This window comes from Dendrobates tinctorius, unplaced genomic scaffold (assembly GCF_039654945.1).
Source record: "Dendrobates tinctorius isolate UK_male_01 unplaced genomic scaffold, ASM3965494v1 ptg000209l, whole genome shotgun sequence".
Classification (NCBI taxonomy): domain Eukaryota; kingdom Metazoa; phylum Chordata; class Amphibia; order Anura; family Dendrobatidae; genus Dendrobates; species Dendrobates tinctorius.
The window spans coordinates 2626146-2906238 of record NW_027361876.1 but is presented as its reverse complement, the minus strand read 5'-3'; the positions used below and the strand labels follow the sequence as shown (position 1 = coordinate 2906238).

Genomic DNA, 280093 nt, shown 5'->3' with positions numbered 1-280093 from the left:
TCCAGAGGCCCCTCATTAAGGAGGGGTACTGTCATGATCCAGCGTGGACCTGACAGATTAAATGGATAAGTGAACTTTTTTCCCTTTGGCTAGGTGCCAAAGTGATGTGATTGCCCCCGGTGGCCATTAGAATTTTTACATGTGGTATCGTTCATTCTAAGTTGCCCTGGTGGTGGTGAGCGGTAGTGCACTTTAGTTTCTTTGGTTTAGTGCACGTAATTATAAATCAGTTGTGAGGCTCTATAAAAGAGTGCCAGGTGTGTTCAATCACTGGTGATATTGTGTGTTAGTCATTCACAAGGAAACCTGGGTGAAAGAAGTAGCTGAACATGAGTCCTGCGCAGCCCAGCCAGAGGGGACAAGTGGCAGCTATGTGGTCTGCAGGAAGGGCTGGCATGGCGTGGTGGAGTCGCAGTTTACTGTGTCAGCAGGAGGTGCTTGCATGGCTTGGTGGAGTGGCGACGATGGTGAGAGTTGCACTCAGCATGCTGGACTTGGTTGCTGAAAACTGGACTCAAGCATGCTGGACTTTTTGTCAGAAGCTGGACTCATCTTTGGGACTCTGTTTACTGGGCAGCTGCAACTGGTGGTGGACTCTGCTCCAAGGCTGCACTATGGTGAAGGATCCAGTTATGGTGATGGATCCGGGTGGAGGAGAAGATGAACAAAGGTGGTGGGCTCTGTTGCTAGGAGCATACGCAACAGAGCAAAGCTAAGTGGTGTTTCCCCTGTATTGTCATTTTCCCTCATGTGTGTTTAGTGCAGTGGTGGGATTTATTATTTAAATTCGCCCCACTGGAGGCACTGTATCCAGGGTCACGGGTGTCTTTTGGGTTCGCCTTGCGGTACTTGCTGCGTCCAGACACACGTGACCGTGACAATATAAATACAAAACCAGTGAGTATATATAAGGTGGAAGACTAAGCAGCAAAACCTCCCGACACAACGTACAACACAACACCGCACAAAAATTGTGACCAGAGAGCAGGGTCTAGCACAGGAGATAAAAGTACAGGGCTATATGCTAGTGCCTTATAATAAAGTTTAAATGCCAAAATCTCACAAAGGTGGTGTATAAACATCATATGTTGTCAAAGCAACTGGGAAAAAAATTCCCTATACTCATTACTAACACCTACCAGAAAAGGCAAAAACGCTCTGTCCATCCTATGATTTACAGTTATGCCCAACAGATCACGCTGCGGTGTGAATGCACAAAGATATCGTGTCTTACCCATGTGGGGAGGTCGAGTGGTGCTGGCTCCGCCCCGACGCATTTCGCTCAAAGGGCTTCCTCGGGGAGCTGTGTGGCCTATGTTATGGACCAAGGGCCTTTTATACTGGCATAAATCAAGTAATGCCCAGTGTGTGCGGCCATCATGGCAGCGCATGCGCGGTGGACGCGATGTCCCCGCCGCGTCATTTCCGGCCATCCCGGAAGTCGGCGTGCATGATCTGTTGGGCATAGCTGTAAATGATAGGACGGACAGGGCGTTTTTGCCTTTTCTGTTTTCTGGTAGGTGTTAGTAATGAGTATAGGGAATTTTTTTCCCAGTTGCTTTCACAACATATGATGTTTATACACCACCTTTGTGAGATTTTGGCATTTAAACGCACAGGCACTTTATTATAAGGCACTAGCATATAGCCCTGTACTTTTATGTCCTGCGCTAGACCCTGCTCTCTGGTCACAATTTTTGTGCGGTGTTGTATTTTTGCACAAAAAAACTGTTTTGTGTAATGATTTGAAAGAGCATCTTTAAAAATCGGGCGTTTTTTAACTCATAAAAGCTTTTTGTAGGTGTTATCTTAATCCACATTTGTTCAGTCAAGCTGATCTGAGTGACTTGATCAGAGATTTTAAATTGTCAGAGGCAGGCAGAATTATTGGGATCAAGGCTGCAAGAATGGAATCTCTTATTACCAGGAACAAGAGTTTCTGTTTTTCACAGTCAAGAAGACCTTAATCAATTTTTCAACCATGTCGACAATTTAACTTTTTGCAATGACATCTTGGGGTTGTTTGGTGCTCTTGGATGCGAACATGACCCGAAGGAATGGTGACTGTTCATTGACTTGTCAGTTTTAAGTCTGAAGGCTGTTTTACTACACAACGAAAATATCTATCCTTCTATACCTATTGGACATGCCGTACACCTGAAAGAAACGAATGATTGTTACTGTTGACCCACATTAATTATAGAATTTATAACTGGAACATATGTGGTGATCTAAAAGTTGTTGCACTATTTCAGAAAGGACTGGCCACTCCGCGAAAACCTGGTTGCTGGACATAAGAATGTTAAACGTAATCCTCTCGTTGATCCAGCAAAGATATTTCTCCCTCCAACACAACCAGAAAAAAGATATAGGCCATAAAGAGGGGATCACCACCCCCTCTTTATGGCCTATATCTTTTTTCTGGTTGTGTTGGAGTTACTGTTAATATAGGCTGGGGTTGGATACCATTTAGACCTTCCTGTGGTGCCCCCTCAATTTTTGTTGTCTTGAATGATATTTCTCCCTCCTTTGCATATTAAACTTGGGCTTATGAAGAATTTTGTCAAAGCAATGAACAAAGAATCGGAAGCCTTTTCTTATTTGCGACAGAAATTTCCAAGAATAAGTGATGCAAAGATTAAAGAAGGTATTTTTATTGGCCCACAGATCAGAGATAAAGCAAATGACAGTAGCTTTGATGGTCTTTTGGAAGCTGCTGAACAAGTGGCATGGAGAGCCTTTAAAGATGTGACCTTCAACTTCCTTGGCAACAGCAGGGCACTGAACTTTGAACAACTCGTGGACAACATGCTCACAGCATATCATTTGTGAAATGCAATATGTCACTAAAAATGCATTTTCTACATTCTCACTTGGACTTTTTTCCAGCCAATCTTGGTGCCATTAGCGATGAACATGGTGAAAGATTTCACCAAGACATTGTGGTGATGGAGAAAAGGTACCAGAGAAAGTGGAGTGTGTCATTGCTGGCTGACTATTGCTGGAATCATATTCGAGAAGCATCTGACACGGATTATAAATGAAAGTCGTCTGCAAAACACTTTTGAACAATTGCTTTTGCTACTGTCATCGATGCACATGTATGTAGTGTCTTGGACGTCATAATGACTATAAACTGTTGTTTCTTGAAAACCTTACGTGATACAGACTTTTGGAGCACATATTCGTGTTCAGCATATTAAAATCTAGAAAATACAATAAAATTTTCTCAGGGGACAAGAACTTCCCTGAAATTTGTTGCACAGTGTAATTTACATAATTACACAACTTTTCATTCATAATGTTGCAATTTCAGTGTAGAGCTGTGTATGTCACGTAACTATGACTGAGTTTTAAAATACTCTTATTCACGTTAAAAGTTTGTTTTAGGGCTCATACAGATTATCGATCCGAGTGCGATCCAACAAAACTTCAGATCTCATTTGGATCAATGTTGTTCTATGGGGCCATGCACATGTCGGTTTGGGAAAAATATGGCAGCCTGCCCGAGTTTGATCAGATATTTGGATCTTACTCGGCCATGCAATTTAACAAGTTGGTGGAAAACATTGGACTGCACTTGGATAACTTCTGAATGCAATCCAATTTCCACGGACTGACAGTACAGAGAAGATTAATTTTTTTTCATTTTTTCTCCTCATCTGAGAGAATAGGATCACACTATGATCAACCTCTAAGCAGAATTTTACCAGAGTGTGATTCGCATATTGATCTGATTCTCTCTGGTGAGAAAATATATGCTCATGTCACCCTAGCCTTATAGTTGATATAAGTGGAGATGAGCAAATTAAACAGCTGCAAATGAACTTCAAGTTGAATTTCAAGAAATTTACATGTCCAAAACAATCTGAACAATCTGCGTTTCATTTTTTGTGAATTTCCCCAAAAAATGCCCAGTGCCATTTCACTTTCACATAATGCAGACGATTATCAGAGCCATTATAAAAGATAAACCAAGGCTAGTCACACTAAGCGAGATCGCTAGCGAGATCGCTGCTGAGTCACAAGTTTTGTGACGCAACAGCGACCTCAGCAGCGATCTCGCTACGTTTGACAGGTAGCAGTGACCAGGCCCCTGCTGTGAGATCACTGGTCATGTCGGCAGGGCTGCCATCAGGGCATTACTGCACTTACTGGTGTATGGGGACAATGAGCAGAGGGGGCCCCAGGGACAAGAGGATTCTGCCAGTGCAGTTAAAATCTATTGCCGTGCGGGCCCGCATGGATATAATTAAAAGCCGCTTGCCAATCACAGGCTGGCAGCTGACGTCAGGGAGCACATCGACAGCGTATGACATCATTTTCATTCGCTGGTTAGTACATGCTTCAAATAGATGGAAGGGACAATGACGCTGGACCGCGGCCAGGTAAGGAGGAAGTGTTTTTTTTAATTGAAAGTGACAAGCTGCAATATGTTTGGGCAGCAGGATGAAGACACATGGACCATGTGTCTCCATCCTACCCCATCTGTCTATCCTGCCCCATGAGACATGGTGCAGGATCATGGAGCAGGATGGAGACAGATGAGGCAGGATGGAGACACATGGTGGGTGCAGTATCATGGGGCTGGATGGAAACAGATGGGGCAGGAACATGGGACAGGATGGAGAGACATAGTGCAGAATCATGGGACAAGATGCAGACACATGGGGCAGGATGGAGACAGATGGGGCAGAATGAAGACACCTGGTGCAGGATCATGGGGCAGGAGGAAGACACATGAGACAGGAACATGAGGCAGGATGGAGACACATGGTGCAGGATCATGGGGCAGGTTGGAGACAGGCAGGATTGTTATGAATGAGTCACCGTAGGAGGCAAAAACAGAATCATAGAATCATAGAATCGTAGAGTTGGAAGGGACCTCCTGGGCCATCTGGTCCAACCCCCTGCTCAAAGCAGGATTCGCTAAATCATCCCAGTTAGATGTCTGTCCAGCCTCTGTTTGAAGACTTCCATTGAAGGAGAACTCACCACTTCTCGTGGCAGCCTGTTCCACTCATTGATCACTCTAACTGTCAAAAAGTTTTTTCTAATATCTAATCTGTGTCTCCTCCCATTCAGCTTCATCCCATTGCTTCTAGTCTTTCCTTGTGCAAATGAGAATAAAGTTGATCCTTCTACAATGTGACAGCCCTTTAGATATTTGTAGACAGCTATTAAGTCTCCTCTCAGTCTTCTCTTTTGCAAACTAAACATTCCCAAATCCTGCAACCTTTCCTCATAAGACAGGGTTTGCAGACCGGTCACCATTCTGGTCGCTCTTTTCTGAACTTGCTCCAGTTTGTTGATGTCTTTTTTAAAATGTGGTGCCCAAAATTGGACACAATATTCCAGATGAGGTCTGACCAAAGAGGAGTAGAGGGAAATAATTACTTCACGTGATCTAGACTGTATGCTTCTGTTAATACATCCTAGAATTGCATTTGCCTTTTTTGCTGCTGCATCACACTGTTGACTCATATTCAGTCTGTGATCTATTAGTATACCCAAGTCTTTTTCACATGTGCTGTCACTTAGCCCTATTCCTCCCATTCTATATATGCTTTTTTCATTTTTATTGCCCAGATGTAGTACTTTGCATTTCTCCCTGTTAAAAACCATTCTGTTAGTTGCTGCCCACTTCTCCAGTTTATTTAAATCTTTTTGAATCCTCTCTCTCTCTTCTCTAGTATTAGCTATCCCTCCTAGCTTTGTGTCATCAGCAAATTTAATCAGTTTACCCTCAATTCCTTCATCTAAATCGTTGATAAAGATGTTGAACAATACAGGGCCCAGGACAGAGCCCTGTGGTACCCCACTTGAGACATTCTTCCAACTGGATGTGCAGCCATTTACGACCACTCTTTGGGTCCGATCACTAAGCCAGTTATGAATCCACCTAACAGTTGCCTTGTCCATTCCATACTTAGTCATTTTTTCAATAAGGATTGTATGAGAGACTTTGTCAAATGCTTTGCTGAAGTCAAGATATACTATATCTACAGCATTTCCTTGATCCACCCAATCAGTAATACCATCATAGAAGGAAATTAAATTAGTCTGACATGACTTATTAGTTACAAACCCATGCTGACTCTGTTTAATCACTTCATTCTTATCCAGGTATTGACATACATGTTGTTTAATAATTTGTTCAAAGATCTTTCCTGGTATAGAAGTCAGACTCACCGGCCTATAGTTGCCTGGGTCCACCTTCTTCCCCTTTTTGAAGATAGGAACAACATTTGCTCTTCTCCAGTCTTCTGGCACTTCTCCTGTTCTCCAAGAATTTTCAAAGATTATGGAGAGGGGTTCAAAAATTTCTTCTGCTATCTCCTTCAGTACTCTGGGGTGTAATTCATCTGGACCTGGAGACTTGAATACATTTAGGTTAGCTAAGTGTTTCCTCACTATCTTTCTGTTTATAGATATCCTGGATTCTTCTATTCCCTTAATAGGACAGTGAATAACAGTTGATGTTACATTTCCTTTCTGAGAGAAAACAGATGCAAAATAGGAATTTAAAAGTTCAGCCTTCTCAACATCCTGTCTTACCATTTCATCATTTTCATCCTGTAAAAATCCTATAGCATCTTTGACTTTTCTTTTACTTTTGACATATCCCCAAAATCCTTTATTATTGCTTTTGACATCTCTTGCAAGCCTCAATTCATTTTCAGCTTTAGATAATCTGATTTGTGCCTTGCAGGTTCTGCAGACAGCATTATATTCTGAAATACTAGCTAAGTCCAGAAAACCAGAGAAGTTGGCAGCTATCGGATTACAGACCCCTGAACCTATCAACAACAACTAGCAGTAGCCGTGGGGGGTTCCTACGGTGCCCTAGACCCCTCGAACACAGCCAGAGAACTACATATCCTAAAGACAGAAAGGGAAATCTAAACTGCCCCAGAGCAGACCCCAAAGCAATAGGCAGCCCCCAACATATAATGACGGTGAAGCAAGATGAAAAAACACACAGATAGAAATCAGATAGGCTGAGCAAACGATGGGGCCCAAGCTAACTACAAAGGACAGGATAGAAAAGCTGCTGTCTGTAATCCGCCAAAACCCTATCAAAAGAGCTAACAGCTGATAGGGAAAAAAGCCCTGAAGACGCTAGGCTTCAAAAAGACTATATCAGTACTCAGGTATTTTCTGAAGACAGAGCAAAAAGGAATTCAGCACACCCCAGCAGGGAATGGCAGAAATCCAGAAAAACAAGGAAAAACAAAACCAAAACACAAATGCAAAAAACAGAGCAGAAAACTTAGCTTTTGAGGAGCAGGAATCAGACTGGTCTCCTAGAATCCCTGAGAGATCACCAGCAAGGCAGAAGGGCGTCGGCTGCCTTATATCCAGTCAGCAATTCCCGTCACCCAGTCATCATCATCCTGCCCAGATGCTTGGTAATCAGCCTCACTACCTTCCTTCACCAGAAGAGGGAGTTCATCAGACCTCAATGGTGAAGGGGAAAATGAACTCACAACACAGGATGGAAACACATGGTGCAGGATCATGAGGCAGGATGGAGACAGATGGGACAGGAACATGAGGCAGGATGGAGACACATGGTGCAGGATCATGGGGCAGGATGGATATGATGCAGGCACATGGGACAGAATCATGGGACAGATGAGGCAGGAACATTGGCCAGATGGGGCATCATCATGGGACACATGGGGCAGGATCATGGGACCAATGGCGCAGGATCATGGGACAGATGCGGCAGAATCATAGGACAGATGGGACATGATCATGGGACAGATGCGACTCTTGTGAATTCTCTCTCTGGCTTCCCTCTGGTGATTACTGAAGATAGTGGAGCTGGTCAGATTGAGAGTTCTCTTTCTGGGCTCCCTCTGGTGGTTACTGGAGGTAGTGGAGCTGATCTGATTGACAGAGGCTTGCCACCTGATAATGAGGAAGACGTTTGGAGATCTGGGGTTTCTGATTGGGATTTAAGACAGCTGACTCCCTCTATCCCTGCTGGTGATTTTTTTCCTGTCCCTCCTGAGGTCTGATGTCTCCTGCTATTTCCCTGCATGTTCAGCTAAGTGGTTCATTTGCTATTCTGTTTTCCTTTGATCTGGTTTTGTTTATCTCTGCTTTGTGTGGGTCAGTTAGCTCCTGCTGGGGCTGTGCTGAACCACCGCCCATATGTTACTGCATGTGCCAGTTTGTTTTGTCCCCTTTTGTATTGGTCTCTTTTTGCTTTGCTTTCAGAATATACCAGAGTGCTGATATAGTGAGGGGCGAAGTCGTGTGACTTCAGTGTTTTTTACATCAGACATGTTGGACTTTTGCAGGGTTTTTTGCGTGATTGCAGACAGTGTCTTTCCTTTCCTGTCCTGTCTAGTCAGTGTGGGCCCCATCGTTTGCTCAGTCTATTTTTCTGCCTGTGTTTGTATTTTCATCTTGTCTCATCGACAATATATGTTTGGGGGCTATCTATTCCTTTGGGGTCTGCTCTGGGGCAGTTTAGATTTCCCCTTTCTTGCTTTAGGCTGTTAGCTCTCCGGCTGTGCCAAGGCGTCTAGGATCATCGTAGGTATGCTCCACGGCTACTGCTAGTTGTGTGGATACGATCAGGGGTCTGCATCCGCTTAGTTACCAACCTCTCTAGTTTTCTGTGGCTTAGCTTGGGTCTGCTATCCTCCTCAGTGCCCATTCATAACATGCAACATGATCATGATGGGACACATGGGGGAGAATCATGGGGCAGGATGGGACACCACATAAAGCAGAATGAAGACACATAAGGGAAGGATGGGAGAACATATGGAGCCAGGATAGGAGAAAATATGGCTGGAGCTAGGAATGAGACACAAGGATGGGGGATATTATTACTGCAGTGATGTATTTTATTTTTGATGATACTGTTTTCAATGAGGGGGTGTTGGTACTGTACAGGCTGACACTATGTCACTTTTTTTCTTCATCTGGTGCAGTGTAGAAGTTGGAAGAAAATTAAGTAATATGCTCTGCAAGCGATGCTCTAGATAACTGTTTTTTTTCCTGCAGAGACAAGTCCTGGCTGGAGGAAGTGATGGCAGTCAGTGCTAGATGAAGATGAAAAGTGAAGATAAAGGACTTCAACTAGAGATGTCACAGGTAAGTCAGTGTATTAACTGTACACTTACACTATATAGTATATAAAGAGCTCTTGTGTATAATGTCACCAATGATCCCTGTATCCCTGTACACTGACACTATATACAGAGCTCCTGTGTATAATGTCACTGGTGTTTACTGTGTTACCTGTACACTGACACTATACTAAGTACAGAGGTCCAATGTATAATGGCACTTATGGCAATATTAGTATTGTGTTTTTTATTAATGATCAGTATTGAAGTATTCGGTCACTGTGGTGGTAATATGCGGTCCGACCATGGTGTGGTGGTATTTGTTCCTCATATGTAGTATTATTCGGTCCCTATGTGATTGTAATATGTGGTCCGGTCATGGTGTGGTGGTATTTGTTCCTTGAATGTGGTATTATTTGATCACTATATGGTGGTAATATGTGGTCTGGTCATGGTGTGGTGGTATTTATCCCTTGTATGTGATATTATTGGTCATTTTAAAAATTGAAAAATAAATATACCTAAAGAGTATTGGATATTTTAACAAATGTTTTATAAGTTACAGTAGAGTAGGGTGCTGCTATTTGAGTCTACTATGTCGCGGTGGAGGATTAAAAAAATTTTGGGGGCCAAAACAAAAGCTGATGTGATCTGGTGATGGGAACTGCTACTGTGTAATTGGTGAGGATGTGATGCAGAAGTGGAGTTTTTCCAAGAGTGGGCGGTGGGACAGTGAATGGTTCGAGGGGTGGAGGTGGGGCTGGGGTGGAGCCTGTGCAGAGTCTCAAGGGGGCCCGAAAATGTTGCCAGTATGGGGCCCTGCAATTCCTGGAAGCAGCCCTGCATGTCGGAATGACCTGGACATTTTTTTGATCGTTGATGTCCTACTGGGTAGCATGCATCGGTATGTTTGACTCCTTACCAACGACCTCGTTAGCGACTCAGAAGCGAGACACATAGGTGTAGATTTCTGTTGCCTTTTACGAGCCCCCTCAGCTCCAATTGGTGGTCGCTACTGCGTCCTGATTGACAGCGGCCTTGCCTTAAAAGAAGGCAACATATTAGCGCTTCCGTTCTTTGTTCCTGACCGCGTGCTGGTTTGCAGATCGTAGTAGCAGTCTCCGGTTGCGACTCCACATCGATTTAACTATTCTTCAACGGTTCTTCTGACACCTATTCTCTGTGTGCACGGTAGGTATCGTTTGGGGTCTCAAATGCATTTCCATTTTTACTTAATTCATAGGACACCTACCAATTATCTGCTATCATTGCTCTGGAGGGAGGTAGGGCTTGGCTTCTATCAGTGTACATATGCTTTTGCATGGGCAGCTATTTTATGGGGTCTCGTGTGCACACACCCAACAAAGTACGTTTTCTGGCACGCTCGCTAACGGAATGGAATGCAGTTTTCCATGACATTTTTCATGTACAGTTTTAATAATTGCTTTATTGTTTTGTTGAAACCTTTCTCATCTTTTCATTTTATTTTTTTTTCAGTTTGCACCATTATGAACCATGCGCAGTGTGCTGTTGTGGTTGCTGCATTGCTGGTTGAGGAAGCTCATCGTCAAGATGAGGCACGGATGCTGGAGAGGCATTCAAAACGAAAGCGTTGCATGTGGACCAGAAAGTGACTGCAGAAGAGGTCCAAATTGTCCCACATGCAACTTGTAAGAGAGCTTCAGGAGAAAAATCCTCATGATTTCCGCAACTATCTGCAGATGTCAGAGGAATCCTTCATACATTTACTGGAAATTACTCTACTTATTCAACGGAAGGATACAGCGATGCATGCTGCCATCCCGGCAGATGAAAGACTGGCAGTCACGCTGCAATTCCTGGCCACCGGACGCTCACTGCAAGACTTGCATTTTTCTGCAGCCATTTCAAAGGACCCTGCTCAGCATTCTAATTCCAGAGACATGTAATGCAATTTTCCATAGTCTATGTAGCTACATGCAGTTTCCCAACACGGACGAGGAATGAAAAAAGATTGCATCTGATTTTGAGCAGCTTTGGCAGTTCCCTAACTGTGGTGGGGCTTTGGACAGGAAACATGTCTGGATCACTCAACCACCGAACAGCGGATCCTATTTCTTTAATTATAAGGGCTATTTCAGCATCATCCTGATGGCCCTTGTTAACGCCAATTACGAATTTATAAATGTAAATGTTGGCATGAACGGAAGGGTTTCCGATGGTGGTATTTTAGAGCACACACTATTTGGAGAGCGTTTGAACAACTGTGACCTTCACTTGCCTCCCAACTCAGAGACTAGAGGCAACCTTATTTTTGATTTTGTCGGCGACGAGGCTTTCCCGCTTCATCACAATCTTATCAAACCGTTCCCCCAAAAAAGTCTTACGGGGAAAGAAGAATTTTTAATTACCGCTTGTGAAGGGCACGTCGGGTTGTAGAAAATGCCTTCGGTATCATGGCCAATTGCTTCAGCGTTTGCTATTAACATGAAGCTTCAATCAATGGACTCAGTAGTTTTGGCCTGTTGCATGCTTCACAACTTCCTTCGCCAGCGCGATGCAATTGCGTACTGTCCGCCTGGCTTTGTGGACTCTGTGGACCTAACAAATGAGGAAGTGCAGCTCGGTGAATGGTGTGCAAACGATCCCGCAATTGCAGGCCTTCAACCATTGGGACCTGGCAGAAACACCCACGATGCGAGACAACTACTGTCAATATTTTAACGGGAAAACCTCAGAACGAGGAAAAAATCCTCCAAAAAAAATCAAGATAAAACCTTACATATATTTATATGTTTTTGTGCACTGTATATTTTTTCAGGGTGCAGTTGGGCCCAAACGGTTCAGCTTACTGTGGCCTCTCTTCACACGAGATGCATTCTAGTTAGCACTGGGCAGCCCCCCTATATGGTGTTACTAAGAGGCTGTGAACCAGAAGCTCTGCATTCCCTGTGTGAACACTGCCACATGCGGATTATTTTTCTGCACTGGTGTATACCACATGGCCAATCCCTGATTGTAGGCTGGCTATTTCATTTGGTATTATTGCACCTGTGCAGTTGCCATTTTACTTGGGTCCGCTGCACTCTGGTGAGTGCAGATGTATTTAGGCCTGTCTGGTTCTATCAATATTTTAAAGGTCCTGGTGCTGTTACTTGGCAGCATCAGATCTTATAGTGGACTACTACTCACATTGATACACTACTTTCATTTTTGTACTGATTTGTCTAATAAACTGTGTTTTACTTTGCAAAAGCTTTGTTTCTCATTCTTTCTGTAGTAAGGGCCCGTATATACATATGTGTACTCAAATGTATGCAGATACATCCATATACACATACATATTCAGATACATACAAATCTACACACATATACACACACATATACAGATAAACTACCCAAAAGGAAAAAGCAGTCAAAATTCCATAAAAGCAAATTTTATTGGAAGATATTAAAATATATATACGGACATACAGTGCATGGTTTAGGGAAAGACAGAAAATATAACGTCATCATGGTCAAAAAAGGAATAACCACACTGCACGCATCACACCAGGATTAAAGTAGTATTGGATGTACATAGATTACCAGTAATTGGCAGGGAAGAAGTGGCAAGGAGTGTACAAAGACATCACCATATGGCCAATTAGGAAGATGTCCTTTTAAATAAAGACTTCCATGTCCCAAAAGAACACACTACATACAAACCCGATGCTGTGTAAGGCATCAGGAATGAAAGCTAATAGCTATATTATAATACCTGGAAGCAGTGGTGACAGTGGGGTCAATCCGGTCCCCGACGCGCGTTTCGGAGCCAAAGGACTCCTTCCTCAGGGGGCGTTAGGTGGAGTGTGACCACCAGAGTTTAAATAGCGCGCAGCCCGCCAGAGGCTGTCTGCACGCACGAGAAGCCCGCCCCGCGCCGACCGGATCCATACCGTGACGTCACCGGAAACACGCGGGCCCACGTGATCCAGCACGTCAGGCAGGGAACCCAGGCGGCCGCGCGACGGACGCCACGCATGCGCACAGACAGCGTCGGGCAGGAGCCGCCACATATGTTAAGGGCAACAGTATGGGCAAAGGAAAAATACAAGGGGAAAATGAGTATTAGTTGTGTGTATATACATATGGCATGCCGCATATGCACTGTAAAATGTCAGTGCAAAGAGAATATTAGAACGGCAAAAAGTATGACGCAGCATGCGAAAAATCAACACATGGGTGTCATGGCAACATCAATCACATGCACGATGTATGGAGATCGTGTAAATTACGGTTCACCAGCATGGCACACATTAGAATGCGCAGTGCATATCCATAACAGTGTGTGTATAAATGCCAACCGAATGGCATAAACACCACACACAATCATTGTATATTAAAATGCCATCAATGGGTACCCCATAAAAATACATATATACATATGCGTACATGTATATATATATATATATATATGTGTATATATACACACGCAACTACAGGGAAATATACAATGCAAAATTATTAAAGAAAGGACCCACAATTACAAACAATACAAAAATATAATACAAAAAATAATAATACAAAAATGGTACAATGTATGAGAGAGAGGCATTCCGCCAATTAAATAATTCAGTATGCTATAAAAAACTTACCTATAATCCTCTCTCAGCTTTTTCTGCCAAATTAGATTTGATCATTAACAGGGCCATTATTGATGGCATTGTCACCAAAGAGCTGGCTTCGGCACTTACCGTAAAAGAACCTACTATAGCCACACTGTATCTCTTGCCTAAAATACATAAGGACATCAGATCACCACCGGGCAGACCTATTATATCTGGTCGTGGGAATTTCCTTGAGAATATCAACAATTGGATTGACCATCATCTTCAGCCGCTAGTATCCAGTCTACCCTCCTTTCTTAAAGACACTGTAGATCTGTTGCGGAGGGTCGATGGACTCTGTTTAGAGAGTGATTCTCTTCTTGCTTCGGTTGATGTTGAGTCCCTATATACTAACATCAAGCATATCGACGGCTTACGTGCCGTACGATTCTATTTATCCACTTCTACCATCTCTATGGGACTTAGGGACCTCATCCTGGAGCTTTTAGAGTTCACTCTCACACACAATTTTTTTGTATTCAAGAGGTCCTTCTACCTGCAGCTCCAGGGGACTGCCATGGGCGCGGCCTTTGCGCCGTCCTATGCCAACCTCTTCCTGGGGCTGTGGGAGAGGGATCTCTTTCTGTCTGATAAACAGGGGTTGATTGAGCGTGTCCCGTTCTGGGCACGTTACATCGACGACATCTTCTTTATCTTTCAGGGCAGCTCCATCGACCTTCTGCAATTTATATCCATTTTGAATGGCAACGATCTTAATATCAAGCTGACATTGACTTGGGATCCTGAAAAAATCAATTTTCTAGATGTCTCTATTAAAAAGGATATAAAAGGAATCATTCAAACTGATATCTATCGTAAGGAGACATCTACCAATTCCTTGCTCCATGCCTCATCCTGTCATCCACATCATCTCATCAAAGCTATCCCTGTGGGACAGTTCTTACGACTCCGCCGTATCTGTTCCACTAATATGGACTTTGAGAATCGCGCTAATGAATTAAGATCTCGATTCTTAGCGCGTGGCTACAGTAAGCGAAGTATAAAAAAGGCTTATCAACGCGCCAAATTCTCAACTCGTAATGAACTGCTCTACAGGGATCGTAATACATCTAAGGGTAATGATGTTGTGAGATTCATTACCTCTTTCCATCCTCAACATGGAATGATGCGGAATGCATTGAGAAAGGCTTGGCCTATCCTTATGGTGGATCCCATTTTGAATAAACTTCTCCCGGAGTATCCGTCCATTTCATATAGAAGGGCTAGAAACCTACGTGACCAATTGGTGGCCAGTCATTATGTTGACCATCCAGTACATACCTTTTTGGATGATCATCCGGTTAGACATGGTTGCTTCCCCTGTGGCAGATGTATAGCTTGGCCTAATATTGAACGTAGCACTTCATTCTCCAATTCGGATGGCACCAGGATGTTTTCCATTAAGCAACGTATATCATGTACCACTCGGTACGTGATATATTATGCTACCTGTCCATGTGGGCTCATTTATGTGGGCATGACCACACGACAATTGAAGGTACGTACTAGGGAACATGTCCTGGGTATATTGGCAGCTGCCACCTGTACTGATGATTCAAGCCTAAAGACGTTACCTAGGCATTTCAAGGAATTGCATCAGTGCAATGCCACACTTTTAAGAATAAGGGGCATTGATGCCCTTAACATCAATATAAGGGGTGGTAAATTGTCTAACAGGCTGGCTAGGTTAGAAACTAGATGGATTTGGACGTTAGGTACTATCCATCCACGTGGATTAAATGAAAATATTTCATATGCCCCATACTTGTAATTCAGCTAACGTATCCTAATATGCGCTTTGTGGTCTTGCATTTTTACTTATATGTACTCTTTTATATATATTCTTTTTTAGTGAATTGAACATTACGTATTGCCTTTGCTATTATGAAGGGTTTGAGGTTCTTTTGGGATCATACAAGCCGTCTGATGGATGGATCCATGATGACGTCTCTGGCACCTTCTGTATGGCTACATCTTTTTTGTGGGACTATCTATCTTTGATAGATCTATTGGTTGGATATTACCTTTTGGTATATGCGTATCCTTCTATGTCGTCATTTTTTGTATTACCTTTTGTACCATTTTTGTATTATTATTTTTTGCATTTTTTGCATTATATTTTTGTATTGTTTGTAATTGTGGGTCCTTTCTTTAATAATTTTGCATTGTATATTTCCCTGTAGTTGCGTGTGTATATATACACATATATATATATACATGTACGCATATGTATATATGTATTTTTATGGGGTACCCATTGATGGCATTTTAATATACAATGATTGTGTGTGGTGTTTATGCCATTCGGTTGGCATTTATACACACACTGTTATGGATATGCACTGCGCATTCTAATGTGTGCCATGCTGGTGAACCGTAATTTACACGATCTCCATACATCGTGCATGTGATTGATGTTGCCATGACACCCATGTGTTGATTTTTCGCATGCTGCGTCATACTTTTTGCCGTTCTAACATTCTCTTTGCACTGACATTTTACAGTGCATATGCGGCATGCCATATGTATATACACACAACTAATACTCATTTTCCCCTTGTATTTTTCCTTTGCCCATACTGTTGCCCTTAACATATGTGGCGGCTCCTGCCCGACGCTGTCTGTGCGCATGCGTGGCGTCCGTCGCGCGGCCGCCTGGGTTCCCTGCCTGACGTGCTGGATCACGTGGGCCCGCGTGTTTCCGGTGACGTCACGGTATGGATCTGGTCGGCGCGGGGCGGGCTTCTCGTGCGTGCAGACAGCCTCTGGCGGGCTGCGCGCTATTTAAACTCTGGTGGTCACACTCCACCTAACGCCCCTGATGGAGTCCTTTGGCTCCGAAACGCGCGTCGGGGACCGGATTGACCCCACTGTCACCACTGCTTCCAGGTATTATAATATAGCTATTAGCTTTCATTCCTGATGCCTTACACAGCATCGGGTTTGTATGTAGTGTGTTCTTTTGGGACATGGAAGTCTTTATTTAAAAGGACATCTTCCTAATTGGCCATATGGTGATGTCTTTGTACACTCCTTGCCACTTCTTCCCTGCCAATTACTGGTAATCTATGTACATCCAATACTACTTTAATCCTGGTGTGATGCGTGCAGTGTGGTTATTCCTTTTTTGACCATGATGACGTTATATTTTCTGTCTTTCCCTAAACCATGCACTGTATGTCCGTATATATATTTTAATATCTTCCAATAAAATTTGCTTTTATGGAATTTTGACTGCTTTTTCCTTTTGGGTAGTTTATATTAAATGTGCAGTTTTCCCTACACTGGTTAGTCTTTAATATGTGGATCATGATATACAATATATATTAGTGATCATTTTCTATGGCCGTATAATCATTCATTATCCGGCCTCCACATTATTATGTCTTCTGCCTATTTATTCTAACACATATACAGATACCTACATATACACATACATACTCACAGACATACAAGTATGCATACATATATATTCCTAGTCCTATGGATATATACCTATTTAAAAATATAGATATATATCCATACATAAAACCGCCAACATACCAGTGTTCCCGTCTGACCAGAGATGCTGTTTTGATGATGCGTCACTTTTGGGACGCAGCAGCGTCTCTGGTCTGACCGAGAGATACTCTGAATTCAGGCGCTTCCTTGGAGAATGCAGTAGCGTCCTCTAAGCCGCCGCACGTCGCAAACGTTGAAGCGATAACACTGTGGGGGGAGCTGATGAGTCATGGGCGGGTTTTACGACGTTAATGCGGCCTAGCTTGTCAGAAGATGGGGGCCAGGAGACGTGCAACACCATGGGGGGACGCAGAGGTGCGCTACTTGATAAGAGAGGTGGATGCCAGGGACTCTCAGTGTGCAGAACACCCAGTCCTCCACAAGCAGGCTGTGCTGTGGAGGATCAAACGGGGCCTGGCCCAAAGACTTGGGGTGCAGCGCTCCAGTACCCAAATCCGGAAGAAGCTGGCAGAACTTCGATACAGATCCAGCGACCGCATCGCCAGCATCCGGTCACAGAGCCTGTCCCATCGTGGTGAGTGGCGCTAACATAGGTTACACACTTACATACTTAGCTTTCAGAAGATCGCCTCCATCATCACTCGCTCTTACGGCACTTCTGATATATCACTGGCACTGCGTAAGTGGCTTACGAGTCCCGCTCTTCTGGCAAAAAACCACAGGACTTCAAATAGTGTTTGCACATTCTAGTGACGCAGTGGTGTAAAACCGCTTGTGCAGCGCCTGACCTGGTGCCTCCATGTTATATACATTATTTTGTATGGAGCATTATATGGGGTCCAGTATTCTGTATGAAGCATTATATGGGGTCGGTGCATGAGGGGGCCCAGGAAAAACTCATGGCGATGGTGCATAATCGCTCACAGTGCCGGCGGCAGCATCATCGCTAACAGGAGAGGCCGGACCACTCTGCAGCACACTACACACGATTATGCTGAGGGGCCCTGTCCTCACCTGTTAGTGCTGATGAGGAGTGCCCCCTCATACAGCTTTATTAAGTTATAAGCACTGCACAGAGTGATATTTGTGCCTCATTGCCTGTCAGCCAATCCGGGTCCAGTATTCTGTATGGAGCATTATATGGGGACCAGTATTCTGTATGGAGCATTATATGGGGACCAATATTCTTTATGGAGCATTATATTTGGCCCATGATACTGTGTGGAGGACTATGTGGTGCCCATAATATTGTATGGAGGACTGTACTGTCCGGTCTGTACTGTGCGCTGTGAGGATTTGGCGGTTTCTGAGCTAGTGTAGAATTTACAATAGATATCACTCATGTAATGTAGGAAGTGAAATAGTTAGCATTGTATTATACCCATATTTCTCTGCAGTATCTGTGCATCATATATCGTGGTCTGTGTTAAAGGGGCCCACTGAAACTCTTTCGCCCGAGGCCCACAAAAAACTGGAGCCCTCCCTGATAATGTATTTACTATGGTATGTAATAAGGTATTTTTCCTCCTGCACCTGCAGACCCGGAGCCCCAGCAGGAGTCACCTGCCATGTCGCCAGCTTCCGGTAATGCCAGAGGATCCAGGTGGTCCCTCAGCCCGTCATCACCCGAACCGCCACAATTCTCGCCAGCATCACTCCATGACATGGGTGCTGGTTCGCCGTCTGCTGAAGAACAGCAGGAACCCCAAAACCGTAAGTGTTTAATAACAAACACGTACCTGTTAATTAGATGCAAGTACAGAATTATTCTTGTTAAGTTTTACCATTCCCTCCGTAGAAATCCCTACATTAAACGACCTCCTGGCTTCACTGCCGAGACTGACAGAAGCTGTTGAACAGCATGGAGTGATGCTGTTAAGGTCTGTGGCGGCCCAACAGCAGGGCGGCAGCCACTAATTTTTTTGTTTTGTGGGACCAAATCTTATTGTTTTGGAGTTGTTATAAAAAAGCCTTAAAGTTTATATCTGCTGTTGTCTATGCTTTGTTAAAAAAAATAACGTTTCATCAATCACACCCATTATATCTATGCATCTGTATAGATGCACCCAGCCCATTGCCCCACCTAGTTGGCCTGCTAATAACCATATGCTGAATTCAGTAAAGCAGGCTGCAAGTTTTAAGCAAAAAAACATTTCTATTGCAATCAAACAAATATTTTAACAATTAAAGAACTAAATTAACTATTAAATTAACAATTACTTAACAATTTAACAATTCAACTTAAAACCTAAAAGTAAAGTAAAACGTCACTACAAATCTTTGTATTGGTTGTTGTCTGCATTCGCATATCCTTGCCTGCGCGGAGAATATAGTTGTGAAAGGAAAGACTGAGAAAACACGGGATACTGGGGGGGGGGGGCAAGCGGCAGGTTTTGCGGAGGCCCAATCCTACGCACTGGTGTGCTATTTAGTGGCTCTGGCATTTGGGTCCATGAATGTTGACAACAAGGATCACGGTCGATCCCACTATTTACGGTTGACGTTTCATCAAGTTGACCGGCTGCCGCTTTACTTAATGTCTCAAAAATGACCCTTTTGGTGTGGATCCTCTGTCTGTCATCCAGCTTCCGAAGTCTATCAGCAGAGAAGTTTGCAAAGCTATCCATGCCGGTGTTGGCATGCTGAATTAAAATTTGGTGTCCCAAAGAGACGAGATCTGGTAATGGCGACAAGGTGCCCTTTCTTTTACGTGAATTTGGTAGTCGCCGAGGTACAGATGAGGGTGCAGGGTCTTGACTCGACCCCTCACAAGCATCCTCCATACTAGGTTCACTACCCGGGATGTCTTCACTTCTTAGGGTCGACAGATCTTGCTGACGGTGCTGCGGGAACAGAAAATGAATGTTAAAGCAAAACCCAAAAAATATTTTCAACACCCAGCACCACACCACATAATTGTGTTGGCATTGGATTTATCATGACCAGCATGGGTAAACATGCACTGGAAGCAAATGTGAGGGGCGGCACTAGCAGTACAGGATATGAAATGTCATTCAACGTTATGAGAACTGAGTCGGGCAAAAATAGTAAAGGAGTGTACTTATCTGAACTGGAAGGGATAACTCTTGTAAACTGCAGAATTAAACAGGTAAAACCTTAGTTACTATTTTCAATTCAACTATGGCATGTACATACAAAGTTTAAATGCTATTTCTAGAGAAGCAAAGAAGGTACTTACATCTCCAACAGGCAAGTCAGTCTGGATCTCAAGGTCTTGTTCCAGGGTCGGCTGCATCGAAGATATCGTCCGAGGTAGCTCCTGGTCAAGCCAAGCAAGTCATAGTACCACAACGAGGGCACATAAACCTCATCTGTGCCGGCACCAGACTTCCTTGACATCTCCACCTTGTTGAGCTCTGCGTAGACCCTGGATCTTTTTTCTAACAATGCTTTCATCCACCTTCTAGCAGGGATTATGCTGCTTAAAGAGGGCAGCCAGTTTCTCATATCCCTCCCTTTTTTTGTTTCGATTGCTGTACTCGGCCGATTTAATCTGCCACAGGCAGGGCAGAGACCGATACAGCTCAATCAATTCACGGACAAATTTCTCCCTATTGTAAGACATGTGAAATAAAGAATAGCATACAGTGAGCATACATGGAACATTTTAAAAAAAGTAAAAAATACGGCACTACTGTTTGTTGGGTGTGTGCACACGAGATCCCCTAAAATGGCTACCCATGCAAAAGCATATGTACACAGATAGAAGCCAAGCCCTCCTTCCCTCCAGAGCAATGATAGCAGATAATTTGTAGGTGTCCTATAAATTAAGTAAAATGGAAACGCATTTGAGACCCCAAACAATACCTACCGTGCACACAGAGTATAGGTGTCAGAAGAACCGTTGAAAAATAGATAAATCGATGTGGAGTCAAAGCAGGAGAACGCTACTACGATCTGCAAACCAGCACGTGGTCAGGAACAAAGAACGGAAGCGCTACTATGTTGCCTTTTAAGGCAAGGCTGCCAATCAGGACGCAGTAGCAACCACCAATCGGAGCTGAGGGGGCACAAAAAGGCACCGCAAATCCATGCCTGTGTGACTACAGTGTCACACAGTACATCCCTCATCGAGGTCTGAATCGTCAGAGTAGCTATGTGACAGGGTCCCAATGACCGTCGACATCGTTACAAAGGTCGCTATGGGTCGGCCATATCGTTGCTGCGTCGTTGGGAAGATCTGACTGTTTGGCATCTCACCAGCGACCACATAGCGACGAAGCAATGATCCTAACCAGGTCGTATCGTTGTCGGGATCGCTGTAGCGTCGCTGAGTGTCGCGAGAGCTTTAGAAAGTTTACTTACTGGCTTGTCAGACTGACAACCCATATGCAAGATCTTTTTGCATTTCTTTTGTAAAGGTCTTTTTTTTATTTCATACAAAAAATCCCAACATTCCAAACAGGTAAATACAACCGCCTATTGCACAGTGTGTGTGTGTGTTACAAAAATATAACTTTTTTTAACACTTTTTTAGTAGTTTTTATAATTTTAGGTCCATACATGCAACACCCATACAGTGACTGTTTACTGGGGCTGACTTTTGAGATGTACCCAACTAGCATTTTTGTCATGTTTATGACTTCAAAAATAAAAAAAGTCTTTTGGTTATCATGATTGATAAGGTGGAGGGAGAATAATCTTTTTTTTTTATAAAAAAAAAAAAGAGACTTTTTAACTCCTTTAAAAAAGGTCATAACTCTAGAAGACTTCAACAGATCCCGGTGATTCTGAGATTGTTTTCTTGTAACATATTTTACTTTATGATGATGGTAAAATTTCTTTGATATGACTTGCGCTTATTTGTAAAAAAAAAAAAAAAAAAAAATAGAAGTTTGGCGAAAATTTTGCAATTTTCAAACTTTTAATTTTTATGCCCTTAAATCAGTCATATCGCAAAAAAATAGTTAATAAATAACATTTCACATATGTCTACTTTACATCAGCACAATTTTTGAAACATTTTTTTTTTGTTAAGGAGTTATAAGGGTTAAAAGTTGACCAACGATTTCTCATTTTTCCAACCAAATTTACAAAACCATTTTTTTAGGGACCACCTCACATTTAAAGTGAGTTTGGGGGGTCAATATGACAGAAAATACCCAAAAGTGACACCATTCTAAAAATTGCACCCCTCAAAGTGCTCAAAACCACATTCAAAAAGTTAATTAACCCTTAACGTGCTTCACAGGAACTGAAACCATGTGGAAGGAAAAAATGAACATTTAACTTTTTTTCACAAAACATTTTACTTCAGAACCAATTTTTTTTTATATTATAGCAAGTGTAAAAAGAGAAAATGAGCCACAAATTTTTTGTGCAATTTCTCCTGAATACGCTGATATATGTGGGGGTAAATAACTGTTTGGGCACATGAAGGGAAGGAGCACCGTTTGACTTTTTTCAATGCAGAATTGTCTTGAATTGAGATCGGACGGCATGTCGCGTTTGGAGAGCTCCTGATGTGCCTAAACAGTGGAAACCCTCCACAAGTGAAACTAGACCCCCCAAGGAACTTATCTAGATGTGTGGTGAGCACTTTGAACCCCCAAGTGCTTCACAGAATTTTATAAAATAGAGCTGTGAAAATAAAAAAAATCATTTTTTCCACAAAAATGATCTTTTCCCCCCAAAATTTTTATTTTCCCAAGGGTACCCGGAGAAATTAGACCAACAATTTTGTGCAATTTGTCCTGAGTAGGCCTATACCCCACATGTGGGGGTAAACCACTGTTTGGGTGCACTGCAGAGCTCAGAAGGGAAGGAGTGCGATTTGTCTTTTTCAATGCAGAATTGACTGGAATTGAGATCGGATGCCATGTCGCATTTGTAGAGCCCCTGATATGCCTAAACAGTGAAAAAAACACAAGTGACACAATTTTGGAAACTAGACCCCCAAGGAACTTAGATGTGTGGTGAGCACATTGAACCCCCAAGTGCTTCACAGAAGTTGATAACCTAGAGCCGTGAAAATAAAAAATCATTTTTTTCTACAAAAATGATTTTTAGTCCCTAATTTTTTATTTTCACAAGGGTAACAGGAGAAATTGGACCCTAAAAGTTGTTGTCCAATTTGTCCTGAGTACGCTGGTACCCCATATGTGGGAGAAAACTACTGTTTGGGCACACGGGGGGCTCAGAAGGGAAGTAGTGACATTTTGGAATGTATACTTTGATGGAATGGTCTGCAGGCGTCATGTTGCATTTGCAGAGCCACTGATGTGTCTAAACAGTGGAAAACCCCCAATTTTAATTCCAGCCCTAACCCCAACACACCCCTAACCCTAATTCCAACCCTAACCAGAACCCTAACACCAGCACACCCCTAATCCAACCATAACCGTAACCAAAACCCTAACTCCAAAACACTTCTAACCCTAATCCCAACCCTAACCATAACAATAACCACAAAAATAACCGTAACACACCCCTAACCCTAGCCTCAACTCTAGCCTTAATTTTAGCCTCAATCCTTACCCAAACTTTAGCCTGAACCCTAACCCTAACTTTAGCATAACCCTAACTTTAGCATAACCCTAACTTTAGCCTAGCAATAACCCTAACTTTAGCCTAACAATAATGCTAATGTTAGCTTAACCCCAACTTTAGCCTAACCCTAAACCTATGTTTAGCCTAACAATAACCCTAACTGTAGCCTAACAATAACCCTAGCTTTAGACTAACAATAACCTTAACTTTAGACTAACCCTAACTTTAGCCTAACCCTAACCCTAACTTTAGCCTAACAATAACCCTAACTTTATCCTAACCCTAACTTTTGCCTAACCCTAACTTTAGCCTAACAATAACCCTAACTTTAGTCTAACATTAACCCTAACAATAACCCTAACTTTAGCCTAACAGTAACCCTAACTTTAGCCTAACACTAACCCAAACTTTAGCCTAACACTAACCCTAACTATAGCACTAACCCTAACCTGCCGTATCTGTTTTTTTACTTTATGACAAGATGGCTGACTGGCACAGCTGTTGTCAGCAGCACTTGTCACACTGTTTCTCCTCTAATCTCTCACTGACAGATCAGAGGAGAAACAGCATTACTATGAGGCAGATCACCCGGAAAGTTCGTTGCTACAACAAACTTTCCCAGTGATCTGTCTCATTGGCTGGTGTGACACTGACATCATCAGGACCTGAACCAATCAGGTCTCGATGAGGTCGGAGGTCACATGAAGCATTGTGTGCCAGGATCCCCTCGTTATAAGGTATGTGGGGGTCCCGATCAGCACAAATCCGCTGACCGTAGACAAACGTTGGCACTGCACAAAGCCCTGCTAGCGCCGAAGTTTATCTACCGTCGGCGGTCACGAAGCGGTTAATGACCGCCAATACTCCTTTTAACGGCGGCCATTAAGAGACCTTATTCCTGAGCACTTCCACAAGACTGTAAATTGCCCAAAGGACAATTCAGACAAAACTCCTAACAGAAGCACTCACTTATGAGGCAGATGGAGTCATTTTTTAATCCCTCTGGTCTCTGTTCTGGCTGTGTCACTTTTTTAGAAATCTTTTTAGTGCACAAGTGTGGTCAACCACAGATCTGTGAACGCCTAAAAAGATTGATACCACCGGCGCAGAGGACAAACGGGCTACGAAGTGTCTCCTGCCTCATTATAGTGAGTGGTTCCATCGGGCATCTGAATCTCATTTTTATGGGATTTACACAGCGCAGAATAGAAGAATGTGATCCCAGCCTTATACTGAAATCGATTAAAAAATGTTATGCACCCCAAAATGTTACCAATAAAAACCCTACTTTATCCTGCACAAAACCAGCTCCCACTCAGGTCCATCATCACTCACTGGCTGGAAATATAGGGGGTTCCTATGGTACTGGTTAGAACAAAGACTCTGGAAAAGCGACACGTCTCCAACACCCCTTTAAATAAAATGCAGTGAAATTTGCCATCCCAAATCCAAATGCCCCCCCCTTTCTGAGTCTCAGTTTGCCTAAACCACAGTAAGCGGCCGCATGTTTGGCATTATTGTAGTGGGGAAAAGGCACTTTACAGAGTGCATGTCTCTACAAGCGCAAGCTGGACACAATATAGGGGGGCACTACAATATATGGGGGCATTACACTGTATGTGGGAACAATGTATGGGGATCAAACTGGCAGATTTGCAATTCTACTGAAAAAAAACCCAGCGTGGATTATACAAAATGGCCACTGCAGCCATAGATTAATTGAAAGGCGCAATATCTAAAATAGGGTCACTTTTGTTTTTTACTGCTGTTCTGGCACCTTGGAGGCGCGGCAAATGTAGCTCACAAACTATTTTAGCAAAATCTGTTCTCTAAAAGCCAAATAGCTTTAGGCCGCACGTCAGGGATGAGAAGGAAGATCTATGTGCGCTCGTTGCGTATTTGATGCCTTTTCGTTTTGTTTTTTTTCCATGCTTATATGGTGCAAAAACAAAATGGATTACTTATGCAAGCTTATTTAATGACAATCCTTAAGTGTTGTGCACATGATCAGTAAATTTCCACGCGTACTTGCAGTGCGCTTTTTTCTGCAGCATGTCAATTCTTTTTGCGTTTTTCCCTGCGTTTTTGACCCATTGAATACACAGGAAAAAAATCACATGCAAAAACGCACCAAAAATGCAACGTATTTTTCTGCAAGCAAATAGGCAACGTGCGCACAAAGCCCAACAGTGGTTTCTAGCAACATATGGTGAAGCACCGTATTCAGGATAAATTGTGCAATAATTCGTGAGGTCCAGTTTCACCTATTAACCCTTGTGTAACTGACAAATTTGCAGCAAGTAAAAAATATTACATTTTTATCACTAAAATGTTATATTTCCATGTTCCAATGTTATAAAATCATGTGAGGCACCTGTCGGTTCAAAATACTCAATACACCCCCAGATGAAATCCTTAGGCAGTGAAGTTTTCAATATGTGGGTCACTATGTGGGGTTCGGCTAATGGAGCCAACAATCGATTCAAACTGAATCTGCATTCTAAAAGCCAAGTAGCGCTCCTTCCCATCCGATTCCTGCTGTGTACTCAAACAGTAGTGTACAACTACATATGGGGTATTACTTTGCTCAGTAAAAATTGCATAATAAATTATGGGGTCCATTTTCTCATATTACCCCTCGCGTAAATTATTTATTTGATGCTAAAACGGTATTTTAGTGCTTTGGCATCTAAATGTTCTAAAGTTTTGTGAATCAACTGTACATTACAAAAATTCTCAGTAAACCAATAAATGAATTCCTTGAGGGGTGTAGTTTCCAAAATGGGGTCACTTGTGAGGTTTTTTTTTGCTATTTTGGCATGTCAGGGGCTCTGCAAATGCAACATAGCAGTCACAATCTCTTCCAGACACACTTATTCTCCAAAAATCAACAAGGGTTCTTTGCGAGGCCTGACATGGGCCCAAACAGCATTTTTTTTTTACCACATATGGGGTATAATCACTTTTAGCAGAAATTGAGTAACAAATTATGGGGTCCGATTTCTCTTATTATTCATTGTGAAAATTACAAATATGGGGCTAAAAACATTTTAGTGCAAAAAAACAATTTTAGTTTTCAAATCCACATTTTAAAAAGTTCTGTGAAGCATCTAATAGGTTCGACATGCTATACATAGCCCTAGATGAATTCCTTGATGGGTCCAATTTTCAAAATGGGGTCACGTTTTGGAGTTTTTGTTGTTTTGGTACATCCGGGCCTCTGCAAATGAGACATGGTGTCTACAATCTATTCCAATCAAATTTAAATACCAAATGCAGCTTCTTTCTTTACGAGATGTGCCGTTTGTCCAAACAGAACTTTTTGACTACATGTGGTGCGTCGCCGCACTCAGAAGAAAGTTGGTATCAAACTGTGTGGTCCACATTTTCATATTACCTCTTGCAGGAGTGAAAAGTTTATTGCAAAAACAACATTTTCATGAAAAAAAAAATAAAATTTCCAATACAATGACCTAATCTGAAGGGCTAAAAAATTCCTGACAGCAGTTTTGAAGTGTTTGAGGGATGCGGTTTTAAAAATGTACCACTAACAAAGTACAATATATCATGGAAAAACAATCTCAAAATCACTGGGATACGTTAAAGCGTTCCAGAGTTAATACCACATGAAGTGACACTGGTCAGATTTTAAAAAATTGGCTTGGTCATTAAGGTCAAAACTGGCTCCGTCACTAAGTTCTTAAAAAAATACATGTTTTATTCTTCTTTACATATTTTACTAATCCAATTGTACAATGCTGTTGGATATAACTTCAGGAGATGGAAAGACATCACATCTTTAATAGTTTCTGGTACAACAAGTGTTACATTAGTAAAGGTTGATTACATTTGGTGATGGAGTATCTTTTGCTGGTTCTTAAGCTGCAACATGAAAATTCTCTGATGCAGCTACTTCATTCAGAAGTGCCATTTTTTGTCAATGAGGGAGGACTGGCAGCTTGCATCGCTTCCAAATGGAAAACCTGATAATGATGTTCATGTTGTTCCACACAAGTCTTCATACTACCCATTACAATCGAGAGTACCCAGTTTGGACCTTTTTCAGTCCTTGGTGGAGAGAGATTTATGGGACTTAGATAAGAATACCAAATCTACTGATTTTTTCATAATTTGACTATCACCCAATCTCAAGCCATTAAGGATCTGCAAAATAATCCAAATTTGTTAATTAAACAATCTGATAAAGGTGGTTGTACAGTAATTCTAGACACCGACATATATCAGTTCTGTGTTCAGTATTTTGAATGACACCTGCACATATTCCACATTGAATCGTGATCCTTCTTCCACCTTTAAGTGTGAATTAACCAACTTGGTACAGGATGGTCTTAAAATGAATATATTTAATTCAAAAATAGCTAAATGGCTGTTACCTGACAATCCGATAATTCCTATTTTTCATGGATTACCTAAAATCCACAAAAAACAATTCCCTCCTCCACTTCGTCCCATCATTTCTAGTATTGGTTCATTAAACGAAAATTTAAGTGTCTGGGTAGACAAATTTTTGCAACCTTTAACCCTTCGTATTCCAGGATATTTGAAAGATTCTTCATCTGAGATCAATGTGTTTGATAATTTTATTTGGCAGGATAATTTTAGTTTTTTCACCTGTGATGTAACCAACTTATACTTCTCGATTCCTCATTCTCTTGCTATTCGGGCTTTGTCACATCACATGGATAATCACAGTAATTATTCAAGAGAACTCAAATCATTCATCATCAGATCGTCCACATATCTACTAAGTCATAATTATTTTATGTTTAACAAATCATTTTTTCTTCAAATTTTGGGTGCCCCTGTGGGGTTAAATTTCTCACCTTCTTTAGCCATATTATATATGGCTTGGTGGGAAGAACAGTTTCTTTTCCATGATCTTAACCCATTCTTTGATGATATTTTTTGGTTCGGTAGATATGTGGACGATCTGATGTTTGTTTGGAAAGGTAATTCTACAGATTTGTCCCTTTTTCATTCTTATCTCAACTCCAATAATTTAAACTTGTCATTCACTATCAGTGGTGCAGGTAATCAAGTTTCTTTTTTGGATTTATTGCTCACAGTTGATCCCAACATTGGTAAAGTTCACACTACCATTTTTAGAAAGGAAACTGCAGGCAATTCACTTTCTTTTTCTTGTCATCCCCAACATACTATCCATCCCATCCCTTATGAGGAATTCAATAGGGCAAAACATTTATGTTCAGATAAGGCCCTGTTTTTTCAAGAAAGTAAAGTCATAAGACAACGTCTATTTGATCGCGGTTATAACAATTATAATGTTAGCAATGCGTTTCACAAAGTGATGAACAAACCAAGATTCACCAGTTTAAAAGAAAAATCTTCAGCTTGCTGTGATTCCATGGTGACTTTTTCAACGCCATTTAGTCCCCAATTTAATCAAATCAAAGAAATTGTGAAAAAATATCTGCCCGTCGCAAACCAAGACACTAAATTAAGACAAATCATACATTCTGGTTGTCGCTGTGTCGCTCGAAGAGGAACTAGTTTGGCGAACTATCTTTCTCCCAGTCTTTTAAAATCACCAGACAAAATTCGTACTTGTATGACTCCCACTGGATTTTACAAATGCGCTGGTTCACGTGCAATGTTTGCACATATGCAATAGACAAATCTAAATTTATTTTTTCATACCAATGTTTTTCTCAACAAATTACATCTTTTATCAATTGTGACAGCCAGTTTGTCGTTTATTGCATTTGTTGCACAGAGTGTAAGATTCAGCATATCGGCTGTACTATACGCAAACTAAAAAAAAAGAATAGCTGAACATATCAGAAATATAGAACAAAAAACGCTTCCTATTCAGGGGCGGTAAAACACTTCGTTCATGCTCATCATAGCAATATGGATTCATTTGCCTTCTATGGTCTAGAAAAGGATAAAACTGCACGAGGTGGTGACAGAAATAAGGTATTAAATATACGCAAAGCCTTTAGGATATTAAGACTAGACACTAAATCTCCAAACGGTATGAATTTTAGGAACGATTTGTTCTATATTTATTAATGAAACTCATGTACCTATTAGTTCTTTCTAGCAAAAATAAGTTCATAGTGATCCTCAGTTTTTTTTTTTTTTTTGAGTACCGCCGCACAGAATGATGTCTTTATATGGTTATTAACTACTTTCAGTAGAGGTAACTTTGGAATTTTTTTTATAGTATTTAATTATGGTTATATTTATATTATCCTTATTGGTTATTTTTATATTATTACCAGGAATTATGTATTTATAATATTCATTTATTGATTTTGAAGGGAATTTTGCATTGTTTTTTCATATGCTGCTTAATTTCCAACGGCATAAATTCCATGAAAAGTTCCACCATTGATTGCTATGTGTCTATAACTTACTTTTTATGTGCTAAAAACTCCATCTGATTGTCACTAATTGTATATATTGTTTGTAGGCACTCATTCACACCTCTTGCATAGAACCATTTATTCCTGTGTATTTATAAGGTGGGGTTTTTTTTTCATGTGCCAAAAATTTCTTTTGATTGTGACTAATTCTATATATTATTCGTAGGCACTCATTCACACTCTTCGTGGAATCATTTATTTCTGCGCTGAAAAGCCATTTTATGTGTAAAAAAACTCCATCTGATTGTCACTTATTCCATATATTGTTTGTAGGCACTCATACACACCTTTTGCATGGAACCACTTATTCCTGCGTATCTATAAATTATTTTTGATGTGTAAAAAATTCCTTCGAATTCTGACTAATTCTATATATTGTTCGGAGGCACTTATTCACACCCTTCGCATGGAACCATTTATTTCTGTGCTGAAAAGCCATTTTCCATTGAAGATCGTTTAGGAGTAATGTAATTAGCTTTAGACATATCCATTTATATTATTGCAGAAAAAAAAAAAAAAATCTATGTATAATTAAATTCTCCAGTTGTATAAAATTCAAGTATGATCTGTCTAATATCGACTAATTATATGTTTGTATGAATTATTTATTTAAAAAAAATTTTTTTTTTCCTTTTCTTGGGATCTTTAATCCTGGAGTGATCTGTATCGTTGCAAGGAACCGCTCACTCTTCCTTTCATGTGTTGCCACTCTTTGTAATTAATTGCAAGCTTTGTGATTGGTTTGTAACATGTATATATTTTTCTATGCATCTTGTTTTTATTTACCTATGAATAAGGGTGCCTTTGTGCACCAGAAACGCGTCAGGTGTTTTTCTGCATTTGAAATATGGCATAATAGCCTAATAAAGTTTTTTCATTTATGCTGGTGTGCCGAACGAACTTTCTTCTTTTTTTGGATTTTTTGTCAGTATCTCATTGGAGGAGTCAAACCCTGATACATAATTAGACCATGGGAAATAGAGTAAGCACAAAAAGATGACAAGACATACACAGTGTTGTTGCCATCAACAAGTCTAGGATCCTTTGATCATCGTTTATAAAATGTATGGTCAACCAGGTTTGGTGTGTACCACTGGCCTAGGCAAGTGAATTCTATGCTGGACCCAGAATGGAAATTTCTGTTCCTCTCATTGACTTACAGTCAGTGTCAAAATGGCATGCCTGATCAAAAAAATAACAAGAGGGATCAATTCTGGACCATTTTTTCAACTTTAAAAAGCAGTAAAAGGAGACTTCAGTGTGTTAAACATGTGTTTTGTGGGTAACTAGAGGCTTTGCAGTGTTGGGATTTGTCAAAAGATATGATTACCTCTAGTCATGAGTCATCTGTTTGAACTCTTAACTGCCTATGCTATAGGGGTGGGGTTACTGCAAGTGGTTATGGGGAAGCTCACTGGTTTGTAACTGAAGTCATGTGATGTTATCCTATTAAATGGAGACAGATATTTAGGTGATTAGCCAAAAGTATGCATATTCACTGAGTTTAGAGTTTAGCTCATTTCTAAAAATTGGCAGTGAAATTTGAGTGTATGTACTCAGGTATTTTTTACTTTCTTTCTTTATGACTTTTACTGGATGGGTTAATGATTTGACAGATTGGACTTTTACAATCATTGTAATACCAAATATGCTTTTTTTTTATTTTTCAGAAAGTGAAAAGGGATTCATTTGAAATTTATAGACTCAACTGGTACTAATTATATGCAAAATACAATACTGTGACGGCAATGTCTGAGCCCTAGATTTGACGACATGACCAATGGAACAGGATGGATGCCTACAGAGAATGGAAGTGGAATCTAAACTACAAAACTAGGGATTAACGGACCCATGGATGTACATCCAAACCCAATAGAAGTCAATGGGGACCTGAACTTCGATGCTTGAAAATGGCTTTAAAATGGTCATAGTAAGGGTTATGGGGCGGCAAAAGGAAGCAAAATGGGGGTAAGAGTAGGACAGTTACCCTGCAAACAAATGTGGATAGGGAAATGACTTAAAATATCAATTAAAAAATAAATAATATTGAACCAGGAGGTGGAGGACCAAGTGGAGGAGAAAGTGGGTGTGGCGAGGTAGATGGAAGAGTCAGGGGAGGAGGTACAGTAGCCAACACTGTTTTTGTGTGGGTTCTCTGAAAACAAGTTCTGTGAGGACACTCTGCCTATACAGTGGCTTGGAAACAAGAACCCCTTAAACATCATATGGCGTAATGGGGAAGGGGGACACCCAACCACCAACGCCAATGTGCATAAGCTCAAAAAGATCAAATAAAAAACAGGAGAAAACTCAGAGCATGCAGTAAAAAAATTGTCAAATTTTATTAGAGTAAAGTACTACAAATGACATATATATATATATATATATATATATATATATATATATATAACTGTGGGCTAATGAAGACAAAAACAGACAGTATCCACCCAGAGTGCCCGAAGCCTCCATGCATGGAAAACATAGCCCCAGACCATGTCCCTGAGTAAGTCCAATAACCCCAATGTAAAATGGAAGAAGCGCCCAGGTACAATGACCTGAATGTAAACATCATAGGATTAACAATAGTAAAGGGCGTCAGTATAATAAGATAAACTGCCACAATAAGCAGAAAAAATGTATGGGGAAGAGAAACCTCAGAAGCACTTACCGGGGCAGAGAGGGTAAGGGGAACCTGGCAGTACCACCCCGACGCTCGTTTCGTGGCGTCTCAGGCCGCTTTCTCAAGAGGGATATTGGGGTTATTGGACTTGCTCAGGGACATGTTTTTTACTATACAGTGGCTTGTAGAGCCCAATACCAAAACATAGATAAAGAAAGAGTACCAGACAGGAAATTTATGTCATAATGTTTATTTATTCAAATTGGTGTATAAATATAATGGCAAGATGACAAAGAATTTAAAATAATTAAAAACTAAAGTGTGCGCAATACAGGATCAACCAAGAAAATATATGGTACTGCAAAGATATATGTTATAACCCACAAAGGTAATAAAGATCAGTATAAAAATACTAGAACACCTGAAGCATTTGCTAATATATGGGTATACTCAGTTGAACCACCATAAAGAAAACCCAAGGCTTTATTTTTTTCGAAAAAAAATTTTTTTATATATATGTAGACAAATATGACCGACAGCACCTAGAACAAGGTAGGTTTTGAAATAACGATACAGATAATCTCAGAAAAAGAGGGGAATATCAAATATAAGCCCTCTTTAATATCAATAAAAACAGTATTTTTATTTGACAAAAATATATTAAAGTAGTCCTATTGCAATAGAGGGCTACAAAGAGGCTTTTGTGCGCACTCAGGACTTTAACCCCCAAAGGTATTTGCTATATTATAGTATATCCTTTGGCACATCCTGTTTTGCACCTTTTTATCTATGGGACTTTTAAGACCCCAACAATTACAAGACACCATATGATATACTTTATATTTTGCACTTTTTATATATAATAAATCTCTTTTAATTGCTATTTTGCATAGAGTGCTTACGTATTTAACAATTTCTGCACTTTATATTTTGGCACTTATTGTTATCACTGTTTTCCAGAGGTATTTTTATACTAATTTTTTTACCTTTGTGGGTTATAATATATATCTATGCAGTACCATATATTTTCTTGGTTGATCCTGTATTGCACACACTTTGGTTTTTAATTATTTTAAATTCTTTATGTCATCTTGCCATTATATTTATATACTAATTTGAATAAATAAATATTATTATTACATAAATGTCCTGTCTTGTACTCTCTTTATCTGTGTTTTGGTATTGGGCTCTATTTGGTATTTATTAAGTGGCTACCACTTTTCTTTATCTACTGTGCACCTGTTGATTATATATATAAAAAAATATATATTTTTAAATGTGTATATGATTATATTATTTTAATATATATATATATATATATATACACACAGTATATATAGATATATATATAAATTTTTTTTACATTTTTTCAATCTCTGGTGTCAGGTTGATTTCTAACTATACAGTAGCTTGTAAAAGTATTCACTCCCTTGATATTTTTCATGATTTATATCTGTTTATGTAAAGAACATGCCTACAACTGTGATCATTTGGTTTTCTATTTATTGTGAGGCAAACAACAAATAGGACATTATAACTTCAACCTTCAGTGTGCAAAACTATTCATCTCCCTAAAGTCAGTACTTTGTAGAGCCTCCTTTGGCAGCAATTACAGCTGCAAGTGGCTTTGGATATGTCTCTTTGAGCTTTTCCACATCTTGACACTGGGATTTTTGCCCATTCGTCTAAGGTAAAACTGCTCCAGCTCCTTCAAACGAGATGGTTTCCCCTGGTTAACAGCAATCTTCAAGTCTGACCACAGATTCTCAAATGGATTAAAGTCTGAGGTTTTGACTAGGCCATTCCAAAACATTTATACTTTTCCCCTTAAACCAGTCAAGTGTTGCTTTAGCAGTATGCTTTGGGTCATTGTCTTCTAGAAAGATGAACCTCCGCCCCAGTCTCAAATCACTGACATACTGAAACAGGTTTTGCAGAAGAATATCCCTGTATTTTGCACCATCCATCTTCCCCTGGACTGGGACAATTTTCCCTGACCTTGCTGCTGAAAAACATCCCCACAGCATGATGTTGCCACCACCATGGTTCATTGTGGGGATGGTGTTCTTGGGGTGATGAGCTGTGTTGGTTTGGCACCATAGCATTTAACTTGGGGGCCAAAAAGTTCAATTTTGGTCTCATCTGATCACAGCACCTTCCTCCATACATTTGGGGAGTCTCCCACATGTCTTTTGTCAAACTCAAAACAAACCTTGCAATTTTTGTAGCTAAATGCTTTTTTCTGCCCACTCAGCCATAAAGGACACTTCTACGAAGTTTACGGCTTAATGTGGTCATATGGACAAATACTCCAGCCTCTGCTTGGGAATTTTGCAGCTCCTTGAGGGTTACCTTTGATCTTTTTGCTGGCTCACTCATTAATGCCCTCCTTGCCCAAGCTGAGAGTTTTGGGAGGTTTGTTGTGGTACCATGTTCTTTTCATTTGATGATAGTGAATTTGATGGCTCTCTGGGAGAACATTAGAGATTGGTATATACACTGCTCAAAAAAAATAAAGGGAACCCTGGATACTCTTACTTAGAAGACACATGGATGTTAGTGACCTTCCTATCATTTCTTCCTGTTGTTTATTCCATTAGCACAACTGCAGGAGAAATTGAATCACAATCAGTGTTGATTTCACAGAAGTGTGACTGACTTGGAGTTACATTTTGTTGTTTAAGTGCTCCCTTTATTTTTTGAGCAGTATATTTTTGTATAACTCCACCCTGACTTGTACTTCTCAACAAGTTTGTTCCTGACCTGTTTGGAGATCATCTTGGCCTTCATGGTGTAGTGTGGTTAGTGATTCTTTCTGCTTAATGGTGTTACACACAGGTGGACTTCCTTTCACTAAGCATGAGACTTATGAGGCTGTGTGCCCACGTAGCGTTTTTTAAGCGTTTCTGCAGCGCTTTTAGACAAGCGTTTCTGCTACAAAAACGCTTAAGAAAAGCATCCAATGGTTTTGTAATGGAAAACGCACATGTTGTGCTAATGGTGCGTTTTTAACCGCTGCGGAAACGCTTAGCGATTAAAAACGCAGCATGTTCATTAATTTTGCGGAATCGCACGCGATTCCGCATACCATCAATTATATGGGCAAAAACACTTAGGAAAATGCATGCAAAAATGCTTGACAAATGCGTACAAAAGCACGTCAAAAAACGCATGCGTTTTCCCGGGAGCAGGGTGTGTGATTCTGCTCAGGTTTATTCTGCATGAGAATCGCTATGTGGGCACATAGCCTGAAAGTTAATTGCTTGCTCCAGAAATTTTTAGGTGCTTCATAGCAAAAGGGGTGAATATATATGCACATAACAATTTTTAGTTATTTGATCCCATACATTTAATTTATGCCTATATTTTTCAAATTTTACTACACCGACGACTATTTAGTGGTGATGCATTACACACAAATCGTATCACAAAAATATTTAAACACAGGATATAATGTAACAAAATATGTAAAAAGCCAAATGGAGGGGGGTTAATACTTTTGCAAGCCACTGTAGACATTGCAATAATCTGCTGGCCACTTTCTCTCTCTGTAGACAAGTCGTGTAACACTGCATTTTTTGGGGCTGCAAAGAATGTGAATAGGCAAATTACTTAAATGAGTTTTCCCAAGAATAGTTCATTTTATAGTTGAGTTTAATCAATACATCTTGTAATAATAATTTCCACAATTGGATGTGTGTCAAGGAGGGGACACCTAAACCCCACCGCTGCCACCAATTGTCAAGGCGAGGACAATGGAGGGGGTCAGGTAGAATCCCACCACTGCCACCAATTGTCAAAGATTGCAGTCAAGGGGGTCATATCTCAACCCATCCATTTTTATCTTTGGAGCAAATAGCTCTCTGCTGCCCCGTATCGTCCAGTCCAGAGAATTACGTGATTGACTGACGATCAACGGAGGAGGCCGCATGCTGTTTCCACTAATAGGCCGGGTATCGGGAAACTAACAGTCAGCATATGGTACGTACAATCCGATTCCAACGCATAGATATACAGCTCTGGCAAAAATTAAGAGACCACCACATCAAAACCCTGTCATGGGCAGTCTATTCTCCAGACCTGAACCCCATTGAAAACCTCTGGAATGTAATCAAGAGGATGATGGATAGTCACAAGCCATCAAAGAAGAACTGCTTAAATTTTTGCGCCAAAAGCAGTGTGAAAGACTGGTGGGAAGCATGCAAAGATGCATGAAAGCTGTTTTTGAAAATCACGGTTATTCCACAAAATATTGATTTCAGAACTCTTCCTGAGTTAAAACATTAGTATTGTTGTTTCTAAATTATTATGAACTTGTTATCTTTGCATTATTTGAAGTCTGAAAATACTGTTTTTTTTAATTTTGACAATTTCTCCTTTTCAGTAAAAAAAAAAAAATTGCTTGAAAATTCGGAGACATGTTGTCAGAAGTTTGTAGACTAAAAGAACAATTTACATTTTACTAAAAAATATACCCATAAAGAGTAAAATCAGACAAACTGAACCTTTGAAAGTGGTCTCTTAATTTTTGCCAGAGCTGTATGTATATACCCCTGATATAGTCACTGTAAATGTCATGATAACCCCAGACTACTTGCTGCCACCACCAGTCACGTTTATAGGCTGACTGGATGCCTGATTTCTTGAAGTGTATTGCTTTAGGGTGTGGGTTACAGAACAAAAGGAAGATAACTATTAAATTTTATATTTAATCCAAACGATAGGCAGTGTTTCTAAAACATATACAAAAGATTTTACAAAGGGACAAAATAATACAGCATATACAGTACATAAAACAAAAAGGAATAACAGAAGAAACTTACTACATCGCTCACAGAAATGAGTCAACTTAGCCGAAGGAGAGTACTTCAGTGAACGGGATTCATGCATACATGATGTGTATCTCTCTACAGGATCCAAGATCATAATTCGGCTTGACCTTTTATCAGTACCTGAGTTACACCTATACACCCCACTTTATAACTTCACATGGGCTGGGTTGCGGGTTGTTCTCAGTCCCTCAGGATTTTATGAAATTCTCAACTTATGTGATATTTTTTTCCCTGGATGATTGCCAAAGTTCAAGATCATCGCCGTATTTTTTTTATTGGGATTTAACAGTTACGCAGAGATCCAACATGACAATGCTGGTGACAGTTATCTGGACACTATTGATATGGGGCTTACAGGCTGATGTCACTGTTATGAAGAAATATGCATATTCTTCCTCTGTTCACCCTGATGCTGAAAAAATGTATGTCCCATCATTATCGAATTTATACAAACTCAAATATTCATAATTTTATTTTGGAGACCTAAGTCTGAGCTGGCTTTTGTAGCATTTCCCTTGCAGTAAACCAGTGTCACTTGAATTCAAAATACATTTCCTGGGGACAAAGACCATTCCACTTTGCTATTTATATGTAAACACAGGAACCCTAATGTTGTCCAGCCCTGTCCTGTCCTGTCTCAATTACCTGTCCAAACTATAACCCTTTTTCTACCCACAAGACATCCTCCTTGGTTCTGCCATGATCTTTTGTCCTAAAATGAGCTCCAGCATGTTAAGATTTCTTATGCCTTTATGTCCATTGTACTAAGCTGAGTCTCAGATTAAAATGGTCAGCTGTTTTTTTTGCCAGCTCTTGTCCTACTGCAAAAGATAGAGGGTAAGAGGGAGTGTGGGGTGAATGCACCTTCACTACTGGCTTCAGAGATTTTAATATTTTCTATGACACCTCCCCCTGTTTGAGAATGCATGGGGAACAGATTTACAGATTATTCCACAAGCCTACCTAACGGCCCACCCTTTCTGGATCCCAAAATACCCTCTCCTTTGGGGATTCAGAGATGGGCTTCTACAAGGGATTACTCAGCGACACGAAACAGGTGAGACTCCAGGCTAGAGGTAGCTGGAAGTGACGCTAAGGCCCCAACCTAACAGGAAACCTTTGGGATCTATTCTGGGTCAGTCACTGGCTGTTATCCTGCTGGATAATTAGGGTCCAGGAGGCAATGCACTACCTGCATTATAGGCTCCCAGGCTGCAGTACCTAGGTAGGTCGTCTCTCTGGAAAATAACATTTTCCTATTTGTCGGGCAGGCTGCGGACCCAACTCTCCCCCACCCTGACCTACTGTGAATACTAGGTTCCTGTTACTCTGAGAGGCTGTGGGACACATCTGCCCACCACCCTGACTGACTGGAAGTCCTGCTTTCCGATCACCCTGACCGGTTGTGGTACACTCATTCCCATCATTCTGACAAACTTGGGGTATAATTTTCTCACCCCCCCCCGGGACACACCGTGGGTACCTCTTTACCATCATCCTGGCAGAGTGGAACACCCTTTTCTCTCACCCTGACCAGTTGTTGGAAATACCTTCCCACCTCCTGGACCGGCTGGGGATAAGAACTTCACAGTCCGCATTATCATCTTAGGAGTTGGGCTACTGATGGGGCAGCTACCACCTGCTATGTTACCATCTGTTGGTTGTGATACTGGTCAGCTGCACGGGACCACCTGCTTTATGATCACTGTGCCTGTCTCTATTGCCCTTATGCTGTCTCCGTCTAGGGGATCCTCAGCAACATCACCCGGCAATGTGATGTGCCTGAGTTCTCCCTTACCACAGAACACATTATCATTATGTATGACATTCACATTATTGACAGTTGCATCACATGACATATCAGATCTGGGAGGGTTGTCATGGATGTATTTGGCAACCTATCCTAGATCAGATCCCAATAACACATTTGTGGGGAGATTCTTGGACACCCTCACTTCCCTTATCCCCCTCCCCGCATCCAAATCCAGGAAAACCAAGGCCATCGGTAAGGGACAGCAAACACGCCCAAACCAGGTGACAGCCAGGGTCTTCCCAGAGAGGAATTCTTCCAGTAACACAAACTCAGGGTGAATGAGGGTACGTTCTGCTCGTGTCCCTAAGCCCAACAGTAATGGTGTTGCCCACATTAACCAGTTACAAATTCTCTTGGGTCCTTCCAACTGCTCCACAAACAAAAAGAATGGCTTCACTAAACCCATTGGCCTTAGGTGTGGGGATCATCTTCTGCCTCTTCAGGCCGAAGAGGCTCATGTGACCAGTTGTTTCACATGTATAGCACTGCCGGGAGTCAGATGGAGGCTGGGAGCTGAAAGATGAGGCAGGATCCCCTGAGGGCTGGCTGGCAGTCATTTCCAGCTGAAGATGACTGACTTCTGCACCTAAGGTGCATGGTTGGCCTCATAGGTGTCTGCAATATGTGCTGCTTTAGCAGCCTCATTTGGCTTCCGATCCAGCACGAACTGTTGCACCTCCAAAAAGCAAAGCCGAAGAAACTTGTACATCTGAAAATGTAGGTCCCATCACTATTGGATTTATACAAACTCCAATATTCAAAATTTTCTTTTGGAGACATAAGTTTGGACTGGCTGTTGTATCATTTCCCTTGCAGTAAACCAATGTCACTTGAATTCAAAATTCATTTCCTGAGGACAAAGACCCTTCCACTTTGCTATTTCTGTGTAAACACAGGTACCCTATTGTTGTCCAGCCTTCTGAAAAGTTTAACACACAAAAGACATCCTGGTTAGCACTGCTGTGGTCTTTTGTCCTAAAGGGAGCTCCTTTATATTCATTGTACTAATCTGAGTCTCAGAGGTTCAAATGGTCAGCTGTTTTTTTGCCAGCTTTTGTCCTACTGCAAAAGATAGAGGGGAGGAGGGTGTGTGTGAATGCCCCTTCACTAGTGGCTTCAGAGATTTTAATATTTTATATGGCAATGTGTTTAAAAAAAAAAATGTTCCTATGCCAAGATAAAAAATGTTCCTATGTCTGATCGTGCATGGTCTGATCAAACCACATCCACTGGGAAGGGGAGGTAGCTAAAGAGTATACAGACATTACAGCAAGGGATCTCAAATTATTCTTTTTAAGAGGTAAATAATTTCCCAGACTTTTTAAAATAATGTTTTACCTAAAAAAAAATAATTATTTGCAATATTGGGCTGTAATGTCTGCATACTCTTTGCTTTCTTCCCTGCCCAGGAGATGTGGTAAGATTAGATTATGGTCTGGCACGGTCAGACACAACCATTACACACAGTACACAGCAGGGGCATATTTATAAGATTATCTCTGCACGGAAACATTTTTTCAAACACATCCAATTGTGGAAATTATTATTATTCAAAGACGTATTGGTTAAAATCAACTATGTTCATGGGACAACCCCTTTAAAGTAACAGAGTAATAAAAAAAAAATCTTGAACCAGGAGGCAGAGATCCAACTGGAAGTGGAGGAGCTAACCAGCACGGGTTTTTTTTGTGGAGTATAACAATGGATGAATGTGGCTGGTATACTTCTCCACTCAGCCAAAGGTACAGAAAAGTCCTGTGGGATCGATGCCTTGTTCATTTGAATGAACGTGAGCTTGCTTACGTTGGCTGTGGACAGGCAGATGCGTCCCTGACCTCACCTCCTTACTGACCAAAATCCCACAATATCTGCTATCTCAGCCTTGTTCTCTGCTCGCTTTCTCAAGCTGAACATGGACAAAACAGAATTCATCATCTTTCCCCCATCTCACTCTATCCCTCCACCAGACCTATCCATCAATGTCAATGGCTGCTCGCTTTCTCCAGTCCCGCACGCTCGGTGCCTTGGGGTGATCCTCGACTCTGCGCACTCTTTCAAACCACATATCCAAAAACACTAGTGCATGCTCTTATCTCACGTCTCGACTACTGCAACCTCCTACTCTCTGGCCTCCCCTCTAGCACTCTGGCACCACTCCAGTCCATCCTACACTCTGCTGCCTGACTAATCCACCTGTCTCCCCGTTATTCCCCAGCCTCCCCCCTATGCCAGGCCCTTCACTGGCTTCCTATTGCCCAGAGGCTGCAATTCAAAACCCTAACCATGACCTACAAAGCCATCCACAACCTGTCTCCTCCATACATCTGTGACATGGTCTCTAGATACCTACCGGCACGCAATCTTTGATCATCTCAAGATCTCCTTCTCTACTCTCCTCTTATCTCTTCTTCCCACAACCGCATACAAGAATTCTCCAGCGCTTCCCCCATGCTCTGGAACTCTCTGCCGCAACACATCAGACTCTCACCATCAACGGAAACCTTCAAGAAGAACCTGAAGACCCAACTGTTCAGACAAGCCTACAGCCTGCAATGATCCTAGGTCTACCGAACAACCGCCCGACCTGCTCTACCCTCTCCTACTGTATCCTCATCCATCCCTGTAGACTGTGAGCCCTCACGGGCAGGGTCCCCTCTCCTTATGTACTTGTGTGTCCCTTGTCTTACACGTTTATTATACTTGTCTATATTTCCCCTTTTCACATGTAAAGCACCATGGAATAAATGGCGCTATATAAATGCATAATAATAATAAATGCATCCATCTGTGATTATGCCCTCTGCCATGCTAAACACATGTTCCGACAGTACACTTTCAGCGTAGCAGGTTAGCACCTCCAAGGAGTAAAGGGCAAGCTCAGGCCAAACGTCCAATTTGGAGGCCCAGAAGTTAAATGAGGTAGACTCATCACTTAGTACGTGGAGCTGTGTGGACACGTTCTCTTCCGCTATGTAATTGTAACTCTGCCTCCTACTAATACGGAACATATCAGATGGTTGTGCCGGATATTGTGGTGTGCTGAGGAAGGTTTTCCTCATTTTGGCCATGTAACCTTCTCTTCAAAAGTTTTGCCGCTGCCCCAGCTGCGTTGCCTACTTCCTCCTCCACCTCTTCCTTGTGCTTCCACTGAGCTCCCGCTGTCAAGTGGGATCCCCTTGATAAAGTGCCTTGTGCATGACATGGATATGGTGTCCAGGTAAACAGAAATCTGCTCAATAGTAATTCATAAAGCTTTTACCATCATGCTGCATCATTACTATACCCATGATCTAAGTAGCATGAATTATTTATATACAATTTATTGAAGCATATTTTTCAAATGAGCTTACACAGTTTGCAATCCTGATGAGCCTATTTTCAAGGAGAAATATGTCAAGTTAATCATACTATGTACATTGCTTGTCTGTCCTTAACAGCATACTACAGATTGTCTGCTTGTGATCACATTTTTTTTGTTTTGTGAGACCAACTGCCTATTATTAACAATATATTTTTTATGTGAGGTCTTGTAACCCTATTGTCCAAATCCATTTTATTATTATGGGTCTAAGCTGATTCTAGCTCTATCATATACAGTGGGGAAAAAAGTATTTAGTCAGCCACCAATTGTGCAAGTTTTCCCACTTAAAAAGATGAGAGGCCTGTAATTGACATCATAGGTAGACCACAACTATGAGAGTCAAAATTGAGAAAGCAAATCCAGAAAATCACCTTGTCTGATTTGGCAAGATTTATTTTCCAAATTATAGTGGAAAATAAGTATTTGGTCTTTAACAAAAGTTCATCTCAATATTTTGTTATATAACCTTTGTTGGCACTGACAGAGATCAAACGTTTTCTAAGTCTTCACAAGTTTGGCACACACTGTTGGTGGTATGTTGGCCTATTCCTCCATGCAGATCTCCTCTGGAGCAGTGTTTTCGGCCTGTTGCTGGGCAACACGGATTTTCAATTTCCTCCAAAGGTTTTCTATGGGGTTGAGATCTGGAGGCTGGCTAGGCGACTCCAGGACCTTCATATGCTTCTTACGAAGCCACTCCTTTGTTGCCCTGGCAGTGTGCTTGGGATCAATATTATGCTGAAAGACCCATCCACATTTCATCTTCAATGCCCGTGTTGATGGAAGGAGGTTTGCACTCAAAATCTCATGATACATGGCCTCATTCATTCTTTCATGTACACGGATCAGTCTTCACAGTAGGTATGGTGTTCTTTGGATGCAACTCAGCATTCTGTCTCCTCTAAACTCGACGAGTCTTATTTCTACCAAACAGGTCTACTTTGGTTTCATCAGACCATATGACATTCTCCCAGTACTCTTCTGGATAATCCAAATGCTCTCTAGCAAACTTCAGATGGGCCCAGACGTGTCTTGGCTTAAGCAGGGTGCCATGTCTAGCACTGCAGGCTCTGAGTCCCTGGCAGCGTAGTGTGTTACTGATGGTAGCCTTTGTTACGGTGGTCCCAGCGCTATGCAGGTCATTCACTAGGTCCCCCTGTGTGGTTCTGGGATTTTTGCTCACCGTTCTTGTGATCATTTTAACCCCACAGGGTGAGATCTTGCATGGAGCCCCAGGCCGAGGGAGATTATCAGTGGTCTTGTATGTCTTCCAATTTCTTATTATTGCTCCCACAGTTGATTGCATCACACCAAGCTGCTTGCCTATTGCAGAATCAGTCTTCCCAGCCTGGTGCAGGGCTACAATTTCGCTTCTGGTGTCCTTTGACAGCTCTTTGGTCTTCACCATAGTGAAGTTTGGAATGTGACTGTTTGAAGTTGTGGACAGGTGTCTTTTATACTGATAAGTTCAACAGGTGCCGTTCAACAGGTGCCATTACTACAGGTAATGAGTGGAGGACAGAAGCACCTCTTAAAGAAGTTACAGGTCTGTGAGAGCCAGAAATCATGCATGTTTTTAAGTGACCAAATACTTATTTTCCTCCATAATTTGCAAATTAAATGCCAAATCAGACAAGGTGATATTCTGAATTTGCTTTCTCGATTTTGACTCTCATAGTTGTGGTCTAGCTATGATGTCAATTACAGGCCTCGCTCATCTTTTTAAGTGGGAGAACTTGCACAATTGGTGGCTGACTAAATACTTTTTTTCCCCACTGTATCACACTTTGGTGGCAAGTCAGATGTTTGTCTGTTGATGACCTGTCATAGTATTGTTGCCCTTACTCTTCTTTCTGTTGGTCCAGGAGCAGCATTTATGGCAAACTACCTTATACAGTTTAGGTTAGCGTGCATTGTTTTTGGACAAGAGACAGTAACAACTGCAGACCTCGCTGCTGGAGTGATTGCTCTATTATAATTTGTGAAACAAACTATGCACTACTGATGTACCTAGGACCATGTCATTGAGATTGTGGTTCTAGTTGAGGATAGGTCATCTATCCATACCTTCAAGCTGTAGTTTTTGCCATCTGCATAGGGCCCAATAGGGACGACCAGGGCAAGTCGACGCGGAGTGAGGGCACCAATTGCATTTCAAGAGGGTGCCAACCTCTGCAGACAGGTAGGAACAAGAGTAGTGGACAAAATAGGGTGATCCCCCTTTACTCTTGACTACTTGATAATCCTTTTTATCACTTTTTGTGTTTTCAAGATTTGGTGTGTATTTAAATTTTAGTATTTATAAGTTTTAATGAACGCCAATAAAGATCTCTTTTAGTAGTATATAATCATTGAATTTATGTGAAATAATATCCACTGTTTACATTTAATTATTTGGTGATCACATCCAAAGAAGGCAGCAGACATGCAAATTACCTACTTCCAACCAGGTGATGTAGTGAGACAAAATAACCATACATGACTTTTTAGAGGCTCTGTAATTTGAATGAGTACTTTAAATGCAGTGATGAGCAAGCATACTCAGATGTAGCATTAGCCGAGCATGGTCGAGTGATATCAGAGTAGCGCAGCGGCTCAACTAATACGTTTGAGTCCCTGGGGCTGCTTGATTTGTGGCTGTTGGGCAATCCCCGCATGCGCTGCAGCTAACGGCCGCAAATCATGCAGCCGCGGGGACTCAAAAATACTACACGAGCCTCAGTGATAGACCAGGGTCACATTTGTGAGAAACTCCCACGAGTCTCGTGTCTCAATACTCGGCACTGCCGCCGGCAATCAGGGTGTGTGCACACGCTGCAGATTCTGCTGCGGTGTACAGTACCCTTATTCCCTATGGGAAATGGAAACCGCTGTGCAGACGCTGCGGAATTTTCCGCGCGGATTATCTGCGGCTTCTAAACCGATTCTAAACAGATTCTGCAGCGGTTTCCCATCTCCACCATTGTGGAGATGGTGAAACCGCAGGGCCAAACCGCAGGATAATCCGCAGATAACCTGCGGATTTTGCAAAATCCACGAGGATGATTCCTCAGACAGGAGCACTCAGCTGCATAGAAATACATGCAGCCGCACACTCCGGTCCGAGTGCTAGCGACAGTGCCGGGTATTGTGGTGCTAGTTTCTCGCAAGTGTGACCCTGGCCATAGTCAGATAACACCTGAGCATGCCTGCTCATCACTATTTAACTCCTTTAATGAGGATCTATTGGAGGGCATGTCTGGGGCCAGCAGTCGTGCTAATTCCAGCTCCAGTAGTGAACACTAAAGTCTCCCACACCTACCACATACACATGCATGGTACAGTTAAACTGCGTATAGTCACTAAATCAATACTTTTTATGAATGTCTATCTTGAAATGATGATGGAAACCCTGAATCTGACAATGAACGCATGTAAAAAGTTCTGGACTGTGAGGCTGTGTGCACACGCTGCGGATTTTGCTGCGGTTCCGCAGCGGTTTTGGCCGCTGCGGACCCGCAGCAGTTTTTGCTGCGGTGTACAGTACCATGATTCCCTATGGGAATCAAAAACCGCAGTGCAGACGGTGCGGAATTTTCCGCGCGGATTATCTGCGGTTTTCAATCCGCAGAAAGAATTGACATGTCAATTCTTTCTGCGGATTCTCCTGCGGTTTGCCATCTCCTCCATTGAGGAGATGAAAAACCGCAGGGCAAAACCGCAGAGCAATCCGCAGGTAAAACCGCAGGTCTTTTGACCTGCGGTTTCACCTGCGGATTTTACAAAATCCGCGAGGATGAATCCGCACATAATCCGCAGCGTGTGCACACAGCCTTAAAGAGATACATGTGACCAGAATGAAGTAATTTCCAACAGATTAACCACTGTTTTTGGTATAAATTATATTACCACATGTCAAACAATTTACCAGTTGGTGCAGTAGATTTTAAGAAAACCAACAGACTCAGCATTCATGATCATCATGTTTTTGAGTCTGTGCATTAGAATATTGGCAGTGTGGAATTCAATTAGTGAGGTCAATCATTCTGTGAACAAAAAACAGTTGTGAATCAGGTGGCCCTTATTTAAGGGTGAATCCAGGACATCTTGTACATGTATTTCTTCTTGAAAGCCTGAGAAATATGGGTAGTTCACGACATTGTTTAGAACAGGGGTCCCCAACCGCCGGTCCGCGGCCCAGCACCGGGCCGCTGCAGTGCCCTTGCCGGTCCGCGGACACAAGGGGAGCCAGGGGCGGTCAGTGGCGTAGCGGGGGCTGGGGCGGCGCGCAGCAGTTCTTAGCGGCGGCCAGGGAGCGATCCAAGCAGCTCCGCTGCCTGCAAGAGGGAATAGCAGGAGCGGAGCTGCAAGGACCCGTCCACTGCGTCTTCTTCCTGCCCGCCACCCGCGCTTCCTGTCTCTGACTGACACAGAGAGGAGAGCGCGGCCACTGCTGTGTCAGAGCGAGGAAGCGCGGGCGGTGGGCAGGTGAGAGGAGAGAGGTGGTGTCTGTGTGTGTATGTATAATGTATGTGTGTATGTATGTCTGTGTGTGCGTGTGTGTTGTGTGCGTGTGCGTGTGTGTGTGCGCGTGTGTGTGTGCGTTGGTCTGTGTTTGTGTAGCCTGGCCCTGGAGGAGATGGGGACATGAGGAGAAGGCCATGAGGAGAGTGATGGAGAGACGGCAGTGATGGGGAGACAGCAGTGATGGGGTGAAGGCAATGATGGGGAGACAGCAGTGATGGGGTGAAGGCAATGATGAAGAGATGGCAGTGATGGGGTGAAGGCAGTGATGGGGAGAAGGCAGTGATGGGGTGAAGGCAATGATGGGGAGACAGCAGTGATGGGGTGAAGGCAATGATGGGGAGACAGCAGTGATGGGGTGAAGGCAATGATGGGGAGAAGGCAGTGATGGGGTGAAGGCAATGATGGGGAGAAGGCAATGATGGGGAGACAGCAGTGATGGGGTGAAGGCAATGATGGGGAGACAGCAGTGATGGGGTGAAGGCAATGATGGGGAGAAGGGAGTGATGGGGTGAAGGCAATGATGGGGAGACAGCAGTGATGGGGTGAAGGCAATGATGGGGAGAGGGGAGTGATGGGGTGAAGGCAATGATGGGGAGAGGGGAGTGATGGGGTGAAGGCAATGATGGGGAGAAGGGAGTGATGGGGTGAAGGCAATGATGGGGAGAGGGGAGTGATGGGGTGAAGGCAATGATGGGGAGACAGCAGTGATGGGGTGAAGGCAATGATGGGGAGAGGGGAGTGATGGGGTGAAGGCAATGATGGGGAGAAGGGAGTGATGGGGTGAAGGCAATGATGGGGAGAAGGGAGTGATGGGGTGAAGGCAATGATGGGGAGAAGGGAGTGATGGGGTGAAGGCAATGATGGGGAGAAGGGGGTGATGGAGCACTTATTCAAAACCTATGGTGAGTTGAGTCACATTATAAATGTTATTTAATTATAAGTATGCACTGCTACACTACAACCGTGTCCATAGCCCCACCCCCTTATGACCAAAGCCCCACCCCTGCCACACCTCCATCCCCGCCCTGCCGGGCCATGGAAGAATGGTCTTGCTTGAAACCGGTCCCTGGTGCAAAAAAGGTTGGGGACCACTGGTTTAGAAGAACAGGGTACTTTGATTTAAAAGTTGTCTGGAGAGGGTAAAACTTATAAAGAAGTGCAGACATTGATAGGCTGTTCAGCTAAAATGATCTCCAATGCTTTAAAATGGAAAGTCAAACCAGAGAGACATGGAAGAAAACAGAAGACTACCATTCGAACTGATGCAAGAATAGTCAGAATAGCAAAGGCTCAGCCAATGATCAGCTCCAAGATGGTCAAAGACAGTCTCAAGTTACTGTACCTGTGAGTACTGTGAAAGTTAGAAGACACCTGTGTGAAGCTATTCTCTTGGCCAGAAGTCCCTGCAAAGTGCCACTGTTAAAAAAAAAAAAAAAAAAAAAAAAAAAAAAGGACGTACTGAAACAGATACAATTTGCCAAAGAACACATTAGGCCTCTTTCACACTTCAGTTTTTTACAATCAGTCACAATCCGCCAGGTTTTGAAAAAAACGGATCCTCAATTTTCTTTTGAGGATCCGTTTTTTTTCCCCATTGACATGCATTATCGGCGGATTGTGACGGATTGCCGTCCGTTGCATCCGTTTTTTTTTGCGGATCCGCCAAAAGTTGCTGTCCGTCACCATCCTCAAAGATTTCAAAACGGAGCTTGCAACGTTTTTTTCTCTGGCGGATCCTCCAGACACTCATTTAACCCGAAATTCTTTCTGGGTGCCGGACAAAAAAATTCTCTCTCTCTCTCCTTTTCCAGGCTGCGATTCCTTTAAAATTCTTCATTTGTCGGATCCGTCAAAAAAAACGGACGGGTGGCATCCGTTGTCATCAGTACTAAAACGGATCCGCCATCCGTCCTTTTGGCGGATTTTGACTGATGCAAAAAACTGAAGTGTGAAAGAGGCCTTAACTGGCCTAAGGAGAAATGGAGAAGCATTTTGTGGACTGATGAAAGTAAAATTGTTCTTTTTGGGTCAAAGGGCTACAGACAGTTTGTCAGATGATCCCCAAACTCTGTACCCAAGCCACTGTATACTCTGAAGACAGTGAAGCATGGTGGTGTAAGCATCATGATATGGGCATGTTTTACTTATAGGTGCCAGACCTATTTACAGTATACCAGAGATCATGGACCAGTTTGCATGTATTAAAATGCTTGAATAGGTCATATTGCCTTATGCTGAAGAGAATAGGCCCTTGAAATAGGTGTTTCAACCCTAAAAACACACCAGTAAATGAGCAAAATATTGGTTCCAGTCCAACAAAATTGAGGTTATGGAGTGGCCATCCCAATCCCCGAACCTTAATCTGATAGAACACTTGTGAGGAGACATTAAAAATGCCATTTCTCAGCCAAAGCAAACAAATGTCAAAGAACTGTGGGATATAGTCAAAGCATCCTGGGCTGGAATAACAGATGACAGGTGCCAGAAGTTGGTTGACTCTATTGAACATAGATGTGAAGCAGTTGTAGTAAACTGTGGGTATACAAATAAATATTAGGTTAGTGATTCACAGGAATGCTAAATTCACAAAATAGTACATATTGTGAGTTTGTAAAAACAAATGCAGACACTATTTTTTTTTAGAACAGCCCAATGTTCATTTTTTGTTATTTTCTGTAAAATAATAACTCTATACATTTCTTTTCATGTTTTGAATTAGAAAACGGTGTGCAATGTTCCCAATGCATGGAAATAAAAACTGGTAGAAAAATTTTGTGACTAACTCATGTTTTTTTAACACTGCTATTATTTTGAACACTCTGCATATGAGACCAGAAAGAGAAAAAAAAAATGTTAAAAAGGAAGAACTTGACTTTGCCTCTGAAAAAAATTTGGGACAAATTTAAAAAGATTGTGAAGTGGATTAGATCCAGAAATCTTTGGAATATGAGGCCCTCTCCCACAACTACCTAATACACGTGGACGGTACAGTGAAACTGCAAATGGTCATTAAATCAATTAGTTTTACATTCTCTTGTGATTTTTTTTCTACAGGGCAGTCCAAATCTTTTAATGTATGCAAGAAAAGAAGCTATCATATTGTGGACTGTTGAAGAGATGTATTATGGACACACTGGCATTGCTGTGATTGAGCCGAAAGTGACCACAGTCGTAGAGCTTATCGATTGGCTGCGCTGCAGCCTTTTACCATGCTTTATTAGGCTTGCGAACCTACAGAGTAACACGGACTTCCGTTTGGAGGTTTATCGTTCAGGTTTGCTCATCCCTATCAATTACCTCATTGCAGCCAGTTTAGGTTGATGAATGCCGTGATTAAATATTAAATCTTTTTGACTTCCCATTATCTTAGAGTCAATGTTGACTGAGTCAGTGTTCAAATACAATAGGAAGCAGTAGTCCTAGAGAACAGAGGTTACCAAGAATAAATTGATAAAGTTGGGCTCTTCAGCCAACTTTTTCCTCTTTTTGGACCCGGCCATAAATGTCCACTGTTTAAAGATTTTTCACTATAAAAATTTACGTCTGGAATGTCAAAGCGCTTTCGTTCATGAGTCCCTATGGCGTTCCCTACAGCAGAAATCTCACTCAAAATCCTGACTGAAGTAAGATTTCTGACATGGGGGATGAAGGCACATGCTCTTGTAGTCACTTCTGATTCCTAAAGAGGAAGCATGACTCCAGCATTTTCCCTCATAGACAAACATGAACAATTCTCATTTTGATGAATTGGGACCTATATCTTCACCAGATATCCTCTAAAGCCCCCGTTACACATAGCGATATCGCTAGCAATATCGCTGTAAAGTCACCGATTTTGTGACGTAGCAGCGATATTGCTAGCGATATCGCTGCATGTGATACTTACCTTCGACCCGCTCCTCATCGTTGGTCACGCGAGAAGGTCCTGGATCATTTCTCATCGGCCACTTCCTGCTGGGCTTCCTGTGGCGCCAACCAGTGAGGCATGGATGCGGGCCGGAGGACGTCAGGATCGCCGTGTCTGACAGGTAAGTAGCGACCCCCGTCCCCAGCGATGTCGCTGGTGAGATCTGCCTGTGTGGCAGCTCACTAGCGACCACTTAGCGATGCACCAGCAATCCATATCGTTGTCGGGATCGCTGGTGCATCGCTAAGTGTAACAGTACCCTAAGTCTTACATTTACTTTCACTTGATTTTAAACCAATTTCTGTAACCTTAAAAATTCCTTCTTCCCTTTGCACTGTACCTCAAAAGTAGTTTTTGACCACATATTGGGTATCAGTGTACTCAGGAGATATTACACAACAATTTTTGTGGGTCCATTTGGACATCAGTGAGGCTGCGCAGAGTCCCCTGGCTGACCTGAGGTGAACTGATGAGCATGGGGAAAAATGCAGAAACTTTCCAACGCTCATTAGTTCATCTCCGGTCAGCTGGGGAGGCTGCACAGATATAAACTAATTCATTCTGGCAGTGGTTTAGAGCGGGCTGGTCGCATTAGCACCGGCCCCGTTCTAAAACACTTAACCCCTTCTGAAGGATTGCAGTGGGGGACCTGACGGACCAGCGGAGAGTTAAGGATATTGTTGCTTTTTTTTTTCTTTTACAGGTCGATGGTTTATTTATGGATTAGCAGAGGAATAAATCTTGTCAAAAATTTGGTGTCTTTATTTCATTAAAAGAATTTTTAATTAAGGTCTGTGTCACCTTCCAATAGCAAGGTTACATTAACCCATTAATATTACCCCATATCCCACCACTACACGGGAGTTTGGATGAGAGAGGAAAAGTGCCATAAAAGGCGCATCTTATAGATGCGCCTTTTCTGGGGGCAGATTTTTGTAGCCAGGGGGGCCAAAAACAATAGTCCCTCTCAAGGCTATTAAAATATGCCCTCACTCACTGGCTTTACCTATCTTGGTGAGAAATTGCCGCGGGAGAACAGGCAATTTTTTTTCAACGAATTAACCCCTTAATTTAACACCTACATGTCCCAAATTTTGCACATATACCCTCATCTAATTATGTCAAAGACATATAAAAAAAATGAAATGGTTAACTGCATGTAAACCATGTGTCATTTCATGTTGGGTTTTGTAGCGATTTTACAGAAGCAGCAATTTAGTGGCTATTCTACTATGTAGAACTCTATGAAATATATATATATATATATATATATATATATATATATATATAATATACACACACACGTCATTGAGACACACACACACACACATATATATATATATATATATATATATATATATATATGTGTGTGTGTGTGTCTCAATGACGTGTGTGTGTATATTATATATATATATATATATATATATATATATATATTTATATTTTCTATGTGTCTATACCTATTCTTTCATTTGTGTTTTAACCTGTCATTGGGCTCCATTATATGTCCATTTTTGCAAGTCACTGACAGAATCTCGCCAGACGGATGTCAGATGGAGGCTCAGATGAGAGAAAATCGCATCCTAATCGGATGACAGACGGATCACTGTTCATGAAACATTTGTGCGATTCTGGTCCGTCATAAACGGACAGATTTTTAGACGTTGTGTGTGACTCCAGCCAAATAGTGAAAACTGCTCACATTAGGGGCTCTCCAAACGTAACATGGCATCCCCTAATTATTCCAGCAAATTTTATATCCAAGAAGGCAAATGGCGCTTCTTCCCTTCAAAGCTCTGCCCTGTACCCAATAAGTGGTTTTCCCCTACATATGGGATATTGGCATGCTCAGGACAAATTGTACAACAAATTTTGGGGTCCACTTTTTCCTGTTACCCTTGCGAAAATAAAAAAAAATTGGGTAAAAAAAAAACAAAAAAAAAAACGTTTTGTGGAAAAAAAAAAAAAGTAGACGTCCATTATTTCCTTCCACATTCAATTAATTCCCATGAAGCATCGGAAGGGTCAATACACTTCCTTTATGTGGTTTTGAGCCCCTTGAGAGGTGCAGTCTATTTAAAATGCCATCACTTTGGGGTATTTGTCATATACGCCCCTCAAAGTCACTTTAAATGGGTGATGTGGTTCCCAACCCCCCCCCCCCCAAAAAAAAAAAAAAAAATAGAATTAGACTTACTGGTAATTCGGTTTCTAGGAACCTTCCACGACAGTCACCTTGGAGGATGTCTCCCCGCCCTAATGGGGGACAGGAAACACAAAAAGGTTAAATAACCCTCCCCTTCCTGCTACCTCCAGAGTTTTTTCTGGACATATATTAGCATGAATAGTTACCGCCAATGGTGCAGGACTCATCCAATAAAGATATTTTAGATAGGGAGGGAAATTAGTGCTGTCGTGGAAGGTTCCTAGAAACCGAATTACCGGTAAGTCTAATTCTATTTTCTCCAGTCACCTTCCACGACAGTCACCTTGGAGTTATACCAACACTAATTTCTTAGGGAGGGACCACAGCTTGCAGAACACGTCTGCCAAATGTTAGATCTCTATCAAAATTTAATCTATAGTGTCTGGTAAAGGTGTGAACAGAGGACCAGGTGGCGGCTCTGCATATCTGCTCCAATGACGCGTTCCCTCTCGCTGCCCATGACGTAGCGACTGCTGGAGTGGAGTGGGCCTTTAGACACTCCGGAGGAGAAAGATCTTTTGACGAATACGCCAAGCAGATGGCTTGTTTGATTCAGTTTGCAATTGTGGTTTTTGCCGCCGTCTTCCCCTTATTCCGCCCTGAATATTGGATAAACAGGTTCTGGTCAATTCTCCAATCCTTAGTTAGTTCAAGGTAATGGAGAACCACTCTGCGGACATCCAGTGTATGGAATCTTTCTTCCTTCGTATTAGAAGGATTTGGGCAAAATGAGGGCAACACGATATCCTGACCCCTATGAAAGTCTGAAACCACCTTGGGCATAAAGGAGGGGTCTAGGCGCAGTGTTATACTGTCTGAGTTAAGTGCCGTCAACTCTCTCAAATTTGATGATCTGGCTCTTACGTTCTGGAGACCATCGTCCCTGGAAATAGGCCTCCCCCACCTCTCAGGCTGGCATTGGTACAGATAATCTTCAGGGGAAGCTGGTCCCAGCTGACTCCCTGCCTCAAGTTTTGGAAATTTAGCCACCATAAGAGGGCCGATCTCACGTGTCCTGGAAGTGGAATCTTCCTTGACAGATTGCCCCGATATTTTCTTGAGTTCTCCAGGACGTTTGATTGGAGGATTTTCGTGTGAGCCTGCGCCCTGGACACCGCCTGGATGCATGCTGTCAGGGACCCCAGGATAGACATGGCGTCTCTCAGAGTTGGTGCCCTCTGCTCTCTGAATCGGACGATTTTGTAACGGAGTTACATCTGGCGATCCTCGGGAAGAAAGGACATTCTTTCCTCCGAGTCTAACAGAATTCCCAAGAATTTTTTCCTTGGTGATGGTTGAAGGTTCGATTTCTGCAGATTCGGGATCCACGCTAGGGCTTCGAGTATCTGCAGGGTTCTCGACACATCCTGGTTTAGACGAGATTCAGGAGCGATAACGAGCAGGTCATCCAAATATGGAACAATACATATTCCCTGCAGGCGGATAAAAATGACTGCCTCTCGCATAATTTTCATGAACACTCTTAGTGCTGGAGATAGGCCAAATGGGAGGGCATTGAACTGTAGCTGGCTGATCCCCTGGTCGTGGGAGACCGCGAATCTCAGGAACTCCCTGTGCTCCGGATGAATTGGGACGTGGTAATACGCGTCCCTCCGGTCTATTGTAGCCATCAGCCAGCCTCGCCCAATGAGAGGGATCGCCGATTTCACCGACTCCATCTTGAATCTTCGGTATTTGATAAATCAGTTTATGCGTTTCAAATTTGTAATTAGTTTGTACTTCCCGGAGGGTTTCTTTACCAGGAACAGGTGGGAGTAATGTCCTTTGCCTATTTCGTGCTGGGGCACGTATGAGACTATTCCCTCTTTTAACAGCTCCTGCATTTGGTGCAGTAGGGTTTTCTGCAGATCTGGGAACTGTGTTGGGGTAATTCTCAGACAGTGGGGGGGTTGCTCGAACTCTAATCTCAGCCCAAATTGAATGGTCTGAAGGATCCACTGGTTCGAGGTTGTGGACTGCCATAGGGTGAGGAACTGAGTGAGTCGACCCCAAACCGGAGAGTCACTGTTTGTCCGGGGGTTGCTGCTGCTGAGGGACGAGGATGTTCTTCTTTCTACCCCCCTTCGGGTAGCTCCACCGTCCCATTTTGACCTTTCATCTGAACTCCTTTTGGGAGGACTGTTACCGTGGGCCACGAAAAAACCGTCTCTTGGTCATTTTCTGTTCGGGTAGCGCTCTTTTTGTCTGAGGGTTTAACGAGGATGTCGTCTAAGACTGGCCCGAACAAGTGATGTCCCTGAAAGGGGATGGCACAGAGCTTTGTCTTAGAGGTGATGTCACCTCCCCACGATTTCAGCCAGAGGGCTCTTCTCGCCGAATTAGAGAGGACTAGGGACCTTGCTGCTACCCGTACCGTTTCCCCTAAGGCATGGCTAAAAAGCCCATTGCTTTTTGGAGTAGAGGAAGGGAATCCAGGATTTCCTCTCTGGGAGTAAGTCATATCAAAGAAATTTTACCACTATCATAAAGTACAATATGTCACAAACAAACTCTCTCAGAATCAGTGAGATCCATTGAAGTGTTCCAGAGTTATTACCTCAAAGTGACACTGGTCAGAATTGTTAAATTTGGCCTGGAAAAAACAGGTTTGGTGGGAAAAGGGGTTAAGGTGGTGGCCACTTTTTGGAACATTTCTTTTTTACTTAAATGTATGGATTTGGGCTAAAAATCAGTATTACAATTGTTTTCATTACAAATTTTTACATTTACAGGCTCAAAGAGCTGCAAAAATTATAGTTAGGACACGTGCACCCGTTCACCAGGCGTGGGTAAAAAAAATGCATGATTTGGGGTTACAAATACTGATGTAAACTACTGACCAAGTACGCAACGTGTGAACATGGTGTCAGAATGTTAGAAATGAGCTGACAAATTGATTTTCAGGTAAAAAAACTACCACTTTCTCTTGCTTGGAAATCTGCAGTAACACATTGACCTGCATTTATGTACGTATAATGGTCACTGGTGGAGGACATATGATCAAACCAGTCTGTCAGCCTCCTCCCGTAGAAAAGCAGCTTTCCTTTGTGAGGTTTTACTATTGGAGGAGGCCAACTTACTGGTATGATCACATGCTCCTCCACCTGCAGCCATTTTATGGACAAAAGTGCTGGTCAGTGTGTGTGGAAAGCTGAACATAAGCCCCCATCACACACAGCGATCTCGCTTGCGAGATCGCTGCTGAGTCACAAGTTTTGTGACGCAACAGCGATCTCACCAGCGAGATCGCTGTGTGTGACAATTATCAGCGACCAGCCCCCCTGACAGGTATCGCTGATCGTGCTCGAATGGCCTGGACATTTTTAGATTGTTGGTCTCCCACTGGCCAGCACGCATTGCGGCACTTAGAAACCCAATGTGTACATTAGATACCAGCGCACTGGTGCAGGGAGCTGGTAACCAAGGTAAACATCGGGTTTCTAAGGGCAGCGCGGCGCTTAGAAACCCGATGTTTACCTTGGTTATCAGCTCCCTGCACCAGTGTGCTGGTATCTTAACGTACACTGCGGGTAACTAAGCAACGTGCATCGCTTGCTACCCGCGTGTCGCTGTCCTGATCGCTGCTGAGATCTGCCTGTTTGGTAGCTCACCAGCGATCATGTAGCGACACACCAGCAATCCTGACAAGTTCATATCGTTGTCGGGATCGCTGGTGAGTCGCTATGAGTGACGGGGCCCTAAGAAAACAGAGTGGACAAACACTTCAATGCATAGGTTAAAAAGGGAAAAAAAAAATAATTCTTCAAAAGGTGGCCAACCTCGTTAAAGAAAATATTTTGGTGGAATGTAACGCTGGACTTCTTGGGGCTCATTAACGCTACTGTATTTTTGGTCTGAGCGCTGTGAAAAATATGGCCCTCACAAAATAATTTTTTTTTTTTTTTAACGGGGCAGTGGAGCTGAGCATTTTTTTACTGACCAAATCTTAGTGTGAAAAAAAAAATAAATGGCAGCATGGACTAGTTTCTTCCCTAATCTGGATGATACTCCATCATTCAAGTCTATGGGTGCACCAAAAAAACAAAAATATACAGTATATGCCACACAGAACCACAGTATGGCAAACATTTTTTATGGTTACATTGCAATTCTGTAGCTTAGGAGACTGTAAAGTGGTCTTGTAAAAGATGCTGCTGTAAAAAAACAGATTGAATACAGATTGCACACAGGTGACAAAAGAAAGAATCCATCCCACTTCTCTGGATGAAAATTTAAACAAAATGCTATATTCTCATGAGAACTACTCTAAGTAAGTTTGGTAGTACCCACCCAAAGTACTGTATTAATATAGTCTACACCAAAAATAAAAGCAATGTACTTGTAAAAAATATATATATTGTTTAAATCAGGTTTATGTTCATTTTTACACATTTTTGGAAATGTATTTTTCACAATCTTTATTACAAAAATTAGCAATCTTGCAATTTTCAGGCAGGCCACTTGGGATATTTCTAGACTCATACTTTTTGTCCATTCAGGAAGTTTACATACCTTTTTCTTTCCATTAGGGCACAGTCAGACGGCCGTATAAGGCTACGTTCACACCTTGCGCTTTTTTCTGCAGGCAGCACCTGCTCTCTTGGCAATAAAGAAGCTACTTATAAAAAAAAAAAAAAAAAAAAGGTTTTGTGGCATATTTGCTACATTTTTGCTGTCTTTTGTGCATGCTGATAAAGATTAGTGCCTAACCAAAAAAATAATGATGCAACTTCCTTAAGGTTTTCGCACAAAAACACACAGCAAAACCTGATACCTGCATTGTCTGCTGTGTTTTTGCACTTACTCTTTGCTTTCTATGGGTGAAAAACGCTGAAAGAAGAGAGATGATGCAGTCTGCAAAAACAGCACTTTTCTAAATCAGTCAGGAAAAAACCCAATGTGTTTGCATGAGATTTCTGAAATCTCAGCTTTTGCTGGTACTGCAAAACGCAACTTAAAATTTGCATAAAGGCTGCAGCAAAAACGCAACGTTTTAAGTCGGCCCAAGATTGGACTAGCCAATGGTTCTCCTAACCAGAGTGTGACAGCTGCATAGAAATATATGAAGCGGGAGAGCTGCCAGGCAGTCCGAGTATTGGGGTCCGATTACACTGTTCTACATATTTTCAAAAGTAGTTAGGTTCAGTTATGAAATGAGCCATTTCTTAATGATTTTGAGCTCATGTATTCAAATCTAACAATGAACATTTTTAGTTGGCTCTTGCTTTTATGATATCTTTTCCTGCTACATATGATATGACCGTCTGATAGGCAGGATTGCAATGACAAGTAACCCCTCTATACACAGCTGATAAAGCATCCACCCTGCTCCCCTTCCCTTTACACTGACCTTTTCACATGCACATTACATGCTTCAATACAAGATGGGATTAGAGTCTGTTCATTGTGGCACAGACATGTGGATTTTCTCTAATCAGAAGTTTGGATCAATTTACACCAACTGACCGGCTGCACAACATGATCAGTAAACTGTTTCCGGTTGAAGAACATTAGAGTGGCATGGTTTTCGGCACACTCAGCCCGGTTTACACAGGACAAGGCAGCTCTAAACCCCCCATTACACACAGCGAGATAGCTAGCGATATCGCTAAAACGTCACCGATTTTGTATTGCAGCAGCGATATTGCTGTGTGTGATACTTACCTCCGACTGGCTCCCCCGCTGGTTATCGCTGATCGCGCGAGAACGTCCTGGACAGTTTCTCGTTGGCCACTTCCTGCTGGCGCCGACGAGCGACACGTGGACGCGGGCGGGAGGACGTCTTCATCGCCACGTCTGACAGGTAAGTAACGACCGCCGACCGCTGCTATGTCGCTGGTGAGATCTGCCTGTCTGGCAGCTCACTAGCGACGTACCAGCGATCCTTTTTTTTTTCTCCTCAATTATTTTTATGGAGGTTGAACAAGAAAACAAGTCAAAACAATGACAACCATAGTTACAACCACCATATATATGAAACTAGGGGAACGAGAGGAGAAAATAAGGAGCAGAAAGTGGGGACTGACAAATGAAAAACAGGAAAGGAAGGGGGGGGGGGGGAGGGGTGAGGGGAGGAACAGGCATTAGTGGCATCGATAGAACTATGTGTAACAGCAAGTACACATAATAAGTCTCAGTGTTCTGCAGTACAGTAATATATTCCAAAAAGGAAAGAAAAAAACAACATCCAATATCTAATATCCGGCATCTTCATTATATACGGCTAAGCAGGCTGGAGCGGGGCAACCGTGGAGTGTCTACTATGTATCCAGGTGTGCCAAATGTTCTGTCTTTTTATTATGGCGGTCATCGAGTGAGCTAGTGCTAGTTCAAGCTGGCAGTGAGTGTTAATTCTATCAATTAGTCCTGCAACCTCTGGGGGGGGGGTGGGATCTTTCCATCTAGCCGCTGTCAACACTCTAGCAGCGATCAAAATATGTGACAGCGTACCTCTAAGAATGAGGAATTTCGTTCAGGCCAATGTGTAAAATGGCCTGGCTTGGGGTCAGAGTAATCTGGATACCCAAGACTTGTGAGATCAATAAATCAACACCCCTCCACCAAGGCTGCAGCACCGGACAGGACCACCAAGTATGCTCAAGAGTACCCCTCATCCCACACCCTCTCCAGCATTCACCAGACCCACCAGCTCCAAAATGTGCCGCTCGGACCGGGAACTGGTACCATCTCAGGTGCGTCTTTTTCAACTGCTCCAGATGGTTCACACATGAAGAGACCCGTACAACTTCACACAATCCTTCCTCCCAGTCAACAGGTTCGGAGAGAAAACAGATCTCGCTCCCACCTGATCATATAGGGCAGTTTTGTATTATCCGGCGGGTCATTCAGGGCTTTATATAGTAATGAGATACCTCTCGGGCCAGAATCAGGCAGCAGAAAATAACCGTTAACTGTGTTATTTAGTTGTGAATTGACAAAAAACGAGTCCGGTGAATTATGCAACATATGACATATTTGTAGGTATTGGTAAAAACACCTCCGGGTGGCCGGAAACTCAGCAGCCAGTTGGTCAAATGGGATTAACCCACCACTCACCACCAGGTCTCCCAGATTCACAATTCCGGCAGCAACCCATGACTGAAGATTAAGGTATGGAATATGCATCTCAAGGGCCTTTAACGATATGGAGTGGCGTGATAGTTTAATAAGAGATGGGACCACTGTCCTCCAATGATGTAGCACAGCTTTCATAGTTGGCAAAAGTGGGGAATATTTAGTAGTTTTAATAGCTTCATCCTCCAAAATATATCGGGTAGACTTGGCGGTAGCATAATAATTTTCTATTTGAAGCCATTTATGGTCTCTGTCCGCTTGCCACCAGTCTCTAAGTCCCGTCATTATAGCGGCTTTATGATACTTTAAACAAGTTTGGTACCCTCAGTCCCCCCCTTTTTTATACGGGAAATACATTAGGGCCCTGGAGATCCTAGACTTTTTATATGACCAAATATAACTATATGCCATAGTTTGTAATCTTAGAATTCTTTTTTTAGGGATTATCATTGGTATGCACCGGAGTAGGTACAATATTTTAGGTAGGACAATCATCTTAAAGGCATTAATCCTTGCAATCCAGGAGGTCTGGACAGCATGAAGCTGCTCCAATTGTTTCTTAAGCTGTATTTCCAAATTAGTAAAGTTCCTATCCACAATCTGCTCAGAACCCATCAGTGTAATGCCCAAATATGGAATACCCTCTCTCATCCACTTAAACGGAAAAATGGCCTCCAGCCTTGTCTTTGCCGCACAAGGAACCGCCACCGGAAACAACAGGGATTTTGTGGGGTTCAGTTTATAGTATGAGACCTTGCTAAATTCCCCAAGTTCACAAATAATCGCAGAAAACGAAGATTCTAAATTTACACAGGATAGAATGACATCATCGGCGCATAGATCGACTTTGTGCTCCACCTGTCCAATCCTAATCCCAGAAATGCCCGCCGACATTCTAATGCGCTCGGCAAGTGGCTCCATGCACAGCGCAAAAATAACAGGCAGAGCGGGCACCCCTGTCTCGTACCGTTCGTGATCTGGAACGGGCCGGACAAGAAGCCAAACGTCAAAACCCTGGCGCAGGGGGTCGAGTACATGGCACAGATTGCGGATAATATAGGGCCCGACAGTCCAAATTTCTTCAGGACTGCTCTTAAATATCCCCAGTGCACCCTGTCAAAAGCTTTTTCAGCATCAAGTGACAGGAATGCACTGGGTTGGCCAGACAGCTCAGATATTTTAATCAAATTCAACATACGTCGTATGCCATCCTTCGTCTCCCGTCCTGCAACAAAGCCCACCTGATCTGGTGACACTATAGTCGGTATAATTAGTTTCAGTCTAGATGCTATGATTTTAGTAAACAGTTTGACATCTGAATTTAACAAAGCAATGGGTCTGAAATCTCTGGGATGTGTGAGTGATTTCCCCGGTTTTGGTATAGTAGAAATAGTGGCCTCTAAATTAGGGGCTATCACAGTACCAGCGTCTCTCCAGTGTGTGAACAGACGCTGTAGATATGGTGTTAATTGCTGAGAAAAGGTCCTATAATAATCATTCGTTAAGCCATCCGGGCCTGGGGCTTTATGAAGTTTAGTCTGTTTAATCGCCTGCTGAATTTCTGCAGCCGCGAAGGGGACGTTTAAATAATTTAATTGGTCAATGGTAATACATGGCAAATTAACAGAATCTAAGTATGCATCAATAGATGTTTGGTCAGGTTGAGGGGTGGAGGCATTATCTTTTAAATTATAGAGGGCAGTGTAATATTGAGCAAAGGCTTGCACTATGCCCCGTGGGTTCCTAAGGGCTCTACCTTGCTCATCCAATATGTGGTCAATTCGTGACATGACCTCCCGTTTACGAACTCTGTGAGCTAGAAGCGCTCCCGCCCTGTCCCCGGTAGCATATAAGTTAGTTTTAAGTTTCCTCATATTGTATGCATATTTGTATAGGAAATTTTCCCTTAATTTAAATCTAATTTGGGAGATCTCAGAGACGGAGGGCGTATGTGCAGCCTTATTAATAGCATCTAAATAATGTAAACGGGAGAGCAGAGCCTCTCTACTGGCTTCTCTTTTCTTCTTTAAATATGAAGCTTGTTGTAGGAGAACCACCACTTTGTGAGCAGACCAAAGGGTCTCATCAGAGACCTCCCCATTAGCGTTTATTTGAAAGTAGCCCTCCAGCTCCGAGGAAACCTTATCAACCACCTCCCCCCTCAGCAGCAATGAGTCATGAAGACACCACCTGAACGCAGGGTCAGCCTGGTGGGCAAGAGCAAGGGTCAGAGAGACAGGAGCGTGGTCAGACCAGGCGATTAGGCCAATAGTGGCATTTAGACACCTGCTTAGGGTCGCACTATCTATTAAGAAATAGTCGATATGGGAGTATGTGGAGTGCCTAGGAGAATAAAAAGTCTTAGTTACTCACCGGTTAACGGTATTTTTCGGAGTCCATGACAGCACCACCTGAGAGAGGGGATCCGCCCTTCAGGAACAGGAAACCTACAGATACAAAAGGGCGGCACCTCTCCCACGCATCAGTTGGATTACAGAGCACAGAGGACCACAATGGTTAATAGCATAACTTATATACAATACTATACACGACTATTTAAATTACCCGTGTACGTATGAGAGGAAGAAGTGCACACCCAAAATAGACTAAAAGGGAGGGAATATACGGGTGCTGTCATGGACTCTGAAAAATACCGTTAACCGGTGAGTAACTAAGACTTTATCGGTCGTCCATGACAGCACCACCTGAGAGAATTACAGAGAGTAATAACTATTTAGGGAGGGACTACAGCCTGCAGTACCCTTATACCAAAAGAGAGGTCTGTGGAAGCACCCAGGTCTAGCCTATAATGACTATAAAAGGTGCTCGGAGAGGACCAAGTAGCCGCCTTACATATCTGGTCGATGGAGACTTCTGATCTCTCGGCCCACGAGGTCGCCATGGCTCTGGTGGAATGTGCCCTCAGTTTCCCAGGTGGCGACCTGCTTTTTGAAGTGTATGCTACCGAAATTGCTTCTCTAATCCACCTGGCTAGTGTATTTTTTGACACTCTACAACCTTTCCTAGGGCCTTGGTGGGAAATAAACAGGGCATCATCTTTCTTCCAAGGATCGGTAGCTGCCAGATATTCTATGAGGCATTTCCTAACATCCAGGGTATGTAGTTTTTCTTCCTTCTCATTAGCTGGATTAGGGAGGAAGGATGGAAGGACTATTTCCTGAGTCCTATGAAAGTTAGAAACCACTTTAGGTAAGTACGCCAGATCAGGTCTGAGTATTACCCTATCGTCCTTAACCTGTATATAAGGAGGACGCCTAGATAATGCCTGGATGTCGCTTACTCTGCGAGCTGAGGTTAGAGCTACCAGGAAGGCTACTTTGAGGGACAGATTTTTAATGGAAGCTGATGAAATAGGTTCGAATGGAGCTTCCGTCATGGCCGTAAGGACTAGATTCAAGTCCCATGGCATGAATCTATCCTTCACTACTGGCCTGGACCTACCCTGCTGCCTTAATGAACCTACTGATCCAGTAATTACCTGCGATGTTGCAGCTAAAGAGAGCCCCCAAAGCTGATACTTGTACTTTAAGATTACTAGTGGAAAGTCCCATATCCAGACCTTTCTGAAGAAACTCTAAGATCTGATTTATTGGAGTTGAACCCCCCAGCAACTATTTCAGAGTGCTGCAGGAACTTCTTCCAAATTCTAGCATAGATCTTGGTAATAATGGCCTTCCTACTCTTAAGTAGGGTGTTAATCAAGTCTGGGGAAAAGCCTTTTCCTTTTAAGAGTGCCCGCTCAAACTCCACGCTGTCAGATGTAGGCCAGCCACCTGAGGATGGAAGACTGGGCCCTGGGATAGGAGATCCGGGATGTCCGGAAGAACCCAAGGATCGGACACCGACATGGTCCTGAGGCATGAGAACCATGCCCTCCTGGGCCAAAATGGAGCAATGACTATGACCCTTGCTCTGTCTCTCTTGATTTTTCTCAACACCAAGGGTTTAGCGATAGGGGAGGGAAGGCGTATGCTAGCCTGGAGTCCCACTTTATCAGAAAGGAATCTACCGTCAGGGGGTTCTTTCTGGGATTTAGGGAGCAGAATAGTCTTAATTTCCTGTTTTCCTTGGTGGCGAAGAGATCTACCTCTGGCTGTCCCCATTTTTGTATAATCAGGTCGAAGATCGAATTGTTTAGGGACCATTCTCCTTGTTTTAGTAGGTTGCGGCTTAAGAAATCTGCCATCATATTTTCTTTCCCTTTTATGTGTAGTGCTGTCAAAGATAGAAAATGCTCCTCTGCTAGTTGGAACAACCGTTCTGCCACATTCATCAGGGGTTTGGAACGAGTCCCACCTTGGTGGTTGATATAAGCCACGGTGACCTGATTGTCGGAGAACACTCGCACATGATGGCCCTGCAGATACATAAGTAACTTCTTAGCTGCCTGCTCTACTGCTGTCAGTTCTTTCAAATTAGATGACATTTTTATCTGGTGATGGTCCCATAGGCCCTGGACTAGGACTTCACCCATATGAGCCCCCAACCGGAAGGGCTAGCATCCGTAGTGACTATGGGGGATATGTCACACTCCCAGGGAACCCCTCTGGACAAATTATCCTTTTCTAGCCACCACTCTAGGGACTCCCTTGTGCTTCAGGACAAGGTTAGCTGGCCCTCCAAGTAACCCCCAAGGATTTTTTGATGCAGTAAGACCTCACCCTGTAGTGTTCTTAAATGAAACTGGGCCCACTGGACCACCAGGATACAGGAGGAAAGGGAACCCAGAAGGGACATGGCTTTCCTGAGGGACATGGTGGGGTTATTGGCAGCGTTTAGGATCTGGTAGTGTAGGCGAACAAGCTTCTCCGGAGGCAGACGGCATTCCTGTTTCTCAGAATCTAGAATCAGGCCTAAAAATTGCTGAATTCTCATCGGCTGTAACCGAGATTTTTTTATATTAAGCAGCCAACCTAACCGCTCTAGGGCCGACATTGCCCTCTGTAGCTGTTCCTTACAATGTTTTGCCGTTTTCCCTATAATCAGGAAGTCATCTAATTAGGGGACTACTAGAATGTTAGATTCACGTAGATGGGCCATAACTTTCGCCACCACTTTAGTAAACACCCGGGGAGCGACTGCCACCCCAAAGGGGAGGGCCGCATATTGGAAATGTTCAACTGACCCATTTAACTGAACCGCCACTCTGAGGAAGCGCTGATGGGCTGTATGAATGGGTATATGGTAGTATGCATCTTTTAAATCTAACACCACCATAAAGCAGTTTTGAAACAACAACTTTATTGTTGAATTGATTGTTTCCATTTTGAACGGCCGTATAACCAAGAAATCGTTGAGGGACTTGAGATTAATTATAGTCTTAAAGGAGCCGTCTGGCTTGCGGACCAGGAACAGAGGGGAGTAGAAACCTTTCCCCCTTTCTCCTTCTGGAACCATAGTCAGGACTTTCTTGTGGCAAAGCTCATGAACCTCGGCCTCCAGGGCAGCTTGTTCTGATGTGGAAGACCTGAGAGGGGTGACCTTAAATCGATCTAGGGGAACCCGGGTGAACTCTAGTCGTAAACCCGCAGCTATCACCCCCAGTATCCAGTTGCTACTAGAGATCAGCGACCAGGCTGGGTAGAAGGCAGCTAGTCTCCCCCCACCGGAGCATCTAGTCATTGGGGCGGTTTCTTAGTGTCACGTGATGGACCTTCTTGGCGCCCCCCCCTCCTCCGAACATGAAACCTGTACCTCTCCTTCTTTTGTCGTCCCATCTGCCCTGATCTCTGGACGGCCTTCTACGGAAATATCCTTTCCTGGTGAAGGGGCGTCTATAAGAAGGATTCGGGAGGCTGGGGAACTTCTTTTTATCGTCCCCGGCTTTCTCTAAAAGTTCATCCAGGACGGGGCCAAACAGATATTCCCCCTCACATGGAATGGAGCAGAGTCATAACCTGGCCTGGATATCTCCTGGCCAGCATTTTAACCATAGGGCCCTTCGAGCTGCGTTTGATAACCCAGCTGATCTAGCCGCCATCCTTGCCGAGTCTGCTGAGGCATCAGCCAAGAAAGCCGCAGCACTCTGGATGATCGGTAGAGTTTTCCGAATGGATGCTCTTGGGGCTCCGTCCTTCAGATGGGAATCTAGTTGATCTAGCTAGACCATCACGGATCAGGCTATACAAGTGGCAGCTATCGCTGGTCTTAGGGTGCCTGCTGACATCTCCCATGTTCCCTTCAGAAAGGAATCCGCTTTTTTATCCAGCGGGTCTTTTAAGGAGGCCATATCATCGAACGGTATGGAGGACTTTTTGGAGGCTTTGGCTACTGCCGCGTCCAGCTTAGGGGCCTTATCCCATCTGTTTACCACTGGGTCCTCAAATGGGTACCTCCGTTTGAAGGCAGGTGGTAAGGAGCCCCTTTTTTCGGGTCTCTTCCATTCCCTTTCTATCAGGCTCTCCCTTATCATTTAATGGAAAAGCTTTGTGTTTCCTGGCATCTAGACCTCCGAACATTACCTGTGCCGAAAGCTCTGGCTTTGAGTCTGCTACTCCCATGGTGGACCTTATTGCTTTAACTAGCTTGTCCATCTGGTCTAACGGGAAGCAGAATCGGCTTGAGTCTTCATCCGAAGAGGATGAAGTGGAGGCCGGGGAATCCGAGGAGTCATTGTTCCTAGGGGCAGCTGAGGACTCCGACCCTGAGAAACTAAATTCTCTCCCTCTAGAAGAGTCCCTTTTAGATAGGGCTTTCATCTCTGTCCTGATTATTTCCTGTAAGGACGGGGGAGAGTGTAAGGGCCTGTCAGTCTATGCCTGGGCCCCCGTCCCCTTCCAACCCCTACCGTCTGTCGCACACATGGCTGACATAGTCTTTTTGGGGTGGCCGTCTGGTAAGGGGCAACTACAGAGGGCACATTCCCTGTGCTTCTGTTTTACCGTAGCTTTCCACCCCTGCGAAACAAGCATAAGGGAACACTGCATCGGGGTACATTCACGGAGATCTCTTACCCATGCAGATGAGGCAGGTACCAGATCACGGAGGGAGGCAGGGGGAATCCTTTAGACTGGAGGAACTTCTGCGGCTCTGCTCACTCGTCCGCTTTCTCTTCTGCTGGCCACTCGTATGAGGCTTCACCGAGGCCTCCTTCTGTGGGCGCTCCTGCACGTCCTGCTGCTCTATGGGGGCTTCTATCGTATCCATCGCTGGGCCTTCAGAAGCACCCCGGCAGCATCACCTCCTGCCCTTTAAGGCCTCCCAGTATCCGGTCAGCAGGGCACTGGTGTGGCACCTCCCCCAGGAACCCTCCCGCGACCTTCTCCCGCATGCTCCGTCCCCCCCACCGCCTCGGGTACCGCGCGTCCCCCCAGATCGCGGCGCACACTAGGAAGCCGGCCGGCACCCGACTTCCGGTTTCGGCGTTCCCGGCCGCATCACTTCCGCCGCGCGTCAGAGGCCGCGGGAGCGCGCGGAAAGGAGCCGGCACAGCGCCCCCGGCTCCGGTATGCCCGCCGCTCCCATGTGCGCCAGCCTGCGCTTGCCGACCGGACGCAACCGCCGACCCGGCCGGAGGGGGTTTGAGACCGGACCCCGGGGGGAGACGCATCAGGAGGGGCCTGTATACATACCTGGTGCCCGCATTCTGGAGACGGCTGTCCACCGGACCCTTTGCTCCGCCTGCTCTAACTACTGCCATGGCGACCTACCCCCACCGTGGCGCTTCCAGGTACCCTGAGCTTGACCGAGGTAGGAGATCCCCCCGCTACCTGAGTCAGTCAGCCGGCCTGGGAATCCCTCGACGACTCCATGATGGACGATCTGAAGGAAGTCCCGTCCTCTAGGAACAGGAAACCAACTGATGCGTGGGAGAGGTGCCACCCTTTTGTATCTGTAGGTTTCCTGTTCCTGAAGGGCGGATCCCCTCTCTCAGGTGGTGCTGTCATGGACGACCGATAAAGTATAATCTCTTTCCGATGCATGTGAGTATCTCCAAAAATCATGCAGGTGAAATTCATGGGATAGGAGGTGCAAACCCCTCCTAGTTCTCTTCCTTCATGAAGAGCAGTCAAGGTCTGCATTCATGGGGAGATTGAAATCACCACATATGATATTGCTACCCTTCGCTTTTAAAGAGATATCATTAAAGGTAGTTCTCAAAAATTTGTGCTGGCCTTCATTGGGAGCATATACATTTGTCAACGTGTGCACCTCTCCATTTAGCAGGCAAGTGACTGTCAAGCATCTACCTACGGAGTCAGCATATTGTGATAACAATTGAAATGCTATTGTACGTTTCACCATAATGCACACACCAGCCTTTTTGGTCTGACCATTAGCAAAAAACATGTGGGGGAAGTGAGGGTGTCGAAGCCTGAAATTATCGGCTTCCAATAGATGTGTTTCTTGAAGGCAGACAACATCCGCCCGTGACCTCCCCACCTCCCTCCACATCATAGAGCGTTTTTCAGGGGAATTTAGGCCCCTAGCATTCAAGGATAAGATTTGTATACTCATAATACTGATACGAGAAGTTCACAGTGCTGCCGGCAGAATGGAACTGCACACTTAATATAGTCACATATAGCATGTTAGAACCAACACGTCTACAAATACACTGAGAGTCCATTGTAGCACATAGATGCCTGGGTATTTGGGAGGAAAAAACCTGGAAGAAAAAATGGGAGCAGATATACTTACAGACGGGCCAGAGTATTGACCCGAAAGGATGCCAAAAAGAAAATAAAAAAAGAGAACAGACAAAAAAAGAAAGGAAAAGTAAAAAAGAAAAAGATAAGAAACCAAAACATAGTCAAATATACGAGAGCCACTCGTATAAACATCCAGAACAGTTCGGACGATCGGCAGATCAAGGATCTACGAGGGGGGTGGAAGTGAAAAGTTCACAAACCAAGGCCCACTAGGAAGCGTAGCAGGAGAGTCCAGTTATCCAGACTCATACCATGCAGTATAGTCAAGCCATAGACCACTCCGAAGCCACCTTCCGACCCGTGTCAGCTTGTCTCGGTGAAAAAAGGATCTTCCAGCTCGTGAGCTTCTCCTCCGCTTGCTAAGGAGAGGAACAGACGACTGTACTTCCGTCATGAGTAATGAAAAGCCTCACAGGATTGAAACCCCACCGATATTTCACGGAGACCTCCCTCAAGGCTCTGCAGACGTGTGCATATTCCCGCCTCTTAGACAGCGTAGCAGCCGACAGATCTGGGAAAACTTGCAGTACCTGAAACTCAGAAGGAAGCTCAGGAGGATTTCTTATTTGTCTCAGAAAGGTCTCTTTAGTAGTATACAGGTGTATCCTTGCAAGAGTCCCTGGGGAGAGACGAATCCAAGTGCTTGGGCGTCCTGTGGACCCTGTCAACTAACAGGTCCCTTGGGGAGAGCGATGGCAGGACAGCTTGCATATAGTTTTGGAGGAAGGGGGCCAGATCTTTATCTCCTATAGTCTCTGGGATGCCTCTTATACGAAGATTATTTCTTCTAGATCTGTCCTCCAGATCGTGTATTTTATCAAATGCCCCTGCCAATCTACCTTTCATGGCTTGATTCTCATCCACAAGAGCGTTGATAACTGAAACATACTCAGACATCTTGTTTTCTAAGTGGTCTGTGCGTACGCCTAAAGAGTTAACTTCTCCTCTTATCTCCTTTAATATGTCCTGCATGTCCTCCCTTAAAGAAGTGCGTATAGATTCCAGGAAATCCCTCATGTACCCCCTAGTCATAGGTGCAGAGTTACTGTGATGTGTATCTGCTGAGGTCTCACCTCTCTCTGAGCCCTGGGAGCCGTGGGAGGAACGAGATGATCCTGTGGGAGGGGAAGCTGCTGCCATTTTCCCTGCAGCATGTGCAGTCTGAGTCCTCAGAAAGAAGTCAGGCAGGCGTGGAGAAGCCTTTCTCTGTGTTCTACCACGGGTCATCATGTGCCCGGGGGTGTTAGGAAGCCGGCGGTGCACTGCACAGCGGTCGAGGAAGCCGCTGAATGCCGATATGAGCCGATGTAAGTCTGGAGTCACTGGAGCTCTGGAATCACACTCCCTCCATCTTCAGCACACAGACCCCGCCCCAGCGAACCTGTCCAGGTCGTATCGTGGTCAGAATCGCTGGTGCATCGCTAACTGTATCAGTACCCTAAGAACCAAGATCTTTTAGCCTGCATAAAGGGCCTGTCACACTAAGCGATATTGCTAGTGATATCGCTGTGTGTGATACTTACCTCCGACCGGTTCCCCCGCTGGTTATCGCTGATCGGGCGAGAACGTCCTGGACCGTTTCTCGTTGTCAGCTTCCTGGTGGGCTTCCTGCTGTGGAGACGAGCAACACGGGCGGGAGGACGTCAGGATCGCCTCGTCTGACAGGTAAGTAGCGACCCCTGCGACGTTGCTGGTGAGATCTGCCTGTGTGGCAGCTCACTAGCGATCACTTAGCGATGCACCAGCGATCATGACCGTGTCATATCACTGGTTGGGATCGCTGGTGCATCGCTAAGTGTGACAGTACCTTAAAGGGGGTTTTACACTAAGCGATATCGCTAGCAATATCGCTAAAACGTCACTGGTTTTGTGACGTTATAGCGATATTGCTAGCGATATCGCTATGTGTGATACTTACCAGCGACCGGCTCCCCCGCTGCTCATCGCTGATCGCGCGAGAATGTCCGGCTCCATTTCTCGTCGGGCGCTTCCTGCTGAGACGACGAGCGACGCGTGGAGGCGGGCGGGAGGACGCAGGATCGCTGTGTGTGAATGGTAAGTATCGTGCGCTGCGTCGCTGCTGCATCGCTGCTGCATCGCTGTGAGATCTTTCTGTATGAAAGCTCACTAGCGATCATTTAGCGATGCACCAGCGATCCTGACCGGGTCGGATCGCTGGTGCATCGCTAAATGTAAAAGGGCCTTAAAGCTCATTTCTCCAGATAATAGTGTTTTGTTCACTCATTGGGTGATAAGCGGCCTGTTTACATGGCAAGATAATCGTGACAGGAGTGTTTTTAACAATGCTAGTATACAATTATCTTGCAATGTAAATGGCTCTTTAGGCTCAGTTCCCACAATGAGCTTTTTGGTTCATTTATGACACTGCATATTTTTGCTGCATCAAAAACGCAGCATCTTTCAGTTCTAGCAAAGTGGATAGGATCGATAGAAATCTCATGCCTACTGTGGTTATATTTTATGCAGTATAAACTGACCAGCGGCGTGTTATTCAAATCCGTAGCATGTCAATTTCTCATGAGGGTAAGCAGAGTTTTCAGTGCAGATATTCCTCATAGACTTGCACTAGATGTAGAAAATCCACAGGTAAAAAAAAACCATACAATTTCAGTAGCAGAAACGCATAAAAAATGTCTGGAATCCACACCTAGTATAACAAAAGTTTTGCCAAAGCCAAATACAAGGAAGTATCAAAAACAAAGCAGCTTTATTTAAAAGCAGGGTAGGGAACCTGCTTTTCCTATCATGGACCATTTGGATATTTATACCAGCCTTTGGGGCAGTACAAAATTATCAACTTGAAAATGATCCTGCAATATTTGGTAATTAAAACCATTAGTGACCAATACAAATGTTTGAAATCTGACCAGTGTCACTTTGTGTGTTAACTCTGGAATCCTTCAACAAATCCCATTGATTTTGAGATTGTTTTTTTCATGGCGCATTATAGTTTATGATTATGATAAATGTTAATTTTTTTTATAAATAAACATATAATCAGAAATTTGACAAAAACATAAAAAAAAATGTGCAATTTTCAAAATTTGAATGCTTATCCCTTTAATCCAGATAGTCATACCACAGAAAAACATTAATAAATAACATTTCCCACATGTCTGCCTTACATCAGCACCATTTGTAAAATGTTACTTTATTTTGTTAGCCCTTTAAGAGGTTTAAAAATGTAGCAGTAATTTTTCATTTTTTAAAGGAAATTTACAAAATGTATTTTTTTTTAGGGACCTATCCAGGTTTGAAGTGACTTTGGGAGTCATATATTGGAAAACCTCCAAATTGATACAATTTTAAAAACTGCACCCCCTGACATATTGAGAACTGCTGTCAGGTAGTTTATTTACCATTAAGGTGATTTATCAGGAATTAATGCAAAGTGATATGACAGGAATGAAAACGTGTATTTTTACCACCTAAATGTCGCTAACTTCTGAACAGGCCGCTATAGCCGGCAGACGTAAAAGATGTTTTTCCCGTGAATTGCGATGGCAAACATCAGGACCACACAATCATGATCTCAGGGTGCCGATGGGGTTAAAGAGGAAGCCCCCCACACTCAACCATTTATATGATGTAGTCACTATTGACAGCAGCATCTAAGGGGTTAAACAGATATGGACGGTGCTAACACTGATCGTGGCTGATGCAGCAAGTTGTCAGCTATAGTGTACGGCCGACAGCTGCTGGATTGTTGCCTGTATGGGGATGCTATTCTCTTACATCTCAGGTCTTTAAAAAGACATATTGGCGGTCATTAAGGGGTTAATTACCTCAACCATAATGGGGTGGCTGCAACTGCTTCTCTTTGGTGCGACTGTGATATTAGGTGGTAAGATGATGTTGCTACTTGTTACTGCTTTTCCAGATTTGCATCAGTCTGGAGCGCAGGCCACTCTCTGCCATGATAAGTTTTGTAACGATCTCGCAGCAGTAAGTCAGGCTGAACACAGATGGCTATTACACTGAAGGTCTCCTCAGAGTGGGAAATTCATCACTGCTCACATTACATTTATGGAACTGAAGCAGTGGGAGATCTTCAGTATACATCACATAGGAGATGGGGGCTGCGGTATAGCCTTCGCGAGAGACGTGGGGGCTGTGGTATAGACTTCGCGAGACGCGGGGGCTGCGGTATAGCCTTCGCGAGACGCGGGGGTTGCGGTATAGCCTTCGCGAAAGACGCGGGGGCTGCAGTATAGCCTTCGCGAGAGACGCGGGGGCTGCGGTATAGCCTTCGCGAGAGACGCGGGGGGCTGCGGTATAGCCTTCGCGAGAGACGCGGGAGCTGCGGTATAGCCTTCGCGAGAGACGCGGGGGCTGCGGTATAGCCTTCACAAGAGACGCGGGGGCTGCGGTATAGCCTTCACGAGACGCGGGGGCTGCGGTATAGCCTTCTCGAGATGCGGGGGCTGCGGTATAGCCTTCACAAGAGACGCGGGGGCTGCGGTATAGCCTTCACAAGAGACGCAGGGGCTGCGGTATAGCCTTCACAAGAGACGCAGGGGCTGCGGTATAGCCTTCACTGGAGATGCTGTCTTCTTCTATGGGATGGGAGCACATTGAGCCCTAACTTCACCCACAAAGTACACCCTGAAGCTGGCCAGGATGTAATGATTTATTGCATGAGCCACAGCATTCGGTAGTTTATGACCCGTGTGCGTGTTCGCAGAGCAAGAAAACCACCATGGTTACTTACCGGTAGCCGGTTTTTCCAGAACCCATGACAGCACCACCTGAGAGAGGGATCCGCCCCGCCAGGACAGGAACCTACTGAGACATAAGGGGCGGCACCTCTCCCCCGCTTCAGTTGGGTTACAGAGCACTGAGAGGACTTCCCGGTTAGTTACATGTTTAATCCAACACCGCAACACTCAAAAAAACACCCTACTAATTGTGCACACCCATATGGTGAAAAGGGGGGGAATATACGGGTGCTGTCATGGGTTCCGGAAAAACCAGCTACCGGTAAGTAACCATGGTGGTTTTCCCTTCACCCATGACAGCACCACCTGAGAGATTTTTGGAGATTCGAAACACCTTAGGGAGGGACCACCGCTTGCAGCACCCTTCTACCAAAGGTTAAGTCAGCAGAGGAGGATAGATTCAACCTATAGTGCTTAAAGAAGGTTGAAGGTGAGGCCCAGGTAGCGGCCTTGCAAATCTGTTCGATCGATACCTCTGCTTTTTCGGCCCAGGAGGTCGCCACGGCTCTGGTGGAATGAGCCTTGATGCCGTCAGGAATCGGGATACCACTAGCTGTGTAGGCTACACTAATGGCTTCCCTAATCCATCTAGCAATAGTCCCTTTTGAAACCCCATAGCCTTTCCTGGCACCCTGAAAAGCTACGAATAGGGACTGGGACCTCCTCCACTGGCTAGTCACAGATATGTATTCTACAAGAGCTCTCTTAACATCTAGATTATGGAACTTTTCCTCCCCCCGATTTTTTGGGTTCTCGCAGAAAGATGGAAGGACAATTTCCTGGCCCCGATGGAAATCTGAAGCTACTTTGGGCAGATACGCGGGGTCTGTTCTTAACACTACCCTATCCTGAAAGATTTGCGTATAAGGTGGATTTACTGAGAGAGCCTGTAAATCGCTTATCCTGCGGGCTGACGTGAGGGCCACTAACAGGATTGCTTTTAAGGTCAGAAACTTTAGGGGTAGCTGATGTAATGGCTCATACGGATCTTTTGTAAGGGCCTCTAGCACTAGGTTTAAATCCCATGGGGCTATCCGGGGCATTGGGATAGGCCTAGCACTATGGCAGGATTTAATAAACCTGGCTACCCATCTATTTGATGCCAATTTGCAGTTGTAGAGTGCCCCTAGTGCAGACACCTGAACTTTAAGTGTGTTCACTGCTAACCCCATCTGCAACCCCGATTGTAAGAACTCCAGGATGGTATTAATCGGGGGATCTTTCCCTAACGGCCTATCTAAAAACTGTAGGAACTTATTCCATGTTCTGTCGTAGATGTTAGTCGTCACTGGTTTCCTACTCTTTAGCAGGGTGGCCACCAACCCGGGGGAGAACCCTCTATCCGTTAAAAGCGCCCTTTCAAATTCCATGCCGTCAGATGGAATCCTTTGACCTGAGCGTGGAATATTGGACCTTGAGCTAGTAGGTCCGGGATTTCTGGTAGGACCCATGGATCGGAGAGGGACATCCTTCGTAGTAGAGCAAACCAGGGCCTTTTTGGCCAAAATGGAGCTATTAGAATCACCCTGGCCTGATCATTTCTGATTTTCCTGACAACTGTTGGAATCAGAGCCACTGGGGGGAACGCATAAGCTAGCCTGAAGTTCCACTGGATGTGCAACGAGTCCACTGCCCATGGATTTTCTCTCGGGTTTAGAGAGCAAAACCTTTCTGTTTGCCTGTTGTGTTTGTTGGCAAACAGGTCTATCACCGGTTTCCCCCAAAGCTGAGTTATTTTCTGAAAAATGGACCGATTTAGCGCCCATTCCCCCTGCTTCAGGGTATTGCGACTCAAGAAGTCTGCCTCTACGTTTTCTGTCCCTTTTATATGTAAGGCTGTCAAGGAGTGTAGGTGTTCTTCCGCTCTGCTCAGAATGTCTGTCGCCACTTCCATTAAGGAGTGTGATCTTGTCCCTCCTTGGTGGTTGATGTATGCCACTACTACCTTGTTGTCTGACATGATGCGTACGTTTTGACCCTGGAGTAGTGGAATGAAGTGACCTAGGGCCTTGCTCACTACCCACAGTTCTCTCAGGTTGGAGGATGCTTTCCTTTCTTGACGCGTCCAGGAACCCTGACCTATGATGCCCCTTAGGTGTGCACCCCACCCCGAGGAGCTCGCATCTGTTAAGATTATATCTGACGTCTGTCTGTCCCACGGTATTCCCAAGGTCAGATTTTTCTTGTCCAGCCACCAATTGAGAGTCTCTGGTTTTTAAGGAAAGCTCCAGCTTCCCTTCTAAACGCCCTCTTAGCGATCTTTGTGCTGTTAGTATCTCCCACTGGAGTTGCCGGGTGTGAAACTGAGCCCACCTGACCGCCGGAATACAGGATGTTAGGGTACCTAGCATGGACATTGCTCTTCTTAAAGTCATACATGGTTGGTTTTGGCCCGTGAAGGCCAGATTCTGCACCTTTTCTATTTTGGACTCAGGGAGCAGACACTCCTGCTTTTCTGAGTCTAGTATAAATCCTAGGAAGGTCTGTTTTAGGGGTTGCAATTTTGATTTTTTGAAATTGACTATCCACCCTAATTCCTGCAAGGTGTTGACCACCCGGGTCAACTGCGCTGTACAGTGGTCCTCCGAGCTGCCTACTATGAGAAAATCATCCAGGTATGGTATTATGACCGTGTCGTGAATCCGGAGAAAGGCTGTCACTTCCGCTATGACTTTGGTGAAAACTCTCGGGGCTATAGATATGCCAAACGGAAGAGCCCTGAATTGAAAGTGCCTTAGCGTGCCTTGAATATAAAGTGCTACCCTCAAGTATTTTTGGAAATCTGGGTGTATAGGGATGTGATAATACGCATCCTTTAAATCGACCACGGCCATGAAGCAATCTTGGTGTAGCAGCTTCACCGCCGTAGTTACTGATTCCATCTTGAAGGTCGAGTTCCTTATCCATAGGTTGAGCCGTTTGAGATTTACGATTGTCCTGAAAGTTTGATCGGGTTTTTTTTTTAATCAGAAAAAGGGGTGAATAAAACCCCTTCCTTTCCTGTAGGCGTGGTACCTCGGAGAGTACCCGCTTGTCTATCAGGCTCATGATCTGTTTCCAAGGCCACCTGCTCTTCGGTCACCTTCCTGATGGATGTGATGACGACGACTACGGATTTTGGCTGACGGACGAAGGGAATTTTCAGGCCTTCTGTTAGGATGGTTAGGATCCAGGCGTTGGAGATCTTCTCCCAGGTTTGGAAAAAGAGTGCCAATCTCCCCCCCACTGGAACACTGGCGTCACTGTGGTGACTTTTTTGAGGTGGAGGTACCTCCACCAAACATAAATCCCGATTCTTTTTTCCTCCCATCTTCTATCAGCGGGAGGGCGCCCCCTATTGAATCTTCCCCTCCGAAAGGGCTGTCTCCTCTGATCCATAGGGAATCTGGGGAAGCCTTTTTTCTTATCGCCTGCTTTCTCCAGTATATCGTCCAAGTTCTTACCGAACAAGAATCGACCGTCGCAGGGAAGAGAACATAATTTGACCTTGGACTGAAGGTCACCCGGACAGCCCTTAAGCCATAACGCGCGCCTAGCAGCATTTGATAGTGACGCTGCCCTGGCTGTCATTCGCATAGAGTCCGCCGAGGTATCGGCCAAAAAAGCTGCTGCCCCATGTAAGAGATACATCTCCGATAAGATTTTCTCTCTTGGGACCTTTGAAGCCAGCTTTTCTTCTAACTGCTGCAGCCAGATCATGAGGGAGCGTGCCGTACAAGTACCCGCTATTGCCGGCTTTAGTCCTCCTGCTGTCGCTTCCCATGCGTGCCTCAAATATGAGTCCGCCTTTTTGTCTAGTGGGTCTCTAAGAACCCCTGCGTCTTCCAGGGGCAGGGCCGACCTTTTGGAGGATCTGGACACCGCTGCATCTATTTTGGGGATCTTGTCCCATATCTCTGCATCCTTATGCTCGAAGGGATATCGCCTCTTGGAAGTGGATGGAAGGGCCCCCGATTTTTCGGGCTTTTTCCACTCTTTCTCAATAAGTGCCTGGATCTTCTCGTTTACCGGAAAGGTCCGTTTTTTCCTCTCCTGAAGCCCCCCAAACATAACATCCTCTAGGGTTTTAGCCGCCTTTTCTTCCTGTAGGCCCATTGTAGCTCTGATGGCCTTTAGGAGGGCGTCTGTGTCTTCTACAGGGAAACATGGTTTACCTCCCATGTCGCTGTCTGAGGAGGATGATTTTTCCGCCTGAGATGACATTGACGCGGAATCTGAGGGGGAACTGGGGGGATCCTTCCTGGTTTTTTTCCCTTTTTTCAATAGGGACTTAATTGAGCCTTCCATTTCTGACCTTAGGGCAGATATCAGATTGGCTGCGAAACTAGGCGCTTCCTCCGCCATAGTCCGCTGAATGCATGCAGCACAGAGATCTTTTTGCCAATCTTTTGCTAGGGGAGATTTACATATAGCACAATCCCTATTGTTCTTCTTGCTTCCCGCTTTCCTAGGCCTTTCCTACAGGGTGAAGCATACAACAGAAGCCCTATTAACATAAATGCTAACATTCACGAAGATCACTCACCACCCGAAATCAAGGGTACCGGACTCGGAGGCTGCGTCGGGGCACGTGACCTGCGTTCTTTGGATCTTGCTGAATCCCCCGACTTGCGGCTGGGGCGACTGCTGCTGGAATGGCTTCCATGCTTTCTGCCAGAGGGCTACAAGGGAGGCAGGGACGCTGAACGTTCCTGCTCTGATTCCATGTTGCACCGCCGTCTGCTGTCGCCTTCCTTCTTTAAATCCCGCTCCTCCGCTCAGGTGAGCGTCCCCTCCCCCTCCCCCCTGCGACCGCCGGCCGCTCAGAAAGCCCCGGCGTCGCACCCAGCACCATTACACCGTCGCCCTTCTCTGACGTCAGCCGGCGCACCCAGCATGCAATGCGCCGCTGACGTCAGCGGCCGGAAGAAGCCAGCGTCTCTCCCCTGCTATGGGGATCGAGATGCGGCGTGCGCGAGGGGAGGGCGGCGTGGTGGGGGCTTCCGCAGACCCCGGAGATCCCACCGACGCCCGCACGAACCCGGAACCCCGGAGGGCCCGGGGACTGCGCATCCAGCGCCCGACGGGCGGCGCTGCAGGTGAGACACCTGCTCTTCCCGCGCCGGGACGGGGCTGGGTCCATTTTCTTCGCCCATGACAGGCACCGTCCGACCGTGGGGTTCCTTCCAGGACAGGAACCCAACTGAAGCGGGGGAGAGGTGCCGCCCCTTATGTCTCAGTAGGTTCCTGTCCTGGCGGGGCGGATCCATCTCTCAGGTGGTGCTGTCATGGGTGAAGGGAAAAGATTAAATGGCCGGCAGCAGTCAAAATGTAGCAGGGCTAACCTGAGCACTGTGGTCCCGGGAAGCTGCAAGAGGGCTGGAGAAAAGGTTGTCACGATCTGTAAATGTCTCGAAGGCCTGATGCTCCCCTCCCACCCTGATTTAAAGCATGACATACCAAAAAAGACAAAAAATGAAGAGTTAAAAAACGTAACTAACCCAAATTAAAAAAAATAGGTGCAGGAATGGTGCATAAACTCTGCAGCGTCAAAAACTCACCCAAGAAATCATAGTGAGAACACAGCCTTAGAGTCTAAAAACCTTGCAGTGTCCAGTGTGAAAACTGCAAGATAATTAAATTTTATTTTAAATAAGGATTGATAAGTAAATAAAAATAATTTGCCTTAAATTAACACATCATTCCAGTTTTTTTAATTTCATCCCTGGAGTGGTGCTACCAATGCAAGTTCTCTGAACCTAGCAATATACTTACCAGCAGTTGCCTTTAGCTTTTCTGGACGCCATTTTGGTCTCGATCCGCCATATTGTGACCGCAGATATTGACTGACAGGAAGTCAGAGGTAACTGTCTCAAGCTCTCAATTTAAGTCTATGAAAGCCACATTCTCCAGCAAGCACTGGAGCAATCTGGCTTGTCACAACTAGGAGAAGATGACCGGAGTGGCATATAGAACAGAAAAAGCTTACAGCCGCCGCTCACTGTGTATTGAGCAATGACTGTAGCCACCCTGGACATGTCTCTATGACCTCTAGCCAGTGGCTACTTCCAGAAAGTATGAAGTTTATTTTCTCTTGTTAACCGCACTCAGTAAGGTGGCCAGACAGCACTGTAGAACTATTACTACACAGATTAACCCTATACAGTGGGGAAAAAAAGTATTTAGTCAGTCAGCAATAGTGCAAGTTCCACCACTTAAAAAGATGAGAGGCGTCTGTAATTTACATCATAGGTAGACCTCAACTATGGGAGACAAACTGAGAAAAAAAAATCCAGAAAATCACATTGTCTGTTTTGTTTTCATTTTATTTGCATATTATGGTGGAAAATAAGTATTTGGTCAGAAACAAAATTTCATCTCAATACTTTGTGATATATCCTTTGTTGGCAATGACAGAGGTCAAACGTTTTCTGTAAGTCTTCACAAGGTTGCCACACACTTGTTGGTATGTTGGCCCATTCCTCCATGCAGATCTCCTCTAGAGCAGTGATGTTTTTGGCTTTTCGCTTGGCAACACAGACTTTCAACTCCCTCCAAAGGTTTTCTTTAGGGTTGAGATCTGGAGACTGGCTAGGCCACTCCAGGACCTTGAAATGCTTCTTACGAAGCCACTCCTTCGTTGCCCTGGCGGTGTGCTTTGGATCATTGTCATGTTGAAATACCCAGCCACGTTTCATCTTCAATGCCCTTGCTGATGGAAGGAGGTTTGCACTCAAAATCTCACGATACATGGCCCCATTCATTCTTTCATGTACCCGGATCAGTCGTCCTGGCCCCTTTGCAGAGAAACAGCCCCAAAGCATGATGTTTCCACCACCATGCTTTACAGTAGGTATGGTGTTTGATGGATGCAACTCAGTATTCTTTTTCCTCCAAACACGACAAGTTGTGTTTCTACCAAACAGTTCCAGTTTGGTTTCATCAGACCATTGGACATTCTCCCAAAACTCCCCTGGATCATCCAAATGCTCTCTAGCAAACTTCAGACGGGCCCGGACATGTACAGGCTTAAGCAGTGGGACACGTCTGGCACTGCAGGATCTGAGTCCATGGTGGCGTAGTGTGTTACTTATGGTAGGCCTTGTTACATTGGTCCCAGCTCTCTGCAGTTCATTCACTAGGTCCCCCCGTGGGGTTCTGGGATTTTTGCTCACCGTTCTTGTGATCATTCTGACCCCACGGGGTGGGATTTTGCGTGGAGCACCAGATCGAGGGAGATTATCAGTGGTCTTGTATGTCTTCCATTTTCTAATTATTGCTCCCACAGTTGATTTCTTCACTCCAAGCTGGTTGGCTATTGCAGATTCAGTCTTCCCAGCCTGGTGCAGGGCTACAATTTTGTTTCTGGTGTCCTTTGACAGCTCTTTGGTCTTCACCATAGTGGAGTTTGGAGTCAGACTGTTTGAGGGTGTGCACAGGTGTCTTTTTATACTGATAACAAGTTTAAACAGGTGCCATTACTACAGGTAATGAGTGGAGGAAAGAGGAGACTCTTAAAGAAGAAGTTACAGGTCTGTGAGAGCCAGAAATCTTGATTGCTTGTTTCTGACCAAATACTTATTTTCCACGATAATATGCAAATAAAATGAAAACAAAACAGACAATGTGATTTTCTGGATTTTTTTTTCTCAGTTTGTCTCCCATAGTTGAGGTCTACCTATGATGTAAATTACAGACGCCTCTCATCTTTTTAAGTGGTGGAACTTGCACTATTGCTGACTGACTAAATACTTTTTTCCCCCCCACTGTATCTGCAGGGTAATAGCATTTGGGAACATGACAGGTTTCCTTTAAGTGAATCCACATTAGATCAGAATAGGGTCCTTACATGTCAAGTGAACAAATTAATTTTTCCTCTATATTTTTAATTATATTGAGATTTTGTTTACTGATAGTAGTGTTAGAGAATGCAAAATGTTGCATGCCTTTATGTTTCTTCTCATAACTCAGGCCAGAGCCAAGATAGAGAAAATGAAAAAACAACAACTTTACACTGAGAACTGAACAGGCTTTCACCTGATATGTCCCAGAGAGTATTGCACAACCTTTAGCCAAAATAACTGCGACCAACCACTTCCGGTAACCATCAATGAGTTTCTTACAATGCTCTGCTGGAATTTTAGACCATTCTTCTTTGGCAAACTGCTCCAGATCCCTGATATTTGAAGGGTGCCTTCTCCAAACTGCCATTTTTAGATCTCTGCACAGGTGTTCTATGAGATTCAGGTCTGGACTCATTGCTGGCCACCTTAGAAGTCTCCAGTGCTTTCTCTCAAACCATTTTCTAGTGCTTTTTGAAGACCCATGCTGCTGGAAGACCCATGACCTCTGAGGGAGACCCAGCTTTCTCACACTGGGCCCTACATTATGCTGCAAAATTTGTTGGTAGTCTTCAGACTTCATAATGCCATGCACACAGTCAAGCAGTCCAGTGCCAGAGGCAGCAAAGCAACCCCAAAACATCACAGAACCTCCACCATGTTTGACTGTAGGGACCGTGTTCTTTTCTTTGAATGCCTCTTTTTTTCTCCTGTAAACTCTATGTTGATGCCTTTGCCCAAAAAGCTCTACTTTTGTCTCATCTGACCAGAGAACATTCTTCCAAAACATTTTAGGCTTTTTCAGGTAAGTTTTGGCAAACTCCAGCCTGGCTTTTTTGTGTCTCGGGGTAAGAAGTGGGGTCTTCCTGGGTCTCCTACCATTCAGTCCCTTTTCATTCAGACGCCGACGGATAGTACGGGTTGACACTGTTGTACCCTCGGACTGCAGGGCAGCTTGAACTTGTTTGGATGTTAGTCGAGGTTCTTTATCCAACATCCGCACAATCTTGCGTTGAAATCTCTTGTCAATTTTTCTTTTCCGGCCACATCTAGGGAGGTTAGCCACAGTGCCATGGGCTTTAAACTTCTTGATGACACCGCACGGTAGACACAGGAACATTCAGGTCTTTGAAGATGGACTTGTAGCCCTGAGAGTGCTCATGCTTCCTCACAATTTGGTTTCTCAAGTCCTCAGACAGTTCTTTGGTCTTCTTTCTTTTCTCCATGCTCAATGTGGTACACACAAGGACACAGGACAGAGGTTGAGTCCACTTTAATCCATGTCAACTGGCTGCAAGTGTGATTTAGTTATTGCCAACACCTGTTAGGTGCCACAGGTAAGTTACAGGTGCTGTTAATTACACAAATTAGAGAAGCATCACATGATTTTTCGAACAGTGCCAATACTTTTGTCCACCCTCTTTTTTATGTTTGGTGTGGAATTATATCCAATTTGGCTTTAGAACAATTCTTTGTGTTTTTTCATTTAAGACAAATTAAATGAAGATAATAATACCATAGAATTTGTGTTTGCAATCATTTTCAGGAAGAAACTGAGTATTATCTGACAAAATTGCAGGGGTGTCAATACTTTTGGCCACAACTGTATGTGATTTCTGGAAACGGAGGAGAGCAAGTCCATGAGTACAGAACAGAGTACAAATTTCACAAAAGAGAAACAACCCAAACAAGCAGCATATTTATTTATTTGGTGTTTCCATAGATCATGTCCATGTTAAAAATATATATATTTGTTGGACATATTTTGCAGTAGACATATTGTTATTCTGAAAGTTTATTTCTGAACAGATTCTATATCAAGGTACAGACACCTGCATACATTGGGTACACTTAAAGACCAGTGTGTCCAGTTAGACTATAAAGGAGCCAAGAAAAAACATCTCACTAGTATTAATAGAAGAAAACACAATCAAAAGATTCTTATGATCAGACTTCTTAACCAACAGATTACATGTACTGTACACACAATAACCAGCTGATAGCCAAGTATGGAGGTTAACGTATCTAATATTACACACGTGATTGAGAAGGTCGAAACGCTGTACATTATTATTCATATGTTCACCCTAATAAAACAAAAAATCCATTAAGTCTTTTGCAGTAAGAGGGGTAAAGAGCTCTAAATCAAAAAGGTTTCTACATTGAAAAATTATTTATCAAAACCCGGTCTAATCACAGTTGCGACCATTTTTGTGGCGACACTGAAATTGCACTTGGACAATTAATGTAGCAGTCCTTAGTTTACTTTTATTCCAGTGATGGCCTGTGGTTCACAGTTTGTCGTCAACTCCCTTTTTGCGAGAGTGTTTATATTTATCGACATACGCTTTTACAAGATTTGCCACTTTAGCTGAATCTACTTCTCCACTTTTACTGTGACAAACCTAGAAGAAAAGAGAAAATCTTTAATATGAAATGCATGTTCAGCCACATAACATCTACCATAAACTAGACATAAACTATGGAAGAATAAATACACTAGCACCCCACAAAAAATTAGTGTAGGATGAAGCAGCAACAGAGACATACAGATTTGTGAGAAAACTGTAAGGGAAGCTAGAAGAGTTAAATAAAGGAATCTGTTGCGCTAAAACTCAAAATGGATATACCGTAGCTTTAAATTTAGATCAATATATCAAATAAAACACATCAAATTGTAAATAAGTACACAGATCTGCACAGACATGGATGTAGTGCTTTCAGTTTTTCTCATCCACAGTGTGCTGATATCTATTGACATATGTTTATGAATTTCAGTTCTGCGGTCAATAATCGACAATTTTGCAGTCAGTAAGGAATATTGTCTTTGCTGACAGTTTTCAGCTGTAGTATAGATTGTCACTGTAGACTTTGCGGAAAGGCCACTTAGAAACGATAGTATTTGCTCGTGCCAAACATCTTTAGTATATACAGTATGTCTTAGTGTATAATCTATATGAAAAAGAACCTCGGCACACAGTATAATGTCAATCTATTTTATTCATCCAAAAAAATGGCACAATTAAGTGTGGTGAGACCAATGTTATACAGACATATCGCCGTTTCGGCTATATAAAGCCTTTCTCAAGATTTTATCGACTGTTGTCGACTCTCACTGGTAACTGCGTGTACGCGCCTTTGACGGTTACTCCTTTGATGGTTTTCATATATGTCTCACATGAATTGAATGCATGAGAAGTCCAAATGGCAACATGTATATGGACCAAGTTTTCATACAGATAAAATCTTGAGAAAGGCTTTATATAGCCGAAACGGCGATAATATGTCTGTATAACATTGGTCTCAACACACTTAATTGTGCCATTTTTTGGATGAATAAAATAATAGATATCCATGAAGTATCATTTCTCCTTGCAGAGAATGACATGCTAAGCATGTCGAGGTGAGGAGACTTAAAGCCGCAATGCTCCTCTGGGAAATTTGCTAATTATGCAAATTGTCTCTTCAGAGAGGAAGAGGACTAGAACTCTAGTGCCACCTATTGGAGGTAGCAATCCTAAAAGTCAATGTTGACCCTTTAACGAGCCTAGTTACATGACTTAGGATAAAAGCCAATTCTCCATTTGCAGACACTGGTGTTTCGGGGTACTGCCCCTCATCAGTGCAAAGTGGAAGACCTGGTTTGGCTGTGAGAGAGGCGTTTGACCGATATCCAAGAACTATCATTTCTCCTTGCGGAGAATGACATGCTAAGCATGTCGAGGTGAGGAGACTTAAAGCCGCAATGCTCCTCTGGGAAATATGCTAATTATGCAAATTGTCTCTTCAGAGAGGAAGAGGACTAGAACTCTAGTGCCACCTATTGGAGGTAGCATATCTGCACAGAGATTAAAGCTTCAGAGACTGGGAGTTCTGTGGAAACTGTTTGGGTAAGAATACAAGGACAGAACAATGGAAAGGACACCATTATAGGCATTTACTACAGGCCGCCTGTGCAAGCTGAAGATATGGATGAACTATTTATGCATCAAATGGCCAAGTTCCCCAAAAAATATGGCATAGTTGTCATGGGAGATTTCAACTATCCTGACATTTGTTGGGAATCTCTATCAGGCAAAACTAACAGGTCAAGGAAATTCTTATCCTCTCTTGCTGACAACTTTATCTTCCAAAAGGTAGGGGAGAAAACAAGGGGAACTGCTACCTTGGATCTAATCCTTATAAACAGGGAGGAAATGGTTGAGGAGGTAAAAGTGGCTGGGACCCTAGGAGGTAGCGACCATGCTATTTTAGAATTCTGGATAATTAGAGTAGGAAGACCTGTGAAAACTTAGACGTCAAGGTTAGATTTCAGAAAGGCAGATTTTAAGGGATCCAGAAAGAGAATTTGAGGGATCCAATGGCTGGATATCCTTAAGGACAAAAATGTCCAGGAAGGATGGGAAATCTTGAAAAATGAAATTCTCAAAGCACAATTGTTAACAATTCCGAAAAGAGGGAAGAATAGGAAGCATTTAAGGAAACCAGGATGGATGAACACAGAACTTAAGCACATGCTAAAAAGGAAGAAAGAAATGTTTATAAAATGGAAAGAGGGAGGCATATCTAAAGAAGAATATAATGCTCTCTGCAGAACATGCAGGGCACAAATCAGATTACTAAAGCTGACAATGAATTGAGGCTTGCAAGAGACGTCAAAAGCAATAATAAAGGATTTTGGGGATATGTCAAAAGTAAAAAGAAAAGTCAAAGATGCTATAGGATTTTTACAGGATGAAAATGATGAAATGGTAAAGACAGGATGTTGAGAAGGCCGAACTTTTAAATTCCTATTTTGCATCTGTTTTCTCTCAGAAAGGAAATGCAACATCAACTGTTCTTCACTGTCCTATTAAGGGAATAGAAGAATCCAGGATATCTATAAACAGAAATATAGTGAGGAAACACTTAGCTAACCTAAATGAATTCAAGTCTCCAGGTCCAGATGAATTATACCCCAGAGTACTGAAGGAGATAGCAGAAGAAATTTTTGAACCCCTCTCCATAATCTTTGAAAATTCTTGGAGAACAGGAGAAGTCGCAGAAGACTGGAGAAGAGCAAATGTTGTTTCTATCTTCAAAAAGGGAAAGAAGGTGGACCCAGGTAACTATAGGCCGGTGAGTCTGACTTCTATACCAGGAAAGATCTTTGAACAAATTATTAAACAACATGTATGTAAGTACCTGGATAAGACTGAAGTGATTAAACAGGGTCAGCATGGGTTTGTAACTAATAAGTCATGTCAGACTAACTTACTTTCCTTCTATGACAGAATCACTGATTGGGTGGATCAGGGAAATGCTGTAGATATAGTATATCTTGACTTCAGCAAAGCATTAGACAAAGTATCTCACACAATCCTTATTGAAAAAATGGCTAAGTATGGAATGGACAAGGCAACTGTTAGGTGGATTTATAACTGGCTTAGTGATCGGACCCAAAGAGTGGTCGTAAATGGCTGCACATCCAGTTGGAAGAATGTCTCAAGTGGGGTACCACAGGGCTCTGTCCTGGGCCCTGTATTGTTCAACATCTTTATCAACGATTTAGATGAAGGAAATGAGGATAAACTGATTAAATTTGCTGATGACACAAAGCTAGGAGGGATAGCTAAATACTAGAGAAGAGAGAGGATTCAAAACGATATAAATAAACTGGAGCAGTGGGCAGCAACTAACAGAATGGTTTTTAACAGGGAAAAATGCTAAGTACTACATCTGGGCAATAAAAATGAAAAAAGCTTATACAAAATGGGAGGAATAGGGCTAATCAACAGCACATGTGAAAAAGACTTGGGTATACTAATAGATCACAGACTGAATATGAGTCAACAGTGTGATGCAGCAGCAAAAAGGCAAATGCAATTCTAGGATGTATTAACAGAAGCATACAGTCTAGATCACGTGAAGTCATTATTGCACTCTACTCCTCTTTGGTCAGACCTCATCTGGAATACTGTGTCCAGTTTTGGGCACCACATTTTAAAAAAAAGACATCCAACAAACTGGAGCAAGTGCAAAAAAGAGCGACCAGAATGGTGACCGGTCTGCAAACCCTGTCTTATGAGGAAAGGTTGCAGGATTTGGGAATGTTTAGCTTGCAGAAGAGAAGACTAAGAGGAGACTTGATAGCGGTCTACAAATATCTCAAGGGCTGTCACACTGTAGAAGGATCATCTTTATTCTCATTTGCACAAGGAAAGACTAGAAGCAAATGGGATGAAACTGAATGGGAAGAGACACAGATTAGATATTAGAAAAAACTTTTAGACAGTTAGGGCCCCGTCACACACAGCGATCTAGTTAGCGAGATCGCTGATTTTGTGACACATCAGTAATCTCGCCAGCGAGATCGCTGTGTGTGCCTGGGATCAGCGACTGGCCCCCCTGCCGGTTATCGCTGATCGTGCTCGAGCGGCCTGGGCTGTTTTTCGATCGCTGGTCTCCCGCTGCCCATCACGCATCGCTGCATGTGGCAGCGAGAGACCAGCTATCAGAGACGCTGGTTTCTAATGTAAACGGCTCCTGGATACCCGCTGTTTACCTTGGAAACCAGCGTACACGCTGGTTTCCAAGGTAAACAGCGGGTATCCAGGAGTCGCACGGCTCCTAGATACCCAATGTTTACCTTGGAAACCAGTGTGTACGCCGGTTTCCAAGGTAAACAGCGGGTATACAGGAGCCGCAGCTCCTGGATACCCGACGTTTACATTAGAAACCAGCGTCGCTGGTCCTGATCGCTGGGGCTGTCTATGTGACAGCTCACCAGCAATCAGCCTAACGATGTCCCAGCGATCCCATCCATGTCGGATCGTTGGGACATCGTTGTGTGTGACGGGGGCTTTAGAGTGATCAATGACTGGAACAGGCTGCTATGAGAGGTGGTGAGCTCTCCTTCAATAGAAGTCTTCAAACAGAGGCTGGACAGACATCTGTCTAGGACGATTTAGCGAATCCTGCTTTTGAGCAGGGGGTTGGACCAGATGGCCCAGGAGGTCCCTTCCAACTCTACGATTCTATGTTTCTAAGGAAGACTTATCTTAAAGAGGACTATTGCCTATATTCAATCCCATACTGCACCCAAGGTTAATCAGACAACTAAGCTCCACTCCTGAAAAAATTGAACCATTGCCTAAAACAAGTGATAAAGCAAGTGATATCTTCAAATTTCATATATCACCACTAACTAGAAGGTAGTGGAGTTAACACTATAGGACCATATAATTTAATTCAAGCATTCCTTTAGTGCATTACAATTGTCAATGTGTTCAGGTACATGAGTTCCATTAGTGAAATGAGTGCTATTCTGTTTCTATCTTCAGTTTAATTCTGCACCTGAAGTCAATCAGTATTCTAGGCTACAGTTCTAAAACATATTGCACCATTGTCCCATATCACATAATCCTAGATCATGGCGCATACTTGTGATGCCCCAATATCCTGAGCAAATCAGCAAGTTATTTAACCTATGATCCTAGGGGTTAATTCTAGGCCTTCTAAAATAGTCACAACATTGTGTGCATTAAGGTATATGTGAAATTTGAAGATCGCATCCGTATGTATGCACTATACAGCTTTGGGAGATTTCTTTATCTATTCAGTACGGTGGTGTCTGCAACTGATTCATACTGCCCAAACTGTGGGCTGCACAATTGCAGCCAAGTATATTTTTCCCTGAAGATCTATTCTACAGTAGATGGACACACCTTAGTAAGTATCTAAATGAAAAAGTCACTAAATACAAAAATAGTAAACCAACAATGGATTCAAAAGGAAAACAAGAAGCATACATGTAAAAAAAAAAAAATGGATTACTTTATTGTTCAAAAAAAGACCATGATTAAAAGACAAATATCAAACTGGACAACTAAAATGTTAAGAAATAAAATCACGAAGTAATAAGGTCTGTAATTACTTTCTGGATGTTATTTTTTTTAATTTGTGTGGAATCATCTTTAGGTTGGCCCCAAATATAATCATTTTTTGCAGTGTATCATCCTAAATAGAATCTGTGATGCCACGAGCAATGTCAGCATATGCCCACCAAACATTGTATTACTGATTATTTCCAGGCATATCTGAAGTGCGCTCTACCTGTGCAAACAGGCCATTAAACGGCCACCATACTTGTTAGAGGTCAACGGTCATTTAATGCTGCACATCACAGTGTAAAGCACCCTTAGGCAGTTAATTATCTGATACTCCTCTTACCTTGTCCACAGCTTTCTTCACTATCTCTTTATATTCATCCTTTGTGATATCTTTATTTTGATAGTATTGTTTTATAGCACCTTTAACTTCTTGTGCTGCCCTCTCCTGAATTAGAATTTTCTAGAATTAAAAATAGAAGTCATTAAAAAAAACAAAAAAAAACAAACATTGCAACATTGAACATTGTTAAGCACAGACATGCTGTACATTTTTAGGTGGTATATATAACAGCATCTTAACAACTGCAACAAATCACAATCCTGAACATTCCATGGCTTTGCAGCACAAATTCTTATGCAGGATCTTTAATCTAAGGGATTCCATATAATCCCCAGAAGAGCAAAAGGATGAGCATGGGTCACAGTGTTGCCAACAGCTAGCCCTATAGGTTGCATATTACACAGGTAGAGGCAGGGCTGTGGAGTCGGGAGTCAATTTTGGTGGAGAATGAGTTGTTATAAAATTGACAGACTCAGACTTCCCATAATAAACTAGATGGAGGCCCGATGTGATTGCATAGGGAGGGCGGTAATGTCACGATGGGGCAGGCTTTGCAGGGTTGAGAACTCTCCCCCCATGTGCTCACCCACCTATCCACTCTCTCTTTTCCCATGTGCTGACTTCTCCCGTCTGTGCTCTCTTCTTTGACCTGTCTACCCCATGTGCTATTCCCCTTGTCTGCTGTCTCTCTTCTTCCTGTTCTGTGATCTACCCTCATGTGCTGTCCCGTTTGAGCAGTCTTCCCCCTGTGCTCTGGCTCTCTCACTCCTACAGGGCAAGTGGGAAGGGCCAGGCAAAGCGCCAGATTTAGCAAGGCAGGTTGTCAAAAATGAGGGGGGGGGGGGGGGGGGGGGACAAGCTGTTTTTTTCTTAAATTGTTTATATAAATATGGTGTGGGGACCCCTCTATTCTAGATAACCAGCATTGCTGAAGCTGACAGCTGAGGGTCGCAGCCCCCAGCTGAGAGCTTTGCCTGGCTATCAAAAATATGGGGGAACCAACGCAATTTTTTTTCTTATTTACAGCGCAGGCTGATTAATACTCCCATCAGCCACTCCTGCTCTCACTGTTATTAGCGTCAGCTGATGGTAGCAGTAGTGTGCTGCGCTAACATGTGGTAAACACACTGTTTGGCGAGCAGAACCCGAACAGTAACACGGACTTCCTGATGAAGTTAGTGTTCGGTGTCCGTGCCCGAACAGTAGGGGTTCGGTACGGACGCCGAACTTTACTGTTTGGGTTCGCCAGTCTCTATTCCTGATCTAAGAATCTTAGCTTTTAGTTGAGATGAATCTGTGCTGCACTTTATATACATGCTCAGTAGCGAGGCAGTGCTGTAGAGTCGGAGTCAGAAGTCAGGGATATTGAGTTGGAGGATCAGCTTACCAACTCCACAGCCCTGGTTAGAGGGTATCCAACTGAATATTAATGAAAAACAGTAGTTTAACCTGAACAGAAAAATGCAGAATTTTATTGGTACGGACCAGCAAGCTACGCTAGAAACTGTTAGCAAGTGGGCTAAAAATGATCCATGCGATATTAGAGCTGATTATTTTACACAAGATTCTCAAACTACTAGACCTCCACATATCTTTTGTGAACGAGAGGACCAAAGTAAATAAAACAAAAACAAATCACAAGATTGGAGAAATCACAGTTATGCTTACCTTTTCTTTTTTGGAGCTGTCTGCACTGGCTTCCACTGTCACACTTTGATTTCGCGTGATATATTTTACAGAAGAAGTGTATGAATTTTTGCTGTAACCAGATGTTGCCACACTGGCAGAATGTAGTCCTAGAGCAACCCCGATTGTTCCTTGGACTGATGATGGAGCAGGCAAGAGTGGTGCATTTACATTATTACTTACATAGCTAGCACCAGGCTTACTCTGTTAGAAAGTTAACATAATATCAAGGATTAAAATAAAAAAAAAAAACACAGTCACAAAACTAAAAACTTCACGTTATCAGCTATGTAAAGTACTATTCCTTTCCTGAAATTCCTTGAATAACTGTCTGGGCTTTAATTGTATTGTACAGCTGGCATCTGCTTATAACAGCTGCAATTAGTTACAGTTTTACCTCAAATTCTGGGGTCAAAAGCCAATGGTTAGAGAGAGGGGGCATCTGTCACCCATTAGCACCTCCACAATATGATAGCGGGAAACCAAAACTACAACTTAAAGGGAACCCGCCAAGTTTTAACCACCCCCCACCCTCCAACCATTAATATGATTGTACAGCTCATAAAAGGGATCCACTGGCTTATGTTTTTAAAGATTCAAAAGCACTGATTCATCAGCGAAAAATCACATTTTGAAGCATCTATCAGAACGATGCTACTGTGCAGGCGCCACCATCTTGAAGGAGCCTAATTGTTTTTTCGCTAACAAAATGGTGCCAAAAGATGTTCTGTGCAGGCACAGCCGGCGCCATCTTGACAGAGCCATTTTTTTTTTTTACTCTGTCACCGGTGGCGCCTGCACTGTAGTATCTATCGTGTTCCGAATGATGCTAATACAAAGGCGCGGCCGCCATTTTGACCAAGATAAATTTCTTTTAATTATACAAAAATTATAAATTATATATATCACAAAATCAAATGAAAATATGAATATTATAGATAGTACCATGCTACAGACGTACCCACTATTTACATGGGAAAAACGGAAGAGTAATACATATATATATATATATATTATATATATATACACACATATATACATACACACATACAGTGCCTACAAGTAGTATTCAACCCCCTGCAGATTTAGCAGGTTTACACATTCGGAATTAACTTGGCATTGTGACATTTGGACTGTAGATCAGCCTGGAAGTGTGAAATGCACTGCAGCAAATAAGAATGTTATTTCTTTGTTTAATTTTTTTTTAAATTGTGAAAAGTTTATTCAGAGGGTCATTTATTATTCAACCCCTCAAACCACCAGAATTCTGTTTGGTTCCCCTAAAGTATTAAGAAGTATTTCAGGCGCAAAGAACAATGAGCTTCACATGTTTGGATTAATTATCTCTTTTTCCAGCCTTTTCTGACTATTTAAGACCCTCCCCAAACTTGTGAACAGCACTCATACATGGTCAACATGGGAAAGACAAAGGAGCATTCTAAGGCCATCAGAGACAAGATCGTGGAGGGTCACAAGGCTGGCAAGGGGTACAAAACCCTTTCCAAGGAGTTGGGCCTACCTGTCTCCACTGTTGGGAGCATCATCCGGAAGTGGAAGGCTTATGGAACTACTGTTAGCCTTCCACGGCCTGGACAGCCTTTGAAAGTTTCCTCCCGTGCCGAGGCCAGGCTTGTCCAAAGAGTCAAGGCTAACCCAAGGACAACAAGGAAGGAGCTCCGGGAAGATCTCATGGCAGTGGGGACATTGGTTTCAGTCAATACCATAAGTAACGTACTCCACCGCAATGGTCTCCGTTCCAGACGAGCCCGTAAGGTACCTTTACTTTCAAAGCGTCATGTCAAGGCTCTTCTACAGTTTGCTCATGATCACTTGGAGGACTCTGAGACAGACTGGTTCAAGGTTCTCTGGTCTGATGAGACCAAGATCGAGATCTTTGGTGCCAACACGTTTGGAGACTGGATGGCACTGCATACGACCCCAAGAATACCATCCCTACAGTCAAGCATGGTGGTGGCAGCATCATGCTGTGGGGCTGTTTCTCAGCCAAGGGGCCTGGCCATCTGGTCCGCATCCATGGGAAGATGGATAGCACGGCCTACCTGGAGATTTTGGCCAAGAACCTCCGCTCCTCCATCAAGGATCTTAAGATGGGTCGTCATTTCATCTTCCAACAAGACAACGACCCAAAGCACACAGCCAACAAAACCAAGGCCTGGTTCAAGAGGCAAAAAATCAAGGTGTTGGAGTGGCCTAGTCAGTCTCCTGACCTTAACCCAATTGAAAACTTGTGGAAGGAGCACAAGATTAAAGTCCACATGAGACACCCAAAGAACCTAGATAACTTGGAGAAGATCTGCATGGAGGAGTGGGCCAAGATAACTCCAGAGACCTGTGCCGGCCTGATCAGGTCTTATAAAAGACGATTATTAGCTGTAATTGCAAACAAGGGTTATTCCACAAAATATTAAACCTAGGGGTTGAATAATAATTGACCCACACTTTTATGTTTAAAATTTATTAAAATTTAACTGAGCAACATAACTTTTTGGTTTGTAAGATTTATGCATCTGTTAATAAATCCTGCTCTTGTGTTAAGTTTGAAGGCTCTAACTTATTTGCATCTTATCAAACCTGCTAAATCTGCAGGGGGTTGAATACTACTTGTAGGCACTGTACATACATACACACATATACACACACACACAGTGATAACTCATCTGATTGCAAGTATTGCAGTTGTTAGAGAACACCACAGGATAAGCTTCATAGGAAAACTAAGATGTCAGTGATGGGGCTAGCTGCCATAGAAAGCCATTGGCTCCCCATTAACTTGTCACAAGGGTTTGGTGTATACGGAGATAGGTGCACAAACTGATAAGCCACTGGTATCGCATGACTTCAATGCTGCTGTCAGACTGATAATTGCATGTAAATTGATAAACAGCAGTCAGAGCAAACTCTGATTGCTTCTCTCATAGGCAAGCGCTGCCTTTATAATACAGTGTGCCCCAAAAATGTAATAGTAATTCATGGAATAGGAAAGGGCTAATAGCTGTCCAGTACAGACAACCTATCTTCAAGAAAGGTCACCAATATCAAATTGGAGGGGGTCCAAAAACCTGGCAGCCCCAATCAGCAGCAGCTGACCTATTAAAGTAAAGGAGAGATGAGCTGCAGCAAACAAGAAGTCTCTATCCTCTCCTGGATAAACCCCTATTAGGCTGTGTGCCCACGTTGCGTTTTTTTAAGCATTTCTGCAGCGTTTGTGCCGGATCAGACGCTGCAGAAACGCTTAAAAGAAGCTTCCAATTAAATTTAATGCATTTTTGGCTTTTTGTGCCAATGCATGCGTTTTTAAACACTCAGGAATCACTTAGCGTTTTTAGCCTTTTCCAATGTTCCCAGAAAACGGGCGTCAAAAAACACGCAAGAAACGCGTAGCAATAAAACGCGCGTTTTCTGTCAAGGGGATCAGTTTCCTGAGCGTTTAAAAACGCTAACGTGGGCACATAGCCTTAAAGTCTTACAATTTCAGTATTCTTGAAATTGCACTGCAGCTGCAATTTTCCCATAACAAAACTTTAGTCACAGCCATTAAAAAGGTAATAATGACAAGCTGGGAAGCCGTTCTAGCTTAGTATTTTCAGCATTTTTTACCAGCGTGCTGTACAAAAGAAAGTAAAATTAAAGGGAATGTATCATGCACAATATTAAGGCATTGTTCACACGTGGCATTTTTTCTGCAGCAAAACCTGATCTCTTGGCAGGAAAGAAGCTGCAGAAAAAAAGCAGGTTTTTCTTGATTTTTTGCGGCAGTTTTGACATGCTAGATTTGTCTCGTGCATAAAGATAAAGTTTGTGATTTAAATAAAAAATTAAAAAAAAGGTCCTATTCTATAGAATCAGGCTTTGGCAGAATAAACGCAGCAAAACCTGATACTTGCATTCGTGGTGCATTTTTTCAGCGGTTTTTTTTTTTTTACCACCCATTCATTTCAATGGGTGAAGAAAAAAAAAAACAAAAAAAAACAAAACACTAAACTAAGACATGCACCACTGTACAAAAAACATTCAAAGCACAAAATCCTGATGACAAAAAAACAAGCTGTGTTCATGAAATTTCTGAAGTCTCAGACTTTGCTGGTACTGTAAAGTGCAGCTGAAAATTAGCATTAAAAAACGCTGCAAAAACATCTAGTGTGAACTTAAAGGGGTTGTCCGGGCATTTCACATAATCTCAGTGCATATCTGGGCTACAGAATGCTGACAATGTGGCCAGTTTGCTAGATATGATCTCTTGCTTGTAAGAAAAACATCCAGGGGGGGGGGGTGTTCTGGCATTGAAATGAGAACTGGTCATTTCCTCCTCACTAATTTCACTTTCCATAGATCACTGTTCAGCGTGTGTCTGGGGGAGGAGCAGCTGGGTGGTCCTGCTCTCTGCACTGAGGCTGCTAGAGGGGGAGGATTTGTTACTGTGTGAGGCGGGATAGGTTTCTTCATGTGGTCGGGGAGGGCCTGTTGCTATGGAGGGTGGGGTTGTTGCTATAGAGGGCATGTTTTTAGTAGAGTAGGAGGAAACCACCAGTTCTCATTTCAATGCCAGAACACCCCCCCCCCAGGACGTTTTTCTTACAAGCAAGAGATGATATCTAGCAAACCCTGCAAACTGGTGACAGAAGGTAAATTACTTATTGTCAGCATTCTGCAGCCGAGATATGCACTGAGATTATGTGAAAAGCCCGGACAACCCCTTTAACCTTAATAGGCAAAAGACTTTTTTTTTTATAATCTTTTATTTACAGACTGTAGATACTTTTATTCTATTTGCTGTATGTCATTATTGGGTCGAGCATCTTCACTGAACTACTGTTGTAACAGAATTTACAGAAGTGCTTTATTTTAGCTTACATGAACCACAGGGAACAGAATGCAGAGTTTTCTACACATGATCTGTGAAGAGGTCACTGAGCAGAGAATGGGAGGTGAACTGTGACCATCAACTCTATGATGCATCTGTCAGTAGGATCCACCCTCCTAAGCAGTCTATATAGCTGAGTAATAGGATGCCTTCATATCCAGGAATCGATGTCTTATTTAAAGGGAACCTGTCAAGTGGTTTTTCCGCAATAAGCTGCGCCCACTGCCTTTCAGGGCTTATCTACAGCATTCTATAATGCTGTAGATAAGCCCCCGATCTAACCTGAAAGATGCAAAAAACAAGTTTTATTATACTCACCCGGGAGCGGTCCGGTCAGATGGGCATCGCAGGTCCAGGTCCGGCGCCTCCCATCTTCATATGTTGTCATGTTTCTTGCTTTGTGTCATGGCTCCTGTGCAGGCATACTGATCTGCTCTTTTTGAGGGAAGAGGAAAGTACTGAAGTGCGCAGGGCCTCTCTTACCTTTCCTCCCAGCGCCTGCCCACTGCAGTACTTTGCTTTGCCCTCAATAGGGCAGATCAGTAAGCCTGCATAGGAGCCGCGACACGAAGAGACGAGGATGACGACATCGCATGAAGATGGGAGGCACTGGACCCAGACCTGTGACGCCCATCAGACCGGACCGCCCCGGGGTGAGTATAATAAAATTTGTTTTTCTTATCTTTCAGGTTAGATCGGGGGTTTATCTACTGCATTCTAGAATGATGTAGATAAGACCCGAAAGACAATGGCTGCAGCTTATTGCAGAAAAACAATGTGACAGGTTCCCTTTAAGAGAAATCTATGCTTTTCTTATGTGTAAATGAGCTGTTCCAGGCTATGGGCTGGACCCTGATTGGCATGAGAATCTGACTCCAGAGATTATTTTAAATAAGTGGGTATTACCAGTAAAATGCTTTTCTGTGTTACTAATGTGAAATGTAATGCCTGCTCTCCTGATCTCTCTGCAGAGCAGTGTGTGAGTATTACAGAGATCTGCAGTTTCCTTTCAGTACTTTAGCTTCCATTTCACAGGCAATAAATGTAATACAGCAGAGCTGTGATAGCTGCAGCCATGTTTTTAAGACAACAAAGTTCAGTTCTACTGTACTCTGCTAGTAACTTGTTACACTGGTAACGTCTGCTTTTATTTAAAACTAGCTGAAGAGCCCGGCGCTGCCCGGGTATAGCAACTAACTGTGGTTAGTTATAACAAATTATAATTATCCTTCATCCCATAGTCCAGTGCCCATATACCCATCATAAATATCCACCATCCCATAGGCCCGAGCCCATATACCCATCATACATATCCTCCATCCCATAGTCGAGTGCCCATATACCCACACATCCTCCATCCCATAGTCCCATGCCCATATACCCATCATACATATTCTCCATCCCATAGTCCCATGCCCATAGTCCCATGCCCATATACCGATCATACATATTCGCCATCCCAGTCGAGTGCCCATATACCCATCACACATCCTCCATCCCATAATCCCGTGCCCATATACCCATTATGACATCACCATGGCAACCGTTATGACATAACAGTCACCATTGCAACCTATTAAGATATCATCGTCACCATGGCAACCATTGTGACATCATAATGAGGGTCGGGGCTTGATATGCACACACTTTTTCCACATTATGTAGATAGGGGCAAAATTGTTTGGTGAATTGGAACGCGCGGGGTTAAAATTTCACATCACAACATAGCTTATGACGCTCTCGGGGTCCAGACGTGTGACTGTGCCAAATTTTGTGGCTGTAGTTGCGACGGTGCGGATGCCAATCCCGGACATACACACATACATACATACATACACACACACACACACATACATACATTCACACACATACATTGAGCTTTATATATTAGACAAGGTCTGGAGGCAGATCAGTACCTGGCTCATAGCCTGAAACAGCTCATTTAAATAAGAAAAACATGTTTATTTCCAGAATAAGACATCGGATTGCAGATAACAAGGTATACATTTTATTGAACTTCCCATTACCTACATGGTCATACACGGTTTAGGAGGGCTGAGCTTACTGATAGATTGATCCCTGATGACACATTCCCTTATAGTATGCGTCTAATTAACAAAAAGCAATTAGAAATTGTTCAACCAAACGGAAAACAAAAAGGTGAACTAATTATTTTGGTTTTGACAGTGCTACAAAGGTCAGTCCAAGAATTCAATAACCCATTAGTTTATAATTCAGCCTGGCCCAAAACGTAACAAATGAATATAGATGTTTGTGAAAGAAACCTGTAGCACAAGAACCATAATAGAACAAGTATATACAAATAAAAGGTACCTGCAGAGGTTTTGCATCTTGTGGTGGAGCAATATAACTGATCTGCTGGGCTGGAGGAGGTGGTGGTGGTGGTGGAGGTAATCCCTGAGGCACACTAGATGGTGCAGACATCTGAACTACAGGTAGTGCTGGGTGGAGATGAATAGGAGGAAGTTGTGGATGAAGATTATAAGGATTGTGTTGGATGTTCACCAAGGGAGGGTGAACACCCACTGAATAGGGGAACATATTCAATGGCTGAGGGGGTGCAGGAATACTCATTGGTTGAGGGGGTGCAGACATATTCATTGGTTGAGATGCAGCAATATTCATTGGTTGAGGGGGTGCAGGAATATTCATTGGTTGAGGGGGTGCAGGAATATTCATTGGTTGAGGGGGTGCAGCAATATTCATTGGTTGAGGGGGTGCAGCAATATTCATTGGTTGAGGGGGTGCAGCAATATTCATTGGTTGAGGGGGAGCAGCAACTGGTTGCTGCACAATATTCATTTGAGTCTGCACCATGTTGACAGAGACTGGAGTACTTTCATTTTGTTGACTAGCTTGATCTGTAGCCGCCTGATCTGTTTTTTAAAAAACAAAATTTGATTTAAATATAGCGTATTTCAACCAGAGTTTATTCATGAAAACCAACTACCGAAAGAACTAGACAGATATTTCGAGCCACATACAAACTAGTCTCTCCATAACAAAACAAAAACAAACAAACAAAAAAAACCACATGAAAACAAATTCAAGACTTCACTAGTGGTGCGTTGTATTGAACTCTAACTTCTCTTACAATCCTTAAAGGGAAATCAAGCTCCATTCATTTCTGAGGTGAGCAAAGACGATGACATCATGGCTACAGATCTGCCTTTTTTTGTGCAAGATTATTCGTGATCGCACACACATGCTATGTGAGCCTGAAATCACCATGTGAGACATGCCATCACCAGCCTTTTTCACCTCATGATACAGAGGTGAGTAGAGACAGATTATAGCTTAAACACTTGATTCTAAAAGTTAGGAAATACAAGGTATTTTTCTGGTCTCCACACTGTAGCAAGATACCGTACCTTCAAATCAAGTATATTTTAACCAAAAATATAATCTATTAAATCAACAAACCTTGATCTTGAGTCTCTTCTTGTTTAGGCCATACTCCTCCTTGAGAACCTGTGGTGCTCTTTCCTCGCTTCGAGTAGTAATTTTGCACATCAGCAGGAAGGGTTTTTCGAACAGCCCAACTTGATGCAGAAGACCAACCAGATCGATCGACAGCGGAGTCAAACATATCTTCATATTTAGGTTTATTTTTGCTTTCCAAAATCCTTGAACATTCTGGCCCTTGAGTAGCCGAATTACCTGAGTACGGCTGTCTATTGTTCCAATTATTCTCATGTTGCTCTCCATAATTAAATCCACCTCTAAAACCCCCTCGACCACGTCCACCCCGACTTCTAGGAGAGTTCCAGTCCATGTTTACGTTTCTGTTCCATGAATCCCCTGAACCATACTGCCCATCGTCCCAATGGTAACCTCTTCCTCTGTTACCTCCTCTACCTCTGTCACCCCTACTTCTATTCTCTCCCCTTCCCCTAAAATCACCTCTTCCTCTACCTCTGTCTCCTCTTCCTCTGGGGTCCCCCCATCCTCGTTCCCATCTTCCTCTGCCTTCTCCCCTCATCCAGGTATCGCCTCTTCCTCTGCTGTCTACAGATTTTATCCTTTCTACTACCCAATCAGGGTAATCATTTTTGTTGTCCGGATATGCGTCAGCATAATCTCTTGCTTCATATTTATCAATTCTGAAATGTTCATGTTTATCAGGTTCATTTCTTCTATATTTTTCACTTCCCCAGGGACTTCTCCAATTTTCATTTGAACGCCGCTCTTTCCATGGTGGGGATCCACAATCTTTTTCGTTTCTATCAACTGTAACAATTCTATTTTTGTATCTGGTACAAGATCCAGACCTTGATCGTGATCTGCTTTTAGATCTAGAATGCTTACTTCTAGATCTTGAATGTCTGTTTCTTGACTGGGAATGTCTGCTCCTAGATCGTGAATGCCTTTTATGGTGTCTGTCTCTGCTCCTCCCTTTCCATTGAGCCCCATGACCGCGTTCCCCATCTTTGTCTCTACTGGGTGAGCTAGATTTACGTTTTAAAGGAGAGTCTTTAGTTTTAGAAGGCGACAATGATCTTTGCCTTTCTTTAACATCATTTTTACTAGGTGACCAGGTTGTTGATGGAGAATGAAATCTAGATTTTCTTGTCCGCGATTCCTTTTTGGAAGCATCCTCAGTAGGTAAAGGCTGTTTTGAAGGAGACGCTTTTTTTTCAGCCAAATTATCAGTTTCAGTTGGTTCAATAATTTTCACAGATTGCTCAACTTCTGAATCATTTAGATTACTACATAATGAATCACACTCCATTGCTACTGGTTCAGTTTTGTCATCACAGGAAGTCTTCTGCTGGTCATTTTTTAAATTTGTTTTTCGATCAGTATCATTTATTTGACCATCCCCTAAAGTAGGACTGCGTAATTCTTCCTTGCATAAAATATTCCCACAAATATCTATATTACTAGATAATTCGTCAGCAGACTTTTTTGATAATTCCAGTGATTTCTCCGATTGTTCTGTTAGTAAAGTAGAGCTTTCTGAAGTGTGTTGATTGTTTAACTCAGAAGTCATACTTGTTTTAGCATCTTGGGTCCCAGTGCACTCTTCCTGGTTTTCTGCCTGCAAACTTACTTCTAAAACTTTTTCCAACTCCTCTTGTTTGTGCACACTTTTTAAAGACTCATCAGGCCTAAAGTTTTGTATGCCTTCAGGTTTCTGGATACTTTGTTCTTTGTTAACAGGGGATGTTGTGGCATTGTCCAAATCATACCGTTTTACCAATTCGGGTGGAAGCATAGACTCTGTGGAGCTTGATTCCACACTTTGAAAATGGCTTTCATTTGACTGCAGTTGTTGGCTGGGGTGCAAGTGATTCTCTGCACTAATATCAATCTCATCAGATGTTGGCGACTCCGGAATATATTTTACAGGAGACTTAATTTCTGTAGGAGAAGAAGGCAAAGATGCAGATTCCTCAATATTGCACGGTTCTACTTTATCACAAGTCAAAGGTGGCAATTCTGTATGATCAGAAATTATGTGCTTTTCTGATTGTGGAGAGGAGTTAGACCTGTCTTCATCTGAAACTTTCAGATTCTCAGACAACAAAGAGGGTTCTGCTTCAATGTCCAACTGATCTTCTGTTGAATTTACACCGCTTATCTCCTTTGCAGATCTTTGGAAATCTACATGACTGTCCTCCAAATCAGTCTGACCATTTCTGAAAACTGGAGAAGATGGGTGTTCTTCATTAAATTCGTGCTTGTTATGAAAATCAGGACTAGTCGCCTGTTCCTTATCAATAGACTGCACAGCGTGTGCAGGTGAGGAATCTAGCATAAGTTTCTCCTCAGAATGTTTAAGAGGTGAGGACATATCTGTATGTTCGTCATCTTTTGCAATGCTATTGTTGGGAGACAAATTTAGTTTACTCAGTTCTGTCTCTGACAGATTATCATCTGACAGTTTACATTTTTTTTCCTGCTCTGCCTCACTTTCAGAATCATTATCTTTAGATTCAGCTTGATACGGTGTTGCGGAGCAGATTCTTTTTCTAGTCCGAGAGCCCTTCTTAGGAGCTTGTTTTTGTTGTTTTGAAGACTGTTTACCAGAGTGTTCCGATGGGGACGTGTTTGTAGTATTAGTAGCATTATGACCTGGTGTATCGTGATCCGAGCTACTGGATTTTGGGGAGCTCTGAAGGTTGCTAGTATCAGATTTGCTATTTCGTGTCGATCTCCGTCTAGTGCTGGTTTGTACTGATTTTTTTCTCGTTCCTCTGCTGGTTGATGTGCCAGACGCAGCTTGCTTTTTTTCATTGCCGTCACGTCCACCAGTGTGAGCACACACTCTGGTTGAAGAACCTACAGCCAAATATAAAACAGATGGCATAATTAAAGGAATTGCACACTTAATTTTGTGGTCTTGCTAATGCATGAATAACATCCATTTAGCGGACATAAAAATGTAATTTATGTACAAAACTGTAACAGTATACCATTGTGCTAGAAAATATACCGTATTTGTATTTTTTACATAGAAGAGTTGTGCAAGTCAGCATCTAAATAAAAAAAAAAGTCTTTATAGATCTAGCCAGACGCGCTTTTCTGCTCCAAACATTCTTACAATTCCTGCCCTGAGCCAAAACTATACACAATAAAGGAAGTCAGACAGCGTATTTAACGGACAATCCCCGCAACGATCTGGTAGTCAGCTCTTCCGACCAGAGCGTGGCAGCGGTCTTGATTTTTTTCTCCCTTTACAGTTTACCAATTAGGTTAAATAAGGTTATATTTTGATAGATCAGGCTAACAGATGCAGCGATACAATTTTTTTTAATGGCGAAAGAGGAAGGGTTGTGATTCAAATATATTAGATAAATAGATTGATAGGGGGTTGTGGAACAGCACCACTTAATTTCAGGCCATAAGACAAGTGTCCAATCTGTTCCAGAATATGAAGCATAAAAAAGGCAGCACTCCAATTCAAATGCAAAATTGAAAAAAAGTGTACTTTACTAAGCCCAAATGCCATACAGAGTGGGGTAAATACGTATTTGATACACTGACGATTTTGCAAGTTTTCCCATCTACAAAGAATGGGGTGGATTGTATTTTTTTATCGTAGGTACACTTCAATATTGAGAGACTTCTTTAAAAAAATATCCAGAAAAATCACATTGTAAGAGTTTTACATAATTAATTTGGTTTTATTGCATGAAATAAGTATTTGATATAATAGAAAAGTAGAACTTCGTATTTGGCACTGAAACCTTTGTTAGCGATTGCGGAGGTGAGACGATGCCTGTAGTTCTTGACCAAGTTTGCAAACACTGCAACAAGGATTTTAGCCCACTCCTCCATGCAGATCTTCTCCAGATCTTTCAGGTTTCTTTGCTGTCACAGGGCAAGATTGAAATTCAGCTCCCTCCAAAGATTTTCTATTGGTTTCAGGTCTGGAGGCTGGCCAGACCACGCAAGGACCTTGAAATGCATCTTACGGAGTCACTCCTTAGTTGCTCTGGCTGGGAGTTTCGGGTCATTGCCATGCGGGTAGACCCAGACACGATTCATCTTAATTAGAGGGAAGGAGGTTGTTGGACAAAACCTCACGATACATGACCCCATTCACCCTCCCTTCCATATGGAACAGTTGGCGTGTTCCCTTGCAGAAAAGCACCCCCAAAGTATGTTTTCCTCACCATGCTTCACGGTTAGGACTGTGTGCTTTTAGTTGTACTCATCTTTCTTTAAAACACAGCAAATGGAGTGGATACCAAAAAGTTCTATTTTGGCCTCATCTGACCACCTGACCTTCTACTATGGATCATTCAGATGGTCATTGGTGAACTTCCAAATAGGTATGGACATGTGCTAGTGTGGGCAGGGGGGACCTTGCGTGCCCTGCAGTTTTTTAATCCATGATGGCGTAGTATGTTAATAACAGTAATGTTTGAGACTGTGGTCATTGACTAGGTCTTCCTGTGTAGGTCTAGGATGATTCAGGAGCTCTCTCTGTACCATCCTTACCCCCACGAGGTGAGATATTGCATGGAGCCCCAGACCGAGGAAGATACACAGTCATCTTGTGTTTCTTGCATTTTCTAATAATTGTGCCAACAGTTGTTGCCTTCTCACCAAGCTGCTTGACTAATGTCCTAAAAAAACATATCCAAAACGGATATCAAGAATGTATGAAAGAAGGATTGTATCTTAAAAAAAAAAAAAATCAATTTACTAGCCAATATTAAAACAATACATATTATGAGTGCTCACAGATCAATCAGAAACGGTTGGGAACCAACAGTCAGCCAAATCAAAAAAAAAAAAAAAAAAAATAAAAAAAAAATAAAATAATATATATATATATATATATATATATATATATATATATATATATATATACACACAACGTTAGGTGGTATAAAAACTCATATATACCTCATATCAATGACTGCTCATGATTTTCCTTATTGAAATATTGCACACATTTGTAAACAAATTTAATATAAAGCAGCTGAATCATGTAAAGTGTACTGAAATGTCAAATAAGACCCCTGACCGCTGCAAATGACAAAGTGTCTATATGCAGCCAAAACATGGGTATTACATACCTGGTAATGTGTTTGTTCGTGAGACATGACGGCACCACAAGAGAGGGGATCCACCCAATGAGGACAGGAAACCTTCAAGATAAAAGGGGCGGCTCCTCTCTCCGCATCAGTTGTTTTACAGAGCATGAGAGGAACTCCGCAGGTTAGTGTACATATAAATAATACATCCTTTACACTACTAAACTTCCGACACCCAAGGGAGTGTATAATGCTAATAATGCACCCAACTAATGATGTGATCAATAGGGAGGGAATATAAGGGTGCCGTCATGTCTCATGAAAAAACACATTACCAGGTATGTAATACCCGTGTTTTTCCATTCTACATGACGGCACCACGAGAGAGTTACAGAGATTTATATTCTCTTAGGGAGGGATCACTGCTTGTATCACTTCTCCCAAATATGAGATCAGAGGTAGCAAATAGGTTTAACCTATAATGTCTGACAAAGGTAGACGGAGAGGACCAAGTGGCCGCTTTACTGAATTGGTAAATGGGAGCGTCTGCTCTCTCCGTCCAGGAAGTCATCACAGCCCTCGTGGAGTGGGCTTTTAGGTCTTCTGGAATAGCCCTGCCTGCACGGTTATCTGCTGGCATAATGACCTTTCTCACTCATCTAGCTATAGTTTGTCTAGAGGCTTTTAAGGTCCCTCCTTGCCGCTTGGATTGAGACAAATAATGCCCCCTGTTTTCTCCAAGGTCTCGTTACCTCCAAATACTGAAGGAGACATCTCCTCATATCTAGGCCATGAAGCCTCTCCTCCTTCTGGTTGTTAGGGTCAGGACAAAAGAGATGGTAAGGTTATCTCCTGAGCCCTATGGAATTTTGATATCACCTTGAGAAGGTATGCTGGATCTAATTTTTAACACAACTCTCATCTATGGCCTGAGTGTAGGGAGGGTCTTGATGATAATGCGAGTAACTCCTCAACCTACTGGCTGACACGAGCGCCTTTAATAAGGCTGTTTAGTGTTCGAATCCCTATCTAATGTTGTGGAACCAAAGAAGACAGGACTAAATTTAGATGCCAAGGAGGAGGAGTAGAGGACGGACAGTCAGCTCTAGTACAGGCCTGGATAAACCTGGCCACCCACCTATTGTTTGTCAGGTCGCAGCTGAATAAGGCTGAGACGTGTACTTTGAGGGTACCGACAGCTAACCCCAATCCTAAACCTTTCTGCAGAAAATTCCAGTATTGCCACTATCGGGACTTTCCCTTCCCATATTGGGTCTGAGGTAGATAAGAATTTTCACATATCTTACTACAAATATTTTTTTGTAGTCACTGGTTTTCAGCTACTGAGTAAGGTGGATATTAACGCTACTGAGAATCCCTTTTCCTCTAGTAGTGACCTTTTAAATTTCAGGCTGTCAACTGCAGCCCAGATCTCTGAGGGACGCTGTTAGAGGGTCCTAGACCTCTGTCACTGACATTACTCTCAGCCAATAGAACCATGGCCTTATCGACCAAAAAAAGGGCTATCAAAATCACTCTGGCTCTGTCCTCACTGATCTTCCTCAGAACTGCTGGTATGAGGCATATTGGAGGGAAGGCATACAGGAGACCTAATGTCCACTCTATCCTGAAGGCATCTACTACCAATAGTCTGTCCGCTGGACTTAGGGAGCAGAATTTCTGAAACTTCCTGTTGGCTTTTTTGAGACAGAGAGATCTATACTGGGATTTTCCCATATGTGTCCTATCCGTTGAAAAACGGATTCTTTTTGGTACTATTTTCCTTGCCTCAAGTGGTTCCTGCTCAGTCTGCCTTCAGGTTGTCTATACCTTGGATATGCAGGGCCGATAATGAGAGGGACTGGTGTTCTGCCAGAGTCATGATCCGGCCTCAAGCTGTTTAGCGGAGGCCCTTTGACCAGAGTAGTCACCTTCAGCCTGAAAGGCCAGTGATTATCTGCCTCAAGGACTGAGAACGGGTGTCTCCCTGGTGGTTTACCTATGCAACCACTGCTTAGTTGTCCTGATAGGACTCTCACGTGGTGTCCACTTTAAGTGTGGTAACAATTCCTCTGGCGTTTTTTCGATTGTTAGAAGTTCTCAATCGTTCAAGGATAGATTCTTTTCCTCCTGGGCCCAGGGATTCTGGAGCCATAATGTGTCTAGGTGGGCTCCCCACCGCCAAGGACTAGTGTCCGTTGTGACCACTTTGGAGGCAGTGTGTGTGCGCGCGCCTGGTAATCCCCTCAGAGAGGACTATCTGTAACCACCACCTGAGTGACTGGAGTACAGAGTCCGGAAGGGTGAGCTTTTGCTCTAACCTTCCCTGCAGTTCCCTGTTGTTCTGCAACACACACCTTTACAGTTCCTTTTTGTGGAACTGGGCCCATTTCACTGTTGGCATGCAGGAGGTGAGGGACTCCAACACCAACATGGTCCTCCACACAGCTATCTCTGGCTTTTTTTTTTTATCTCCCTTGTCTTCCTCTGGGAGGTGATGCTCCTGCTCCACTGAGTTCATTATTAACCTCAAAAATTTCTAGATCATTGCTGGTTCCAGTTTGGATTTTTTTTTTTTTTTTTTTTTCAGGTCCAGCTGCCATCCTAACATCTATAGTGTTTTCATCACTATTCTGACTTGATCTTGATAGTAAGGGAGATTTCTTCCCTATTATCAAGAAGTTGTCCCGATAGGGTATCAGAGCATCTTTCCCTATGAGGTGCGCTGTGATTTCTGCGATTAGCCTTGTGAAGACTTGAGGGCTATCACTACTGTACAGGGCAGGGCCCTGTATTGAAAGTGACACTACTGAGACCCATCCGGACTGTCACTCGGAGACGTATATGGCCTTATTGCCGGATCTGGTGATAAGTGTTCATGAGATCTCGGAACTGTTAGATAACATTCGAGGAAGGAGGAATTCTACTGCTGGCCTTATCGTCTCCACCGGGATTATCAGATACCTATTGAGGTCTTTTCAGAATTATAATTGACCTCCAGGAACTTATCTGGGGCTTCTATGGAAATCTTTTCCAGGACATGTTTGTGTAGGAGTGAGGTTGTTTCCCCTTCCAGACCGTCTTTCTTTGAGAGGATTGCATATGTCCTCTTGGAAGCCAGTGGTGGAACCTTAACTCCAGATGTGATCCCACAATTTGCCAGATCCAGGTGTTGGACGAGAACCTCTTCCAAGCTGGGAGGAAGTGCACCTGAGAATGCCTGTCACTGGAAGGGTTTTTTGGTGTCTTTGGAGGGTTTGCTAAAATAGAAGCCTCTCCCACCTATGGATCGTTTGTCAGAGCCGTTTCTGTCTCGATCCTTATATTACCATCTCCTGGATTTCCGGCCATTCCGAAAGGAGCGCCGAAAGAGGCCTGAAGATGGCTGTCTTTTGGGAAAATTTTCTTTTTTGTTGTCGGTTTTCCCTCATACGTCATCCAATGTCTGACCAAAATAGTAAATTTCCTTCACACGGTAAAGAGCAGAGTTACATCTTTGCCTGTGTGTCCCCCAGCCAGCATTTAAGCCATCCTGCACAGCGTCCTATATTAGCTAAAGTTCTTTGTGCTTGCGGGCTGGTCTCCCCTTTCGGTCCCAGCCCAGCCTCAAGCTGCATTGTGGACGCCACCTGACGTATGCAGTCACGCTCAGCCTAGAATGGCCGGTGGCCTAATTTGCTGTATAGCTTTGCTGAGTCCTGCTGAAGTTTCAGCTAGGAATACTGCCACTGCTCTTATATAGTGCCTCTAGGATAGTCTCCCTGGGGATTCTTTGCTCTAGCTGATCCTCTAGGTTATTGATCCATATCTTAAAGGATCTAACCACACCAGTGGCCGCGATGGCCGGTCTAAGTGTTTCAGCTGAGGTCTCCCAGGCTGTTTTAAGACAATTATCTGTCTTTCTACCAGAGGTTCTTTCAGGGAACCTAAATCCTTTAAGGAGCAGGGAGGACTTTCCGGCGACCTTTGATATCGCTACATCAATTTCGAAGCCCCATCCCAGGATGAGGATGCCTCTTCATCAAAAGGGTACCTCCTTTACAGGGAATTATGGGACTTCCTCTCTGGTTTTTCCCATTCCCTTTTAATGAGTTATGGCCAAAAATAGGGAAGACTTTACATTTTTCCTCATAGCAAGCTTGCCGAACATAAGTTCTATGGCTTTTGCATCTACCAGCCCCACGGTAGGTCAGACTACTTTAATAAGCTTGTCCGTACTGTATCCTCTACTAGGAACGTATCTTTCTCATCTGAGCTACCTTCTCAGTAGCGAGATTTAACAGAGGCCTCCTCTGATCCCTATGTCTTCCTGAGGGATCAATGTGGGGCTGGTCTATCCCTTGCTTTGCTATCCATGTTTGATGACTGCAAAGCCCTTCCTGATTGTAGACTTCTGACAATCTGGGATCTCCAGTTCTCAGTAGAGCGGGTGTCTCTTCCGCTACTGTTCTAAGGCTGGTTTCAAAAAACGCACGCAAAACCGCACGGTGCGCAGCGCAAAAAAAACGCAAGTGTGAAAGTAGCCTAACAGTACAGGTCTGACAACCCCTTATTCCTAAGTGACTTTTTTTTTTTTTACATAAGGAATATTCCTTATTCCTAGTTTTTAATTTACCCCTTTTTAGGGACCTCCAATGCTGTACCTCACCAATGTATGTAAGAAGAGGGGAGAGAGGACAGACATTATCGTACTGGACTTTCTCGACGTTCACTCACCACTTGGACGCTTCACAAGACGGGTACCGGATCTGGAGGCTGACTGGTCTGTACACGACTCCCATCGGGTCTGTGGACCCCTCCTTGTTAACACCATGACGATCCTCCCGTACGCTGTCCGAGCGGCTTCCACTGTAGTTATGGCGCGTCTGGCTCCTCTCATCTGAGTGAGATCGCTGACGTGGCTGTAAGTGCTCTGGCAAAAAAGGCTCTCAATCTTAAGTTAGCTGCTGCCGCTTTCAGATGAGAACAGTCACATTCTACCTAGAATGGTTGGTGACCCCTGCCAGCACTTCTGACAGCATTACTCTTTTTTTTTTAACTAACTGATCACCTGGTTGATCCTGCACCTGCTGGTCACCTGCGCTTCCTGGATGTTATCCTCATGCGCACTACATCCAACTTGTTTGCACCCCCAGTAACCACTACTGGTGTGCGCTGATCTCCTCCCCATGCATGCCCCGGAGCGCGCGCGCTACCTTTCTACGCTTGGGGAGTCTTTCTGGCCAGTTCCTGGTGCGCATCTCTGTCCTGCCACTATCGGGTGCGTCACTTCCGGTGCGCACCCGGGCTCCCGGCGTTCTTCTGACGCCCGGCCGCAATGACACCCGGCACCGCTGCCCCTTCCCTACCTGGACCTGCCCGGAGGGGGCGATAACACCACCACCCCTGGCTACCAAGACGCCCAGTCACCTCCACCTCCTCCAAACCTGTGGTGGATTTTACCTGGAGGGAGTGATCACACTGCTGACCACCACTGTTCTGCAGGTACTGCTTCTTTATGGCCCAAACGGTGACCGGCATCCTGGGCTCAACAGGGAGCGATTCTGAGAGGGTCCTCCAAGGAGTCTTACCTCTGCCCGGGCACCGATGTGCTTCACGGGCTGCATGGCCACCACACGTCAACAGGGAGGGAGCACAAAAGTTGCCTCCGTGGACTTCTATGGGGTATGTCGGCATCTGGGAGGGTACACCCAATGTGTTCTCCGAGGCATCAAACTTCACCCGGGCAATTGCCTCGTGGGCTGTGGCCATGCACTCCCTCAGGGGGGGCATAGGAATATATGGCCCCCGAGGAGACTACCAGTACCTGGCGACGGGTTTAGCAGACCGGTGCATGCCAGTAATCACCCGACGCAGGCATCCTCCTCTTTCTTCCAGAATCTTCAAGGTTTTCATCTTGAGGGTTCCCCATCGAGGACAGGAAACCAACTGATGCGGAGAGAGGAGCCACCCCTTTTATCTTGAAGGTTTCCTGTCCGCATTGGGTGGATCCCCTCTCTCGTGGTGCAGTCATCTAGAATGGAAAAAGTTACATCATGGCGCCTGACGGCTGCTAACAATAAAGTGTCTATGTGCAAACAGAGAGCCAAACTCATGTCACTATGAGGATGGGAGTAATTAATGCAACGAGAGATAATCTCCCACCATAAATATGCAAAGCGTATGTAATTACCTGTGATGCTGTGTCGGGACCCACACCGCTTCCCCCGACGCGCGTTTCGGCGTTCCTTTTTCAAAAAGGAAACACCGAAACGCACGTCAGGGGACGCGGTGTGGGTCCCGACAGCATCACAGGTAATTACATACGCTTTGCATATTTATGGTGGGAGATTCTCTTGTTGCATTAATTATATCCTCATAGTGACATGAGTTTGGCTCTCGGTTTGCACATAGACACTTTATTGTTAGCAGCCGTCAGGCGCCATAATGTAACTTTTGTCTGCATATAGACACTTTGTCATTTGCAGCGGTCAGGGGTCTTATTTGACATTTCAGTACACTTTAAATGATTCAGCTGCTTTTTATTAAATTTGTTTACAAATGTGAGCAATATTTCAATAAGGAAAACCATGAGCAGTCATTGATATGAGGTATATACACTCACTGGCCACTTTATTAGGTACACCTGTCCAACTGTGTGTTAAGACTTAATTTCTAATCAGCCAATCACATGGCGGCAACTCAGTGCATTTAGGCATGTAGACATGGTCAAGACAATCTCCTGCAGTTCAAACCGAGCATCAGTATGGGGAAGAAAGGTGATTTGAGTGCCTTTGAACGTGGCATGATTGTTGGTGCCAGAAGGGCTGGTCTGAGTATTTCAGAAACTGCTGATCTACTGGGATTTTCACACACAACCATCTCTAGGGTTTACAGAGAATGGTCCGAAAAAGAAAAAAAATCCAGTGAGCGGCAGTTCTGTGGCCGGAAATGCCTTGTTGATGCCAGAGGTCAGAGGAGAATGGGCATACTGGTTCGAGCTGATAGAAAGGCAACAGTGACTCAAATTGCCACCCGTTACAACCAAGGTAGGCAGAAGAGCATCTCTGAACGCACAGTGCGTCGAACTTTGAGGCAGATGGGCTACAGCAGCAGAAGACCACACTGGGTACCACTCCTCTCAGCTAAGAACAGGCATCTGATGGCTACTTTCAGCAGGATAATGCGCCATGTCATAAAGCTCGAATCATCTCAGATTGGTTTCTTGAACATGACAATGAGTTCACTGTACTCAAATGGCCTCCTCAGTCACCAGATCTCAATCCAATAGAGCATCTTTGGGATGTGGTGGAACGGGAGATTCGCATCAGGGATGTGCAGCCGACAAATCTGCGCCAACTGTGTGATGCCATCATGTCAATATGGTCCAAAATCTCTGAGGAATGCTTCCAGCACCTTGTTGAATCTCTGCCACGAAGAATTGAGGCAGTTCTGAAGGCAAAAGGGGGTCCAACCCGTTACTAGCATGGTTTACCTAATAAAGTGGCCAGTGAGTGTGTATATATATATATATATATATATATATATATATATGAGTTTTTAATACCACCTAACGTTACATATATATAATAATTTTTGATCTGGCTGACTGTGTTGGTTCCCAACCGTTTCTGATTGATCTGTGAGCACTCATAATATGTATTGTTTTAATATTGGCTAATAAATTGATTTTTTAAGATACAATCCTTCTTTCATACATTCTTGATATCCGTTTTGGATATGGTTGTTTTGATGTTTACGTGGAATGTGACAACTTGATGAGGTCAAGGACTATTATGTTTAAATATCTGACTAATGTCCTGTAGACCATTACTTTGTGTCTACAATTTTGTCCCAGGTGTTCTTAGCTCTTTGTTCTTGGCCATGGTGGAGAAGTTGGAGTGTGATTGATTGTGTGGACAGGTGTGTTTTATACAAGTAATGAGTTCAAACAGGTGCCATTAATACAGGTAATGAGTGCTGAGTAGGAGGGCTTCTTAAAGACAAACTAACAGGTCTGTGAAAGCCAGAATTCTTGTTGGTTGGTAGGTAATCAAATTATATCATGCAATAATTTATTTAAAAATCATAAAATGTGATTGTCTGTTTTTTATTTTTAGATTCTGTCTTACAGTTGAAGTGTACCTACGATAAAAATTTACAGACCTCCCAATGCTTTGTAGATGAGAAAACTTGCAAAATCAGGAGTGTATCAAATATATACAGGTGCGTGTCAAAAAAATTAGAATATCAAAAAATTTTTATTTCAGTTCTTTAATACAAAAAGTGAAACTCAGTAGTTATAGCGTGATCTATTTCAAATGTTTATTTCAGTTAATGTTGATTATGGCTTACAGCCAATGAAAAGCTAAAAGTCATTATCTCAGTAAATTAAAATAACCATAAAACACCTGCAAAGGCTTCCCAAGCATTTAAAAAGGTCCCTTAGTCTGTTTCAGTAGACTCCACAATCATGGGGAAGACTGCTGACTTGACAGATGTCCAGAAGGCAGTCATTGACCCACTTCACAAGGAGGGTAAGCCACAAAAGGTCATTTCTGTTTCATTCCACTCAACTTTCCATTAATATGTTTGGATACAGCACACTGAACAGCCAGCTTCTTTAGCAATGACCTTTAATGGCGTAACCTCCTTGTGGAGTGTGTCAATAACTGCCTTCTGGACATCTGTCAAGTCAGCAGTCTTCCCCATGATTGTGGAGCCTATTGAAACAGACTAAGGGACCTTAGTCCCTTAGTCTGGGACCTTGTTAACTACAGTATTCTAATTTAATAAGATAATGAATTTTGGGTTTTCATTGGCTGTAAGCCATAATTATCAACATAAACAGAAATAAACACTTGAAATGGATCACTCTGTAATGACACTACATAATATACGAGTTTCAGTTTTATAAATTAACCTTTTGTTGATATTCTAATTTTGTGTATATACAGGTGCTTCTCAAAATTAGAATATCAAAAAGTTGATTTCAGTTCTTCAATACAAAAAGTGAAACTCATTATATAGAGTAATTACAGAGTGATCTTTTTCAAGTGTCAAGTGTTTATTTCTGTTAATGTTGATGATTATGGCTTACAGCCAATGAACACCCAAAAGTCTTTATCTCAGTAAATTAGAATATTTTAGAACACCAGCTTGAAAAATGATTTTAAAATCCAAAACATTGGCCTACTGAATGTTAAGTAAATGCACTCAATACTTGGTCGGGGCTACTTTTGCATCAATTACTGCACAAATGCGGCGTGGCATGGCGTCGATCAGCCTGTGGCACTGCTGAGGTTTTATGGAAGGCTAGGTTGCTTTGATAGCAGCCTTCAGCTCGTCTGCATTGTTGGGTCTGGTGTCTCATCTTCCACTTGACAATACCCCATAATTTCTCTATGTGGTTAAGGTCAGGCGAGTTTGCTGGTCAATCATGCACAGTGATACTGTTGTTTTTAAACCAAGTATTGGTACATTTAGCAGTGTGGACAAGTGCCAAGTCCTGCTGGAGAATGAAATTTCCATCTCCAAAAAGCTTGTTGGTAGAGGGAAGCATGAAGTACTCAAATTTCTTGGTAGACGGCTGCACTGACTTTGGTCTTGGTAAAACACAGTGGACCTACACCAGCAGATGATACTGCTCAAGCAGCTTGGATTGTGTGCCTCTCCACTCTTCCACAAGACTCTGGAACCTTGATTTTGAAATTAAATACAAAATTTTCTTTAATCTGAAAGCAACATCTTGGACCACTAAGCAACAGTCCAGTTATTCTTTTTCTCCTTGGCCCAGGTAAGACGATTCTGGCGTTGTCTATTGATCATGAGTGGCGTGACACAAGGAATCCGACACTTGTAGCCCATGTCCTTGATACACCTGTGCGTGGTGGCTCTTGAAGTAATCACTCCAGCAGCAGACCACTTCTTGTGAACCCCCCCCCCCCCCCAATTTTAGAATGGCTTTTTTTTTTTTTTTAACAATCCTTTCAAGGCTGCGAATATCCCAGTTGCTTGTGCATCTTTTTCTACTACACTGTTTCCTTCCACTCAATTTTCCATTAATATGCTTGGATACAGCACTCTGAACAGCCAGCTTCTTTTGTGGCTTACCAACCTTGTGGAGTGTGTCAATGACTGCCTACTGGACATCATCAAGTCAGAAGTCTTCCCCATGATTGTGGAGCCTACTGAAACAGACTAAGGGTGGTTTCACATTTGCGTTTAAGGCCGCAGCGTCGGCCTGCGCACCAGTGCCAAACGCAACAGGTTGCAATTTGGTGCGCTCGGCGCAGTGTCAAAAGGACGCATGCGATGCCAAAACGCATACCTGCGCACGGCCTGCGTCCCCAGTGCTAAAGATAGGGGATGCAGAACGCATGCAGCGTCATGCGCCCATAGGTGGAGCTACTGGCGGAGGCACGGCAGGGGGCGGGGCTTAGCGGCAGCCGTGTCCAGGCCGACGCTGCTGCCTTAAACGCAAATGTGAAACTAGCCTAAGGGACCTTTTTAAACGCATAGGAAGCCTTTGCAGGCTTTTTAAGTTTAATACTCTAATTTACTGAAATAAATTTTGTCTTCATTGTCTGTAAGCCATAATCATCAACATTAAGAGAAATAAAACACTTGAAATAGATCACTCTGTTTGTAATGACTATAGAAAATATGAGTTTCACTTTTTGCATTGAAGAACTGAAATAAATTAACTTTTTGATGTTATTCTAATTTTGTGAGAAGCACCTGCATATTTATTTTTTTTTCAGCTTTATCTTTTTACTCTCCTACGGGGATTAGAACCTGCAATTTGAAAAAGAGGTTTTCCTGGGAGAGAGTTGAAGCGAACCTATCGCCAAACAAACAAAAGTCTTATTCAGACGTCTGTGAGTCAAGTGAGTATTTTTTAATTAAGTGGAAAATAAAAGGGCTATTCTGTGCTGTCGTAGAAGGATGAAAGATGCCAAATTCAATGTAAGACTATGTTCACTTTGCATTTTTAATGCAAATTTTAAGCTGCATTTTACAGTAACAGCAAGCGCTAGACTTCTGAAATCTCATGTAAACACTTTTTATGAACTGAATTTGAAAACTGCTGTATTTTTGAAAACTGCAATGAGTATGTGCAAAAACGCAGCAATAATCAGGTTTTTTTTGTTGCTTTTTTAGTGGAAAAGCAGGTACAGCAGTAAGTGAAACCCATTTATTTTTATGATTTTCCCCAGTTTAAACCATATTGTCTTGGTCTCCTCATCTGAGAATAGCAGTTAGCATTTGTACAGTTTAGTTATGTGTTTAATGTAAATATTGCCTGACCAAGGTGTGAAATTGAAAATTTGACCAACTGAAGGAGTAACCCAAGCGGGAAAGTTAACAATGTCCTACAAACTCAATGCTCTGCCAATGTCTTATGTAAACTATTCCCGACCAATTCAACTCCCCCCCTACAATTACATTTGTAATTGTATATTTTTTCATGAACTCATGTGAACTTTTTTGTTAAGAATTCACTATTTTTTCAAACCAAAATCTTTTTTTCATTAAGTTTGATCAAATTGTTTTATGATTTCACAAATGTCTTGCACTGGTGCTCTAACAACTTGCGTTTTTCATGCTTCTATGGTGGACATAGCCTAAGGCGGTTTATTGGATTTGGCATCTCATCCTTTCTATGGCAGCGTAAAATAACCCATTTGTTATCCATTTTATGCATTTATCTCCTTGTGGATCTACAGAAGCCTCATCAGTGGTGGTGTGCACATAACCTGACCAGATGAGCATAATCATGCATATTTCTAACACAGTTACCTAGGCAAGACCCCTAGTGGTGCTTTGTCTTCTCTCCAGTCTCTCTCCCTGGACCATTATAAGAGTGTTTTTCACAGATAGAACATGTACACAGTTTATGGGGCTGTTGACATGTCAGTTTTTTGCAGACCAAGTGGTCCAAAAACCCCCCCAAACAAAACAGATATTTTAGATCCAAGTCAAATTTATGAAAATTACTGACATCATAAATTGTCATCAGAGTGCTGCGATTAACACTGAAATGAATACGAAATTGTAGTTAGTTTTTTTTTTTTTTTACCAATAGCAAAAAAAAAAAAAAAAAAAAATCACTGATCAAACCATGATGGTAAGAACGGACACACTGACCATATCCAAAACAATGATGAACAATGATCTGCATTTTTACGTTCGAGAAAAATCACCGATGTCGGAATGATGCCCATGTTATATTTTAGTATGGAGTCAGCAAATTATAACATGGAATAGATCACATTTGGACATGTAAGCACTGAATGCACAGTTATAAGAAACCCATCCTAAATACCATCCGTAGGAGCAGACATCTTAGGATTGGCAGCTCAACCTAATGTGTTCTAATAAGACATGTCCACAGATTTCATGCTGGTTGTGGTCATCAGCTGTGTCATGTCTCAGTCTTGTTATTGCTGTATCCATGCATCTATCTAGTACCACGATAAAGCAGACCGTAATATTTATCAGTTGTAGCCAGGTCTATGATGTTTGGTAGTGCCAAGTTCCATCTTTGTTTTTTCTTTTCCTTCTATCCAGAGCCATAACTCTTCTTTCTGTCCACATTGACAAATGAGGGCTTGTTACAGCGAGTTGTACTTTAGAATGACACCATTCATTTTACAACATAGTGAACTGGAAAATGAAAAAAATAAAAAAATAAAAAAATCCAAGTGCAGAGAAATAGTGAAGAAAAAAAACCAAACAAAATTCTGGAATTTTGTGAGAATTGTTTTTACGGTGTACATTGTGGTAAAAATGACCTTATAAGATGATGATGCTCATCAGTACGATGATGGCGATACCAAACATGTCCAGTTTTTAAATTATTATTTTAGTGGTCAAAAAGAAATCTGAAGTTTGGGGAAAAAAACAAACAATTTTTGGGTTGTGCTGCCATTTTCCGGCTTAATTTTTGTGCGATAAGAGGACATTTTTATTGATGCCATTTTGGAATAGAGATGACATTTTGATTGCTTGTTACAGCATTTTCTGTGGAAATGCAGCAACCAAAAAAAAAAGGAATTTTGACGTTCTTGATTTTGTGTATCATGTTTACCGATCAGGTTGATGATTTTTATATTCTGATTTATTTACATTTTATTTATGTTTTTCCATCGTTCTAGTCCCTTACGGAACTCGAAGATGCAATTGTCTGATTGCTTGTACTATATACAGCAGCTATGTCACAGTATTGCTGCATATAGTAAAAATCAGCAATCTTTGAAGCCCAGACCAAGGCAGCGTTTCAAAGTAGCTCCGTAATGACAAGCACGGGGAAAGGTGGGTCTTCAGCAGACCCCATCTGTAATAGAAATGCATCAGCAACCTACGATCACATTATGTGCGTGTAAGGAATGATGCGCCCCCTTGTTGGCGCATGTTAAATGCAATTGTAAGAGTTTGACATGGTTAGAGGTGGATCCTGGCTGTAATGCACAGCCATGACCCGCCTCGCATGGGGCAGGCTCAACCCCATGAGCATGCTCCATACACCCGCTTCTGAATTGTGCCACACATGTACAGTCGAGGTCGTGAAGTTGTTAAAGCACCACTAGAGTTATTTTTTTTCTTTTTTTTCCCTACATTTTACTGCTTGAGTGCTTTCACTAATGTAAGTTCCTTGCCCCTAGTATTCTACTTACCAAACACCATCTTCATCTGTTATCAGTGCTGCTCATATAGTCTTCTGCAGCTTGTGACCTGCCGGATTGCTCCAATGTTTGCTGAGCGATACGCAAGTCACTTCTAAATGCAAGTCTATGAGAGTCAGAACTAGGCTCTAAGACTTACACAAAAAGCTTGTGACTGTTACCCCTGACTTCCAGTCAGTCAGAAGTTGGGGTCACAATATGGCAGATTGGGGACCAGAGCAGTTTCAAGAACAGTTGAAGGCAGTACCTGGCAAGTATGACAGGGATCTGGGAACATGGTGCTACCATTCCAGCACTGAAATAAAAAAGAAAATGCTGGAGTGGCATTAATACTGTGGTGGTAAACTGGTGTATTATGTGTGACAAGGTATAAACCATTATACGCCTATGTGTGGCTTTTCTACTTTTGCAAAACTACAACTTTCAGCATGCCCGAACAACTGTAGATTATTAGCCAAGCATTGAGTTGTAGTGCTAAATAGTTTAAGTCACAAGTTGTAAATATATAATTAGTATATAAATCTTTTACTGTAACAGTACTAATATGCATAGTATAGTTAGTATCGCCCTGTAGGAGTGATTGCTGCTGTTAACCCTAATGGCATGAAAGGTGTTTTCTCAAAGTGAATCTTCGGGAGACTAAGGCTGTGTTCACACACAGCTTTTTTTTAGCGGTTTTTACCGCGGTTTTCGCTATAAAACCGCTAAAAATAAGCTGCACAGTCATTTCTATGCATTTTGCACTTTTTGTGCACATTGATGCGTTTTTTTACCGCGAAAAAAACACATCGCGGTAAAAAACGCAGCATGCTCATTAATTTTGCGCATTTTCCCCGTTTTAGGCCTCTTCCGTGCGGTTTTAAACCGCTGCGGAAAAAAAACGCATAAAAAACGCATCAAAACCGCGCAAAAAACGCAAGCGGAAAAAACAGGATTTTTTGGGTTGCTTACCGTAAAATCTGTTTCTCGGAGCCTTCATTGGGGGACACAGAGACCATGGGTGTATGCTGCTGCCACTAGGAGGCTGACACTATGCACAAAAAAAGGTTAGCTCCTCCTCCGCAGTGTACACCCCACCGACCGGCAGGAAGTTCCTCAGTTAGTGAGAAAGCAGTAGGAGAAGTAACAGAATAGATTGAAAACAGAACAAACAACTCAACTGTAACAAACCGACAAACATAAGAACAGGAGTTGTAGAACATGGTAGGGTGCTGTGTCCCCCAATGAAGGCTCCGAGAAACAGATTTTACGGTAAGCAACCCAAAAAATCCTGTTTTCTCGTTCGCCTTATTGGGGGACACAGAGACCATGGGACGTCCCAAAGCAGTCCCTGGGGTGGGAAACAAACTTCCATCAGGCCAGTGGACTCGCCACCGCAGCCTGCAGAATCCTTCTACCTAGGCTGGCGTCCGCCGAAGCGTAGGCGTGGACCCTGTAGAATTTCACAAAGGTGTGAACCGATGACCACGTTGCAGCCTTGCAAAGCTGCAGCGCTGAAGCTCTGTGGCGCATCGCCCAGGAGGCACCCACCGCCCGGGTAGAGTGCGCTCTGATCCCTGGAGGGGCCACTCGATGCTTGACCTGGTATGCCTCCAAAATTGCCGATCTGATCCAGCGCGCAATAGTGGCATTTGAGGCTGGGTGATGAACAGAGAGTCTGACTTCGGCAAGGAAGTCGTCCGGGCTAGATAGACCCTCAATGCCCTGACTAGGTCCAGCTTGTTCAAAGACCGCTCCCGAGGGTGAGCTGGGCTCGGGCAGAAGGATGGCAGAACAATGTCCTCATTGAGGTGAAACGAAGATACCACCTTCAGAAGAAAAGAGGGCGGAGGCCGCAGAACTACCTTGTCCTGATGAAGGACCAAAAAAGGAGAGCGGCAAGAAAGTACCGCTAATTCCAACACGCGCCAGATGGAGGTAATGGCCACCAGAAAGGCCACTTTCCAAGAAAGGAGGGAAAGGGAAACGTCCCTGAGAGGTTCAAAAGGAGGACCCTGCAGAACCTGAAGAACCAAATTAAGATCCCAAGGATCCACGGGAGCTCAGTACGGAGGAACCGTGTGAGCCACACCCTGGAGGAAGGTTTTGACCTGGGGCCGGGAGGCCAGCGTTTTCTGAAATAAAATGGACAGTGCCGAAACTTGACCCTTCAAGGAACTGAGAGCAAGCCCCGCATCCAGCCCTGCCTGAAGAACCGCCAGAATAGAAGGGAGCGAAAAAACCAAGGGCGCGATGTCATTGGCCTCACACCAGGAGAAATAGGCTTTCCAAGTACGGTAATAGATCTTCGAAGAAGGCTTTCTGGCGCGGATCATGGTATGAATTACCCGATCAGAGAATCCTGCCCGTCTCAAAACCTCGGTCTCAACAGCCACGCCGTTAAATTGAGCGACCGAGAATTGGGGTGGCAAATCGGGCCTTGAGACAGCAGATCTGCCCGTCGGGAAGCTTCCAGGGGGCGTCCGCGAGAAGGTTGACAATGTCTGCGAATCAAGACCTTCTGGGCCAATTCGGGGCGATGAGGATGACTGGAATCCCCTCTGCTTTGATTTTCTTCAACAACTTGGGAAGAGGAGGCAGAGGAGGGAACAGGTAGGGGAGCACGAACTGTGACCAAGGGACGGCCAGAGCGTCGGCGCCCACTGCCAGAGGGTCCCGAGACCTGGACACGAATTGTGGGACTTTCCTATTGAGGCGAGATGCCATGAGGTCTACATCCGGGGTTCCCCACCGACGGCAGAGCAGATGAAACACCTCCGGATGTAGGGACCATTCCCCTGCCGCGAGACCCTCGCGGCTGAGGAAATCGGCGGCCCAGTTGTCCACGCCGGGAATGTGAACCGCGGAAATCGTTGGAACAAAGGTCTCTGCCCATTGAAGAATTCTGGACACTTCCGCCAGGGCTGAGACACTCCGTGTCCCCCCTTGGCGGTTGATATACGCCACCGCTGTGGCATTGTCTGTCTGAATCCTGACAGGCAGGCCCTTGAGGCGCCTTTCCCAGTGGACGAGAGCTAGATGGATCGCCCGTATCTCTAGGACATTGATTTGCAGAGCTGATTCCTGAGTCGACCATCGACCCTGAACAGTGTGATTGCGGAACACTGCACCCCAGCCGATGAGGCTGGCGTCCGTAGTGACAACCTGCCAGTGAACGGGAAGAAAAGACCGCCCCAAGAGAATGAGGGGAGACGTCAACCACCAGTTGAGAGACCGCCTGATCCGGCAGGAAAGGCGAACCGGACGATCCAGAGACAGAGCCGACCTGTTCCACCTGGACAAAATGGCCTGCTGGAGTGGCCTGGCGTGAAATTGGGCAAAGGGAACTGCCTCTATCGCTGTCACCATCTTCCCCAGGACCCTCATGGCTGTCCTGAGGGATGGAAATCGTGTGATCTGTAATGATCGCACGCCCTGCTGCAGGGAAAGAATCTTGTCTTGTGGGAGAAATACCCTTGACCGACGAGTGTCAAACAGAAGGCCCAGAAACACAAGGTGTTGAGTAGGGACCAGACAGGACTTTTCCCGGTTGACGATCCACCCAAAACTGGACAGGGTGTCTAGAACGATCGCCACACTTAGGCGGGCCTGTTGAAAGGAGGGGGCCTTGATCAGGATAACGTCGAGGTACGGAAAAAGAACGAGACCTCTGATCCTCAACAAGGCCATCAACGCCACCATAATCTTCGTGAAGACTCTGGGAGCGGTGGCGAGCCCGAAAGGAAGCGCGACGAACTGGTAATGTTCGTGAAGAATCGCAAACCGCAGGAACTTCTGATGTCCGGGAAATATGGGCACATGTAGATAGGCATCTTGGATGTCTATGGAACCCATGAATTCCTGCTCCTCCATGGAAGCAATTACCGAGCGAACTGACTCCATCCGGAAGTGGCGAAGGCGAACTCTCTTGTGGAGTAACTTGATGAGAATCCCACGCTGTCTGTCGTCTTTATGGAATCCACGCCTCGTCCAACCGTCAGGCTCTGGTAGGCGAGATGGTGGGAGGTGGGGGGGCAAGGACCGTCCGTATAGCTGGCACGCACCTGTGCGAGGCTCCTGGTCCTGCCGCGGAGACCTATGAGGATACGGGGTGGCAGTACACGCCGTACTCATAGTCTCTTTGTGGGAGTACGGATGTGACTGTTCACTCCGTATCCCTCCGAAACCTGTAAAGGAACGACGCACGACGAGGTAGATAGGGGTCTAATAAAAGACCCGTGTCCACCTCCTACTGACACTAAGCTAAACTAAGGAACTTCCTGCCGGTCGGTGGGGTGTCCACTGCGGAGGAGGAGCTAACCTTTTTTTGTGCATAGTGTCAGCCTCCTAGTGGCAGCAGCATACACCCATGGTCTCTGTGTCCCCCAATAAGGCGAACGAGAAATAGGTGCGGTTTCTGGGAAGGGATTCAGGTTTTTGAGCAGAAAATTTCTGCAACGTGTGCACTTAGCCTTACAATTCACACCAGCAGCATGGTGGCACCTCTGGTCCAAATTATGGTCTGTTTCAAGCGAATAGTCCAGGCTATGCCTTTGCAAGATTGAAGTAACGCAAGGGGACAGAAGCTGGTTGGATCCAGTGACCAATCCAGCTTCAGATTCTTTAATAGGCTGTAAAGCCTAGAGAGCTTGCATACATGTGCTCCTTACCTAGATAACAGGCCAGGCTGGGACTGAAAGGTGTCCGGTAATCTACGCAACGAGCTGCATAATACAGAATTAAATATCCCTGCTTTCTTGACAATGGAGTTTTTTTTTTTTTAATTAAAAAGGAAAATTGCAAAGTTGGTTGCTTTTACAAACACTTTGTAATATTACCCATTTCTGAACTTGAGACAACTCAAAACCATGACTTAAGTTTGGTATTGCCATAATCGTACTTACCCGAAGAATCAGGTTATGTACCTTTTACCTCACAAATGCTGCAACAAAGCACAAAAAAACAATACTGAAATTGTCTTTTTTTTACCATTTACTGCTCACTAGTACATTGTATAAGAAAATGAATGGTATTCAAAACTACAAGTTGTCCTGCAAAAAACAAGCTCTGATTCTATATTCCCACAATGAGCTTTTAGTGAGTATTAGTGAGGTTTTTGACAAAATGCAAGTAACCCATCTTACTTCATAGGCACAGAAATACTGCAGAAAATCAAAAACTCACCAAAAAGCGCATTGTCGGAACTTAGTCTAAGAAGGATTTGTCAACAGAAAATGAAGACTTAAGGCTCCTAGAAAAAAAAGGGAGGAAAAGCTAAAAGCGTAAAAACAAAAAGCCACTGGAAGAAGGGGGTTAATTTTACATAATTATGTGAGGTCAGTGTGAAGGATATAGAAGGCCTAAAAGCCCCGTTACACATAACGATGTCCCAGCGATCCCATCAACGATCCGACATGGATGGGATCGCTGGGACATCGTTAGACTGCCCCTCCAGCGATCAGGACCAGCGATCAAGCTGGTTTCCAATGTAAATATCGGGTATCCAAGAGCCGCGCGGCTCTTGGACACCCGCTGTTTACCCTAGAAACCAGCGTACACTAGCGAGATCGCTGTGTGTGACAGGGCCTTTAATGGCAGATTACAATCCTCCTTCAGAGTAGCTGTAACAGGACACCTGGCTCAGCAGGTGGTCCAGTCTCACCAGCTCCCCAGTGAAGTCTCACACCCCCACCAGCCTAGCTAGTATCCACAGGGAGTCATTCTGTGCAATGGTTTCATCCAGGATCCAGACAGATTGGATTTCATAAAGAGATTTGAGAATATGGAATTACCACACATCCTAGCCACATACCAGTTACATTTTCAAGATCTCTGTATCGGGCTGAACGTCTTCCAGGGTCTCAATCCATTCTAGCACCCCAGTGTGGGAAAGTACGCAGAACAGCTAGTAGAACCAGCTAGCGTAGTGGTGTTTGGTCTCCAAGCGCAACAGTGGCCCGGACGGATCTGCTGGCACTGAACCGCTGCCCTATGACTTTCTGTTGGAAAGTTATGATCCTTCATAGAAGGTTTAGCAACGAAAGGGAGGGAGGGTTAAAAAAAAAAAAAGAAAAAAAAAAAAAAAAAGGGTATGACAGGCCAAGGGGTTAAAGGTTTGGGTAAGGACATGTACTCTGTCATGCTTGCTGTCCTCTTCTAAAGGGAAGTGGCTGGGGGGCACATAGAGCAGCATGGTGGAAGGACCAGGATTAAGCTGGCACCCCACGCGACCCAGCACATGTCGAACATCAAACCGGTAACTGACATGTTTCTGCCGCTTATACTTTTAGTACTACCTCCTGTATTTGCAAATCTGATCATTTTATAAGTATAACCTTTATGTATATAGTGTTTTCTCTAGTGGGCCATTAAAGTGATTAAATATAGAATTTTTCCTTGAGCGGCTCTTATTTCAGTACACAGGTCTGTGTTCTCCGTTTTAACTTCACGTTACCAGGGTGGGTTTCTGGCCTGATCTAATCCCGTTAAAAGACCAGGCTTTTATCTAATGAAGAACTGGTGGCAGTCCTACTGGGCTAATAAGGCTCTGTTTCACTGGTGTTATTGAAAGGGGCCTTTCAGCCTGTCAGGGTTGTGAGCGACTGTTGTGTCACATCAGTGTGGACTATATGACCTCACTACCCATGCCTGTGTAAACCGGTGCCAAACTGACCTTACGTGTCCCTAGGGGGCATGGAACATCACTTTGAAGCAATTGGAAAAACCGTAGCATGTGATCCTTCCAACGTAATAGTGACGTCAGGCAGGGTGGGGGTTTATCAGTCAGTAATTAGCACACATCAATACTTTATATACTTATATGCATTAATAAAAATACAGTTAAAAATACAGTTAAAATGATTATAGATGCCGAAAAAATAGTATACAGAGTAACACACACACACATATATATTGATCACACACATTTTAGGCAGACATGGAAAAAAGTAATGCAAAAGTGAAATTTTATTTTTTTTTAACTGAATGAAAAAAGAAATCTAAAATCAAAATCAACATTTGTTGTGACCTCCCTTTGCCTCCTAAACAGCAAAATTCTAGGTACACTTGTATTTAGAGATTTTGTAGGATTATAGTATATTATAGTGTAGTTTAAAACAAAAATGAAGTTGTTGAAGACAAGTTTCATGTCACAGATTATGTTCCATGGCAAGAATGAGCGCAACAAAACACAAGATACTTCTAGTGCATCAGCAAAGTCTTTCCAATGCAAAGATTTTGCAGCACACAGTGCTTCAAAATGTGCTGTTCATGCTCCTTTGATGCAACATTATGAAATGGATACCATTGCGAACCCTCTAGCTAAGGAACTAAGGAAGCTTAGTGCTCGAGATGAAGGGCATCATGCTTAACTCCCTTCAGAATTTGAAGATGTCCAGCAACACCATCAACTCCGTACTGAAAGCAAATAGTGTGGTCCAGCTACACTCGCGTATGGTTTGGCAAAGCAGTGGTCTTCAAAGAAGGATTGTGTCCAAAAAGCCACAACTCTAACGTGGAAACAAGCCCAAGAGACTCAACTATGAACTAAAACATAGGGACTGGTGTGCAAAAAACAAGTGCTCTGGAACGTGGAGTCCAAAAGTGAAATATTTGGCTGTAATAGAAGGCATAAGGGGTGGAGAGCATTACAATAATGAGTTTCTGTATTAAACAGTGAAGAACTGTAGAGGTTGCTTGCAAGTTGTGGCAGTATCTCAGCAAATAGAGTTTGGAATTTGGTCAAAATTAATAATGTCCTCAATGCTGAGATACACAGTCAGATACATATCCATCATGCAATATCATCAGGTAGGCGTCTGAACGGTCTGATTGGCTTCAAATTTATTTTGCAGCAGGACAACGACCTCAAAACATACAACCAAGATCAAAATAGAACTATCTTTATAGTAAAGAAGAACAAGACGACCTGGGAGAGATGATCCTTTAACCACCTTTCTCCCAGAGTCAAGATCTCAGAGTCTGTCTGTGATTATATGAAGAGACAAAAAACATGCACAAGTCTACATCCACTGAAGATCTTTGGTTAGGTCTCAAACATGTTTGGAATAGCTATCCTGCTGAGTGCCTTCAAAAACTTTGTGAGAGTGTACCTAGAAAAGTTGCTGCAGTGTTGAAGACAAAGGGAAGTCACACCAAATACTGTTTTAAGCTCTCTCTTTTATTTAACTTTTGATGCATCAAGACAAACAGATATCGAGAGCGATCAATAGAGAAAAAGTTCTACTACACCTCCTGCTCCTCAATTGATCCAGCCCTCAGCCTTCTATCAACAACACTAAGTAGTGAGATCTTGTGATTTGTGAGATCTGGCAAGTTATAAGAAAAGATATTCAGTTCTGGGCAGGGAGATAGTGCTACTAGGCCAAGAACGTCTGGTTTTACTGCCAAATAGCAAGTTTCCACAGAATGTTGGCAATTTACATACCATGCATGCAGATATTTAGTTATATGCAAAGCACTTTTTTTTTAATTGAATACATTTAATATAGGTTTTAGAAAATCCGTTCATACAGGAATTGGTCTCATTTAATGATGCTACTGCAGGTGCTGCTACCCGTGGATGTTTCTGAGTTACAACTACACCATTTTAGAACATTTGCCTGATAAACCTGCAGCCATATGATTGGCTATGCACTTTTTCCATGCAAAAACAAGGAGCCCTATTTTCAGTATTCATGAGTGTCATCATGACATCAACAATGCAGACAGCCAGCCAAGGAAGAACCTGAATAGTGATGCTGGAACTTTTACAGCCAAGTAATGCTTTTAGATAATTTCACAAATAAATACCATGTGAACTATGAAAAAAAAAAACAAACTACAAACTTTCCAATATAGTTACCTTGGCTCTTAAAAGGAATAGGACTTAAAGGGAAGATATATTCATCCAAGGGTGATGGTGGATGGATAAGTATTTCAGCAGGTAGAGTAGAATTGCTAAAAAACAACAAGTTATAAAAGGTAAAACTAGTTTCAAGTAAATGATAGTGAGAATCTGCCCTTTGCTCATGTTTTTCTCTTTTACAATTTTATCCTATTGCAACAAAGATACCTGGCCATTGTTAAATCACATACTAGTTAGTGGGAAAGCAAGTAAACATTTGCATTTTGCTGATATAGTTTAGACAACCTTTTCAATTCATTGGCTTTACATACAATGAAAGCAGTGAAATTGCACCATATGCAAAGAAATTACAATAGGAAGGGAGAACATGGACAATGTTTCTTAGCAACCTTAGCCATTGCTTAGCATCAAAGTCACCCTACTGTCACCAGGTTTTTGTTGCCCCATCTAAGGCTACTTTCACACTTACGTTTTTTTGCTGCGCGTTTTTTGCGCACACAAACGCATAAAAAAAAGCATCATGCGTTTGTGTGCGTTTTTTGAAGAAAAAAACTGCATGCTTTTTTTGCGCATACGTGCGCTTTACAATGTGCACCCATAGACTATAATGGATGTTTTGCTGTAAAAAAAAAAAACGCATTGCGTGCGCATGCGTTTTTTGGGGGCAAGTCGGACGCACAAAAAATGCAACAGGATGCATTTTGTGCGCCCGAGCGCACACTACCAAAAAACGCATGCGCATACAAACGCATGTGTATGCGCACCTATGTAAAAGATAGGGGGGAAAAACGCATGTTTTTTTTGCGCTAAAAAACAGCGCAAAAAAACGCAAGTGTGAAACCAGCCTAAGAGCAGAGAACCTGAATCTAGCAAGATGTCACTTACTGGGTTGCTTGCCGTAGTTTTGATATATCACTGTTTAACTGTTGACAATTTACCAGTGTGTTTTTTTTTTTTTTTTTTTAAATGATGAGCTTTGTATCCTGATAGACAGCTTTCTGCTTATATACAGTGTAGAAAGAAAACAAACAGTGCTGGTCCAAGGCTATAACTTACAAATATCAATCCTCCCAAAGGCTGTGATAGCAGGAGTTATTCATCTCAACGCCACATTGTTTATTTTATGTGTATCTCCTCTTCTGTGAATTGGAGTCTGAGCCAGTAAGTATGCTTTGAGATAAGGCGTTTCAAGGAATAACACAAAGTGCAAGTAAAGGCCCCGTTACACGCATCAATGTACCAGCGATCCCACCAACGATCCAACGTGGATGGGTTCGCTGGGACATAGTTAGCTGATCGCTGGTGAGCGGTCACAGACAGACCCATCAGCGATCAGGACCAGCGAGCAAGCTGGTATCCAAGGTAAACAGCGGGTATCTAAGAGCCGCGTGGCTCTTAGATACTCGCTGTTAACCCTGGAAACCAGCGTGCACGCTGGTTTCCAAGGTAAACAGCGGGTAACTAAGCCGCGCGGCTCTTAGATACCCGCTGTTTACACTGGAAACCAGCTCCCAGCGTCGCTGATCGTTGGCCTCTTGATGTCACACGCAGCGATGCGCGCTGGCCAGCAGGAGACCAATGATCAAAAAATGGCCCAGGACATTCGAGCTGAATCAGCGATACCCGGCAGGGGGGCCGGTCGCTGGCGAGATCGCTGTGGTGTCACAAAATCAGCGATCTCGCTGTGTGTGACGGGGCCTTAATAAGAGATAGAGCCACACCTAAACTTTTAAGCTGGGTGTAGCCAGTACTAACTTTAACCAATGAGATGAAGGTATGCTAATGGAAGCACATACGTAGAGAAGCTGAGCCAATTATATTGTCACAATGTATGACCAGAAAATGCCTATATAAACACCATCCTTTGATGTAATAAAGACAGATCATGTGGCTCTTCCATGCGCATTTGGATTTTACAATTTAATTAGGAGCAGGCACCCGCTTGTTCGAAGGACAAGTTGTTGTTTTGCCACACCCAGGCAGAAGGACAACTAAGGACAGCTGCAGCAAAAGGTAAGCAGCTTTATTCTTACACTACCTGAACTTGTCTCTCCATCTTGGCTCCAGTATACATTGGGTAAATGTGTCTGCAGATGACTTGATCTGTTCATAGTAAGTGGGTCCATTATTGTTAGACAAAGTACCCTGACCAGAGCTTGTGTATGGTGTTGAATTCCTGTGTAGTGTATCATATGAGGAGTGTGAATTTAGCATTTCACTGGTCATCTGTCTGTGAGGTTGGATTGTAAGGATTAGTTGATTGGCTCCACTGGATATATTTGTGATTGCTGGGAACAGCCTTTTGTAGTGCTAAGGAAACCCATATGGTTCCTGCCAGGGCTGTGTAGTTGGTAAGCCAAACCTCCAATGCCTCAATTTTCCTGACTCTGACTCCCTCCATACAGGGCTCATGCTAGTAAAATGGTAACATCAGGCATTTAAATCACCATTATGATACAATAATCAAGCTATTTAGATGGAACATAAAATATATTTACTGGAATACAACTTTAGTACACAAAAAACTTAATTGTAAATATGCAATACACTACGCAATAAGTGGGAGAAAACAGTTTTCAACAAAACGTACTGAATAACATTTGTAAGATAAAAGGAAGGAAAACAGACCATATAAGTGCCTGTATATCAAGGTAAGTGAAAAGTGAAAATCATTTTATTTAAATGGGGTGACAAGAAGATCACAAAACAATTACATATGCATAAAACATGGATGATTTTTGTGATCACTCACCATAAAATCCTTTTCTCCGAGACGCTCATTGGAGGACACAGGATAGCTACTCCTCCGCCGTATACACCCTCGCCCCGATTGCGGGCGGAAACCAGTTTGCAGGAGATCAAACAAAAACCAGACATCAACCTTAATGCAGGCAACAACATGTCTAGAAAATAACCAGAAAATAACCACCCTAACCTCGTACAGAGAGCATATTAAACAGAAGCCAACTTGGCTAACAGGGTAGGTGCTGTGTCCCAAATGAGCGTCTTGGAGAAAAGGATTTTACGGCGAGTTATCACAAAAATCCATGCTTCTCCTTCGCCTCATTGGGAGACACAGGTACTGTGGGACGTCCTAAAGCAGTCCCTGGGTGGGAAATTGACTCACCGATCCAAGCTACATGCACCTCCTGTCTAAAGGTGCGCCACCGCTGCTTGGAGAATCCTTCTACCCAGGTTCGCATCCGCCGAAGCCTGAGTATGGATATTGTAATGTTTAGTAAACGTGTGCAGGTTGGACCAGGTTGCTGCCTTGCAAACCTATTCCGCCGAAGCCTGGTGCCGAAGCGCCCAAGAGGCCCACTGCCCGAGTAGAGTGTGCTCTGATCGCTGCTGGAATCGGCGCGCCTCTGATACGGTAGGACTCCTGAATAACCAAATGAATCCATCTGGCTATGGTCGATTTTGAGGCAGCGAGTCCCTTCCTGTGACCTTCAGGGAGCACGAACAGCGCGCCTGACAGACGAAAGGGTGCCGTCCACGACACGTACCTCCTGAGTGCTCTCACCAGGTCTAACGTATGTAGGGCCTTTTTCACACGGTGTACTGGTGCTGGACAAAAAGAGGGCAAGACAATATCCTCATTAATATGAAACGAGGAAACTACTTTTGGCAAAAAAGGAGGAGCTGGTCTAAGAGCCACCTTGTCTTTGTGAAAGGTCAGAAACGGGGCTCGGCAAGATAACGCTGCCAGCTCCGAGTCCCGCCTGATTGATGCTATAGCTACCAGAAACACCAGCTTCCAGGAAAGGTATGACAAAGATATCCTGGAGCGGCTCGAATGGAGCTTCCTGCAGAACACTTAGGACCAGGTTAAGGTCCCAGGCGTCCATAGGCGCCTTATAGGGAGGTACCAAGTGGGAGACCCCCTGGATGAAAGTCTTTACCTGCAAGTTGGCAGCAATCCTGCGCTGTAAGAGGACGGATAAAGCAGATATCTGTCTAGGCCAGACTGGAGAAAAGAAAAGATATTAGGGATGGAGAATCTCAGTGGCGAACAACCGTTGTCTCGACACCATGCAAAGAAAACCTTCCAGGTGTGGTGGTAAATTCGTGCTGAGGCAGTCTTCCGGGCGCTAACCATCGTAGCAACCACTTTGCGCCCAAACCCCGCCTGCGTCAGAATCCAAGATTCAATGGCCAAACCTGAGTTCGGGTGGCAGACTGGCCCTTGAGAAAGTAGATCTGGGCGCTCTGGCAGTCGCCATGGCATGTCGACGAGCAGCTGCACTAGATCTGCGTACCACGCCCAACGAGGCCAGCAGAATCACTGGCACCCCCTTCTGCCTTGACCTTCTTGATGACCCTCGGAAGTAGTGGCAGCAAGGGGAATAGGTATGGGAGGCGAAGCTGATTCCATGGCAGAACCAGCGCATCCACGGTGATTGCCTACGGGTCCTGGGACCGAGCGACAAATACGGACACCTTGGCGTTTACCCTGGAGGCCATCAGATCCACATCCGGTGTTCCCCACCGTTCACAAATCTGCTGAAAGACCTCTGGGTGTAGTGACCATTCCCTGGATGCAAGCCCCTGCCCGCTGAGGAAGTCTGCGGCCCAGTTCTCTAAGCCCGGGATGTGGACCGCCGATAGCGAGCGGTTCCTCTCGGCCCAGCGAAGCACGTGTCCTACCTCGCGCATGGTTGCCCTGGACCGGGTGCCCCCTTGGTGATTTATGTAAGCCACCGCCGTGGCGTTGTCCAACTGAACCCAGACATGGCGGCCTGCTAGAAGGTGATGAAACCGTTGCAGGGTCAGCCGGATCGCCCGTATTTCCAACAAGTTGTTCGGGAGACGTGCCTCCTGCGGCGACCACTGTCCCTGGGTTGTGTGGTGGCGGAAAACCGCTCCCCAGCCGAGAAGGCTGGCGTCGGTTGTGACCACCAGTCACTGCTCCGGGGGAAAGGGTTTTTCCCTGAAGAAGGGAGGAACTGATTGTCCACCACTCTAGTGACTGTGTGACCTGAGAGGACAACCGGCACAGATGATCGAGTGTGAATGGGTTCTTGTCCCAGGCTGACAAGAGGGCGTGCTGCAGGGGGCGAACGGGATCGCTTCCATCATTTTTCCTAGAATCCTCATGCAGAAACGGATGGTGTGAGGGACTGGTTGGCGCAGTACCCGCACTCCCTGCCGGAGGGCTAGGGCTTTGTCTCGAGGGAGAATTACCAACCCTCGGCAAGTGTCGAAGGTCATCCCTTAAAAGGAAATTCTCTGAGCTGGAACAAGGGATGACTTCTTTACATTGACCAACCACCCTAAGCGGGCAAGAGTATCTAGAGTAATGCTGACACTTCCCTCGCATGCCCACCTTGAAGGGCCCTTGACCAAGAGGTCATCTAAGTAGGGGAATACGACTATGCCCCGGGAATGCAGGATGGCCATGGGGACTGCCATGACCTTTTTTAACACTCTGGGGGCTGAAAAAATGGGCTGAAAATCTCAGCTTATATAGGGTAAATCAATAATATATAAAGTGCTAGTGCATAGTAATGTTAATACATATAGGGTCAAGTGCAAGTCAATTAGTTGCAGAAATATACTGATATTATTGTGATGGAAAGACCGGTTCCTCCCACGTCACCAATGTGACGTAACTACACAGGCACAGCTCTCCGGCGCCCCCTGTGTCTCAGGTCAGTAAGGGAACTGCACCTAGAGCAAATGGCCGCCGGGGAGGATGTCCTGTTACCCGCTGGGCATTCTAAGATTCATAATCAGAGTAAAAGCATCAGGCCAAGATTAATTTTATGGTTTAATTGCCTTAAGGGTGCACTAGATAATTACAGAAATATACAGTAAGTAAATACAATGGAATTACAGTGGATTTGCAGTCAGAGTAAAATATAACAATAATGGTACAAGACTTAGAGATATTAAGCTGGAGGTCAATTTACCAGGTTGTAGGTTGCATGTGGATGCCGGGAGCTCTACATTCCACAGGTATAAGAATCTTAACTGCCGGACAGACCCCAAAGCGCAGGCCGCTGCTCCCTTGGCAGATCTGTCCCCAGGTCCTTCCTAGATCATCATCATCATCTGGTTCTTCTGCGAGAGTGTGTCTCTCTGCCCTGTGCCCCCAGTTCTTAAGCATGTTGGGTTCCTCCCCCCTGTGTCAGAGGGTGGGCTAATAATCTCCACCCTTTAGCTCTCTGCAGAACTTATTCCCAATATCTAAGAAAGGGGTAACTTTCTACAGGACGATCGGATCCGGACACGAGAGGTACCAGTGAATGCGGTTTGTTTTGTCGTGTGGAGAGCAAACATGGCCCCATTGAATCGCTGTGGAGGGAAATCTCTATATCTCAGGTCCCAGAGCCCTCACCGACTCAGGAGTTGCACTGCCAGATGCGCGATTTCCTCAGGGTCACGCGGATATTTTTTATGAGTCTATAACTCAAAAGGTGAGCTCATAATCCATGATCCTAGGATGGAGTCGGAGGGGCTGGGAGAGACAATGGATGTGTATTCCTGTGTCCAGCTGACAGGTATATTCTAATTGAAGCCCCCAGGCACCTTCCTGCCCCATGCTGGCGTGGCTCCCAGGGCTGTGGAGTCGGAGTCGGAGTCGTGGAGTCGGTGCTCATTTTGGTGGAGTCGGAGTGGGAGTTGGAGTCGGTATAAAATGGACCGACTCAGACTCCTAAAATATATAATAAATTGGGTACAGTAATTCAATGCAGGATGTGCTGAATATTTTTTCATAGGAGTTTGGGAAAGTTATGAAATGTCCTATAAATGGCTGTTCTATTCCTGATCCAAGGCTACATTCACACACAGCGTTTTTCCTGTGTTTTTTGAGGATACGTTTTTCAGCTGCAAAAGCTGATCTTTTTAAAAAACCGCATCACCTGAAAGGTTTTTGAGCTCATAGATAATGTTTTCAATAGCAAAAGCAGATTAGAAATCTGCTCTATCCATTTATCCATATCTGTCTATCCTTATCGTATCTGTACCAAAAAGAATGAAAACCGGGTAGTACGCCAATATATATTCTGTTCTATCTAAATATCTTGATTATTGGATCATAGAAATGATTAAATGTCTGAGGTTCACATTGTACTACAATAAATTTTTCACTTAAATATAAGCAATATGTGTGGGAGTCGGAGTCGTGGAGTCGGAGTCGGTGTAAGGGAAATTGAGGAGTCGGAGTCGCACGTTTGGCTTACCGACTCCACAGCCCTGGTGGCTCCTACTCAAGCTTTGAAGTTCTGTTTGGCCTTATCTCATTATCATACTAAAAGACCTTGCTATTCAACATTGGAGCACTAAATCCTGCTTTCTTCCTCACAATTATCAAATACACATGTGCAAAATTGTTGGTACCCCTCATTAAATGACAGAAAAACCCACAATGGTCACAGAAAGAACTTGAATCTGACAAAAGTGGAAAATAGACTCTCTAACCCAAGTGGCATCCATCACACTTGTTTGTAGATATTTATATACTATGTAGAAAAAATATCATTAATCCTACATCAGGAACCAGTCCCTGGTTCCTTTGTTTCAACAACATTTGTGCAGTCTATGAATTTGCTTTGAAAAACAGTATCGCCTCCATCAGATCCTCCTTCATAGAAGATCTCAAATCTGATTTGAATTATTTTAAGGCTAAAGAACAACCTCTCTACACCAACATGGGTTGGTGGCAAAGCAGTAACCACATGAGCAACTTCTCTAACAAATTCAGGGTATAAAGGAATTGCCTCATGCACGGTCAGTTTTGATGAACGGTTTAACGCTTCTACTTTGAGAGGATATGAAAAATTTTGCTGAAATATGGTCAAATAGTTTTCCCTGATGGCATCCAAATACTGTACAAAATTAAACTCCTGATCTGATGAGGCTGAAGATATGGTAGGCAGTAAGGCTGAAGATATGGTAGCAGTAAGGGTATGTGCACACGCTGCGGATCCGCAGCGGATTTGGCCTTGCGGATCAGCAGCAGTTCCGCAGGCATTGTACAGTACCATGTTAGCCAATGGGATTTCAAAACCGCAGTGCCCACGGTGCGGATTTTTCCACGCATATTTGCTGCGGTTTTAAATCCGCAGCATGTTAATTCTTTCTGCAGATTCCGCTGCGGTTTGACACCTGTTCCATTTTCCAGGTGTCAAACCGCAGGGGAAAACCGCTGGCAAATCCGCAGGTCACTTTACCTGCGGTTTTACCTGCAAATCCACGCGGAAAAATCTGCAGGTGAATCCGCAATGTGTGCACTCACCCTAACACTGGCATGACAATTCCTCTTGCTCTTGGCAGTCCTGTAGCCAATCAGAATAATTGCTACCTTAGTCAGACCTCATTTTCCATTAGTAAGCAGTTGATCATATAAACGATGACTTGGGTCCACAAACAGCTGCCAGAAGATATTTTGTAATGGCAGTGTCTCTCTCCATTTCATTGAAGCAGCAAAGCCATCTGGGATTAAACTTCCTCTTTGGGACAAGCAAAACAGCAAGTTCTTCCAATCCTTTATGAAAATGCCAGGCGTTATATCCTCAGCTTGTAATTTTTTTAGTCACTGCAAATGGGTAATGAAGCAATTCCTTCAAGTCAGCCACCTGTGTCCATTGACCTTCATTTATTGTTACCTGAGGGTTCGCTATATGTATAAGAAAGGGTTTCAGTTTAAGCAATTGCTCAATCATTAAACTGTGTTGCAAATTATTATGCAAAAAGAGTTTAGGAGTGATAAGGCTAGAATTTTTTTGTCATTTAAACTCATTGACGGTGATGTGCGTCAGAGCTCTTTATATCACTGAAAGCAATTGCAGATACCTTTGCAAATTAGTTTGGCAGGTGTGTCCAAATAAAGGCAAGACTACTTAAGAAGGCTGTTCCACATTAAGCAGCCTACATTTTTTGCCAAAATGGGAAAGAAAAAGGATGTGTCGGCTGCTGAGAAGCAAAAAATTGTGGAGTATTTAGGTCAAGGCATGACTACAATCAACATTGCCAAGACACTTCACCGTGATCATCGCACAATCAAGAAGTATGTAGCTGATTCCCAGCACACACGTGTGCGTGCTGATAAGGAAAAATGGAGGACTCTTTCCAACAGGCAATTGCGTCAGGTTAAAAAAGCAGCTGCAAAAATGCCTTGTCATAGCAGCAGACAAGTTTTTGAAGCTGCTGGTGCCTCCAACGTCCGCCGGAACAACAAGATGCAGGGTCCTTCAGAGGTTAAGGCTGTGTGCACACGCTGCGGATTCATCCGCGCGGATTTTGTAAAATCCGCAGGTCAAAATACCTGCGGTTTTACCGGCGGATTGCTCTGCGGTTTTTCATCTCCTCAATGGAGGAGATGGCAAATCGCAGCAGAATCCGCAGAAATAATTGACATGTCAATTCTTTCTGCGGATTGAAAACCGCAGATAATCCGAGCGGAAAATTCCGCACCGTCTGCATTGCGGTTTTTGATTCCCATAGGGAATCATGGTACTGTACACCGCAGCAAAAACTGCTGTGGGTCCGCAGCGGCCAAAACCGCTGCGGAACCGCAGCAAAATCAGCAGCGTGTGCACACAGCCTTACAGCTGTGCGTAAGCCATCCTGTCGACCACCTCTATCCACTGCACACAAGCAGAAACGGCTCCAGTGGGCCAAACGATACATGAAGACTGACTTCCAAACTGTTTTGTTCACCGATGAGTGCCGTGCAACGCTCGATGGTCTATGGATGGAGTGGAGGATGGCTGGTTGATGGACACCCCATGAAAACACGGCTAAGGCGCCAACAAGGAGGAGATGGAGTAATGTTTTGGGCTGGAATCATGGGGAGAGAGATTGTTGGCCCCTTTAGGATCTCTGAAGGGGTAAAGATGAACTCCATAATCTATGTGGAGTTTCTAAAACAGCACTTCCTGCCATGGTTCAAGAGGAAGAACCGTGCTTTCCGCAGCAAGATCATTTTCATGCATGATAATGCTATGCACCGTCTCATGCAGCAAATAACACATCTGCATCTCTGGCTGCTATGGACATAAAATAGGACAAACTTATGGTGTTGGCCACCATCTTCCCCTGACCTCAACCCCATTGAGAACCTCTGGAGCATCATCAAAAGGAGTGTCTATGATGGCGGGAGGCAGTTCACATCTAAGCAACAGCTCTGGGAGGGTATTCTGTCCACATGCATAACAATTGAAGCACAAACCATCCAAAAACTGACAAATTCAATGGACGAGAGAGTTCAGAAGCTTCTTTCGAACAAGGGGTCCTATGTGCAAATGTAACATCACCTAGAATAAAGTTTTGACTTGAAAACTGTTTTATTTCATTTTGTAATAAGCTGATAATGCTTATTATTTCACAATTGACCATTTTTTTGTTCAAAATAAAAAAGAGGTTGAAAACTCTGCTGTGCATAATAATTTGGAACATGCATTTTGAGTGTTTCTTATTTTTAAAAATATACTGTTATCATAGGCAGTTTGTTCAAAAACATTGCAATTATACTAGAATATTAGATGACTGGAAAATAACAATGACTGCAATTCATATAGGTAATTTAGAGAAAATATGAGGAAATATTTTTTGCATAATAATTTGGAACACAGTGTAAATAGGTGCTGCTCCACCAAGGGGCTTGATCCACAATTGTCCGATTTCCAGTATGTCTATTCAAGATGGAATCAATTTTAGGGGTTCTGGTAATACTAACCAATTTCCTCACTTTGCCAATCAGACCATCTCTTCTTGCAAGCTGTAGCGTGTGAATAACACAGCACGTGTTTAATATGAGAGAGGTTTGAAGAAGCTTCAACAAGCTAGTTAATTGTAAAGTATCATTTTGCTGTTATTCTGTAGTAATAGTCTGTTTGTTCCTCAGATACAGGACTGTGGCCTTCCATATCCATCTATTCTATTATTTTCTAAACACCGTTTTTCGGTGATTACTTTGTATCTCCGTTCATACTCCACCCACACACACACGATACACCATTTGAAAGGTAAACTTGCCCCCTTCAGCAAGAAAATAGCCAAACAAACCACACATCCACAATTTGATCACAAAATACAGTTTAAACATTAATTGTCATAAACCTGCAGTAAGGAAAAATGACCTGCAGGTGGCACCACACTACCCCAGAGCACACTACCACAAAGCTGCTTACAGACATCAAAAACAAATCCAAACATTTGCCTTGGGGGCTTTCCAGATTGCTGAACTGCTTGCCCAGCGTATTTCAGGCAAATTGGAGGATTGCACACTTCACTGCAGGTGAGTCACATATGCAGACACATTTGTAAACATGCACTGCCTATTGAATTGCACACTTACTCCATTCATACACCACCCACACAAACAAATGATACACAATTTGAAAGGTCAAATGGCCTGCAGGTGGCAGCACACTACCCCAAAGCAACTTACAGACATCACAAACAAATCCAAACATTTGCCTTGGGGTCTTTCCAGCTTGCCCAAGTGCTTGCCCAGCCTATTTCAGGCACATTGGTGGATTGAACACTTCACTGCAGGTGAGTCTCACATGCAAACACATTTGTAAACATGCACTGCTTTTACAGTGATTACTTCGCCCTACACAGACACACAAATGATACACCATTTGAAAGGTAAACTTGCCCCCTGCAGCAAGAAAAGAACCAAACAAACCACACATTCACGATTTTATCACTAAATACAGTTTAAACATTCATTTTCATAAACCTGCAAAAAGAAACAATGACCTGCTGGTGGCACCTCAAACGGAAGAAATTTTTTGGCCTCTACTTATCAAACCAATTTATTGCAGGGTGGATAAAAATCAATGTTTTTTTAAAAAAAATCAAAAATCGGATTTTTTTTATTTAAATCGGATTTTTTTCAATAAACTGCTTTTTGAGGAAAATATTTTACCATCCAAAGGTTCTTCCATCATGAGATAAAGCTGAGTTGTTTAACTCAGTAGAATAAAGGCTGTATATGTGTAACATTCACAATGCCATGCTCTTCCAGAGGTTTCTGTAGGATTAGTGGGCAGTTTCTCTCCTATATTATCACAGACGCTCGCTTTACTTACGCAGTTCTCAAAACTGAATTTGACTCCGCAGAGGTCCCAGCCTCTTCTTCACGGCAAAAATGTTACAACATGAACAGAGTTGAGAAAAAGACCTTAATCCTATTGTTCTACAAACCTATGAATACAGAATCAACCCCTTCAGTGCCAAGTCCAAGAAGTTAGACAATATGTTTCTGATTGTTTGGAGTGGAACAGATCTGCACAACACAAGAAGAATGTGAATCTAAGTGTGAGGAGGAGGAAGGGCAAGCAGACAAGAAAATGAAAGTGAAACTTTGAGCACAATACTGCAGCATAGCCACAGACAGACAAGTCTGGATCTGTTTGTGTGTACGATCTGAGGTTTATTACATTCTTTCCTTATAATGGCAGCAGGCCGTAAAAGAGACCCAGTTTGGGAATATTTTAATGAAGCTCCTTCGCCTATCGGTAAGGCAGGCATGCGTGAAAAATGCAAACGATGCAACAAAGAGATGCAAGGCCTGGTGGCAGGAATGAGGCAACATCATGAGAAGTGCGGTGATGAATATGACCAAAGAAACACTTCTGAACAGGCAGGATCTTCAGGTTGGTAAACATTTTTATTGAATCCTATTTCTAAAGACTGAACTGTCATGTGAGAAAAATTATATTTCTTATTATTACTGCATGTTACTGTCATTTGGTAGTTATGAAGAAAAACAAATATTCCTTTTGGGGCAGGGGCAGTGATGTGCTGTGTACAATAAGCAGAAATTGTATAAACAATAAAATAACAGCATTGACTTTTTTTTGTTTAGGGGAATTCATGGATTCTGGAAACTATCCACCGCCAAGATCACCATCATCCTGTTCTACAGTTTCAGAGTTATCCATCCAGGATAGTGCTTCATTAGCAGCAGCAGCATCATCATCAGACACCCACAGCCACATATCACCATCACCCAAAAGGAAGAAAAAACATTTACCTCCTGGAACCACCATAGATAGGTTTGTGATAAGAACTAGATTAGAAAAAGAGTTGACTGATGAAAAAATTGCCCAGTTTATTTATGCAACGAACTCTTCTTTCCGTCTGACTGAGAACCCACATTTCATTAATATGGTTCAGTCACTGAGACCAGGATACAGTCCACCCAGCAGAGCTGATGTTGCAGGGAAACTGCTGGATCAAGTGTATGACAGAGAAATGGAGCAATGTGCAACAGCTCTGGAGGGTAAAATTGTTAACCCAAGTATTGATGGGTGGAGTAATGTCCACAATGATCCTATTGTATGCGCTTGTATAACAGAAGGTAAAGTCTTCCTTGCACAAACAACTGATACGTCAGGAAATGCACACACAGCAGAATACTTACAAGAAGTGGCAGTAAAAGCTATAACGACATGTGAACAAAAATTCAAATGTCTAGTACGCAGTTTGGTCACTGACAATGCTGCAAACGTATCCAAGATGAGAAGAGATTTAGAAGAGCAGGGAGGGAATACAAAGCTGCTAATAACATATGGTTGCAGTGCTCATTTGCTGCACCTCTTAGCCAAAGACTTAAGTGTTCCAGAAATAAAGGCTAATGTTGTTGAAATTGCTAAATACTTCCGTAATAATCATTTTGCTGCAGCAGCTCTGAAAAGGATGGGTGGAACCAAGCTAACGCTCCCACAAGATGTTAGATGGAACTCTGTGGTGGACTGTTTTGAGCAGTATATCAAAAACTGGCCTATTCTGGTGACACTTTGTGAAGAAAATCGAGATAAAATAGATGGCACTGTCACGGCCAAAATCCTCAACATTGAGCTTAAGAGAAATGTTGAACATATGCTGAGCTTCCTGAAACCCATCTCTCAAGCTTTAAACAAAACACAGAAAAATAGCTGTTTTATTGCGGATGCTGTTGAAATTTGGAAGGAACTGAGTGAACACTTAAAAACAGAACTACACATGGACAGAATTAAATTACAAGCAGTAAACAAACGAATGGGACAAGCACTGACTCCAGCTCATTTTTTGGCAAATATTGTCAATATCCAATATCAGGGTCAAAACCTAAGTGCTGAGGAAGAGGAGTTAGCTATGACATGGGTATCCAGCAATCATCCATCTTTAATGCCAACTATAATAAACTTCAGAGCTAAGGGGGAACCATTCAAGAAATATATGTTTGCTGAAGATATTTTAAGGAAGGTCACACCAGTAAACTGGTGGAAGTCACTTAAGCGCTTGGATTTAGAGACTGTTCAAGTAATGATTTCACTTTTAACAGCAGTAGCTTCTTCTGCAGGCGTTGAAAGAATATTCTCTTCCTTTGGACTCATTCATTCTAAATTGAGAAATCGGTTGGGACCCAATAAAGCAGGAAAGCTTGTTTTTCTTTTCCAGATTATGAATAGGAACAAAGAAGAAGATGATGATGAAGATGACGACAAGTGAGCTACAGAGGACAGCAGGGACAGTAGTATTTAAGTTTTTCATGTGTCGGCTGGGCTGACAGTCTAAGTTTCTTAAAATATATATATATTTTGTTTAGCCAAATTAGTTAACAAACATGGATGTTTGTTTAAGCAAATAACTTATGCTGTAATGTTGTTATTGTTTCAGTTGAATAAATCTATTTAAATTGTTATTAAGGTCAGGATTATTTTTCTCCTTCCTAAGTACAACAGAACAGTGGTGTCCAAATATGAATGATTAACCCATTAAACTGGGGAGAAAAAAGTAATATAAAAAGTGATTCTAAAAATCTTCATCTACTTGCATGTTAAAGTAGCAAGAACTAGTTTAGGTAGAAACTTTGATTTAAATCACTGATTTAAATCAAATCCACCCTGATTTATTGTATTACCAATCTACATATATAAATACCTGTCTGTGCTCATCATCTCATGAAATACATGTACATCTGACCAGCTTGCTTTTTCTGAAATTGCCTGCACCCCCAACGACCAAGATGCGAAAATTTTGCACGGGCCAACTAGTCATACTGAATCTGAAGTTTTCTTCTAGCTGCATTCCACCTTCATTATTCTCATTAATCAGTTTAATTGTACGTATAAGTTCATAATCTTGTAGAATTTTTTCCACTAAGGCATAGAGAAACTGGCTGGTGTGGTGAGCTTTAGTATCTTTTACTGCAAGTGTCTTGGGAACAATTTTTTTGTCGTCACAAACAAACCTTACCATGTAAGGTTTTTAATATTAGACAGCGTAGGACCGTCCCGATCAGAGTCACCTTGTCGACGGTGGGATGGCTTTAATGCTATTTTTTATCAAAACCAGTATTCTAAGAACTCTTATTTAGATGCACTTTTGCTTTTTACTTAATTAGTTACAGCTAGGTTTTTGCTCATTTAGTCTAAAGTAGAGACAGATTTGAGAGATTGATGGGGACCCTGAAACTGAAAATCCAGAAAGCCATGGCTGCAACAGGCAGAGCATGGACAGAATGCTTGCCCCTCGCACTTTTCTCAATCAGGTATCCTCAGAACAAAAGAAGAGGTCTCAGCCCATATGAAGTGTTTTTAGGGTCAGCCCCTAGGATAGGGTTGCATTTTCCACAGCAGCTCCAGAGCAATATGATAAGACTGTTTTCTTAGGTTATTTCCCTTCCAAAATGCTTGTCTAACATATACTAGAGTTTATTCTTCTCTTCCATAACCAGATTCTGTGGAAGGGAGCCACTCCTTGCCGCCTGGAGATTGGGTGGTGGTTAAGACACATCAGAAGAGCCTTTGAGCCCGACAACTGAGACGGTCGTAAAGTTTGAGGGAAAGCCCAACTGTATACATGCCCCACACAGCAAGAAAATAGCAGAGCCCAAGAAAGCCACCAAATTATGTGGAAGCACACCCTTTGCCTTATTCTTTTTGTCTTGATAAATGGGGGCTCATCAAGGGCTATGTCCCAAGAGAGAAAGAATGGGAAATTAGTTACCACTTTATGGTTTATTACCTCAGACCTTGTAGACAGTTATAAATTAGACCTGTGCAACATGGTTCCCTGCCCTAGGGTGGAGTTGCAGCATGGGGACACCTATAGACTCCACCCAAAAGTATGTGTGTGTCACCATCGCCAATAGTGGCTATGGGTCAGATTGCGAGTTCTGGATTATGGTGGAAGACTGGGACTACAACCCTTTCGTAGCCCGAGAAAAGAAAGACAGCAATGGTAGAAGCTGACTTACTAGAATAACTGTTACAACCTGAACACCTGTCCAAATGTTATGCAGTAGGGTCCAGTCTTACTTGTAAGTCTGGCATAAATATCCTGGGGTGCGCTGATAAATTAGAACACTTACCTTAAAGATATCAGGGACCGACCTAGCGCAACCAGATATTTCCAAAGATTCATTCCTAGTGCCCCTAATCTATGAGACTAAATGATCTGTGGAAACGGGATACTAAGACCAAATTATTGCTTAGAATGGGTAAAATACTCTGCATTCGCCATGAAAAAGACTAATTGTATAGTCTGTGCCCTAGCTAGACTTCATTTAGGCACAGTGCCCTTCCCTATAAGCAACCAGACAACAAACCCCATTGCTTTCTACTGCTTAATTCAGCTATTTTCTGCTACAGAAGGAGAAAATACTTCAGAGTGTAGTCTGATCCAGCAGTTGAATCCCCCATAAACCCTAAACATGTAAAAAGGTCAATGTAGCTGGCCCCTATCCCAGGAATACCCCAGAGTTTAAATGGTACTATTGACCTAAAGCATTTAGGTTCCTTATACTGCAGTCCCACCACCACCAACTTGGTAAGAGGCCATGCCCTCGTGGATCAGACGGTAACTAGGGCTGACTTGTGGTGGAGGCGTGGAAATAGAGATTTTTATCCTGTACTGCCACTCCAGATTGTGACTCCGAATACAGACAAGCACCATGAATATGCAATGAAAAAAAAAAGGAGACACAAGTGTGACACCAGCATTTCCACTTCTTTCGACTCATGTGTACATCAATGCTACTGGAGTTCCTAGATGAGTACCAGATGAGTTCAAAGCCAGAGATCAAGTAACAGCAGGACTTGAACCGCTAATCCCCATTGTTACAGTGAATAAAAATGTGGATATCTACTATGACCAACTGTTGGATGCTAGCTCTGACCAGCATATGAATGTGGCACCCGTATAATTTCCTTGATCGTTGTGACGCGTGTGTCCATCCGATGGGGTGACAGATAGGCCGATCCGGAAAAGCAATTTAGGAAGGCCGGTTTCTTCATTTAGGAGAAGAGAATGTATCTGGGGGTATCTGTAGGCATGCACTTTGGCTGGAACAGCCACCCACTGCCACAAGAGAAGGGAATTGTGAGAGCAGGAGTTATTTATCTTAACTCCATTGTGGTTATTCTATGTGCATCTCCTCTTTTGTGAAATGGAGTCTGAGCCAGTATACATGTTTTGAGATAAGAGCCACACCACCTCTTCAGCTGGGTGTAGCCACTTTAGCCGATGAGATGCATGTATGCTAATACCAGCACCTTTGTAAAGATACATTGTAGCAATATAAGTAGCTCAGCTTACAGGAGGAGATGAATTCAGGTCATACTCAATACTTACCATCTTATTGTTAGGCTACTTTCACACTTGCGTTTTTTCGCTGCGCGTTTTTTGTGCACACAAACGCATGGAAAAAAACGCATCATGCGCTTGTGTGCGTTTTTTGGTGCATTTTTTTTAAAAACGCATGCTTTTCTTGCGCATACGTGCGCATTACAATGTGCAAGTATGCGCACCCATAGACTTTAATGGGTGTTTTGCTGTAAAAAAAAAAAACCGCATTGCGTGCGCATGCGTTTTTTTGGGGGTAAGTCGGACGCACAAAAAATGCAACAGGATGCATTTTGCGCACCCGAGCGCACACTGCAAAAAAACGCATGCGCATACAAACGCGTATGTGCGCATATGTATGCGCACATATGCGCACCAATGTTAAAGTATAGGGGGAAAACCGCATACTTTTTTTGCGCTAAAAAGCAGCGCAAAAAAACGCAAGTGTGAAACCAGCCTTATACTACACTATTATCTCACAGACACATGAATGTATATATAATTACACTGAGCTTTGCTGCTACTCCTACGTATTTGCAAAATGTAATTCCACCTATTGGTGCAGTGCTTATCAAATGAAAACATCCATGTAGTCTTTAAATATTAAATACAAATATAATTATTAATTACCATGTATTCATTATCTGCACTATGCACTTTGTATGGATTACCTTGTGAATAAATGTCTAAGGCCTCTTTCACACATCAGGTTTTCGCCGTCAGGCACGATCCGGCGCTTTTGACAGAAACCGGATCCGGCGAAATGCAATGCCGGATCCGGTTTCCCCCCCATTGACTTGCATTTGCGCCGGATCGCGCCGGATGGCCATGCGTTTCATCCGGTTTTCGCCGGATCCGGCAATGTGTCGCGATCCGGCGTCTGGAAAAAACGGCTACTGTAACGTTTTTTGTCTCCGGCGAAAAAGCCTATGAGCGCCGCAATGCGCCTGATCCGGCGAAAGCCGGATCCGGTGGCCGGATCCGGTTTTTTTGGTCTGAGCATGCTCAGTAGCTCTGCCCACTACAACCTGTCAAAGAAGGGCTGTAGGAACATGCTATATATAGTTTTCCAGTAGCCAATCCCGTTCGGAAGGCCACAAGGGTCAACTTTAAAAACCGGATCCGGCGTAATCCGTCGAAAAACGGATAGAAAAACGGATGAACCGGATGAGACGGATCCGGTTTTGTCTGTCAAGAACAAGACGGATCCGGCAGAAAACCGGATCCGGCACATCAGGTTTTACAAAACATTTGCCGGATCCGGCATTCCGGCACGACGCCGGATCGCGCCTGACGCCGAAAACCTGATGTGTGAAAGTAGCCTTAGTGTATATGCACATGTCCTGCTGTTTGTCGCCCCTTTGTGTGTACCCATGGTATTTTTTTAATCTTAAATTCTTAAAGATTTATATTGCATTTGATTAAGAATCTCTACTTTATGTGGTTATACTTATGTCAATTGGTTCTAAGATTTCTGCTCATGTACAGTGCAGAAAAAGAAAAAAAAAACAAAAAAGAAACAGTGCTGCCGCAGGTACACTAGTCCTGTTAGTGATAATCACTAATTTATCAAAACTACAGCAAGCAGCCCAGAAAGTGACATCACTAGAATTAGGGTTTCTGCCCCTACATCATGTTGCTCACAAGGGATAGCAAAAATTTGGTGACAGATTGTCTTTAAACTGAACTTGTCACTCCGTTCATGCTGTACAAACCATGAGCATCATAAATCAGAGTTTGGCTGCAGGTATCATTTTATTTAGTATAACAACGCCGACCTGACACTGTCTGTAGGTTACTGTGCACAATCCTGCTGACCGGTTCCCTTTAAGGCTCATTTAGACTGGTCAACCAATGGCAGTAACTGACCGCTTATTGGCTACACTACATACAAGCCTGCTTAGAATGGCCGACCCCACTTGCAAAGAAAAGCTTGACACTTAAAGGGAACCTGTCAGCAGTTTTGGCCGATATAAGATAAAAGATGTGGCCACTGCCTTTCAGGGCTTATCTACATCATTCTATAACTATAATGCTGTTGTAATGTTTTAGGTAAAACTACGTCAGAGAGTGGACCCTCTGGATCGCGGATCCGGAGCCCCTGGGCCGAGCACGCCAGGTGAAGACCGACCCCTATACAGGGATCGTTTGGGGCAGGACCACAGAGGACGGAGGCGCGACAGCCGGAACCAAGAGGGACGGCTCCACGGACATAAGGGGCTCGGAAGACAGAGGGCTGAGATACGAGCAGGGACCGGAGGCACAGAGGAAAACACAATACGGGGAATGGCAAGAGGACAGGCCAGGGCTGACTGGAGACAGAGGGAAGGGGCACAGAGGATAGCAAGGAAGCAGCGCCTGGACAGACTGGGGAGGGCGAGGGAGACGAGGCCGAGGACGGCAGGGAGGCAGAGCCTGGTGGTCCTGGAGGAGGACAAGGCAGAGGACGGAAGAGCTACAGGAGAACTGTAGTGGCCAGAGGGTGCAGAAGCTACACAATCATCAGGCGTCCTCCTAACAGCGAGGACGCCTGAAATATACTAACCCCCGGAAGTGCGTCCCCCAGTCCAGCCACTCAGCGCCGCCCACCGCTGGTGACAGAGAGCGGGAGGGGGCGTGCGCGTGGCAGGGGGCGGGTGCCAGGAGCCGCAGTGAGGGCGACCGTGCGACGGGCGCGCGCCCGGACGGGGGCGCGCAGGTAAGGGGACGCTGCGGCGCGCGCTGCCGCTGGAGGGGCATCGGCGGGCATAGCCGCCGATGTCACAGTACCCCTCTCCTTACGTCCTCCCCTACTGAGATTGGCCAAAAAATTTTTCAGAATCCGGGGAGCGTTGATATTTTCTCGAGGCTCCCAGGACCTTTCCTCGGGACCAAAACCCTCCCAATCGATAAGAAAAAGGGTCTTACCCCTGACTCTTTTCATAGCCAAGATGTCCTTGACCTCGAAGACGTTGTCCGAGATAACAGGTGAAGGAGGGACAATGGAAACTGGTTGGAACCGATTCAGGACTACGGGTTTCAAGAGCGAGACATGGAAAGCGTTGGGAACCCGGAGCGAAGCAGGCAACCTCAGTTTATAAGCCACTTCATTAATGCGTCCAATCACTTCAAACGGCCCAATGTACCGAGGACTCAACTTGTAAGAGGGAACTCTCAGACGGATATGTCGAGTTGAAAGCCAGACTTTGTCACCTGGATGGTACGGAGGCACGTCCTTTCGTCTTTTGTCTGCATGTTTCTTGATTCGGTTGTTGGCACCCTTGAGCGCCTCCCTGGTCTCTCTCCAAATCTGCGAGAATTCCTTTGCGAGAGAATCAGCTGCGGGCACTCCCGTAGACGTGGAATACCTGGGTTTTGACCGGTTACGACAAAAAATGGTGACTTGGCGGTAGATTCGCTGGGATGGTTATTGTGCGAGATTTCAGCCCAAGGTAGGAGCGCGACCCAATTGTCCTGATGGGCGTTGGAGAAGTGACGTAGGAAGGTGGTTAACACCTGATTAATTCGCTCCACTTGCCCGTTGGTCTGAGGATGGTATGCGGAGGAGAAGTCGAGAGATGTACCCATAAGCCGGCAGAGAGCCCTCCAGAAGCAGGAGGTGAACTGGACCCCCCGATCCGACACAATCCGCTGAGGAAGACCATGCAGCATGAAGATCTGGTGGATGAAGATCTCGGCCAACTTCGGGGCGGACGGCAGTCCCGGTAAGGGAACGAAGTGGGCCATCTTGGAAAAACGATCTGCTACGACTAAGATGGTGGTACATCCAGCTGAGCGGGGTAAATCAGTCACAAAATCCATGGCGATCTGCTGCCAGGGGGCCTCAGGAACTGGCAATGGGTGAAGAATACCCGCGGGCAAAGTCCTAGCCACCTTGTTCTGGGCACAGATTGTGCACGAGGCTACATAGTCCATCACATCCTGGCGAAGTGTGGGCCACCAGTAATACCGGGAAAGCAGCAAGAGAGTCTTCTTAGTCCCAACGTGTCCAGCAATTTTGGAGGAATGCCCCCAGCGCAACACCTCTGTACGTCTGCCTTGAGGGACGAAAGTTTTACCAGGCGGAGGAATAGCAAAATTCACAGGGGCCACAGTGATCATCTTAGTAGGCTCGATAATATAGGATGGGACTTCATCCCTCTCCGATGACTGTAACGACCTGGAAAGGGCATCGGCCTTGATGTTCCTATTACCAGGTCGAAAGTGAAGTTGAAAGTCAAAGCGGGAGAAATACAGGGCCCACCTGGCTTGCCGGGCATTGAGTCTTTGGGCAGACTGCAGGTAAGCCAGGTTCTTGTGGTCCGTGAGGATGGTGAAGGGATGTACAGCCCCCTCGAGTAAATACCGCCATTCAGCCAAGGCCATCTTAATGGCAAGTAATTCTCGGTCTCCAATGGAGTAGTTGCACTCCGCAGGCGAAAAGGCTTTAGAAAAGAAGCCGCAAGGGGCCAGCCATCCGGATGAAGCCTGCTGGGACAGGACCGCCCCCGCTCCAGTGGAGGAGGCATCCACCTCTAGGACGAAGGGCCTGCTGGTCACAGGCCGATGCAAAATGGGTGCTGATGCAAAAGAATGTTTCAGAGCCAGGAAGGCGTTTTCAGCTTCAGGGGACCAGCTGTTGGGCTTCGTTCCCTTACGGGTCAAGGCCGTGATGGGTTTGGTAACCGTAGAAAAATGAGGCACGAATTGACGGTAATAATTTGCGAACCCAAGGAACCGCTGGATGGCCTTTATCCCCACTGGACGGGGCCACTTGAGTACCGCACTGAGTTTTTCGGGATCCATCTTCAGACCGGAATCGGTGACGACATATCCCAAGAAGGGCAGTGACGTCTGCTCAAACAGGCATTTCTCAATCTTGGCGTAGAGTTGGTTCTCTCGAAGGCGATGCAAGACCAAGCGTACGCTCTTGCGATGGGAGGACAGATCGGGCGAGAAAACGAGAATGTCGTCTAGATAGATGACCACACAGGAATAGAGTAGATCCCGGAACACCTCGTTGATAAATTCTTGAAACACAGCGGGGGCATTGCAAAGGCCGAATGGCATGACTAAGTATTCATAATGCCCGTCACGGGTATTGAAGGCCGTTTTCCACTCATCCCCAGCACGGATCCGGACCAAATTGTAGGCTCCCCGCAGATCTAACTTCGTGAAGATCCGAGCTCCTCTCAGCCGGTCAAAGAGCTCCGGAATCAACGGAAGGGGGTAACGATTTTTAACGGTGATATTGTTTAGGCCCCGGTAATCAATACAAGGCCGCAGTGATCCGTCTTTCTTCCGGACGAAGAAAAAACCTGCGCCCGCAGGAGAGGAGGACTTCCGGATAAACCCCTTGGACAGGTTTTCATGAATATATTCCGTCATGGCAGAGGTCTCGGCAGGAGAAAGAGGGTACGTTCTACCTCTGGGAGGAACCGCTCCGGGAATCAGGTCGATAGGGCAGTCATAGGACCGGTGCGGGGGCTGGGAGTCCGCTTCCCTCTTGCAGAAAACATCAGCGTAGGCGTGGTATGGAACAGGAAGGCCCGGGAGATCCGTTGGCCTAGGCTGAGAATGGGAACGAACAAGGGTACGCAAACAGCTTGCATGGCAGGTGTGCCCCCAGCGCAAGATCTCCCCGGAACGCCAGTCGACAACTGGCTCATGCCGCCTAAGCCAAGGTAGTCCCAAGAGAATGGTGTGGGATAGTTGAGGCAGGACATAAAAGGCAATCTTCTCGGAGTGAAGTGCGCCAATTTGTAGTTTTACTTCAGTGGTAACCGTGGTGAGGAGCCAAGGCAGAGGTTTGCCATCGACGGAGGTGATTGCTCGGGGATTACTTAAGACGACCACGGGAATCTGGAGTTTGTCAACCTCTTCCTGGCGGATGAAGTTGCCTGCTGCGCCCGAGTCCACATACGCCTCCACGGAGCCACGCCCCCGACCTGTAATAAGCAGAGCTGAAAGAGTAAGTGGAAGAGAGGGGGTCTGATCACCTAGGGGGCCCTCTCCTACCTGGCCTAGGCGGATGCGTTTCTCAGTCTCTCAGGACACGTGCGTACGAAGTGATTGGCCCCTCCACAATATAAACAGAGTCCCTTAGTCATCCTCTCCTTACGCCGTTGTTCGGACAGCTTGATGCGATCCACCTGCATAGGCTCGGGAGCAGTGTTACTAGGGAGAGCAACAGCGCGCGGAATGGGAGCTTGGTATAATCTAAAGGGCCTCTTCTCCCTGGCTGACTCTCTAGCGCGTTCCTGAAAACGCAGGTCAATACGAGTAGCCAGAGAGATGAGATCTTCCAGGGTGGTTGGGGGGTCTCGCCCGGCCAACTCATCCTTGATTTTACTAGAAAGACCTCTCCAAAAGGCACCGACCAGGGCTTCATTATTCCACCCCAGCTCCGAGGACAAGGTCCGGAAACGGATGGCGTATTGCCCTACCGTAAGGGACCCCTGGCAGAGGTTAAAAAGGGCCTCTGTAGAGGAAGCAAGGCGTCCGGGTTCATCAAACACCTTACGGAATGTTTCCAAAAAACTCTGGATATTAGTCACCACCGGGTCATCCCTCTCCCACAACGGATTCACCCAAGCCAACGCCTCTCCCTCTAGATGGGACACTATAAAGGCCACCTTAGCACGGTCCGTGGGGTATTGTTGGGGCAGAAGATCAAAGTGCAGTCTGCACTGGTTTAAAAATCCCCTACACAACTTTGGGTCCCCACAGTACCTAGGCGGCTTACCAAGACGGGGAGGTGGGAAAGAGACGGCGTCCCGGGCTTGGGTAGAAGCGGCCGCAGAGGACTGCAAAGAAAGCAGCCGATCATCCACGGACGCCATATACCCCAAAATGTGAGATTGCGCATCGCGCTGCTGTGCGAGCTCCTGCTGGAGGCTGACTAAGAGAGGTGCATGCGCAGGGTCAGCGGTTTGCAGGGCGGAGAGCCGGGTGTCCATGGACTTCATGAATGACATAATTCGGGTCTGATTCTCTCTTAAGAAAAGCAGTTCCTTTTGAGTGGCAGCCGCGGCACCGGCGGGGTCCATGGCCTGATGATACTGTAATGTTTTAGGTAAAACTACGTCAGAGAGTGGACCCTCTGGATCGCGGATCCGGAGCCCCTGGGCCGAGCACGCCAGGTGAAGACCGACCCCTATACAGGGTTCGTTTGGGGCAGGACCACAGAGGACGGAGGCGCGACAGCCGGAACCAAGAGGGACGGCTCCACGGACATAAGGGGCTCGGAAGACAGAGGGCTGAGATACGAGCAGGGACCGGAGGCACAGAGGAAAACACAATACGGGGAATGGCAAGAGGACAGGCCAGGGCTGGCTGGAGACAGAGGGAAGGGGCACAGAGGATAGCAAGGAAGCAGCGCCTGGACAGACTGGGGAGGGCGAGGGAGACGAGGCCGAGGACGGCAGGGAGGCAGAGCCTGGTGGTCCTGGAGGAGGACAAGGCAGAGGACGGAAGAGCTACAGGAGAACTGTAGTGGCCAGAGGGTGCAGAAGCTACACAATCATCAGGCGTCCTCCTAACAGCGAGGACGCCTGAAATATACTAACCCCCGGAAGTGCGTCCCCCAGTCCAGCCCCTCAGCGCCACCCACCGCTGGTGAGAGAGAGCGGGAGGGGGCGTGCGCGTGGCAGGGGGCGGGTGCCAGGAGCCGCAGTGAGGGCGAACGTGCGACGGGCGCGCGCCCGGACGGGGGCGCGCAGGTAAGGGGACGCTGCAGCGCGCGCTGCCGCTGGAGGGGCATCGGCGGGCATAGCCGCCGATGTCACAGCTGTAGATAAGCCTCTGATCAGACTTTCAAGATATGAAAAATAAGCTTTATTATAGTCACCTGGTGGGGGGGGGGCGGAGGGCGGTCCGGTGTTGTCCGATGGGAGTCTCAGGTCATGGTCCGGCGCCTCCCATCTTCTTGCGATGCCGCCCTCTTGCTTGTTTCATTGCTCCCCGGCATCACACTCCTGTGCAGGCATACTTATCTGCCCTGTTGAGGGCAGAGCAAAGTACTGCAGTGCGCAGGAACTGGGTCTCTTTGACCTTTCCCAGCGGGTGTGCACTGCAGTACTTGGCTCTGCCCTCAACAGGGTAGAGAAGTACGCCTGCACAGGAGCACGATGCCGGGGAGCGATGAAGCAAGCAGGAGGGCGACATCACAAGATGGCAGGCGCCGGACCCGCGACACCCATTGGACCGGACCGCCCCCCCTGGGTGAGTATAATAAAACTTAATCTTCTTATGCAGATCGGATCAGGGGCTTATCTACAGCATTATAATTATAGAATGCTGTAGATAAGCCCTGAAAGGCGGTGGCCAAAGCTTATATCGGCCAAAACTGCTGACAGGTTTACTTTAAAAGATTTTTCTGACCACAATGGTTGTCATTATAGTCAGCACTTTTGAATCATGTCACCCAATGACCTGTTTACATTGGTTGATTACTGGGAAGAGAGAATTCTTAGGAAGGCTACTTCATTATAAGTCAGACAGTGTAAATGCATGCTTAGCAGGCTTCGTTTAAACTACATTTTCCAGGCTTCTGATATTGATGACCTATGATATAGATAAGTCATCAATATTGTACCAGCTGTTTGCAACTTCTTTGGTGGATGAACATACACTGTACAATTATCCAATATAAAAATAGGTCATTCATGTTTAAATTTAAGAAAATACATCTTTTAGGAGGACCAAAGTCTCTTATTAGTAAAATTTAAAAAAAAAAAAAAAAAAAAAATCAAGAGGACACGTGTAAAACAAACACAATATGCAGTTACACAATACTATGGCTAGAATTTTGAACAGTGAAGGTTTTCTTGCCTTCAAAAACATCTCTTTAGTAGACACTCCAGCTGCTGACCCTTATATAGCCAAAGTAGAGGCTGTCAGGTCACTGGCACAGGCCATGTTATGGTTTTAACTCCATCCTCTATAGTGAAAGCACGGTGAGGAGAACTGACAGCTCATAGACCATGCCATTTTGGTGTTGGCTAAAGAGATGTGCTCCATCTATCTGCAGGAGTTGTCAGCTGTAACATATGGCAGACACCCTGCTGAAACGGCATTATAAGGTAAAGGACACCTTTGCATTGGAAAAGATTTTCACATGTTAGTGGTTTGCTTAAATCAATAAAAGTAAAAGATCAATCCAGGAGGAGAAAGAAGCACATTTTTCTGAAAAACTATATTACAAAGTGGCTTATTTTCATTTGAACTATTGAAGAAAAAATAAAAATAATACAGTTACTCTTTATATAACCTGGAGTGAAATAAAAAATATATTGTTTCTTTACACACGAAAACGTCAATACATAAAGCTTCAGAAATACAAGTTACGGAAGCAGAATTTTTTTTTTTTTTTTTTGTATTAAAGAAAACACTATTAATTGTGCAAACATAGCAACATATAAAAAGATCTATATTTACAAATGGTAGATCTCTTACCTTTGCATTCCATCAGCACCAAATGGAATCCTCAAGTGCTTCAGTGCTTCTCTCTTACGCCGTATCAAACATACTTCACTTTCCTCTTGTTCTGTCCTGAAACAAATTTATATTGAGTAATCACCATCAACTTATAAATGCAAGAGGGCCATGACATGAATTATTTCCACAAGTAAAAGGTCACAGTCATTTTACACAGTTTAAACAGAGGTCAGACGTTGTGATCTATGTGTGTCTTCTAGAAGAGACCCTCAATAATTGCTAAAACTAAGCAGCTGTTGTAAGAGAATGGTCAGTCATAATATACTGAGCGGCCATGTTGTCTCTAGCAGCCATTTTGTTGAAAGTTAGAGAAGATTCAACTTTTACAAAAGAGCTGATAAAATGTATTAAATGGAGGATGGAAAATGAGATCATGTCTCCTAGCAACCTCAGCCGATGTGCGTAGAGGAAGATTGGATCAATCAATAGGGTCACAGGTTACCAAATATATGGTCAGTATGCTTATACGTGATAGTGTGGTAGCGAAGAGTAGAGTAGTTAAAATGTCAGGATGTAAGAATTTAGGGACCTAGACTGGAGACAATGATAAGATTTTAGGACAGTAGCCATAGATACCAATGACTTATGGGTTTTAGTGTTGCTTGAAGAAATGTTAATTAATATCTTCGTATTATGTCATTATATTCTCTGTTCTAAACCACGTTTCTGTAGATTACCATGAAAACGCCTTAGAATTATAATGTTAACGCCCTCTGCGGCAAAATGCAGCTTTCTTTGTTCTGATAATGTATAAGAAGCCCCTGTTACTGTCGATCGGGGCCATTCCATCGCCATCATGCCACTGTGCCTCACCATGGCCAGGGCACAGAGCCTTACCATCGCCAGACCTCCTAGCAAATCTCTGCCTGTCTGAATTCCTGTTTTTGCCCGCATATTCCAACTCCTCTGTTATTCTGTATCTGTCTTGCTGTGTATCTCCGAATAAACCTTCAACCTCAGCTTGATAAGAGATCGTCTGTGGAACTTCTTCCCGACTCTTCCAGCTCTCAGTAGGACTTTTTCTTACAGCTGTGGGGGGGAATTTGCAGCCAGTTTTGCTTATGGTTGCAATGCCATTTTTAGTTTTAATTAAAGTGATGAATAAGGTTTGATAAATCTTGCTAATCAGGAGAGGGGTCTTCAATTTTTATGCCGACCTTTAAAAGGAGATAGAATTGCAACTTTCTATAAACTTTGCAATTCTTAAATCTGTTCTGGACCAATTTGCATAGTTAACTTTCTCAGACCTTTACTTTGCATGGTGCAGAGGCACAGATTCTTAACTCCCTTGTTCCAGCAACAGGTTGGTATCTTATGGTCCAGATTCCTCAAATCACAATTTATATGTTATTACATAAACTTATTTTGCTCTAAAGTGACAGGTTATAAAAACAGTGCTGTAACTGCAGTTTTTGCAAATTTATTAGATCTGGGAAGTCATTCCGGAGCTCAAGCACGGGGAAATGTTTTTATCAACGGGACTTCTCGAACTGCAAAACCACAGGGGTCGTGTATATGGCGACTTGCTCCTGCCCTAAAGACTACATAGGGAAGACCAAGAGGGAGTTTAGGAGGAGAGTGGGGGAGCATTTGGGTGATATTAGAAATCAAAGGGAGACCCCACTCGCGAAACATATGTGGTCATGTCATCAAGGTGACCCTGGTGAAGTTAAATTCAACATAGTAGTGAACCCAAGAGGGGGAAATATAGACAAAATGATCCTTAGGAGAGAATGTGAGTGGATATTCAGGATGGAGTCCCTGGAGCCGAGGGGGTTAAATGAGCAACTCTCGTTTGCCTGTTTCTTATGAGTCGCCACTGAAGGATGTGGCCTCTAGGGTTTATTGGCTACCTCAGATTTGGGTTCTTTATTTTAGGAAGCCCATTTATTTTATGGATTATTATGGACATCAGTTTTCCCCTACCGCTTGCCTATAGTATTATCTAATCGGATTGAGATGCTTGATACTCAATCATGTAGGGAGATCTTAGTATTGTTATACCTCATAGGATGATTAAGAAAAGCATCACCTACTTGCTTCCACTATAGTATATTGATTCATCTAGGGAGGTTTATGTAGTGTGATATTCTACAGGATGATCATCAAATAAAGTATTAATTTGCCCCCATTGCATTATTACTAAATATCTTGCTATATATCTTTATTCCTGAATGCGATTGTGCGTTGGAACTCCTAGTCAGGTATATGATTCTGATCCTTAGACGTGAGCAGACTACATATCGGGCATTGTGACGGAGCCCGGAGCATGCGCAATGTTCTCTGAACGGGTGGCTCACTTGCTAACTGTGAGCATGGATGCGCTGACATACTGGCTATGGCATCAGCGCTTGGAGCATGAGCAATGGAACACCCGATGATGTGATATATGAGCTACCAGGAAGCTAGAGGTTGGCTTTGACTGGGGATTTACTGAGCATGCGTGGTATGAAACCTGCACATGTGACGTGCGCATGACCCAGAAGTTGGGGTGGGCCTCAGGGATTGGTGAGCGCAGTGAGACGCTCCGAATGTGGGCACCTGATTTGTCACTGACTGGTGACGTCTGGACATGCGCACCCGAACCATGAGAGGACGCCACGTAAGTGTGTGTGGGTGGGCGTTTACATATATGCTGATGGCGGCGGTTTTAAAAGGGGATTCAGTAAAGCATCATTTGATTATTACACATCATCTGGGACACATCACATCGGACTATCTGGCCTCCTGATGAGCCTTGACAGGCGAAACGCGTTGAGGCGCTAATTAACCCATGACATGTGGCAGGTGACAGATGAGTATCGCTGTTGCAATTCTGTGTTTATCTTTTATCAATGTTGGCACAAACTGGATATGTATGAAGCCATGTATGACAGATATTGTGGTACCAGGAGGATGTAAACACTACGGTGCCATTAACAGTTTTGGAAACATTGGTTTTGATCTATTAAGACTTATCTGCATAGAGTGATCTTTCACTACTCTTGTTATAAGGCTACATCATTGTCAGATGATTACTACTGTCCAGATGGTGACCCCCCTCCCTCATTTTGCAGTTATATATTATGTATTATGAGTGATATCTTTAAGGGGGGTTTACTACTGTCATTTCTCACCCATGCATGCCACCTATTATAGGTGTTCTTTTGTTTTTAACTTCTAAGGGACATAGGGTCCTCTTTAGAGCAGGATCATCTTTGTTTAGAACTAGGGGTCCCTTTATCGGGTAGAAGGTTTCCCTAGTGGCTGCAGGGCGAAACAGGGCCCCTAGGGATAGACATCGTTGAACGGGGGAGCCACAACGTTCCCCCCTAGGGTGCCAACCTCCGCGGCCAGGCAGGTGTAAGCTCAGTACATCTTTTAGGGATTCCTAGGTGTTCCCTTTATGGGTTGGTTTTTGAACACTGATTTGGTTTTGGTTTTTGTCACGTTTTTTGTTTTTGGTGTTTAACCAATTTTTGCTTTTTTAATCAATAAAGTATCATTTTTAGGGGATTCTTATAAATGATTATACTCTAGACCCTTTGTGCTATAATATAATTTTTTGAGATCAGGTTCTAAAAACAATAGAATCAAAGAATAGTAGAGTTGGAATGGACCTCCTGGGTCATCTGGTCCAACCCCCTGCTCAAAGCAGGATTGGCTAAATCATCCCAGACAGATGTCTGTCCAGCCTCTGTTTGAAGACTTCTATTGAAGGAGAACTCACCACCTCTTGTGGCAGACTGTTCCACTCATTGATCACTGTCAAAAAGTTTTTTCTAATATCTAATCTATGTCTCCTCCCATTCAGTTTCATCCCATTGCTTCTAGTCTTTCCTTGGGCAAATGAGAATAAAGTTGATCCTTCTACAATGTGACAGCCCTTGAGATATTTGTAGACAGCTATCAAGTCTCCTCTCAGTCTTCACTTCTGCAAGCTAAACATTCCCAAATCATGCAACCTTTCCTCATAAGACAGGGTTTGCAGACCGGTCACCATTCTGTTCGCTCTTTTCTGAACTTGGTCCAGTTTGTTGATGTCTTTTTTAAAATGTGGGGCGCAAAGCTGGACAGTATTCCAGATGAGGTCTGACCAAAGAGGAGTAGAGGGCAATAATGACTTCACGTGATCTAGACTGTATGCTTCTGTTAATACATCCTAGAATTGCATTTGCCTTTTTTGCTGCTGCATCACACTGTTGACTCATGGTCAGTCTGTGATCTATTAGTATAACCAAGTCTTTTTCACATGTGCTGTTGCTTAGCCCTATTCCTCCCATTTTGTATCTGCTTTTTTAATTTTTATTGCCCAGATGTAGTACTTAGCATTTTTCCCTGTTAAAAACCATTCTGTTAAACTGGAGCAGTGGGCAGCAACTATTTATATCTTTTTGAATCCTCTCTCTGCTCTAGAATTAGCTATCCCTCCTAGCTTTGTGTCATCAGCAAATTTAATCAGTTTACCCTCAATTCCTTCAGCTAAATCGTTGATAAAGATGTTGAACAATACAGGGCCCAGGACAGAGCCCTGTGGTACCCTACTTGAGACATTCTTCCAACTGGATGTGCAGCCATTTACGACCACTCTTTGGGTCCGATCACTAAGCCAGTTATGAATCCACCTTACAGTTGCCTTGTCCATTCCATACCTAGTCATTTTTTTCAATAAGGATTGTGTGAGATACTTTGTCAAATGCTTTAATGAATTCAAGATATACTATATCTACAGCATTTCCCTGATCCACACAATCAGTGATTCTGTCATAGAAGGAAATTAAGTTAGTCTGACATGACTTAGGGTATGTGCACACGCTGCGAATTCCGCTGAGCTTCCGCAGCGGTTTTGGCCGCTGCGGACCCGCAGCAGTTTTAGCTGCGGTGTACAGTACCATTCAAAAGAATGGTAAACAAAAACCGCTGTGTAGACTGTGCGGAAAAATCCGCGCGGATTTCCTGCGGTTTTGAAACCGCAGAAAGAATTGACATGTCAATTCTTTCTGCGGAATCCGCAGCGGGTTCCTATCTCCACCATTGTGGAGATGGTGAAACCGCAGGACCAAACCACAGGCTAAACCGCAGGTCTTTTGACCTGCGGTTTTTGCAAAATCCGTGCGGATTAATCCGCAGCGGATTCCGCAGTGTCTGCACACACCCTTATTAGTTACAAACCCATGCTGACTGTTTAATCACTTCATTCTTATCCAGGTACTGACATACATGTTGTTTAATAATTTGTTCAAAGATCTTTCCTGGTATAGAAGTCAGACTCACCGACCAATAGTTGCCTGGGTCCAATAGATATAATATTGTGCCTATTCATAGATCACACATCTAACAACTAAATTATATTGCAGAGGTTTCCAACTCCAAGATAACTTTGGCTTCACACAAATATTTAGAAGAGTATGGGGGGCTACTTCCCAAGCCTACGCCCATAGCCCTTTACGCTCTGTTTACACTACTGTTAGGCTCCATTCTGTTGGGTTTATCATGGCTAGAAAAGTGAAGTCTGCTGCACTATTGTGTCCTGTGAAATACAGAAATTCAAAGGACTCAAAGTCCATTTACAGAACTAAACCATCTTTACAGCTTATGCATAACAAGTCAAGCATAGAATCAGTTTTGAACTGGAAGCTAGTTGTCAGATTCTTGCTACAACTGCACCCTATGATCTCTGTTATAAAACAGAGGGGCAATTATAGGACTCCCTGTAAGAATAATGAGGGACATACAGTAGCTTGCAAAAGTATTCCCCTCCCCTGGCTTTTTACCTATTTTGTTACATTATAACCCATGTTTAAAGGGAATCTGTCACCACATTTGACCAATCTAAACTATTAGGCTATGTGCACACGTTGCGCATTGTAAGTGTCTTTGCCGCGTTTTTTCGCCACAAAAACGCTTACACAATGCAACCCATTGAATTCAATGGCATTCTGCAATGCTGTGCTAATGCTGCATATTTTTCTGCTGCGGAATCGCCGCGATTCCGCACACATAGGAATGCATTGATCAGCTTACTTTCCGCATGTAGTTATGCCGACCATGCGCAAAGTAAGCGGAAAATGTGCGGATGGTACCCAGGGTCTGGAGGAGAGGAGACTCTCTCCTCCAGGCCCTGGGTACCATATCCCTTTTGAAAAAAAAAAAAAAAAATCGTGATATTCTCACCTTCCGGCGGCCGCCGCAGCCTTTCCGATCCTCGCAATGCTCCCAGCAACTCCCGTTCCCAGTGATGCCTTGCGACAATGACCTGTGATGACGTAGCAGTCTCGCATGATGCTACGTCATCTGGGGTCATTGTCACAAGGCATCGCTGGGAGCGGGAGTTGCCGGGAGCATCGCGAGGATCGGGAAGGCTGGGAGGCCGCCGGAAGGTGAGAATATCACGATTTTTTTTTTTTAAATATTTTTAACATTATATCTTTTTACTATTGATGCTACATAGACAGCATCAATAGTAAAAAGTTGGTCACACTTGTCAAACACTATGTTTGACAAGTGTGACCAACCTGTTAATCAGTTTTCCAAGCGATGCTACAGATCGCTTGGAAAACGCTAGCATTCTACAAGCTAATTACGCTTGCTAGTTTAAAGTCAAATAGCAACGTAAGCTCAAAAGTCAATTGCAAATTTAGGAGGAGCCTTACTTGTATAAATATTCAGATTAATAGATACAACCTTTATGCGAAAAAAATCTAAAAACAAGACAACCACACAGAATACCAACAACTAACCGTGTCACCTATGGTGGCCCTGCACTGGGGCCCTGATAAATACTACCTACTAGCGGAAGTTGGCACCCTAAACAGAATCAAGATTGGCGCCCCCGTTCAACGATGGCTGACCCTAATGCTCCTGATTAACCCTGGACTGGTGCAGCATACAGTCATTCATTTAGCCAGGAAAGGAGAGTAAAAGGTGTCACCAGTGTAGGTAGATTCATAGGCAACAATACAAAAAGGTGCAGAAAAGTGCTGTAAACAAAAGACAAAGTGGCATGTGCAAACAAATGAATACCTGACTATACTGTTCCCTGTGACTGGAAACCTTCCTGTCAGCGGAGGTTGGCACCCTACTGCTCAGGGGAATGGCGCCGCCGCTCCATGACGGCTATCCCTTCAGTCCCTGATGTGACTAATCTTATATCAAATAAGGGTACAATAAGCAAGATTGGGCGCACTAACTGTGCCAATTATCAAATAATATATACAGGTCAGGTGCCGCAACAGTGGAGAATAAGCTATCAAAAAAGAAAAGAAAAGCACCACTGCAAGAAGCGCACACAGAACCAACAATATAATATGGAAAATGTGAAAATGTTTATTGATGCAAAAGAGTTCTACATTAAAACCATGATAAAAACATGACAGGCATCCCACGAGTACATAGCAATTAAATATAACATATGAAAACATATATAGCATAGTGTAATTGCCCATACCCAGTCTGACCCAACTATAGAAATATATCAGCAAACCTCCCTACAACTAGGCTCATGGGGACAATAGGGCTCTAATACTACAAAATCACTGAATTAAGTCATTCAATCCATATAGCCATCCATGCTAACTGGTTTAAGCATACAGGCCATGATAGGCCACACAGCAAAATCACCAAAAATAACAATGCAATACTCAAGTATGCCAACCAGACAATATCCAAGACACAATGGGAGGTTGAAAGCTGTAATAAAAAAGCAGACAAGTGGGTGCCCAGCCCAGGACCGTGGGTAACTCAAACAAAAATAATTTTCAAAGTTTATTTGAAAATTGCAAAGTAAGGATGCATTCCCACTAGCGCTGGTGTCTGCCAGGAGGAGATCTGTAATGGATCTGACCTCCTGGTGACCCCAGCTAAGGCTGGCGAATCCCGGCATTCCAGCAGCCTTAACTGGAGTTACCAAGAGATCAGATCCATTACGGATCACCTCCTGGCAGACCCCAGCGCCAGTGGGAACACAGCCTAAGATGTGAATAATTCAAAACATTACTATGTGCAAAAAAAAAAAACAAAAGAGTAACTGAACAGGCTTAAAACGCCCAATATACGCATTCGATATAACTCTTTATAATAATGTTTTTTTTGTCTAAAAGTTTTTTATATAAAAGTTGCCGTAAACATGCTGCAGGAATATCTCTTTTCAAAGGTTCCTTTTCTACTTTACTAATGACCGCAACAACTTTCACACGTTATCTGTTCGGAAGACTGCTCCTTGCAGACATTTTGTCCACAAGTAGTACAGACACGCTTGGATTTCCTGTATTCTTTGCTGGACAAATATAGCATCGCTTTCTTTTTTTTTTTTTATCTCTTGGCTCTGGATGTTCCCGAGAACGTATACCACATCGGATCATAGCTTCTGTTTGCTTTTGTAAGCATTTTGTTCTGCTTCTCTCCATCATGTTAGGCATTAAAAGTTCATAGCAAAGTTCTGTCAAGTATAGACGTCTCTTGTCCTTTCTGTTGGCATGGAATTCTGGATGAGTCTCACTATAAACAATATAGGTTTTGAGGGCTGACACATCTAGCATATTATAAAAAATAACTACAGTCCAACGTTTTGACTGCCTCTTGCACGTATACGCTCCAATCATTTTGTCCACTCCTCCTTTGGTTTTATTATAATTTTGGGTTTCTGTTTCCTGTTATTGGTGTCTATACTTCCATCACGGTGCATTGTACTCAGTAATATCATATTTTTCTTTCTTAGCTTTATAAGACACCATTGTCGCTTGATTGCAGAAACCAAATACACTATCATAAAGTTGTCGATGTTGATTGTGCTTCATGATTGGAGGAATTTCTCTGCGGTTTTGTTTCATTGTACCAACAAGTGCAAGTTGTTTCTGAAGCAAAAAAATTGCCCAGTTCAAGATTGGTGAAGTAGTTGTCCATTGTTGTATTTTTTCCAGAATAGAAAATTGGTTTCGCAAGTGTTTTTACTACGTCAGAACATAGGTCTTTCTGGACTGGAGCGTCAACATCTTTGCCACAGTAAATCAGACCATTCATTCTATAATAGCTTGTAGAAGCAGACATCCAGAAAATTTTAATACCATATTTAGCAGGTTTGCTGGGCATATACTGAATGAAATTGCAACGTACCCTAAAAGCAAGAAGTTGCTCATCCACTGTCACATTGTCACTAGAATGGTAATGCTTAGTACAGTTCTTGATAAAAAGATTCCAGATGTAGCTAATGGGGGCTAATTTATCTGTTTCCAACCTGACAGGACGAGTTCTCTTGTCATCAAAACGAAGGCTTCTCCGAATATCCTCAAATCTATTGACTGACATTGTAGCTTTGTAATGTGGATCTGAAAAAGGGTTCATAAAAAGTTCTCTGATAGGAACATTGTATGATTTTGTACTCCCTGCCAGAAGAGTAAGGCCAATATAAGCATACAGTTCCTCTTTTGTTATATTTTTCCATGTTTTTTTTCTTCCTGAAACGATACGTTTTCCTTCTAAGTTAGTACACAAAACTACCTCATCTACAATATCTGAAAAAAATTTACAGAACATCTCTCTTTTGGACAAGAATTGTGGAATTCCTACAGTTCCTTGAGCAACTCTTACAATATTATGTGATGGGGTTCGTCCAAGAACCTCAGCAGTACTGTTCCAAAAAACATTAGTTTTGGATGTTCTATTTGTATGTTCTGCTGAATCCATTACTTCTTCATTATCTGAAGAATCACTGGACGATGAAGTAGAAACATTAGCTGGTGGCATGTACTCTTCATCAGACAAAGAAAGTTCACTGTCTTCATCACTATCAAAAATGATTGCTTCGATTTCTTGGTCAGTCAAACCCCTGGATGTAGACTGTGCCATTGTAACCTTAGAAGTCAGTAAACTAAAATGAGAGAAAAAAAAAAAAAAAAAGATTACAATCAGGGTTGTACACTCTTTGCTAATGTGTGCGCTAAGGGTAAAGTGCAGACCCCTCCTCTCACCTTCAGCAGGTCACCACTTTCTTTTAGGTGCAGTAGAAGCTTTTGGAACTCAGAAAGTTTCTTTTTCAAGAAACAAGAAAGCTGACTCCTTCCTCCAAAGTCTCTTCAGCAAGTAGCACACAATGAACAGTGTTCAGGACCTATGATGATGTCAGAGACGCATGACGTTGTGAGGGAGCCTCCTTCCCAAGATCACATGACCATGTAGTCAGGCAGAATTCACACTCTTCATAGCAACAGCAGAGTCATAAAGACTGAGTCAAAGTCTTCCCCAGCACCAGTGAAGACAAAAAGACTTAGGATCACATGTAAACCTAGTACGGGCCTAAAAGGCCCCAGGTATGTGAAATTGGGGTATTCACAAAAAAGAGTTGTTATACCGAAATGCCTGTAACAAAAATAAATGAACAACTGGAAATGACAAACAACTATATACCTGAGGAATACCTAGAGTTTCAAAATTCTAACTAAAGTAATCTTGCAAAAAATAGAAAACAATTAACAGGGCGGGCCTGCGAGGCCCCAGGTATGCGTTCTAGGGTTAATCGTTATGACTCTTGGACCCAATACCATCTGTGGGGATGTTTTTCGGCAGTGGGGACAGGGAAAATGGTTCGAGTAGAGCGGAAGATGGATGGTGCAAAATACAGGGATATTCTTGAGCAAAACCTATTTCAGTCTGTCAGTGATTTAAGACCAGGACGGAGGTTCACTTTCCAACAAGACAATGACCCACAGCAAACTGCTAAAGCAATACTAGTGTTTAAGGGGGTACATGTAAATGTTTTAGAGAGGCCTAGTCAAAACCCAGACCTTAATCCAATTGAAAATCTGTTGTCAGAATTCAAGATGATGGACAGATAGCTAGTTCAAAGTGACTTGCAGCTGTAACTGCAGCAAAAACGAGGCTCAACAAAATACTGACTTTAGGGGGGTGAATAGTTATACACACTGAAGTTTTCAGTTATTTTGTCCTATTTGTCATTTGCTTCACAAGAAAACAAAACATTTAGGCTATATGCGCACACTGAGTATTTGCTTGCAGAAATGTCTGCAAGGTATCTGCATCTCTTGGCAGGAAAACCAATGCGGCAAAAACATGAGTTTTTTTTTGCATGCGTTTTTGTACAGCAATGAATGAAGATATTTTAAAAAAAAAGTTTTGTGATGTAATTTCTTGGTTCAACACCACCTTTTCAATGAGGACGCAGTGGCATCAAGGTAATCGGATTAGGGCTTGGTGTCAGCAGCTGTCATTGACATCTAGCCCTAGGCTAAGTACTGAAAAAGGTGCCAGCCCGACACCCTCATTACTAAGCCGATAATTAAACAAACACATTGTAACCAGCTTATGTAGGAAGGTTAACAGAACAAACGTATATACCGTATTTTTCGGACCATAAGACGCACTTTTCCCCCCCAAAATTTTTGGGGAAAGTGGGGGGGTGCGTCTTATGGTCACAATGCACGGTACCTGGTTGCAGTGGTGGCAGCGGACGAGGCTCTGCGGTGCGGTGGTGGCAGCGGGCTGTGCTCCGGTGCAGGGGCGGCGGCTCCGCCTGCGTTTCTTCGCAGCCCGGAGGCCCCCGCACACCCCTTGCTGGGCGCCATGTTGCGGTGGCCTCCGGGAGCATGGACGCCGGCAAGATGGACGCCGGTCCGGGGACGGCGCATGCGCAGCTTCAGATCTCGTGCCGAGATCTCGGGGGACGAGATCTCGTTGCCGAGATTTGAATCTCGTCCCCCGAGATCTTGGCACGAGATCTGAAGCTGCGCATGCGCCGTCCCCGGACCGCATCGCAGAGCGCCGCCCGCTGTCACCACCGCAGAGCCCACCTGCCCCAGCACAGCTGCCCCTGCCCCAGCACAGTCAGCACAGCTGCCCCAGCACAGAGCCCCCGCCACCGCACGAGCCTGGACCACTGAATGACCCCTGTGACTACTTCTCCACCTGTGCCGGATCCCTTCCCAGGTAAGCTGATTTCGGACTGTAAGACGGACCCCCATTTGACACATTATTTTTTTCCCTATTTTCCTTCTGAAAATAGGGGTGCGCCTTATGGTCCGGTGTGTCTTATAGTCCGAAAAATACGGTAGGTTGTAACCAAACAGCAACTGTTAATTTTAAAGAAAAAAAAAAATTGTGGGCTTCAGCGTAATTTTAATAACCAGCAGATGGAAAGCCGACAGCTGATGTTAATATTCTGGGAAGGAGCCAATAGCCATAAAGGTTCCCAGGCTAGTAATATCAGCTCACGGCTGTCGGCTTAGCCTTTACTGGCTAGTTTACAGGGGGACTAGAAATTTTTTTACATAGATTTTATAGGTGGACCCTAACCAGCAAAGGCTAAGCAGACAGATACGGGCTGATATTAAAAGTCTAGGAAGGGGCCATGGATATTGGCCCCTCCCAGACTAAAAACCTCAACTCTCAGCCGCCCAAGGAAAGGCGTATCTATAAGATGCGCCAAATCTGGCGCTTAGACACATTTGTCCTGTAGCAGTGGGGTAATGTTTGGGGGGGGGGGTAATGTCACCTTTGTATTGTCAGGTGACATCAAGCCCACAGGATAGTAATGGAGAGGTGCCTATAAGACACCTATCCATTTGTAACCTCTGTGATATTGTATAGAAAACACACACCCAGAATAAAGTCCTTTATTTGAAATAAAGACATTCCTTCAATGAATCTTAATTAAACCATACTTACCGAACACCTAATCCACTGACACCAATGTCTCCTCCAACAAAAGTAAGCCACAATACTCCTCACCTGTGCCCAGGAGATAATCCATAATGTCCCACGATGATCCTGATGACTTTGAGAGCAGTCACTGAAGTGACTGCTCTCAGACAGCTGGCAATACACTGACAGGAGGAAATTGTTCCAGCAGTGTATCACTGAGCTGCCATGAGAAAGTTCTCACGCAGCGATGCCGTGAGAGAACCGGAGCTGATCAGCTGATGAACTCTGGTGAACTCTCTCACAGCAGCTCAGTGATACACTGACAGGATGTAATCGCTCTCAGTGTGTCCCAGCAGCCAGGTAGAGCAGTTACATCTCCCGATGTGACTGTTCTGACAAGAGAGATGGCCGTGGAACACTCGGGATTACGTTGACTATGTCGGAAAGGCAAGTATATAGTGATCTATTTTACATTATTTCTAGGAGACGAGGGCATTGGGGATTTGGTGTTAGGCGAGTATAATGAGTTTATTTGAATATGTAATTTTTTTTAACTGAGACTGTCTCCCATCAGCGGCACCTGTTGTCACTTATCAGTAACAGTAGACGTAGCCTGATGGGAGCAGTAATCTCATCAGCCCACGCCTGCTGACTAGCGCTAAGCTTTTTACCGCAAGTCACTGCTGCGGGTCACAGTTTAGGGGTCAAGCTGACATTTGACAGCATGATCCCGCAAAGCTCTGACCGACAGTAACATCTACTGGCGGTAGAGTTACCATGGGTTGCAGTCACAGCTGCGGTGTCACACTGACATCTGACAGCTTTACGCCGCAGCGCTATTACTGCCAATCAGAACCACCACGTTTCCCACGATGTCACACAGATGATAGCGTGGGAAACACCATAGCAAGTCAGTAAAAACACAAACCAAAACTCAACAAATCCAAACATTTTTATACCTGCGCTTTTGCTGCTGATTTGACTGACTCAATTGAAGTCAATGGGTGAAAAACGCTGCAGAAACGCACAAACAATTGACGTGCTGCAGAAAAAAAACGCACTGCAAATACTCAAAGGAAATTTACTGATCATGTGCACAACACTTCAGGATTGTGATTGAATTAAGATTGCACAAGGTCTCCATAGTGTTTTTGGCGCATTTATGAGCAGCATAAAAAAGCATTAAAACCTCACCGTGTGAACACAGCCTTAGAGTTGTTGGCATGTTCTTTACATGAACTGATGCAAACCCTCAAAAAAAAAAAAAAAAAAAAAAAAAAATGAAATTCCAGGTTGTGAAGTAGCAAAACATGAAAAATGCCAAGGGAGGGGGTGTTAATGCTTTCGCAAGCCACTTTAGATGTCGATGTATAGTCAAAGCTATAATAATGAGAGGAGGATGGCGACAATGAGTCTAAAGTCACTTTGGAGTTTCTTTTAGAAAGTACATATTTTATATATTGTGCCATGCTAAACAAAAAAAAAAAAAAAAAACACAAATGACAGAATCAGACAGAACTTTTGACTCAATAATGCAAAGCCAAAATGCAATGTGAACCCAGCCTTATAGAGACAGCTATTTAGAGGCAATATTACATCACACCACAGTAATGTAAAATGGTGAGAAGCCTTGGGTGGCTTTAATTAGGATACATTCACACACAGTTTCAGTTTTCACAATCAGTTTTTAACTTGTGTCTTCTGTCTTGCCTATTGTATGTCTGTGTTTGCTCTGTTTTTTAACTAATGGTAAAACTTGTGAAACTTTTTTTTTTTTTAACCACTGACCCTCTAGATGCTGTGACTGAGAGCAATTGCTGGATATAGAAGGTTGTGATAGGGAGGTCAGTCTCACCCCATCATTACCTTCTCTGCAGCAAGGTGGCTTTGAATAATCTAATTCCTAACAGTGCAAGTAAACTTATTACTTTCACTTATTACAGATTCTTCAATATTTATTTATAATTTTTGTAGAATCCCTAGCAATGATCATTACTTTTTTTAGTTGTATTTATGCTTTGTGTTTTTTTACTATGTCACATGATTTGAAGGTTTCCTCCCCCTTGTTACGGTTTTCGCTCACATTTTACCCGCTTCTATCTTTTGCTGCCAATGTCAGTATGACAATGAAACGTATAGTCTTGTAAACTCATTTTGTTGATCCAATAAAACTGGTGTTTGATACACTGGACTATTTGCTATATCAGCAGCGCTCTTTTTCCCATTTGTTAACTTTTTGCTCAACTATAGTCCTATAAAGACCCCTATCACATGTCAGTGTCCGGTATGTGAAGTGAATATTTTCACACGTACCAGAGACCCTTACACACAGACAGACCCATTCAAGTGACTGGGTCTGTGCACATGTCATTGTGTCTCCACGGACTGTGTATCCGTGGGCAAAGTACACCGACATGTCCGTTTAACAGCAGCACAGGCCACAAAACATCCCACACACGTGCGCACTGATAACACATGGGATGATATGGTGTTATCAGTGTGCCATGTATCGGCGCCTAGGAAGCAGTGGTACAGTTTGGCACCAGGTGCTGAAGACCGCTCACATCATTCTCCCCTGCTCGCTCTGCGCTCAGCACAAGCAGTGGAGAATGATGAGAGTTGCATTCAACTACTATACTCCCATCAGCTGCTGCTCGCTCACTGTTATTAGCAGCAGCAATTGTAGGCTGATGGGAGCATTCATCAGCCGCGACCTAGGCTATAAATAAAAGTTTAAAAAACGGCAGTTTCCCCTGTATTTTTGATAACCAGCCTGGCAAAACTGACAGCTGCGGGCTACAACCCTCAGCTTCAGCAAGGCTGGTTATCAAGAATAGGGGGTCCCAAAGCTGTTTATAAAAAAAAAAAAAAAAAGCCAGAGTAATCCCCATTTTTGACAACCAAACAGCTGGTATTCTCGAGCTGGTAAGGGGCCATAGATATTGGCCCCCACCCCCAGCCTAAAAATATCAGACCTCCAGTCTCACAGATAAGGCATATCTATTAGATACACCAATTCTGGTACTTTTCCCGTCTCTTCTCACTTGCCCTGTGGAGGTGGCAAGTGTGGTACTATCTGTGTCATCTTTGTATTGTGTGGTGACATTAAGTCACGACTTAGTAACGGAGAGGCGTCTATAAGACGCCTCTCCATTACTAATCCTATAGTTGTATGGTAAATAAAGACAAAGTTTTTTGTTTTGTTTTTTTTTTTAAATAAAAACAAAACACTTTTCCATTTTTAATTAAAAATTTCAAAACAGGCGAGTATAACGTCCATTCCATTGAAGCCAATGTCTCCTGTAATAAAACAAAAATAAAAAACAACATACTTCACCTGTCCAACGTTCTGTCTCACACCGTAATCCACGTCTGGGTATAATTAAGTTTTCAACCTGGACGTGGCCAAGATGCGACCGTCCAGGCTGAGAACCACTGATAAATCAGCTGCTGTGAGCAAGCACAGCATCAAAGATCTGCGGTGAACTCACTTGCACTGAACTCATTTACTTTTTCTCACAGTGCAGAGTTCACCGAAGTTTAGCCCGGCTGTGAAAGCAACCTCAGTGACCCACGGTAACCTCGATGAGGTCACCGCTGCTCACTGATGCTGCACTTGAAGCCGCTTATTCCTCAGTGGCTCTAAGCCTAGAGGTCGCATTTTGGAACCGTCTAGGTTGGAAACTACTTATCGTAGATATAGATTATGGCATAGAACAGTATGTAGGACAGGTAAGGGATATTGTTGTTTTTTTATTTTTGTTTTATTACAGGAGAAGCCATCAATGGAATAAGCATTAGGCGAGTATAACTTATTTTTAAATAAAAATGGAGAAGTGTTTTGTTTTTATTTCAAATAAGAGACTTTATACTTGCTTTGCTTATTTACCATACAACTATAAGATTAGTAATGGAGAGACGTCTTTTAGACAACTCTCCATTACTAAGCCGTCCCTTAATGTCACCAGACAATACAAAGATGACATCAACCCCACAAATATTACCCCACTTGCCACCGCCACAGGGCAATATCCATAGCCCCTTACCAGACTGAGTATACCAGCCCCCAGCTGTCTGCTTTAGCAAGGCTGACTGTAAAAACTGGTGGGAACCCCATGCCTTTTTTTTTTTTTTATTTATATAAATAAAAAAAAACCAAAAAAAAAAAAAAAACCCATGGGGACCCATCTATTCTTGATAACCAGCCTTGCTGAAGCTGACAGCTGAGAGTTACAGCCCGCAGCTGTTAGTTTTGTTTGGCTGGTTTCAATATAGGGGAATCCACGTCGTTGTATGAATTTATTTATAGCGCAGGCGGCTGATGAATACTCCCATCAGCCGCATGCTCATACTTTTATCCGTTGACTACAACTCTCATCATTCCCCCCTGTTAAGGGTGATCGCCGGCAGAGCAAGGGAGAATGATGTGAGTGGTCTTCACCACCCAGCATCAGGGAACAGCACTAACAGTACCACTACTTCCCAGACGCCGGACACGAATATCTCGGGTACTGGTTTTTCCAGTATAGGAAATATCAGGACGTGTGACACCGGCGTTGGACAGTAGTGCCCTGACTAATCTGTTTGTATAACAACAGCAGCAGCACAGATTCTCAGGACAAAATCTTAAAACAGTTGTGGCAATAGCTCTTCAAAATGAGCATACTATCTTAAGAACCCATGTTTGCCAAATGCCAAGCTTCATCAACCAAAAATTCTGAACCATGTAGTGCCCTGTGGTTTTTTCACTCCCATTTCTTTTCTAGATGCTCCCCTATCAACCATTTTGAGAACCGCATGTGACCAGACCTGTCCATCAAACTCCAAATTAATATTACTGCACACTGGAAAGCAGTTTTCAATTGGAGGAGGCTGATGCCCTTGTGTCCCGCATTATCATTTAGAACCTGCTCAGCCTTATGCCTGGAAAGTGTGAAATATAAAACAAAATTACACGATTGTTTAGCTTTGCGCGGTTTTCCAAATGTTATGTCGCATCTGTTAAAGCAATGGTAGTGTATACTCACTCAAGGAATATATGCTGCAGATTTTCCATCCAGTTGTACCAGCTGGAAAAGCCACAGTGTATTACAGTGCTAGGAAATTAATCAAGATTTTTTAAATCACACTTATGATGCAAATGCCATTATTGACGTCCACCCTTTGCAATAACTGGGGAGAAATTTGAAGCAAGTCTGCAGCAAAATCCATGCCAAATCTGCGGTTACTCATGTAGATGTATTGTGGACTTTTTCTGCTCCATTTACTTCCCATGCGAGTGCAGACATACAGGACAAAATGATAGAAGTAATAGAAATCAAGCAATTGCTACTTCTACAGCTGGAAAAAAAAAAGTATAGAAGCATGCATTACTATTGCATGCATTTGTTAATATGTTGGCATTGCATAAGTTTTTGGTTCAAGGCTTCTGGCAAGGTATCCAGGGATAACCACAAGCACTCTCGAAAAAGTTGAATTCTTACTTCAGCTATTAGAAGAAAAAAAATTCTATAATGAGCTGCTTGCAAATTAAAAGCATGTAATCTCTTCCACACTCTTGAGGATCTGCTCACAACCGAAAAGAGCGCTAAGTGCGAGGGAGTCTTCAATAATCATCAAGAAGCTCATGTGTTGGCCTGGTTAATGCCTGCAAAACAGATTTAAAACCCGCTGTAGTAACAGACTTGAAATCTGAATTTCTTTACTATAAAAAATAAAAGCAGCCAATAATGTGGCAAATTCTGCTGTAAAAGCAAACCTTTAATCGATAAATTCACAAATTGCAGGCTGTCAATATTACATTTAAAAGTCCTGCAGGACCCATTTTATCCTAATAAAGCAATCTAATTAAGATAAACATGCAGAGATGCAAAAGCATTGCACAAAAAAAACCTGTACCAACATATGAAACAAACCCATTCTTAAAAGGTGTATTGAAAAGGCAATCATTCTGCATGTCAAAAATTGACCAGTATTTACTATTTTGACTAATGCCTCAAATTTACAGAACTATCTTCCAAAGTTACAAGGAAATTAAGTTGGAGTTTCACCACATAGGTAATAGTTTTCAAGCTAATAAACTTTCAAACTTGCCATGAACCCACAATATAGGTGGTACATTTTAAATTGACCCAAAGATTACAAAATATGACTAAGTTATAATCTTTCTTTTATCTCCAACACAGATACTGACAGAAGCCTTTACTTAAATCATGCCAAAATACTAACATGATGAAATTATATTTTGATTAGCAAACACACCAGGATAACAAAACACAATCCTCTAATTTTAGCACTTTAGTGTGAAGGTACACTTTTCCCTCCCCCAGGAACTTTGTATGCAAAACAGTATATAGATGGTATATATCGTGCTAAATGAAAGTGTTGCTTTGCTCTCTGCTTGGAAGTTGTATTATTCACAATCTCTGTACTCAATGAAACTTTAAAAAAAACAAAAAAAAAAAAAAACTATGGAGCATAAAGATCCTCAAGGCATCCAACTGGCTGTTTCTATTACACTAAACAGAGCAGCAGAGTGTCTGAGGAGCAACACGACAGGGTGGGGGCTGGGCACAGATTTTAGTAGATTTTAAATATGCCAGATTCTTTTGCTCTTAGTGAAGAAAAGAGCTACAACCAGGAGAGAACGCATGCATGCTCAACTAAGCCATGCGTGCAGCGACAGGAGGTTTGTGATGAATAAATGTAGGCTGAAGAGGCATCCAGCAAATTGCTCTAAAGGCACACGGTCATCTTCAGATCAATCTTCACTGGTACTTGATTAAGAGCATCACGGTTGCCATGTGTTAAACACTTTGGTGCGGTGTCTGTAGGACAAGGAAGGATGAGGATCTGCAGAGTGGTTGTCAGTATTCATGCTTCACGAAACCCAAGATTAATCATAGTATTGAGGCTGGGAGAGAGTTCTTCAGAATCACTAGAAGCAGGCACAGAACTGGAGGACCCAGGGAACGTGGTATGGACCTCTTAAAAGCAGTTGTCCCGAGAAATACATTTATATCAGATACCAGAAATGTCTGCTATTTCTCCAGAACCTATCCCCCCATTCCAGTTGACCATTGTTATGAGGGATCCAAATACAATTGTATGAATTTATTTGCAAGTAGTGTCCACTCCTTCCACAACAGAGTCGATGAAAAACTGATTTTAGCCTTCTGCAGACTCAATTACTCATATACAAGGCTACATTACTTTTTAAAAATATTTCTTAGCTATACGGTTGCCTATTCTGAAATTCCATTTGGAATTATTATTAGAATCAAAAATGTGTTCTTCTGAAAACTAGGATAATAGTAAGGTTGCTTACACCAGAACACGGCATGATGCTGTGCTTTGCCACCTAACCATTACTTTTTGAACTATATAGAGTTCTGCTATGGTGGCACCTATCATTTCAAAGGAAAATAATAAAGTCCTTTTTTATCTCCCAAGAAACACTTCTTTGAGCTTAGTTTGTCACTTGGTCTGTTGTAGCCCTCTTTGAAACAACCATATCTGTCTGTCTGACAGTTTCAAATGGTTTTCCAAACAGCCGAGATATCACATGTGATGATGTGGCTAAATGGTCTACTAAAATGGTTTAAAGTCCTAAATGGCTACAGTTAGTTCTCCCTTACTGGAATCCTTTTATTCATGATAATCCCATAGTCAATGCCTTTATAATGTTCTTAAAATGTTCTTGACAAATTACCAGCAGGATCCAAGTCTTGAAACATCCCTTCGATCGCTTGTGACTTCCGATTCTGGATTGTTTTTAAATTATCTTTAAGAATTTTGCTCTACCAAGTAAAGATTCCAGTGCCATTTGCCACAGACACTACAAGAACCAACTATGAACAATGATGAATATTCCTTGAATGAGTAGGAAAAACTGTTCCATATCTTGCAAGGTTAGAGGTTTTGGATATTTCTGCTGTCCACAGTGATTTGGACGCATTCTGAAATTCACAGGTATTGCAACCTTGCCCACTCTCTGTGCCTTCCCTCTTGTTTTTCAGCCAACATGGTATATAACGTCTGGAAACTTTGAAACGACTCCTGCCTTTATGACCCTAAATGGAAATTATCAGCTCTATCAGACTAGATTATATATATATATATATATATATATATATATATATATATATATATATATATATATATATTATTCAGCCTACAAAACTACACTCTGCAAAGGCCATCAACTTTACAGTTTCCACTTGGACTGAAAGGGAATCCTTTGTGTTGCGCTATGCAAGTGCAATATAAAGTGGCAGAAACTTTGATTCCAGTAATGGGTCACTTTTTCTTGCAGTAATTCTCAAAATCCTTACTTATTAGTGGCAGCAAGAGCCAAGAACTCAATTCCACTCATCGATATGCAGGTGCAGATTGGTTCACTATGTATAACTAAAAACCTTCAGTGGAATAATCGGCAGCGAGGCAAAAATAAATAAAAATCAATCAAGGGAAGCGAGTTCATGGCATCGGTTTCCATGGCTGCTGTATGCAAGCTTTACTTCACCAAGCACAATTCCAAGCATCAGATGGAGTGGTTTTTATTGCTTGCTCTCACTGGGTTCTGGAGCAGTAGATATTTGATCTACCTGGCAGTCTCTGAAGGACGAGTCTGGGTATAGCGAATGCTAGTAGAATGTTACCTTGCACTGTGTTAACTGTAAAGATTGCTTGAAGAGGGACAAAGATGGGGTTATATCTCAGGAGATGGCTTTGGCCCTTAGTTCCAGTGAAGGGAAATCTTGATGCTTCAGCATACCAAGAGATTTTGGACAATTGTATGCTTCCAAACTTTCTGTGAATAGTTTGGGGAAGGTCCTTTTTTTTTTTTATTTCAGCAAAACTGGCCCCAGTCATCAAAGCCAGGTCCATAAAGGCATTGTGGTTGGAGTTTGGTGTGAAAAACTTGACTGCTTTGAAAAATGCCCGAGTTTAACCCCACCAACAAAATTCAGATGAACTACTATGTGTCTGATCTCACAAATATGCTTTTCGATAAATGGACAAAATTCCCACAGACCATTCGAAATCTTGTAGAAAGCCTTCCAAGAAGAGGGAATCTGTTAGGCCACGTGCCCACAATCAGAAAAAAAAAAACAGCATTTTGGATGCAGTGTATTTTAGCTGCATCCAAAATGTTGCGTTCTAATCACACAGTTAAATCCACGTGTCAAGTGAACCATGCGGAATTACTGCATCTAATGAAAGGCTATGGGTGAGACTACGCAGCAGAGACTAGCGTCTCCGCTGCAGATAATCGACATGCTATGGCTTGTAAACCCGCACTGCGGGTGAGTTTACACAGCGGTAAACAGAACCACAATGTGCATGGGATTACTATAAACGCCATTCACTGTGCTAGAAGGCAGCGTTTTGGATGTAGCGCAGGTGAAATCGTCTTAAACACTGCTATTCGGGATTGTGGGGATGTACCCTCTTATTTGCAAAGTGTGACCAAGGCAATACTAATGCCTATAGCTTTAAAATGGGAAGTCATAAAAGCTCCTGTACATAAAATATGCACGTGCGCTAATACTTTTACCCATATAGTGTATATAGATCTCACACCTCCATCAGTAAAATATTGCTTTTCAACATACATATATGGCAGAGTTTCTACCGGTGTTTTTGAAAATAAAAAATCTGTGAGTTAGTGACAGTTGTCCCCTACTCAGATTACATGAGAAGGCTTTTAGCACAATACACTTCTCAGATATGTCCAGCAGATGTGCCAAAAGAAATCAGTAAACGCACAACCAAACCAGAGAACAAAAAACCTAAGCCCAAGCAAAAGAATGGATCAAGATGAAGCATTCTCATGAAAAAAAGGTAATGCTAACAGGACTCTGGGTCAGTTAATTCTGTACAAACATACAGGAGCTTCTCACAAAATTAGAATATCATTAAAAACTTAATTTCAGTTCTTCAGTACAAAAAGTGAAACTCATTATATAGAGTCATTACAAACAGAGTGATCTATTTTAAGTGTTTATTTCTGTTAATGTTGATGATTATGGCTTACAGCCAATGAAAACCCAAAAGTCATTATCTCAGTAAATTAGAATACTTTCAAATGATTTTAAAATCCAAAATGTTGGCCTACTGAAATGTATATTCAGTAAATGAACTCAATACTTGGTCAGGGCTCCTTTTGCATCAATTACTGCATCAATGTGGAGTGGCATGGAGGCGATCAGCCTGCGGCACTGCTGAGTAGTTATGGAAGCCCAGGTTGCTTTGATAGCAGCCTTCAGCTTGTCTGCATTTTGGGTCTGGTATATCTCATCTTCCTCTTGAAAATACCCCAAAGATTCTCTATGGGGTTAAAGGGAATCTGTCACCCCTTTTTTCGACTATGAGATGCAACCACCGCCATCAGGGGCTTGTCTACAGCATTCTTTAATGCTGCAGATAAGCCTCCGATGTAACCTGAAAGAGAAGAAAAATGAGTTATATTATACTCACCCAGGGGCGTTCCGGTCTTGGTCCGAAGGGTGTCGCGGTCCGACGCCTCCCAACTTCATATGATGCTGTCCTCTTCTTTGCTGCCTGTCGTGGCTCCGGCGCAGGTGCACTGCTCTGCCCTGTTGAGGGCAGAGCAGAACACTGCAGTGCGCAGGCAGTGGGAAGCATGAAGTGCTCTAAAATTTCCTGGTAGATGGCTGCGCTGAATCTGGTCTTGATAAAACACAGTGGACATAACAGAAGATGACATGGGTCCCCAAACCATCAATGATTGTGGAAACGTCACACTAGACCTCAAGCAGCTTGGATTGCGGCCTCTCCACTCTTCCTCCAGACTCTGGGACCTTGATTTCCAAATGAAATGCAAAATGTACTATCTGAAAACACCTTGGACCACTGAGCAACAGTCCAGTTCTTTTTCTCCTTGGCCCAGGTAAGACGCTTCTGGCATTGTCTATTGGTCATGAGTGGCTTGACACAAGGAATGCGACACTTGTAACCCATGTTCTGAATACGTCTGTGAGTGGTGGCTCTTGAAGCATTGATTCCAGCAGCAGTCCATTCCTTGTGAATCTCCCCTAAATTTTTTCTTAATCCTTTCAAGGCTGCAGTTATCCTGGTTGCTTGTGCACCTTTTCTACCACACTTTTTCCTTCCACTCAACTTTCCATTAATATGCTTGGATACAGCACTCTCAACAGCTAAGATTCTTTAGCAATGACCTTTTGTGGTTTACCCTGCTTGTGGAGTGTGTCAATGACAGCCTTCTGGACATCTGTCAAGTTAGCAGTTTTCTCCATGATTTTGGAGCCTACTGAAACAGACTAAGGGACATTTTTAAATGATTGGAAGCCTTTGCAGGTGTATTTTGTTAATTATTCTAATTTACTGAGATAATGACTTTTGGATTTTCATTGGCTGTAAGCCATAATCATCAACATTAACAGAATAAACACTTGAAATAGGTTTGTAATGACTATATAGAATATATGAGTTTCACTTTTTGTATTGAAGAACTGAAATTAACTTTTTGATGTTCTAATTTTGTGAAAATCACCTGTACACGTTTTGTACAGTGAGGGCTATCAATCATCAGTATGAGGAAAAAAAAAAAAAGCGTACTCTATGTTCCTAGCAGCATGTAAATATCTTTTTTCCAACCCTATCAAAACTAGCTGAACTGCATGCTGCATACGGATAGGAACCCCCGCCCTTTACCTTTTAATATATAGGATCGGTATGGAAAAAGTGTACAGACTCACTATACAGTGGGTACAGAAAGTATTCAGCCCCCTTTAAATTTCTCATTCTTTGTTTCATTGCAGCCATTTGGTCAAAAAAGTTCATATTTTTCTCATTAATGTACACTCTGCACCCCATCTTGACTGAAGGGGGGAAAAAAAAAAAAAAAAAGGTAATTATAAAAGAGAAACTGAAATATCACATGGTCATAAGTATTGAGTAGTACTTTGCACAGTATTGAGTAGAAGCAACCTTTTGAGCTACTACAGCCATAAATCCTTATTGAAAAAATGACTAAGTATGGAATGGACAAGGCATCTGTAAGGTGGATTCATAACTGGCTTAGTGATCGGACCCAAAGAGTGGTCGTAAATGGCTGCACATCCAGTTGGAAGAATGTCTCAAGTGGGGTACCACAGGGCTCTGTCCTGGGCCCTGTATTGTTCAACATCTTTATCAACGATTTAGATGAAGGAAATGAGGATAAACTGATTAAATTTGTTGATGACACAAAGCTAGGAGGGATAGCTAATACTAGAGAAGAGAGAGGATTCAAAAAGATATAAATAAACTGGAGAAGTGGGCAGCAATTAACAGAATGGTTTTTAACAGGGAGAAATGCAAAGTACTACATCTGGGCAATAAAAATGAAAAAAGCATATACAGAATGCGAGGAATAGGGCTAAGTGACAGCACATGAGAAAAAGACTTGGGTATACTAATAAAACACAGACTGAATACGAGTCAACAGTGTGATGCAGCAGCAAAAAAGGCAAATGCAATTCTAGGATGTATTAACAGAAGCATACAGTCTAGATCACGTGAAGTCATTATTGCCCTCTACTCCTCTTTGGTCAGACCTCATCTGGAATATTGTGTCCAGTTTTGGGCACCACATTTTAAAAAAACACATCAACAAACTGGAGCAAGTTCAGAAAAGAGCGACCAGAATGGTGACCGGTCTGCAAACCCTGTCTTATGAGGAAAGGTTGCAGGAAAGACTAGAAGCAATGGGATGAAGCTGAATGGGAGGAGACACAGATTAGATATTAGAAAAAACTTTTTGACAGTTAGACTGATCAATGAGTGGAACAGGCTGCCACGAGAAGTGGTGAGTTCTCCTTCAATGGAAGTCTTCAAACAGAGGCTGGACAGACATCTAACTGGGATGATTTAGCGAATCCTGCTTTGAGCAGGGGGTTGGACCAGATGGCCCAGGAGGTCCCTTCCAACTCTACGATTCTATGATTTGGGAATGTTTAGTTTGCAAAAGAGAAGACTGAGAGGAGACTTAATAGCGGTCTACAAATATCTAAAGGGCTGTCACATTGTAGAAGGATCAACTTTATTCTCATTTGCACAAGGAAAGACTAGAAGCAATGGGATGAAACTGAATGGGAGGAGACACAGATTAGATATTAGAAAAAACTTTTTGACAGTTAGAGTGATCAATGAGTGGAACAGGCTGCCACGAGAAGTGGTGAGTTCTCCTTCAATGGAAGTCTTCAAACAGAGGCTGGACAGACATCTGACTGGGATGATTTAGCAAATCCTGCTTTGAGCAGGGGGTTGGACCAGATGGCCCAGGAGGTCTCTTCCAACTCTACGATTCTATGATGCAACAAGTTTTTCACACCTGGATTTGGGGATCCTCTGCCATTCTTCCTTGCAGATCCTCTCCAGTTCCTTCAGGTTGGATGGTGAACATTGGTGGACAGCCATTTTCAGGTCTCTCCAGAGATGCTCAGTTGGGATAAGGTCAGGGCTCTGGCTGGGCCAGTCACGAATGGTCACAGAGTTGTTCTGAAGCCACTCCTTTGTTATTTTAGCTGTGTGCTTAGTGTCATTGTCTTGTTGGAAGGTGAACCTTTGGCCAAGTCTGAGGTCCAGAGCGCTCTGGAAGAGGTTTTCATCCAGGATATCTCTGTACTTGGCCGCATTCATGTTTTATTAAATTCCAACCAGTCGTCCTGTCCCTGCAGCTGAAAAACACCCCCGTAGCATGATGCTGCCACCAATATGTTTTAATGTTGGGATTGTATTGGGCAGGTGATGAGCAGTGCCTGGTTTTCTCCACACATACCGCTTAGAATTATCACCAAAAAGTTCCATCTTCGTTTCATCAGACCAGAGAATCTTATTTCTCATAGTCTGGGAGTCCTTCATGTATTTTTTTGCAAACTATGGGGGCTTTCATATGTCTGGCACTGAGGAGAGGCTTCTGTCAGGCCACTCTGCCATAAAGGCCCGACTGGTGGAGGGCTGCAGTGATAGTTGTCTTTATGGAATTTTCTCCCATCTCCCTACTGCTTCGGTGGAGCTCAGCCACAGTGATCTTGGGGTTCTTCTTTACCTCTCTCACAAAGGCTCTTCTCCCACGATTGCTCAGTTTGGCCGGAAAGCCAGGTCTAGGAAGACTTCTGGAGGTCCCAAACTTCTTCCATTCAAGGATTTTGGAGGCCACTGTGCTCTTAGGAACCTTGAGTACTGCAGAAATTCTTTTGTAACCTTGGCCAGATCTGTGCCTTGCCACAATTCTGTCTCTGAGCTCCTTGGCCAGTTCCTTAGACCTCATGATTCTCATTTGGTCTGACATTCACTGTGAGCTGGGATGTCTTATATAGACAGGTGTGTGCATTTACAAATCAAGTCCTATTAGTTTAATTAAACACAGTTGGACTCCAATGAAGGAGTAGAACCATCTCAAGGAGGATCACTAGGAAATGGACAGCATGTGACTTAAATACGAGTGCCTGAGCAAAGGGTCTGAATACTTATGACCATGTGATATTTCAGTTTTTCTTTCTTAATAAATTTGCTAAAATTTCTACATTTGTTTTTTTTCCCAGTCAAGATGGGGTGCAGAGTGTACATTAATGAGAAAAAAAAATGAACTTTTTTTAATTTACTAAATGGATGCAATTAAAAAGAGTAAAAAATTTAAAGGGGTCTGAATACTTTCCATACCCACTGTAGATGACTTACCAGTCTGTCATAATAAACCATTTAAAAAGTGCAGCTATTGCTCACTTTTCAATGCATTTTCTACTTAAAGGCTTTTTTGTAAAATAATGGCATGTTGGCAAGATTTTCGTTAATTATTGCCAGGGCCACCACAATCCTTTGAATGAAGAGTTTGCGTCGTAAGTTATGCAATTTGGCTTTTTCATTCATTTCTTGCCTAGAGCAGTGCACACTTTGGACAAGGGAACAAGTGCTGCAGTTCCTTTGGCGGTTTTGATCACTGATTCATTCAGTGAAAGAACCTTTAATGAGCTCTGCACCCTCGTTCTCTGGACTGGTAGAGAGCAGGGGTCAGACCTCCAACGATACGACTTCCCTGTAAAATATCCCTATCCCTAATATGATTTGCCATAAAATTCTTGTTGTTCACGAGGTACTGGAAACAAGCAAACAGCCAGACAGAAGCACAAGATAATTTATCACAGCATAGATAAGACCTCCGCTGTGCCAATGAAGGGATTGCACATAGACACCTGAAGGAGGAGGAATGAGACTTACATGGGACTGTAGTTTTTGCCATAGCACACATACAAGTGGTGCTGCTTGTCAAAACTTGTGTCGCACACTATATATTTATTATACTCTCTTCTGTCAGGCCATTTGCTCCTTCACATCCCTGTTGACCGACAGCTGGAGCAGTAAGGGGGCTCATGCAGCCTGTCCTGTTTCATGTTTACTGAAGTGTCAGACATTTTTAATTTTCCCAATAACCCCAAAAAAACATTGGGAAACACTTAGCGTGTATAAGATGTGATTTAAACTATTTACTTTTTCACTTTAATTTCTCAGATAACCTCTTTTAAATTTCAAGTACAACATTTAAGAGCTACTCTACCTGTAAACACAATGGTAAAGAAAATATGTGACTTTTAAGGCTAAGTTCACACTTTGCGTTTTTGCTGTGTTTTTTTTCGGCAGGCAAAACCTGCTCTCTTGGCAGTAAAGAAGCAGCTTACAAAAAGCAGATTTTGTTGCATTTCCATGGTTTTGTGTGCATGCTGATAAAGTTTAGTGCACCCCCAAAAAAAGTCATCATGCAACTTACTTATGGTTTTTGCACCAAAACCTGATACCTGCATTTTTTTTGCACTTACTCACTGATTTCCATGGGTGAAAAAACGCTGCAAAAACGCTGCAAAAACGCTAAGAGAAATGACATGCTACAGTTTTCCAAATTGGTTAGAAAAAAAAAAAATAATAATGTATGCACGAGATTTCTGACATCTCCTTGCTTTTCCTGGTACTGTAAAATGCAGCTTATAATTTGCATTAAAAACCACAAAGTGTGAACATAGCCTTAAACTAATGAAAAAAAAAAGTACTTACCGATTATTAAAACATGGAGTTGCCTCAGAAAAGGTGAAAGGACATGTAGCAATGATATCTCCAGTAATACAGTTAGAGCAGCTCATTCTCATGATCTGTGGAAACAAACATTATTGGTCATAAGAGTTCTTAAAATGTTGGCAACTGTGACTTTTGCAGTTTTTACGCCAGAGTCAATCAGATCAGTTAGTAGACCTGTGCCTGACTGTCTTCTAGGTTCAGCTACTTGTGTTCAGTATGTTTTGGGAGTGTGGCCACCTCTTTGGTCTGCGTACCTTTAACTACCCAGCAGGTAGGTGTAAAACAGACAGGCACAGGTCCAACTAGGTCCCTGTTTATTTTGAGACTTTCTGGCACATAATTAGGCAAAATATAAGGACCTTCCTAATTGGGTAAACCTTCTAATGGCTGGATAGTTTTTATGCTTTGATTTTTTTTTTTTTTAAACAGCGTACTTGGTTACCAAGTGTTACTATTTACTTACTGTAGGGTTTCTATGCATTGTTTTCATTCTAGATTAAAAATGTTTGTCAAATACCTTTAAAAGACAAATCTGAACTCATCATCTTTCCTCCATCTCACAGATCCTCCTTACCCGACCTAGTTATAACAATTAATGACATCACACTTTCCCCAGTACCAGAAGTCCGCTGCCTCGGAGTAACCTTTGACTCTGCCCTGTCCTTCAAACCGCACATCCAAGCTCTTTCTACCTTCTGTCGCCTCCAGGTCAAAAATATTTCCAGAATCCGTCCTTTCCTCTACCCTCAATCTACTAAAATGCTTGTGCATGCCCTCATCATCTCCTGCCTCGACTACTGCAACATCCTTTTCTGTGGCCTCCCTGCTAACACCCTCGCACCTCTCCAGTCCATCCTTAACTCTGCCGCCCGACTAATTCATCTCTCTCCTCGCTACTCCTCCGCTTCTCCCCTCTGCAAATCTCTTCACTGGCTCCCATTCCCTCAGCGTATCCAGTTCAATTTACTAATACTGACCTACAAGACCATCTATAACCTGTCTCCCCCATATGTCTCTGAACTAATCTCCCGATACCTTCCCTCACGTAATCTCCGGTCATGTCAAGACCTACTTCTCTCCTCCACACTTATTCACTCCTCACCCAACCGCCTCCAAGACTTCTCCCGAATAGCCCCTATTCTCTGGAATTCTTTGCCCCAACAAGTCCGTCTATCAACCACATTTGGATCCTTCAGACGGAACCTGAAAACCCACCTCTTCAAGAAAGCCTACAGCCTGCAATGACCCCGCTACCTCCTTCTTGACTCAAACATCAAGGTTAGATTTCAGAAAGGCAGATTTTAAGGGATTCAGAAAGAGAATTGGGGGGATCCAATGGCTGGATATCCTTAAAGACAAAAATGTCCAGGAAGGATGGGAAATCTTGAAAAATGAAATTCTCAAAGCACAATTGTTAACAATTCCGAAAAGAGGGAAGAATAGGAAGCATTTAAGGAAGCCAGGATGGATGAACACAGAACTTAAGCACATGCTAAAAAGGAAGAAAAAAATGTTTATAAAATGGAAAGAGGGAGGCATATCTAAAGAAGAATATAATGTTGTCTGCAGAACCTGCAGGGCACAAATCAGATTAGCTAAAGCTGACAATGAATTGAGGCTTGCAAGAGATGTCAAAAGCAATAATAAAGGATTTTGGGGATATGTCAAAAGTAAAAGAAAAGTCAAAGATGCTATAGGATTTTTACAGGATGAAAATGATGAAATGGTAAGACAGGATGTTGAGAAGGCCGAACTTTTAAATTCCTATTTTGCATCTGTTTTCTCTCAGAAAGGAAATGTAACATCAACTGTTCTTCACTGTCCTATTAAGGGAATAGAAGAATCCAGGATATCTATAAACAAAGATAGTGAGGAAACACTTAGCTAACCTAAATGAATTCAAGTCTCCAGGTCCAGATGAATTACACCCCAGAGTACTGAAGGAGATAGCAGAAGAAATTTTTGAACCCCTCTCCATAATCTTTGAAAATTCTTGGAGAACAGGAGAAGTCCCAGAAGACTGGAGAAGAGGAAATGTTGTTCTTATCTTCAAAAAGGGGAAGAAGGTGGACCCAGGCAACTATAGGCCGGTGAGTCTGACTTCTATACCAGGAAAGATCTTCGAACAAACTATTAAACAACATGTATGTCAGTACCTGGATAAGAATGAAGTGATTAAACAGAGTCAGCATGGGTTTGTAACTAATAAGTCACATCAGACTAACTTAATTTCCTTCTATGACGGAATCACTGATTGGGTGGATCAAGGAAATGCTGTAGATATAGTATATCTTGACTTCAGCAAAGCATTTGACAAAGTATCTCATACAATCCTTATTGAAAAAATGACTAAGTATGGAATGGACAAGGCATCTGTTAGGTGGATTCATAACTGGCTTAGTGATCGGACCCAAAGAGTGGTCGTAAATGGCTGCACATCCAGTTGGAAGAATGTCTCAAGTGGGGTACCACAGGGCTCTGTCCTGGGCCCTGTATTGTTCAACATCTTTATCAATGACTTAGATGAAGGAATTGAGGGTAAACTGATTAAATTTGCTGATGACACAAAGCTAGGAGGGATAGCTAATACTAGAGAAGAGAGAGAGAGGATTCAAAAACATATAAATAAACTGGAGAAGTGGGCAGCAACTAACAGAATGGTTTTTAACAGGGAAAAATGAAAAGTACTACATCTGGGCAATAAAAATGAAAAAACGCATATACTGAATGGGAGGAATAGGCCTAAGCAACAGCACATGTGAAAAAGACTTGTGTATACTAATAGATCACAGACTGAATATGAGTCAACAGTGTGATGCAGCAGCAAAAAAGGCAAAATGCAATTCTAGGATGTATTAACAGAAGCATACAGTCTAGATCACGTGAAGTCATTATTTCCCTCTACTCCTCTTTGGTCAGACCTCATCTGGAATATTGTGTTCAGTTTTGGGCACCACATTTTAAAAAAAGACAACAAACTGGAGCAAGTTCAGAAAAGAGCAACCAGAATGGTGACCGGTCTGCAAACCCTGTCTTATGAGGAAAGGTTGCAGGATTTCGGATTGTTTAGCTTGCAAAAGAGAAGACTGAGAGGAGACTTAATAGCTGTCTACAAATATCTAAAGGGCTGTCACATTGTAGAAGGATCATCTTTATTCTCATTTGCACATGGAAAGACTAGAAGCAATGGGATGAAACTGAATGGGAGGAGACACAGATTAGATATTAGAAAAAACTTTTTGACAGTTAGAGTGATAAATGAGTGGAACTGGCTGCCACGAGAAGTGGCGAGTTCTCCTTCAATGGAAGTCTTCAAACAGAGGCTGGACAGACATCTGACTGGGATGATTTAGCGAAACCTGCTTTGAGCAGGTGGTTGGACAAGATGGCCCAGGAGGTCCCTTCCAACTCTACGATTCTATGATTCTCTATCACCACTACCGGTGATATCACCTCAACCAACACCCGAACTGCTGCAACCCTCCAACCTACTGTCTCCTTCCCCACCATCCTGTAGCTTGTAAGCCCGAAAGGGCAGGGTCCTCTCTCCCCTCTGTATCAGTCTGTCATTGTTAGTTTGTTTACTGTAAGTGATATCTGTAATGTGTATGTAACCCCTTCTCATGTACAGCACCATGGAATCAATGGTGCTATATAAATAAATAATAATAAATAAAAAGGCTATCCGGCTACAAAAAAAACCCCGTCAACCAGCAGCAAAAAAACAAACAAAAAACAAAACATGCTTTCATTTTTCCTCCCAGGGTCCGGCACAATCCCTTCTTTGATGTTTCCAGTGTCTTATTGTCTGCAGTGATGTAGCCAATCCGTGAGTTATGTGGCTTTGAGGGGCTTGTGCCAACAACTCTGTAAGAACTGCTGAGCTCACTTATTGGTGGAAGTGGTGTCTACGTGATGTCCGCTCTGCAGACAACAGACATCGGGAGCACCATCAAGAGACTCAGGGCTGGACCTAGCGAGGGAGAGAAAAGGATGGCATGCAAACTGCAGATGTGGAACACAGGTGTTTCTCAAAACCTCTTTAAAATTAATTAAGGGCTTGTTCACACGGTGCGGATTCTGCTGCGGATTTGCCTCTGTACAGTACAATGCTAATCAATGGATTTTAAATCCGCAGCATGTCAATTCTTTCGGCGGATTCTGCAGCAGTTTGACACCTGTTCCATTGTACAGGTGTCAAAACGCAGGGGCAAACCGCAGACAAATCCACAGATAAACCGCAGGTCATTTTACCTGCGGATTTACTTGCAAATCCACGCGGAAAAATCCGCAGCTCAATCCGCACTGTGTGCACTCACCCTAAACTAGCAAATTGAACAATGGTCGAACATTGTATTTGTCTACTCAAAAAAAGGAATTACATGTCCAAAACTGATTCTTAGCATCACCGATGCACATAGAAGGCAGATTAACCTGACTAATTTGCATTTTGTCTAAGATAAAATTATGTGTCAAGGTTTACAAGTAAAAGAAGAAAAAAAAATACGCATATAGAGCTTATTCTTTCGTTCTAAATCAACAGACACATTTTGAATATTAAAGTCTTATTCCCGTCCCCACAAAGTAAAACTGCACAAGGTATTGCCTATGGCTGTGCAGCCCTATCTTCAGTGGAGCACAGATGGGCACGCCCGACAGCTACTCCATTCACTGTCAAGGAGACAACAGGAAATAGCCAATCTCAGCAGTTACTTAGGCAATGAATTGAGGGGAGGACAGAGCATACGCACAACTGCCCCACTTTAAGCGTTACAGAGTCCGATGTTAGGATCACTAAAGTCACACCGAAGTGTGAACACTGTCTTATGAGGAGTTTTTTTTTGTGGTCACTAGTGATGAGCGAGTATGATGATGTTACTCGAGATTTCCTAAGCATGCTCGGGTGATCTCCAAGTATTTGGATGTGCTTGAAGATTTAGTTTGTCGCTGTATCTGCATGATTTGGGGCTGCTTGACAGCCTCAATACATGTGGGGAATTCCTAAGAAACAGGCAATCCACACATGTATTCAGACTGGATAGCAGCCTCAAATCATGCAGATACAGCGACAGAAACAAAATCTCCGAGCACATCCAAATACTATGAGATCACTCGAGCATGCTCGGGAAAGTCTTGAGTAACGAGTATAATCGCTCATCACTAGTGGTAACACCATTTGACTTAGGTGACGGAGAAAAGAAAAATCATAGCAAAAAATTCTAATGAATTAATAAATTTACCATTCTCTGAGTGGTTGTGAGTGGGCAGAAAAGAATAGCCAGTAGATGTTTGATCAACTTTATGGAATTTATCTTACCTCCATTTCAGGCTTGGCTTTATTGTCCAGACATTCTATAAAGAAAACAAAGCAAAAGTAAGTAGTTGTACAACAGGAAATCAAAAAGATAGCTCCACTTGACTGTGGCTTCCATTGTGTTGTGTTTAACCATATACTACTCATCTGCTGGACAATTTGTCAGCTCATTTAGGTCAATGCTACATTCTGTAATCTATGAAACGGCAATCTAGTACGCATTCTCAAAACTTACCCTGTTCTAGCTTTGGAGTTACAACCTCACCTGCGTCGTCTTTTACATAGACTCTGTAGAAATGAGAGTGTTCAGATCATTACACCTCTCCAACCATAATAAAGATGCCCACATTTAAAGGAGAAATATTTGAGTTTACATGTATCTACTTCTACGGAAATTTTTACATTTGTTTTTTTTAACACTCTTTCACATACTGTGAACCTCAGACTATAGAATTCGTGCCATTTGTTATAAGTTTCCTGTGGGGGACAATATCTGCCTTTGTTGTGTATTTTTATTCCCACGAAGGACATTTATCCTGTACCCACTGGATAGGTGATAAAGTCTGATAGAATTTGGTCCAACAAATAAATTTCAGACCCTTTACACCATCTATGACATTGATGTGAGCTTGCCATTTACACAAAGACCGTGAAAGAACGAAATCATCAATCTTCTTTATTCAATTTTAAGTAAAAAAAACAAAAAACAAAGAAATAAATAAAATATAAATTAAAAGCTCCCAGAGACCTAGAGTAACTAGTGTAAATTATGGTTTTATTTGTAATTTAGAGTTTATTTTGGCATAACTCCCGATCTATTGTGTGGGCAAATAATTTACCCATTGTTTTATTTCAAATCGGGACTATCGATCAATCAAATCATGTGGACTTGATAACCATTACTTATTCACACTGACCTGAAACAAAGCTTCCCTTTTGTACAGTATTTTAACGTCTGATCACAACTCAGGTTTTCCCTTGGTCTTCTTTCCTTAACGCTGATCTTAACAGTGGAAAAAGACAAAAACAGTAATCAATGTACTGCTACGTCATAATGAAAAGCAAGTTGTCTTTACTTTGGTGCATAAAAAACATGTCGTTAATGCTCCTTACAGAGCAACAATACTAAGTCTCTTCACCAGGCTGTGAGACAATGTCAGGACAGAATGATTATTATAGTCCTGTCCTCATAAAATACATTATGGGGGGGGGGGAATATCTCCTGTTTTGATAAGATTTTATTTTTGCTTGCATAAATGAACAGATCACTAAAAAAAAAAAAAACCACGAACATTACACTCATACATCAAATGACTCAGCATAATTACACAGGCTGGCAAACGGGAACAAGAATTTTCTCAAATGCTAGTACACTGACCATCTACTTTTGTAGAGAAAACCGCAGGTAAATCCGCAGGACAAAGTCCTGCGGTTTATCTGCGGTTTTGCCCTGGGGTTTTACACCTCATATTGGATGAGGTGTAAAACTGCAGCGTTTCTGCACCGAACAATTGACATGCTGCGTTTTGAAAACCACAGCAAAACCGAGCGGAAAAAAACGCAGCATGTGCACAGCTTTTTTTTATTTTCATAGGAAATAAAGGTACTGTACAACGCAGCAGAATCTGCTGCGTTTCTGCAGAGCCAAAACCGCTGCGGAAACGCAGCAGAAACCGCAAAGTGTGCACATACCCTAAAGCTTCCAGCTCATAACAATAAATGTATGGTACTTGAAGCTGGTATTTAGACTATAGAATCATAAAGGGATAGCTCCTTTTATCCGCTGATCATCTTTGGAAGTAGCTTCTCAAAGTTGATGGTATAAAGAGACAGCTCTTGGTCCAAGACAAGCCTGCCAGTGATTCTGTATTAGGTCATACCTTACATATACCTCAAAATCTTCCTGTGCATTTTTACAATAGATGTATGTATTCCAAACCATTATAATATAATTTAAAAAAGTCCCCTTTGTGGGGAAAAAAAAAGGTTTCAAAGAGACATTATAACCATTGCAATGCAATAAGCCAAAGCACGTAAAAATATGCACGTCCTGAAGGACAAAGTTAGCAATGCTTAAAGGGGTTGTCCGGGCTTTTCACATAATCTCAGTGCATATCTGGGCTGCAGAATGCTGACGATAAGTAATTTACCTTCTGTGGCCAGTTTGCAGGGTTTGCTAGATATCATCTCTTGCTTGTTAAGAAAAACATCCAGGGGGGGTGTGTTCTGGCGTTGAAATGAGAACTGGTCGTTTCCTCCTCACTAGTTTCACTTTCCATAGATCACTGTTCAGTGTGTGTCTGGGGGAGGAGCAGCTGGGTTGTTCTGCTCTCTGCACTGAGGCTGCTAGAGGGGGAGGATTTGTTACTGTGCAAGGAGGGCTTGTTCATGTGGTCGGGGAGGGCCTGTTGCTATGGAGGGTGGTGTTGTTGCTATAGAGGGAAGGTTTTTAGTAGAGTAGGAGGAAACGACCAGTTCTCATTTCAATGCCAGAACACACCCCCCCTGGACGTTTTTCTTACAAGCAAGAGATGATATTTTGGAAATCGTGCAGACTGGCCACAGAAGGTAAATTACTTGTCAGCATTCTGCAGCCCAGATATGCACTGAGATTATGTGAAAAGCCGGACAACCACTTTAAGCGGTCAAAAGTTTTGTTCGCCGATCACAGAAGGGGAGTGGGGTCTTTAATACAGATCTCACTTGAATGGGGATGAGAAAAATTTAAAAAATAAGCCTTAACCCCTTCATGACCAAGCCTATTTTGACCTTAATGACCAGGCCATCTTTTGCAATTCTGACCAGTGTCCCTTTATGAGGTAATAACTCAGGAACGTTTCAACGGATCCTAGCGATTCCGAGATTGTTTTTTCGTGACATATTGGGCTTCATGTTAGTGGTAAATGTAGTTCGATAATTTTTGTGTTCATTTGTGAAAAAAAATCAGAAATTTGGCAAAAATTTATAAAATTTCGCAATTTTCAAATTTTGAATTTTTATTCTGTAAACCCCTTCCTGACATCAGACGTACTATCCCGTCCCTGGGACCCGGGCCCCTATGCCCATGGACGGGATAGTACGTCTCAGCGATAAGCGGCGCCCACGTGGTGAGTGAAGCTGATTGCGGCCGGGTGTCAGCTAATTATCACAGCTGACACCCGGCACACTGTGTCAGGGGCGGTCACGGACCGCCCCCGACACGTTATCCTCTTGTACCGGGGGTTAAAGGGAAGCATCGGCAGGGAGGGGGCTCCCTCCGTGCTTCCCTGAGCCCCCCACAGCAGCGCAATGTGCAGCGCTGATGCGGGGGGGGGGGGCTCCTTCCCTGCAGGCCACCAAATCCAAGATGGCGATCTGTCACAGGACAGTGATGTCCCACCTGGGACTATGTAATAAAGTAAAAAAAAAAGTGTTAAAATAATTTTTTTTAAAAAATCGCCAAATAAATTAGAAAAAAAAATTCCCCCAATAAATCCATTTTTTGGAAATTAAAAAAAATAAAATAAAAAGTACACATTAGGTATTGCCGCATCCGTAACGACCTGCCCTATAAAACTGTCCCATTAGTTAACCCCTTTAGCGAATCCCTTAAATAAAAAACGAAGCAAAAAATAATGATTTATTATCATACCGCCAAACAAAAAGTGCAATAACGCGCGATCAAAAAGACGCATATAAATATCCATAGTACCGCTGAAAACGTCATCTTGTCCCGCAAAAAAACGAGCCGCCAAACAGCATCATCAGCGAAAAAATAAAGTTACAGCTCGCAGAATAAAGCGTTGCAAAAACAATTATTTTTTATATAAAATAGTTTTCATTGCATAAAACCGACAAAACATAAAAAAAACTACCTAAATGAGGTATCGCTGTAACCGTAGTGACCCGAAGAATAAAACCGCTTTATCAATTTTACCGCACGCGGAATGGTGTAAACGCACCCCCCTAAAAGAAATTCATGAAACGCTGGTTTTTATTCATTCTGCGTCCCAAAAATCGGAATAAAAAGCGATCAAAAAATGTCACGTGCCCGAAAATGGTACCAATAAAAACGTCAACTCGTCCAGCAAAAAATAAGACCTCACATGACTCGGTGGGTCAAAATACGGAAAAATTATAGCTCTCAATATGTAGTGATGCAAAAACTATTTTTACAATAAAAAAGCGTCTTTTAGAGTGTGACAGCTGCCAAACATAAAAACCGCCATAAATAGTAAATCAAACCCCCCGTTATCACCCCCTTAGTAAGGGAAAAATAATAAAATTAAAAGAAAATGTATTTATTTCCATTTTCCCATTAGGGTTACGGCTAGGGTTAGGGCCAGGGCTAGAGTTATGAATGGGTCGCCGAGGAGGAAATAAAAAACAACACACGCTGTCTCAGAAAACCAAAGAGGTTGGTTAACTATGCAGACTGCAGACCCCTGATCCTAACCACGCAACTAGTAGTAGTCGTGGAGCGTTCTTACGGTGGCCCTAGACGCCTCGTCACAACCGGAGAGCTAAATAAGCCTAAAGCAGGAAAAGAGGAAAACTAACTGCCCCAGAGCAGACCCCAAAGGAAAGACAGCCCCCCCACATGTACTGACGGCGAAAAAAGATGAAAACACAAACAAAGGCAGGAAAATAGGCTGAGCAAACGGTGGGGCCAAACTAACTAGAAAGGACAGGAAAGGAAAGAAACTGTCTGCAATCTGCCAAAAACCCTACCAAAAATAATGTCCAACACAACTGATAGCAAAATTAACCCTGAAGTCACTAGACTTCTCCCACTATATCAGCACTCTGAAATATTCTGAGACAGCGCAAAAAGAGGCCAATCTAATAAGGGACAAAAAAAGGCAAATTGGCAAATACAGATAAATAAGAGTGGAAATTCAGCACAGCCCAGCTGGGCTGGCTGACTACCCAAAAAACTGAATTGGCCAACAAGAGCAAGTGTGAACATTAGCAAAAACAAACTTAACTTGAGAAGACTGGAACAGAGCTGAGTCCAAGAACTGAGAAGCAGACTGAATCACCAGCACCAGGATAGGGCGTCAGCTGTCTTATATCCAGTCTGATACTCCAGAGATCCAATCGTTATCTTCCTCACCAGGTGGCAGATCACTACCAATTAAACCAACCTCACTACCTCCTATCAACACTAGAGGGAGATCGGAAGGAGAACTCTCAACTGGTGGAGCAGAAAATGAGCTCATAACAGTACCCCCCCTTGAAGAGGGGTCACCGAACCCTCATCCATGCCACCAGGCCGATCAGGATGGGCCCGGTGAAAAGCACGAACCAATTTATTGGCATGAATATCAGAGGCAGAGACCCAAGAATTATCCTCCTGGCCATGACCCTTATATTTGACCAAATACTGGAGTCTCCGTCTAACCAAACGAGAATCCAATATTTTCTCTACCTCATATTCCATATTGCCTTTAACCAATACAGGGTCAGGAGGTGCCGCCACAGGAACTACTGGCTCAACAAACCTCTTCAACAGTGATTTGTGAAATACGTTATGGATTTTGAACGTAACTGGAAGAGCCAATCGAAAAGAAACAGGATTAAGAATCTCCAAAATCCTATAAAGGTCCAATAAATCTTGGCTTAAATTTTGGAGATGCAACCTTCATAGGAATATTCTTAGACGACAACCAAACCTTATCACCCACTTTAAACCGGGGACCAATGGTCCTATGCCGGTTGGAAAAACGCTGGGCCTTTTCCTGAGAGAGTGACAATTTATCCACCACTTGGTCCCATATCTGCTGCATTCTCACAACCACAGTGTCCACACCTGGTCAGGACGAAGATTCCACTTGCCCTGAAGAGAATCGAGAATGAAACCCAAAATTACAGAAAAAGGGTGACAAAGTGGCAGAACTAGCTCTATTGTTCAGCGCAAATTCGGCCAAGGGCAAAAATGAGACCCAATCATCTTGATCAGCAGATATAAAACATCTTAAATAAGACTCCAGGGTCTGGTTTGTTCTCTCAGTCTGCCCATTGGTCAGGGGATGAAACGCAGAGGAGAAGGATAACCGAAATCCCAGATTGGAACAAAAGGCTTTCCAAAATCTGGAAACAAACTGAACCCCTCTATCGGACACAATGTTCTCAGGAATCCCGTGTAACCGAACCACCTGTTGTAAAAACAAGGGTACCAACTCAGCGGAAGATGGCAACTTTGGGAGTGGTACAAGATGGACCATCTTCGAAAATCTATCACAAATTACCCAGATAACAGTCATTCTCTGAGAGACAGGAAGATCAGAAATAAAATCCATTGAGATATGAGTCCATGGCCTCTTGGGTACAGGAAGGGGCATCAGCAACCCACTAGATTGAGAACAGGGTTTAGACCGAGAACAAGTCCCACAGGACTGTACAAATTTCCTGACATCACGAGATAAGGCAGGCCACCAAAACAACCGACTCACCAAATCTCTGGTACCAAAAATACCTGGATGACCAGCCAATGCGGAGAAGTGGACTTCAGACATCACTCTCTTTCTCCACTGGTCAGGAACATACAATCTTCCCATAGGGCAACGCTCAGGTTTATCCTCCTGAAATTCCTCCAGGGCGCGTCTCAAATCGGGCGAAATGAAAGAACTACCCCCTCACCTAGGATAGTAGTAGGCTCGGTCACATTAAGAGAATCAGCTAAGAAACTCCTAGAAAGGTCGTCTGCCTTAACATTCTTAGTGCCAGGAAGAAGAGAGACCACAAAATTAAAACGCATGAAAAACAAGGCCCATCTAGCCGAGACATCAGGTTGCCGTAAAACTGGAGCTGAAGTAAATCTCCGCTTAAGCTCCTGACGGCCTCAGGAGACCAATTCAGCACATCAGCTCCCTTCTTGGTCAGATCAGTCAGTGGTTTGACAATACTAGAAAAATTACCTATAAATTTACGATAGAAATTAGCAAAACCCAAAAACTTCTGGAGGGCCTTCAAAGAAGTAGGCTGAACCCAATCATAAATGGCCTCTACCTTGGCCGGGTCCATTTCAATAGTCGATGGAGATAAGATAAATCCCTAAAATGAATTCCTCTGTACACCAAAGAGACATTTCGATCCCTTAACAAACAGGGAATTCTCTCTCAAAATCCGGAACACAGTCCGGACATGTTCCACATGGGAATCCCAATCACTGGAAAAGATCAAAATATCATCCAGATAGATGATCAAAAACTTATCCACGAAGTCTCAGAAAATATCATTCATACAGGACTGGAAGACAGAAGGGGCATTAGAGAGCCCAAAAGTCATCACCAGGTACTCAAAATGTCCCTCCGGAGTATTAAATGCCGTCTTCCATTCATCCCCGTGCTTGATGCGAATAAGATTATATGCCCCCCTGAGGTCAAGCTTAGTAAACTAGCAGGCACTCTTAACTCTGGAGAATAAATCAGACATCAGAGGTAACAGGTACTGATATTTAACCGTCATCTTGTTAAGGGAACGATAATCAATACACGGTCTTAATGAACCATCTTTCTTGGCCACAAAAAAAACCCAGCACCTAAAGGTGACGAGGATGGTCTAATATGACCCTTCTCCAACGACTCCTTAATATAGGATCGCATAGCAACATATTCGGGTACAGATAAGTTGAAAAGCCGACCCTTGGGAAATTTACACCCAGGCATCAACTCAATTGCACAGTCATAACTCCTATGAGGGGGCAAAGACGCAGACTTACTCTCACTAAACACATCAGAGAAATCAGCCAGATAATCAGGAATATCATGAGACTGAGGAGAGGTGGAGAAAACAGGAGCGTCCCTAAGAACACACTGACAACCCCAACTCACCCCAGACACAGATCTCCAATCCAAAACTGGGTTATGAGTTTGCAACCAGGGGAAACCCAGAACAATAGTATCATGCAAATTATGCAGCACCAAAAATTTACAATTTTCTTGGTGGTCTGGGGCAACTCGCATTATCACCTGGGTCCAAAACTGAGGTTTATTCTCCGCCAAAGGAGAAGCATCAATACCCCTCAAAGGAATAGGCATCTGCAGAGGTGTCATGGACAAACCACAATGTTTAGCAAAGTCCAAATCCATCAGATTCAGAGCTGCTCCAGAATCCACAAAAGCCTTAGTGGAAAAAGTGGACAAGGAGCAGATCAGAGTAATTGCCAAAAGGAACTTAGGTTGTACACTGCCCACAGCAAATGTGTGTGCAAAACGTTTCTCTTGTTTAGGGCACACAGAAATAGTAAGAAAGGCGTCTCCACAGAAAAAACACAGCTTATTACGCCTTCTAAACTCCCGACGTTGCGCCCTAGACAAAACCCCATCACATTGCATCGGTTCTGACATTTGTTCAAAAGGTGGCAGCGCCTCCCGTGTAGTTTTACGTTCACGTAAACGCCGATCAACTTGAATGGCTGATGACATAGAGCCATCCAGACCAGAGGGAACAGGAAATCCCACCATAACATCTTTTACGGTCTGATACTCCAGATATCCAATTACTATCTTCCTCACCAGGTGACAGATCACTACCAATTAAACCAACCTCACTACCTCCTGTCACCACCAGAGGGAGAACGGAAGGAGAACTCAACTGGTGGAGCAGAAAATGAGCTCATAACAGGCTAGGGTTAGGGCTAGGGGTGTGTTGGCGTTAGGGTTGGAGTTAGAATTGGGGGGTTTCCACTGTTTGGGCACGTCAGGTGCTCTCCAAATGCAACATGGCGTCTGATCTCAATTCCAGCCAATTCTGAGTTGAAAAGGTCAAATGGTGCTCCTTCCCTTCCAAGCTCTGCCATGCACCCAAACAGTGTTTTACCCCCACATGTAGGGTATCAGCCTACTCAGGACAAATTGCAAGACAACTTTTGGGGTCCAATTTCTCCTGTTACCGTTAGGAAAATAAATAATTGGGGGCAAAAATATCATTTATGGAAAAAAATGATTTTTTTATTTTCACGCCCGGGCGTTATAAACTTCTGTGAAGCACTTGGGGGTTCAAAGTGCTCACCACACATCTAGATAAGTTCCGTGGGGGGGTCTAGTTTCCAAAATTGGGTCATTTGTGGGGGTTTCCACTGTTTAGGTACATTAGGGGCTCTCCAAAGGCAAAATGACACCCGCAGACCATTCCACCAAACTCTGCATTCCAAAACGTCACTACTTCCCTTCCGAGCCCCAACTTGGGCCCATACAGTAGTTTTCTCCCACATATGGGGTGTCAGCGTACTCAGGACAAATTGGACAACAACTTTTGGGGTTCAATTTCTCCTGTTACCCTTGGGAAAATAAAAAAAATTGGGGACTAATTGATCATGTTTGTGGAAAAAATACAAATTTTTTATTTTCACGCACGGGCGTTATAAACTTCTGTGAAGCACTGGAGGGGTCAAAGTGCTCACCACACATCTAGCTAAGTTCCTTGGGGGGTCTAGTTTCCAAAATGGGGTCATTTGTCGGGGGTTTCCACTGTTTTGGTACATCAGGGGTTTTCCAATCTCGACATGGTGTCCGATCTCAATTCCAGCCAATTTTGCATTGAAAAAGTCAAACGGCGCTCCTTCCCTTCTGAGCTCTGCCATGCGCCGAAACAGTGGTTCCCCCTACATATCAGGTATCAGCGTACTCAGGACAAATTGCACAATAACTTTTGCAGTCCAATTTCTCCTGTTACCCTTTGTAAAATAAAAAAAATTGAACCTGAGGAATTTTTTTTGTGAAAAAAAGTTAGATGTTCATTTTTTTTTTTTTAAATATTCAAAAAAATTCCTGTGACGCACCTAAAGGGTTAATAAACTTCTTGAATGTGGTTTTGAGCACCTTAAGGGGTGCAGTTTTTAGAATGGCGTCACTTTTGGGTATTTTCTATCATATAGACCCCTCAAAGTGTCTTCAAATGTGATGTGGTCCGTAAAAATAAAATGGTGTTGCAAAAATGAGAAATCGCTGGTCAATTTTTAACACTTATAACTTCCTAACAAAAAAAAAAATTTTGGTTTCAAAATTGTGCTGATGTAAAGTAAACATGTGGGAAATGTTACTTATCAAGTTTTTTGTGTGCCGTATCTCTGATTTAAGGGCATAAAAATTCAAAGTTGGAAAATTGCGAAATTTTCAAAATTTTCGCCAAATTTCCATTTTTTTCACAAATAAATGCAAGTTATTTGAATGAAATTTTACCACTAACATGAAGTACAATATGTCACGAGAAAACAATGTCAGAATCACCAGGATCCATGGAAGCGTTTCAGAGTTATTACCTCATAAAGGGACAGTGGTCAGAATTGTAAAAATTGGCCCGGTCATGAACGTGCAAACCACCCTTGGGGGTTAAGGGGTTAAACCAGAGAGTTCTGTGACACAAAATAGTTACTAAATAACATTTCCCACATGTCTACTTTACATCAGCACAATTTTGGAAACAAAATATTTTTTGTTAGGAAGTTATAAGGGTTAAAAGTTGACCAGCGATTTCTCATTTTTACAACAAAATTTACAAAACCATTTTTTTTTTTTTTTTTTTTTTTAGGAACCACCTCACATTTGAAGTCACTTTGAGGGGTCTATATGGCAGAAAATACCCAAAAGTGACACCATTCTAAAAACTGCACCCCTCAAGCTACTCAAAACTACATTCAAGAAGATTAACCCTTCAGGTGTTTCACAGGAAGTAAAGCAATTTGGAAAGAAAAAATGGACTTTTTAATTTTTCCAACAAAAATTTTCTTTCAGCATCAATTTTTTCATTTTCACATGGGCAACAGGATAAAATGGATCCTAAAATTTGTTGGGCAATTTCTCCTGAGTACACCGATACCTCATATGTGGTCATAAACCACTGTTTGGGCGCACGGCAGGGCTCAGAAGGGAAGGAGCGCCATTTGACTTTTTGAATGGAAAATATGCTGGAATATTTAGCGGTTGCCATGTCGCGTTTGGAGAGCCCATATGTACCTAAACATTGGAGCTCCACCCACAAGTGACACTATTTTGGAAACTAAACCTGTTATGGAACTTATCTAGATGTGTAGTGAGCACTTTGAACCCCCAAGTGCTTCACAAAAGTTTATAACACAGAGCAGTGAAAATAAAAAAATTTTTTTCCCTCAAAAATGATATTTTAGCATGCCATTTTTACTTTTCACAAGGCTAACAGGAGAAATTGGACCACAAAAGTTGTTGTCCAGTTTATCCTGAGTACGCTGGTACTCCATATGTGGGGGGGGGGGGGGAGACCACTGTTTGGGTGCACGGCAGGGCTCAATAGGGAAGGAGCGCCATTTGACTTTTTGAAATGCAAATTACTTCTAATCGTTAGACACCATGTCATGTTTGGAGAGCCCCTGTGTGCCTAAACATTGGCTCTCCCCCACAAATGACCCCATTTTGGAAACTAGACCCCCTAAGGAACTTATCTAGATGCATAGTGAGCACTTTGAACCCCCAGGTGCTTCACAAAAGTTTATAACGCAGAGCTGTGAAAATAAAAAATATTTTTTCTCCCCTCAAAATTATTTTTTAGTGCGCAATTTTTTATTTTCACAAGAGTAGCAGGATAAATTGGACCCCAAAAGTTGTTGTCCAGATTGTCCCGAGTACGCTGGTACCCCATATATGGGGGGGAACCATTGTTTGGGCACACGTAAGGGCTCGGAATGGAAGTAGTGACGTTTTGAAATGCAGACTTTGATGGAATGGTCTGCGGTCGTCGTTACGTTTGCAGAGCCCCTGATGTGCCTAAACAATAGAAACCCCCCACAAGTGACCCCATTTTGGAAACTAGACCCCCCCAAGGAACTTATCTAGATGCATGGTGAGCACTTTGAACCCCCAAGTGCTTCACAGAAGTTTATAACGCAGAGACGTGAAAATAAAAAAAATAAAACATTTTCCACAAAAATAATTTTTTAGCCCCCAATTTTTTATTTTCCCAAGGGTAACAGGAGAAATTAGACCCCCAAAGTTGCTGTGCAATTTTTCCTGAGTACGCTGATACCCCATATGTTGGGGTAAACCACTGTTTGGGCACACGTCGGGGCTTGGAAGGGAGGAAGCACTTTTTGAACGCAAAATTGGCTGGAATCAATGGTTGCACCATGTCGCGTTTGGAGACCCCCTGATGTGCCTAAACAGTGGAAACCCCTCAATTCTAACTTCAATCCTAACCCCAACACACCCCTAACCACAGCCCTAACCCCAACACATCCCTAACCCTAATCCCAACCCTAACAATAACCCTAACCCCAACGCAACCCTAACCACAAGCCTAACCCTCATTCCAACCCTAACCCTCTCTCCAACCCTAACGGAAAAAAAAATAAAAATAATTTCTTTATTTTATTGTTTATTCCTGCCTATGGGGGTGATAAGGGGGGGTTATTTACTTTTCATTTTATTTTGATCACTGTGAGAGTTTATCACAGTGATCAAAATGAATGAATGGAAATTGCAGCCGGCGGGTCGGGTGACCTTTCAGTGACCTAGGTCAGTCGACCCGCACGGGGGCTTTAAAGTCATGACGCAACATAGGAGTAACTGGTCAGATTGGCACCAGTTTTCATTACGCCTATGTGGCGTCATTGGTCATGAAGGGGTTAAGAGGACTATGGCACCCAACACCATAGTCCTGGGAGCAGAACCAATTACGTTGCACACATGGTCTCCAGATGGAGATACGAGGCTCAAAAAGTAATGGAGGCTGGAATGAAGCTCTATCGTCTTCAGCAATGAGTCTCAATTATCTCTTAGAAGTAGTATTTGCTGGAAGTTTATCTAGAGAACATGTGAGCAAGATCATGAATAGACCTTCATGAGCCATTACATCAGGCTTACTCTCAGGATTATGTTGTGGCACCGGTGGCATAATATACAGTAGCTGGACCCCTCCAGTCTTCATTCCATCTACAGTGGGTACGGAAAGTATTCAGACCCTTTAAATTTTTCACTCTGTTTCATTGCAGCCATTTGGTAAATTCAAAAAAGTTCATTTTTTTTCTCATTAATGTACACTCTGCACCCCATCTTGACAAAAAAACAACATGGAAGGAAAAAATGAACATTTAACTTTTTAGTCACAAAAATGATCTTTTAGCAACATTTTTTATTTTCCCAAGGGTAAAAGGAGAAAGTGGACCCCAAAAGTTGTTTTCCAATTTGTCCTGAGTACGTTGAAACTCCATATGTGGGAGGGAACCACTGTTTGGGCGCACGGCCAGGCTCAGAAGGGAAGGAGCGCCATTTGACTTTTTGAATGGAAAATTAGCTCCAATCATTAGCGAACACCATGTCGCGTTTGGAGAGCCCCTGTGTGCCTAAACTTTGGAGCTCCCCCACAAATGACCCCATTTTGGAAACTAGACCCCCTAAGGAATTTATCTAGATGCATAGTGAGCACTTTGAACCCCCTGGTGCTTCACAAATTGATCGCTAAAAATTAAAAAGTACTTTTTTTTTTTTTTTTTTCATAAACATTTTCATTTAGCCTCAATTTTTTAATTTTCACATGGGCAACAGGATAAAATGGATCCTAAAGTTTGTTGGGCAATTTCTCCTGAGTACACCGATACCTCTTATGTGCTCATAAACCACTGTTTGGGCGCACGGCAGGGCTCGGAAGGGAAGGAGCGCCATTTGACTTTTCAATCGTTAGCGGACACCATGTCGCGTATGGAGAGCCCCCGTATGCCTAAACATTGGAGCTCCTTTTGGGGGAAGCGTTTAATTGGTGTGTGTGTGTGGGGGGGCGGAGTTTTGTTAATTGGTTTACAATAAAATTAAGGTTATACCATGATACAATACACGTATGATTATAACAATGTTATGTTATACAAGAATGTAATATGTATTGCTGGGAAATTGTGATTGTCACAATAACAATGTTTTTGATTAAAGTGTGAAAAAAAACAAAAACAAATTGAAGCTCCCTTACAAGTGACCCTATTTTGGAAACAAGACCCCCCAGGGAACTTATCAAGATGTGTGGTGAGCACTTTGAACCCCCAAGTGCTTCACAGAAGTTTATAACGCAGAGCCGTGATAATAAAAACCATTTTTTTTCCACAAAAAATGATTTTTTTACCCAGCAATATTTTATTTTCACAAGGGTAACAGGAGAAATTGGACATTAAAAGTTGTTGTCCAGTTTCTCCCGAGTACGCTGATACCCCATATGTGGGGGGGAACCACTGTTTGGGCACACGTCGGAGCTCGGAATGGAAGTAGTGACGTTTTGAAATGCAGACTTTGATGGAATGGTCTGCGGGCGTCATGTTACGTTTGCAGAGCCCCTGATGTGCCTAAACAGTAGAAACCACCACAAGTGACCCCATTTTGGAAACTAGACCCCCCAAGGAACTTATCTAGATGTGTGGTGGGCACTTTGAACCCCCAAGTGCTTCACAGAAGTTTATAACTCAGAGCCGTGAAATTAAAAAATCTTTTTTCCACAAAAATAATTTTTTTAGCCCCCTAATTTTTTTTCATTTTCCCAAGGGTAACCGGAGAAATTAGACCCCCAAAGTTGTTGTGCAATTATTCCTAAGTACGCTGATACCCCATAAGTTGGGGTAAACCAATGTTTGGGCACACGTCGGGGCTCGGAAGGGAAGGCGCACCGTTTGACTTTTTGAACGGAAAATTGGCTGGAATCAATGGTGGCACCATGTCGAGTTTGGAGAGCCCCTGATGTGCCGAAACAGTGGAAACCCCTCAATTCTAATGCCAAGCCTAACCCCAACACACCCCTAAACCTAATCCCAACCCTAACCATAACCACAAGCCTAACCCTAATCCCAAACCTAACCCCAACACTCCCCTAACCGCAACCGTAATTCCAACCCCAACTTTAATTCCAACCACAACCCTAGTGGAAAAATAAAAATAAATATATTTTCTTTATTTCATTACTTTTCCTACCTATGGGGGTGATAGGGGGGGGTTAATTTACTATTTTATTTTAATCACTGTAGGATAAAAACTGAAAAGGAAGGAGCGCAATAGGGTCTTATCTGGGTGGAAGATGAATAAATTCAAATGGAATCTACTCACCTTTACACGAACGAATAAACGCATGTAAATCAATGTCAGCCTGCTGCACGCCCGAGGTTCACAACCATGACCGCCAATATAATTCCTTTTGGAAAAAAATTTGGGCTTACTGTGCGCTGCTGAGACCACGATAAAATCACCACATGAGAATCTTTTTAACTCTTTATTCCCAACGCGTTTCAAAGTGAAAAGCCACTTCTTCAAGGGGTGACATATAGTCTGACTAGACTCATGTGGTGATTTTATCGTGGTCTCAGCAGCGCACAGTAAGCCCAAATTTTTATCCAAAAGGAATTTTAATCACTGTGACAGACCCTATCACAGTGATCAAAATGTACCTGGAATGAATGAATCTGCCGGCCGGAAGATGGCGGCGCCCATGGGGAAGACGGAGGGACTTGGGGGGAGGCAGTGGGATCGGACTGCAGGGGTAGCGGAGGACAGGATGGAGGGCAGGACGATGGGGAGGAAAGACTGATGGCAGTCTCCAGCCATGGCCGATGATATTGCAGCATCGGCTATGGCTGAATTGTAATATTTCACCAAGTTTCATTGGTGAAATATTACAATTGCTCTGATTGGCTGTTGAAAGTGAAATAGCCAATCAGAGCGATCGTAGCCATGGAGGGGGCAAAGCCACCCCCCTGGGGTGAAGTACAAGTCCTCCAGTACCTGCGGGTCAGGTGACCTTTCAGTGACCCCGGTCACCCAACCCGCAGGAACGCAATCCCACCATGACGCATATGCTGCATCACAGGTCGGATTGGCACAGGGTTTTCATGACACCTACACTGCATCACAGGATGGGAAGGGGTTAAAAAAGAAAAACTGAAATCTCATATGGTCATAAGTATTCAGACCATTTGCTCAGACACTCATAAATTAAGTCACATGCTGTCCATTTCCTTGTGATCCTCCTTGAGATGGTTCTACTCCTTCACTGGAGCCCAGCTGTGTTTAATTAAACTGCTAGGACTTGATTTGTAAAGGCACACACCTGTCTATATAAGACCTCAAAGCTCACATGAGGTCAAAGGAACTGGCCAAGGAGCTCAGAGACAGAATTGTGGCAAGGCACAGATCTGGTCAAGGTTACAAAAGAATTTCTGCAGTACTCAAGGTTCCTAAGAGCACAGTGGTCTCCATAATCCTTAAATGGAAGAAGTTTCGGACCTCCAGAACTCTTCCTAGACCTGGCTGTCCAGCCAAACCGAGCAATCATGGGAGAAGAGCCTTTGTGAGAGAGGTAAAGAAGAACCCTAAGATCACTGTGGCTGAGCTCTACACATGCAATAGGGAGATGGGAGAAAGTTCCACAAAGTCAACTATCACTGCAGCCCTCCACCAATCGGGCAGGGTGGCCCAACGGAAGCTTCACCTCAGTGCCAGACATATGAAAGCCCACAGAGTTTTCTAAAAAAAAAAAAAAAAACACACAACACCACCACACATGAAGTACTCCCAGACTATGAGAAATAGGATTCTCCGGTCTGATGAGATGAAGATAGAACTTTTTGGTGATAATTCTAAGTGGTATGTGTGGAGAAAACCAGACACTGCTCATCACCTGCCCAATACAATCCCAACAGTAAAACATGGTGGTGGCAACATCATGCTATGGGGGCATTTTTCAGCTGCAGGGACAGGATGCCTGGTTGCAATTGAAGGAAACATGAATGCAGTCAAGTACAGAGATATCCTGGATGAAAACCTCTTCCAGAGTGCTCTGGACCTCAGACTTACAAGACAATTACCCTAAGCACACAGCTAAAATAAAGTGGTGGCTTCAGAACAACTCTGTGACCATTCTTGACTGGACCAGCCAGAGCCCTGACCTATACCCAATTGAGCATCTCTGGAGAGAACTGAAAATGGCTGTCCACCAACATTCACCATCCAACCTGATGGAACTGGAGAGGATCTGCAAGGAAGAATGGCAGAGGATCCCCATATCCAGGTGTGAAAAACTTGTTGCACCATTCCCAAGACGCTTCATGGCTGTACTAGCTCAAAAAGGTGCTTCTACTCAATACTGAGCAAAGGGTCTGAATACTTATGACCATGTGATATTTCAGTTTTTCCTTTAATAAATTTGAAAAAAAGACAAATGTAGATATTTTTGCAGTCAACATGGGGATGCAGAGTGCACATTAATGAGGAAAAAAATTAACTTTTTTGAATTTACCAAATGAATGCAATGAAACAAAGTGAGAAATTTAAAGGTGTCTGAATACTTTCTGTACCCACTGTACTCTGAAAGCTCAGCGTTACATTTATTTGGTTGTGAGAACAGTGGTATGACCATTTGTTTAACCCCTACACGACATTAGTACACGTACTGTGCTCAAGGAGGGGGGGGTTACTGCAAACAGTCATACATATACGACGTGACGACAGCACGGGCATCAGCGCTATAAGAGAGCCGACTCCCTGCAAAGCCCATGATCTGTACTAGCGACAATCACGGCATTTAACCCCTCTGATGCCGCTGCCAATAGTGAGAGCCACATCAATCGGCATAAGAGAGGGAGGCAGCTCCCTCTGCTCTAATTGGTAGAACACTATTGCGATCGCGTTGTGCTGATATTCTCCATTCTGCCTCTGGGGTGAAAGAGGGCAGCGGGTCATCCAGGTACGGTGGCCTGTAAGTTCCTGCTCAGAGCATGCGCTGACAAGCCTCCTCCCAGTGTGTGGTGCACTGATCCAATGCTCTATATTAGATTAGTGCAGGGACAAGGTAAAAAAAAAAAAACATATACCAAATCACAAATTTTAATCCAATAAATACATTTATGTAAAAGCAAAAAAAAAAAAATAAGCAAATAAAGCACAAAAACTTAGTTTCATTTAGCAGCTTCCGTAACGACCTGACAAAACAATCCCACTAGTTAACCCCTTCAGTGAACATAAAAACTAGAAAAAATTAATGGCAAAAAACTATGCTTTTTCATCACACAGCTAACACCTTAGTGACAGAGCAAATTTTATACTTAATGACCAAGCCAATTTATACAATTCTGACTACTGTCACTTTATGAAGTTATAGCTCTGGAACGCTTCAACGTATCCCACTGATTCTGAGACTTTTTTTCATGACATATTGTACTTTATGTTAGTGGTAAAATTTATTTGATATAAATTGTGTTTATGAAACAAAAATGGAAATTTGGCAAACATTTAGAAAATTTTGCAGTTTTCAAATTTGTGTGTCCTTAAATCAGAGTCATATCGCACAAAATAGTCACTAACAATTCCCACATGTCTACTTTACATCAGCACAATTTTGGAAACAATTTTTTTTTTTGTTAGGAAGTTATAAGGGTTAAAAGTTGACCAGCGATTTCTCATTTTTCCAACGAAATTTACAAAACCATTCTTCTTAGGGACCACCTCACATTTGAAGTGAGTTGGGAGGGGTCAATATGACAAAAAAAAAAAAAAGCACACCTCAAGGTGCTAAAACCACATTCAAGATGTTTATTAACACTTCTGGTGCTTCACAAGAACTAAAGCAGTGTGGAAAGAAAAAACAAACATTTTACTTTTTTCACAAAAAATTTACTTTAGACCCAAACTTTTTTCACAAGGGTATCTGGAGAAAATGGATAACAAAATTTGTTGTGCAATTTCTCCTGAGTACACAGACACCCTGTAAGTGGGGGAAAGCCACTTTGTGCGCATGGCAGGGCTAAGAAGAGAGAGAGAGCACCATTTGACTTTTTGAACCCAAAATTGGCTGTAATCAATGGCAGGCACCATGTCTCGTTTGGAGACCCCCCTGATGTATCTAATCAGAGGGAACCTCCCCCCAATTCTACCTACAATTCTAACAGCCCTACCCCTGAACCTAATCACAATTCTAACCGCAACACCCCAACCATAACTTAACCCCAACCATAACCTAACCCCAACACCCCGGCCCAAACCGTAGCCCCAATGGAATGTATTATATTATTTTTACCTAACTAAGGGGGTGATAAAGGGGAGTTTCATTTACTATTTATTTTATTTTGATAACTGTGACAGTGTCTATCACAGTGATCAAAATGAACCAATAGGAGAAATCTCCTATTGTTGCCAGGTCCCGGCCGATCTGGGGGGGCGCACTGCGCATGTGTCCGCCATTTTCTTCCTGGAAGAAGATGCCGATGTCCACAGTTTTGTGCACATCTGAAAAAAAGGAAACCATTGAACAGAGGCTCTGGAAAAGTATCATGGCTCCTTGCCCCCCAAAAGAAATTCAGCGAACTCTGCTCTTCCAATCCAATTGCCCCCCCCCCCTTCTGAGCTCCATAGTGTGCCTAAACCACATTTTGCATTCAAGCTTGGCATTTCTAGACCGCTGACAGTCCTCTTAATTTACGAGGTCCATGTCCTCAAATGCACAAGCTGGTACTACAATGGCAGATTTACAATTTTCACTCAGCAGCATTCAATGCTCTTTGTTTCTGGCAAACTCTCGTGGAGTAAAAATAGTCACTGCACCTGTAGATAAACTCCCACAGGGGTGCAATTTCCAACATGGGGTCACTTGAATGATTCTGCTCTTCTGGCACTTAGGGGCTCTGTATATTGATTCAGCAAACTACTGTACAATAATTTGTTCTCCAAGAGTCAAATAGCACTGCTTCTGCTCACAGTTGCATCGTGTGGTTAAGCAGTACTGTATAGCCACATATGGGGTATTGCTACATTCAACAAAAATTGCATTACCTGTTTTGGTGCCCGTTTTCCCCATTTCCCCATGTAATAATGTAAAATCTGGGGCCAAAACAACATTTTTGTGATAAAAAGATTATTTTTTTTTACTGCCTAATGGTATAAAATTCTGTGACACACATGAGGTGTCAATATGATCACTGCACCCCTAGATGAATTCATTGTGGGGTGTAGTTTGTAAGATAAAATTACTTATGGGTGTTCCTACTGTTCTGACACCTGAATCTCGGTTACTGTGACATGGCACCGTCAAACCATTCCAGCAAGATGTCAACTACAAAATGGCACTCCTCTTCTGAGATTTGCACTGTGCCTCAAAAATAGCTTTCAACCACAAATGAGGTATTGATGTACTCAGGAGAAATTGTGTAGCATATTTTGTGGGCCATTTACTCCTATTATACCTTTTGAAAATTGAAAACTTGGGGCCAATGAAACATTTTAGTGGAAAAAAAAAATGGTAATTTCCTATGGACTCAGACCAATGTAATACAATTCTGTGAATTGTCTGAGGGTTAAAAATGCTCAGTACACAGCCAGATGAATTCCTCAAGAGGTGCAGTTTCCAAAATAGGGTCACTTGTGGGAGTTTCTGCTGTTCTGGCATGTCAGGGGCTCTTCAAATGTAACATGGCATCCACAATCTGTTTCAACCAAAATTGCGCTCCTTCGCTTCTGAGCCTTGCAGTGTGCCAATACAGTGGTTTTCCACAACATATGGGTATCTTGTACTCAGGAGTATTTGCACAACAAATTGTATGGTGTATTTTCTCCTGCTACAATTATGAAAAATTTGGGAAAATAAATATTTTAGATTGTGAGCCCCATCGGGGACAGTGATGATGATGTGTGCAAACTGTAAAGCGCTGCGGAATATGTTAGCGCTATATAAAAATAAAGATTATTATTATTATATTTTCCATTTTCACGGCTCAACATTATAAAATTTTGTGAAGTACCTGGGGGCACGAGATGCTCACGGTATCTCTAGAGAAGTTCCTTGAGGGGTGGAGTTTCCAAATGGGGTCCCTTGTTAGGGCTTTCCCCTGTTTAGGAACTCTGCAAATGCGACATGGTGTCCGCCATCTATTCCAGTCAATTTTACCCTCAAAAAGTCAAATGGCGCTCCTTCCCTTCTGAGCCATGCTGTGCACTCAAACAGTAGTTTTTCACCACAAGTGGGGTATCTACTTTGGAGAAATTTCACAACAAATTGGTTCATTTCTCCTGTTACCCTTGTAAAAATGCAAAAATTATGGTTATATCAACATTTTTGTGGGAACAATGAAAATGTTCATATTTTTCCTTCCACATTGTTGAATTCCTAAAGTGTAAATAAGTCTTGAATGTGGTTTTGAGCACTTTGATAGCTGCCGTTTTTAAAATAATGTCACTTTTGGGTATTTTCTGTTATATAGGCCCCCTCAAAAGTAACTTCAAATGTAATGTGGTCCCTAAACAAAAAAACTAGTTTCGTAAATTTTACTGAAAAAAAAAATAAAAATAAAAAAAAATAATAATAGAATTAGTCTTACCGGTAATTCGGTTTCTAGGAACCTTCCACGACAACAGCATCGGTGTCTCCCCCCCGCCCTAATGGGGGACAGGAAACACAAAGAGGTTAAATAACCCTCCCCTTCCTACAACCCCAGTGTTTTTCTGGACACTAGCATGAAGAGTTACCACCAAAGTGCAGGAATCATACGATAAGAATATCAGATAGGGAGGGAAATTGGTGCGGTCGTGGAAGGTTCCCAGAAACCGAATTACCGGTAAGACTAATTCTATTTTTTCTAGTCACCTTAGACGACAGCAGCATCGGAGTAATACCAACAACTAATTTCTTAGGGAGGGACAATCGCCTGCAGAACTAGTCTGCTGAATGTTAAATCCCTATTAAAATCTAGCCTGTAGTGTCTGGTAAACGTATGGACAGAAGGACCAGGAGGCGGCTCTGCATATCTGCTCAGTAGATGAATCCCCTCTCTCTGCTGATATTGAACGTGAAGAATGAGCCTTCAGTGATGCAGGAGATAGATTCTGTGATGAGTATTCGAGACAGCTTGTTTGATCCAATTGGCGATCGTATTCTTAGCCACCTTCTTGCCCTTATTCCATCCTGAGGGCTCAATGAATAAAGTTTAGGTAAATCCTCCAACCTTCAGTTTGTTGGAGGTAGTAGAGAACCACCCTACGAACATCGAGGGTGTTAAAGGCCTCTTTTGTATTAGAAGGATGTGGGCAGAATGAGGATAGCACAATATCCTGATCTCTATGAAAGTGAGACTACCTTAGGCATAAAAGAGGGATCTCTAGCAGAGGATAATGCTATCTGCAGTAACTGGTAAGTAGGGCTCTTGCATTGATAGGAGAGCTGCAGGCTCTACATATCTATCGGAAGTAATTTCTACCAGAAAAACAGTTTAATTGTAAGGATTTTTAAAATCAGATCAAAAAGTTCAAATGGATCTGTGGTTGAACTGTGTTAAGCACCAGATTTAAATCCCAAGGGGGAATCTAGCTGCGAAGTCTAGGCCAGATTCTAGCTGCTGAGGTCATGAAATGCTTTATCCAGCATTGAATAGCTAAGTTCTGGTCAAAGAAATAGCTAAAAGCTGACACCTGCACCTACACGGTACTAGGTGTAAGACCTAGATCAAGCCCCTTTTGAAGAAAATCCAAAATCTGAGCAATGTTAGAATGAAAGGGATCAGGAATATTCGAACACCAGGACGAGAATTTCTTCCAAACCTTGCCATAAATGGTGTTGGTCACTGGCTTCCTACTTTTCTGGAGAGTTTGTATCACTTCATCTGAAAGCCCTTTAGCTCTTAGGATTCTGGCTTCAGTAGCCAGGCCGCAAGGTTCAATCTGTGAAACCCTGGTGAAGGAGATAGTCTTTCTGGGATAGAAGTAGCGGACCTTCCTGGGCCATGTCCATCAAAGCGCTGTACCAAATTCTTCCTGGCCACACGGGAGCGATTACTATCGTGGTGACATGATCGGACCGTATCTTCTGTAATTTCCTTCCCAGAATTGGGATCAGTGGGAAGGCATAGGCCAAGTTGAACCTCCAAGGGTGGGAAAAGGCATGTATTCCCAATGCCCTGTCTGCGGGATTCAGGGAGAAGAAAGTCTTCAACCTTCGCGTTCTTGCCATTGGCAAACAGATCCACATCCGGAATCCCCCATATTGTCACAAGGGACAGAAAGATTGCTTGATTGAGGAACCACTCCCCAGGATGGACGTCCTTTCTGCTGAAGAAGTCCATCTGAACATTGGCAGATCCCTTCAGATGGACTGCTGTAATGGAAAGAAGACTTTTCTCTGCCCAAGAAAAAATTCTTGCAGCGATCGATTTCAGTCTGATGTAGTTTGTGCCTCCCTGCTGATGGAGGTAGGCAACTGTGGTCATATTGTCGGAACAAACAAGTACATGATGACCGTGGACAAGGGCAAATGCGGCTCTCAATGCATCCTCTACTGCTATCCGTTCTCTGAGATTTGAGGAACTGGATCTGATGTCTGGGGACCATAAACCCTGAAAGTGGGTTCTCTACCACAGCGCCCCAGCCCCTCTGACTGGCGTCTGAAATATTTTCAGGGGAAGCTGATGCCAGCTGACCCCCCGCTGGAGGTTCCTGGAGTTTAGCCACCACGCAATGTAAGACTTCATATGACCGGGAAGGGGAACTCTCCTGGTCAGAGAATTTTGATGCCTGTTCCAAGACGAGAGAACATGAGTCTGGAGGACTCGTGTATGGGCTTGAGCCCAGGACACTGCCTGGATGCATGATGTCAGCGATCCCAGGATAGACATTGAGCCCCTCAAGGGTAGGAGCCCTCTGATCTCTGAACTTGGAAATCTTTTGAAAAAGATCGAATTTACGATCTCTGGGCAAGAAGGATGCTCTTTTTTCTGAATCCAGGATGATTCCTCGGAATTTCTCGGACATTAGACGAACCAGCGGTACGGACTTCGCCGGAGTGTGATTCTGACCCCACACGTGCCCCATCTTCCTTTTCTTAGGAGGGGGTTGTAGTACTGAAACCAAGGAAAAGGTGGACATAAAGTACTAAACCTCTTGTTTGTTGAGGGATGCTGTCCAACAGGGAGGGCTGTTCGGTACGCAACACAGTCAGTGAAGGGCTTGCAAAGCTTCTTCTTATATGCTGAGGGAAGTTTGGTAGCACATACACCACACTTGTGGCTGGGCACTTTATCCTTCTTAGGGGCTGACACCCTGTCTCCCTAAACAGAGAGAACGGTGGACCAAGTCTCCCATGAAGACATAACCCAGGGACCTTCATCCACTACTTACAGTAGGAGGGTGGACACTGGGCTCTGCAGAAGCAGAAAAGCAACGTTTGTCACCATCCATGGTTAGTCCGTCAGTGGTCACACAGACACAGACAATAGGTTCTACCTGGAGGCATCCCCCGACCAGGATTAAATAATCGAGGTCCCAGCATTCATGTTTGTGCTCCTCCTCCCCCAGGTCATCGGGTGGAACCCCGAAGGGAACGTCCCAACACGCCAGCATCTCCGGAGCCCCCAACAAAAAACCCACCAAGAGCACGTGTGTTCACCGTGGAACGCACCCGGAAGTGAACCGGAAGTTTGGCATAACGTCACTTCCGGTACACACGGCATTTAGATTCTGCCAGCATGTGGAGAGGACTACGCCCGAGAGCTGCAGGGAGGACCCCAGCCGCACATCACTGCCCCACTTTACCCCCCTGAGGAGGCGCAGGAGGGCGGGAAAGGTCCCGAGTCTCATGGGGGCCATGGAGATGAGAGCAGCACATGGAGGAGAGTGGAGCCCCTGACCTCAGCTGCCCGGCATTAAGTGAGTAAACCCGGGTGCTCCAGATCGCCGGCCACGGCAGCACCATCAGGAAACTTCTTCATGCCCCCATAAACACTGGTGGTTGTAGGGATGGGTATTTAACCTCCGTGTTTCCTGTCCCCCATTAGGAAGGGGAGACTTCCTACAATGCTGTGGTCATGGAAGGTGACTAGAGAAAAGGAGAATTGCTGATAAACTGTAACAAATATATACAAATACACACACTCACACTACAAAAATGATGCTGACGTACAGTAGACATGTGGGAAATATTTATAAATTATTTTTTACAACATGACTAAATTGCAAAGTTATCAATTTTTGGCAAAAAAAAAAAAAAAAAAAAAAAAAAAAAAAATCGATATTCTCACAAATAAACAAAAAATTCAAGATAAATTTACCACTACCAAAGTACGATGTGTCACAAAAAAAAATCTCAATCACTGGGATTTGTTGAAGTATGAAAGAGTTATTAGCACAAAGTGACACTCGTCAGAATTGTAAAATTTATCCTGGTCATGAAGGTGAAAACAGGCCTCGGTGCAAAGGGAACAGTTTCTTACAAGACAGCATTACACCACTTTGTGCTTGTGTTACAGGGAGCAGCTTGCATGGAAGGTTCTACCATGATGCTCATACTCAAACGGAATAAAATCCAGATGGATGAAAAAGTTAGTTTCTATATGTACATCGTTTTCATACAATTAGCATGTCTATCTATTGTGATTTCCATAATTCCATGACTTTTCCTTCTTGGTGTTGCAGTTTCAAGGAGGAGTATATATTCACATAACATTTAAAATTAATAGAAAAAAAACCCTACCTTTGTCAGTGAACCAACTGGGTCTGTTTTATAAATAGCTTGAAATGGTTTACGGTCAACAGGACAAGATGATGATGTCTGAAAAACAGACAAGGCAAAATGTAATTTTCAAAGCAAATAGCAGATAATAAGAAAGTATCGTAGTCTTGATTTTCTGATTATTATTATTTTTTTTTTTTTTATTTAGCTGGCACTTGAATTACCTTGCAACTCAGTGGGTCTCCGTGTCCAGTGATCACACACTAGACCTCCAAAAAGTGCAAACCTCAGCAGGCACTAGCACACCGCTCCTGTTTGACTGCAGATATTGACCCAAGTGCCTATGCTTTCCACTAAATCTGTATTCCAGACAGTGTACGTGCATTCTCAGAGGAATAATGAGCAATCACAGTGGGAGTCTCAGACTCTGGACCTCTATTGATCAGCAGGCAATTCAAGTGTTTGCTAAACATGAAAAATCAATTAAGTTTAGTTACTTTTAAAACACTAGTTTTTTTTTTTTTACAAAAACAACTATGACAAAAGGTGCAGGGAGACAAGGATCCAGGAATAGTGGGTTAATACAATAATGTAGAAACTATATAACACGCATTCTGAAGGGAGGAAAGGCCATCCAAACATGATTGACTAAAACAAAAATTCCTTTCAGCACAACTACTAACTACATTAAAGGGTCAATCCCAATACACTAATATCGCCTCAATCATGAACTTGCTTTTTTATACAAGCATGCCAATATAAATCATTTTGGAAACTAGGTCATGGTTACGAATTTTAGTCCCCAATGATTCCCACCAGGGCTGTGGAGTCGGAGCTCATTTTGGTGGAGTCGGTATAGAATGGACCGACTCAGACTCCTAAAATATATAATAAATTGGGTACAGTAGTTCAATGCAGAATGTGCTGAATATTTTTTCATAGGAATTTGGGAAAGTTATGAAATGTCCTATAAATGACTGTTCTATTCCTGATCTAAGGCTACATTCACACACAGCATTTTTCGAGTATACGTTTTTCAGTTGCAAAAGCAGATCAGCTTTTTAAAAAACGGCATCACCTGAAAGGTTTTTGAGCTCATAGCTAATGTTTTCAATAGAAAAAGCAGATTAGAAATCTGCTCTATATATCCATTTATCCATATCTGTCTATCCATATCATAAATGTACCAAAAAGAATGAAAGCCGGATAGCACACAGACTAACACTCCCTTTTTTTTTTTTTTTAGCACCAGTCAGGTACACCTCATAGCTGCCCAAAAGGACGCCCAGGACAGGCATTGCTCGTCTTCAGTAACACATCAACATCAATTGATAGTTGGAATAAATAGACTGCATTCACCACATCTTCTTAAGGTGCAGGCTTTATTTTCAAGTGTAGGGGTGTGCAGTATGAGGTTCTGCAGCAGCTGAGGTGTGCAGTATGAAATTCTGCAGAACAGTATGAGGTTCTACCCCTCCCCCCCCAGTTTGATTCTGGCTACGCCCATAGTGTGAATGTAGCCTGAGGATCTAGGCCTTGTCTTAGCCGAGAAAAGTGTGTGTGTATATGTGTGTATATGTGTGTGTATATATATATATATATATATATATATATATATATATATATATACACATACACACATATATATATATATATATATATATATATACATATACACACATACACACACACACACACACACACACACACACACACACACACAGAGTACAGACCAAAAGTTTGGACACACCTTCTCAAAGCATTTTCTTTTATTTTCATGACTATGAAAATTGTAGATTCACTCTGAAGGCATCAAAACTATGAATTAACACATGTGGAATTATATAAATTAACAAAAAAAAAAGTGTTAAACAACTGAAAATAATGTATGTCTTATATTCTAGGTTCTTCAAAGTAGTCACCTTTTGCTTTGATTTCTGCTTTGCACACTCTTGGCATTCTCTTGATGAGTTTCAAGAGGTAGTCACCGGAAATGGTTTTCACATCACAGGTGTGCCCTGTCAGGTTTAATAAGTGGGATTTCTTGCCTTATACATGAGGTTGGGACCATCAGTTGTGTTGTGCAGAAGTCTGGTGGATACACAGGTGATAGTCCTACTGAATAGACTGTTAGAACTTGTATTCTGGCAAGAAAAAAGCAGCTGAGTAAAGAAAACGAGTGGCCATCATTACTTTAAGAAATGAAGGTTAGTCAGTCCGAAAAATTTGGAAAACTTTGACAGTGTCCCCAAGTGCAGTGGCAAAAAACATCAAGCGCTACAAAGAAACTGGCTCACCTGAGGACCACCCCGGGAAAGGAAGACCAAGAGTCACCTCTGCTGCAGAGGATAAGTTCATCCGAGTCACCAGCCTCAGAAATCGCAGGTTAACAGCAGCTCAGATTAGAGACCAGGTCAATGCCACACAGAGTTCTAGCAGCAGACACATCTCTACAACAACTGTTAAGAAGAGACTTTGTGCAGCAGGTCTTCATGGTATTAAAGCTGCTAGGAAACCACTGCTAAGGACAGGCAACAAGCAGAAGAGACTTGTTTGGGCTAAAGAACACAAGGAATGGACATTAGACCAGTGGAAATCTGTGCTTTGGTCTGATGAGTCCAAATTTGAGATCTTTGGTTCCAACCACCATGTCTTTGTGCGACGCAGAAAAGGTGAACGGATGGACTCTACATGCCTGGTTCCCACCGTGAAGCATGAAGGAGGAGGTGTGATGGTGTGGGGGTGCTTTGCTGGTGACACTGTTGGGGATTTATTCAAAATTGAAAGCATACTGAACCAGCATGGCTACCACAGCATCTTGCAGCGGCATGCTATTCCATTCGGTTTGCGTTTAGTTGGACCATCTTTTATTTTTCAACAGGACAATGACCTCAAACACACCTCCAGGCTGTGTAAGGGCTATTTGACCAAGAAGGAGAGTGATGGGGTGCTACACCAGATGACCTGGCCTCCACAGTCACCAGACCTGAACCCAATCGAGATGGTTTGGGATGAGCTGGACTGCAGAGTGAAGGCAAAAGGGCCAACAAGTGCTAAGCATCTCTGGGAACGCCTTCAAGACTGTTGGAAGACCATTTCCAGTGACTACCTCTTGAAGCTCATCAAGAGAATGCCAAGAGTGTGCAAAGCAGTAATCAAAGCAAAAGGTGGCTATTTTGAAGAACCTAGAATATAAGACATATTTTGAGTTGTTTCACACTTTTTTGTTAATTATATAATTCCACATGTGTTAATTCATAGTTTTGATGCCTTCAGAGTGAATCTACAATTTTCATAGTCATGAAAATAAAGAAAACTCTTTGAATGAGAAGGTGTGTCCAAACTTTGGTCTGTACCGTATGTAATCGATATTATACATTGTATTACATATTTACAATTTATTACAGTTTGTGTTCTAAAGTTGTATTCCAATAAACAGATATTATATTCTATCTAAATATCTTGATTATTGGATCATAGAAATGATTAAATGTCTGATGTTCACATTGTACTACAATAAATTTTTCACTTAAATATAAGCAACCTATGTGGGAGTCGGAGTCGGTGTAAGGGAAATTGAGGAGTCGGAGTCGCAGGTTTGACTTACCGACTCCACAGCCCTGATTCCCACAGCTCTATTTAACTTCCTTTGCCATTGACACCATCCTCTTAATTACAATGGCAATGATCAAGCATACACCATTCCTTTCCGCTTACATCCATAAGCTGCTGTTCTGCTTGTGAAATAACCTATGAATGACTAGTCTGGCTGCATCGCTGGACCTTCACTCCCTCAGGCAGTACTCTCCCTCAGTCAGTAAACGGTACCTTCGGCTCTACACAATGAAATCTGAACTGGCATCCAAAGCAGCTGTGCAGAGAGGAGAGCTAAGTTCAGAGCAGCAAGCGCCAACACAAGTCAACTCTGACTGCTATGCCAGCACTCAAATCAGCTATACAGAGGAGCTCCAAGTTCAAAGTGTGGAGCTTTAACGGTTTGGTCTCTTCCATGTTACTCTGGGTTTACCATGGATCTCTTAAAAATAAAGAAAATAAAAAAAACAGTATTATTCCACAGACAAACTGCTAAGGAATTTAGATTGTGAGCCCCATCGGGAACAGTGATAATGTCTGTAAAGCGCTGTGGAATCAATGGTGCTACATGCAATGCGCCATGGAATAAATGGCGCTGTAAAAATATATAAATTAGTAAATAGTTCTGCTACGTATGCAGTATAAATGCTGCATACTGCTGCTTGCAAGATTTTTTTTTTTTTGTCAATCTATTACGAACTTGCACTTGACTGCTATATGTGCCGCAGCATGGAGCTTGATGATCTCCACGAACCTTTCAATGATATGTTAAGTTCTAGGAACACTGACCAATAGTAGGTCATATTAATATACATTAATAATTTCATAAAGTACGTAACATTCATTATATTCAAAAGCTTCATTGACACCATCTTTATAAATACAAATTGACCGTGTTCCAGTCTTTTCTTCCTGTTTACTTGAGGAGACTGGGATATCATGAGGTATTATATAGAGTGTGTTAAAAAAAATAAATAATAAGATTACATAGTCACCCATCACAAGAGAGCAGAGGGAGGGGCACTGCAGCACTGAGGAGAAGCAGTGTGCTGCTGGGAAATGTAGTTTAAGCAGATAAGAGGACAGCCCATTCAGCTCTGTGAAACTGAAAGCACAGAGGGGCAGAAGAAGATAAAAAGAAGACACAAAAGGTACAAAGAAGAAATGTAATGTTGGCCTTGATCTGTATATTAACAATAGTTATGCAGATATTGTGATTTGTAAAAAACATTGCGATTGTGGGAATAACCCTTAAAACAAAATCAGAGCTGTGGAATTTACAATATTTTGGCTTAAAAACTTACTTCAGACCACTTAAGAATACAGGAAACACAAAATGCATGGCAACATTCTTCAGGAAAGCCAACTTCTCGGGTGAGATAGTTAAGACATATGGGGCACCTCTCAGATGTATTTGATGTTTCAGCATTGGCACAACTACCATCCTTATTTTCTTCACCTGTAAAATGTAACAAAAACAGCAATATTCGTATTTAAAACACTTTAGTCAAAATGTTAAGAATGTCAATATCACAAGAGTCTGAAAAGCTGAGCTTAAATAAGTACATAGCCATGTTGACCGCTAATACATAAAAATTATGAAGACTCAGATTTTTGTTCTAAAAGCAGGTTTCAAAAGGGACCTCATAATAATCAATGGGACCCCTCTGCTTCGGTTTGCATAACAGATGAAACCGATCAGTTTGTCTTTTACTAAAGTGCAATAAACAAACAAAATGTCCAAATGCACATATGAGCAAAGTCTCACAAGTTATATTGCATGTAAAACCATTTGCTGAAAGTTTATTCCATTACAATATATAGAGATCATGATATTTATACGGTAGGTCAATGTTTAATCCAACACACTAAGGCAATAGAGAATGCTCACCTTCCTTTTCTTCAGGTTGCTCATTTCTGGTAGTAGGAGAGCATAAACTATCATTCTCCATCTTACCCCTAAAATACAAAAAATAAAATATTAGTGGATACATACAAACAGTACTGTACAACAGTTTTAGGCAGGGGTTGGAAAAAAAAAAATTTAATGTTAATTTGCAATAGCGAATGATTAGAAATGTAAAGCAAATCAATATTTGGCATGACCACTCTGCCTTCAAGACTGCATCAATTCTTTTAAATACCAGGACTTCTTGTTGTTCATCTTAAAACATATCTGTCACCAAGCTTTTGCCAACTAATCTGAGAGCAACATAACGTAGAAAAAGTTACCCCGGATTCCAGTAATGTGTAACTTACTGGGCGGCTTGCTGTATTTTTGATAAAAATCACTGGTTTATCAGGAGATCACTACACGGCTAGTCAATCATTGGGGTGTGCAGAGTTAGGCTGGTGGTTACACTTGCGAGAAACTTGCACGAGTCTCACGTCTCAATACCTGGCACTCGGGACCAGAGTGTGCAGCTGCATGTACTTCTATGCAGCTGAATGCAAGTGTGACCACGGCCTTATATAGAACTCGGCATTCAGAAAAGTGGTAGATTGGTCTTTAACCCCTTCCCGACATTTGCAGTATATATACCCGTCATGGTTGGGAAGGACTTCTCGACCAATGCAGTATACATACACGTCATGGTGATCGCCTGCACGCGGGAGATCGCTGTCGGGTATCAGCTGATTCTGATAGTTGACATCCAGCTCTCAATGCCAGTATTTACCAGTGGGTATGGAAAGTATTCAGATCCCTTTATATTTTTCACTGTTTCATTGCAGCCATTTGGTAAATTCAAAAAAGTTCATTTTTTTCTCAATGTACATTCTGTACTCCAGAAATGTAGACAAACACACAAATGTAGAAATTTTAGCAAATTGATAAGAAAAATTGAAATCTCACATCATAAGGCCATGTGCACACGATGCAGATTTACAGCGGATCCGCAGCGGATTTTACCGCGCAGAAACGCTGCATATCCGCATTGTGATGTACAGTATCAGGTTAATCCTTAGAAAAAAAACCCGCTGTGCAGACGCTGCGGATTTTTCCGTGCGGTTTTCTTGTGGTTCAAAATATGCAGCATGTCACTTTTGTGCGGTTTTCCACGTGATCCATTCTCAAAATCCGCAGGGGGAAATCCGCAGGGGAAAACCGCACAAAAACCGCAAGAAAAAAAGGAAGAAATCCGCAGGAAAAATGCAGGTCATTTGACCTGCAGATTTCTTCAATTCTGCGTGGAAAAATCCGCAGGGCAAAAAAGTACGTGTGCACTTAGCCTAAGAATTCAGACCCTTTGCTCAGTATTGAGTAGAAGCACCCTTTTGAGCTAGAACAGCCATGAGTCTTCTTGGGAATGATGCAACAAGTTTTTCCACACCTGGATTTGGGGATCCTCTGCCATTCTTCCTTGCAGATCCTCTCCTGTTCAGTCAGGTTGGTTGGTGGACAGCCATTTTCAGGTCTCTCCAGAGATGCTCAATTGGGTTTAGGTCAGGGCTCTGGCTGGTCCAGTCAAGAATGGTCACAGCATTATGAAGCCACGCCTTGGTTATTTTAGCTATGTCCTTAGGGACATCATCTCGTTGGAAAGAGAAGCTTTGGCCAAGTCTGAGGTCCAGAGCATTATGGAAGAGGTTTTCATCCAGGATACCTCTGTACTTGGCCACATTCATGTTTCCTTCAATTGCAACCAGTCGTCCTGTCTCCTGCAGCTGAAAAACACCCCCATAGCATGATGCTGCCACCACCATGTTTCACTGTTGGGATTGTACTGGGCAGGTGATGAGGAGTGCCTGGTTTTCTCCACACGTACCGCTTAGAATTATCTCCAAAAAGTTCTATCTTCGTCTCGTCAGACCAGAGTATCATATTTCTCATAGTCTGGGAGTCCTCCATGTGTTTTTATAGCAAACTCTATGTGGGCTTTCATGCCTGGCACTGAGGAGAGGCTTTCGTCAGGCCACTCTGCCATAAAGGCCCGACTAGTGGAGGGCTGCAGTGATAGTTGTCTTTGTGGAACTTTCTTCCATCTCCCTACTGCATCTGTGGAGCTCAGCCACAGTGATCTTGGGGTTCTTTACCTCTCTCACCAAGGCTCCTCTCCCACGATTGCTCAGTTTGGCTGGATGCCATGGTCTAGAAAGACTTCTGGTGTTCCCAAACTTCTTCCATTTAAGGATTATGGAGGCCACTGTGCTATTAGGAATCTTGAGTACTGCAGAAATTCTTTTGTAACCTTGGTAGACCTGTGCCTTGCCACAATTCTGTCTCTGAGCTCCTTGGCCAGTTCCTTTGACCTCATGATTCTCATTTGGTCTGACATGCACTGTGAGCTCTTATGTAGACAAGTTTGTGCCTTTACAAATCAAGTCCTATCAGTTTAATTTAACACAGCTGTACTCCAATGAAGGAGAAGAGCCATCTCAAGGATGATCACTAGGAAATGGACAGCATGCGACTTAAATATGAGTGTCTGAGCAAAGGGTCTGAATACTTATGATCATGTGAGATTTCAGTTATTCTTTTTTTAATAAATTTGCAAAAATTTCTACATTTCTGAGCGTTTTTTCAGTCAAGATGGTGTGCAGAATGTACATTAATGAGGAAAAAAATGAACTTTATTGAATTTACCAAATGGATGCAATGAAACAGTGAAAAATTTAAAGGGGTCTGAATACTTTTTGTACCCACTGTAGATCGCATCATTTAACGGAGCAGGCACAAGGAAGAAAGCCCCTCCACCCCAGGATTGGAGACCATGCGACGACATAGCAGGGTCCCGATACTTGCCATGGTGACCCTCGACATTCAGGTCAAAAGGCACTAGCAAGTTAGGTAGATTATGTGCAGTACATGATTAACTTGTCTAAGCAGCACTGACAGCTTAGGCTGGCTTCATATTAGCGTTTTTGCGCGCAGTGCATCGTGCGCAATCAGTCGCATGCGCCCCCATGTTTAACATTGCGGGCGCATGGTCTAGCACTTGCACGCGTTCATCAGCGTTTTCGTGCGCATACGCTTTTTCCAGGTGTGCAGCCAGACGCAACATGTTGCATTTTTGGTTCCGCTCAACCTCGTTAAAATAGACGATACACCTCGACAGATACTAAGAATTCTAATACAAGTCATCCTACTGATGAACCCACCCCTAGATACAAACTCTCGTCGAGTGATTTTTTTTGTCCTCAGAACCAAGCGATATGGAAGGGGGGGGGCGGGGGAGACGGAAAAGATATAACATCAAAAAGAAAAAGGCAGGAGTTACAGGAAATGGTCCCCATTACATCAGAGGGAAACCAGATACAATCGGAGACGCTAAACTCCCAGTCCTCTCCTGCTATACCTCCATCCAAAGGTGATCTCCAAATCCTGAAACTTTCCTCCTATCTCTTGTCGGATGTTGAGAAATCAGTTTTGACTAAAGCCCCCGTTACACACTGCGATATCGCTAGCAATATCGCTGTAAAGTCACCGATTTTGTGACGTTGCAGCGATATTGCTAGCAATATCGCTGCATGTGATACTTACCTCCGACCAGCTCCCCCGCTGCTCATCGCTGATCGCGCGAGAAGCTGCTGGATCATTCCTCGTCGGCAACTTCCTGCTGGGCTTTCTGTGGCGCCGACGAGCGATGCGTGCGGGAGGACGCAGGATCGCCTCGTCCGACAGGTAAGTAGCGATCCCCGTCCCCTGCGATGTCGCTAGTGAGATCTGCCTGTGTGGCAGCTCACTAGCGACCACTTAGCGATGCACCAGTGATCCTGACCGCGTCATATCGCTGGTCGGGATCGCTGGTGAGTCGCTAGGTGTAACGGTACCCTAAAGGCCTAACTTTTGCTCCCACAAACACCTTGAATAAGTTTATTTTGTTAAAGGACTTGTATTTGTTTTGTCGACAGATTACTTTTAAACTTCTGTACCATCAGCCTTCCTTAGTCGACTCTTTTGCAGACAATGAGAAGCAAGTGTTTCGTGATTTACTGGAACTTCAAGAAAATGAATGCCCCTCTGATAACCGAAGGTTTACAAGAAGATCTCCCTCACAGGCATCTCCTTCATTATCATTATTCCCGGTAGTACAAATCTTTTTTGATAGTGTCTGCAGAGACATAGATCATCTTAGGTTGGATAAGAATAAGCAAAATAATCTTGGTTTTGAAGAAAGAAAAGCCCTCAAGAAGCTTCAGGATTATGAATTTATTGTAAGAGAAGCACATAAGGGGGGCAATATTGTGCTGTGGCCTCATGAACTCTATACTAATGAGGTCTATAAACAATTGAATAATACTGACCACTACTTGATTCTACCCTCAGATCACACCAGCATCTTTAAGGACAAAAAGAATTTACTATTAAGAAAAGCTTTAGATGGTAATATCCTTAAAAAAAAAAAATCCGATTTCCTGACCACGCATCATCCGGTAATACCAACGTTTTATATCTTACCGAAGGTACACAAGTCGCCTACAAAACCTCCAGGTAGACCGATAGTGTCAGGAATTGGTGGCCTAATGGAGCGGCCTTGTATTTACATTGATCATTTCCTCCAACCTTTGGCTTCTTCTTTGGACTCGTTAGGGACTCGGCACATCTGATGTCTTTCTTGGAAGAACTAACCATCCCGGAGGGTACCATTCTGGTTGGCCTAGACGTAGAATCGTTATATACTAACATTGCGCATGATCATGGAATGGAAGCTGTCTCTTACTTCCTCAATAAGCAACCAAAGACTGATGGTGAGCATAATGCTTTTCTTTTAGAATTACTATACTTCGTTCTAGATAAAAACTATTCCACCTTTGATAGAAAGTACTATAGGCAAATTTCAGGAACAGCAATGGGGGCCAGATGTGCACCATCTTACGCAAATCTTTTTCTGGGTTGGTGGGAGGAGTTAGTGGTGTACAAACATGCTAATTTCTCCAAGAAGGTATTTGCCTGGAGACGCTATATAGATGACATTCTATTGCTTTGGAGTGGTTCTCTGGAAGAATGTAGTCAGTTTATTCAAGATCTGAATAATAATACGTTAAACATCAAATTGACCTCTACCTTTTCAGGAAACGGAATAGATTTTTTTTTACCTTAAACTTTCAATCCAAGGGGAGATCAATTCTTGTCTATATCGAAAAATCACCGCAACAAACAGCCTCCTCCACTACGACAGCTTTCACCCTCGACATCTGAGAGATGGAATCCCGAAAGGTCAGTTCCTTAGACTTCGCAGAAATTGCAGCTCCCAGGACGATTTTCGTTTATTGGCCAATGACCTTTCTTCCAGATTTAAAAATCGGAACTATCCAAAAAAGATGCTAACAGTATGGATAGATCTAACTTACTCCAGAAACGTTCACGAGACACAAAAAGGGATCTCTCTTTAATTACTACATTCAATAATCAGTGGACTGATGTCCATAAAATTCTTTCCAAAAATTGGAACATCCTACTGAGTGAGCCTAGACTCTCAAATTACATCTCTGCCACCCGTAAAATTGTGGCCAGACGTGCGCAAAATTTGAAGGACCAGCTTTGTCATAGCCACTATCAGAGACCTAAAGTTAATATAGGAAGGGGCACCAGAATTTATGGCACATATGCATGTGGTGGATGCAACGTATGTCAGTACATGATTGCACAAGATGGCTTCTCTGTTCCTACATTACCCACTTGTATTAAGACCTAAATGTTTTTTTAATTGCAGGTCTAGAAATCTGGTATATCTTTTGATCTGCGGCTGTCCAAAATTATATGTGGGTCAAACTACTCAGGAGTTAAGACGACGCACACAACAACATCTATCCAACATCTCCACCGCAAGGAAAGATCGGGAGAAGAATAAGGCGATTTCATCAGTGGCGACTCATTTTTTGGACATACACGAAAGCAATACAAAGGGATTAAAAATCATGGGACTGGAACTGGTTAATACCAACATTAGAGGCGGGAACATCGTCCCCAAATTATTAAGATGTGAGTCCAAATGGATATACAACTTGAAGAGCCTTGCCCCTTCGGGCCTCAATGAAGAACTATTGTTACCGGCTGCTATAAACAATTATAGTGGACGTAATATGACACAGCTTTGAATATGTCTGGAAAGGAGTCTTTTTTCCTTTTTTTTTCCTCTCTTTCCCGTTTTTTTGCTTTTGTTATATAATTTTCTAAAATACTGTATCTATTCTGAAGGGTTAGGATATGTTTTGTGAGAGCTATATACATTTAAATTTGATAAGATTTATCTTGAACGTAATTCATCTTCTAGGCGTGTTTTTGTTTAAAAGGGTTGGCACCTAATAATGTAGATTTTTTTTCATGTAATAACATCCCCAAATCTCCATCTGATTCTAACCCTCCATTGACATAATTTGGGTGTTTTTGAACTACCCTCTGTATATTTATATATATTTTTCACAAGTTTTATACCTTATTTTCCATTCTGGTATAATTGTCATCAGAGGATGGTAGATTAGGGTTTTGATGAATATTTGTTTCAACATGTCTCTCAACATTTATACCTCATTTGGATTCAGATATGATTGTCTTCCTGATTGTTCTGTTAGAGACGTGAATTGGACTATTAACATAAGAAAAGGTCTGTGAGCTGTGATGCAACAGGCTTAAAAATGATGACTCTATGAATAATCTTCCTCCATGTGGTATTCATTCTATCAGTCCACAAGTTGGGTGCATATTTATATATGATCTCCCATAAGGGTATTGACAAAGGATATACATCTTGATACAATGACCATCTAAAAAGGACCCAGTGGGGTCCTTTAAGACTCCTGTGAGAGCCTTCAATATATTATTGTTCCATTGGGCTGCGTCTTCAACATATCTTGTTATATGGTAATCATCTTTTTCTCCAAATGTAGGCTTAGCATTAAGATGTACACCTTGATATGGTGTAAGAAATGTACCTAGGAACTTTTTAGCAATGGCAGGTTATATGCGGCTCTACATTGTATGAAATTATTACCATGACTTAGATATATAATGTTTGATATATGTGATCTGAATATGTGACGACATCTATTTCACATTGGCGTTTCTGCTCTATTTTTTAATGCCATTATTTTTATATATAGCGTGCCAATAAACGATCACTACCGATACGGTACTTTTCTTGCTCATATGTCTGTATGACCTTATATCCAGCGCATGATATGATGAAAAAATACAAAAGCAGCACAGATGAAAAAAGAGAAAAGAGGGTGCACGCTCCCAGGTATATACCAAACCTTTGAAATATCCATCAAAAAAATGGAAAACAGCACGCCTTAGAAGATATGAAGGTGTTTTATTTAGCCCATAGGGCTATGTGCCCATTCAGTGCAACGTTTCGGTTCAAAAAGGGTGCGGACCTTATATCCAGCGCACGATATAGTGATGCAAAAAACTAGTTGTGTGTGACAGCAGCCAAACAAAAACCTGATACAGCGATACCAGATTTTGTAATTGCACTAATCCGAAGAATAAAAGTTGTCTAACCACTTATACCGCAAGAGGAACGACATAATAAATAAAACCAATTCTTCACCTACTGTTGATTTTTTAATTCTGCCTCCCAAAGATCACAGTAAAGGCCCCGTTACATGCTTCAATGTCCCAGCGATCCCACCAACGATCCGACGTTGATGGGATCGCTGGGACATAGTTAGCTGATGGCTGGTGAGCTGTCACATAGGCAGAGTCACCAGCGATCAGGACCAGCGAGCATGCTGGTATCCAGGGTAACTAAGCGCCGCGTGGCACTTAGTTACTCGCTGTTTACCCTGGATACCAGCTCCCAATGTCTGCTGTATGGCGCTGGGAGCTCGCTGATCGTTGGTCTCTCGCAGCAATGTGTGCTGACTTATGTATGACCCAGACCATTAGGCAACGATTAACAATCAGCCAACTGATCGTTGATACGTGTCACACGCAACGACGTAGTTTCGACATCACTGCAACGTCACCAAACTGGTGACGATGCAACGATATCGTTCACAATATTGTTGCGTGTAACGGGGCCTTAAGGCTCGATTTACATTTATCCTGTGCACTATGTTGAGCACTTACACCAGGGTTTCCGTGTAAATATCTTGAAATGTGCGATTCAACCCCCAGCGTAAGATTCCCTATAATGAGACAGATGGTGGCACTGTGGATGCAGTTTGACCTGTGATCTGGCAGTGTCCTTTTAGTAGGCGTGCATAAAAGTGCTGTCAGCCATAGTTTTCTGCACATCTGCAAAAAAGGACACTGCTGAACAGCAGCCAGGTGGAGTCCAGAGTAACTCTGCTGCCTCATTATAGTGAGTGGGGTCCCACTCAGGTCCATCTGTTAATGGAAATATAGAGTGCTTCCACATTACTGGTAGCACAAAGGAACTGGAAAAGGGATAAGGCTAGATTCACATTGCGTTAGGGGCATCCGTTTAACGGATCCGTTAAACAAATGCGCTAACGCTGATGTCATTTTTTAAATCTTTTGTGGCCTAGCGCTAATGGTATGTGCTAACTCATGGTAGCATTTCGCTACCTTGCGTTAGCCATACAGGTCTATGCACAGCTAACGCGTCCGTTCGCTGTGCGCTAGACCCGACGCACCCAAAAACGCTGCAGACCGCGTTCGAGGGTGCATCAAAGTAACGCGCTAATGCATGCCAATATCGGCATGCTTTACTATTATTGCGGCCAATGGGTGCGTTAACGCACCCGTTACATAGCGTTAGTGCCGCTATGTAACGGATGTGCACAACGCATGGCCCCTAACGCAATGTGAACCACCTCTAACGCACTCACCTGCCCAAAAGAAATCCAGCAAATTCTGTGCTACCAAATACAAATGTCCAATTCCTTCTGAGCTCCACAGCGTGCCTAAACCGCAGTTATATTCCACGTTTGGCATTTCTGTAACGACGCACTACAAAAGTTTAGAGTTTTCACCCAGCAGTATTTGCCTATCGCTCTGTCCCTCCAGAGTCTCGCCATGTGGCCAAGCAGTACTCTACAGAGACACATGGGGTATTTCTATATTCAGCAGAAATTGTGGGACAAATTTTGGTGTCATTTTTACCCATTTCCCAGAGCAGAAATGTAAAGTCTGGGACTAAAACAAAATTTTGGTGGTAAAAATATGATACCTTATTTTTCGGATTATGAGACGCTCCGGATTAGAAGATGCACCCCAAATTTTGAAGAGAAAAATAGGAACCCCCCGGGCAGCAGCGCCAGACACCACCTCATCCCAGCCTGCAGCAACGGTGCCAGTAAGGTATATACGCATTATAAGACGCACCCCCCATTCCCCCCCCCCAAATTTAGGGGAAAAAAAGTGCGTCTTATAATGCCTAAAACACAGTAATATTTTTCTTCATTGCCTAATGGTATAAAAATCTGTGACCCATTTGTGGTGTCAATATGATCACTGCACCCCTAGATGAATTCATTGAGAGGTGTAGTTTGTAAAATGGGGTCTCTTATGATGGGGGAGTGGTGGTGGGATGGGGAGGGGGGGTTTCTGCAGTTCTGGCACCTCCGGGGCGCTGTCAATCTCACATAGCACCCTCAAACCAGTCCAGCAAAATGTGAACTCGATTATAGTGCTTCTTCCCTTCCGAGTTATGCAATATGCCTCAAAAGTAGTATACATATGGGCTATAGGCAGGGCTGTGGAGTCGGTAAGCCAAACCTGCGACTCCGACTCCTCAATTTCCCTTACACCGACTCCGACTCCAACACCACGACTCCGACTCCCACACATATTGCTTATATTTAAGTGAAAAATTTATTGTAGTACAATGTGAACCTCAGACATTTAATCATTTTTATGATCCAATAATCAAGATATTTATATAGAACAGAATATATATTGGTGTACTACCCGGTTTTCATTCTTTTTGGCACAGATACGATATGGATAGACAGATATGGATAAATGGATAGATAGAGCAGATTTCTAATCTGCTTTTGCTATTGAAAACATTATCTATGAGCTCAAAAACCTTTCAGGTGATGCAGTTTTTTAAAAAGATGATCAGCTTTTGCAGCTGAAAAACGTATCCTCAAAAAACACAGGAAAAACGCTGTGTGTGAATGTAGCCTTAGATCAGGAATATAACAGCCATTTATAGGACATTTCATAACTTTCCCAAACTCCTATGAAAAAATATTCAGCACATCCTGCATTGAATTACTGTACCCAATTTATTATATATTTTAGGAGTCGGAGTCGGTCCATTTCATACCGACTCCAACTCCACCAAAATGAGCACCGACTCCGACTCCACGACTCCGACTCCACAGCCCTGGCTATAGGCATACTCAGGAGAAATTGCACAACAAATTTTGGGGTCCATTTTCTCCTGCTATCCTTGTAAAAATAAAAAATTGGGGCTAAAATAGCATTTTTGTGGGGAAAAACAAATTGCTCAACTTTATAAACTTATGTGAAGCAGCTGGGGTTCAAGGTGTTCATCACACATTTATATACATTCCTTGAGGGGTGTAGATTCCAATATGGTTTCATTTGTGGGGGGGTTTCCACTGTTTAGGCACAGCAGGGGCTCTCGAAACGTGATGACACTGGCAGACCATTCCATCAAAGCCCTGCCGTGAGCCTAAATAGTTCTTTACCCCCACATATGGGGTATCAGCATACTCAGGAGAATTTGCACAACAAATTGTATGGTGCGATTTCTCCTGTAACCCTTGTGAAAATGCAAAATGTGCGCCAAAACACATTTTTTGTGAGGAATATTTTTTTTTTACCTTCACAGCTCAACATTATAAACTTCTGTGAAGCATTTGGGGTTTCAAGGTGCTCACCACACATCTAGATATAAGTTCTCTGAGGGGTCTAGTTTCCAAAATGGTGTCACTTGTTGGGGCTATCCACTGTTTATGCACATCAGGGGAACTCCAAAAGCAACATGGCATCCGCTAATTATTTTAGCAAATTTTACACTCAAAAAGTTAAATGGTGCTACTTCCCTTCCAAGCCCTGCAGGTGGTTTTCCCACAACATACAGGGTATGTACATGCTCAGGAGAAATTGCACAATTTTGGGGTCTATTTTTTTTCCTGTTACTCTTGTTACACTTATGTCTAAGGTAAAATTTGTGTGACAAAGGTTAAATGTTCGTTTTTTTTCCTTTCACATTCTAAAAATTCCTGTGAAGCACCTTAAGGGCTAAACTCCATGAATGTGATTTTGAGCACCTTGAGGGGTGCAGTTTTTAGAGTGGTGTCACTTTAGGGTATTTTCTGTCATATAGGCCCCTCAAAGTCACCTCAAATGTGATGTAGTTCATTAAAAAAAATGCTTTTGTAAATTTTGCTGGAAAAATGAGAAGCCACTGGTCAACTTTTAACCCTTATAACATCCTAGCAAAAAAAGATTCTGTTTAAAAAATTGTGCTGATGTAAAGTTGACAGGTGGGAAATGTTATGTATTAACTATTTTGTGTGATATAATTCTGATTTAAGGGCATAAAAGTTAAAAGTTTGAAAATTGCAAAATTTTCGCCAAGTTTCAGCTTTTTCCCCACAAATACAAGCAAGTCAAATTGAAGAAATCTTACCACTATCATAAAGTACAATATGTCACAAAAAAACAGTCAGTAGGATCCGTTAAAGCGTTCCATGGCTATTACCACATAAATGACAGTGGTCAGAATTGTAAAATTTGCCCCATTCATGAAGGTGAAAAACACGCTCGGGGGTGAAACATGTTTCCAATTAGGTCTTGTGTTTTCTTTTAGGACAATCATGTTAAGATTGTTTTATACTGCAATTAGCTTTCTTTTTTTTTTTTTTTTACTTTACATTAGGGTATTTTTGTGTTTTCATATGCTTTGATATATTTGCCTGTGAGACACCTTGCTAGACGCCCACCACCCTGCTTCCCTCTCTCGAGATCACTCTGGAATGCCCGCTCTATCTGCAATAAACTCCATGTGATTCACGACCTCTTTACCTCCCGCAATTTTTTCTTCCGTGGCCTCAATGAAACATGGCTGACACTACGACACCGCCTCCCCTGCTGCGCTATGCTATGGCGGCCTCCACTTCACCCACACTCCTCGCCTTGGCAACAGACATGGTGGAGGAGTGGGCCCTTCTCCTTTCTTCCAATTACACCTTCAACCCAATCCCACCTCTTCCCTCCCTTAACCTTCCCTCTTTTGAAGTCCACTCTGTCCGCATCTACTCTTCCTACAACCTCCAAGTGGCTGTCATATACCAACCTCCAGGCCCAACCACTGCCTTCATTGACCAATTCTCTACCTGGCTCCTTCACTTTCCCTTTGCTGACATTTCCGCCATTATCATGGGTGACTTCAACATCCCCATTGACACCAACCAGTCGGCAGTCTCAAAACTCCTGTCGCTCACTTCATCTTTTGGACTTACTCAGTGGTCCTCCTCAGCCACCCCCACAGACCTGGTCTTCACCCGTCTCTGCTCCCTATCTAACTTCACAACCTCCCCTCTCCCTCTATCTGACCACCATCTACTCCTGTCCTCCTCACCTGTCACCTATGTCCAGCAACATGCGCACCCCCGCAGAAAGCTTGCACATCTAGACACTCACTCTGACTCTATCCTACCACTGTCCTCCATATCTTCACTCCACGACACAGACACTGCCACTAGTTTCTACAATGCCGCTCTTGCATCAGCCAGCAACTCTGTCACCCCTGTCATGCATAGCAGAGTGCGACGAATCAATAGACAACCCTGGCACAATAACACCATTAAAAAGCTTCGGCAAGCATCCAGAATTGCTGAACGGCGCTGGAAGAAAACACATTCCCAAGACGACTGCACTGCACTCAAACAAGCAACACTTGCATTCAAATCAGCTCTCACCTCTGCTAAACAGGCCTACTTTGCATCCCTTGTATCTTCCTTATCACACAACCCCAAACAGTTGTTCAATACTTTTAACTCCCTCCTCCGCCCACCACTGCCCCCTCCAACTTCGCTAATCTCCTCTGAGGACTTTGCCGCACACTTCAAAAACAAGATAGACCAAACACAAGAAGTCTTTATTATTCAACCACTACAACCCCTTTGTATACCAGACCAATGCCCAAACCCCATAAGCTCCTTATCCAACATCACTGAAGGGGAGCTTGCTCATCTTCTCTACAAATCACACCTCACCACTTGTGCACTCGCCCCCATCCCATCTCCTCCACAACCTCACCACCACTCTTATCCCATCCCTAACTCACCTCTTCAACCTTTCGTTTACTTCCGGTACCTTCCCTTCTGCTTTCAAACATGCCACAATCAGGCCTATCCTTAAAAAGCCAACTCTCGACCCAACAGCCATGTCCAGCTATCGCCCAATATCGCTGCTCCCATTCGCTTCTAAACTCCTGGAACAGCATGTCCACGCTGAACTTTCCTCCCATCTCTCATTCAACCTGCTCTTTGACAAACTACAATCTGGTTTCCGTCCCCATCATTCCACTAAGACAGCCCTGACCAAAATTACCAACAACCTACTTACAGCCAAAGCTAAAGGACAATACTCGATACTCCTCCTTCTAGACCTGTCCTCTGCTTTCGACACAGTTGACCACTGCCTCCTACTACAGATCCTCTCCTCCTTTGGCATCAAAGACCTCGCCCTCTCCTGGATCTCCTCATCCCTTTCCAACTGCACATTCAGCATCTCCCACTCCCACACTACCTCCTCATCCCATCCTCTTTCTGTTGGAGTCCCCCAAGGCTCTGTTCTAGGACCCCTACTCTTCTCAATCTATACACTTGGCCTGGGCAACTCAAAGTCGCATGGATTCCAGTACCACATTTATGCCGATGATACTCAGATCTACCTCTCTGGCCCAGACGTCACCTCTCTGCTGTCCAGAATTCCAGAGTGTCTATCAGCCATATCCTCCTCTTCTCGCTTCCTCAAACTCAATGTAGACAAATCTGAACTGATTATCTTTCCCCCATCTCACAGATCTTCCTTACCCGACTTAACTATAACAATTGACATCACGCTTTCCCCCGTACCAGAGGTCCGCTGCTTCGGAGTCACCCTTGACTCTGCCCTGTCCTTCAAACCGCACATCCAAGGCCTACTCACGACAGCGGTTCTTTAATGATAATAATAATATATGAAATTTTCCATTACAGCTCCTCTCAGGTACCTGTCTTGGCACTCATTCCAGTCGGCTATCACCTTTTATGTGGTGTTGCACACCAAGTAGCACCGACCACGAATTTCACAGTATCCTTTTTGTTTAGTGTCACACTTATTGCCTGTTATAACATCCTAGGGCACGTTTCTTACATATGTTCCTTACAAACCATCACAGCACGGACTTTCCATCACCGCCCTTGGAACCTGTGGAGTCCCACTAGGCCCACTTGAACCTTAATTCAGGATTCACCATTTCAGTTTTTATTTAGTCATCGACTTCTTGTTTAAACTATACATGATGTTTATAAGTTTATCATCAGCATCCTGTTGCGCTGATATTTGTTATATATTCATTTGTTCACTAATTATAATGCCTTGTCCTTCTGTAAACCCATTCTAGTTAAAACCAACTGTGAAAAAATTCTGTTTCTGATGAAGGTCAATTGTATGACCGAAAACGTTTAAAAGGAATGTACTCAACTGGATGCCTTTTACAATAAAGGAACTGTCAAACCAATTTTTCTTTTTGAGTGCCAAGTTTTTGTACTACACTGTTAGGTGGCTGGATACCCGACTTGTGCACCTCTCTCCTCATTGAGTGCCGTGTTTTTCTATTTTTAATTGCGCATGCCCGGAGGATTTGCTCCGGGAAACATTTTAACCCTGAAATTCTGCTATGGAAGTGGCGAAAATTCTCTCACCCTTTTTTCAGACCGCGGTCACTTTAAATTTACGGCACTTTGCATCTTCGGCTGATCGTCCTAAAAAGCGGTCCGCTGACATCCGTATGTCACAAAACGGAGGCGGATAAGTTTTTTTCCCTTTTGGTGGATTTCAGCTGACCGCCCACAACAGAAATGTGAAAAAGGCCTAATCCTTCTAACTTCCTAAAAAAAAAAAAATTGTTTCAAAAATGGTGCTGATGGGAACTGTTAACTATTTTGTGGGACAGCGACTGATTTAACCCCTTTGTGACATTGCGGTAATAATACGCATATGTCGGAATTTATGTTTGGTGCGGGCACCGGCGCTGCGCCCGCACCTTTGCGGGCACATGTCAGCTGATTTATACAGCTAACGTGCCTGAAACAGCCGTGGGTGGAATTGCTATGCACCTGTGGCTGTTAACTAGTTAAATTCTGCTATCAATCTCTGACAGCGGCATTTAACTCGCGCTTCTAGGAAGCGCATCACTGGCTCCACCCATCGGTGACCCTGTCACACGATCGAAGGTCACCGATGGGTCGGCATGACAACCAGAAGACTGCAGCAGACCTCTGTGGTAGTCATTGCCATATTGCCATTATCGACGCCCCATGGTAGGCGCTCATAGCAAGTTGAGCATTTCTGCTACATACAGGCGATCTGATCATTGCCTGTGGGTAGCAGAGGCGATCAAAGTACTGGAGATTCTAGTCTCCCATGGAGACTTTTGAAGCATGCAATAAAGTAAAAAAAAGTTTTTAAAAATATTAAAAATATAAAAGTTCAAATCACCCCCCTTTTGCCCCAACCTGTGTGTACACCACTAGTAGTTCAGAAAGTGGGCAGATGACAGGTTTGCACAGAACAATGAATTCTGCAATTTAATTATTTTTACAGTTTTTTCCCAGGTGCATGACTCAAATACAAATGTTCTCTGTATGAAATACATGTGTCACCCACAATGGTAAGCACAGCAGACTACACTACCAACATAACTGCCTGGTGGATACCATATGGCAAACTTCTGGTATCAGTTGGGATATGCTCAAAGAGTTTATTTTCCTGGGGTGGAAAAATCCAATGTTGCTTACAAAAGAAATCCTTGTGGAAGCTGCACCCAAATGAACGTTAAAGTTAAAAGGCTGCAAAGCTTTTTGGAAAAGAACATGGAACACCCATCAAAGCAGTGATAAGGCACTTCCTTTATTTACTGTGGTAAACCCTCACCAGAGGAAACACTTACTGCATAAAAGATCAATGTGGATTTTCCATTAAAATCATTAGGAACTAAGGGTATGTGCACACGCTGCAGATTCTGCCGCAGATCCGCAGCAGATTTGGCCCTGTGGATCCGCAGCAGTTTCTGCTGCGTTGTACAGTACCTTTATACCCTATGGAAAAAAAAAAAAAAACACGCTGCGGAATTTTCAGCGCGGATTTGCTGCAGTTTCAAAACCGCAGAAAGAACTGACATGCCAATTCTTTGTGCGGATTCCGCTGCGGCTTACCATCTCCTCCATTGTGGAGATGAAAAACCGCAGGGCAAAACCGCAGGCTAATCCGCAGGATTTACCTGTGGATTTTGCAAAATCCACGCGGATCAATCCGCAGCGTGTGCACGTACCCTTAGTCAAGTTTTCTTTTTCTTTTTAAAGTGGTCATACCAAAATCCATGTCCTAAAACTTCGTGATCATATTCCATAGGGTATGTGCCCATGATCAGGAATTGCTGCGGTTTTGATGCTGCAAATTGATGCAGCATCAAAACTATTGCGGCAAGATGTTACAGCATAGTGAATGGAATTCAAAGAAATCCCAAGTCCACTATGCGTGCATGTGCACCTGTGGATCACCTGCGGAAACAGACATGCGGCACACATTTCAAGACCACAGAATGTCAATTTCTCTTGTGGAGATGGTAGTCTCCGCAACAGCAAATCAATACAATATACAGAATGAGGTAAATCCGCACGGTTCATTGAACACGTGGATTTACTTGCGTTCAAGGCGGCACTTTTGAGGCAGCGAAAATACGCTGCGACCAAAGCGCTACTATTTCTGGATCATAGGCACATAGCCTTAAAGGGAATACAGAAGGAAAGGATGTTAAAAAATATTAAGTACTCCCCTGCTTCAATTCCTTCACCCAAACCCTAAGGGCTCATGCAGACATCCGTGAAACTCTGTGCGAGCACAGACCACTGTTGTGAGTTCATTTTTCCCTTCACTATTGAGGTCTGATGAACTCCCTCCTCTGGTGAAGGAAGGTAGTGAGGCTGATTATCAGACACCTGGGCAGCTAGATGATGACTGGGTGGCTGGAATTGAGGACTGGATATAAGGCTGCCGATGCCCTTCTTCCTGGCTGGTGATTTTCCTGCTGGATTCTTGGAGACCAGTCTGATTCCTGCATCTCAAAGCTAAGTTTTTCTGCTCTGCTTTGTACTCTTCAGTTTGTTTTGCCTTGTTTTTTGGGAGTTCTGCCATCCCCGGCCGGGGGCGAGCTGAATTCCATTTTTGTCTCTGATCTGTTGATCTTTTGCTCTGTCTTCAGAATATACCTGAGTGCTGATATAGCCTTTTGAAGCCTAGCGACTTCAGGGCCTGTTTTTCCTATCAGTCGGTTGGCTCATTTTTATAGGGTTTTTGCGGATGGCAGACAGCAACTTTCCTATCCTGTCCTATGTAGTTAGCTTGGGCCCCATCATTTGCTCAACCTATCTTTCTATCTGTGTTAGTGTTTTCATCTTGCTTCACCGTCATTATATGTTGGGGGCTGCCTTTTGCTTTGGGGTCTGCTCTGGGGCAGTTTAGTTTTTCCCCTTTCTGTCTTTAGGCTTTATAGTTCTCCGGCTGTGATCGAGGGGTCTAGGGCACCGTAGGAACCCCCCACGGCTACTGCTAGTTGTTGTGGATAGGTTCAGGGGTCTGCAATCCGATAGCTGCCAACCTCTCTGGTTTTTCTGGACTTAGCTGGTATTTTGTTTTTTCCTCCTTCGGTGACTCATCACAACAGACCGCAATACAAGGACTGTCCGCAGGTCTTCTGAAACAAGCTCTACAGCCTCATAGGCATACATAAGACCAGTGAGTTCGAATCAGGAGACTTGTGGATAGTTCATATATCGCAGTCCATGCTCTGGCAGACCTCAGCTTCAGCCCTAACTTGTGCCCAGACTGCTCCAGTACTGATGGTCTCTAGCAGAATCGGAAAGTACCACAGGCCTCAGTGGAGAAGATAAGTGTTGATTTTTTTTAACCCATTTCCGACCTATAAAGTATAGATACGTCATAGGTTGCCTCCCCCTCTTTGATGCGGGCTCCGCCGCTCAACCCGCATCTATTCAGGCACATGACAGCTGATCTGATCAGCAGTGATGTGCCCCTAACAGATGCAGGTGGAATCACGATCCACCCATGGCTGTTAACTGCTGCTGTCAATTTCTGACAGCGTCATTTAACAAACACGTGCTGGAAGCGCATCACTAACTGCACCAATCAGCGCCTCTGTCACTTGATTATTATATAATAATCTGTTGCGTGATTATTATATTTTCACTTCATTATTGACGCAAGTGAAAAGTAAAACAAGTATTTTTTAAAATATTAAAAATATATAAAAAGTTCAAATCACCCCCTATTTGTCCCATTCAAAATAAAATAAAAAATACACATATTTGGTATCGCAGAGTTCAGAAACACCCGATCACAATATAAAAAGAATTAATCCTATCGGTAAACGGTGTAACGAGAAAAAGGATCAAAACCGCAGAAATAAGCCGGATTACTTACCGGTAATGCTCTTTTAATGAGTCCACGACAGCACCCACTGGAGGTATCGGATCCGCCCCATTTGGAACAGGAAACCCTACAGGAAAGATAAAAGGGGCGGTCCGCCTTTCCTCCTCAGTTTTGATTTCAGAGTACCAGGAGGACCGCCACGGATTAGGCAACGTCTTTGTATATCTAAACTTTACTTATCCATCTTTAGCAGATATACTTTATTGTTGATATTTTAGCAGGGAGGGAAAGTGAGCGGGTGCTGTCGTGAACTCATTAAAAGAGCATTACCGGTAAGTAATACGGCTTTTTACCCTTCGCCACGACAGCACCCACTGGAGAGATTCCAGAGACCATCACCTGGGTGGGACCACCGTGCCAAGGATAGTCCTGCCAAAGCTTAGGTCAGAAGTCGATGAAAGGTCAAGTCTATAGTGGTTATAGAAGGTAGAAGGGGATGACCAAATTGCCGCCTTACATATGGTTTCAATTGGAACGTCTCCCCTCTCGGCCCAGGAGGTCGCCATTGCTCTAGTAGAATGCGCTCTGATGCCTTCCGGAGGATCTTCATTTTTTGCGGAGTAGGCTAAACGAATGGCATCCCTGATCCATCTGGAAATGGTGCTCTTCGTGACTCCGTACCCTTTTCTATGGCCCTGAAAAGAAACGAACAGAGCCCTACACTGCCTCCAGCTCCTAGACCTCTCAATATACTTTAGAACAGTTCTTCTGACGTCCAAAGTGTGGAATTTCTGCTCCTCTGGAGTGGAAGGATCTTCAAAGAAGGTTGGGAGGAGTATCTCTTGAGATCTATGATATTTTGTTGATACCTTAGGCAGGTATGAGGGGTCTGGCTTTAATATTAATCTATCTTGGTATACCTGAAGAAAGGGTGGATCTATGGACAGGGCCTGGATATCACCCACTCTCCTAGCAGATGTCAGTGCTACCAAGAGGGCAGTTTTAAGTGATAAGTATTTGAGGGATATTGTATCTATCAGCTCAAAGGGTTCCCCCGTCAGGGCGTCTAAGACCAGATTTAAGTCCCATGTGGGGATCGCAGGTATGTGGACTGGAGTTATTCGATCACAGGCTGTAATAAATCGTGATATCCACTTATTTCCTGCTATATTATGGCCGTACAGTGCCCCTAATGCAGACACCTGTACTTTCAGTGTGTTTACTGCCAGGCCCAAGTCTTTTCCTCTCTGTAGAAATTCTAAGATAGGAACTATCGGGACTTCTGCTGTATGGGGTGCCGTATGAAACTGTAGAAATTTCTTCCATATTCTTGTATAGATCTGTGTCGTGGACTGCTTCCTGCTCTGCAGGAGCGTCGCAATCAATGTTTCAGAAAAGCCTCTTGATCTTAGTAGCTGCCTTTCAAATTCCACGCCGTCAAGTGTAAGCTGTCCACTTGGGGGTGGAAGAAAGGGCCTTGGGAGAGTAGGTTGGGAATCGAAGGGAGGACCCAAGGATCTGTCACTGACATAATTCGTAGCCACGAGAACCACGGTCTCTTGGGCCAGAATGGTGCTATCAGGATTACTCTCGCCCTGTCCTCTCTGATCTTCCGAATCACTTGAGGCAGGAGAATCAACGGAGGGAAGGCATATGCCAGCTTGAATTTCCATGAGGCCTGGAGGGCATCCAGTATGTCTGGGTGATCTGACGGAGACAGGGAAGCAAACGTCTTTATCTGTCTGTTCTCCCTCGTGGCAAAGAGGTCCACCTGAGGTTGTCCCCATAAGGCTACTATGTCCTCGAAGATTCGGCAGTTGAGGCACCACTCCCCTTGCCGAAGTGTGTGTCGGCTTAAGAAGTCCGCCTCTTGGTTGTTCTCTCCCCTGATGTGGAGAGCCGAGAGAGACAATAAATAACTTTCGGCTAAGCTTAAGATCCTTGCCGCAGAAGAGATCAGAGTCTCTGATCGAGTACCTCCCTGTCTGTTTATGTAGGCCACTGTAGTGGTGTTGTCCGATAGGATCCTGACATGCTTCTGTTGGAGCTGTGGAAGAAAATGGTGTAGAGCATAGTATACCGCTGTGAGCTCCTTTAAATTAGACGAGTATTCCTCTTCGCGCCACAGGCGCACTTACCCGGGAAGCGGCGGCGCCTTGGTGCCTCCCCGGCGCACTCCTGGGTGAGACCGGGCGGCCCACCCCGGACCCGGTCATCACCCTCCACCTGCCAGACGAGGGGGGAGCCGTCTAGCGGAGTCTCCCCCGACGCTGCCTCCGGACCGCAGCCCCTGCCGTTCCCAAGGAGATTGCACAGGCGGCATGCATGGCCCAGGTAAGCTTCCTGAAGGATCCTGGCTCCGTTTGGAACAGGAAACCAAAACTGAGGAGGAAAGGCGGACCGCCCCTTTTATCTTTCCTGTAGGGTTTCCTGTTCCAAATGGGGCGGATCCGATACCTCCAGTGGGTGCTGTCGTGGCGAAGGGTAAAATGTTTTTTCTGACCGCCACAACACTGCAATAACAGGCGATCACAACATCGTATCTATGCCAAAATGTTATCAATAAAAAAAAGTCAGCTTGACGTGTAAAAAAAATAAGCCCTCACCCAGCCCCACATCCCAAAAAAGCGTAGACACCACTTAAATAAAACAAAGAACCTATACATGTTTTGGAACCTGTGTACACGTACTGACCTGGGAAATAAAAATGGTAGGTCATTTTTAGCAATTACTGAACATGGCAGATAAAACAAAACAAAAAATAAATTGAGGAATTGCACTTTTTTTTGCAATTTCACCGCACTTGGATTTTTTTCCCCCCCCGTTTTCCAGTACACTATATGGTAAAATCAATGGTGTCATTCAAAAGTACAACTCGTCCCGCAAAAAACAAGCCCTGAAACGGCTATATTGAAGGAAATTTTTAAGACGTTATGGCTCCGAGAAGGAGCAAAAAATGAAAAAGCAAAATGGTGAAGGGATTAACTCGTTGACCCCTCTAAAGGGTGATTTTCAATGACCATGCCAATTTTTACAATTCTGACCACTGTCCCTTTATGAGGTAATAACTGTGGATCGCTTCCATGCATCCCAGTGATTCTGACATTGTTTTCTTGTGACATATTGTACTTCATGAAAGTGGTCAAATTTATTCGATACGACTTCCATTTGGAGAAGAAAATGGAAATTTGGCGAAAATTTCGCAATTTTCCAACGTTGAATTGTCATGCCCTGAAATTACAGAGATATGTCACACAAAATACTAAATAAGTAACATTTCCCACATGTATTTTGCATCAGCACAATTTTGGAACCAAAATTTTTTTTTGTTAGGACACTATAAGGGTTAAAAGTTAGGCTCCTTTTACACTTACCATGTTTTTGAGGGCCAATTTTGCGGCCCTATAGATTTCTATGGGGCCGCAAAATCTGCCCGCAAAAATTCCATGGTGCGCCGTGTGCTGTATGGCCATTTTTGCGGCCGTGATAAAAGATCAAGCTTGCAATAACGGGCAACAAAAAACGCAGTAAGTGTAAAAGAATCTTTAAACAGCGATTTCTCATTTTTACAACACTGTTTTTTTTTTGTTTTTTTAGGGTCCACATCACATTTGAAGTCACTTTGAGGGGTCTATATATGAAAATACCCAAAAGTGACACCATTCTAAAAACTTCACCCATGAAGGTACTCAAAACCACATTCAAAAGTTTATTAACCCTTCAGGTGCTTCATGGGAATTTTTGGAATGTTCAAATAAAAATTAACATTTAGCTTTTTTCACAAAAAAATTTACTTAAGGTGCAATTTTTTTTTTATTTTACCTTGGTAAAATAAAAAAAAATTGCACCTTAAGTAAATTTTTTTGTGAAAAAAGCTAAATGTTAATTTTAATAATGGCAATCGCAACATTAATAATTAATAATGGCAATCGCAACATCGGGATCGCTAAAAACCGACCCGAATCATGTTCTCTGGGGTCTCGGCTACCCCCGGCAGCCGAGACCCCAGAGAAATTCCGACCCTGGGGGGGCGCTATAACCTTCAACCTCAGTGCCGTTAAAAAGCGTATCGGCAATCATTAAGTAAGGGGTTAACAACTCATCATTCTCCCCTGCTTGCACCAATTGCCAGCAGAGTAGGGGAGAATGATGAGAGCAGTGTTCTTAACCCGGGGCCGGTGAACAGCGCTTACCGCAACGCTTCTTCCCTGGCGCCCGTCCGTGTGGTACTGATGTGGCCTACGCATGCCATACGTATGCCGCAAGTATTACACACACGGACATCTCTGGTACCAGAAATATCAGGACATGTGAAAGAGGCCTTACTGTATCTTGGGTACTTATTGTTTGGCTGCTGTCACACGCTAAAAAACGCTTTTTATTGCAAAAAATAGTTTTTGCATCACCACATTTTGAGAGCTATAATTTTTCCATATTGTGAGGACTTATTTTTTGCGGGATGAGCTGTCGTTTTTATTGATACCATTTTAGGGCACATGATATTTTTCATGAACTTCTTTTTTTTTTGGGGGGGGGGGGGGCATTTACAGCTTTCCGCGTGTGGTAAAATTGATAAAGAATTTTTATTCTTCGGGTCAGTACGATTACAGCGATACCTCATTTATATTTTTTTATGTTTTGGCGCTTTTATATAATAACTGTTTTATAGAAAAAAATAATTGAGTTTCCATTACTTTATTCTGACAGCTATTACTTATTTTTTCTCTGATGGAGCTGTATGGGGGCTCGTTTTTTGCGGGACAAGATGACGTTTTCAGCGGTATCATGTTTATTTATATCTGTCTTTTTGATCGCGTGTTATTCTTTTTGCTTGGCGATATGATGATAAAGCATTGTTTTTTGCCTTGTTTTTTTTTGGTGTTCACTAAACGACAGTTTCATAGGTCGGGTCGTTGCGGATGCGGCGATACCAAATATGTGCACTTTTATTTAGATTTTTTTCATTCAAATATTTAGTGCGCGGCTGATCGCGATGACGTACTATCCCATCCATGATCAGACAGGCCCAGGGTACATGGACGGCACAGTACGTCGGATGTCAGAAAAGGGTTAAAACACATTTCCTTTTGTAAATGGCCTTTTTCATAGTTGAGACGGCCCATTTAAAAGACGTCTTCTACTTTCAGGAAAGTGGACCAAAAGCTGTAAAATAACTAAAACAAAGCGCCCTCCCTGTGTCCACTGCTGTTCAGGTCTCAGGGCTTACGTACACAGTGCGCATCACCGCCCTGGTCAACCACTGAGGCTGTGCGAGCTGCTGGGCTCAGGGATTGGCTGCAGCGGTGAGGCACACTGTCGCCGCCATAACACAGACCAGAGTAACAAGGGGGAGGGCCGGGCCCTGAGCTGGGAGCTTAGAAGGCTTTGGGGCCACTTTCCTAAGAGTGGAAACCCCCTCTAGCTCTCTGTGGGGGCCTGACTTAGTGCACGCTCACACCTGCCCGGGGGTCTGCAGCTGCCTCTGTGGGACCTGCACACAACACTGACACAAAGGGACAAACGGGACGTGACCGACTGATGGCGGCGCATGGAGAGGACAGCGGCGGACCACACACGGCACGGCCAGCGAGAACGGCACACCGCTCAGTATCGCTGGCAGCCAGGCCGCGGCTCACACGGGAGACACGCAGAGCCCCGTCCACTCGGCCCACGTTGTTAGCGCACCCGGACACTTTCACCTCAGAGCCACCCCGCCAAACTCACCGGCTGCGACGTCCCGGCGAGCTGCAATCAGGCCGCCGCCTTCAGAGTCTCAGTGCGCGGCAGGCACAGGCCACATCTAGCTCCGTCCCGTCTAGAATGGAGTTGCTTCTGTGAGGCATGACGTCAAGGGAAGGGGAGGAGCCTCACCGCCGTGCTCATAACAGGAAGTTACTGTGCACGTGTGAGGGGGAGACTAGAACGGAGGTAGTGATGAAACCCGTAGGGGCGGGGCTTCCTTCCGTCCAGTGAAGATCCGATAGCAGAGACTCCGGGAGGCTGCTGGAAAAGAGAAGCGGGAAATGAGGGGGTGCACCGTGGAGCCGTGTGTGGAGAGGATGGAGGAGCTGCACCGTGGAACCGTGTGTGGAGAGGATGGAGGAGCTGCACCATGGATTCGTGTGGGGAGAGGATGGAGGAGCTGCACCATGAATTCGTGTGTGGAGAGGATGGAGGAGCTGCACCGTGGAGCCGTGTGTGGAGAGGATGGAGGAGCTGCACCGTGGAGCCGTGTGTGGAGAGGTTGGAGGAGCTGCACCGTGGAGCCGTGTGTGGAGAGGTTGGAGGAGCTGCACCGTGGAGCCGTGTGTGGAGAGGATGGAGGAGCTGCACCATGAATTCCTGTGGGGAGAGGTTGGAGGAGCTGCACCGTGGAGCCGTGTGGGGAGAGGATGGAGGAGCCGCACCATGAATTCCTGTGGGGAGAGGATGGAGGAGCTGCACCGTGGAGCCGTGTGTGGAGAGGATGGTGGAGCTGCACCGTGGAGCCGTGTGGGGAGAGGATGGTGGAGCTGCACTGTGGAGCCGTGTGGGGAGAGGATGGAGGAGCTGCACTGTGGAGCCGTGTGGGGAGAGGATGGAGGAGCTGCACTGTGGATTCGTGTGTGGAGAGGATGGAGGAGCTGCACCGTGGAGCCGTGTGTGGAGAGGATGGAGGAGCTGCACCGTGGAGCCGTGTGTGGAGAGGATGGAGGAGCTGCACCGTGGAGCCGTGTGTGGAGAGGATGGAGGAGCTGCACCGTGGAGCCGTGTGTGGAGAGGATGGTGGAGCTGCACCGTGGAGCCGTGTGTGGAGAGGATGGTGGAGCTGCACCGTGGAGCCGTGTGTGGAGAGGATGGTGGAGCTGCACCGTGGAGCCGTGTGGGGAGAGGATGGTGGAGCTGCACCGTGGAGCCGTGTGGGGAGAGGATGGAGGAGCTGCACCGTGGAGCCGTGTGGGGAGAGGATGGAGGAGCTGCACCGTGGATTCGTGTGTGGAGAGGATGGAGGAGCTGCACCGTGGAGCCGTGTGTGGAGAGGATGGAGGAGCTGCACCGTGGAGCCGTGTGTGGAGAGGATGGAGGAGCTGCACCGTGGAGCCGTGTGTGGAGAGGATGGAGGAGCTGCACCGTGGAGCCGTGTGTGGAGAGGATGGAGGAGCTGCACCGTGGAGCCGTGTGTGGAGAGGATGGAGGAGCTGCACCGTGGAGCCGTGTGTGGAGAGGATGGAGGAGCTGCACCGTGGAGCCGTGTGTGGAGAGGATGGAGGAGCTGCACCGTGGAGCCGTGTGTGGAGAGGATGGAGGAGCTGCACCGTGGAGCCGTGTGTGGAGAGGATGGAGGAGCTGCACCGTGGAGCCGTGTGTGGAGAGGATGGAGGAGCTGCACCGTGGAGTCCTGTGGGGAGAGGATGGAGGAGCTGCACCGTGGAGCCGTGTGTGGAGAAGATGGAGGAGCTGCACCGTGGAGTCGTGTGTGGAGAAGATGGAGGAGCTGCACCGTGGAGCCGTGTGTGGAGAGGATTGAGGAGCTGCACCGTGGAGCCGTGTGTGGAGAGGATGGAGGAGCTGCACCGTGGAGCCGTGTGGGGAGAGGATGGTGGAGCTGCACCGTGGAGCCGTGTGGGGAGAGGATGGTGGAGCTGCACCGTGGAGCCGTGTGGGGAGAGGATGGAGGAGCTGCACCGTGGAGCCGTGTGGGGAGAGGATGGTGGAGCTGCACCGTGGAGCCGTGTGGGGAGAGGATGGTGGAGCTGCACCGTGGAGCCGTGTGGGGAGAGGATGGTGGAGCTGCACCGTGGAGCCGTGTGGGGAGAGGATGGAGGAGCTGCACCGTGGAGCCGTGTGGGGAGAGGATGGAGGAGCTGCACCGTGGAGCCGTGTGTGGAGAGGATGGAGGAGCTGCACCGTGGAGCCGTGTGTGGAGAGGATGGAGGAGCTGCACCGTGGAGCCGTGTGTGGAGAGGATGGAGGAGCTGCACCGTGGAGCCGTGTGGGGAGAGGATGGAAGAGCTGCACCGTGGAGCCGTGTGGGGAGAGGATGGATGAGCTGCACCGTGGGGAGAGGATGGATGAGCTGCACCGTGGAGCCGTGTGTGGAGAGGATGGAGGAGCTGCACCGTGGAGCCGTGTGTGGAGAGGATGGAGGAGCTGCACCGTGGAGCCGTGTGTGGAGAGGATGGAGGAGCTGCACCGTGGAGCCGTGTGTGGAGAGGATGGAGGAGCTGCACCGTGGAGCCGTGTGTGGAGAGGATGGAGGAGCTGCACCGTGGAGCCGTGTGTGGAGAGGATGGAGGAGCTGCACCGTGGAGCCGTGTGTGGAGAGGATGGAGGAGCTGCACCGTGGAGCCGTGTGTGGAGAGGATGGAGGAGCTGCACCGTGGAGCCGTGTGTGGAGAGGATGGAGGAGCTGCACAGTGGAGTCCTGTGGGGAGAGGATGGAGGAGCTGCACCGTGGAGTCCTGTGGGGAGAGGATGGAGGAGCTGCACCGTGGAGTCGTGTGTGGAGAAGATGGAGGAGCTGCACCGTGGAGCCGTGTGTGGAGAGGATGGAGGAGCTGCACCGTGGAGCCGTGTGTGGAGAGGATGGAGGAGCTGCACCGTGGAGCCGTGTGTGGAGAGGATGGAGGAGCTGCACCGTGGAGCCGTGTGTGGAGAGGATGGAGGAGCTGCACCGTGGAGCCGTGTGGGGAGAGGATGGAAGAGCTGCACCGTGGAGCCGTGTGGGGAGAGGATGGATGAGCTGCACCGTGGGGAGAGGATGGATGAGCTGCACCGTGGAGCCGTGTGGGGAGAGGATGGATGAGCTGCACCATGGAGCCGTGTGGGGAGAGGATGGAGGTGTAGGGTCAGTGGGCCGGGCTGGGGGGTGGTCCCTCTGTATATCGCGCAGTAACGTACAGACACAAGCTGGAGGCAAGTTTCAGGTGCAACAGGTCCAAGTTTATTCTTTCTCTCGCCGTCCAGCAGACGGCCTCACAGCACACCGCACTTTTCTTCACGGCTCTCCGGTTACAGAACACATGATGACACACTTTCTCCAGGGGCGTATATTTACGTACCGTCCCCTTTACACTCAGAGACGCTCTGACAGCTCCATCACTGTGGCTGCCTTAGGCCTATACACCAACAATAATTTTACTGGTCAAACGTCGTTCCAATACGGAGTCCCACACCCGGAGCCTCGTCTATTCTGCGGTACTTCGTGTCAGGACCACCCCCCTGACTTCCTTTCTCCTCAGTCCCCCTGGTTGGGTTTTCCTCACGGTCTCCTTGTCACTTGAGCTCCCCCTGGGGACTGGAACTTTCTGGAACCCTCCTGTCAAATTTATAACTTTCCCGGTCCCCTATAACTTCGCCCCCCCCCCCATGCCCAACGGTTTCTTAGCTCTAAGCTGATATCAAGCCCTATGCTCACACTCCTCCCTGCCCTCTAGTGTCAGTTCAAGGTACTGCACGTCACCTACACTTTCCTAGCTGTTATTCCTTTTTAAATATGACCAGTCCGTCAGGTCACCTTCCCTACACTCTCCCTTCCTTTGTCTATTGTCGTCCCCGAAAAACTTACTCTCCTACTCTTCCCTTCTGTCACTTTTCACAGTGCGGTACGCCATGATCGAGGCCTTACACCTACCAGATCATCGCCGGCGCCCGCCTTCCTCTTCCTGGGGTGTCCGTGGTGTCTGGGACCTGACCTAGGACTACTGTCTGCTTCACATCTTCCATCTCTGTCTTTCTCTTAGTTACCAGTCATGGTCGGCGTCCCGGTCTCCCAGACCCTCTCAACTCATAGACCCCTTCGGTCTCGCGCTTCCTTCGGTCACACAGACCTTCCCTTACCCGGACCTGTCACATTTTCTTGTGCATATCATACATCAGAACAACTCTATAATATCACAAGTACCCCATTTGCTTACTTTTTTTTAACTATTGCTTGTTAAAACCAACATATAATAAACATAACAGATTTTCTCCTTCTCCCCCCTTGCTTTTAACATGGACACTTCCTCTCTCCTTACATCCCCGCTTTGTCAGGCTTAACACACAAAAAAAACTTCAATTTTTATACTAAACTTTTTTTTTTCCATTAACTTGGACGCATACTGTCCTTGTGATTTGCACAACGGTGCAACAAAATTTCGAAAGTTCAAGCCACCTCCTAGTGGCCGGCAGCGAGGGACCCCACAGCTGTGGAGCTCCCGGGATGTATGGAGTGTCCTGTAAGTTCTTTCTACGGGGGCTCGTGACCTTCGGATTCAGCAATCACAGCTACCGCATATTAGCCGCGGGGACAGTACTCTTTGTAGTACGACACCAAGTCCCCCTCGTGTAAAGCCCGGCCGTGGCGAATAGAGGCCACATTAATATAAACCTTCTGGCCGGTAGCCAGATCGCGTATGAACCCATACCCCCTGGGTATATTCGTATACAGGAGCCGTCCCAAAGATCGTGTTGCCGCCATGCCAGCCTCTCCCTTTGCATGAAGCAGGTTCTATACTTCCTGCTCCCTGGCTTTCTTCTTTTTTACCACTTCTGCGACCCAAACGGAGGGTCCGATGGGCGGGACTTAGCCTGGGACGAAAACAGGGCAGAGGCGGCTGGTGATGTCTGCGGCCCAGCAGCCGCTGGGGCCGGGTGGCGGATAGGGGCAGACGGGTTTTCCGGAGGTTGAGCCACAGGGCCTGACAAATAGGCTGCTGCCAGTTACAGCGCAGCCGCAGGGTGGACTTCAGCCGGAGCCGTCATAACCGGAGTAACAGCTGGTTTCGGGGAGGATGTCACCACTTGCAGGGGGGACGCAACAGCGTCTTCTGGAAACAGGCTCCGCACCGGCGACACCGGGCGGGGTGGCTCGGGGCTGGGAGTGGAGGGCCCACTCAGCTCCGCATAGACAGTGGGGTCTTCCTTGGCCAGCCTTTCGTGATCACAGGAGGCCGCGTGCTGAGTGGTGGGGGCCGCTGGCAGAGCCGGGGGAGCTCTCACCTTCCCCGGCGTCGCGGTCTCCGTCACATCTTTTCGCGGCTGCTCTTCACTCCACCATCTGGTGGGGCTGGCCTCCAGGCCCAGAGGTTACGCGGAGGGGCTCTCTGCTGGTATCTTGGGCGTCCGCTCCCGTTGGATCCGCCATGGCTCCGCTCCTCCACCCGAGACCGGACTGACTGTTTGTGACTCCGAGGTATAGATCTTCTGGCGGAGCTCGACCTCCCGCCGCCATCGACACTCCAGGCGGCCGATGCCTCTACAACCGCAGCGTCGCATCCCGTCCAATGGGCAGCAATCGAATGGCGCCAAACAGCCGCAGACAATCTTTTCCTCTGTGCCACTCCCTCTGCTGGGTGGGGCAATGGCAGGCCTTTCCACCCACCTATCAGGGTCCAGGATGTGGTAGCGTCGGCCTCCTGGTACATTTCGCCGTCCCCAAGGGTACGTAGGAGGGGGTGCCAGTCCATTGGGGACAAATGCAAACACCTGGATCTCTCCTCTGCGCTGAAGCAGCATCGCCATCTTGCTCTGGACCTTGTACCGCCCCGGATCCTCGGCTGGCAACGCAGATACGCCACAGCGCTCCCAATTTGTATTCCACAGGTTGGTAATTTGTAATCCACAGGTGTTTATAATCCACAGAATGCAGTCCAAGTCCGTTCTCATTCATCAGAGGCAGGCCTGCCGCAGAAGATACTGTATTAGCGGCGTTGATCCTGCCGACTACGCCAAGTGTAGGGTCGGTGGGCCGGGCTGGGGGGTGGTCCCTCTATACCGCGCAGTAACGTACAGACACAAGCTGGAGGCAAGTTTCGGGTGCAACAGGTCCAAGTTTATTCTTTCTCTCGCCGTCCGCCAGACGGCCACAGCACACCGCACTTTTCTTCACGGCTCTCCGATTACAGAACACATGATGACACACTTTCTCCAGGGGCGTATATTTATGTACCGTCCCCTTTACACTCAGTGACGCTCTGACAGCTCCGTCACTGTTGCTGCCTTAGGCCTATACACCAACAGTAATTTTACTGGTCAAACGTCTTTCCAATACGGTGTCCCACACCCGGAGCCTCGTCTGTACTGCGGGACGTCATGTCAGGACCACCCCCCTGACTTCCTTTCTCCTCAGTCCCCCTGGTTGGGTTTTCCCTCACAGTGCTGCAACTGTCAGTCTCCTCGTCACTTGAGCTCCCCCTGGGGACTGGAACTTTCTGGAACCCTCCTGTCAAATTTATAACTTTCCTGGTCCCCTATAACTCCGCCCCCATGACCAACAGTTTCTTAGCCCTAAGATGATGTCAAGTCCTATGCTCACACTCCTCCCTGCTCTCTAGTGTCAGTTCAAGGTACTGCACGCCACCTACACTTTCCTAGCTGTTTTCCCTTTTTTAAATCTGACCAGTCAGTCCGTCCTTCAGGTCACCTTCCCTACACTGGAGCTGCACCGTGGAGCCGTGTGTGGAGAGGATGGAGGAGCTGCACCATGGAGCCGTGTGTGGAGAGGATGGAGGAGCTGCACCGTGGAACCGTCTGGGGAGAATATGGAGGAACTGCACCATGGAACCGTGTGGGGAGAATATGGAGGAACTGCACCATGGAGCCGTGTGGGGAGTGGATGGAGGAGCTGCACCATGGAGTCTTGTGGGGAGAGGATGGAGGAGCTGCACCATGGAGACCTGTGGGGAGAGGATGGAGGAGCTGCACCATGGAGACCTGTGGGGAGAGGATGGAGGAGCTGCACCATGGAGTCCTGTGGGGAGAGGATGGAGGAGCTGCACCATGGAGTCCTGTGGGGAGAGGATGGAGGAGCTGCACCATGGAGACCTGTGGGGAGAGGATGGAGGAGCTGCACCATGGAGTCCTGTGGGGAGAGGATGGAGGAGCTGCACCATGGAGTCCTGTGGGGAGAGGATGGAGGAGCTGCACCATGGAGTCCTGTGGGGAGAGGATGGAGGAGCTGCACCATGGAGTCCTGTGGGGAGAGGATGGAGGAGCTGCACCATGGAGTCCTGTGGGGAGAGGATGGAGGAGCTGCACCATGGAGTCCTGTGGGGAGAGGATGGAGGAGCTGCACCATGGAGTCCTGTGGGGAGAGGATGGAGGAGCTGCACCATGGAGTCCTGTGGGGAGAGGATGGAGGAGCTGCACCATGGAGTCCTGTGGGGAGAGGATGGAGGAGCTGCACCATGGAGTCCTGTGGGGAGAGGATGGAGGAGCTGCACCATGGAGTCCTGTGGGGAGAGGATGGAGGAGCTGCACCATGGAGTCCTGTGGGGAGAGGATGGAGGAGCTGCACCATGGAGTCCTGTGGGGAGAGGATGGAGGAGCTGCACCAGGGAGCCGTGTGTGGAGAGGATGGAGGAGCTGCACTATAGAGCTGTGTGTGTAGAGGATGTAGGAGCTGCACCATGGACCCTTGTACAAATGGGAATGAAGACTCAGGACTCGGTGTGAGTGCTCTGAGGATGTGTTTTGGAAAGGGGTTGATGTTACTTGAGTGGGCTACATAGGTAAGATGATGATGGGCTGTGGGGACGATGAGGAGCTGTGTATGGAATGGGGGGATGATGAGGGGCTGCGGGGAGAAGGGGGATGATGAGGGGAGAAGGGGTGTGATGATGTGAGGCTGAAGTTGGTTTCTTATTCTTCCAGTTTCTTATTTGGAGCTGAAGTTGGTTTCTTATTCCGCAATTTTTTTTCTTTTCCGTTTCTTATAGGTTTAAAAACAAAAAAGCATCACAATAATAAAATACAAGACCACAAGGTGCCCTGATGTGAATACACTTTAAACAGCTACAAAAACTATAAAACTGGCACAAAAATGGGTATCAAAGTGGGCACGGAAGGGCGTTAATGAAAGGGTTAAATGAGTGGGCCACTGATATCACACTGCAGACATATAGAACGGGGAGCCCAACATCAAAACCAGGTCTCCAGCCCGGCCCAAATGGGTTCTGGGCTTCAGAATTGGCATCAGAGTGGGCAAACAGCCCATTTTCACAGCTTTGAATAAGTAACTGATGTTTTTTAGGGGTTAAATGACTTTGGGCCACTGATCTCATACTAAGAATACACAGATATTGATCCCCCGCATCAAACCCAGATCCTTACAGCCTGGCCCAAATGGGTTCTGGGCATCAGAACTGTCAATAAAATGGGCAAAGAGCCAATTTTCACAGGTGATTTGAGATCAGTGACCCAAAGTCACTTAACCCCTTAGGCTACGTGCACACGCTGCGGATTTGGCCGTGCGGATTTTGTAAAATCCGCAGGTAAATCTGCAGGTCAAAAGACCTGCGGATTGCTCTGTGGTTTTTCCCTGCGGTTTTTCATCTCCACAATGGAGGAGATGGCAAACCGCAGCGGAATCCGCAGAAAGAATTGACATGTCAATTCTTTCTGCGGTTTCAAAACCGCGCGGAATAATGGTACTGTACACCACAGCAAAAACTGCTGCGGACCCGCAGCGGCCAAATCCGCTACGGAACCGCAGCAGAATCCGCAGCGTGTGCACACACCCTAAAAAACATCAGTTAATCAGATCTGTGAAAATGTTTGCACACTTTCATGCCAATTCTGATGCCCAGAACCCATTTGGGCGAGGCTGGAGGGACCTGGGGTTTATGCGGGGCATCACTATCTATGTATTCTTAGTGTGAGATCAATGGCTCAAAGTCACTTAACCCCTTAATGACCGCCGATACGCCTTTTAACTTAAACCACAGTGCCGTGAATTCACAGCGCTGTGGAAAAAGTGTATAGCACCCTACAGAATCGGATTCTCTTCGGGGGTAGCCGAGACCCCAGAGAACACGTTTCAGGTTGATTTTTACCGACTCCGTTTTGCGATCGCCGTTATTAACTGTGTAATGTCGACCGCAAAAAAAAAGCCGCGATTTTGCATTAACTTTCGCTGATGTGATCGCACATCAGAGTGGAGAGAAATAGGTTCCCTGATTACCCCCCCACCCCGGTACCACCTGGTGGTCCTCGGGCCCTCCTGCATCCTCCGGCGGGCGCTGCCATTTTGTTCCCAGCGGGCAGATTCTGTACATTCATTGAATGTACATTTCGATCACTGTGATAAACTCTATCACAGTGATAAAAATTAAAAAAATAGTAAATAACCCCCCCCCCCCTTATCACCCCCTTAGGGAAATATAATGAAATTACCGTTAAGGTTAGAATTAGGGTTAGGGGTGTGTTGGGGTTAGGGTTGGAGCTAGAATTGAGGGGGTTTCCACTAGGCACATCAGGGGGTCTCCAAATGCGACATGGCGTGACCATTGATTCAAGCAAATTTTGCATTCAAAAAGTCAAATGGTGCTCCCTCCCTTCCGAGCCCAGACGTGTGCCCAAACAGTGGTTTACCCCAACATATGGGGAATCAGCGTACTCAGGACAAATTGCACACCAACTTTGGGGGTCTAATTTCTCCTGTTACCCTTGGAAAAATAAAAAAAATTGGCTAAAAAATCACTTGTGGAAAAAAAATGATTTTTTATTTTTTCACGGCTCTGCGCTATAAACGTCTGTGAAGCACTTGGGAGATCAAAGTGCGCACCACGCATCTAGATAAGTTCTGTGGGGGGTCTAGTTTCCAAAATGGGGTCACTTGTAGAACATTCCATCAAAGTCTGCATTCCAAAATGGCGCTCCTTCCCTTCTGAGCTCTCCCATATGCCCAAACAGTGGTTTCCCCCCACATCGTACTCAGGACAAATTGCACAACAACTTTTGTGGTCCAATTTCTCATATTACCCTTGGGAATATCAAAAATAGCGGGCTAAAAATTTATTTTTGAGGGGGGAAAAAAATTATTTTCTTTATCGCCTTATTGGGGGACACAGAATACCATGGGTGTATGCTGCTGCTGCTAGGAGGCTGACACTATGCAAAAACAAGAAAATTAGCTCCTCCCCGGCAGTATACACCCACCGACAGGCACCAAGCACCTCAGTTTGTGCTTAGTGTCTGTAGGAGGCGGACCGGGATCTCCCCAGATCCGCAGTTTTAATCCAATTTTCCTTTCTGGTTTAGTTTGAACTTTTTAATTTTTCCCTCTTTTCTCTTTTAGGTTCTTTTCCATCGGGAAACAGGGTATAGTTATCACTCTGATTTCCCATATCATGCGGCTGAGCGAGCTGTGTGGTGTCACCCACATCGCAACTCTCAGTACCGCAGGCAGGACTTTTCCCTATCACCTTCTGGTGACAAGGGTTACGGACAGGTGGCTGGTCCTTGCCGAATCCCCCTCCTCACCCCTTTCTCGGGACAGGGCTGAGAGGAAGACGGCGATCGCAGGTGTTTCAAGCCGTCTTCTGCAGGATGCGGGTACAGAGGACTCCTTCCCCTCCCAGCGGTCTGCCGTTTCCCCGTGGGCCCCTGTGGTCATCCTCTTCTGGGACGTCAGGTAAGTGCCTGTACGTTCCCTTCGGCCCCGCATAAGCTCCAGTGACATGGGAGAAGGGACCTGGTTTTGCAGTTCCACAAGTTTGAATCTCCCGCCCTTTTCTGCCTGTCGCGCGCTCAGCGCTTGCCTTCCTTCACTTTCCCTGCTCTAGCCAGGGAGTCTACGGGGATCCCCTCACTCACCGCAGCGTCAGGACCTGGTCAGATCATCCTTAGCGCGGTATGTCGGGCATGGGGCTGCGGTGCCGTCAGGGTGGGAGGCACTTTCACTTTCCCCTCAGCGCGGGGAATTCCTCTGCTCTCCCTCCTCCCTTCCTGAGCGCGCTCTTTTCAGCGCGCCCTTTCTAGCCCATCACAGAGCTTCTTTCTCTCTTGGATGCCAGCCCCCTCTTCTGCCATGCCCTCCCCAGGCGCTATTAACCAATCACGGCGCGGCCGCTAAGCTCCGCCCCCATCTCCCAGCACAGCGTTTCCTGATGCCTGAACCACCCTTTCCTGCGCTGCTTGGGGGACACTTCGGCGTTTTCTTCTGCTGCTCACAGAATCTCGGTAGGCTTGGCTCTGGGACAGGGATTAGCTCTCCTCGGCAGTTATTTCCTAATATCTGCAGCCAATCAGTGCAGTTTACTTATGCCCAACCCTTCAGGGGATCTCTGCTTCAGGCCCACCGCTACCTATTACGCCTGTGCGCGCTGTAAAAAGAAGTGGGCATTGGGTCAGTCGTCCCCATTCTGCCCCCCCTGCAGTCCTTCAAATATGTCAGCATCTCAGGAACGCACAGAGTCCCGGGCGGAGGGCGCTCTTCCCTCCTCTCTCCCCCCGGAGTGGGCCGTTACTTTTGTCAAGTCAGAAACAGACTGACATTGTATCACAGTCGCTGGTCCAGGTCTTAGAACGATTACCTCAGCTATCCTCAGCCACCTCTGCTCCGACCACCTCTCGGGGTGAGTCGTCCGCACCTGACCGCGACCTTCAGAGAGACAGACAGGGAAGGACTTCTAGGAAGCGGGCTCTGTCCACTTCGTCTTCGGGCTCGCAGGGCCCTTCCGCGCCAGGCCTCCTCCTTCCTCGGATGACAACCTTCAATCAGGCGAGGATTCTCATTCGGAAGCTAGCTCAGAGGGGAACAGCGTTTCTAAAACGCGGGACATGGTCGATAGTCTTATTGCAACTATCTTCCAAACACTAAAACTTAAACAGGATGAGGCTCCAACTCAGGAAAGCTCTGTTCTCCTTAGACGAGCCAGACCTCCGTCTCGAACCTTTCCCAATCACGACGATTTCGACACTACCTTATCCAAACACTGGGAGCGCCCTGAGCAACGTTTCTTAGGCCGCAAGTACTTGGACGTTCTGTACCCCTTTGACGCAGAACTACTCTCAAAGTGGTCCAAGGCTCCCGAGGTAGATCCTCCAGTTTCCCGGATAGCCTCAAAAACGGTGCTCTCTCTGCCAGACGGGGCATCGCTCAAAGATCCTACTGACAGGCAGATTGAATCTCTGGCTAAGTCTATCTTTGAGGCATCTGGCGCCTCTCTCTGCCCTATTTTCGCATCCGCCTGGGTGACGAAGGTCATTTCCACTTGGGCAAAAATTCTTTGCGGAGGCATCTTAGCGTCAGCTCCTCAAGACGAGTTGGCAGATCGTGCAGATCAGATTAAGCAGGCGGGAAGATACCTTTTGGCCGCCTCCTTGGACGCGGCCGGCTGCGTAGCAAGGGCTAACAGCAACATAGTAGCTGTACGCCGAGTCCTTTGGCTAAAGTCATGGAATGCGGACACTACTTCGAAAAAGTCGCTTACCAATCTGCCATTCCATGGCTCTAGGCTCTTTGGAGCAAAGCTGGATCAGATAATTGCCGATGCCACTGGAGGTAAAAGTACTTCGCTTCCCCAGTCTCGACCAAAACGTCCTTTCAACAGAAGGGGGTTTCGACCGTTCAGGCCCTTTCGTCCCTTCTCTGCCACGGAGAGAGCCACTCAACAGGATCGGCCGCCTGCCACCAGGGAGCGGGATCAGAGGAAACCTTCCTACAAACCCGCTCCTCGCTGGAGATCTAGAGGTCAATATTCCAGATCTGCAGGAGCCAATTCCGGCAGATTTTCGTCTAAGTGACGGGTCACCCCCCACCTGGAATTTCTTCCAGGGTGGGAGGCAGACTTTCCTTTTTCGCGGATGCTTGGCTGTCCGTTGTCGACGACGCTTGGGTCAGAGAACTCGTCGCTTCCGGTTACAAAATCGAATTTCCTTCACTCCCGAACAGACGGTTTTTCCGGTCTCGGCCTCCGCGACAGCGGGCCCAGATTCCGGGTTTTCTGCAGGCCATTTCCTCCCTTCTTTCCGCCGGAGTCATTGTTCCCGTTCCCTCAGACGAACGGTTTTCCGGGTTCTACTCCAATCTCTTTGTGGTCCCGAAGAAAGACGTCTCTCTTCGTCCTATTCTGGACCTCAAATTGCTAAATCGCCACGTGAAGATTCTTAATTTCAAAATGGAGTCTCTTCGGTCGGTGATTGCTTCCATGGAGCCCGGGGAATTTCTCTGCTCGGTGGACATTCGGGATGCCTATCTACACATTCCAATTTGTGTGCAACACCAGAAGTATCTTCGATTTGCGTTTCAGGGAGGCCACTTTCAGTTCACAGCTCTTCCTTTCGGCCTGGCTTCAGCGCTCCGGGTTTTCACGAAGGTGATGGCGACCGTCATGGCCATCCTTCGCTCCAGAGGGATCCTCATCATCCCTTATCTGGACGATCTTTTGATCAAGGGTTCGTCTCGCCAGGACTGTCTCCGGAGCCTTCAGATAACCCTGGACACTCTCAGCCGCCTAGGTTGGCTGGTCAACAAGGAGAAGTCCATTCTGATCCCCACCCAGCGTCTGACCTTTCTGGGATGGAATTCGACACGGAGCTAGCCCGTGTTTTTCTTCCAAAGGAAAAATTTACAACTCTGTCCAAGGGCATCAGAACTCTCAAGAGGCCTGCTCCCATTCCCATTCGGTTCTGCATGAAGGTCCTAGGGAAGATGGTGGCCTCCATGGAAGCAGTGCCCTTTGCACAGTTTCATCTTCGCCCCCTCCAGCTGTCTCTGCTTTCAGCCTGGGACAAGACCACGATGTCCTTGGACCGTCCTATTCGGCTTCCTCTCAGAGTGAGGCAGTCTCTCACTTGGTGGCTACGGCCAGCGTCAGTTCTCCAAGGGAGGTCATTCCTTCCGCCTCAGTGGCAAATCATCACCACAGATGCGAGCCTTCTAGGATGGGGAGCCGTGTTCCATCAGAAAGCGGCCCAAGGCCGCTGGAAGCCACAGGAGTCTCTCCTCCCAATCAATCTTTTGGAGATCAGGGCTATTTTCCTGGCCCTTCTTCATTGGCAACCCCTCCTCTCCGGCAAGCCGGTCCGGATTCAGTCGGACAACGCCACGGCCGTGGCGTACATCAACCATCAGGGGGGCACGCGCAGCAAACAAGTAATGTCAGAAGTGGCCAAGATAATACGCTGGGCAGAACGTTACGTTCCGACAATCTCCGCCGTCCATATTCCAGGGGTGGAAAATTGGGCAGCCGACTTTGAGTCGCCAGGGCCTAGCGTCCGGCGAATGGTCCCTGCACCCCGCGGTTTTCTCTCAGATATGCGACCGTTGGGGCACCCCGGATGTCGATCTCATGGCATCTCGGATGAACCACAAGGTGCCGCAGTTCGTAGCCAGGTCCAGGGACCCTCTAGCCGTCGCATGCGACGCACTGGTGACTCCGTGGTCCCAGTTTCAACTTCCGTATCTGTTCCCGCCTCTGGCATTGATCCCTCGGGTGGTCAAAAAGATAAAATCGGAAGGCGTACCAGTGATTCTAGTCGCTCCAGATTGGCCAAGACGGCCTTGGTACGCGGAACTGGTCAACATGCTCGCGGACGTTCCCTGGAGGCTTCCGGACCGTCCAGATCTTCTCTCGCAAGGCCCCCTTTACCACGAGAATTCTCAGTCTCTGAGTTTGACGGCATGGCCGTTGAGACCGCAATTCTGAAGGAATCAGGTCTGTCCAATCAGGTTATTCAAACTATGATCAGAGCCAGGAAACCAGCCTCTTCCCGCATTTACTATAGGTACTGGAAGGCTTTTTTCCGTTGGTGCGATAAGAGTCTTCCCAATGTCTTTTTCTATCCCGTCTATCCTGGGGTTTCTTCAGGCTGGGTTAGACGTGGGTCTGTCCCTCAGTACACTCAAGGGCCAGGTTTCCGCTCTCTCTATCCTCTTCCAAAGAGAGCTAGCTTCTCTACCACAGGTCAAGACCTTTCTACAAGGGGTTTCCCACGTGGCTCCTCCTCATCATTCGCCAATAGACCCGTGGGATCTCAACCTCGTCCTTAGCGCGCTCCAGAAGGTGCCGTTCGAGCCTCTCCAGGACATTCCTTTGTCCCTTTTCTCTTGGAAGGTCACCTTTTTGATCGCCATTTCATCCATCAGAAGAGTTTCTGAATTGGCGGCCTTGTCATGTCGTTCCCCTTACCTCATTCTCCATCAGGACAAAGCCGTTCTCAGGCCCGTTCCTTCTTTTCTTCCAAAGGTGGTTTCCGCTTTCCATATCAATGAGGATATCGTCCTTCCTTCCTTTTGTCCGGCTCCATCTCATCCTCTTGAGAAGTCTCTCCACAAACTGGACGTAGTTAGAGCCCTGCGTGTCTATCTTGCCAGGACCTCTTCCTTTCGTCTGTCCGATTCCTTGCTGGTCATCTCTGAAGGTCGCCAGAAGGGCCTTCCGGCTTCCAAATCCACGATCGCTCGCTGGATTCGTTCTACCATTCTGGAAGCGTATCGTCTTCAGGAAAAGCGGCCCCCTCCGGGAGTAAGAGCTCATTCCACCCGGGCATTGGCGGCTTCGTGGGCTGCTCGTCACCAGGCCTCGGCCATGCAAATTTGCAAGGCTGCAACCTGGTCATCCTTGCACACCTTCACGAGGTTCTATAGGGTTCATACCCAGGCTTCGTCTGAAGCTGTGGTTGGTAGGAAGGTCCTGCAGGCGGCGGTGGCTCACCGGCCGACCTGAGCCTTTCGGTTACTTTCGTTCCTTTTTGCTGTTCCCACCCTTGGGACTGCTTTGGGACGTCCCATGGTATTCTGTGTCCCCCAATAAGGCGATAAAGAAAGATGGATTTTTGGTTCTTACCGTAAAATCTCTTTCTTGGAGCCTTCATTGGGGGACACAGCACCCTCCCTGTTTAAGTTGTACCGTGTTGGGTCTTAGAGTCCCTTGTTGGTTTGGTACATATGGTTCGAGTTTTTCTCGTTGCTTCTCCTACTGCTTTTTCACCAACTGAGGTGCTTGGTGCCTGTCGGTGGGTGTATACTGCCGGGGAGGAGCTAATTTTCTTGTTTTTGCATAGTGTCAGCCTCCTAGCAGCAGCAGCATACACCCATGGTATTCTGTGTCCCCCAATGAAGGCTCCAAGAAAGAGATTTTACGGTAAGAACCAAAAATCCATCATTTATTTTCACGGCTCTGCGTTATAAACTTCTGTGAATCACTTGGAGGTTCAAAGTGCTCACCACACATCTAGATAAGTTCCTTAAGGCATCTAGTTTCCACTGTTTAGGCACATCAGGGGCTCTCCAAACGCAACGTGGCGTCCAATCTCAATTCCAGTCAATTCTGCACTGAAAAAGTCAAGCGGCGCTCCTTCCATTTCAAGCCTTGCCTTGCCTTGCGCCCAAACAGTGGTTTACCCCCACATATGGGGTATCAGTGTATTCAGGAGAAATTGCACAACAAATTTTATGGTTCATTTTCTCTTTTCAATCTTGTGAAAATAGAAAAAAATTGGTTCTGAAGTAAAATGTTTAAAAAAAAAAAAAGTTAAATGTTAATTTTTTCCTTCCACATTGCTTTAGTTTCTGTGAAACACGTAAATTGTTAATAAACTTGAATGTGGTTTTTAGCACCTTGAGGGGTTTAGTTTTTAGAATGGTGTCACTTTTGGGTATTTTCTGTCATTGACCTCTCAAAGTGACTTCAGATGTGATGTGGTCCCTAAAAAATGGTTTTATAAATTTTGATGTAAAAATGAGAAATCGCTGATCAAATTTTAACCCTTATAACTTCCTAACAAAACAAAAAATTTTGGTTCCATACTTGTGCTGATGTAAAGAAGACATGTGGGAAATGAAATGTTTAAGTATTTTTGTGAAATATCTCTCTGATTTAAGGGCATAAAAAATAAAAGTTTGAAAATTGCAAAATTTTAAAATTTTTTGCCATATTTCTGTTTTTATTTCATAAATAAACGCAAGTCATATCGAAGAATTTTTACCACTAACATGAAGTAAAATATGTCATGAAAAAACTTTCTCAGAATCAGCATTCCAGCTGCATATTGGCTCTGTCACTAAGGGGTTAAAACCACCAGTTACTTATTCAAATCTGTGAAAATCGGCTGTTTGCCCACTTTGATGCCAGTTCTGATAACTAGAACCCATTTGGGCCAGACTAGAGGCACCTGGGTTTTATGCGGGGCTCCCTGTTCTATATGTTTGCAGTATGATATCAGTGGCCCGTCATTTAACCCTTTCATTAACGCCCTTCCGTGCCCACTTTGACCATTTTTGTGCCAGTTTTATAATTAATTTTTGTAGCTGTTTTTAAGTGTATTCACATCAGAGCACCTTTCTGCATTGTATGTTATTATTGTGATGCTTATTTTTTGTTAAACCTATAAAAAAGCAGAAAGCAAAAAACTGCTGAATAAGAAACCAACTTCAGTTCCGAATAAGAAACTGGACGAATAGGAAACCAACTTTATCCTCATGGTGATGAGGGGTTGGGGGGGTGTTGAGGGGCTGTGCGGAGATGGGGGGCTGTGCTGGGAAGGGGGTATGATATGGAGCTGTATTGGGAAGGGGGTCACGAGGAGGAGGGGCTGTGTGGGGAAGGGGGAGATCATACATATTGGTTTGCTGCAAGGTGAATGGGGTGATGTAATTCCCTTGTACATAAAATAGAAAAAAAAAACAGGCCTCTTTCACACATCCGGTTTTCGCCGTCAGGCGAGATCCAGCTATTTTAACTAAAACCGGATCCGGCGAAATGCAATGTCGGATCCGGTTTTCCCCCAATTGACTTGCATTAGCGCCGGACGGCCATGCGTTTCGTCCGGTTTTCGTCGGATCCGGCAATGCGTCTGGAAAAACGGCAACTGTAACGTTTTTTTTTGTCTCCGGCTAAAAGGACGGACCCTCCGGATCCGGCGCGTCCGGCTTTTTCACACAATGAAAGTCTGAGCGCCGCAATGCGCCGGATCCGGCTTTTTTGGTCATAGCATGCTCAGTACAACTGCCCACAACAAACATATATAAACCCATGACAGTGGGACCCTCAGCCACACCCAAAATGGCACCAAAGAGAGGAGACCGACGCAGAAGATGGCAGGAGACGACATATGCACCACCCCAATTGGAGCATGGTCACCAGGCGGAGGGGAGTCCACCAGCAGATGACAGAGGGTAATTATGACATCCCCCATTCCTCAAAACTAGGGCCATGGAATATCAAGATATTCATTGGCCCTTTGTTTCTCTTTATTCACCAGCAGAATACGCCCTAGAGATAATGCAGCAGCACAGGCAGCAACGGCAGCAGAATCACCAACCGGAGTGGAGTCTGGCCAGCAGGAGGACACCACATCTTCTGGGAGCCCTCCCTTGCATCGTCAGCGTTTGACGGTAAGTTTTTATTTCCAATATCCATCATCTCTGTAATACATGTCTATTCATTGGCTTTTATTTCAAAACAGGAATCACAAGGTGAAGAGGAGCTCCCAGAAGAAGAACGAAGGGGTGGGGTGGACAGATACCTGGACTGGGCTCACAATTGGTAAGTTTCTTTCATCAAACGCAGAAACACAACACATAGAAAAAAATGTTCCGCAGACATCACACAGCAAACAAATATGCCAACATCCAAATACATATATATTTTTTTCTTTTCTTCTCTAGTCTTCCCAATCTGGTGCTCGGCCAAGAGGTCCTCGCAGTGCCTCCCAGGGTCGTCGGCGACAGCAACGCGGCGGTTACCAGCGTGTAAGTATAATATTTTAGTTTATTTTTTTACCCATTTTTATTTCATGTCTTAAAGTGTGGTGCCTAATTTTGGTATTTTTCTCTTTTACTTTAACAGCCATCACAGCGTGCTCCCGACTCTGACGGTGAGGATGGAGGAATAGATGTGGACCATCTAATCGATCTCGTCAGAGAAAGGGAGCCGCTATGGAATATGGCTGACTGCCGCCATGCTGACCTGATAGTTACCCGACGGCTCTGGGAGGAAATCTGTTCGCTCCTTGTGGACCGCTGGGAGGACCTCAATGCTCGGGCACAGATTAAAGAGCATAAGTATATACAGTACCGGTTGCTTGATGTAAACCAGTGTTTCCTGAACCCCAGTCCTCGTGGTCCCCACGGGTCATGTTTTCAGGATTTCCTTTAGAGGAACACTATGGAAATCCTGAAAACATGACCCGTGGGGGGCATGAGGACTGGAGTTTGAGAAACAGTGATGTTGTATACTAACCACTTTGTGCTTTCTCTTTTCAGGGGAGAGAGTTGTGAAGTGGTGGCGGTCTGTGAGGGATCGTTTTAAGAAGGAGTTCAACAAAGAGATGCGGGCCCCGAGTGGCTCCGGAGGACGCAGGAGCAAGTACAAGTACGCACGAGCCCTGTCGTTCCTCCGGGATACAGTGTTCACCAGAAGGTAAATATTACACACCACATGTCCAAAAAAATATTTACATGTCTAATTTTTTTCCAGCCAGGGCCATGCCATGTCACTATATTAATTGTATTTTTTTCTCTTTATTCCACAGCACGGTGAGTAGCACTCGGGAGCCAGCACGGTTGGACCCTTCTGAAGCGATCCCTGAGGAGACCGGCACCGAGGGACACTTCGACCGCCCCGGTACATCTGCACCTTCCCTGCCTTCCCACACATTCGACCCATCTGTCCCATCCACCAGCGCAGGAGCATCGTGGCCGCCTACATTACATGAAGCTGCTGGTGAGGAGATCGCTTTCCCTTTACCCCACCCTTCTGCCCCTGCCACCTCTAGTACACCTGCGGGTACTGGGCGGCAGTGGCAGAGGGGTCAGGAAAAGAGCTATGCGCCAGAGTTCTTGCATCTGAATGCATCTTTTCAGAACTGTCTAAAAGTCTTGTCACAGCAAATTGCCGCAGGCTTTCAGCAGCTCAACTCCAGCATTCTGCAAACCATGCATTCAGAAGCAAGATCTTCGCCAAACCATACCTTTTTCAGGTCTGTTGTGGAGCGCATGGAAATGCTCTCTCCTAGCCAGCAGATGCATGTAATGCATTTGTGCCATGGTGCTCTACTACAAGTTACCTCCCAACCTCCTCCTCCCACCCCTGTAGTTCCTCCACCTGCACCCCCTCCAGCCACCGTCCCTCCTCCCCCTCCTATTACATACCAGCCACCTCTCCAGTTCCACCAACCCCCCAGTACCAGCAACCACCCCAGTACCAGCCATCTCCCCACTTCCAGCAACCTGCCCCGTAGCAAACTACTTCCCCATACCACTTTCCATCCACAGTCCCTGCCCAACCCTCCACTCCACCACCCACCACCTGTTCTGCCTCCCACATCTCCACCCATTCTCTATATTTTTCCACACCTTCACCTCTAACTGTTCCTTCCCCACCACAGTCCCAGTCCTCTCTCCACACTCCCAGTGTCGAAGTGTCCCGCAGCCCCTCCAGCAGTATTTCCACCCCACAATGCACAAACTTGTAATGTTGTGTTCAATAAAAAGGACCAATGTTGGTGTTTCTAAGCTTTATTCTAAAAGTTTTATACATTTTCTAATCATTTTAATAAAAAAAAAAAAAATTAAAAAAAAAGTATCAATAAAAGTTAAATTATTGTTTTACAATGGTTGTCTGTGATTTATTTCTGTGGCGATATATGGTATACCAAAAGGTTTAATACAGGGTATTTAAAAGGTATTCAAAACCAGGTATATAACTGTGGGAAAAAGGTAACAATATTTTACCTTTTTGCCACAGTTGTGTTCCTGGTTGTGTTTTAAGCAAAGTATTACACAACTTTTTTTAAAAGGTGAATCTTGTTGGTGATTTCCTAATAATGTACACGACTTTTGATAAAAGGTGAAATACTTTGAATAAAGCACAACTAGGTACACACCTGTGGCCAAAAGGTAAAAAGATTTAAACCACGACAACATAGCCAAGTTTGGTTGGCAAAGGTATACTGTTGGTACAGAAGGTACCCAACTTTGGTTAAGGGCAGAAATTTTTCACACGCTGTCATCCTGCCAGTGTATTCTTGCTTGAGGTGACAAAAAGTATTGTGCAAAATTGTCCCTCATTACTGAAACCGTCACAGAACTTCTAGTGGTAATGTTCTGGTAATCTTGCAAGGTTGTTTCTTCAGAGGTGTCCTCAGTGGAAATGGGTTCCTTGCAGAGATCAAAATTGTGGAGTACCACCCAAGCTTTGATCATCTCTTCCACAGTTTCAGTCTTGAGGTTGATCGCAGTCAATAGGACCCGCCATTTGGCTGTCAGAATACCAAAGGAGCATTCCACCATTCTTCTTGCTCTTTTGAGGCGGTAATTAAATATGCGTTTTGTTCTTGTCAATCCTCTGCTAGAGTACGGTTTCAAAAGGTGTTCTGACAGCTGGAAGGCTTCATCCCCTACACAGACAAATGGCATAGGTGGGCCAGATGTTTGCGGCAGCGGTCTAGGGGGTGGGAACTGGAAGGTGTTTCCATACAGTTTACGCCCCATGGAAGACAGTTTGAAAACTTGAGTCATTTGAGCGGCCATAGGCCCCGATATCAACTGCAATAAATTTATACTCCGCGTCAGTGATTGCCATGAGGACAATGGAAAAATATTTCTTGTAATTGAAAAATTCCGATCCGGATCCTGATGGCTTAACAATGCGGATGTGTTTCCCATCCACAGCGCCCAAGCAATTGGGAAACTGACATATCTGTTGAAACTTGTCAGCTATTTCAATCCACCTCTCTTGTGGGCTCGGGTAAAAACTCATCAAGTAAACAGTCCCACAGCGCACGGCATGTGTACTTCACAATTCCAGATATGGTGGAAATCCCAAGTCTGTACTGGAAATGGAGTGACGAAAGGGATCCTCCAGTTGCAAGGAATCTGGGGGGAATTTAAAAAAAAATTATTAGTTCCAAATCACAGCATACATACCAAAATACAGCTATAACAATTGGAGATACAAAGTACCACCAACAACATTTCAGTGAAAGTGTGCTCTGATACAATCAGATCCAATAAATGTGTCTTACCTTAGAGTCACCATCAGACGCTCTGTCGGTGAAATGGAGAAGCGGCAATAGGTGTCGGATTTTCTTATGCGGTGTGCTATACGCTCCACCAAGTAATCAAAATTCTCCATTTTCATCCGAACATATTCGAAAAATTTCTCCGGGTTTCGTCTAAGGTCCATGCAGAGTGTAGAATAGACCCCACGCGTCATTCTCTTGGCTGTGATGGGGTGGATCCACAAACGGCGTCGACGATGCATGATGTGCTGCTGTCTCGCTCTCTCCTCCAGAACTATCACCCTCAAACGATTTGCCTCCGCTGTAAAATCCACCAAGTTCTTCAAAATATTTCCAATCACAACATCCATCTTCGCCAGTCAATTGCTCTTCTCTCCAACCTGCACTTTCTCCTCTACAACCTGTCAAAGATGGGCTGTAGGAACACGGTATATATAGGTTTTCAGTAGCCAATCCCGTTCAAAAGCCCACCAAGGGGCTGGATTTTTAAAAACCGGATCCAGCGTATCCGTCGAAAAACGGTTGAAACGGATGAGAGATCCGTTTTTTGGTCGGATACGCATGACGGATCCGGCAGAAAAACGGATCCGGCATATCCGGTTTTACATAACATTTGCCGGATACGGCGCACCAGCATGACACCGGATTGTTCCTGACGGCGAAAAACTGATGTGTGAAAGTAGCCTTACCCAATCTCTATGCACACAGAAGCATGGAATCCATGGGACTAAATGTAAATAAAATATGAAGAAAATCCAGCTTCTTGGTAATCAGAAAATTTATTGAAAAAGAGATAAAAATCAAAACGTGCTAAGTTGCAGAGGCAGCCTAGCAACGCTTTTCAAACACACAAGGCCATGTGCGTCTGAAATGCGTTTCTATGCTGTCTCTTAAATTTTTCATGTTTTTAATTTTTTTTAGCTATTTTCCAATAAATTTAGCAATTTCCAAGAAGCTGGATTTTTTTTACATTTGTAAATCTCGTGTGGCTGTGTCGGCAAGTGGGTAATGTCACTCTTGTGAGGCTGCATGTTGGAGGAGCTGTGGGGGAAAGAGGGTGCTTTTTGTTACTTATCTCTAACGTGGCTTAATTTTACATATTGTTAAAAGTTCATTGTTATAGACTTGTATGTATAAATATATTTATATTTTTTCCTTTTTGATATTTATTTGTGTTTTTAATAAAACTCTGTGAAAACTATAGATTGAATTTTTAAGTCTATATTTCTTAAGTTTGGGGTATGTTCACACATTGCAGTTTTGTCCTGGTCTTGGTTCAGATCTCACTGACAATTTATTTCCTGTCCTCAGCAGCATTTAGCATATTTTTCTGACTAGAAGAGGCAATTTTTACCCCCAAATTTGGGAGGAAAACTGGGGTGTGTCTATAGTCTGAATATAGGTTATAGGGGGGTACAGTTGTGGAGTGGGGTCAAAGGATTCAGGGTCCCTGCTGCAGGAAACCAGCAGCAGAGGTGGGGCGAGGCTCAAGGACCTCAGCCGAGATCCCAATCAGTGCATGCGCCGCCTGAGTCAGCCGTTTTCCTGAAGCCTGACCACTTCTTCCAGCCCAGGACCCGCAGCCTTGCAGCGCTGGGACACCCTCTCCCCCACCCAGGGCCTGCAGCACCGTCCCTCCGCTGCCAGTTTTGTGCAGCACAGACTCTGCCTCCTGTGACCCCATTCCATTTGGGGTGCCTCTTATGGTTCGAAAAATACAGTAAATTAAAAAAGTAAATTAAAAAAACATAATTGCTTATGTACCGTATATACTCGTGCCTAAGCCGAGATTTTCAGCACCTTTTTCGTGCTAAAAACGCCCCCTCGGCTTATACACGAGACATTGTTCAGAAAGCCAAGGGGGAGGAGCCGGCGGCTGTGGCACAGTGACAGCTGCAGCCGCCGGCTTCAAGAAGACATCATACTCGCGCCGTCCCTGCATCTCTGTCACGGCACCGGCAGCTCTTCCCCTGTGTTGAGAGGTCACGTGGTACCTCATTAAGGTAATAAATATGCGCGCGTCTCCACTACCATAGGCTTGGAGCGCATATTATCATTACCTTAAAGAGCGGTACCACGTGACCGCTGAGCACAGGAAGAGCTGCCATTGCAGGGACAATGGAGATGCAGCGACAGCACGAGGGTGAGTAGGACAGGGGGTGTGAGCCATGCATACAACAGGGGGAGTCACATAGCAGGACAGGGATTAGGGGACAATGCATACCCGGCTTATACTCGAGTCATTAAGCTTACCTAGTTTTCCGTGGCAACAGGTGCCTCGGCTTATACTTGAATGTATACGGTAACCAATTTCTTAGGTCCCAGCGGTGTTTCTCGGTGTACATTGACCTTCTGTGGCCACTTACTGTTCTCTGTGATCCACACAGCCTGGTCCATTTTAGAAGTCCTGTAGGACAACAGTTTTTTATGAATGTTTATTAAAGGGCCATCAGTTGCTGAGGGTCTGACTGCGGGTGCCCCCACTGCTCCATAGCACATTCTCTGGCAGAGGTCATACTACATATTTTTACAGAGGGATTAAAATACTCCTCTTAATAATTTTGAAGAGTATTTTTAGCCAAGAAGGGCATAATTTGCAGTAACTCAAATCTATGTTCATAGTATACATTAGACCTGAGCATAGTGCAGCACGATGGAGATCTGGCCCTCTGGCTGTTTCTGTCTGGCATGTGGACTGAGGCATCCAAGGGGCCTGAAAATTGTGGCCCACGGGCTGCACCATGCAATTGCTTTCTCTGTGACCAAGCTTGCCAACCGTCCAGAAATTCCAGGACAGTCTATGAAAACATAGCAATTTTTGCCCTCTTTGTAAAAAAAAAAAAAATTGAAGGTGGCCATGATTTTTTTTTTTAATCTGAAGAAACTTATGCAGATAATTTTGTATAAATCATGTTTATTGAATTAACATTATTAAAATAAAACATTGCTTTCAACAATATCATGTCTGGTTCTTGATTGAAAAACAAATTGCATATTAATTCCATTGTTGCGAACTTAACACCAATATTATCTTCTAATTGGAATAACAACTATTAATACCATTCAGTCCAGAAAATTGTCATACACAAAACAACCTCTGTTTTGTGTATTCTCATGAAAATTAAAATAGAGGTTTGATGAACAACATTAAAATAACAGGAAAAAAAAATTAAAAAGAAGTCAGAGGGAAGAAAAGAAAAAGGAAAGTGAGGAAGGAAGAGAGGGGGAGAGAAAAAAATGGGGGAAGTAGAGGTAAGGAGAAAGTTATATGTAGAGGGTCAAGTAATCCAGACCCCCCCTCCAGCACTTTTTTGGCCTCCGTCCCATACGGAGGAGATAATATGTTAGTGAAGACCATTTTAAACCAAAGACAAACAGGTCAAACCATGTGAACAAGATCTAAAGTGTACAGAATATTTCTGATGCTATCCTATATATGAATCAAGGTCCCGATAGCCAGATATCTAATTCCGGGGTTTCACTGAATGCTAGCCAGGAGGCCCAAGTGTTATATAGTCTGTCAGGGTTCCCTGTGGTTTGAATCAGCAAATACTCCATTCTATAAATATCATTGAGTTCTGCAACAAATTCAGAGCGAGAAAGGTATTTCTCTTGCTTCCAAAACCGGGGGATCAGATTCCGAGTAGCCGTGAGAAAGTGCCTGAGGAGATTCTTCTTAAACCTGGAAATCGTCATATCACATAAAGATAAAAGTGCAAGTTCCACTGTAGGTTGAATTTGACATATTGATAGCCTGTTGTAGAGATCAAAAATCGACAACCACAACTTTATAGGCGGGCAGTCCCACCATATGTGAACATATGTTCCTTTATCCTGTAAACATCTCCAACATGTGTACGGAATCACCGGAAACATAGAATGCACCATAGAGGGACACCGGTACCACCTTGTTAAAATCTTATAGCTCCTCTCCTGTGATATCGAGTGTAACGACGTTCTAAATGTAAATAGAAACACCCTGCCCCTCTCCTCTTGACATAGGGATCTCCCCAAGTCATGCTCCCACTTTGAGAAAAATAATGGGAAATCATGTGTCGGAGTCTGATTTTTTTGAAAAAGATTGTACAGCAAGGAAACCGTGTGGGCCGGAGGGTCCCCCGTGACACAGAGCTCCTCGAAGGGAGTTAAAGGTCTCCTGATATTTTGTTTGGATATAGCAGATATAAAACTTCTTAGTTGTTCATAAAAGAACCAGGCACCTGTGGGTGGTACTCCGCCCTGAAATATCTCATCTAATGACCTCATATCAGATCGATCCACGAAATCATAAACAATAGGACGTGAACTCCTACACTTATCTAGATAAAATTTCCTATTAAAACCAGCAGGGAAATTAGGGTTATCATAAATAGGAGTCAGTGGCACAGGAGATGTTGTGGTCTGAAGAGCCCTGTGCCTCTGTTTAGTAAATAAGATCATGTTCCTGGTCAGGAACGGCAAGGTGGCTCCCCCCACCCCCCCGTGGACCACAGTATAATTTGAGGATCACTACCATTAAGATCACTTTCCAAATTGACCCATTTCTTACTATCCCTGCTATGATATAAATCTAGAATACAAGTTCCCAATGATGCACGGCTATAAGTTAGAAAGTCCGGTAGGCCAACTCCACCCATTCTTTTAGGACAACTTAATAGGTGGTATGATATTCGAGCCTGTGTATGCGACCACACAAACCTGGAAATCACTTTTTTAAGGTGAGTAAAAAAGGAGGCAGGTAAATATATGGGGATCGTTTGGAAATAATAAAGAAGGCGTGGCAATAAGTCCATTTTAATTACATTGGTTCTACCAAACCATGATAACGGGAGTTTGTGCCATTTTTCTAGGTCCGATTCTGCTTTATGTAAGGCAGGCTTGAAATTGGTGTCGTATAGCCTGGACTGTTATGAATGAGTCACCGTAGGAGGCAAAAGCAGAAATACAAGCTAAGTCCAGAAAACCAGAGAAGTTGGCAACTATCAGATTGCAGACCCCTGAACCTATCAACACAACTAGCAGTAGCCGTGGGGGGTTCCTACGATGCCCTAGACCCCTCGATCACAGCCGGAGAATTAAATAGGCCTAAAGCAAGAAAGGGGAAATCTAAACTGCCCCAGAGCAGACCCCAAAGCAATAGGCAGCCCCCAACATATAATGACGGTGAAGCAAGATGAAAACACTAACACAGACAGAAAGATAGACTGAGCAAAGACGGGGCCCAAAACTACCTAGATAGGAAAGGACAGGAAGGCTGCTGTCTGCAATCTGCCAAAACCCTATCAAAGACATGAGCCAACAAGCTGATATGAAAAAGGCCCTGAAGCAGCTAGGCTTCAAAAACTAAATCAGCACTCAGGTATTTTCAGAAGACAGAGCTAAAGGAATTCAGCACACCCCAGCAGGGAATGGCAGAAATCCAGAAAAACAAAGCAAAACAAAGTCAAAGCACCAATGCAAAAGGCCGAGCAGCAAACTTAGCTTTAGAGGAGCAGGAATTCAGACTGGTCTCCAAGGATCCCACAGAGAAATCACCCGCAGGGCAGAAGGGCGTTGGCAGCCTTATATCCAGTCAGTAACTCCACTCAGCCAGTCATCATCATCAGCCTCAGGTGTTTGATAATCAGGCTCACTACCTTTACCAGAAGAGGGAGTTCCTCGGGCCTCAGTAATGAAGGGGAAAATGAACTCACAACAGTACCTCCCCCTTGAGGAGGGGTCACCGAACCCTCAACTACGCCACCAGGGTGAGCCCGATGAAAGGCATGCACCAATCTTTTGGCATGAATATCAGAGGCAGAGACCCAGGAATTATCCTCCTGACCATAACCCTTCCACTTAACCAAATACTGGAGTCTCCGCCTAGCCAGACGGGAATCCAGTACTTTCTCTACCTCATATTCCATGTTACCTTCAACCAATAAAGGGTCTGGAGGTGCCACCCCCGGAACAACAGGTTCAACAAACCTCTTCAACAAAGATTTATGTAACACATTATGGATTTTAAATGTGACAGGAAGAGCCAAACGAAAAGAGACCGGATTAATCTCCAAAATCTTGTAAGGTCCAATAAATCTAGGCTTAAACTTAGGAGAAGCCACCTTCATAGCAATATTTTTTGATGATAACCACACCATATCACCAACCTTAAACTGGGGACCAATGGTCCTATGTCGGTTGCAAAACCGCTGGGCCTGTTCCTGGAGAGAGATAACTTATCCACCACTTGGTCCCAGATCTGGTGCATTCTCTCCACCACAGTGTCAAGACCTGGGCAGGCAGAGGGCTCCACCTGCCCTGAAGAAAATCGAGGATGAAACCCAAAGTTACAAAAAAAAGGTGACATCAAAGTGGCAGAACTAGCTCTATTATTTAAAGCAAATTCGGCCAAGGGCAAAAATGAAACCCAATCATCCTGATCAGCAGAAATAAAACATCTCAAATATGACTCCAAGGTCTGGTTTGTTCTCTCTGTCTGCCCATTGGTCTGAGGGTGAAAAGCAGAGGAGAAGGACAACTGAATTCCCAGCCTGGAACAGAAAGTTCTCCAAAATCTAGACACAAACTGGACTCCTCTGTCAGATACAATGTTCTCAGGAATCCCGTGCAAACGAACCACCTGTTGTAAAAACAGGGGCAACAACTCAGAGGAAGACGGCAACTTAGGGAGTGGTACAAGATGAACCATCTTAGAGAACCTATCACAAATCACCCAAATAACAGTCATCCTTTGAGAGACAGGCATATCAGAGATGAAATCCATTGAAATATGGGTCCATGGCCTCTTGGGGACAGGCAAAGGCATCAACAACCCACTAGAGCGAGAACACGATTTAGACCGGGAGCACGTCCCACAGGACTGCACAAAATTCCTGACATCACGAGACAAGGAGGGCCACCAAAAAAACCGACTCACCAGATCTCTAGTTCCAAAAATACCTGGATGACCAACCAAAGCAGAGCAATGAACTTCAGACATCACTCTCTTCTTCCACTGGTCAGGAACATACAACTTTCCACTGGGACAACGCTCAGGTTTGTCCTCCTGGAACTCTTCCAGAGCACGTCTCAAATCGGGCGAGATGGCAGAAAGAACTACCCCTTCGCCTAAGATGGTAGCAGGCTTGGTCACCACAGGAGAATCAGCAAAGAAGCTCCTAGAGAGGGCGTCTGCCTTGACATTCTTCGTTCCAGGAAGAAAATAAACCACAAAATCAAAACGTGTAAAAAACAAGGCCCACCTAGCCTGTCTAGGGTTCAAGCGCTTAGCCGACTCTAGGTAAATCAAATTCTTGTGGTCAGTGAGGACCACGACTTGATGCTTAGCTCCCTCCAACCAATGTCTCCACTCCTCAAATGCCCATTTCATGGCCAACAGTTCCCTATTCCCCACATCATAGTTACGTTCAGATGGAGAGAACTTTCGGGAAAAGAAAGCACAGGGATTCATTTTAGATGTTACAGGATCCTTTTGGGACAAAACAGCTCCTGCACCAATCTCAGAAGCATCCACCTCTACCTGGAATGGAAGTGAGACATCAGGTTGCCGCAAAACCGGGGCGGAGGTGAATCTTCGCTTTAGCTCCTGAAAGGAAGAAACAGCCTCCGGAGACTAATTTAACACATCAGCACCCTTCTTAGTCAAATCAGTCAATGGCTTGGCAATACTAGAAAATTTTGCTATAAATTTCCGATAAAAATTAGCGAAACCCAAAAACTTCTGGAGGGCCTTCAAAGAAGTGGGCTGAACCCAATCGTAAATGGCCTGTACCTTGGCCGGGTCCATTTCAATAGTTGACGGGGACAAAATAAATCCCAAAAAAGAAATCCTCTGTACTCCAAAAAGGCATTTAGATCCTTTGACATACAGGGAATTCTCCCTCAAGATCCGGAACACAGTCCGAATATGTTCCACATGAGAATCCCAATCCTTGGAGAAGATCAAAATATCATCCAGATAGATAATCAAAAATTTATCGACAAAATCTCGGAAAATATCGTTCATGAAGCACTGGAAGACAGAAGGGGCATTATTGAGCCCAAAAGGCATCACCAGGTACTCAAAATGTCCCTCCGCAGTATTAAACGCCGTCTTCCATTCATCCCCATGCTTAATGCGAATAAGATTATACGCCCCCCTGAGGTCAAGCTTGGTAAACCAGCAAGCACCTTTAACTCTGGAGAATAGATCAGAAATCAGGGGTAACGGATACTGATATTTAACAGTAATTTTGTTGAGGGCACGATAATCAATACAAGGTCTTAATGATCCATCCTTTTTGGCTACAAAAAAAAAACCGGCACCTAAGGGTGACGAGGATGGTCTAATATGACCCTTCTCCAACGCCCCCTTAATATAGGATCGCATAGCCTCGTGCTCGGGTACAGATAAATTGAAGAGCCGACCCTTGGGAAATTTACACCCCGTGCTCAGTTCAATTGCACAGTCATAACTCCTATGAGGAGGCAAAGACGCAGACTCATTCTCACTAAATACATCATAAAAGTCAGCCAAATAGTCAGGAACATCATGCGACTGGGGAGAGGTGGAGAAAACAGGAGCATCACTAAGGGCACACCGACAACCCCAACTCACCACAGACACAGATTTCCAATCCAAAACTGGATTATGGATTTGCAACCAGGGAAACCCCAGAACAATGGTATCATGCAGATTATGCAACACCAAAAATCTGCAATTTTCTTGATGGTCTGGGGCGACCCGCATTACCACCTGGGTCCAAAACTGAGGTTTATTTTTAGCCAAAGGAGTAGCATCAATCCCCCTCAAAGGGATAGGCGTCTGCAGAGGTGTCATCGGAAATCCACAACGTTTAGCAAAATCCAAGTCCATTAGGTTTAGGGCTGCTCCCGAATCCACAAAAGCCTTGGCGGAAAATGTGGACAGGGAGCAGATCAGAGTAATAGCCAGAAGAAACTTAGGTTGAACACCCCCAACTGAAAATGTGTGTGCAAAGCGTTTCTCTCGTTTAGGACAGACAGAAATAATATGCGAGGCATCTCCACAGAAAAAACACAACTTATTACGCCTTCTGAACTCCTGACGCTGCTCTGTGGAAAAAACTCTATCACATTGCATAGGTTCAGACATTTGTTCAACAGGTGGCAACACCTCTTGTGCAGCTTTGCGTTCGCGCAAACGCCGATCAACCTGAATGGCTAATGACATAGAATCGTCAAGACCAGAGGGAACAGGAAATCCCACCATAGTATCTTTTATGGCTTCTGACAACCCCTTCCGAAAGAGAGCAGCCAAGGCATTATCATTCCAGGTAGTAAGTACTGCCCACTTTCGGAATTTTTGACAGTACAATTCTGCAGAATCACGACCCTGGTTCAATGCCAGCAGGGTCTTTTCAGCCTGATCAATGGCATTAGGTTCATCATACAACAACCCCAAGGCCTGAAAAAATGCATTCACATTAGTCAGAATAGGATCATCTGGTTTCAAAGAAAACACCCAATCCTGGGGATCGCCACGCAGCAAAGAGATGACAATTTTAACCTGCTGCGCGGAGCTCCCTGACGAGTTAGGCTTCAAGGCAAAAAATAATTTACAATTATTTTTGAAATTCAAAAATTTAGACCGATCCCCAAAAAATACATCAGGTGTAGGAATCTTTGGTTCAGCAGCATGTGAATGAGCAAGGTAGGCGGAAATTCCCCGCACTTCTGCAGCGAGCTGCTCCACACGATCAGACAATTGCTTTATCTCCACTGAGAGAAAAAAAATTCCCCCTACGGCCTCAGAGATATAGAGGAAAAAATATACACACTTTTTTTTTTTTTTTTTTTTTTTTTACAATTCTTTCCTGCTATTGAGTACCCTAGGATCTGCAGTATGTCGGGTGATTCTGTTATGAATGAGTCACCGTAGGAGGCAAAAGCAGAAATACAAGCTAAGTCCAGAAAACCAGAGAAGTTGGCAACTATCAGATTGCAGACCCCTGAACCTATCAACACAACTAGCAGTAGCCGTGGGGGGGTTCCTACGATGCCCTAGACCCCTCGATCACAGCCGGAGAATTAAATAGGCCTAAAGCAAGAAAGGGGAAATCTAAACTGCCCCAGAGCAGACCCCAAAGCAATAGGCAGCCCCAACATATAATGACGGTGAAGCAAGATGAAAACACTAACACAGACAGAAAGATAGACTGAGCAAAGACTGGGCCCAAAACTACCTAGATAGGAAAGGACAGGAAGGCTGCTGTCTGCAATCTGCCAAAACCCTATCAAAGACATGAGCCAACAAGCTGATATGAAAAAGGCCCTGAAGCAGCTAGGCTTCAAAAACTAAATCAGCACTCAGGTATTTTCAGAAGACAGAGCTAAAGGAATTCAGCACACCCAGCAGGGAATGGCAGAAATCCAGAAAAACAAAGCAAAACAAAGTCAAAGCACCAATGCAAAAGGCCGAGCAACAAACTTAGCTTTAGAGGAGCAGGAATTCAGACTGGTCTCCAAGGATCCCACAGAGAAATCACCCGCAGGGCAGAAGGGCGTCGGCAGCCTTATATCCAGTCAGTAACTCCACTCAGCCAGTCATCATCATCAGCCTCAGGTGTTTGATAATCAGGTTCACTACCTTTCTTTACCAGAAGAGGGAGTTCCTCGGGCCTCAGTAATGAAGGGGAAAATGAACTCACAACACTGGACACTCTATGTGTTATTTTGATTCCCAAATAGGTTATGGAGTCAGAATGCCATTTAAAGGGGAAGGAGGTGCACAACTTTTCTACCACGGAGGGTTGTAATGATATATTTAGAATCTCAGATTTATGTGAGTTAATTTTAAAATTACTTAATAAGCCAAATTCATGTAGCTCTGAAATAATGTTTGGTAAGCTTATTGTGGGGGAGGTGATATACAAGAGAACATCATCCGCGAAAAGTGCCAATTTGTGTTCTTCTGACCTCAATTTAACTCCTTTGATTGAGGGGTTATTTCGTATTACGTTGGCAAGGTACTCCATTGTTAATATATATAGAAGGGGGGAGAGTGGATATCCCTGCCTCGTACCGTTCCTAATGGGGAATGCATCTGAGAGAGCACCATTCACCTTAACTCGTGAGCTAGGACATGCTTAAGCAGATAATTTTAACTACCGTATATACTCGTGTATATGCTGAGTTTTTCAGTACATTGTTTGTGCTGAAAACAACCCCCCCTTGGCTTATACACAAGTCAATTGCCCAGAAAGCTGGCGCAGCGGGTCACAGGAGGCAGAAGCCAGCAGCTGTCACTGTGCCCACTGCTAAAGAGAAATTAATATTCATTTCTCTTACAGCAGCGCACGGTGACAGCCACTGGCTTCCAGAAGACATCCTACTCACCCACCAGCGTGCCCTCGTAGCATCTCGGTGATCGCAGCGCTTTTGCAGCATCTCCATGGTCCTGGCTTCCGGCGTGATCACGTGGGGCTGCTCATTAAGGTAATGAATATGCACGCATCTCCACTCCCTTAGGAGTGGAGCACATATTCATTACCTTAATGAGCAGTGCCACGTGATCGCATCGGAAGTGCTGCTGGAAGCTGGCTCCATCGAGATGCTTTGCAAGGGCACGCTAGTGGGTGAGTAGGATAGGGGATAAGGAGCCATGCATACCTGGATAGGGACAGGGGAACCATGCATACCAGGATAGCAATGGGGGAGCCATGCATACCAGGACAGGGATAAGGGGACAATGCATGACAGGACGGGGGAGCCATGCATACCAGGATAGGGATGAGGGGACAATGCATACCAGGATAGCGATGGGGAGCCATGCATACCAGGATGGGGATAAGGGGGCATTGCATACCAGGATAGTGATGGGGGAGCCATGCATACCAGGACAGGGATGAGGAGACAATGCATACCCAGCTTATACTCGAGTCAATAAGCTTACCCAGTTTTCCGTGGAAAAATTAGGTGCCTTGGCTTATACTCGGATCGGCTTATACTCAAGTATATACGGTAATTCTCGTAAATTTATAGTGAATGCAGCTATGGTCTTCATATCATAATTATGTATAGTAGATACAGTGGGGAAAAAAAGTATTTAGTCAGCCACCAATTGTGCAAGTTCTCCCACTTAAAAAGATGAGAGAGGTCTGTAATTGACATCATAGGTAGACCACAACTATGAGAGTCAAAATGAGAAAATAAATCCAGAAAATCACCTTGTCTGATTTGGCAAGATTTGTTTTGCAAATTACGGTGGATAATAAGTATTTGGTCATTAACAAAAGTTCATCTCAATATTTTGTTATATATCCTTTGTTGGCAATGACAGAGGTCAAACGTTTTCTGTAAGTCTTCACAAGGTTGGCACACACTGTTGTTGGTATGTTGGCACATTCCTCCATGCAGTTCTCTTCTACAGCAGTGATGTTTTGGGCCTGTCGCTGGGCAACATGGACTTTCAAATCCCTCTAAAGGTTTTCTATGGGGTTGAGATCTGGAGACTGGCTACGCCACTCCAGGACCTTCATATGGTTCTTACAAAGCCACTCCTTCATTGCCCTGGCGGTGTGCTTGGGATCATTATCATGCTGAAAGACCCACTCACATTTCATCTTCAATGCCCTTGCTGATGGAAGGAGGTTTGCACTCAAAATTTCAGGATACATGGCCCCAGTCATTCTTTCATGTACAAGGATCAGTCGTCCTGGTCCCTTTGCAGAGAAACAGCCCCAAAGCATGATGTTGCAACCCCCATGCTTCACAGTAAGTATGGTGTTCTTTGCATGCAACTCGGCATTCTGTCTCCTCCAAACACGACGAGTTTTGTTTCTACCAAACAGTTCTACTTTGGTTTCATCAGACCATATGGCATTCTCCCAATACTCTGGATAATCCAAATGTTCTCTAGCAAACATACTGGCTTAAGCAGGGGGGTTACGTCTGGCACTGTAGGATCAGAGTCCCTGGTGGCGTAGTGTGCTACTGATGGTAACCTTTGTTACGATGCTGCCAGCTCTATGCAGGTCATTCACTAGGTCCCCCCGTGTGGTTCTGGGATTTTTGCTCACCGTTCTTGTGATCGTTTTGACCCCACGGGGTGAGATCTTGCATGAAGCCTCAGATCGAGGGAGATTCAGTGGTCTTGTATGTCTTCTATTTTCTTATTATTGCTCCCACAGTTGATTTCATCACACCAAGTTGTTTGCCTATTGCAGATTCAGTCTTCCCAGCCTGGTGCAGGGCTACAATTTTGTTTCTGATGTCCTTCAACAGCTCTTTGGTCTTCACCATAGTGGAGTTTGAAGTGTGACTGTTTGAGGTTGTGAACAGGTGTCTTTAATACTGATAACAAGTTCTAACAGGTGCCATTACTACAGGTAATGAGTGGAGGACAGAGGAGCTTCTTAAAGAAGAAGTTACAGGTCTGTGAGAGGCAGAAATCTTGCATGTGTTTAGATGACCAAATACTTATTTTTCACCATAATTTGCAAAATAAATCTTGCCAAATCAGGCTAGCTGATTTTCTGGATTTGTTTTCTTTTTTTGACTCTCATAGTTGTGGTCTACCCATGATGTCAATTACAGGCCTCTCTCATCTTTTTAAGTGGGAGAATCTGTGCAATTGGTGGCTGACTAAATACTTTTTTTTCCCCACTGTATTTACCATTTACAGACATAATGATTTTTCAGTGTGTCCATAACATTTTTTTTGCCTGTCTGATTTTTTAATTGGATGTCCAGAAAAAAATAAAAGTCAAGTTGGCAACCCTACCGGTGTCCCAATATATTGTAGAACAAAGTGAGTGTTTTTTGTGTGAGGGGTCTCATCGGTATATAGGGGGGCTGTGAGTGTATATAAGTGGCTATGTGTGTGAAGACTCGTACTATAAAGAGGGCTGTGGTGACCATAATACTTTCTGGGGTGTTATGGGGGATTATACTGTGTGTAGGGGCCCATGAGAACCATTATACCATATGTGGGGCACTGTGAGGACCATCCTGTGTGTGGGGAGGGCTGTGAGGGCCATCATTACTGTCTCTGGGTGTATATGGGTGCCATTACTATGTGTGGGGGGCTGAGATGACCATCAAACCATGTATGGGGGTGCTGTGAGATCCATCATGCTGTGAGGCCATCATACTATCTGTGTGGGCAGGGCTGTGGAGTTGGTATGCCAAACCTCTGACTCTGACTTCTACTTCACCAAAATGGGCTCCGACTCCACAGCCCTGTCCAGGGCTGTGGAGTCAGTAAGCCAAACTTCCGACTCCTCGATTTCCATGACACTGATTCCTACTCTGACCACCAAAATGGGCTCTGACT

The 280093-nt window shown here is 44.0% G+C and overlaps 1 protein-coding gene across 1 annotated transcript; it reads right to left on the bottom strand.

The window, feature by feature from the left end:
- Positions 1–83338: 83338 nt before the first annotated feature.
- Positions 83339–243957, bottom strand: SCAF11 (SR-related CTD associated factor 11). Its single transcript, XM_073554244.1, has 15 exons — positions 243814–243957; positions 219433–219500; positions 218846–219000; positions 213969–214046; positions 189464–189549; positions 188782–188834; positions 188550–188584; positions 183212–183306; positions 154466–154561; positions 127454–127548; positions 99876–102737; positions 98766–99328; positions 91532–91753; positions 89864–89983; positions 83339–84057 (listed from the first exon to the last, which is right to left on the bottom strand). Exons 2-15 carry the CDS (start codon positions 219491–219493, stop codon positions 83944–83946), a joined length of 4635 nt encoding a protein of 1544 aa, XP_073410345.1. The 5' UTR covers positions 219494–219500; positions 243814–243957; the 3' UTR covers positions 83339–83943.
- Positions 243958–280093: the final 36136 nt, after the last annotated feature.

What these genes read in the sequence shown, in the direction of transcription:
- SCAF11 (XM_073554244.1), bottom strand. Translation starts at nt 219,493, where the DNA reads ATGGAGAATGATAGTTTATGCTCTCCTACTACCAGAAATGAGCAACCT. An exon ending in GCAACCTGAAGAAAAGGAAG is followed by an intron (nt 219,001 to 219,432) that starts GTGAGCATTCTC and finishes TACATTTTACAG; the next exon opens with GTGAAGAAAATAAGGATGGT. An exon ending in AACTCCAAAGCTAGAACAGG is followed by an intron (nt 188,585 to 188,781) that starts GTAAGTTTTGAG and finishes TTTTCTTTATAG; the next exon opens with AATGTCTGGACAATAAAGCC.